Source organism: Acipenser ruthenus, chromosome 26, assembly GCF_902713425.1.
Source record: "Acipenser ruthenus chromosome 26, fAciRut3.2 maternal haplotype, whole genome shotgun sequence".
Taxonomy (NCBI): Eukaryota; Metazoa; Chordata; class Actinopteri; order Acipenseriformes; family Acipenseridae; genus Acipenser; species Acipenser ruthenus.
The window spans coordinates 891,892-1,180,249 of NC_081214.1; the positions used below are offsets into that span (position 1 = coordinate 891,892).

General features: G+C 43.2%; 6 protein-coding genes and 1 long non-coding RNA gene across 36 annotated transcripts in view; 4 read left to right on the forward strand and 3 right to left on the reverse strand.

Annotated features, from left to right (window-relative positions):
* Positions 1–283: 283 nt before the first annotated feature.
* On the reverse strand, positions 284–84,810 carry LOC117430611 (unconventional myosin-XVIIIa-like). 15 transcript variants are annotated; one of them, XM_059001234.1, is made up of 47 exons: positions 57,430–57,475; positions 53,845–54,876; positions 52,949–53,041; positions 52,058–52,123; positions 50,613–50,648; positions 49,125–49,196; positions 48,351–48,438; positions 47,626–47,732; positions 46,965–47,141; positions 45,834–46,044; positions 45,156–45,298; positions 44,943–45,043; positions 44,100–44,163; positions 43,185–43,329; positions 41,382–41,393; positions 40,502–40,675; positions 40,066–40,156; positions 39,408–39,600; positions 38,372–38,458; positions 36,060–36,204; positions 35,404–35,563; positions 34,727–34,913; positions 33,536–33,776; positions 32,176–32,285; positions 30,506–30,571; positions 28,015–28,143; positions 25,543–25,686; positions 24,576–24,665; positions 24,075–24,194; positions 23,514–23,631; positions 22,862–22,989; positions 22,122–22,276; positions 21,180–21,303; positions 20,651–20,851; positions 20,236–20,346; positions 19,848–19,952; positions 19,349–19,495; positions 18,474–18,587; positions 15,602–15,718; positions 14,721–14,804; positions 13,317–13,454; positions 12,778–12,963; positions 12,227–12,366; positions 11,363–11,407; positions 6,607–6,729; positions 4,397–5,929; positions 2,907–3,027 (listed from the first exon to the last, which is right to left on the reverse strand). In XM_059001234.1, the coding sequence occupies exons 2-46, from the start codon at positions 54,856–54,858 to the stop codon at positions 4,408–4,410; spliced, it is 7,824 nt and encodes a 2,607-aa protein (XP_058857217.1). In that variant the 5' UTR covers positions 54,859–54,876; positions 57,430–57,475; the 3' UTR covers positions 2,907–3,027; positions 4,397–4,407. The 15 variants fall into 15 exon arrangements, with proteins under 15 accessions (XP_058857225.1, XP_058857228.1, XP_058857226.1 ...); XM_059001242.1 differs by lacking the exons at positions 4,397–5,929; positions 41,382–41,393 and adding an exon at positions 42,624–42,644 and having other exon boundaries at positions 284–3,027; positions 50,532–50,648; positions 57,430–57,476; XM_059001236.1 differs by lacking the exon at positions 52,058–52,123.
* A 1,728-nt stretch (positions 84,811–86,538) lies between these two features.
* On the reverse strand, positions 86,539–91,333 carry LOC117429057 (gap junction delta-2 protein-like). Of its 2 annotated transcripts, none has more exons than XM_034902568.2 (2): positions 90,868–91,333; positions 86,539–87,716 (listed from the first exon to the last, which is right to left on the reverse strand). In XM_034902568.2, exon 2 carries the CDS (start codon positions 87,706–87,708, stop codon positions 86,635–86,637), a length of 1,074 nt encoding a protein of 357 aa, XP_034758459.1. In that variant the 5' UTR covers positions 87,709–87,716; positions 90,868–91,333; the 3' UTR covers positions 86,539–86,634. The 2 variants fall into 2 exon arrangements, with proteins under 2 accessions (XP_034758459.1, XP_034758458.1); XM_034902567.2 differs by lacking the exon at positions 90,868–91,333 and adding an exon at positions 89,013–89,157.
* Positions 91,334–95,076: 3,743 nt separating this feature from the next.
* LOC117429947 (vascular endothelial zinc finger 1-like) lies at positions 95,077–112,292 on the forward strand. 2 transcript variants are annotated; one of them, XM_034049920.3, is made up of 6 exons: positions 95,077–95,447; positions 102,913–103,685; positions 105,106–105,175; positions 105,734–105,899; positions 108,764–108,805; positions 109,703–112,292. In XM_034049920.3, the coding sequence occupies exons 1-6, from the start codon at positions 95,415–95,417 to the stop codon at positions 110,038–110,040; spliced, it is 1,422 nt and encodes a 473-aa protein (XP_033905811.1). In that variant the 5' UTR covers positions 95,077–95,414; the 3' UTR covers positions 110,041–112,292. The 2 variants fall into 2 exon arrangements, with proteins under 2 accessions (XP_033905811.1, XP_033905812.1); XM_034049921.3 differs by lacking the exon at positions 108,764–108,805 and having other exon boundaries at positions 95,080–95,447.
* Positions 112,293–114,804: 2,512 nt separating this feature from the next.
* LOC131701646 (CUE domain-containing protein 1-like) lies at positions 114,805–139,800 on the forward strand. Of its 4 annotated transcripts, none has more exons than XM_059000724.1 (11): positions 114,806–115,147; positions 129,680–130,458; positions 131,787–131,914; positions 132,510–132,636; positions 132,976–133,192; positions 133,719–133,790; positions 134,524–134,613; positions 134,914–135,007; positions 135,262–135,320; positions 135,515–135,596; positions 136,025–139,800. In XM_059000724.1, coding segments are annotated over exons 2-11 (1,188 nt in total). In that variant the 5' UTR covers positions 114,806–115,147; positions 129,680–130,140; the 3' UTR covers positions 136,026–139,800. The 4 variants fall into 4 exon arrangements, with proteins under 4 accessions (XP_058856708.1, XP_058856707.1, XP_058856705.1 ...); XM_059000722.1 differs by having other exon boundaries at positions 114,807–115,147; positions 131,787–131,968; XM_059000723.1 differs by lacking the exon at positions 114,806–115,147 and adding an exon at positions 116,398–116,533 and having other exon boundaries at positions 131,787–131,968.
* A 989-nt stretch (positions 139,801–140,789) lies between these two features.
* On the forward strand, positions 140,790–145,663 carry LOC117430463 (small ribosomal subunit protein mS23-like). 2 transcript variants are annotated; one of them, XM_034050511.3, is made up of 5 exons: positions 140,790–141,004; positions 141,908–142,084; positions 143,023–143,100; positions 144,233–144,356; positions 144,883–145,663. In XM_034050511.3, the coding sequence occupies exons 1-5, from the start codon at positions 140,961–140,963 to the stop codon at positions 145,042–145,044; spliced, it is 585 nt and encodes a 194-aa protein (XP_033906402.2). In that variant the 5' UTR covers positions 140,790–140,960; the 3' UTR covers positions 145,045–145,663. The 2 variants fall into 2 exon arrangements, with proteins under 2 accessions (XP_033906402.2, XP_033906403.2); XM_034050512.3 differs by having other exon boundaries at positions 144,886–145,663.
* A 22,609-nt stretch (positions 145,664–168,272) lies between these two features.
* Positions 168,273–194,466, forward strand: LOC117429040 (uncharacterized). The gene is made up of 4 exons (XR_009308957.1): positions 168,273–168,412; positions 169,550–169,681; positions 171,950–172,020; positions 194,163–194,466. It is a non-coding gene; the product is annotated as an uncharacterized LOC117429040 (long non-coding RNA).
* The window catches only part of msi2b (musashi RNA-binding protein 2b), a 158,973-nt gene continuing 48,514 nt past the window's right edge, over positions 177,900–288,358 (reverse strand). The window contains exons 7-16 of one of the 10 annotated variants that reach the window (XM_059001218.1): positions 260,261–260,305; positions 228,169–228,251; positions 220,393–220,507; positions 216,383–216,457; positions 206,913–206,936; positions 204,156–204,218; positions 193,134–193,313; positions 188,227–188,381; positions 185,868–185,945; positions 177,900–183,181 (exon numbers count right to left, since the gene is read on the reverse strand). In XM_059001218.1, the coding sequence (XP_058857201.1) occupies positions 185,904–185,945; positions 188,227–188,381; positions 193,134–193,313; positions 204,156–204,218; positions 206,913–206,936; positions 216,383–216,457; positions 220,393–220,507; positions 228,169–228,251; positions 260,261–260,305 (782 nt within the window). In that variant the 3' untranslated portion in view covers positions 177,900–183,181; positions 185,868–185,903. Of the gene's footprint in view, positions 183,185–185,867; positions 185,946–188,226; positions 188,436–193,133; positions 193,314–204,155; positions 204,219–206,912; positions 206,937–216,382; positions 216,458–220,392; positions 220,508–228,168; positions 228,252–260,260; positions 260,306–288,358 lie in introns of all 10 variants that reach the window. The other 9 variants (XM_059001213.1, XM_059001215.1, XM_059001221.1 and 6 more) reach the window with 9 other exon arrangements.

The window sequence follows — 288,358 nt, forward strand, 5'->3', positions numbered from 1 at the left end:
ACATGGTTAAACGTACAGTACCATTTACAATAATACTACAGTATATAAGATTCAACAGCGATTGCTTTTCATTTATGCAAGGTATACCATTTTTTTCTTTCTTTAAGCCTCAGACACCTTGAAATAAGTAACATTATAGGCACTGCCCACAGCAACCTAGAAATACAAAACCAAACCGAGTTCACGCTGTGGTATGAATGATACTAGGAAGCATATATTGCATGTGACAGAACAGCCAGAACACACACACACATGTTCTGTCACATGCAAGACATGCATATAGTTTTTTTTTGTTTGCTTAAAGTATATTTTATTTCATCTTGGCAATCGCTCCATTATATGGTAGACACTGTAGTAACCAAAGCTGCATCTCCACAGCTCTGAATCCCCTTCTGTGTACCACTGCTGATTAACAGGCGTCCAGTCAGGTCTTTGAACTGTGAATGCAAGACTCTCAATGCAGGCTGAGTAAGCAGTACAGCTGGATAACAGCACCCTATCACTGCGCATGCTAGATATTAAAGACAGCTGCTAACGTCATTCCCATGCCCAGAACAGGCAGGGCTTGGGCAGAGGAAACGCAGCTGAGGAGTGTGTTCGGTGTTCTGTGGCTGCGCTTCGTTGTGCAGAGTAGGGCTAGCAGGAACGGCATCAGCATGGAGATCGCGGAGAGAGAAGAGTGGACTTGCAGAAACACCGTGACCAAATCACCATGCACGTCAAGAGAGAACACAAGAGAAACAGCTCACAGCCTGCAGTCATCGGTCAGCCTGGACCCTGGGGACCGCCAGCTGTCCAGGACGTTATCCATTCGTATTCTTTATGTATGGACGTCTAAAGTCCCAGCGGCTGTCCGGGTTGTCTTTTATGCACAAGTAAATTGTAATAAATATTCAGGACCTGGTTAAAACACAAAACCTGGGCCGTTAGCACTCTCCAGGGAAAGGAAACACTGACTCAAGAAACTGACAAAAAAAAAGCACTTGAATCTACAAGGGCACTAAAAGTTAGGCAATAGTTTTACTCAAACTGCAAATCAATCCCTGTTTTAAGCACATACTTAGAGTGAGTTTTATAAATCTGTACAGGCATACTGGATGGAAACACTTATCGTTTTTAAATGCTAGAATGGGAATGACATTTTGATCCATAGCAATACCATTAAATGATAGAGACTGATTGGCATGGGGCAGGTAAGTTCTGTGTCGGTTTAGATCATAATCCCAATGCAATTGAGCCGAGTGTGATTTAGAGGGAGGGTGGATCATATAGACTGGGGGGGGGGGGCTATATGAAGACTTGCGATTCAATGTTGGCTGAATAAACCGGATGGGATTTAATAAATCTGAGGAGGGCAATGTGTTTCAGGTAGCAGTGTTGATGTCTGTACCGTTTCAGTTGCCATAGTTGCACCCAAGGGCTGTATCAGTCTTTAAGCTATTAAAAGCACAGGTTGGAATTCTAGTTCTAGAACACGGAATATATCGGCACCACAAACCCACTGTGTAACATTCCAAACCAAAAATAAAGCTCTTTACTTACTTAATGGAGGGGATTAGGTACGAAAATGCAAAAGCACACAAAGATTATTTAAAAGAAAGAAAAATAATTCTTCAATTTTTTAAATTTTCAATGCAGCTCTAGCGTTCATCTTTTGCACAGAAAAACGTCTGAAATGATCACCAGCTCCTATATACAGTACAATAAAAAAAGTCAATAAACTAAACTATTTTGGTAGCTAGAATGAATTGTACAGATATATATTAGTTATGTAAACGTCAAATATTTAACATTCATTATTAAGTATTCATCTCTTCCCCTTGGTATTTCGTTTTACAGGCTGCCCTTTAAAAGCATAATCATCAAACGCTGTCTTTGCACGACTATTTAGGATAATATTGAATGTATAGAAAAGTAGTAAGCAAGATCATACCTTTTAAGCTAGAGCAGGGCACACAGATCTGTAAAAAGCATGTTCAATAAATTCAGTCTAAACCTGTGCACTCTCTTTTGCAATATAAATTAGGCAAGGCGCAGATATCATCTCGTCAGTTGTATACAATCAGCATTTGTTATAACTCAAAAGAAAAGGTTACCACCGATACAGCTGACAATCTGCTGCAATGCAGTGTGTATCCATCCAAAGGAAGGTTTATAAATGTGAGAAATAAACACTACAGGCACCTGCAGCCTGTACCAAATAATCACCCTTCTAGAAAGCAGAAACGATGTGAAACTCAAACTGATGAGGGGGGAAAAAACTGAGTAACACTGAGCCAAAGTGTTGCAATTGTTATTCTTTTTTAGAGAGCAAATTTAACAAAGTTCCCAGTCAATGAAAACTGCAAACAGCTCTTTGGCTCAGTGTAGCACAAGCTTAGCAACGCAGACTGCCTGATCGATGGGACAAGCCTCAGCACTCATTGTGTTATAAAGGCTGCGACCCTTCAGCAAACGAAAGAAAGGGCAAAAACTACGACTACCATTCAGAGCATGCATCTCCAGAGTGTGACCTGGCAAAAACCGGGAGTGAGGACATAAATCCGGTGAACCAGGTGCACCAAAACACCTGTGCTCAGGTTCAGAACCTCGCCAGTACCAAGATTCTCCGATGGCGGCCTCGTCCTTGTTAAATAATTCAACGTCCAGTACCTCATGTGCAGCTAGCTGCAGTTCCCAGTAACAATACAGTATCTTCTCCGGTGCAGAGTAATCATTACAACTGACAAAGCAAAAAACAACAACATTTGGTTTAATTTATTTTTCTGTCTTTTGTTTTTGTTTTAATGAACGGGGTGCTTTTGAGAGCAGCGCGCAGTGCAGCGTCATGCCGGTTCTCTGCAGGAGCCGGTGGGCTTGCTTTGGGCCACTCGCTGCTCTTACGCAGTGGTTTCGGAAGGCTTGGAGTCGCCGTCGCTCTCGTTCAGGAAGCTCCTTTGCGAGTATCGGGAGCGGTAGTTGCTGCTGGGGTTCTGCTCGTCCTCCTCATCTGATTTGTGTAAGGTGTGTCTGCGATAGGACGGGGGGCTGAAAAAGCAACGCAGGAAACAAAAAGAACATGAGTTTCTTATATTCTTTTTAAAGAAACGCAAGTCTGTTACACACAACAACATGCAAGGCAAAGGGAGTCGATTTCTCGTGCTTAGAGATGTTAACCTTTTGCAGCCAGTTCCCAGCTTTATAAAAGTGTTTCCTAGCAACATCTGTCAGTTCATTTTATTAAACCCTTTTCCTAGATTTTAATTTCAGGTGATGAAAAAAAAAAAGTCAAGGATAAATTACTTTCCATCGATTTCAATTGCCTCAAAATAACACTGAGCCAAAGTCTTGCAATTATTTATAGTTTGTTTTTAATATCCCACAAGTTTCCAGTCTAAAATGTAAATTGCATTACAGGAGATTGGAAACTACACTCTGACTAACGGCATTTTGACTGGGAACAAAGCCTGCAAAAAAAAAAAAAAAAAATTAAATAAATCTTCCCTGATGCTTGAAGGTCTACTTCTGCTTTTCATAGAGACGGTCTTGTTTGCTGTTCTGCATTAAACTGTTCTTACTAAGATAGCAGCATAATGCACTTTTCATTAGGCTGTGCAAACCGTGGCAAATCAAATAGGCTCAAAGTGACCCTCCGACAACTCTGGAACTAATATCATATCTCTGTACGCACAAGGTATTTCATTCTCTGGTCGATACTGTGTCCCTTTGCTCTTGGACAGAACATACAGTACATCTTTCTAGTTTTCACAAATTAGCTTTCCAGCACCTAGGGCTGATTTCTGGCAAGTGACTGACACTGTAGCAGAAAGGCATTTACGTAAAATAATTAAGAAATCTATTACGTCTAAGGTTACCTTTTTCAAAACACTCTCATTCTTACTGGGCCTTTACATCTGTTGTCTTATTTCATGGTTGGCTTGCTACTACAGAAATCGTTCGTGGTTAACGCCCACAAGCTCTTTACTGCCTTACCTTTGCATGAGAACATAGCAATATATAATTCACTGCACAGTTACCATACATGTTCATAACTCACAGTGTTTTACCAATCACAATCTGTAATGCAACACCGTAGATCTGATCATAGATCTTTTGGAAATGAGTTCTTTATAGCTATAGATAACACCTTCATTACAAAGGCAATGAGCTCTTTTTCATACCTAAAAGCGAAGTCGGATTTTCAAGTTTCCTATATTTGTGCTTTTGGTTCATTATGAGAAATAAGGGGTTGTAACAATCAGGTCAGATTAGTTCAGTTCAGTTCAGTCAAAATATTCTTGTTAGCGTTGGTTGACCAGTGGTAAAAAACACCATTAAAAGAAACTCGAGTGGTGTTAGTTAGATGCACACCATGCTTTTTTTTTATACCATGCTGCACACCAGCTTCAGACAACACCTTTTTTTTTGTTAGTCACTCTCGGGTCTGTAAAGGTACTTCATCACCAGGCTGTCCACTTTCTTCTTTCTCTTCTTCTCATCTTTCTTTGAAACGTGTTTGTCACCTGCGTTGTTATCCGCTTCGGGGCCCTCTTCCTCGGAGCCTGAGACTCGCTTTTTTGGGCCCTTCTTGATGCTGCTGGAGCTCCGGTACGAGATGGTGGACCCGCCCGAAGAGGAGGAGGAGGAGGAGGAGGAGGACTCTGAAGAGGACTCGGACTCAGAATCCGTTTCCTTTCTCTTGGATTTCTTCTTGGTCTTCTTGGATTTCTTCTTGGAGCCCTTCTTCCTGCGCTCGTCCTCCGAGGAACTCTGAGACCGGGAGCTCCTGCTCTTCTTCTTGCCCCTCCTGCTGCTCCTGGAGCTCCGCGTGCTGCAGCTGCTCAGCGGCCGGGAGCAGTCCAAGGCGGAGACCGATCTCCGCAGGTTCGAGGAAGAGGAGGCTCGGCTCTCCCCTGCCAGCTGGAGGCTCGTCATGCTGTGGACACTCTTCTTGTCGTCTTCGTCGTCCTGTTTGTCCTCCTCCACTTCCTCAGAGTCCGGCTCCAAGCTCTGCCTCTTGAACTTGATGGGTTTATAGTTCAGGACCTCGTTGATAGCGGCCTCCAGAGCCGGGTCCAGGTAGTTCCTATGTGCAACCGGCTTGACGTCTGTGCTGTCGGCCTGGGTGTTGTCCAAGCCGGCCGTCCTGGGTCTGGGGGGCACAGAGAAGCTCCGGCCCACAGAATGCGGACTGTAAGCGGAAGACCTGGTCTCGCTGAAGGCGATGCTCATGGAGTCGTCATCGAACTCGCTCATTCTGCTTTTGGAGAGGGATAACCTGGAGTCAGCGCGGCTCCCGGCGGTCGGGCTGTGGGAGCCGAATTCAGACCTCCGGCTAACCGAGGGGCTGGCAGGTCCGAACACGTCGCTGCGGCTATCGTCAAGCCTGGACATGCTGCGTCTTGAGCTGACCGGACTGGCCAGGGCGAAACTAATAGAGGACTTGGAATCATCATCATCCACGTCTAGACCTCGCCTGGAGGAGACTCGACTGAGCGGGACAGAGACGGTGGATTCCTTGTCGAGGTCGGGGCTGACGATGGACCACCTCCTATCTAACCCTTTACGGGCTCTGCTTGTGGCCTCAGAGTAGGCCTGCGATATAACGGAGCCCCGGTCATCCAGGTCATCCCCGGTTTGGGATTTCTTCCAGGAGCTCACAGAATTTGCGTCGTTGTCCTGGTTGTCTGTGACGGTGGCACTCCACTTGGATTTGCGGAACGACCTGTCCGGGGAATCGGAGCGCTCCTTCAGGGCGCTGAAGAGAGAGCTCTCGTCCCCTTTGCCCCCTATCGAATCTTTGAGGTTGGAGCGTTTTCTATAGCTGAGAGAACTCATTACAGAGACCGGCCTGCTCTCCTCTACCTCCTTCCCCTCTTTGTTACTTTCTTTCCATTCCTTGCCCTCCTTCAACTCTTTGCCCTCTTTGGCGTCTACATTTAGGGCATATCTGGACAGAGGAAGATGATGTTCAGGACAGATAAACAGCGAGAAAAGAAAAGAGAAAGAAAAAAGGAAGAAGGGAAAAAATGGATGGAAAAGTTACAGGGGTGGAAAAATGAAAATAAAAAGGCAGAAAAATGATTTAAAGAAAGGTTTAAAAAGATTTAAAAAAACAGATAATGCTGCTAAGGATTTAGGCTTCTCGTTTCAGTCAGTGTGGCACTGTTCTATAGCTGGATATCTAGTATATTCAGCAAGTTCAGTCCCCAGTGATCTTAACCCATCACCTTTCAAAAAGTACAGACGCAGAACAATACAAAAAAAAAAAAAAATAGTTCTGAAGAATTCTTGCAGGAAAAGGACAAACACAGGACACTCTTTGCCATCAGCTACCAGAAAACTACCTTACAAGAAGGACACACATTCCTGCTTACTACATTCTAGGCATTTCAAAGAAAGCCCTTTACACTGAACTCAGTCATGAATTTCTATCCCTGAAGAGCGAGGGCATGTGATAATCACAGCTATCCCTGTTCAGCCTCGCTGCTGCTAATCTCAAGTTAAAAAGCTCAAAGTTGCCTGCTTGATTATATTTCGGTATATTTCGGATTTATTTTGTATTTTTTTTTTTTTTTACATCATTAACGGACACAGCCGCCATTCTTCAAATTTGTTTTCACGAACCTGGAACTCTTTAAGCTGCCATCATCCGAGAGAGTTTTTGATGAGCCTTTGTTCTTCGACAGCCAGGATTTGACCCCATCAACGCGCTCCTCCACCTCAGAGTCGGTTTCTGAATCCCCCTCGCTGTTGAGACACCAGGGTTCACATGTCATTAACTGGGAAGCAGCAATTTAATCAAATGAGACGCTGTATTAGTGTGCTAATACTGGGGCTAGGCAGAGGAAAACAAGCACACATGCATGCACGGTCAGAAGCATCAACATCATCACCAATCCAGGTCTTTCACAGCTTCCTCTTGCAGTTAGCTATTACAGCATGGACCAGCAGTGGTTCTTTCTTTATTACATGTGAGAGCCACACTGGGGTTAGGGCAATGCACAGAGATAAAAAAATAAAATAAAATAAATACAGAAGTTAGTAAAGGGTTGTTCAAACTGTTTTCTCTCGGAGTATATCAATAAGTCGATGTTATGCACTTGCAAAATGATTCAACAAAGCTTTTAATAGAACAAAGTAAAACTGGTATTTTTTTTATCTATTTGCTGGAAAGTCAAAAGGTTATCCAATCTTCAGGGAAAGAACAGCTACCAGTCAATGGGCCACTTATACACAGAAATGCATAGCTGTCGGTACATCATTATTTAACATTAGGCAAGCAGACTCTCTTCTGTCTAGCTACAGTGTGGGATGCAGAATCCCCTTTGGTAGCTGTAATTAGAGCTGCAAACACAATGAAAGCGCTGCAGTCGCTGCTATGTAATATTATGTATAACTGCAGGGTTAGCTTTTCATCCAGGAGAAATAAAGTCTGCAGTAAACAAACACAGCGATCTGAAGGGGAACTTTACCGGTCACAGCTGCAGCATTTTAAGAATTGCATTACGGCAAAGCGAAAGTGTGTCTCTTCTTTCCCTGTTCGGATCACCTTTAGATTTGCTCCAGCTCTACATTTCTGTATAGCTTCCAAGCAAGGAGACACACCCAACTCCAGTGCAAAAAACAGATCTGCTAGGGCTGCGCTAGATGTGTCTGCACACACTACTGAGTGCCTTTATTCAAACTGCACTGCGCTACTACGCCTGCATGTTCTCTTACAGTACTTTCAAAATGATCACTAGCTTATGATTAGTCTTGAGTCTTTGTTTTTGGAGCAGCTTGATTTGGGCATGTTCACTCGTACAGCAGACCTGCTCTGAGAGGGTGGTGCAGCGCACGCTTTTAGAAGCCTTCTGTGCATCTAAGGAAACGCAGAAACATGACTCGGGGCGTTTGAAATCTGTGCTCTCGATTTGCCCCCGCTGCCTTCAACAGAGATACCAGTGCCTGGAAGAGACACCGGGGTGTTCTTTTTAAAACAGCACTTAAACGAGAAGAGGGCTCCCTTGTACAAACCTGTGAGCTGAAACGCGGGACAGCTGAGATTTGTAATCGACCGCATTACACATAGTGTCACACACAATTTATGTCCTCGGCTACCTGCTGTTAGTTAACTGGTTCTGAAACCCAGGGGAACAAACAAACAGAGGCTGTGCAGGAGGAGACATTAATCGTATGTGACGATCGGGACTCCAGTGGTTCTATATCTCTGTTACACACTATTACATTTATCATTAGCTGCTATGGATTCCGCTTCTTCTCGAAACTGTCTGGCAGGGTTGATTGCTGCTTTCTCGGTGGAGTCGATGATAAAGTATTTCTTTAAAATCTCAAAATAATTAGGCTGGCTGGCTGGCTGGTAGAGGAATCGGTACAACAAAAGACAATATTTCCCCTTGTTGCATGAATCATGTTTTAAACCATTTGGTTTGAAAACAGAAATCTGAAAGCTTGGTTTACTGTCGTGCATTTCTAATCCCCTTCCAAGGTATCTCGCCTGCCTTCATAATTAGGAGTTAATTGTTTAAAAGGATCAATACCTACAGGCCATTACCGCGTGATTCATTTCTTTCCAACTTCAGAGGCGTTATGCTTGAAAAACAAATCTATCAGCATAACCCCCCGTATGAGAGATGAGGCTGGACTATAAACAGCTTCTGCTATTTGGAACCGAGAGTAAAGAAACTGCGTGCTGTTCGGCTGGGGAAATAAACTATACTTTGAACAGGACTGCCAGTTTCTTTGCATGTGTACTGGCTTGATCCTGTGGGAGCCTAACTGCATCCGTGGTCTCCATTAGCTGGTTTCTGCCATGTGTTCCTTAAAGATTACATTGCAATACAAATGTTCCTCATTTCTTATTATATTTTGTCCCCCCCCAGCAAAGGGAATTCAGATTTAATGTGCCAGGTTTGTTTTACCATGAAGGCCGGTGAGTGTAGGCATCAGCTACAGATCCAGCAGAGAAATGAATATTGTTTATGCTTCTCAGGGGTCATTAAGGGTCACACTTTTAACCAACTGTTTTACTTTCCTTGAAGTCTTCGGCAAAGTCCAGCAAGCCATTCAGCAGTCTTTCATGGAAATCACTGATGTATTTAGCTCCTGCATGTACTGTACCCTTTCCCTGGCGCTGCAGCGGTTTCATGCATTGGCTTGTGGTTCTCTTCAGCAATTCTAGGGGAACCCATCCCAGTGCGGAAACCAAGAAAGGTGTGTGACATACAAAAATGGTCTTTAACTGAAGCACTCGTCCAAAAGAACCATATACGTGCATTCTGAGATGTGCATTTTAAGTGCTTCAAACAATGTCCTCACATCACATGTATCTTAGTTACCATCTGTAAGCGCAGTAGTGGCAGATATCCACTAGATGTCATATAGATAAAAGGGCTCTTTTGGAACCAGATTCACAGCTGAACACAAGCTCTGCTAAAATTGCACATTTATTTGTTTTGCATCTAAAAGGTTACATTTTCAATTGAGTTCAGTTTCTTTTTTAGTACTGTGTCTTGAGTGTTGGGTAACAAGGTTGTAGGATTGTTTGTATTGACAATGAGTCTGTCGATTATTTGTATTGACAAGTCTATCGATGCCATTTACACAGTGATCTCAAGCCCTCTTGAACTCAACGCAGTGCAGCAGAGCCTCTGAACCATCTACTAATCCTTCTGACAATCAGAGGATAGGGAAGCTCTTGGATGAGCACAACCTTTAGACTTGAGGATTTCCATATAACCAAATGCACGATTCGGAACATCAGCATTTCCACAAAGGTCTCCGTCACCCGCTGAATTGAGAAGACAAACCGAAAAGTCCCGTTAAGATTAAACTATTTCTATATTTTGCCTCTGACCTGCAGCCCTGATCTCAATCGTACCTTTCCTTTTGATGATCAGGACAGTAACACACAGCGTTTAGCTATCAGCGGTATCTCTAACATTACAAGCAAGTGCAGTTTTTCTCCGAAATAAATTTAAAATCCAATCAAAGCAGTCGATTCAGAAATGGTGCCTGGAGGGGGGTAGGGCTATATATTTAATTTGAAATTGATGACATGTTTTTGATTTTTTTTGGGGGGCAGCCTGCATTGAAAATGCTTTTAGATCATGTGTCCAATTTGTATGCAGCAAAGCTAAAGAGGCCAGGCACAGTCAGCCAAGGGATTCCAGGCTGAAATATTTAGAATGCCCTGAAAGAGAAGAATTCTAGCAGAATTAGAAGTGTTTGCTCACAGCTGTCAAAACAAGCTAATGAATGCTGTACAACCCAGGGCTCTAGAGTCTCGGACACGGCTGTGCTTAACCCCTTCACTGCTCGGCTACACAATCCATTCATACAGGAACTACGCCCCAGGCACCAGATAAAATACAAATAACTGCAAATCAATGTGTAATCCCTGAAACTCTCAACAGCCCTTCATACTGTACATCACAGATCTATTAACCTGCATTCAAACCAAACATTAAATACTTACCTTGTTGTTTCAGTCACATGTGCTTGTTAGTTCTGATACATGTTTTTTGCTTTTTTTTTTTCCCCGTAGATTTCTTAAGATAAAAGAGCTTTTAATGAAGCAGTTTTAAACAGGATCAAGGGGGTACGGCGAGGATAAAAGCATACTGTCAGAGAAGCATGCCTGCGTCACGTGACCCCATGCAGCGCGGTTTCAAACAAACAAACAAACAAACAAACAAACAAACAAATAAATAAATAAAGGGGTTAATCGACATGCTGAGGATGAAGACGCAGTATCCCCACCTATCCTCTTCAGCAATCTTACCACTGACTCGTTTTTCATTTGCTATCCTGCGCACTGATACCCTAGCGTTGGCCAGTTTTAACTAGCCCCTGCGTTACTGCGGACTGCCCCTCCTCCCCTGGCACTGCTGCCACTCAGCACCTGTACGGATGTCAGGACGTGCCTTCCACTGCATGGCACAGCGCTGCCTCTGCACAGGACTGAGAGTTTAACAGGCAGCTTAAAGGGGGCCGCTAATGAGAAGTGTCTGTTCCATTGATCTGAACAGCAGTGGGTCTGAATACAAGCCAGCTTTTAGAGCATTTGGAGCACCAAGGCTGTGAAGACAAAGCGTGCACGAGTCTTTAAAAAGAGACAAACTCCCAGAGAGAAGCCCAGTATTACTGACTGCAGCTTCTTGTGTTTACTGCGTGATAACTTTCCAAGCTACAGGTTTACATCGCTATTTCAAATGCAGCACAATCCTGCACAGTTGCAGTCGGTACATTAAATCATTGTATTAACAGTAAGTTGACCCTGAGCTGTGGGTGATACTGCGCCTTGTGTAAAATAAAGGTCAGTAGATGCTGTAAAATACTGCAGTAAAATGGAGCATGGGGATGTGGCTTCAGTCCTCACGTTTTAGTCTTTCTTTTCTGGTACTTTGTCACCATGTCTTGCAAACTGGAAATGAAGAAGTGGGATGAGAGACACAAAAGAAGAGGAAAATGTGAGAAAGACACGCACACAAAAAATAAGAACTTGAAGTTAAACAAAGAAAATGACCAAACAGATACAATGAAATAAAAAATAAAGGTTTTAAAACTTAAAGTAAAAAAAAAAATTGTTCATAAACAACTGTATAATAAAATAATGGGTGTCATCAGTCCACGGACAAGTAAACACACGTTAGTATGTCTCACATCTGCAGAGCAAAATATCTGTAAGGCACTGCGGTTAAAATACTGTCAAACCAGCTAACCACTACCAGGGCTGGAAATAAGACTCCTGATGCATAGCAGTTTCACCCATTCCAGATTTTCCTATGAGCTTGATTAGCGACAGTGTATAGGTAACAAGCTCAGGTGTGTCCTGTAAAACCAGGAATGGATCTACCTGCTATGCAATGGGAGTCTTATTTCCATCCCTGCACTGCAGATCAGAGACCCCTGAATAGCAGTCCTCATAGACAGATGGTCCTCATTGACTGTGGATTTCTTATGGCTTTTCCCACAAGAATTTTACAGGTCACAGGTATGACATTAGTGTCAATAATAATAACAGATACATGTGCTTGTCCGAGAGGCACTGATTTATATTGAGACCAATCCCGGGGGAAATGAAGGAAGTACCAGATCTGTCCTTGATGTTTGGGACTGTATTCAAAACTTCATTAAGCCAAATATCTACATGGAGGTGCAATGATATCCTACAAGAACGTCTGAGAAGTCAAGACGGACAGGCTTAGAAGACCGTCCGGGACGCACTGAAAGGGAGCGCTACCTGTTAATGACATCCTCGTTGTCGTCGCTCTCCATTTCATCCTCAATGGCGGCCTGCAAGTCCCCGATTCGCTTAAAGGCCAGTTTCAGATCCACCTGCAGGCTCTGATTGGCTGCTTCCAAGCTCTCGATGTCCATTTCCTGTAGGACAAAAGATTCTTATTGGTCATTACAGGTTTCACCCCCCCCCCCAGCACAGAAGCAGCATAAAACAACATGCAGCTGCCTAGGTGCCAGAGAACTAATGGAGAAAGAAATAGAACAAATAATACAATAAGACTGCATAGATAAAGCGAGAGGAGTCGCAGTACCAAATCATTCCACGTGTTTAAAGCATGTCGGTGACGGTTCACTTACTTCGAAAGTCCCGGTCGCTTGGGCTTGTTAAGCTGTGCAGAGTGCTGAGGTCAAGTAAACCCTCTCTCCTTGCCCATATAACTGAAGAGGCTCTTATAAGCCTATCCTCCCTACCCTCAGCCCCCTGCCCCAGCCCCCTGCCCCAGCCCCCTTCCCCAGCCCCCAGCCCCCAGCCCTTATGAAAGGTACTTGTACCAGTTCATGCTTCTTGCGGCTGGCCTCCATCTCCTTCTTGGCCAGCTCTCCCATCTCCTCTTTGATGTCTCGGATCTGTCTCTGCAGCCTCTTGTTCTGCTCGCGCTCCCGGTTCTCTGACGCCCCACGCTGGTCCCGCTCCTCCGTCAGCTTCTCCATGTTCTCCTTCAGCCGATTTGCCAGGCTCTGTGGAGGCAGTAGAGCAGCATTACCACCCTCACAGATACACACAGGGGCTTTCCTCACTCACAGCATGATTAGAATACAGGACTGCGCTTCTCAGCATTACCACCCTCACAGATACACACAGGGGCTTTCCTCACTCACAGCATGATTAGAATACAGGACTGCGCTTCTCAGCTTTACCACCCTCACAGATACACACAGGTGCTTTCCTCACTCACAGCATGATTAGAATACAGGACTGCGCTTCTCAGCTTTACCACCCTCACAGATACACACAGGTGCTTTCTTCACTCACAGCATGATTAGAATTCAGGACTGTGCTTCTCCTGTGCTTCTCCTCAGCCTCTACTTACTTCGAGGCGCTTGACCTGGGTCCTCTCAAACTCCAGTTTGGTCTCCAGCTCCCGGATCTTGGCCTCTTGTCTGCTGACCAGAGATTTATCCACCATGGACTGCTCCACAAACTCCAGCTGGCTCTGCAGGGACTGGAGCTAAAGAGGGACGAGAGGAGTCAAACATCAAGCACCCCAGCTTCCCCAGCGTCTGTCTCTTACAATCAGACATTGAAATGCCTTGGGCAGCATAGCCACACGTTCACTGGTTAAAGTACTGTACTGATTATTAGAGACCTCTTCCCTTGGCATTGAGGCTAAAATTGCTTTCCCTTTAAGGAACTTTACCTTGCAATCTCAGTTTTTATTCTTGACGCTTCAAGCCACATCTTTTAATCCCTTTCTAGTTGCACAGAATCAATGCACAGTGCAATAAAGCATGGTTAAGTTAATAAGGACACATTTACAGAAGCTCTTAAAATGTAGAAAGCCATAAAAATGACAGCGCTTCTTCTATTTAACGGCTACAACCTAATTCAATATGACATATCATAAATAAAATCTATACAAAATTAAAAATAAAGCTGTTTTTCTCCCCCAATCTATAGTCCAGCGAGAGGCTGTATTTAATAACGTCTGAGTCTCCCAATATCGAGCTGTGTACGACTACTTCACACACCCAGCTCACTACTGCTTCCTATAAGCATGAGTTTATATTGATCTTCATTGACATGCTGCACGATTAAAAACGTACTGCCTATTGGCCAGCCTTGACCAGACTCAGGGTAAGGCCTGAGACAAGCAGCTCCTTACGACAGGAAGGGCTTCGGCTGTGTACAGCTTTATAAGAGAGGAGTAGCTGTCTGACTAATAGGATGCCAATGGTATAAATAACTGAAACCTTAAGCAAAATAAAAAAACATACAAACCATCTCACAGAAATCGATACTGTGGATTTGATTCAACAAGGTGCAAGAATAGAAGAGTGTGTGGGAGTCCTATTATTAAGACCTCTCCTACGCTGTCAGGATGATGGTGCACAGGGCAGGCAATCCCTTCACCAGGGGCTGGGCAGTATCGACTGCCACACAATACGGAGTCAGCTGCACACTCAAAAAGAGTGAATTCCACTCCACAGCGAATCTATACGATACGTCTCCAACTCCGAAAAGTGATTAATAACAGCATTATTCCCAACGAACAAAAAACAAATCAAACAACGAATGCTTTAAAACACACGCACACGCACATGCACGCACACACATGGACGTTCCTGTCCCATTATGCCAGCCGAGGCACCCTGCAGGTTAATGGAGCAGAGACACTCTGGGCAAGCAGCACATGGGGACTCCTGCCCAGCAGCCACACACGGCACGCTGCAGATTCAGCACAGGTTCAGCGCACAGCTTCTCAGCTCCAGCCCACCTTTTCCTGGATTTCTTGCTTTTCCTTGCTTGCTTCTTCCAGCTGACCCTGCAGGTCGTTGATTTGAGCCAGGTCTCTCGATGACTGGGAGGAAAGAACAACAAGTTTGTTTTAAGTTTTTAAACCCTGAAGGAGGAGCGAGGAGTACAATCATTCAAATTCATTCAAAGTACAAAAATTCAGAAACATGAATTCAAAATGGCTTGAAAGTTGTGTCTGTGATTATGATTCTATATCCATATGCAGCAGAGTGGTAAGTCACACAGACCAGGCACATGGAAACTTTAACATCTGAAAGCTGAATACCTCCTACAGTAATGCATTTAAACCGTGGGGCGAAAAGCCATCCAGAACTTTACAAACACAAAATAAGTTTCACAGTCCAGTAGACAAATGTTTTGTCTTTCTGCAGTGTGGTTTAGAAAATGAAGGCAAAGAAAACAAGACCCCCCCTCCCACCCCAACAAATACATTAGAAATTGTTTGTGGAAATGAAGCTCCAAACCCAGGGCAGGGTGTGGGGATACAGGACAGTGAGGTACAGGACAGGCCAGACAGGACAGTAGAGGATAGGACAGGATAGAGAGGACAGGCAGCACAGTAGAGGACAGGACAGGCTAGAGAGGACAGGCAGGACAGTGAGGTACAGGACGGGACAGACAGGACAGTACAGGATAGGACAGGCTAGAGAGGACAGGCAGGACAGTAGAGGACAGGACAGGCTAGAGAGGACAGGCAGGACAGTAGAGGACAGGACAGGCTAGAGAGGACAGGCAGGACAGTGAGGTACAGGACAGGACAGTAGAGGATAGGACAGGCTAGAGAGGACAGGCAAGACAGTAGAGGACAGGACAGGCTAGAGAGGACAGGCAGGACAGTACCTGTGCAACAACAGTCTTGTGCTTCTTCATGAGCTCGTTCATGTCCTCCTGGTCCTCCTCGAGACGGGACTGCAGCTCGTTCTTCTCACGCTGCAGACGGCTCACCTGTTCCTCCAACTGCACAAACAGAGATGTTCACAATAAAACACGTGCTGAAAATCCTTCAGCAGAGCGCATGGGTTTGCAATACAGGGTTAGAGGCATCAGCGCTATTTCTGCAATACTGCAGCGATATTAACTAACAGCTCTAATTAGCAGCTAAACAAGCATGGCTAACATGCTTTGTACCTTCTCTGGTAATTTTATTTCTACAATACATGTAAACGAGCACAGAGGAGTCCGTGCCAGGGAATATTAACGAGCATGTGGATTATGGTAAGATAATGAACCCATTAGCACATAGCGGAGGAATGAAACACCTCCTGAAACACAGAGACATGATGAAATCCGTCCTGTTAACATATTGCCAAGACGAACTGGGGAGAATGCAGAACGGACTAAATGTATTCAAATTCTAAAAAGTAATTTCTCGTTTAAATGTGATTACCAAGCAGGAGTCAGGACCCCCTTTTCAAAGCAGGGCGCTTGAATGCAGATGTCATTGCTCGCGCTCCTCAGAGTAGGCAACCTGTCTAGTGACGTGCCAGGCTGACAGCTCCGACATGATTCTGACTGCCTGATTCGGAGCAGCTGAGCCATGCCCGAGGCTGCTGACCAGCGATCGTTTATAACCAGACTTCATCATGCTGGGACAATTACTGCATCTGCCTTTCCCCCTCCTGCACAAAGGGTGCATTTAAAGCATCAACATCATTGTCCGGTGTAGATTTGACAATCAGGAGTTGCTTTATTCTTGGAATCATTCTCCAAAGGTAGGAGCAGAGCGCCAATAAATACAGTATCAGCAATTTCCAAGACGTTTGCATGCTCTTGTCATTTTATGAAGAACTTCCCAGAAGTCACTATACTGTAAATCCTGAGGAAATAAAGCAATGCTATTTACAGACTAGACGGAGCGCTTCGACTGAAGAGCACTCAGAATGATATAAAGATAGCACAGAGGCACGTGATACTGTATAAGGCAATGTGGATGAGCACGCGCTGAACACTGATTGAATAAACTGGAACTAGAACAGCAATGATTCTCTCAAAATGTCTTCATGTCAATGCCTTTTATGGCACTGCTGCACCACATGGACATTTAGCAGAAGAACCCGGCACACAAGACAAAGGGTCAAGAGCTGCCTGGTCCTTTTTTTGGTACTGAATCATCATCTGACAATCAACCCAGCAGTGAATCTGCTGCCTTGATGCTCTGCACTAACTTTTATGGAGAAAAATAAAATGCGACCATAATTGCAGCATAGAGATAAGGTCCATCCAGCCTTAGCAAAAGATATTAACTTGGAAAATTAGATGGTGCTTTTTTGAAAGCGAGATTAGAAATGTATTCACTTTTAAAACGGCGAAATGGAACATGCATCTGCCCAGCTCCAGATATACCTAACAAATACAGAAGCCCTTTCATATTTTAAAAACCTATGTACTGTACAACTATCTAAAGCAATGTGTACTGTGGCTTACTGTATGTTTTCTCCTGTTTGTTTGTTTGTTTTTCTTTTAATATATTTTCCAAAGGAAACTGTGCATAAACCAAAGATAGAAAATAACGTGCAATGAATAAAATCACCCAAGCCGTTGTTTACCAACTAACCCTGCCATTGTGCAAACTCAATTACTTTTTTTCTTTGCTTGATACACAGATAACAATCTAGCCAAGCCGCTGTTATTAAACCCCAATGTATTTTTGCAGCAATATGTCTTGTTAAAATTAGAAATGGATTTTCACAAGCATGCCATTACATGCAGCACCATTTCTTTGCAACCACTGCAGTAATTGAACCTGTGCTCTGGACCAGGAGTGGCTGGTGGAGTTGGATTGCTGCAGCAGCTCAGGAGTGGCTCGTGGAATTGGATTGCTGCAGGAGCTCAGGAGCTCAGGAGTGGCTGGTGGAATTGGATTGCAGCAGGAGCTCAGGAGCTCAGGAGTGGCTGGTGGAATTGGATTGCTGCAGGAGCTCAGGAGCTCAGGAGTGGCTGGTGGAATTGGATTGCAGCAGGAGCTCAGGAGTGGCTGGTGGAATTGGATTGCAGCAGGAGTTCAGGAGTGGCTGGTGGAATTGGATTGCAGCAGGAGCTCAGGAGCTCAGGAGTGGCTGGTGGAATTGGATTGCAGCAGGAGCTCAGGAGCTCAGGAGTGGCTGGTGGAACTGGATTGCTGCAGGAGTTCAGGAGCTCAGGAGTGGCTGGTGGAATTGGATTGCTGCAGGAGCTCAGGAGTGGCTGGTGGAATTGGATTGCTGCAGGAGTTCAGGAGCTCAGGAGTGGCTGGTGGAATTGGATTGCAGCAGGAGCTCAGGAGCTCAGGAGTGGCTGGTGTTACAAAAATTGTTCCTCCCATATATCTGCATGAATAACTCCTGACACCGGGTTTATTCAGTAATACACCTTAACAAGGTGAGTTCTGAATCCCAGGTCTAGTGTGAATTGCAAGACCTTCTAGGGGCACCCAGGAACCTCCAGGGCAGTTTGAACACGTTTCCAGTGCAATACAATACAATACAATACAATACAATACAATACAGTTTGCTTTTATATTGCGCTTCATGCAGAGTATCCCAGGAGCTTTACAAAAACAACTAAAGGCCCTCCTCGCCCCTCCTGATTGTAGACGACTTCTAGAAACTATCAAAAGCTGAGCATTCACTGATCCCGAGGTGCACAAGACTAGGAGCACGAGGTACCAACAGTGAAGGGCCTTTTACATTGAATACATGCAGCAATTACAATTCCTTTAATGAAAAGCACTCACGGCTGACTTGGTCTTGGAGATGTCGTCCATCTGAATGTGCATATCTTCAATCTCCACCTCCATGGATTTACGAGACTTCACCGCCGCCGCGCAGGTGAACTCGGATTCCTCCAGCTAGCAGAAAACAAAAACGCGTCAGCAAAAACTGCACAAGCTCGGAGGGCTAAGCATTCACCGTGGAAGAAACAACGCATTGAAAAAAAAAAAACCTATTAAAAACACGTCAATCACAATGCCCTGATACCCTGGCAACAAAAGCACTATAGTAGTACTACAGTATACTGTAGGACTTTATAGTAATACTCATTTGCAGTATTTTGTAGTAATATGATAGTAGCACTATAGTGCTTTATAAGAGAGAGTAACAGTGTGACATTTCATAGTATTCTGTAATAGTATTAGGCAGCATGGCTCCGCTATAAGCTCATACCTCAGTTAAATCCAGGAAGCACAAAGCTGGACTGGCACAAGGAGCCTGTGAGTAACGCAGTGCTTGTAAAAGACAGTGAACACTATTGCAATGACTAGATTTGGAACACTGTTCTATTAACAATATGTTATCACTAGGTGATATTTTTGGTATCATAGTTTATTATATAATCAGCAAGGATTTTGAAATAAATGCTGACCATTTTATCTTGCATAAGAATTTTCTCTGAAGCAGAAATGCAGACGTTTGGTGTCATCCCTTTGAGATTACTGACACGCTGCAATCCTGTTAAGAAGAATGTCACTGAATGTCTCATTATGCACACTGAGAGTGTCGATCCATTCTGAAAGCGTGCCACGACGAACACGCAGCATATACAACAGATCTATCGGAGCAGTAAATTGGTGTGGAGATGCTGCCTGCCTGCAGTGAGGAGACTCCGTACCTGGTTCTTGAGCTGTGCAATCTCCCTCTTGCTCGGTGCATTGTTCTTCAGATGATCCAGCATAATCTGTGCGTCCACCAGCAGAGCTTTGGTGCGCTTCAGGTCCTTCCTCAGCCGCTTCTCGGTCTCTAAGTCGTGCTGGGTGACCTGATCACAGACACAGACAACAAGCAAGAGAGCTGGTAGAGGCCCTGAAAGATCGCCACGAAGAGAGAATGTAGTGGAAACAGGAGGGAGACTGATACTCTTCATTAGAACACATGAGGGGCTTGGAACGGCTCTGCTTTTGCAAGATGGACATATGAAAAAAACAACATATATATATATATATATATATATATATATATATATATATATATATATATATATATCTGCATGAATCACGTGCACCAGAGCACCATCACGCAGGGCAGCTTATCAAAAACTATGTAAAGCTAGTTGTGCTATGATACCAAGGTATGTGATGCCTCGTAACGAATCCCCAGCCCCTCGTTAGTACCTGCTCACTGGCCGCGGACAGCTTGCTCTCCAGGTCTCTCTTCTCACGGAGGACTTTCTGCTTATCATCATACTCTTCCTCCAACTGCGCTTCCATTTGCTTTAGCTGGGGAGGGAAAAAAAAAAAAAAAAAGCTTTTAAATGTTGGGTTTGTTTCACCGAGACGGCATTAATTGATAAAGCCGTGCATGGTGTGCAATGTTTCCTTTAATGCTGTATTCTACGAAGACCTCAGTGCTGGGAGATTCCAGCAATGGCATCTTTAGCAGTTTGCGTTATGTGTTCCCCGCGTACAGTACGCAGAATATAGAATTAGTGATGGTGATCCTGCTGGTCTGTTTTTGAAAACCGCAGCAGTAGAGATCAGGGGGAGAGGATCGATGGAGTACCTTCTTCTGGCAGGACTGCCTGACCTCCTCCACTTCCTCATCCTTGCTCTCCATCTCCTTGGACTGGCTCTGTCGCAGCCGCTCCAACTCCATCTCCAAACGCAGCTTCGCCTGAAACAAAACAGACACAGAAACCACCCACATGTGTAGAGCTTATCGGACACTGAAATGGGATTTTATTTGATCCCATTTATAAGCATGCAACTATAACATCAAAAAAGAATTAAAACTTTAATCCAGCAAAGTTTTGGCAAGGTATATTTTTCAGTTACACTGGCCTTTACATTTAGTGGAATGATGAGTCAAGGTTTTAATTCCATGTGTGGGTTTGCACAGCGTCATATCACAGCGGCCCCTATATAGTCATACTGTACAAGTCTAACGGAGAGCTGCTTTTCACTGGCCGGCGCCCTACCTGCTCCAGCATCTGTATGGTCCCTGCTTGTTCGTCCAGCTCCTCCTCCTGATCCTTGGCCTTTGCCTCGAGGTCGCGCAGCTGCTTCTTGACCTTGGAGAGGGAGGCCTCATCCTTCGACTCCTGGGAGGACAGATCCTGCAGCTCCACCTCCAGCAGCTCCACCTTGTGGTTCAGAGCGCTGATCTCCGAGTCCTTGTCCTGCAGGGGAGCGGATTGATACACAGTGAGGACTGCACCGAACTGTCACAACAGAAGCCTATTTGCCTTTGCACAGGTGGAATACAAAGCCATTGCTCAGGTAGCTTGGGAGTAATTATTATTATTCCATTCAAAAAGTAGAAAAGCAAAACGCGAAACGGCTTTAATTAAAAAAGGTCAGTAATCTGGTGCATCCGTAAAACAATGAAATAAAACGCTCGATCACAAAGCATGCAGCAAGACGAAGAAACATTTAGGAACGCATTCAGAAGAGAAGTCTGAATGAGGGTCTCTCTGGATTGAGCGAGCTTCTCTGGAGCAGACGTACCTCGAGCTGCTGTCGGAGGCTAAACACCTCCCCGGTGAGAACGTCCTTCTCCCGGCTCAGAATCTCCTTCTGGAACTTCTCTCTCTGAGCCTCGTCCTGGGCCTGAGACAACTCAGAGTCGAACCTGCGACAGGGGGGGACAGAGTTACAACAGAGCAGCACCGCATAGTCGATCAGTCGAAGACCAAAGGGAGAGTCGACCTGGGAAACTGTGGGACGACTAGTCGCGCCTGACCAAAGGAGAAACAGGAGACTGGTAAATTATCCAGCTGTGCCACCTGGCCCTTATTATTGTATGCTTTTTTTCATCCAAAGCCTTTGGGGTTTTGTTTGAAGGAAGGCTGCGGACATTCAGCCTGTATGAAAGCTTGCCGCATTTTGACATTTAAAAGTTTGAAAATGTTTGTAATGGGTGTGCTTTGGAGATTGGTTCGAGGAATGGTAATTTGACAAGATGCTATATAATGCATCAAAATAAAGCACTCCCACTGCTAGAGGTTACCTTCTTCCCTTTTGAAAAAGCAATGCAAACAAAAAACCTCTCTTCACCCTTAACAATGCACAAGAAGTAACAGCGACAGAGGAGAGCATGTGACAGAATTACTTATTTATAGCAAGAATGAAATCCAATACTTCAACCTCAACAACAAAAGATGACATTAGCGGTCTGCAGTTTAGTCTGTTCATTTGGCACTCACAGGGGATCGACAACTAGCCAATACGGTTAAAAAAAACTAAAATCAATAAAAACATCAGCAGGATCTCTAAAACCCAGTCTGTGAGTTTGAGCAGGATGGGTGTGTGTAATCTGTGCACTTTCCACCAGTGCTTCTCTGCATCTAAAATAAAAAAGCTACAAGTCCGAGCCAACTGGAGAAACTACTACGAGCTTCACCGAGCGTCTGAACAGTGTGAAGCTGGCTCGTCTCAGACGCTCCTTACTTTCTCTGCTTCTTCTCCAGCTCGTGGTTGCGTCCCTGCTGGCCCTCCAGGTGCAGCTTGGTGTCCTGCAGCTCGGAGGTCAGCCGCTGGCATTTCTTCTTGAGCTGCTGGACGGTGCGCTGGCTCTCCTCGCTGTCTGCCTGCAGATCTGTCAGCTGAGGAACACACGGTGAGTTTGAAACACAGAGAAGCAGGCGTTGCACAGAGCTGACAGTGCAAACACTTCAGAAACTATTAACATCCCTGCTGGTGAGCTTATAACATGTTCAACGGGTACCTCAAAGGTTTCATGTACCAGAAAATATACGAAGAAAACTATGCCCAGAAGCCTTAACCATCCCTTTTAGTTGGTATACGGAATGCTAAGCTCCTTTATTAAATTGTATTGAAAATATCCATAAATAATTAATTTTTTTTTTTTTTTTTTGTAAACATGCAAGGGCCAATATGAAAGAGGTGTACCTTCAGAAAGTGTGCTAACCTAGTCTGTGACCCTACTGAATGAAACAAGGCATGCCTCATCATTACAGCACGCTGGAAAACAGAACTCATTACCAATGTAAAACTGAACCCTGCTCATCCCCTTTCCTTGTTTGCAAACTAATTCAACTTTGCAAAGGGGAATGACAGATGCACAGCAGTTTGAACAGATCAATGTTCCATTCAAAAGTGTAGATTTCCGTGCTGCAGGACTGGCCGATGGCAGGCAGAGTCGTTTAGATGTGTGCAAGGTGCCGTACCCGTCTCTCCAGCTGTCTCTTGTTCTGCTGCTCCACCTCCAGCTTGTCATCAAACTCCTGCTGGAGCCTCTTCTTGGTGAAATCGATCTCTCGAATCGCCCGATCGTACTTCAAGCGCCACTCTCCACCTGTGCAGAGCAGGTAGGGGGTTAGGGGAGGGGAGGGGTTAAACCCAATAAATAAGGATACCTGAAGGGAACGTTCTGTGTGGTTCTCCTACTCATCACACTTGTCAACATTTCTGATATTGTCACTACTGGTTTTACTATGAGTTTAATAAGACACACCTGAGCTTCTTACCTATACACTGGAGCTAATCCGGCACATTCTAAAACTTGGCATGTGGGAAAACTGCTCTGCAATAGGAGTCTTACTTCCACCCCTGCACACAGACACACACAATATTTTTAATGCCATTTAGACGCTCCCTTGGGTACTGGTTCTAAACTGTCCAAAGCTGGCCCTTCCACTCCTGGTCTTTGTTCCAACCCTGTTCTAAATTGTTTAACTGAACCAATTAAACCTGCATCTAGACCCTGAAGAGGTTAATTCTCTCACCGCACCTGTTAACCCTGGAGTGGAATGGCCCTCCAGGACCGGGATTGGACAGCCCTGTTCTAAGCTGCCTGCACGGAGACCCTCTCAAACTCACCCGAGTCGTCGTCGTCATCGTCCAGCTCTCCGTTGAGCTCGGCCGCTCTCATCAGCCTCGCCTCCATCACTTCCATTTCCATGGAGTCCATCTGCTTCTTCACCGTGTCGAATTTAGCCTGGAATCAAACAGATAGTCCTTAATCCCCAAGGCAAACAAACAGGCCATCTGTTAGAGGAGACAGATTTAAAAAAAAAACTACAAAAATCCTGCGTTTGCACTGAACTCGTTTGCGCTTTGAGTGGTTTTATTTCGAATGTAAAACCACTTGTGGCCAGCCCACCTACGAATCAGCTTTCAGAACACACGTTTCTGTACATGAAAGGCTTTGCTCATCTCTCAGTCCCTCTGCTGTGCTCTGTTTTACAGCTCCCACCCTCCTCGGCAGGGTCAGCACTGCAGGGAGAGGGGCTCTTAAAGACACACTGGACCTGGCAACTCTTTACTCTAAACCGCCATGCAAGGGCATTCATTGCAGGTCGCAATAAAACCCTTCTATTGTATTGCTTTCAGTCTGATCTTGATCTCCTGCTGCAGGAGGAGCGGAGACTCTCACTGTACCTGCAGATCTTTCATTTCTTTCTCCAAGCGCAGTCTCTCCGAAGTTTCTGACTCTAAAAGCTGGGAAGCCGATTCTCCTGTGTTCCTCTCATCCGCGAGCTCCGAGGAAATCTCTGTGATCTGTGAGGGCAACAGAAAACACCCATGCAATGATTCATCAAACTACACACCTTGAGTAAGCACCCCTGCTATATATTATACAGTATCTGCACTTCCTTTAGCAAATAACAAAGCCTTTCTTAATTTTGTTCCTGTGATTGTTCACAGTCTGTAGTAAAGGAGACTGGGATGGGGGGGTTTCATGAAGACAGATTCATTTGATTCAAGGGAAATACAACTTTAAAAGTTGGTCACTAGAAATCTCAAAAACACGAATGAGTTGATGTTGCTGACAAGCACATGGCCGAATGCCCTATTCCTGTTCCCAACAGCAGAATCGCTCAATCCCAGAACAGCGAGCACACTGCAGGCTCCGGTCCTGCAAGCTTTCAGCAGTCGTACCCTGCACTCCAAACGGTCTGTGTTCAGTCGCAGTTCATTCCTCTCTTTTTCCACTTTTTCAAGTTTGCTGCGAAGCTGCTGAATTTCCTCCTAAAAAAATGAAAAGTGAAAACAAAATTGTTTTTAGAAAGAACTCTATAAAGTTTTTTTCCATCACCCCTGCATTCTCAAGTTTTGGCTTCTCAAAGCTGGAAATAAATAAATACATACATACAATTAAATACCTATTTCTCAGACACTATAAATGCTAAACCCTCTACTCTCACCCTACACAGCTTTATGTTTTGTCTCTTCATGAAGTTGCTTTGCTTGGCTTCAGCCTTGCACATCAAACATGCTCCTATCTGACAGTCGCGTAAGGCGTCTGTTCTGAAACTGATCAATGCATCCATCTGCAGGCTAATGTTGTTGTTTCCAGTCATGAATTGCTGTATTCTTTGATCCATGCAGAAGGAAAAAGACAATGCATTGTAATTACAAAAATACAGCTTCCAGGTTCCAGTTTATATATATATATATACACACACACACACACACACACACACACCTCAGTGAAAGCATGGCAAAGCATAGGTAAGCGTTGTAAAGAATAGTAAGGTATGGTAAAGCATATTAACAAGCATGGCAAAGCAGGGTAAACTGTAGTAAATGCATAGCATAACCATGAGAAAAGCATGGGAAATCTGCAAAATTACAGTGCAAAAACTGCGTGGCAGACATTGATAAGGGACAGCATGAAGGGGTGTAAGGGTAAGAGAGTGCAGGGGTGCAAGGGGGACAGCGTGCATGGGTGCAAGGGGGACAGCGTGCAGGGGTGCAAGGGGGACAGCGTGCAGGGGTGCAAGGGGGACAGCGTGCAGGGGTGCAAGGGGGACAGCGTGCAGGGGTGCAAGGGGGACAGCGTGCAGGGGTGCAAGGGGGACAGCGTGCAGGGGTGCAAGGGGGACGGCGTGCAGGGGAGACTCACGTCTTTGCCTCTGATCTGCTCCTCGCTGAGTTGCACCTCGATCAGGGGCCTTACTGTGGTGAACAGCTTCCACCAGGGCCAGCCTTTAACGCCTTTGTTCTTCTTGATGTTCTTCTGGATGCAGCGGATAGCGAGATCCTGGATCTGAAACAACAGGACACAGCCACAGTGTGAGGAGCCACAGTGTGAGGAGCCACAGAGTGAGGAGCCACAGTGTGAGGAGCCGGAGTGGAGCGGCGGAGGAGCCCTCGGTCCAGAACACTGGCTAGTGATCTGAGCCTTAATCCCAGCTTCACATTGTAAATCCACCATGACCAGCGCTACCGCTGAGAGCGTCGGAGCTCAAACATTAGCCTGCCTTAGCCACAACTCTGAGATGCTTACAGCATGAAAAGCACTACACAAAAAAAATTCAACAGGTGATTACGTTTATTAATAAACAAACTTTAAAACACGTAGATATTGCACCTGTATTAAAAGTCAGAAACAAACAAAAAAAAAAGTTTATGTTACCGATTCAACAAACTTCAGGGCGTGATGAGAGCGGACAGCGCTGCAGCATTTTGAATGTCAACGCACTGCAGATTTTGTTTAACTTGAAGGGGTTCAAATAAGCAGTGTGCAAGAGGGACTGCGCCGTCAACAATGAGGTCCATTTAAAAGAACAGCCAGGGCCACTTTAAATATGTAATGCTCTCGACTCACAATGAAACCCACTGTTCAAAAAGCGAAGGAGGAGATTACCATGGTGTGGGCTATTGATGGGAGTTGCCACGACAACACAAGTGAAAGAGTTCTAAACACACATCGCTGCTGCACTTACCTTTACCCCTCTGCAGTGCAGAACGATCCTCTTAATAACTTTATAAACGTAATAGACTCGATGCAATGCAGGGTTCTTGAAGGATTCCATCAGTGCAACTGTATTTAAATCAATGAAGTGAAGGCAGCAAGGAAACAACTTCATAGGCTTTGCATTCTCCTGCACGCGACATACTGCAAGCATTGGCAACAGCGTCTGATAATCTGGAAGCCCAATTAAAATGATGGACTCTAAGCATCAAGTGTCCAGAGCCACGTAATGCAAACACCTATTCATATTTGACAGTATGAGAGGTTTTAGCATGCCAGACAAAACTGAGCCGCGGGTTAATAGCATTACAAAAATATTAAATACAAAAGAATTTGTGTTTTTCGGTCCAGAACGAATGATAAAAGCAGAACATCAGATTACTCGGCTTCTAACACAAGAAAACAAAAGTCCTAATTCCCAATTAAAAAATGCATCTCTCTCTCTCTGCTTTGAAGTTTAGCCACAGCGAGCACAGGGAATTAGACAGACAACAGCACACTGTGACGTGAGCTAGCGGAGAAGCAATTCAAAAGTAAAATCGTCTATTGATAACTTTACTTAAGAATCAGGAAAGTAGGTTTTTCCATTCCTAGTTATGTGACAATTACTGGAAAACAACCTGGATGAGAAAGGGGCATGTCTACAGTGTCCAATTTACTACGTTCAGTTAATTAACTGGAACCTATGGATTTCACTGGAAAAATACTCCATGCAATTTATACCACTGATACACCAGTGTGCGAGGCCTCTGCACTTAACTACAATAAATATTACAAGCACTGACTTGTTCTGAAAGATTTATACAGATTCAAAGTTAATTGGGCTAACCTTTTTATGTCTAAAGTAACTCTTTAAAACTTTGGGAGATTTAAAAAATCAGAAGGCTGCGTGAAGATGAAATAACTCATTTTAAAAAGACTTGAGGACAAATTTTTCTGTGAAAAAAAAAAAAAGAAGTTGCCGAGCAACCAAGATTGAAGACAGAAACTGGGAGCAGAGAACATGCTGTTTATATTAGAAAACCTCTCGACCAACTTCCACAAACAAGACCCCAAGGCAGCTCAGCGACCGGCTGGCATCCAAGTGCTCTCCAGACACAAGCTGTACAAAGCACATGGTTCTGTCATTAGACCTAATGAAGCGACAGCCTGTACACATGTCTCTTTATTGTCAGTGGAAGTAACTGCTGTATAATATACCGTACTCGTGAGGCTGCTCGCTAAAAAGCAGTGCCAAAAAGGTCAGTATAAAAAAGTCCTTACTTACAGAAGAGCTGGAACAGAACAGAAAGAAGTGGGTTTCCTCATTGAACCAAACAAAATAAAAGAAATTGAATAACGGAGGAGATGTTTGTAAGCACCCCGCTTCCTGTCTGCAACCCAGATGTGTCGGCAGTGAAGTCCTCGTTATACCAAGCGGGACACTCACGGCTAAAGGTTAAGCAGAGCTTTGAGGCATTTTCTTCCTGCCTTAGTCTTACCATTTTAGGGTAAGCAATGTTAAGGTCAAGTGCAGGCTGCATTCTGAGGCTCTAATGTAAATACCAGTGTGAGTACGGAGCAGTAGGCTGGGGGGGGGGGGGGGGGGGGGGGGTCTGGTCCTGTGCTGACTGAGCATACCTTTCTCTTCTTGAACGACTGCCTGGCCATATAGCCCCGGCACACCCCCTGGAAGAGGGAGATGTTCCTCCTCGTCTGCTCGTCTCTTTGCTCTTCCAGTTTAGCGAGAGTCCCTGCACGGAAAAACACCTGCGGAACGAGCACACACAACAGAAAGAAAGAGTTCAGATTTGTTTGAGGCGAAATGATACTGGGGTATTCCCTCACCGGGCCTGATTAACCACTACTCTGCATTTAAAACCGTCCCTCTATGACTGCTCTCTCTCTCTCTCTCTCTCTCTCTGTGTTTATTCTCAGTACTGAAAGTTTATCTCAAATGTCTCTTTTCACTCCTAACAGAGAGAGGAAGCTTGCGTTGGTGTTCAGTTCCTCCAGTGTGCCTCTCTTCCTCTGCTCCAGCTATAAAGGTACCCTTGGCCTTGCTCTCTATCCCAATCCTGGGGCACTAGTTATCCTCCAGTCTAAAGAAAAGCTCTCTTGTCCGAGTCCAAGCCCAAATGAAATGCAATTGTGCAGATTTCAAGTGTTTGATCCCACTTCTATGCTCTGAACAACAAACCAGCAAATAAACGGTACTTGCTATTCTATGCCAATGCATTTCCAGCACTGTAATTCAACACAGGCCCAATTCCATGGTGACTCAAGCTCTCAAATACAGTTCAGATTTTGATTAGGATGTAAAGAATTACTACAAGAGCTACCTTTTCCAGCCATTAAAAATTATCCAATATAAATTAATACATCTACAAATTATTTCTGCCCTGGCACCTGGACTCTCTAATCCCCATTTTAAGTGCTATACAGTGATTGTTAATTGATGTTCAAATACACTTTGGTTGCTGTGCCTTGTCTTGCGGTGCAGACAGAATTAAAAATTGTGAAACAAACCTCAATTGAAATAAAAGAAGAAATAAAGTACCCCTCCTCCCTCACCCCCTCTTTCAACTTGGCTTCTGATGTTAATTCTCTCCTAATTCAGCGCTGCAAACCACACAAGTGTTTTTAGAATACCTTTATCCCAGGGGGTTGCAGGTAATTGCATTTCCCTGGTAAAGCAAACACACAGAGTCCTTCACTGATGATTTCTTTTAATGAAATCCCAAAGATTTGCCTTAGGGCCTTGGGACTGCCTTCCAAAGAGTCTAGCTCACTGTTGTAATGTAATTCTACCTATATGAGATCCTCGGCTTCTCACCACGAGTTTTGTATGCCTTTGCCTAACCCCCCCTCACAAAGGCATGTATCTTTGGTGTCCCTCAATCTGGAACTGATTACTAGAATGCAGGCAAGCACTACAAGTTTTGAGTTTGTGCAATGATGGGGATGTAAACTGGTGTGTACTGGTAGTGCTGTGAGATCTTCATGCTTCCCAGTAAAAGACCAGTTTGCATTCCACCCCAGTACTTCAATACTGCAGCTATCTTTCATTAATAATAATAATAATAATAATAATAATAATAATAATAATAATAATAATAATAATAATAATAATAATAATAATAATACGCTGAGCAGTGTTTAATGCAATTGCTGGTGCTCATATCTTTCTCTTCCCTCTCTGTCCTTGTGCATACAAATCCAGAGCGTAGGCGCGCGTGGGGGGGTGAAAGAGTTTTTTGTTTTCCTTGTGCTATTGAAGTGAACCAGAATTCAGCGGCACATAAAAGAAACTGAACTCGCGCTGTCCATTTCTAAAAGGCAGCTGATGTAAACCTACTGAAAGAATGTTTCACATTCAGAACCTATGAAATCATTCCGGGCCCCGCAGGCAGACAGTGGACTGCAGTGTCTCTGAACCCCTGATTTCCAGGGAGTGTGTTACATTGTAACGAGGGGGTGGGGGGGGGGGGACTGTTAGCATTATCAATCCATCAACAATGTGGGGTTCATTCCTCCCCTTTGGCAAAGTCTCTGAATATTGCATTGTTTCGCATCTCAAGGTCAAAGCGATTCTAAATTGTGAAACTCTAGCAGGGTTGTATCCCTGAAAAACTACACTGTAGTTGGCACTCCATAACCTTGACAGTGGAGCGTGTTACTCCAGGAGCACTCAAGATCCACTCCGGGAACACATCCCTTATTGTCATTGAAAAACATTGGAATTCTCATGTCAATTCAGGAATGAATGAATCAGAACAACAACAATGTTGCCCAAGGAGCTTTCAACAGCTGCAGCTGACAAACCGAGAACGATGCACCGCAGTCAGTTCAACGTCTGCCTGAAGCAGCAGAAACGGGTGAGGTCTGGTTCTAATGTGTTTGTAGTGAAAAACATTTTACAAACAGCCCCGCTTGTCATTGAGTTGTGTGTAGGTGTACCTCTTACTGCAGGTGGTTGTGGAAGACAGATAGATGCCTTCTGACTAGGACTGCTGGACCTGTCGCTTCAGCTGCATGTAAAGCCTGCTCTGATAAAGTCATTTAAGCCAGTCTGGCGGTCTGCGTGCTTTACTCTTCTGGGATGAACGATGCATCCCGTGCTCATGCTCACCCTGCTCAGCCCCATGTGATAACTGCTGTTCTCTAAATCCAGGGACTCCAGAAGCTCTTCAGCAGCCTAAACAAAGACAATGAAAAAGAAATACAAACATGAGCTCGCATACCAAGAAAATATCATCCTGAAAGTTTCAAAAGATTTGAAAAGCACTTGTCCTCTGGCAGGACATGTCATTTCCCTTTGAAAACAAAAAAGGAAAAGTCTGCCCCGCTTCCAGTTCAAGCTCAGCCGGAAAACGGGACCACCAGCCATCTCCAATCGGAACATAAACACATCCTGGCATTAAAGCATGCCCCCCTCCCCTCCCCCTCCTCTGGGGCTTGTAAACAGACTCCCAGGAGCATTAAGGAAGACGCCTGGCTCCTCCGTCTACATCACCCTATAAAAGGAGAAGGCCAGAGGGCTGACTAAGGAGGCTTTGTTTCCCCTCAGTTACCAAAGAGACCTCTTCTCAGCTGCTTGCGTAAGACAGCCTGTTGTGGAGGGAGGACCTTTTGTATTATTTTTCAGCGAACCCTTTTCAGATTGCTGCTCTTCAGCATCAGAAACATTCTCCCCCCCACCCCCCCCCAAGCACTGCCTCTCTGTGTTCACGGGAGTTAACTCACTGCCGAGACATTTTGCTTTCATTATCATAGCTTCCGTCATTAAACAGCGATTCGGATTGTGTTTTTTGTTTCAGCAGCTATAGATATTTCCTCTGTTCACCTCCATGTGATGGCTACAAGTTCAGATTCTTTATGAGCAATGACTGCCCACGCTTAGAGGTGCCATCTGTGCCGAGTACAGTAACTTTGGGACAGTTTAAGATTTACTGGGCTCTAGTCCCAGCGCTTTGGTGCATGAGTTATTTCAAGCCTGATTAAAATCTCTTTTGATTAATTAAACGATGCTTGGTATTCAAGAAACATTCCTAGACGGACGTTGGCTTCACAGACAGCAGCCTGGAACCGGTTCACAGCGAGCTAACTTTATTTGACTAATCAAAAGGAGACTTTAAATAACTCGTTAATTTGAGATTTGTATAAGGGACTCCGAGGATCCCCTTTGAATGAGACGCGCATCATTAAAAAGAGTTTTATTAGCTCACATCATTTGGAAGCTCTTAAACAGCATCTTCAGTGCCATCCATGCAAATCTACATTGGAAATGGCTACAGAGTCATAAAAACCTGATTAGTTTTGCTGTATTGCTCCAGTGCCATGATTATGATGAGAGAGTGGGTTTTGCATTACATTCAAATCAGCAAAACCAGTTACCACTCTTAGCATATTCATAATGAACTACAAACAACTAAATGAAAGCTTTAAATAATAAACTGTATAACCCTGCAAACAGTGGAGCGTGCCCGTGTGCTGCACAGCGCTCATATGCAAGAGAAAAGAACATGCAGGACTATTTCAGAAACAAAGAGCACGTCAGTTTTACTACACAGTTTCCTGTGATGTTGTACAGTAATGTGCATTTATATAAAGCAGTCTTGCTTCAAATTAAGTTGATTTTCTTCCTGCATTTTCTATGGGGGTGCTTCTACTCTGTGGATCAAAACCTAAACAAGTTTGTCCCTCCCCCCCCACACCACCAGTATAAGCTCATGCCCCTACTGACGTGACTGTGCAGTCATCACAGACTTTAATGCACACTATCATGCTATTGCAACTCACCCGTTTTTCATCAGTGACGATGTAATTGCGCCCGTGTTTCTTTGTAAGGTGTGGAGCCAAGACGTCGAACCTGCGGCGGAACTCAGAAAACACCATGTGATCTGGGTAACCTGGGAGGGGTTACAGAACAATGCATTAAAATATAGTGTTTTTACATGATTCAGTGTTACAATGTATCCTGCGTTGCTGCTGGCAACGAACGGTCACAGCAAGAATCAACTGACATCCGAATTAAAACAGATCTGCTACAAAAACGTGCTCTGAGTTCCAAAAACCTCACTGCTGCACTAAAAGAACTTAAATCTCTTTCGACAGTGTTAGACTCCAACCAAGGAGCCACAGAGGAACGTATTAGGAAATGAATAATACTCTGCCAGGTTTTTACTGCGTAACCTAGAAATCTGCTCCAATAAATCGTTTTTATGAAGCCAGAGAGCCACAGCAAAGTATTCACTCTACCCAGACATATGCAGCTGTGCTCTTCAAATTAAAAAAGGGTTTTTTGTTTTTCTGGTTCAGAATAACAGAAACTCACAGGATATAAATCTGTCAATATTTCAAACAAGGGAAAACCTGCCTTGAATTGCTGTGAATTATTATTTAAATTTGATCTAAAAAAATTGCTGTGAATTATTTAAATTTGATCAAAAAAGTATGATGCGTAGTTTCATGGCAAACAAGAAATGCAAGTGCGTTTACAGTGCATTGTAGCTCTGTTTATAATCAATACAACTGAGGAAACAGCAAAAACATACCTTCATGGTGGCACTTCATTATACTAGAACTCTGTAAAATGAATGCAATTTTAGTGAGGTCTGCTGCTTCCCTGTATTCTCAACCTCCCTCCCCAAAAAACAATGCCCTTCCCAGTGATTGGGCTGCTCGCCATGTGACCTTATCAACACTGACCACAGCGTGCCAGCTGGAGATAAGGGTTTGAAAATGAAGTCCTGTGACTATCTTCAGATACAGTTTGCAGCCTGCGTGCTGTCGCAGCACCACACCTGGGCGGCACACTGTATTCACAAAGCACTGAACACCAAGCTACACTGGAGAGTAATTCCTACAGTACATGCACAAGAATCGTTTCTGCAAGTTCTGTAACATTAGCAGCGTGAGCTTATTAGCATGCTGGTAAATCAGGGATGGAAATAAGACTCCTACTACATAGCAGTTTCACGCATTCCAGGTTTTAATAAGTGCTTGGTTAGCCCCAGTGTACAGGTAACAAGCTCAGGTGTTGTCGTATTATACTCATAGTGAAACCAGGAATGGATCAGACTGCAATGCAATGGGAGTTTCCATCCCTGTAAATGCTTTGTTAACTCCAACACATGCCATGTTGGCAGCGCTGACGCACCTTGGCGGTATATCCGGAGTGCGTCGAGCAGCTTGGAGCCACGGAGCTGAGCCCGGAGGAGGCTAACGTCCAGCTGCATCAGTCCGGAGTCGCAGTTCTCCCCGTGGGGCTCGCCCTCGCCAGCCTTGGGCGACGGGCCGCCGGAGGAGAGCCGCACATCTGAACTGAGGGCGTCCGCCTTCGGGAGCAAGCAGTGCACAAAGTGGAGCTTGGACTTCTTCACCGTGTCGATCAGGGCATCCTGCACAGGGCAACAGCACAGGATTAGTTCAGTCACTAACTCAGGTGTTCAGGAAGAATTCTAATACTCTATGGCAGGGATTGTAAAGTATAACATATGATGGTTATGAGGATACTGCACAACTCATTGACCAAAATGGCAAAGCTTGGGTGCCTTGCGTGTCGATTTCTACCACCTTACTGAAAAGCAGCCTTTAAAAGGGCATTGCCTTCCCCAATTGAGAAGGCTGGCAAGAGAGGACTAAGACTAGTTTAGGTGGTTTCTGGGGATGGCAGCCAAAAGGGCATCGCAACAGTTTTCAAATCCCTGCAGCAGAGGACTCCAAATATGAGCATGCAATCGGCTGGCAAAAATAATCATTGAAATTGAAAGCGAGCGTGGTCTGCAGATCGGAGGAGATGCCCGCTGTTTGCTGTGTGTTTTTGTTGCCGAGTAACCAGGGATTAGGAGGCAGAGAGAGAGAGACAGACAGAGAGAGAGAGGTGTTTCTGCTCCTCTAACTGACCTTAAAATAGTTTCATCTTCAAGGTTATTATTGCTAGTGCAGATGCAGCGTGTCTGTGCCTGATGTCATCACTCGCACTCCGACAGAGCACTCGCTTCCAGTATCTCAGGGATCATTAGGTCTCTGATTTGTTTGGGAGCACTGCATTAATTAGCACTGACAGAATTGCAGCGATGGACCCTGACTCATCACTTGCAAGCTGATCTGGATGCTAAGTGAAGGGCTGTCTCATGCTGGCTTGCTCTTGCACGTCACAGGCTAAGACTTACTTATGACGTAGGGCTGTGCAGGCAAAATGCACCGAAAGTAAAATGATTCAAGACTATTAGTTTCAAAGTGAAGCATCTACTACCGCTGCACTATAGGGACGCACCACTTTCAAAGTTTAATACAATTCCACTTCAAAGCCTCTCTCCTGACGGGCAGGCTGGGCATGGCGACTCACCACTTGCAGTTTGATCTGGATGCAGAGGCTCTTCTTCTTGACAGCCGCCACTCCGGTGGTGAAGGTCTTCCTCATGCTGGTGGCTCTTCTCAGGACAAGCTGAGAGCTGCCCTCCAGCCCCGCGATGGAGCCCGACAGGACGGTCGCGGAGCCGGCGCGCCCCATGAACAGGCAGCTGATGTTCTTCCTGAGAGAAAGCAAAGCAGGGATAGAGATTAGACTCCTCTTCCATAGCGGTTTCATCCATTCCAGGTTTTACTACAAGCTTGATTAGCCACAGTGTGTAAAGGTAACAAGCTCAAGTGTGTCTTGGTAACCTCCTAGCAAAACCAGTGGATCAAACCGCTATGCATGTCTTCTTTCCATGCCTGGAAAGGGATGTGTGTGAGAAAAAAAACCCAACAGTTCGTAGTTTAGCATCAAAGGGAATGTGTGGGTGTTCAACCACATCACTCCCTCTAATCCGCTATCTGACTTGAACACCAAAAATAACTTACTTCTGAAAACAGCGAATTAGTGTGAAGGACCCATATAGAGTAAAATAGAGTGCTTGTGCAACTTACTGTCAATGTGGGCTAGCTGTGAATCAACAGAACAAGTGAATTACTGAATGTGCACAATTTCTGCGGCAACGTTTGTTTGAAGGAAAGCTAGGAATAAGAAGCGTCTGTTCTCACTTCTGCGAGTCCTGCAGCAGAGTGGCTGCGTTCTGGGAGGCGGGGTTCTGCTTGGCGTGGGACAGCCAGCCCCGGGCATCGTACTCCACCCAGTCCGTGGCGTGGCTGTGCCCCAACAGGAAGTGATGCGGCTTGTCACTCTTCATCAACGGGTTCTGACCTGGGCGGCCCCAGGAAAACAAAAGCATTACCAAAGAGATGCACGTTTACAGACACTAAGAGACACTGAGAAAGGCTTCTAGCTGGAATGCTTGTCACTGATCTTATTACGTATTTCTAAATTTAGTAGTACCTTTATAAATGTTTACCATAATAAAAGCATAGCAAAGTGTAACAGAGCACAGTGAAAGCATGGTAAAGCATAGGCAAGCATTTTAAATTATAATAAGATGTGGTAAAGCATATTAAAAAAAGCATGCCAAACCATGGTATAACCAGGGGAAAAGAATGGGAAAACAGCTAACCTACAGTGCAAAAACACTGCTGTAAACTTTTATAAGGGTCATGGATAAAGAGATACACAACACAGATTTAATACTTTCTGCACAGAAACTAGAGCCATCAACAACCGCCTACATTTAATGATCCCTTACTTCAGGACCACACTGTATATTTCCTACGTAGTACCAGTGTGTGTCTTTGCTCTCTCCCCTCACCTTTCTTGTCGCCCCCCTCGTGAGGTCCGTAGTACGTGAAGAGTCTGTCCAGGAGGGTCTCCTCACTGCCCCCTGGCTGCAGCGCTTCCTCCTCCATCAGCCACAGCAGCCCCCGGGCTTCGTCATTCCGGGCCAGGCTCCGCACCTGAGTATGAGACACACCGGTGGCTCAAACACCGCGCCAACGAGGCTCGCCTCCCTGCTCTGCAAACACCACGCCAACGAGGCTCGCTTCCCTGCTCTGCAAACACCACGCCAACGAGGCTCGCTTCCCTGCTCTGCAAACACCACGCCAACGAGGCTCGCTTCCCTGCTCTGCAAACACCGCTCCAACGAGGCTCGCCTCCCTGCTCTGCAAACACCGCTCCAACGAGGCTCGCTTCCCTGCATTGCAAACACCGCTGCAACGAGGATCGCTTCCCTGCTCTGCAAACACCGCTCCAACGAGGCTCGCTTCCCTGCTCTGCAAACACCGCTCCAACGAGGCTCGCTTCCCTGCTCTGCAAACACCACGCCAACGAGGCTCGCTTCCCTGCTCTGCAAACACCACTGCAACGAGGCTCGCTTCCCTGCTCTGCAAACACCGCTCCAACGAGGCTCGCTTCCCTGCTCTGCAAACACCGCGCCAACGAGGCTCGCTTCCCTGCTCTGCAAACACCGCGCCAACGAGGCTCGCTTCCCTGCTCTGCAAACACCGCTCCAACGAGGCTCGCTTCCCTGCTCTGCAAACACCGCTCCAACGAGGCTCGCTTCCCTGCTCTGCAAACACCGCTGCAACGAGGCTCGCTTCCCTGCTCTGCAAACACCGCTCCAACGAGGCTCGCTTCCCTGCTCTGCAAACACCGCTCCAACGAGGCTCGCTTCCCTGCTCTGCAAACACCGCTGCAACAATTTGATAAGGCGTTAGATTTAGCCGCGTGTTGCTCCAGCTCTAAGTTTAGTTTCTGACATGTTTCATTAGACTTGTATAAAACGCAGGGTTCTCTTCTATCTCACATACTGTTTTTCGGTACATGAGTGGAGTCTCTCGAAAGCCCTGCCTCTCTGCCGTATCTTCTGTGCAACCAATACAGCAACAGTTTATTTGTTTCCTATTACATTACGCTTAGATTTTTCAGCTCGTATCGGACAGCTTCACTTAACACCGCACAATAAAATTCTTCATTAGACTATTTTCCATTACAATAAGTCAATTACATTTTTTTCTATTTATTTACACACTGCTTGGGGTAATGTTCTAGCCATGCTAAGCATTTTCTATTTACTCCACTTTCATTTGAAGAAGCTATACAGACAAACACAGTGTATTTTAAACAACCTGATTAGCTTGCCTTAAGTTTCCATGACAATTGCATGCTGTGGGTTACTGTACTGATTAAACACACTTCATCACCACACAGCACTCAACACCCACATGTTGCAAACACACCAGCCGCGTTTTCTTAGGCATTTCTGACTTGTACAGGAGAGAACGCGCTCGTGCTAAAACAATTACCATCTGTTAAAAAGGCAGATGAGGCATTTCCTTCACTTCTATCACTAGATCTAAATGCCTAAATAAATACCATGACGCAGTCCAGCATGCATCAAATTTACACCTCTACTGAAGTGATTAACGGCTGGAATAGCATTTCCATTTTCTTCTTCTTATAAAGGACAGGATATCTGGAAGAATTACTGTCACCAGGACCACAAGATTAGTGTCCTGGGGGAGGAAGTCTGACGAGCAAGCCACTTGTAACATCAGTGTCTGTATATTTCATATGCTGAAGTGGAATCGTTTTTGCATGTGTCAAGAGATCAATGCTGGTACACCTGAGTGTGTTTAAAAATGCACACATGCGAGAACAGGACTTGTGACAAGACCGGAGAGGAATGTAGGCAGGGACCCTCACCGAAGTGGAACACTTTGTACATTAACATCATTTAGCATTCACCCGCGGGATAAAACACTGGAAACGAAAGTGGAGAAGAGCGTATTCTAGAAACACAAAGACCAGCCACTTCACCACTAAGAGAAGTCCAAGAGAGCTGACTGCACAGATTCAGTCCTCAAGCACTAAAACACCTTATATAAAACCTGATGCAGGATACAGACATCCCCAAGACTGCTTTAAGGGGAGTTATCGTGTCAGGACTGAAACAACAAGTCTTCTGTTCTGAGTGGTCTTGTTTTCTGCTGTGTTGAAAGAGCCCAGCTCAAATAACTGCACTGGTCTTCCACTTCAGTACAGGGGCACTGGCCACAGCGGTGAAGCTGTATGTATTAAAATGCACAGGGTTTAAAAACAGGCATATCGGTTTCTTCTTACCAGAGCTTGGTGCGAGGCTTGGTCTACTGCAGCTACAGACAGAGATGTGCTGGATTCCAGGTCATCTAGTGCTAGCTCTATGTTTTCCTAAACAGGGGACAGAGGTTTTATTAGTATCTAAGATATGATTGGAAGTTATGGCTCTTTATGAAGTCAGTCTAGAAGTTAACAGCTGATTCAAAATCAAACATAATATCCACGAGACGCTACACATTTACACATAATCATCAGGTGAAAACTGATTATTGATTTTATTTTTTAAACATGTGCTGTATTTGTATTACTTCAAGGATAGAAATAAGACACCTATTGCATAGCAGTTTCACTCACTCCAGGTTTTACGATAAGCCACAGCGTACAGGTAACAAGCTCAGGTGTGTCTTATTAAACGGGTAAGATGATCAAACTGTTATGCAATGGGAGTCTTATTTCCACCCCTGTACTTAATCACGCAATGGAACTCAGATTACAGATGATGATAAAGATTATATTATTTTAGTAAAAAGAAAACAGGAATTTAAAAAGAAGTTATTAATCGGATACTTTCTTTAATACAGCTTTCATGTATTATAACACTAGTACACTTTACTGTATTGCTCTTTCTGGGGAGGAAGTGCTTGCCATCGTTCTTTCAAATGAAAATACTGTTGCATGTGGAGAAAGCCTCTACTTGAGTAGCAGGAAGGATTCTGCAATGTGGGCACCTTAAGGGAGCGCACAGAATGCATGTTACTGTTTCCATCCAAACAGCTTTCTGCTTGTCCGGACCAATGGAAAAAAAGGGCCAGTAACAGCATCTTCCTCCCCAGAATAACCTCCTGCAGTGTTTTGGGCAGAAGGGTTTGCAGAGTGGAGCTCATTTTCTTTATAAAACTCCTTCGCCCAGCACTGCAGGTCTTGGCTGGTTCTGCATGCACTTGGAGATCAGGACGATTGAGCCTTGCAGGGACACCGGCTAGCACAGCGGCTGTGTGCACAGTCCGGATGAAATGATGCTCTAGCGTATTGCACCGCTAGAGCGTGGCGCAGCCAGTACCTCCTTGTATCGCTCGAGCTCCTGTACGAACGTGCGCTCGTGGAACAGCGTCTGCAGGCGCTCCTGGGTGTAGTTGTGGCACAGCTCCTCGAAGGTGGCGCCGCGGTCCTGCCGGGCGGTGCGAGGGTTCTGGAATCCGGGCGTGTCCACCACCATGATGGAGCACAGAGAGTGCTGGCTGGACTTCAGGGCTCTGCAAACAAGGACATTGCAGATACGGGACAGGTGGGAAACAGGGGTGGAAATCAGATTGCATAGCGGTTTCACCCATTCCAGGTTTTACTACGAGCTTCATTAGCCACAGTGTATAGGAAACACGCTTATTAAACTCATAGTAAAACCAGGAATGGATCAAACTGCTTTGCAATGGGTGTCTTATTTCCATCCCTGGGTAAACAGCCTTTTAACACCATTTATTTATTTTTACTGATCAACACAAATGAGAAAATGATATTAAATAAAACATTTAATTAATAAAATAACAATAATAATAACAATAATAATAATAATAATAATAATAATAATAATAATAATAATAATAATAATAATAATAAGCTGTACATTTTGCACTGCAGAAAACGTTTATTAAGTGCTTATTTTTTTATATTTAAGCAAACCTAATAAAACATTCCTGGGATTATATGCACTTTAAAAGCACCTGTTAATAAGAGAGATCAGCAGAGTGAAGAGTTCTGAATAGAGTCCAGACGCCATGGCTTCCAAACACTCCAGAGCCGTAACCTTGGGTCCTGGAAACAGCGAACAGGCAGACAGGTTGAGACACAAAATACACAAAACAGCCCAGAGATACAACTGTGTAGTACCTCTGAATTTCCACCAGGGGGAATGTGTCTCGCTGTAAGCCTCAAGCTTCCCGTGCCCACTCACTGTTCTGTGGGACCCCCTTGAAAAATGCGATCTCAGCAGGTTCTCAGCAAGGTTAAACTTGACTTTTACCACTTGAAGTTCTTTATATGATGTGTCTACGTGTCAGAGTGGCTGCATGTCAGGGTGGCTGCATGACTGCATGACTGCATGCCTGCGTGTCTGAGTGCCTGCGTGTCTACATGCTGTAAATAAGCTGGCCACCCTACCTGAGCCGTCTCCCTGTCCCATGTCGTCGAGCCCCTGGCGGAAGGAGTTGGATCTCTGGAGAGATCCTTTGGGCTGGTGTTTGAAGATGGCCGAGGACAGCGCCTCGAGAGTAGAGCCCAGCAGATAGGCCGCCTTCTGGGCCCATTCGTGACGGGCAAACTGCCTCCTTCCAGCTTGAACAAGAAACCCACAGATCAAAGCATGAGCATGAAAAGTGAGCAGCCAGTAATACCAACTACCGTCCTACAGCTCGACACTGCGCTACAAATCACACACGACAGGGAACTGGCAAAATGTGTTTAAAAGCAATACACACTGATTTATTTTTTACAGTACCAGTGGCTTAATGTTTTGAGTGTGGAGCAACACTTAGATCATGCAAGTGTAATCTGTCAGACTAATGCTAATCATCGTCTTGTCATTGTTATTTGCCATCCAAAACCACATTTATGAATGAATGCTACACTTAAACCTCCAGCCTCCTACAATCGTGTTCAACTATACCTTAAAATATAATGCATTTGCTGATGTATGTTGGCTACATTCGTCCACATCAAAATAATATTTGAAAAACTAATTTGCACAAATTTTTTTACTTCAGCCTGGTGAAAAACAGACAAAAAAAAAAAAACGAACACACTCAACAATCAGATTTCGTTTTTCAGAACAGAGAAATGGACGTGTTTTAGAAGTGTTTTAGACATTAAAAAGACACTGAAGATGGATTTGTATGAAAAGGACGCCGATTCTCTCCAGCGAGTCTCGTAAATGGATCTGAACGAGATCAAAGGAAAGCAATAAAAATGCAAATGTTAAAAAAAAAAAAAAGGTTAAGACGATAAAAAAAACACCAAAAAAAACACAAGGAACTTGTTTTACCTTCATCCGCTTCTGCAACGGAGCGGAGCGGCATGCAACATGCAAGCAAAAAGAATGTGTTAGAAGATAAACAACAACAACAACAACAACAACAACAACAACAACAACACAATATTATAACGCAGTCATTTTATCAACAATGAACACACACTGGAACACAAGCAGATACACAAGTACGAAAAATGCATCATTTATTTATTTTTTTAGTTCAAACTGCATGCATTGAAAAAAACGTTGAGAAGAGAGCATGCTTGAGAAGGATTAAAAACAAACAAGAGCTGCTCGACACACTTCAGATCTTTATCAGCAGGTTCACAAAGCATTTCTCTCAGGGAGCAGGTAGCACTGTGCTCCATTAGTGCTTCATACCAGGCTAAGATCCTTCAACAGGAAGGGACGGGATTGTTATGAATCCCACCAATTTAAATCTTCACTCAATCTTTGCACAAAAAAGACTGGTTTATACTGCCACCTTGTGGCTGAGTTTGCAGTATTACTCAGCTGCAAACATGTAAATATATTAAACTCAGCTAACAGCTGTCCTGTTCAACAGTGTGCAACACAGAAGTGTGAGAGGAGGCCGCAGGAGCCCGTGGGAGAGATCGCTTTGCTGTTCAGTTCTCTATTATTTGTTTTTGTTATTATGATATTACAAGCCAGGACTGTGAACTCTCCTTAAACACACGGTCATGTTAAGGTTCAAATCTCTTATACAGGTGAACCAGGACAATCACATTTACCCCAGGGACAGACTCTTGCATTTCACAAAATAAACAATTTGGAAAGATTGAATCAGGGATGGAAATTAGACTCCTATTGCATAGCAGTTTCACCCATTCCAGGTTTTACTACGAGCTTGATTAGCCACAGTGTATAGGTAGCAAGCTCAGCTGTGTCTTATTAAACTCATAGTAAAACCAGGAATGGATCAAAACTGCTATGCAATGGGAGTCTTATTTCCATCCCTGTTGAATGACTGACAGCACTGAAAATCTGCGACAGAAAGGGAGCAAAGCGATAACAATGGGCTAGATTCTCAAAACTATTTAATCCAAATTGTGATTAATAATCTGTCACACATCTGGGAAATATGAAAGGCAAAACATTACTATAATTATAAAATAGTGGGTTTGGACTATTAACTGGTTCGGATAAAGGACGTTCAGATCTCAGACAGAGAGAGAGGGTGAGAATGGAGACAGGACACACTAGAGCTGGATGATTATAAAAATTAATCATTACCGAATCCGTCTACGACAGAAACTGCAGGAGAAGCAATATTAAAATGCTGTGAATAAACACGGCTGATAGAAAAACACCAGTCTTAATAAGAACCAATAATATAGAACAACAACAATAATAATAATAATAATAATAAGAATAATAATAATAATAATATTATAATCTAATGTCTAAAACTCATAAGAATTAATTGTACAGGTTTATAATGAAAATGAGTTTAAAAAGTAAGTAATACACACGGTCACAGGCCTTCCTATAACACACTAAGCAGCACCTGCCTGTTTATATGAGTGTGTGCCAGCCTGTGCATGAATTACAGTCATTCTGTTAAACAAGGCATTTGACCAAATGACATCGACGTTTAGGCAGACGCCAAAGCACTGCAATGTGGCTTGATGAAATCCTGTGAAGCGGTTTGTTCTGACGCCTGCCTTGACAGAATGACTGTAACGTACACATACAGACAAGGCTGTCCTGGGGCTTGTCTGACAGTCGATCGCTGAGCTGAAGGAGCCCTGCATCTGCAGACGAAGCCCCAGAATCTCTGTGGAGCAGCCTTACCTTTGGTAGCGCCAGCTGCTCCTAAGTGGTAGATGGCTCCGAGGACCAGCCAAATGGCCCTCTGCTCTTCTGATGCAATCCCCAGCACTTTCATCGCAGCTTGCAGCTTCGTGAACTGTTGGGAGGCCTTCTGTTTCTCGTCAGGCTATGAATGCATGATTATGAAAGTATAAAAAAGAAAAAACATACAATCAATCATTTCCCATGCGCCACCGTGTGCCCCCCTGACTGCAATCCAGAAGAGAAAAAAAAAAAAAGACAAAAATTATGCATTCAAATAAATAAAGCTGGGAATGGATCAGTGAAGTTCATTAAACTTCCAACGTGACGCACGCTGCCATCTGGCACCGGGACTAGCAGCAGAAATCAAGGTAAACAGCGGTGTGTGAGACACGTCTCAGAGAACACACACCCAGCCTGCAAGAGGAAGACCAAATACAGCACAAGGCAGCACTGACCACACCCAAGACAAAGAGCTTTTGCATGTCTTACTATACAGGACGATCATCCACTAGAGATTCAAAAGCGTCGTTATGATGTCAACAAACTTCACGTTGAGTTAAAGTGACGGCAGGCTGGCCTGGAGTCGTTGCCGGAGGCCATTGCTGGCACCGTTCACAAGATTGCACGTTTGAACTTGGCCCGCCAGGTGTGCCTTTACAGTGGGACTCCACTGTTGTTGCATATCAGATCCTCTATATTTTTTTTTTTTAGGTCTTCAATAGCCGTTGAAATCTTTGAAAAGGTTTTAAGCACAGCCAGTTTTTTTTAGCTTCCAGGAAGAAATAGCTTGACATTCTGTTTGTTGCAAACCGGTTAGATAATAGCACTTCACAGACTAGCATTAGCACAGGTATACAAGCCGATAAAAGCAGGACAGCACTTGATTTCAGGAACGACTCTTAACAGACGTACCTTTGACAGTGGTGCAATTCCGAAAGCGCTGTTCTCTGCAAAGTGGTTAAAGTGGAGCTCCGTTCTATGAAAAGAAAAAAAATACAGCAGTGCTCAGCGAACATTGTTTTTTGCCCTTTTGTGTGTATTATTGCACACGATTACTACTTCAAAAGCAGAGGCTGCACAGGTGAACAAAGCAAACTACCAAACACTGTCAGCAACGAACCCGCGCTCTTTATCTCTCTGCTATTTACCCTCGTCACTCGATTTGGAATACACTTTGAAGTGCCACTGAGTGATGTTCGAGGTCACTGGAGTGATCCTTCCTGTAAGCGAGTCCTGCATGCTAGTCAGTGCCTGAGCTGGGTTAGTTTGGACTGGGCTACACAAACCTGGTGCATGGTACATGCATGGCTAATCAGAGCTGTGGTCAATTCCTGTTTAAAATCAATTCTGAATTCCCAATTCCAATTCCTTCAAAGGAACTGGAATGGAGATTTTAGGAGACAGAATAATTGTTGTGATTGTTCAACTGCTTTCGTTTGAAGCCAATTTAACTGACTAGCAGTAATGTGTTGCCACTTTGAGAGTGTTGGAATTTATTGAAAGCGAATGGGATTTGGAATTGGAAATTGATTTTAAAAACAGGAACTGACCTCAACCCTAATAAAGCTGGACTCCGCTGAAGATGGGGTTGCACTTTCTTTTGCAAACAGAGTTTTGGCAGTCTGGGGAACATTTCCAAAATGACAACGTGTGCATATATTGTAATGCATGCATGTCTTGAAAAGCATTCGATCTATGCTTGGCAATCAATGGGGGGTTAGTTTGTGCAACTTCACAACGGCACAGCCAGAATACCTGAGTGTGCTGTCGGCCCCGGCCATCATGTAGTAGAACACATTGAAGGAGGCCTCGGCATCAGGACGCCTCGTCACACGCAGCTTCTCCAACAGCATGGTCTGGGACGAGAGAACAACACATTACAATGAACTGCCATTCGTACTGTTAGGGTCCTGTACTCTCAGGGATGCATGCTGAGGGAAGTCAACACTGCTGTGCACCGGACAGTACCTGCAGAGACGCTGAGGCCACCTGCCCAGCCTGGTCAAAGTCCAGCGAGACTATCTGAGAGAATCGGCTGCCGTTGCTGTTCATCCCTGTAGCGCTGTTCCCAAATGCCTCCAGGATCGTGTACACAGCCTGCCACTTCTCAGCTGCAAAAAACACACCACACACAGGGCAATGAGAGACCGGGTATATATCCCTTAGCAGGACTTAGTCAGCGATCTGGCGCCCGTAATACCTCCCAGAGCTCCTAAAATAGAACATGTTTTGGGGACCTGATTAAGTATTGGGAACTAGGCACAGAAAAAAACAGATAAGCTTGAACAGATAAACAATGCAATGTTACATCCTTTAACGGCACTGTTGATCACTGCCACCGCTGTCATTAGTGAATTAAAGTTAAAAACAACTGAAGCACTTTGATAAGCAAGACTAATCATCTGCCTGCTCCTCTCCATATCATAATGAGACGCTCATTCTCCCCTCCCTAGGCTCGGAATCGATGGGGTGTCGTTAGCAGTTGGCATCTTAATGGGATGTATGCATCTGTGCCCAACAACTTCCAAATCTGCTGAAATCAAGTCCGTTCTGTGTGTGGGTAGAGGCAATGTCGACGAGCTCTCTGTTTGTCTCGGCACCGCTGATACAGAGCCAGCCGCTGCACAGCCGTCGCGGAGCCCTCACCTGAGAAGATCTTGCCAGTGCTGCCGGCGATGGACACCAGGTACTGCACCAGGTGCTGGCTGTTGGTGGTCTTGCCGCTGCCACTCTTGCCCAGCAGGACGATGGACTGGTCCTGCCGGGTGGTCAGCAGGTTCCGGTAAGCAGCCTGGGCCACAGCGTAGATATGAGGGGACGAATCCTCCCGCCGGCAGCCTTTAAACATGTGCATCACCTGGAGAGGAGGATGGTGGAGACTGAGGGTTAAAAACACAAACGCTGCTTCTCCTAAGACACAAGCCTCCCGCTTTCTTGCGGGTCCCATCTAGCCACGAAGGGTTAACCCTCTGTGTTTCTGTACTGTAAGCTTTGCGATGCTCACAGTCACATGTGTGAGCTGCGTGCAGTGCTCGAGTGTGGTCTGGGAAACAGCTTTAAAAGGACTACTCAAGTGAGAGTGTACAGCATAGCCATGCATTGAAAGGCAAGCCTCAGCTCAGTGAATCTAGACTGCATATCTCCTCCAGTTCTAGTGCTTGATTCAGTCTCTGAATACTGTTAAACTGGAAAGGCTGAAAAGCAGTGATCTGAATCTAATGATCTGATTAGATAACCCTTGTGGAAAATGATTCTAGTTATGATGGATGAAGCGCGTGCACATATCAGGATACGTAAGACGCCACAGTAAATTGTGCACATATTGTAACGTTCTCCTGTCTCAAATTAACCAAAGAAAAACGATGACTAACTGCACCTCATTTCTTGGCAGGAGATACAAATAAAATTCCTTTCACGGGCTACTTTATTCAGTAAAAGCCATGACTGACGTCAGGGTCTGGTGCTTAGCTTTACCAGCTGCTTGGTATAGTTAACTGCAGCTGTAGAGACATTGATAAGCACAGTGCAAAGACCTTTCATTTGTATGAAACTATACATGCCCAGGGACGGAAACGAGACTCCTATTGCATAGCAGATTCACCCATTCCAGGTTTTACTACAAGCTTGGTTAGCCACAGTGTGTAGGTAACAAGCTCAGGTGTGTCTTATTGAACTCATAGTAAAACCAGGAATGGATCAAAGCGCTATGCAATGGGAGCATTATTTCCACCCGCGATGCAGCAGGCGCTGGTGTGTTTCTGGGCTGGATCTGGTTACCTTCTCGGAGTACATTGAGGGGGCACTCAGGGGGTTAATGATGACCATGCTGGGCCCAGCGTAGGTGTGGAGCAGGTTCCCTCCGTAGCGCTGCCTCAGGGAGTGCATGACGCTCGACTCGTTGAGATACTGCAGGGACGCCAGGTCCTCCACGCGATCGAAGGCTGGGGGATTAGCCTGGGCACAAAACCACACAGCACACGGTAATGAGAAAACACAGGAACAGCACAAGAAAACTCCATCCGTACAAAGAACCAGGACAGGCCCATGCAGGGACATTCGGGTGCACCACAAGCCTATTGAGCAGGATTAGTGAGAACAATCAGATTTCTTCACATATAAGACGGGAGGCTATTGTATCTAAGGTCCTATTGTAAGTGACTCTGCAGCAGCAGCAGCAGTTGTTGATGCATAGTTCACCCTCTAGTCTCTGTAGTGTAAGACACTTTGGATAAAAGCGTCTGCTGGATGATTTATTCATAATAACACTGAAATGCACTAAACAGGAGTAATTACTGTACTATATTCATTCTGATTTCACTACGATTGTATAAACTATGAAAAAAAGGGAAAGCAATTTTAGCCATAATGCTCAGCCTTGTTATACTCTTAATATGTAAAAATGACAAAAACATTCAGTTCCTGGAAGTTCAACTCTTACCTTCTCCACATCGTCCTCGTCCACATCCAGTATTGTCCCGTCATGTTCCAGTTTAATCTTCACCTTTCCTTCGGGAAGACTGTGGTTTTCTGCCTTCAGCAGAGTTGCTAAGAAAAGAAAAACAAGGATGCGTCGGCATGGAATAGGAACTCCTGATAGACATGCTGTAGAACAAACCGCAGTAACTGTGCTCAGCAGCAGTACAGGAATGTGCCGCGGTATTCCGCTGTCTGGAGTTAATTCAGCTTGACAGGCTCCCTTTTCATGAACGACAGCAGAGACACTTCAGAGTAAGAAACACGAGTCCCTCCCACACCATGTCTGGACTGGCAGCTGTGATTCACAAGGTTACGAGGGGGGGGGGGGGGGGGGGGGTTTGGAGAAAGAGGGACCCCCTCCTAGAAAACGCTGCATACATTTAGCTAGTAGGATTCAACAACCGGGAATAAGCCAAAATCCCAGCTTGGATTCAGAGAGTTTTGTAATGATGATGATGATGACGACAGGGAGGGAGCTAACTTTATAAACTTATTCTTTTCTCCAGCAGATTAGATTTGCTAGATTATTTTCAATGCAAAAGTCTGGACACACTGCTCAAAGTCTCCACGACAAGTCAAACGTGTCCTCTGGTCCTGGTTTCTGCACTGCGCTGCGCTGAAAGTCTTGGCTAGTTAACTTTGTCAAGTCCTTTTAAAGACTTCAGTGAGTGAAGCTGTGAAGCTTACCTAGAGAGAACCCGTCCTTGTGGACCAGCCACACCTTGTCTGTGCCATACCATTCCTGCTCTGCAGCAATCTCCTCCTCCGTCTTCACCTGAAAACACCAAGAAACGAACGCAGTGTTACTGTGCTGTTACAAACCAGAGCGACACAGGGGCACAGCAGAACAAGATCCTCAAAAAAAACATTCCGACATTCCGCCAGCAGGTGGCACTGTGCGCTATGCAACAAAGCATGCCACCAAACCATGTTGTTAATGGAGAAGTGATTTCAGCTGTAATAGTCAGATTCTTTGCACCTTCTTTTGATTAGGTAACGCTGCCAGTGCTACCAGCGTGTACTGGTAATAATAATAATAATAATAATAAGGTGCTCAATGGGATAAATAGAGTGCATAGGAGCTGGGAGGACATCGCTTGTATAATGGTTTGGAAATTAGTTTGAAATTAAGCATGCTGTAAATATATATATCAACAAACATGAAAACATGATAAAAACAAAAATCACCATGACAACAACAACAACAAAACACATTTAAAAAACAAATGAACTGAAACAGATGTGATAAAAAAAATAATAAACTAAAATAAAACCACGCTATAAATAAAGTTCTACTTCTCTCTTGCTCGGAGAAGCAGCACGTCATGCACAGACTGCAAACACTAGAACACGCTTCACTGCAGAAAGGACTGCCTGTACTCAACATGCAGGAATCGCACACAGTGACAGATCGGATGCAGCACTCTCACACAACGAGTCCAGTAAAGTTCTCATGCAAACCTGGTGCTGAGCAGTAGTAGAAGCTGCAGAGGGAGCCTGTAGAGCTGTTGCTGGGACCTCATCCACCATACCCTGGGGGCAGGCAGGCAGGCAGGCAGGCAGGAAGCAAAGCAAAATTTAATGAAGTCCGTCAATGAAGCAAATCCACTCTCCACACCTGAGCTACCTGTGTCAGTGCACAGGGGGGGCCAGGCCCGCTGAGATCACATGCCGATAACCAGGCTGCACATATACATGTACACAGCGCTGGTCAGATTCATGTGCAATATTAACAAGGATCCTACTGTACAGTGCCTGCACCCAAGTTATTTCTTACTTGCTCCGCAACACTTACAGTATTTTCCTTCTGCAAACTTTTCAAATGGAGCAAAAAAAGCTGAGGAGTAACTTTCCCCTGCTTGTAAAACTGCAGACATGCATGCAAGAAGGACACACGGTTCAGTACTATAGTGGGCAAACTATACTATAGCTGAGCACACTTCATGTTTGGATAATGATGTGCCGGATTAGTATCCTACAGGCACCAGAAAATGCTGGAAAACGTAAACCACAGTTATCAATTTTGAACCCACTTCGTTGTAAATGTTTGCAGAAAGATGTCACGTCTGTTTTTAAGATTATAATTTTAATCAATCAATCTCCCCTTGATCCGGAAGGTCTTTTAGATCTATCGTACATCACGCTCATTCATGTTCAAAAGGAGGATTATAATATTTCAAACAATTCACAGACTGGAGAAAAAATACAGATTTTACAATAGCAAGCCTAAATTTGATCATGTGCAGTCAAGCCAACAAGTTTCGCTTAAAACGTTAAAAAAAAAAAAAAAAAAAGAAAGATCTGTGCTCGGTTTCTTTAACAAACGCACATGTTGTGCTGCAGCCCGTGCTGCAGTAGCAGCAGCTTATTATTTTCAGTGTAAATCGATGCATTCTTTGCCCCCCTGCAACAATGTTCTGATAGTTTACAGTATGTGGTGCTGTACTATGAAAAGACTGATATGAAACATTTATAGCCATGGCTGAATAAAGCTTGTGGCTGCAGAGAGTTTCAGAAGAGCTGCAATCGCTCTGACAGGTACATCAGGGTGCGTATCATCTCTCCATTCAACCCTGGCTTCAAGCTTCTTCTCATTAAAAGACCAGACACACGTTTCACCATCATCACCATCCATGCATTCTCAATGCAACGCTATACAACAGGATAGCCAGGTAAGGCTTTCCAGCCCATTAAAGCAGCCCTTGCAACAAACTGCGTAATTATTCTTTGTACAGATTTTTACCAAACACTGCACAGCGCTGCAAGGGGGAAGGCACATGTGCAGAACAGTAACAGGAAACACAGAGCGCTTAGTCAAGGAATAAACCAGCATTAGGAAGGACAGGTAATCTAGGAGAGCAGCCTTACACTCCAGCACGACACACGCGCACAGACACCAGCCGGGGCGCACACGCCTTGAGAGGGGGGCTCCGGGGAAGAGTACCATACCTGAGTGCGGGCAGAGGCACAAGCCACAGGCTCCAGCTAGCAGTGACAGCGGCAGCAATGAAGCAATGAGAAAGAAAAAAGGAGAGATGAGAAAAGAAACAGAAAACAACACAACAACAACAACAACATACAGAGCCATGTGCAATGGAGGCGTGCTTGTGCATGTATGCACCTGCAGAGCATCAGTCGTGAAGGAACAGCTTCAGAAGGAAGGTAAGAGAACAAGTCAAGTTTTATTAGAAATGTCTGTTAAAGTTCTAGCTGCTGCCAAACAATTGATAACGATGACGACGTTGAAAAGATGATGAAATCAGGGATAGATTTTCTTCTACTGTACTTTGCAATCTAAAGGTCTTGGAAACTTCCCAAATGTTATTTACAGCATCACACAGACAACTTCCGAATCCAGCGTCACCTCTTTAGTAAAGTTATTGTCTGATGATCACAGACTGCGGACACGAGACACTGAGGCACTGGATATTGTGACTGTGTCTTTAGAATAACACTACACACCAGTAAACAGCACCCAGCACGGCTCAATGTTTTCTGTTCTAGTTCCGTTCTTCAAGGCATTCCTTGTATTGCACTGCCTCCTACTGGATGACAATAATATTGCAGCTTATGGCTCGGTTTGTATTTTCTAGGCTCAAATCTCAGGACGCACAAATTGATCCTAATTCTGCTCCTTCAGGGTGTGAACCCGGGGGGCAAACGCATCTCAACAAACCTTTCAGATGCTGTAGAAGAAAAGGGCTGCTGTCTGTGGGCTGCACATTGACATCTTCAGCATAAAAACAAAAACTACACGCTCCTATTTCTCATATATGGTATGAAAGAACATGGTGTGAATAGTTATACGATGAAATGTATGATGTTAATGAAGTACTCATGACATACAGAATATCACATTATATATTATATGAAATGTAAAAAGAAGCCGGCTATTAATATTGAAGCAAATTATCCGGTCATAGCAGAAAAAGCAGAATGGGAAAATGTTAATATGAAGGAGAAGAGGGGGGGGGGTGGGGGGGATGGCAGGAAGGGCACAAAATCACACCAACACTGAACTAGGACTGTGCAAAACCAGTGTGTGGAACAAACAACACCCCCGAGGGATTGCTTTAAACACACACACACAAACACAGAGAGCACCGGCAGGCACTTCATTTCATTTCCACATTATAAGAGTGCCCTAGTTACTTGAATGCACCAGTAGATGCCAATGTGCTTTCTCATTTGTATTTACTGAAATACATCATTGCACAGTCTTGGTTTGGTGCCTCACCCACTTTAGCACAGAATGTTTTTTCCCCAGCTCAAAATAAATGTTTTGTTAGGAAATGGCTTTCGAGCCGGCAGCAGCAGCAGCAGCAGCCGCAGCTCGCTGGACGGGAAGGGAAAGCCAGTCGTTGAAGGGTTAAAAGAAGAGAAGGGAATATTACAGAAGCCATGAAGATCCTCTCAAATCGTCTCTGCGCTTCGTCCGCCGGGGTCAGCTGGGCCACTGCCTACAGATCAGATTACCAACAGATTCAACTTCCAGGAACTAGACTGAGCAGAGCAACAGACACCAAGCAAGCAGCCTGCTACTGAAGAACACCCGCATGCTCCAGAAGGAACGTCTGCAGAGAGCTTCGTCACACTGCTATTACTGCACCACTCGGGATCAGAGTTACTGAGCTTTTGCAGGGATGGAAATAAAGATTCCTGTTGCACAGCAGTTTCACCCATTCCAGGTTTTACTATGAGCTTGATTAGACATAGCGTATAGGTAACAAGCTCATGTGTGTCTTAAACTCACAGTAAAACCAGGAATGGATCATCCCTGTTTTAAACTAAGGATTGGGTTTTGTGAAGCGGTGCAAAAGATTAGTAAATCTGGCCCCCTACTGTACTTTTTAAACATTAAGAGAAAGAAAATCTGGCCTACATATGTTGGACAAAATTTGAATACGGTGCAATGTGTTTACTAGCAAAGTAAAAGTTGCTATCATTGTATCAGATACGTTTAAACAGGTTCCTTGTTCCACACACAACCCCAGAAACACTGATATAATAAGGCGCAACACATAGAAATCATGAAACGCCATTGTAAGATTTATCATCAAGTAAGGGAAACAGGTTCTGTTTTGGCTTCCCCAAAATCAGCCGACTACCCTAAAAAAATAAAAACACACCCCCTGCTAATCTTCTGCCAGATTCCCAGCTAGCTGGAAGAACTCTAACTTCTTTCCCTATAAAAATCAACATGCCCAGTATTGCTTCTCATAATGTAAACCCCATGCGCTCCCCCCCCCCCCCCCGCCCCCTGAGTTTGCTCCAGAGACACGCACCTGATCAGACTCAGCAAGGGGGCGCTCAGCGACTGCGCTCGGGGACAGCGGCTTCACAGCTGCTGCCAGGGTCACCCGAGGCACTGCTTTCACCTTCAAACAGGGCACAGCACAGGGTGAGGGGATGCACAAAGCACACTGGGGATGCGAAAGGGCTTCCACGCACTACCACTGCACACAAAAGCACTGCCCAGTCACTGTACAGCAAGACAGCCGAGTTACAGAATACACTTCCAGGTCGCAGGCTGTAGTACCCACTCCATTAATAGATTAATCACACAGACAGACCGGCATTCTTAAAGAAAAGGCGGCATCACGGAATTAATCACAGTTACTGCAATTCCTCCAATACAACATGCAACCTGTGCATAAGGCGTTGACAGAGCTGCTTTGGGTTAGAACGCTTGTGCAAGGTGCATTTCTTGAGCAACTTGCGTCTCTTGCATACTTCCCTATTTAAACAGGCCATAGTGTGGTAAACTATACACACTCTTACTTTCTTGCCTACATATATTACAGAATGAAAGTAGAGCAAAAATCTAAGACTAAATATTTCACAAGCTGCCACAGACCTTCTTGTACAGCCAAGCACTACCTGATATTTGGTTTCCTGCACTGCACTGCACTGTACTGTACTGTACTAGTTAAACTGTTAACCCATTGCCTAAAATGAATATCCTTTATTGAGAATTATTATTGAAAAAAATCACTGCAGGGGTTAAAAGTTGTTCTCATAAAAAAAAATAAAGCATGCAGAAAACCGACAGGGTTCAAATCAACCATTACAGAGGAGAACATTTAAAAGTGCATGCTTTTAGAATTGTTTGTGACTCCAAAGTGATTTTGATGCATGCGTGTGTGCTAGTCGCAGCTGCGGGGGCTCACGTAGTATATACCTCAGGCTTCGACGCAGCCAGCACAGCAGGGAAAGGGGATTGAGGATTAGAAGGACAAGGACGAGGGGAGGAGGGGGACAGCTTGTCCTCTGTCTTCGGAGGAGGAGGCGCCACCGACAACTCTTCTTTCTCTTTCTCAGCCGTGGGTTCAGCCTTCCTCTGAGGCTTCTCCTCCTCCTGGGGCTCAGCTGTCTGCTCCTGCTGCTGTGGCTCAGGGGAAGCCTCCTGCTCCCCCTGCCTCCTCTCCGGCCCTCGGAATCGAGCACGGTGCTCCTTCGTCTTGGCTCTGCTCATCAGGCTGGCTAGGCCGGCCGCCATGTCGTCCTTCGCAGGCTCCTTCTTGATGCCGTCGTGCTTGAAAGAGAAGAGGGGAGTCGTCTCGGGTTTGGAAACGGGCTCCGCTGGTTTGGGCTTCTCCGTCGCGCTCGTCCTCTTATGCAGCTCTTTAACTGCTGCTGCTGACTCTTCCTCCGTGGGCACGACCCTTCTCACCACCTTCTTCACCACCCTGACCACCTTCTTTCTGCTCAAGCCCTGGTCTTCAGCGGACTCCTGCTGGCTCGAGAAGGAGGAGGGGGCTGTATCCGGGGTGTTGTGCGCCCCGTTAGACGTACTGAAGGAGTTGTTGTCTCCGTTCAGGACGGGCTGCGGACTCGTCTGGGCCGGTTCAGGGCTCTTGAAGCGCTCAGGAGTCTTTGGCGAGTCTGCGTTTCTGACGGGAAACCGGGACGGTTCTGGGCTTTTGATGGAGCCCCGGGATGGTGGCGCTGGTTCCGGGCTTTTGATGGAGCCCCGGGATGGTGGCGGTGGTTCTGGGCTTTTGATAGAGCCCCGGGATGGTGGCGGTGGTTCTGGGCTTTTGATGGAGCCCCGGGATGGTGGCGGTGGTTCCGGGCTTTTCAGCTGACGCTGCAAGGGCTGGGGTTTCGGACTTTGGACACGTTCCGGCTTGTTCATCGGTTCCGGGCTTTTTACTCGGAATGGGATTTTTGCCGACTGCGCCCTGTCACTCATGCTACCGCTGCTGTCTGACTGGATTTATACAGATGAGAACGAAACCGACAGAAAACACAAAAGGAAAAAAGAAGAAGAGAAAAAGGAGAAACCAAGAAATGAACAAAGACAGAAAAGCAACAAACTGAAGAGTGAACGATAAAATAATAACTAAATAAATAAATAAATAAATAACCACATAAAATGAATAAAACAGTTCAACACAACGTGCACACACAGTGTTTGCAGGCTGCTGCAGTTCTGGTGGTTATGGTGCTGCTCTTCATTTTCGTTTTCATTTCCCTCTAAATCGTTTTTCAATACCGATCCCGAGAGGAGTAAATCTCCGTCTGATCCTGCCGGAGCAACCTGGGACTACATCCCTTTCCCTTGCAGTTCGTTTGAGCTCTGATGATGTTCAGCTCTCAGGAGGAGCCACCGTCGATACATATTGCAGAAAGACATGAAAACGAAAAGAAACAGCCAAGAGGTCCCCTGACACGAGGAAACTGCTGCCGACACACAGCCCTCGGGGGAGTATGAAAAACTACTGTACGGCTCTGCTGAAATCATTTCTACAAGTACAATTAGCAAACAAAAAGCTAGCGCTGCAGACCGATCCACACCATGCATTATTCAACACTGAGCTTCTCCCTGCGAGTGACGTGTAAGAACCTGCAGGAGCTGGACCGCACAGGCAGGTAAGGGCTCCTGCATGGCTGGCTGTAACCAATCCAACTGCCAACAAGCAAAGCCAATAGAAACTTGACATCAAGATCACAGATTTGTGTTTATTATTATTTTACATATAAAAGTCCTTTTGTAAATGAACGAGGGTCACCAGGTGGCGTTTCAATCACCTGTCAGTAGTAAACAGCACAGGGATTTGTCATGCTGTCTGGTTTGTTTTGTGTGTGTGTGTCTGTGTGCGTGTGCGTGTGCGTGTGGCACATCCTGAAGCTCGTCTATCTGCAAGAACAAATGGAAGTGTGACCAGCTGAGCTGTTACTTTTCAGAACAATTATAACGAAAACTACATTTTTCAGGGCGTATTGCAAACTTCCAGCTTGCTATTGCCAGCGTATTTTTGATACCAAAAGGCATCAAAGAAGAAACACTACAAATCCCTGGCACTGATCGCTAGCAGAGAATGTTTGATTTTAATAGCAGTTTCTGACTACTCACCCAGCAGCTGCTGTCTATGTATTTAAAAAAAAAAAAAAAAAAAAAAAAAAAAGGTGCAGTTCAGGCTTTCCAAACTGTGTGCTGCCCAGAATAACTCTGCCAGTGCGCAGGGAACTGAAAGAAAACAAACGATCTGCAAGCTGGCAAGGCCAACACACTGCAGTGCAGCACCGTTCTTCTTTCTCCTGGGGTGATGTAGCTGCCAAGGTTGTATATTACAGTTAATGTCCCACAGAAACGCTCAAGGAAACATGCATAACTCTTCTTAATGGTGCCCTGCTCCCAGTCTCTTCTGCTGAAATCAGTTCAGCTCTTATAAAAAGGCTCTGACGCATCCCAGCACACTGAGAACAACATGCACAGCAGTACTGTAGCGTAGCGATCACAGCGTTATCTATTACTTTAAAAAAGAAAGGCATGCTTCTTAGATTAGCTCCAGTGCATAGCACACGTGCTTCAGTATTATGGCAGCTCAAGTCCTAGCAGAACTTCAGCGATCAGGTTTCATTTGATTATTTCCTCCCAGGATTAGACCCCCCCCCCCCCCCACCACAATAATAAATGAAATATACAGAACTCTTATTTAATTTTGACACACCTTCATCGTTTCCCATGGACACGGGTGCAGCACTCTCTCTATAAGCTAGTGCTTCCTCACGAGATCAGCACATCTAGGGCAGCTGCTGATAACTGCAAGGGCTCTGCTTACAGACTCTGCCGTAGTGTACTGTACTGTAGAATTAAAGACATACCGTCCCCTTTTCTTTTGCTGCATCAGTTAAAATGGTCATCCTTTTCCAAAGATCTTTCCGGCTAATCTCTTCCAGTGATAAAGGCAGGCAGGCAGGCAGGGGCACTGTCAGGTTAATGGTACGACAGGACCCCCCCCAACTTCTTATCCAAATGAGTTATTCTAGTCCAGGTTTTCGTTGCAGTCAGGTCTTTCTGTGTCGGCTAAATATAGTTTGCACTTGAAATCTTTACTGCTTTCCAGCACACACACACACTGCCACTCGACTGTGCTCTAATGACAGCCTCTGTGCTACTGGAATTCTGTGCAGACACTGGTTTTATTGCATGGTTTTTTTTGGTATATATAGTTTGCATTGAGGTTCTGCTGGAACGGCTCCTTTGGTGTAAGGGGTCAATTTTCTTTTCCCTCAGTATTCATTTCAATTATGTAAAATACCATTGTTTTGCATTAATGCTCTTTCCTTAGTCATGCGCAGTAGTTGCATGGTAACTAAACATTCCTGTGTGTGACTGCACCTGAAGCAGTACAAACCCTGTACACTCCCGCGGTAATTACAGCGTAACTTTTCAAATCTGTGACCTTGATGCTCAAACCTGCCTTGGCTGCCTGCAGAGAGCTTGTTAGTATCTTTCGAGCGATCGCACTTCACTTACACCCTCCTGGTCTTTCTTATCCGGTTTGTCCTCTTCTTTAACCTGATGGTTCAACGTGATGCAAAAGAAAAATCAAACCCAGCAGGACAGCCTGCATGCAGTAATGGCGTGTCTCAAACACACAGAGGACCACACACAGACACTAACGAGGGCTCACAAGTCTGGGGGTCTGAGACGCTTGTGCACCAATTCACAGAATATACAGATACAAGTAGATTGATACACTAAGAACCAGGTATTGTAGACAGCTAAATGTCCGGGATTACAATAGAACACTTACTTGACATACATTATATATATACACATATATATGCACACACACACACAAATGTCCCTTCCGACATGAAAACCAGTGCCCACTGTTTTACTGAGTTTTTTTTTTTCGTTGCAGCAGATGCACACCCACACCCACACCCACACTCTCATGCTAAAACAGAAGTGCTGTAAGACAGACTAAGGAAGGGGAAGATCACCTCGCAGGCTATTCGAGGTGCACGATCGCTGTGCAATCTAGCAGAAGAGTTTCACTTTGACTCCTGGCTCGCTTTGCTATGACACGAATAGGCGTGTTTTCAGAGGTGCAAAGTGCAGCTCGGTGTCATCTTCAAAAGGTATTAGCACTGTATGCTACCAAATGTGTGACCGCTTATCGGTGCATTCTAGTAAACACAAGGGCGTTACTACCCCACTCTTTCCTGTTGTCTAAAAATATAGAACCAAAACACATGTTGTTTTAAATACAGTACCATTTGAAACTCTGCTTATTACAAGGTACAAGAATTGCACTTAACATGGTGTGTGTTCAGTCCACTCACACCTTCAGTGGCTGGTTTGGAAAAGTGGTGTTACGTGCCAATGCAGGAAAGACAAATAACCCATACAAAACCTTTACCAAACCAACAGGAGTGACGATGAAAATAAATGGACATATACTGGAAACACAGAGACAGCCTGTGGGATATAATACACAAGCACAATCCATGTACCTTGTTCAGCTGTTTCTGCTGAAATGGGTGGCTCTGTTGCAGAACGTCCCGTGTAAGAATCTAAAACTTTAGAACGCTGCTCCCAGTCTTTAAAAATAAACTTTACACCGAGCCTGCCTTGATATTGCTGGCAGGGATTTTCACAGACGAGTATATATAGAATATGTTGATGATGGGGAAAATATTCAAGCGATCAAAACAGACACCACAACCAAACAGTTTGTCTAAAGCTGATGGAACACGAAGCCACTCTGTGGCTTGGAACTTGGTTTCAGGAGAGACTTGGGGTATGATACAGCAAAGCTGCCTCAAACGAGGTGTCCCCGTGGTCTCCTGGAACCACGTTTCAGCCACTGTTCCTGAAAAAGTCCTATACCTCACTGCCAGTCATAATCAGTGATGGTTGAAATCATTATTCCCATAATCTGGGTTTTGTTACCCCACATCTTCAACTTCAGTAAAACAATGGAAAAAATATAAGTATTAAAAATAATATTAAACAAGACTTCCCTTTTTCTCCCAGAATGCAAAGCGTGATGAGAATGCCATGGTGCTGGTTCTGTGCTCATGGGCCGAGACGGGTTGGTTATGAGAGGAGGAGGAGAGAATGGAAAGAGGAGATTTCTATTTACGGCTGTTCGGTCAGCGTGAGGGGTGGTGATCTTCACTCTAGTGACCGATACAGGCTGGGCTCGTATGACTGGCCCAGGCTAGGACCATGCAGCGTGGTGTGGACTGGACACACGACAGGGCGGACAGCTCTACAGCACACAGAGAAAAGTGGAAAGCATAAGGTCACAGGGTCAGCTTAGGTCCTAATTAAAAAAAATAAATAAATAATGAGAGAACGGGTCGGGTATTAAACTATCAAGAAAAGAGTTTTAACAAAAAAAAAAAAAAAAAAAAAACGTGTTTATTTGACAAGTTTAAAGAAAATATAACGAGAAAAAATAAAAAGTACAATTTAACAGCCAAAGAGAAGCAACTTTATATTTATAAAACAACATCACGTTTTTCCCTTATGGTATTCCACCCCCCCCCCCCCCCCCCTCATTTCCCCCTCAACTACAGTCCAAGTGCCAATGGAGACTTTCTAAAACTGCTTCCAGTAAAACACATGCTGTCTGCAAACCAAGCTGCAGGGAAGTGCTTGTGTGAACTTGTTTGTAAGCAGGGTCATTGTGAATCTGTAGGTCAGGTGTGACAATAAGCCTCCTTGTGCAAAAACGCCTTTTGTAGCTTTCCATTTTGCCCACACAACAGCACAGGACTACACTTACAGCCTGAAGCTTTTGTTCCAGTGCAAAAAAAAAAAAAAAATTAGAAACACATTAATTTATTCTTATTTTAAAGGCCATTCCTTACAGATAATTAACATTTATTTGTTGTCTTTTTAGGAAAATAAAAGGCGTGCATATAGTGCTTTGCACCAGAGCGAAAGCTCAGTAAATCCAGCACACGTTGCACTGAACACTCAATTCCACAGACAACACAGCCGCGGCTCACAATGATGTGATCACAAGAAGCACCACTGGGATTGTGGATGAGCAGCACGACTAAACACTCGACAACAACACTGCATGAAGACAAGGGGTCCGGAACCACCCTCCAGCTGTCAGGAGCACGGATTCTGCAAACTAATGCCCCAACTTTGATCCAGAGTCGCACTGTGGACACCTTTTCATTTCTCAGATTGACCGTTTTTAGTTACATCTCCATTCCAGTGGAGGTTTTTCTTCATCAGTTGCGTGATTCAATAACGTCTCCATTTACTGCAATTCACTTCGCGCTCTGTTCACTTACTTGTCTGTTTGTATTGTGTCCGCTTCCTCTTTCTGTAGAGCCTGGCTGTACTGAGAGCTTCACAAGTGTGGCACAGCTAGAAAAGCGAGGACCGGCTGTGAAACCAAGCCACAGGGTATCAGCACAGAAACTATTTTATCATTATCAGTAAACCTTCAGAAACACGTTAGCAGGCTCGTCAAACACATCCATATCATGGCAGAGTGAGCGGATATAGGACAGCTTGCACTGCGTCTTGCCCGAGTTGTCTACATTGTTACCCAGTATCCAGACCGGGGCCGTCCCTGGCTGGGGAAGCCTGATTATAGTCCAGTTTGTGGTTTAACCCAGAGGATGTTGCTAAAATGTGCGCTAGCCCCTTTAAACTGACACCACAGAGTAAACAAACCAGGACACAAAGACACCCTGTCACTCGAGGGGCTAATTCAATCATTCGTTTAACTGAAGGGACACTGCGAGTTTGTATCAGTACACAGCTATTCCAGTTACTCCAGGACGCGTAGGACCGAGTGACGAAGCGGTACTCCGGGCCGAAAATAATTCTCATTTCGGCGCTCCAAGCTGCCATGTATTCAAGTCCCCGCTAGGTAAAGATTTTAAAATGTGCCCTGTATTAAACCTGTTAGTCCGATTCTAACCTCGTCTCTTTAATAAAGATATTATCAACCACTCCAGACAAGAAAAAGATTTTCTTCAACAATCAGAAACTTACACAGAAAGTTTAAAACTTTGTGTTTCAGCCAAGAGGAGTACAGCCTACCAATTCAACACTAAACAAATCTGCCTATTCCACACTGAGCCTAAGTATTTGAAAGTTATTTTACTGTAATTACACTCCAAGTCAAAAGATCCGATTTCTCTCTTTAAACAACGGGTATCTGCTGTATGCTTTCATGTGTTTAAATAAGCAAACTGAATTATAACTCAGCCTCCCAATACAAAAATACCATAGCTCTTCATTGACCATTTCTCCTGATGCTTTTACAGTAAACACATATACATACATACACAGACTAGACAAACCTTTCATTCAAAACAGTTTTCAATGCAACAAATCCCTCCGCTGGCCAAAATGGCTCATCGCTCGTTTCAGCACAGGACGTGCTTGCAACATATTCCGTTAGCAGCAGCAACACTAAAAATAGAGAGAGCAGCAACAGCTACGGCATGGCCTAACGAAGACAGCACGCTTAACCTACAGATTTCAAAAACTAGACCCCTTACTGTACTGAAATCCCCACACGCACTTCCCATAAAACGCATGAAAACACTTAGCAAAAAGAAAAACTTAAAATCAATACCTGTTGCTGGTAACTTTCCCTCCTTACCACAGTGACACAGAGCCTATGAATGTGGAGCCACAAAAGAGTCCCGAAAATAAAGCGATGAAGTGACAGTTCTGGTGCAGGAGAAGAAGTGAGCTGAACCCCAGCCTCTGATGCAGGTTTGCGTCAGACTGTGAAACACGGTAATCTGACAGGCCAGCCAAGTGCTGTTATTCCTGACACTGCACTCAGAGATGGGGGGGGGTAGGGGTGCAGCTGCTTAGACAGAGGCTAAAAATAAACCCCAAGAATTTAGTGAGGGCAGCCCCAAACCTGCACAGATCCTGCAGTTGCCGTTTCCCTTCAAATGCACGCTGTTTTATTGTGTTTCTCCTCCACTCACCCGACACTGGCTGTCTGTGGCAACAAGAAATAAGAGAGACACAAAGAGGCAGAGCTGGAAGGAGCAGAGTGAGGAAATGACGCCAGGGTCTGGCTCTTCTGAGCTCACTTCACACTTTAGCAGACTTTTCCCCTTTCTGAAGGAAATACGTTGCAGCCTCCAGCACTGGTGGTGGTGAGTGATTCAGCCTTCTCTTCCTTTCTCCGATTCCTCTGTCCCCACTGTGTGTCTGTTACAAAGCAAGCACAGCCTTGCACGTTTCCATACCGTGTGAAGGGATTCTGTGTAACTCATCTTCAATACGGCACTGCATAGCAGATCAGCATGTGTGATGTACTTTATGAATTGCATTTTATTTGAGAAGAGCATAAACTACATCACAGTGCACTCAATTAACACAACACCGCACACAGGTATACGCAGCTCTTCAGCACACTTTAGCATTCATTCCCACAAAGGGAAATAATACTAGAAAACTATATTCAATGCTGTCTTTCTAGTGCACATTTCTAAATAGGTGAGGGATGCTTTGCAACAATGCATACTGTAACTATTGTTATAAGAATAGTCAAGACAATAGAGATCTTCAGGAAAATATACTGGATGCAGTTACTACTGTACCCAAATGCATGTCCCCAAAAACAAAATGCATTGTACTACACACAAAAAAAGGGCAGCTTCAGTTTACTGCAGAAACTGGGCTGTATATTTTTGTCACTGTCCCCAAATGAGTATATTTAAAAAGTCAAGTACACTTGAAGTAAGAATACATGAGCTGCTGGCCAAGGCAAGCAGAGGCAGGGTTGTTACGTTCCCAGCTGGACAGATAAACACGGCAGTCTGCTCCTGTGTGATGTGGTTTCCCATGGTGCAGTGTGCGTCTGTGTGCAAGGGCCAAGTCAGGATAGCACCAGCAGATCACATGACTCCTTACAGCACACAGCCACTCATTCCAAAAGGACAACTGCAGCCCTTCTGACTTTGACAGAGAGGAGGCAGCTGGAGTGGAGTGCAACAGAGGGACGAGGAAATAATACCTCCAAATACAGCATGTGAACTAACTACTCAAAACAGCGCTTCTGGAAACAGATTGGGAAACACACACACACACACACACACACACACACACAGTGTGTCTCTAGTGCTTTTGTGAACTGTATCCTGGGCCTCTTCACACAGAGTTATCTTCAGAGTTAAGTGATAGGATTTATGAAGAACACAGGGTGTGGGGAGGGAGGGGGTCGCAGTGTTAGACTATTTACTAGGAAGAAAAACCCATATACAGTCAAGCTGCGGATGAGGCCCGTTCTAAACTGGCTTGTGAGTGTGTTAGGAAGGCTGTTTGAGTGAAAAGTTAAAACCAAAAGGATTTGTGGGGTGAACTGACAAGGAGCTGACTTGTCAGTCCGTAGTGGAAACATGCTAAAAACAACGGGTACCAATGGGTTTGGTGATATTCTGTTAGTGTAGGGGCGCCGTTCTGCTGTCCCCAAGACATTAAATTGAAGATCCATTGACTCTGGGGGACTGGTTAAACCCTAACCACTATCCCTGTACTGTAAATAGGGCTCTGATACAGCTATTAAAACATGATGCTGCCTCTCTGTGGAACGACCCTGCATTCACAATCAACACCTCAGCCTGCAATACCACAAGTGGCCACTAGAGGGAAAGCATTGCTGCATTTCAGATGGGCCTTCCCTGCAAGAAGTACTTCTAGTGCAGTAACCCAAATGTACCACTAAAGGGTGCCATTGGTCTAAAAATGTTTTTAAACTGTTAAAAAAAATAATAATAATGATGATAACCCTTAATTAATCTGTATTTCACAGCTGGCAAATGCATGGGTATTGTGAGCATCCAAATAGATATAAAGTCCTAATTGGCACACACCCTACAGGAGTGGATAGACCCGATGATCTGGCTTTGTAAACAAGGCAGTGATGTAGGCATTGCCACACCCAGGTGACTGATTGGCTTCCTCCTCCCAGTTTAACATGAACACCCTGCACAGTACAGCGCAGGCCGGTCCTCAGGTGTGCTTGACTGGGAGGCCCCACCTGACAAGCTGTCAGAGCAGGACCCACGCCCTTTCAGAGGTCTGGATGAGATCAGACATTTCAAACTCTGCTCAGACAACAGCACTGGAGGGCAAACATGGGAGCAAGTACAGAACAGACCAGTCTTGCACGTGAAATAGTTCACTTGGGGTGGGGTGGGGGGGTCCACTCGGACAGCAAGGACCCGATGGGCCCCCCAAGCGCTTTTCTAGCTGATGGATGTTCTGATGCTCTTACGTTCACCCATCTTAAAAAGCTCCACACCGCAGAGCGTGCTTGCACTGGCGTTGCTGGAATTAAAACAGAGGACTAATTCCCCACGGCTTGCAGTTTTTATCAGGAAGTGCTTCGGAGTTCAATACTGTGGCTGTGTTTGTTAAGTAACAAAACACTGTGAACAGAGGCATGGAGAGTCCTCTGGTGCTGCGGAGCGCTAGAGCAGGTTTCTGCCGGATTCAGGGCAGGCGTGCACAGGTTACAGCGAGCTAGACAGAACCACCTTCCACTTGCATCAAGGAAGTGAACCAAGCATGCGACTACCAAGAAAGCTTTGCACAGCGCAGGTTTGAAAAGCAGAAAAAATAACATTGGGTTGAAGCAGCTATTACCTAGTTTGTTGTGTAACTGGGTGTAACTGGGCACAGTACTGTAAATGTTGAGTAGATTTTACTGCACACATTCATAGCTGCGTGCAGTTACATATACAGATTACAGATGTTTTAAACACAAACACTAAACTTCTAGTTTGACAAGCTGAAAAATGAACACAGCACATAAAACAGCCCCTAGCATGCAAACCTTGAGCCATGTCTGCTAACACAGGATATTGCATACTCCACCTAAACCCCAGAGTGCAGAGCACACAGGTCAGGACACAGAGCGCTCCCTAGAATCCAGCCTGGACCGTGTCTTCATTTCTCAGCCCTGCCTCTTTCTCACTCGCACACATTTCATTCTGTTCAATCACCCCTCTATTCTTCATTAGCGAAGACCTCAGTGAGCAGAGCCCCGTGTATCTCAACCCTTCTGAAAACGAGTTCCACAAGCCTGGCCTCAGCATGATGCCTTCAACACATTCATCTCCAGAACCAAGCCCTGTCTTCAATCTCCAGAGCCCCAGGGACCTCGCTATCTGAGCCCCAGCGGGTTACACCAGCGTGAAGAACTGCAAACGGGCAGCTTCTCACTCGCTGGGAACGGACATTCCCCGAGGGCAAGGGGTCATTTACAACTGTGACCTATCTGAGACGTTTACAACTATGACCTGTCTGGGACATTTACAACTGTGACCTATCAACAAGAACTCTTTTCAGGAGAAATAAATGCCAATTAAGTTAGCCTCTAAAACTGCTCTGTACTGTACAGTAACATGAAAAGAATGATATCGACACGTCGCCCAGACCAACTTGCATGGACAAGTATAGCTCTGTGTGATCATTGCCATGAACTCACTGCAGGAGTCATTTCATTGCTATTGTGGGTTTGTCAGGATGAAATGTGGTAGAGTCAGCTTTGCAAACAGATACGTCCTAATGTCAATCTGATCACTGCGACACAGCAGAGACCACAGGTTAACAGTCACACACCCAATTCCTCAAAGTGTTGTGTCAGAAACGTGGAGAGAGAGAGAATGAAAGAGGGAGAGGGAGAGGAAGAGAGGGAGAGGAAAGGAGAGAGAGAGGGAGAGGGAGAGGGAAGGAGAGAGTGTTTAATAAAAAAAAAACATTTAAAAAGCCAACAAATGAAGCAAAGCGAGAGAGTTTCATATGAAAAGTGAGCAATGTGTAATAGGATCCCGAGTCACAAGACATTCACCCTGGGCATCCAAATTCATCCAACCTCTAGCTCAGGAGCTGTGCTTGATCCTATGCAGTACACTGAACTACACGAGCGTTCTCTTTCAACCCGTTATGATGCACAAAATGGGATTGACCCCTTTAGTGCTGGAAATATACTCGGTATAAGTTAGTGAGCATAACCCCTAGGATGTATGTGTGTATATAACAAACAGACAGGCTGTCAGCTACATAGCCATCACTGCACTCCGGTACTGTGGAGTTTGCCACTGTAACCTTACAGCCCAAGAGTGGAGCCCCAAGTGTTGAAACCAGCAGGGTTCACTTTCACTGTACATCTGCTACACTGACCTGCCAAAACAAATTAAACACAACGCAGGCTGCGCTGATCACCAGAAAACAAGCAAGCCAGCGAGGCAGCCTCACGTTCACATTGATAAATATTACTAAGTCTCAAGCATAATGACAGGTCTGCATGCCAAATACTGAGATTGCTGTTTTCCCTGCCCTACTTGACCAACTACGCAAGCTCGTGATAAGAGACTGAGAGACAGCGTTGCACATTCGGTGTTGTGTATTAAGAATCTGGACATTCCCAACACATTTTTGCATGCCTGGTTAAGGCCAGGAATAACATGCATTAGGTGCAATTTTTCATCAATGCTATAACTACTGTATGTGTACATTACAGCTGGGCTGCTGTTTACTGTACATGATAACATTAAAAGACCAGTTATTCCAGGCTTTCAGCCTACCTGCACTAGTCAGTGCTAATCTGAGTCTTCATCTTCCCCCTTGATCATTGCTTAGATTGATTGACCCCCTACTGCTCACTCCTCTATATACAGGCCTGTCGGGCTTAACCCTTTACGCTCCGAGGTTTTACCTGGCCTGTCAGTAGCACATCAGCAGAGAAGCATTTCTTCTTGACAGGCTCCTTCTGAAATGCATTTTGCTCAAAGCACAAGAATGGAATGTTATCTCATTTGCAGAACTCTCTCGTGTCATGTGAGATTGCATCCTCCAGTCACGTCAACATGCAACTGTTTTTTTTTGGTTTTTTTTCAGTGAATGATGAAAGATAAAAACATCAGCATTATCCCAGGGCTAAACTAACAGGCTAAACAGAAACTACTGAAAGCACCAGCATGGCTCACATCCGTGCATCAGTCCACTGCAGCGCCCTCTCACTCTGTGCGATGACATCTTTCTGCTGTGACAGGAAATGCAGTGATTGAAATAACTCTAATCTGGTCATTTCAACCATTTCAACCATTTTCTTATTACTGTAGTACTGAAACACTCATTTAGCTCCAGTCCTGAAAATCTGACGGTTTGAGAGAAAAAACAGATTGCTCCTGTAAATTTGTGCTAAATCTTAAAGTTAATTAAACCAGGAAAAAATGAAGGCACACTACTGTACACAGTGCCTGGATGTACTGTACTTGTAACAATTGCCTTTTGTGTAGAAAAAAAACAAGACAAAAGAAGGACTTTCAGAGTGCCGTCACACAGAAGTGGATTATAATTTATATTCAGTGTTACTGAGAAGTACCGCAAACCTACAGGGCCACAAAAGCCCTGAAAAGAAACCAAGCATTCTAGCAGTTTACCTCCTGCATCACCCTACCTCTCCCTCTGCCTCACTCAACCCTACCTAAACCAGGTCCTTACCAGTGGCAACTGATTGCACATGGCCAGGGATTTTAATGCTGATCGCAGAGGGATGCAGTCATGTCTCAATAGCGGAGTGGTTTTTCAATATCCTAATCCTTAGTCAGAGCAGCATCCTTTCTGGCAAGGACGCACTGTCCACCCACGCTCTGTACTGGCAGTGCAGTGCAGGTAGCAACCTGCACCTTAAAACACGCAGCCAATCAAAATCAATGAGGAAATCCTTTAAAGGTGAATGACGCACCAATGCACAGGTCTGCTTCCACACCAGCAAGTTTAGAAACTGCTTAAGAAATACATTCCATCAAATGCAAGTGAATCTGATATACTCAGGGATGGAAATAAGACTCCTATTGCATAGCAGTTTCACCCATTCTAGGTTTTACTACGAGCTTGCTTAGTTACAGATACAAGCTCATGTGTGTTGTCTTAGACTCACAGTGCAACCAGGAATGGATCAAACTGCTATGCAACAGGAGTCTTATTTCCATCCCTGTATACTGCAGCAGCTCAGACAGCACTGGATTCAGAGTTTATTAAAATAAATTTGCCACATTGATTCTCAAAGTGAACTTAATTTTTTTTTTAATAATATTAAGGTAGGGAACCAAACCTATACATTAATTTCTGTGCAGCAGCAGCAGCAGCACTGAGAAGGGAATGTGCTGTACTGAATGCAAAGCCAACTGCTCCTTACATTCCAACATTCCTGCAAAAAAAAAAAGAATCTTACAACATTCCAAGCTTTTTTTTTTTTTTTGGTGTAACCTCAGAGCGACACTGTTGGTAAAGCAAATTCTTTCCTCCTCCCTTATGGCCTCCCCGCTTGTAAACAGTTTCCAGTTCATTAGAAAATCCACACACTTCTACTCCATGTCTCTTCTACCTTTCACAGAGGAAAAAACACATACAGCCATGGCTGAGAGGCTTTCCAAGCTGCACAGAACGGATCGTCTGTTGCCTGGCTGTGGACTGGCAGCCGCCTCGCAAGCAGCTGGTTGTTGAGGGGTTAATGTAGAAGCAGTTCTGCACAAGCCAGGGCTCTCATATTACACAACTTTATACAACATGCAGTCTAGGGCTTTGCTGGGCATTTTTCAACTGGTCAGCTCTTTCCAGCAGTTTCAACACAAGTGAGAGAGAGAGAGAGAGAGAGAGAGAGAGAGAGAGAGAGAGAGAGAGAGAGAGAGAGAGGCCCCTCATACTCCCAGACTTCAAATCAAGGTGCTTACCACAGCAGGTACAGTGAAGCAGATTATCAGTTTACCCAGCTTTAATCAACAGTAGGTTAGGAGTCTATAAACTTCAAGGCAGCACCATGGGTTGTGGGCCACATTTGTTCTAGTCCTGTAGTCCAGGGATGGAAGCAAGACTCACATTGCATTGCAGCTTGAGCCACTCCAGGTTTTACTAGGAGCTGAAACGGAGAAGTAGAGACTTGAGCTTAAACCAGGGCTTGTATCTCAGAGAAGCAAATTAAGATCCCAGTAAAACCTGGAATGGATCATACTGCTATGAAATGAGAGTGACTGGGCTTCATGAAAACCTCTAGCTCATTTTAGCAAAACAGCAGACAGACCTCCACTGTGATGCTGTTAGCGAGCCGCAGCGTATGGTGCAAGACGTACTTTTGAAATAACTGATAAAGACACTTGAAGCGAATCCTTGGGGCAGGCTAAAGAAAATAAACAGCCAGAGCGCAGAGTTAATGGCTTCTGCAGCAAGGCTTGGAGACGTACTGGGGGGCGGGGGGGGGGGGGGGGGGGGGCATTCCCAGCTAAGTGTTTAAACACTGGGCTTCATTTCCTGTTTTTATTATTAGGCTCACAGCCAAAGCACATCTATAAAAAGAAACAAAAACATGACTCTGAAGCAGAGAGGCCAACCATCTCCCTGCACATCTGCATCATCATCATCATCATCATCATCACGTAAAGACACTGCCCATGGGGAACCTATTGGAGATGCTTCAGTTGAATTCCGTTATGATATAAAACGGGGGGGCGATTTTAATGAACTAAAAGGTGTCAGGCAGCATAAATACTGTGGAAGCACATCATTAAAATAGCAGCCTGCATACTTTCACTAAAGGGCTGCACACCGGGTTCGAGGTGTTTGATAAACTGGTCCTTTACTTTTACAATGATATCCCGCACTGCAGTTCCAGTTTCAATGGGCATCAGTACAGATGATAACTCACCAGCTCATACACTTTCATTCTCTTCTTACCCGCTGCTGTTTCTCTTTAAAAACTCAAGAAAATAAATGGCTGTGCTTTTGTTATGCTGTTCCGAGGAGAGGATTGGAACCTCTTTAGAAGAGTCCCACCCAAAGCTGCAGTCCATGGTTTTAATATTTGCTATGGATGTTAAACATATACCTGTACTAGTACACACAGGCAGGACACAACAGTTGGATTGAATACACTGGTCCCAGCACTGTGCACAGGCTTTGGGCCACCACGGCACTGATTGAACATGGAAGCTAGTAATGGCAGTGCTGTCTCCATTGCCCACGTGTGGATAACTATCACACGTGTGACAAAACACAATGGAATTTCAACACTTCATGTGTAGGAGGCGCTGTGCGGGTGGGGTGGGGAGTTTAAATGGATGTGGGCTGCCAGCCTCCATTCAAGAAAGAATGAATTCCCCTCTGTCAAAATATACAGCACTTCCTCGAAACAAACAACGTGAGCAAAGTAATGCAAACCACCTGTATGTACGGAGCGAGGCCGGCCCCTTTGAATCAACAGGAATTTAAAGAATCCTGGGAAAAAATGGCTGGAAAACTCGGTCCACATCCTTCCTGTTCATCTTTGCAAGCAAACTTTTTTTTTTTTTTAATTATTTTTTCTCTTTCACTAATTGTTGCATAATGCAGTTTAGTGGAATGCTCCAGACTAAAACCAGTGAATAAAAACAGCGTGGCACAGTGTGGTGATCTCGTCTCAAGTCAGCTGGGGACACCTAAATAAAGACTAGAAATAAAGATTAAACTCAAACCCCAAATTAAACTGCCTCACCCTTTTAACACTGACTGTACATCGCTTCATTGCAACACCCAATTTGAAGCTTTTCAACACCCAATGAGTCGCTTGCCTTAAAGGCACTACAAAGCAGATTGCCATGACAGATTGATAGCTTTTACAGTTAAGCAACAAAAAACAATGTAGGGATAAGACGGCAGTTGTGTGGGGTTTTGTGACGTGCTTCTGAAACACAATTACAGGGCTAGCTTGCTTGTGCAACTAAGTCTCGTCAGTGTGCGTGTCAGGTTTTGAAACTGTCGTGTACTAATGAGCACCTTGCAGGGTAATCACCTGGTAAGAATGCTCCCAGCACAGCGGACTGCGAGGATGTGCTAAGAGATCCTGGTTTAACTCACGCTTCACTTAATATGTGAAACGCAAGATGAGCTGCCCTGATTGACAGAGACAATTTATACATCCAAGAGAATTTACGAGGAGAAAAGAGAAAAAGCTCAGACGGACCGTACAAGACTGTAATGTTGAGGAAACCTTGTACTCAAGTGACCCAGATTTCATTTGAAAAAACTGAATTAAAAAAAAAAAAAATACAATATTGGAACATAAAATGGGCTGCTGGGCTCGGGTTTCTTCCAGGGAAAAGGAAAGAAAAGAACGCTGAAGACGAAGGCAAAGTTAAAATGGGCAAAAGATTCATTATTTCGGAATAGTGTTTCCACAACGAGGCATGGCTTCCATCAGACATCGTGCTGGATTTCATTCAGGGGCAATGCTCAACATATCACTTAGCTGGAGGTCTCTGAAACGTCAGCCTCAGTTACGCTCCCTTCACAAGATTTTTGCCACCCAGTGAAAGCGGGCACCGTCTGGGACGCCCGCACTGCCAGCTGGACCCACTCCAAGGTGGCAGGAAGTCTATTTGCTGGCAGCTGCTTGACCGCACTCCATTTCAAAACACAAACTTGAAAGGAGTCAAACATTTCTTGACAGATTTATTGCTTATGGAGGAAAAAGCCATAATCTCGAAAAAGGTCTTAAAAGTTTCCATCCAAACCCGCAGCACTGTGTTCTTGTTTCATTGAAAAGCAGCTGCCGGGTTCTCCGTGCCAGCCTCCAGACCAGCAGCTGCGGGTCGTCAAACCCGCTTTGTAGCGTTTGCTGCACTCATGTACAACAGCACTGGACAGGCCACTGTAGCTGGATCTACTTTCAAAAGCTGTGTCTTTGGTCAAAACGACTCAGTTTGCAAACATAATTTATTGGGCTATTAATGGTCATGTTTATTTTGGCCTATATCCTAATACTACATAACATCATGGTATTAACCAGCTTATTCCCAAGAGCTCTGTGTAAATCCCTGAGCGTCTCTATTTCCACACTAGTGAAATTCAAGTGAATTGGATGGAAAGGGATGATCCAGTGTCTACAGGATATGTGTACAGTAACTACATAGGTCAGGGGAGGTGAGGAGAGAGGCGTCAAGGGGGTTGGTATACTGGATAATCAAAGGGGGTTAGTATACTGGATAATCAAAGGGGGTTGGTATCCTGGATAATCAAAGGGGTTGGTATACTGGATAATCAAAGGGGGTTGGTATCCTGGATAATCAAAGGGGTTGGTATCCTGGATAATCAAAGGGGTTGGTATACTGGATAATCAAAGGGGTTGGTATACTGGATAATCAAAGGGGGTTGGTATCCTGGATAATCAAAGGGGTTGGTATCCTGGATAATCAAAGGGGTTGGTAACCTGGATAATCAAAGGGGTTGGTATACTGGATAATCAAAGGGGGTTGGTATCCTGGATAATCAAAGGGGGTTGGTATCCTGGGTAATCAAAGGGGGTTGGTATACTGGATAATCAAAGGGGGTTGGTATACTGGATAATCAAAGGGGTTGGTATACTGGGTAATCAAAGGGGGTTGTTATCCTGGATAATCAAAGGGGGTTGGTATACTGGATAATCAAAGGGGTTGGTATACTGGATAATCAAAGGGGTTGGTATACTGGATAATCAAAGGGGGTTGGTATACTGGATAATCAAAGGGGTTGGTATACTGGATAATCAAAGGGGTTGGTATACTGGATAATCAAAGGGGTTGGTATCCTGGATAATCAAAGGGGGTTGGTATCCTGGATAATCAAAGGGGTCTGGCATTTTCTCACGACACGGTCTTGCAGCGTTGTTCCTCTACAGGAAGCATGTCCGTTTCCTTATCAACAGAAAGTCACTCGGGTCTCATCTTTCTCTTCTAGGTTGTTAACCCCCCCTTCCCGTTCTCCCCGAACAGCTATTTCTGTCTTTCTTAAACTGGTTTTCACTTGAAAGAAGTCTGTGGACATATCAAAGCTGTGATCTGAGCTGAGAGAGACCACGCCAGCTGTACGTCGACTTGCATCGATGTGTTTATCTAACAGGCCGCTTGAAAAACAATACCACTTCACTCAAGGGTCACTCCTACTGCAGCGACGCAAAGTCTGGGAAGCGTTTCCTGATGATGATGATGATGATGATGATGATGCACGTGCCACATGTGATAGAGAAGAAGGGTCCAGGGCAGGAGGTGTGTGCCTGAAGAAGAAGAGCTTTGCAGCTTGCACCCCACTCCCCAAACAGACATCATGTCTAAAGGAGGTCATTAATAAAAATAAGCCTATTATCATTTTAAAGAATGAATCAAAGGGCTTCCTACCAAAAATGTTTCATTGATTAGAGTAAAAAAAAATTATAAACAAGAAAGAAAGAAAGAAAGAAAGAAAGAAAGAAAGAAAGAAAGAAAGAAAGAAAGGATAGATAGTCAGGCTTGCCACGTTAGTGAGGAAGGAATGTTTACAAAAGGAAAAGTTTCTCACAGTTTGCACCCGAAGCCAAGCGGAGTCCAGCTGTGTGTGTGTGTGTGTTTTTGTTTTGCTGCGATTCTGTGTTTATGTAATTCTCGTCTTTTACTTGAGCCCTGGGTTTAACACATTGTAATCCATGCCCACGTTAATCACTGCAAGCCCTCCCTGAGCACATCCCGTGCTATACGAGCGGCCCCGGCTCCAGCCGCTACGCACCTTCGCATGTGTGAATAAAGATTCAACCTCTGAATGTCTCTCACATGAATAAGGCACTGACCCAGCAGCTCAATGACAGCACAATAGATGCAGTCAGCTTTACCAGCTGCAGCGATCTCAACTGATACAATCACTCTTACGATCGGAGTGGAAAACAGAAGAGGCTCGTCAATGAGGTTTTTATACCAGTGCTGAATTACCTCACAAGCAAGCAAATTATTAAGACAAAGAATATGGCAAAAGGCAAAACCAAAAACACATTGAAACTGAATATTTATTTTTAGGATACCTGTAAAGCTTCTGCTTACATTCACAATCACACAGTACCGTACAGAACATAAAAAACCTCGTGTCCGAGTCCAAACCAGATACGGCATGCAAATGCAATGCAGTCAAAGCACAAGGCATGTTGATAAAGACTGGCTGTTGGCTGCACAGTGTGCTGCACATGCAAATTCGAGTCAAACCTTCCTTTCACGCACACAAAGGAAAAAGTGAAAATGTTTTCTGCATGCTTTTAATCTCTGAAAAATCTTTGCTTACACCTATTACACGGCCAGGTAACTGTCCAAGGCCTTACATATAAACACAGTCAATCACATGACACTTCAATTCCCTCGTGAAATACACTCTGGTCAGTCCCTATTTTTGCAGATTCACTCACTCTCTCTCACACACACACACACACACACACACACACACACTGCTGCTCTTTGAGAACAGACTTGCTGTTTAAAATGTAGGGGTTGTTCAGATAGCACTCAGTTTAGCCCTAGGAAGTAAATCTTTTTTAAAGCTATATGGCCAATGCAGCAGCAGGGTCACGACCCTTCATTTTTTTAACACCTCATCAGCTGACGTCACCCTCTTGGCACACGGGGGCGTTGCCACTATGAGCATGCGGGTGCACAGGAGGAATACTCACCAACACCAGGCAGGATCTCACGCTGTGTGAAGCAGAGAGAGCCCTGGGGCATCCGGCCCAGGTGTGTTCAATACAGACAGAGCAGCTAGGAGCTTTACTGTGGTCTGCTGTCTTAAGATACTGCTGCTGTTAACTCAACATAATGATTACACTACTGCACGATTGCAGCATGTGTAAAGGAGTCTATGGCAATGGGTTTCCATGGTCTCTATGGTCAGATCTGAAGGTACTGTTCAGGTGCTGTAGCTGGGGTAGCTGGGGTATATTGCGGCTTAAAAAAAAACATGCGCACAGAAATAAAACACTGAACGAATAAATCTTTTCATCTCACCAAATCTTCTGAGCATTTGACGTGGCTGTATGACTCCACATGGTGGGGGGTGTAACAATGCCAGCTGGCTCGCTCACACATGTACAGAACTACTGTACACAATGATCCAGATTTTCGACTTCTGAGAAACGCAGCCATTCTGATTCACCCGGCTACTCGTAACCTAGCACAGCCACCTGCAACTGAGTCTGCAGGGAGGCGAGTCTCATTCGCACTGGTCTACTGCCACAGAGTTACTATCGTTACACAGAAGGTGCCATGCCTGCTATTCACATTCCTAGCTGGCGTGCAAAGAGTGCCTCAGCAGCAGGACAGAGATGCGTGCTCTTGCAAACTCACAGCTAGCAGTGTCGTGCAGGATTTTTGTTACGCAAATCTTTGAAATCTGATTCCCTATACAAATTCTTTCCACTTCATTTACGGATTATAAAGTGAAGTGAGAACAGGCTTTTCTGTACTGTATCGCTTTCAAAGGGGTCAAAGGGCAGAAGGCTACACAGTGAATAGTATAGCGGTGACACTGGAATGTAGGAGTCAGGTACAGTACTGACCCTTGGCAATGGCAGCATTCATCTTGTTTCGCTGCTAAAGATGCCATCCTCTGCAAACCAGCGTTGTTGAGGAATAGAAATCGCCAAAAACACCACATCCACTGTCACTTCTCATAACCACTTCAGCATCAGAAACCCAGTGTCAGGAGCTTACCGATTCTAAATAAAAAAACACAATAACTTCCTCCTGGGTTTCATTCTGAAGGCTGGCTGCGATTCAGACCTGCATTAAAACAGTCAGAGGCAGCAGCTGTTGCCAGTGCCAGGAGAGCGGAGGTTTTCAGATTCTCTCTGGATCAAAGCGTCTCTTCCTTTACGGAAACAGTAGCTGCTACCTGGCCCATTACTCTGCCTGCGCTCAAATCCTGCTAAAAGGAACTCGACACCCCGTATAAAGAAAACATGAAATGAAAAAGGAAGAAGAACAAAGCAAAGATCTGGATGGCAGATGTGCGATTATACCTTCTGCTGACAATCTGATTATACCTTCCACCGAGGATCCTCTTACTGCACTGCACTGCACTGCACTGCCACCATGTGTTTTTTTTTTTTTGTCTGGGAATAGCGTCAATGTGTTTCAATGTTACTTCACAAAGAAACTGGAAATGGAATTGGAGATTGATTTTAAAAAGGAACTGGAATTGAAAAACAGGAACTGACCACAGCCTTGGTCAGCGCGTCCCAGATGTCCGTCCCGTGTCTCAGTCTGTGAAACGGGTGCCTGCTACATAGGAGGTGTACAGCACATGTTAAAAAGCAAGACCTACAGCACCTTGATCAGGTCCCCGGACGTCATCACAGAATCCCTGCGGGTGTCTCACCCTGGTGCATAATAAATAGTTTTTTTTGTTTTTTTTTTTAAGCCGACGAGGTGAAACTCTGATTGCTTCCTGAGTGCAGCCGCCCGGTCGGTGTGCAGGTTCATGAAAGAGCCGGTTTAATCTCGGCCGCACACTTCCCAGAACAATGATAAAAAAAGGAACCGATTTGCTTCAATTCAGGGAAGTTCCGGCAGGCTGCTAAGACAATGGCATCCGGACAAGAACAACACAGACAGAAAACCTGCTGCACGTACCGTAACAACAACAAAAAAGAGTTTGAATGAAAAGGAGAGAAAGAACGAAATGTGGGGTCAATTACAACTGGAAGTGTGCAATTCGGAATTCATTGCAATACAATGTAATTGCAGCTGAACCCGGGCACGCCTGCGTAATTGGAATTCTAATTGCACCATATCATTGATCGCTTGCAGATCAATTACGCATTTATTTGTCATTTGATCGTTATTCTTGTATTTTCAATGGTGACCCCATTTGTTTGAAAAATATACTGCAGTATGTTTCTGTATTTGTACCTGTGATTATCGCTGCTTATTTAGAATAAATAGAGCAAATGTGTTCATATGTGAAGTTGTTTCTGTTACTTCTCAGTGTAATTATAACTGTAATTACTGCAACATAACTGCACCTGACAGAGAGCACGAGAGCTTCCCCTCACAGCTCTGTGAGCAAGTGCAGCTTACACCTGCCCCCAGCCCTGCCCCGAGTCCTGCCCCCAGCCGTGCCCCCAGCCCTGCCCCGAGCTCTGACCCGAGCCCTGGACCCGAGCCCTGGACCCAGTCCTGCCCCCAGCCCTGCCCCGAGCCCTGCCCCGAATCCTGCCCCCAGCCCTGCCCCCAGCCCTGCCCCGAGCCCTGCCCCCAGCCCTATCCCGAGCCCTGCCCCCAGCCCTACCCCGAGCCCTGCCCCGAGCCCTGCCCCCAGCCCTGCCCCGAGCCCTGCCCCCAGCCCTATCCCGAGCCCTGCCCCCAGCCCTACCCCGAGCCCTGCCCCGAGCCCTACCCCCAGCCCTGCCCCGAGTCCTGGCTCCCGCTCAAGCACACACCGCCAGTGCTATTGAAATGCACCACATTGCCCAGTTGTTTCGTCATTTTTTTCCTCATGCATTAAAGACCACCAGATCCATTTAACAGGTCTTCAAATCCATTTCAGTGTTTGAACCCACAGATTTTATGGGGACTGAAAAACAGCAAACCTAAGCCAGGGTTAATGCTTCGGTTCCCAATTAGCCATATCCCTGCCTGCTTTGTTTTCAGTCAGCTTGACTCAGGGAGTTTCCTGTAAGTGGAAATCTCTCCTCAGTCTTGTTCAGTAAACAATTTAATAGCAGCTTGCTGAAAGACAAAGAACACTGCTTCATTTCAAAACGCTGTCACTGCAGCATCCACGACACACGCACTGTTTCACAAACATTCGGCTCAGTTATGCAATCTAGGGCAGGAGGGCGGGGGTGGAGGGGTCCTGTCTGTAATTATTTAAAATCTCAGAAATATAACTGTAATTCGGACGGAAATTCCCACTTCTAAGAATGAAAGAAGATTAAGAATCCATATGTTTTAGATCTGTTTAAAAAAAAAAAAAAAAAGTTGCTGAGCACCAAGTTCATCAGAAATGTTGAGAACATTTCAATAAAATAGAAGCCAACCCAAATCAGAAATGATTTCCAGAACAGCTCCCATGCACTCTGAGAATGAAATAATAACGGTTCAGCCAAATGCAACAAAAGTAATCCAGATCTGCTGTGGGGGGGGGGGGGGGGCAGGAAATACAAGGTCTTTAACCCCTTCTGTGTAAAATCCTGGCAATGGATCATTTCTGTTTCCCCGATATGCAGCACACATCCCTTCACAGCACATGTGAACGTCAGCTTCAGCTGCAGTGAAATGGGCCACATAAAAACAAGACCTGGCCACACATAGGCCATAAAACTAAGAAGCAAAACCCTGACAGGAGACTTCAGAGAGTCACCTGCATCCCACATGCGGAACAGAGCCTGGGAAACGTGCTTGATGTTATCAGACAAGATGTAGATTTCACGAGATTGCAGGACAATCAAGCTGAAAACAACAACAACAACAACAACAACAACAACAGGAGGTTAAGCACAGTTAATATTAGGAATTCCTGGATTGTTTTATTTTTACATTGCCGGTGGTAATTTAGTAAGATTTTCATAACTTTTAAAAGGGTTCGTGTTTTTGCAGTAGGAATGTGGGCAGCACAGGCCCTCGTGTTGCTGAAGTTTCTATGGTGTGTAAACAGAGCAGCGAGGCCGGCGCGGACCGCGCTGATTGGACCCTGCATTGTTTTCCACATGGCAGACAATGTTTATTAAACATGCGCAAGGTTGCTACGTGTCTGTACCAGTTATAAGACAGTAAATAGCAGCAGGTCAGCGAAACGGATCAGGACGCTTTACTCCAGACCAGCGGAGGGGCAGTGGGACAGAATATGTCTCTGTATAAACGTCAGTGTCATCACAGCACAGCAGAGTGAGCTTCAAAGGCAAGCCAACCCATTACAGACACACACACAGAATGTAGTTCAGCATTCACCAGATGACTTCATACAGTACTGCTAACTGCATTCAATAAGCAACGGGCAAAGGTCAGTCATAGAGGTTTGTGTAAGGACTGCAGAACTATTTATTTTAGAAATAGCAGTCATGTTTGGATTAAATAATGCACGGAATGCAGTGCTTGGTTGCACTCCAGTTCACAAATCAACCTCTCTCTCTACCAGGCTGCAGAAGCTCAGATGACCCGACACAGCTATTGAAACCCGCTTGCCAGCCCAGGGTGAGGAATAGTGTGGATTTTACAGACATGCCACCTCCTGCGCAGCTGAGGCCGTGTACAGCACTGCTGTGCTCAGGTGACACAGTGAGGAACTCGTGTCACATGACAAGCTGCCCCCTTCTGATAAATGTCATCTGAGAGCAACTGGTGAGAAGGGAAGGGATGCTTCAACACTCAACTGGGACAGAGTTACAGTGTGAATACAGTACAGTACAAAAATCAAGGTCATGTTTCATCACTACGAAACCACACTTCACCTATCACTAGAATCACACAATACTGCAGCACTACTAGACTCCATAAGAACTTGTCTGTTTAGTTCATTTGACTGACTTGCAATTCAGCAGAGAGAAGAAAGACAGCTGCCTTCTCTCACAAAGGCAACACAATCTGCACATCAGTAGCACAGCAAGAAACATGTTTGTCAGAACATGCAAGGAGAAAAAGGAAAAAAAATGATTCCTTGAGTAGGCTGGTTAGTAATTCACCGGCACAAATAAAGCAACACACAAAAAGAGCCATGCGGTCCAGAACCAAAGACTGCCTGAAACCACAGTTTGGTTTAAACCAAGTTAAACTTAGAGATGATATAGTCAAACCTCATGTAAGACAAGTAGCCTAACTACTGTACCACGAGATAGATCTCCTGCATCACTGCACACTGATGTACTACCTTTTACTACTTCAGTTAAAGAAACCATAGAGAAGTAAAGCCTTCCTGTTTTGCCGTATTTCTACCTCATCCACTACGGTAAGTAAAACTGATCCCCACAGCACGCTGCACGCCATGTGAACGCAGGCCTGCTTCAAGTGCCGTGTTATTAGAACAATGCAGAACATGCGCCGATTCTGAGCAGTATTTACAGCATCCCATTAAAACGACACCACATTTACAGCTTTCAAAACGTACAGCAAAAGCCAAACCACTTCAACTAACTTCCCCTGCCGCTGTTCTGCAGGGACTTCAATTACATATGGAGTCCAAAAAGTTTTTAAAACAGGATATGAAGCAGAAACTAAGTGTTGCAAAAAGCATTCAAAATACTGGGAGAAAAAGAAAAGACTTAGAGGTCTTTTCTTTAAAAGGAATTTCATCTTTTCAACAGAAACCCCAACAGGACGTTGTGACCGATCCCTGAAAGGGCTTCATCTTGAAGTGTTGAACGCTACATTGAAAAAAAGGGGGTTACAACAAAAGCAATCCTCTTTGCAGTAAATGTAGAAATCAGCTTGCACTGAGGAACAAAGGCACTCGGATATGACTTCACTCCACAGTTCTGAAGCCAAAGAACAGCCTTCTATTTAACCACATTTCACGATGAGAGTCAGCATGATCAAAAAGAGCAAAACACGAATCGATCATAAAAAACTAAAATAAAAACAACAAGCATGACTGTATAAATGCATCTAACGAAAAAACTAAAAGACGCACACGAGGATGAAAGTAATACGATTCAGCGAGCACATCTCGCTAATTAAAAACACATGTCAGTTCTTTCTCTGCCACACATGCATGTGTGCACGAGGACTCTGAAGAATGCCCACTCTGCTAAGACAGCTTCCAGCAGCCTTGCAGTTTTGCTTGGAAACACATAGATAGCGCACAAGAGCAGGGGTCCTTGACTCCATCAGCATGTCTTGTGTGCGCTTGAGGTGTAGTACGGTAGATACAGAACCAACTCGAGTCAGACAAGACCTTATTAGACAAAGAAAAAGATGAGGCGAAGACACAGCAAACCAGGTGCAATGCCTGTTCAAAATGCTCCACATCATAACTGGAACAATAAATAAACAGAATAATACCCTGTGCAGTACAGTCAGTCAAAGCTGTCAATATGATGTAGCAGCTCCATTCAAAGAGACTGTGGGACCAGCCTAACACTGAGAATAGGCTCCAGGTGTGACTGTGTACAGTGTGTGCAACTCCTCACTGTCTAATGAAGTCCTGTCCACTGAACAGGGCTCCACAGAAGAGGAGACAGTGCCAGCTGTCTTTTGGATAGAGGCAGTGGTTTTTGTTTTTCTATTTTTTTTTAATGACTTTAATTATTTAGCTGACAATCCTATCAGTTTAATGACTAGGTTTTTGTTGGTGTGTAAACACAAAGCATTTCTGGGCTGGAGGGCAGGTACTTACATCGAAAGCCTCTTTGCGAAGGCCCTTGCTGTTCCTCAGCCAGCATCGACTCAGCTCACTCAGCTCCAGAATGGGCTGCACTTTCAGCCGGACGGTGTCTCCAGACTGCCGGATCATCTCCACGATCTCGTCCCGGTTCTTATTCTCCACGTTCCTGCCGTTAATCTCCACCAGCCGGTCCCCTGGCACCAGCCCCAGCGCCAAGTCTTTGGTGCCGGCTCCGGGCTCGGCGAAATGGACCACCCTGCGGTAAACCTGCCCGTCCGCCCCCTGGTCCAGCATAGTCGTCCTGCGCAGGGAGAAGCCGAAGTCGCCTGTGTTCCTCCTCTGCAGCTCCAGCTCCCGCGGCTCGGGGGGCTGGGCCGGGACCACGGCGGGCAGCCTCAGCTCCGCAGGGAAGGTTTTATCCAGCACTTCCGGGATGCGCACCCCGCTGCCGGGCGCAGTTCTGTTGGGAGGGGCGGGGGCTTGCATGAGCTGAAAACTCTGCTTCACCTCCACCTGCGGGGACGGGGCTGCGGAGTTCTGCTCCGAGGGCGTGGAGGAGGTTTCCGACGGGCTCTCGTCTTTGCTCTTCTGGGAGAAGGAGAATCGCTTGATGATCTGGCCCACCTGGGAGTTCTGCTTGGCCAGCGAGCCGAACTTGGCGGCCCGCTGGAGCACGGAGCCCCCCCGGCCCCCCACTCCTCCTTCCTGGTCGGTTTTGAGGTCGTCGCTGGAGCTGGCCGTGCTGAGCTGCCCCGAGTCCAGGATCAGGCTGCTGCGGTGGCTCACGCTGTCCGAGTCGAGGTCGGTGAGGCACAGCTCCGTGCTGCTTGCCACCTTGATGGGGATGGGGTTGGAGATCTCCATCTTGCTCCGGGAGTCCCTCTTGGAGCCTCGGTTCAGGTTGAAGAAGCCCCTCCGCAAGCTCATCTCGTCCAAGCTCTTCAGCTCCGCCGCAGACATCCTCTCCTTCTTGTCCTTCTTGTCTTTTTTGTCCTTCCTCCCGCCGTCTTTCTCTTTGTCCTTTTTCATTAGGCTGAACATCTCGGAATGTAAGAAGTCCTGTTTCACTTATTTTTTTATTTTTTTTTACAGGATGAACAATTAATTCTTGAACTTTCCTCCAGTTAGATTTTGCTAGACCAGTTTTTTTTTTTGTTTTTTTGTTTTAAGTGTCCTGAAAAGCAAAAATTCACAATATTAAGAGTTTACTATAATCAGCAAAACAGTCAAGAGCAGAGTAAAATGTAAAGCTATGTAAAAAGTTTTTAAGCTGGAGACACAGTTACTGGAAGGAAAGGCGTTTCAGTTTTAACATATCTGTTACTGACCCAGTACATTTTCCGTTATTTTTAATTGCCCCACAAAAAGCCAATTAACATGAAATTCAGCCGAGAGCATTAGGCAATCCTAGCTAGCTGCAGCACTCCAGAATTCCTTTAAACGAGGAATCACAGAGCCAAACCAAAGTCATCTCAAATATTCACAGCGCTTGAGCGCTACAGATGTGGGGCAGAACCTGCCATTCCAAAGTTACATTGCATTTTCTCTTTCTTGAAACTAGCTGGCCTGAGATACAGCAGCTTATTAGAGCATGTATTGGTCCCCTGATTCTGGTTCTAGAGTGCTGGTTCTAGAGTCCTGGTTCTAGAGTCCTGGTGCTCCCATACACAGTCCCCAGCCAGCAGCAGGAGTCTACAGCAGCCAGACAAGCAGGGCCTACACTAAACCTCATAATCAGTCTCAGTTAACGATAGGATCCTATTCTTTGACTGATAACGTCTTCAAGTCATCATCTGTACTGTACTGCTGCCCACATGCTACAGTATCTCCATGCATCCTGTACATTACGGTTTGCTCAGCAGCTAAACACAGGTGTTAAGCGTACAGGTATCAGGTATCTGGAACAGAGCCTGGTCTGAATATTTTAGCATTGACCAGCAGCGATGCAGAAGTAGGAAGCAATAACAGTCACAAAGTGGTGCAATGTGATAGCGTGGGATTGCGGAGTCGATTCTGTGAAGAGGGGGTCCCGTTCTTGATGGACTGGCTCAAGGTCCTAGAAGCAGGATCTGTGCTTACAGTTTCCAAATTCCACCACAGGTAACATTACAGTCTGAGCCAACGCCCAAAACATCTTGTATGCCGTTTAAACCTAGAGCTCCAGCCCATAATTAAAGAAACGGGCTTGTAACCAGGAGGTCCCAGGTTCAAATCCCACCTCAGCCACTGACTCATTGTGTGACCCTGAGCAAGTCACCTGACCTCCTTGTGCTCCGTCTTTCAAGTGATACGTAATTGTAAGTGACTCTGCAGCTGATGCATAGTTCACACACCCTAGTCTCTGTAAGTCGCCTTGGATAAAGGCGTCTGCTAAATAAACAAATAATAATAATAATTCATGAAAGGAAACGTTTCTACAAGCAGTTCAGACTCCCACAGCACATAGAGTGCACATTGCTAACGGAGCATCACTCAGCACTGTGAAGCGCTGCATGCTGTACTGCACACTAATTCAGAGTTCACATGGACTGGGCTCCAAAGAAGACTGGCTACCTTTCACACTGGGTGCGCAGATTCTGTGCAGAACCGGACCAATTTAGCCAATGACCTTCTAAGAATGATCTCCGTGAACGCACCCATTGGCTAAACTGGTCAGATTGTGCACATAATCTGCGCAGAATGATCTCTTTGAACGCACCCACAGAATTTACAATCCCTACAAAACTGCAGCTAGAGATAGGCCAAGAGAACACGTAACACATTCCCTGGGGCTGACCGAAAAAGCAACCGCATTTTCTGATTAGCCATACCGCCAGGAAGCTCTCACCTAACACCACATCTAGTGCATTCACAAACCACGCATAGAAACACACTGCGGCTCCTGTGTGGAATTCCGGTTATATTCGCAACCGCGCTGCCAGTTTATCATCTTCCAATCAGGGCACAGCAGCGTGAGCAGCATTTTACATTCACTTCCTGGAAACTGTGAAGCCTCTCCCTGGCAATTATTCAGGAATTCTGGAGATTTCACGTTTTTAAAAAGGAAAGAAAAAAAAAAAAAACTATCGTAATTTACATTTGAAATTTTAAAATAAATGTTTGAAAAAAAAAAGCTTTAATCTATCTCTCATTTGATATGGCATAGTCCACACTGCGTCTACCTTACTTGTATTTATTTATAATATATATATCGGTTTTGTTTAATTCCCTAAAATATTACGCGCACCAAATTAACATTAAACGATCTGTTCATTCTATTGTGTAATAATCTGCAAAGGACCGGGTCTTGTTTAAAAACACACACAGACAGACAGACAAGACAGACAGACTGTTCTTTTGCCAAACAGATTCCCATCGTAATCATAATTCTAAGACTGTAATCAGATCGAAAAAATGTCGGGTCAAACAAAGCGATCTGGAGCAGGGCACGTACGTGCGTTTTGTTCTGTGTTGCACACTTGTCCCGTACTAAACCTAGTATTATTTGCTCTCATTTTTTTTCTGTGAACACCGCCGGTGATTCTGTATCAGCATTCCTCTCTCGTTTAAAAACATCACAAACGATCACATTAGTAATCCGAACCCTGCGTTTCACTTGTAGCAGTGTAGCTGTATACTCACGTCCAGTTCCGATGTTATTAAACGCGCTTGTAATTCCAGGTCGGTGTGTGGGAGCTGTGTTAATAACAGCAGCTCCAGTGTTTTTGTGCCTGAGCCGACTCTGCAGCCGAGGAGGACTGAGAGAGAATGGGGAAAGAACGAGACGCGGGGCGCTCTAGTGCACCCTGGTGGACGCTTTGTGTAATAATGTACAGAATAAACGGAGTTCCATAATTCCACATACTGTGCTCAGCATGCGAAGTAAACCTAAGCGATCAATTGTTTTTAACTGAAGTATACCAATTTTAATTCCAGATTCACTGCACTTATTGCACTATATATATATATATATAGATAGATAGATAGATAGATAGATAGATAGATAGATAGATATGTTATTTCATCTATATATTACACTAGATTTTTATTTCTGTATTTAATACTTTTTTAACTTTTTTTCCAACCAGTTTTTCAGTTGCAATCTTCATTTTTTTTAACACATACACATTTGCAATATATATATTGTGTAGCTTTTAAACAGGGGGTGCATTAACACTTACTGCAGTATGCTATGAGACAGCTGCACTTCAATAACTAATAGTACACGTTATTACTTTACTGATGGCTGTACTTGTTTCATCTTAGAGCACTGTGGAATTGTTAACGTTGCCATTCATTGAATTGCAGGGCTAATACTGTGTAAACGTATCTCAGAAGGTCACAATATACCTCACACATGAAGAACTCCAACAATGTTTTTTTTTTAAAAAAAAAAGCCCAGGGACCAAATTTACTGCAGTAAGATGTTGCTCCAGTGAGTTTTTGGGGGTATTTGAGACACAGTGTCGCACGTTGTTACTTTCCATGCACTAGGTTCGCCCCCTTGTGGCTACAGACAGTATTGATCTGTTTAAAGTTCAGAACGCAATATACAGTACAGCATACAGCATTGTTTATTGTATTGTGAGTCTATGAGTAATATATCACATGTTGGTATTTGTTAAGTGCTGTATCTCTGATATGTGTCATGGCTATGCAACACTAACAACACGTTTAAATAAATAAATGCATTTGATTTAATGTCCCTAAAGATGACCATCACACTATTGCATTTCCATATCTGACGTTTAACAAAACAGACAAACTGGAAGTGAAACATCGTATATGTGTCTTTAAATGCGCATTCTTTGCTGTTTATCAATAGCATTTTATCCTGGAGAAAGCCAAGTCCAATATTAGCATGAAGTAAATAACAGGTCCTCTCATGTAAAAAAAAGACATCTAACTATGGTAAACTTTGATAAGGGAGGGATGGTAGAGGCAGGAGCCCTTGCAGTGTGTGAGTGTGTGATGAGGAGATAGTGATTAGTCTGGCCACTTGCAGTGCAGCCCTGCATGCCAGTCCTGTGCAAAAGAGTCTGCATTTCGCTTCCCCTCATTAACGACACTAAACCGCATCCAAGGTCGGTCTTTCATTTTATTCAAGGCTGGTGCCTTCAACCCTTAGCGCTTCCATTTCCACGTACATGCGCCATGTCAATCAAACACACACTCAATACACAGCCACTAGGTGGCTTAAGCAAATGTTCTACCTGCACCGAAGTCTAAAGCACATGCAATAAAAAGCACATTCTCTTCATTTCCCCTTTACAACAAACAGAAGAAAACGCTGGCTCACTCAGACGTGAAAAAAACAAACAAAAGCAGCACAGCTGCAGTGTGACATTCAGCAAACATAGACCCTGATTAGCAGTAACCCTGGACTAGCTAATGTTGATTTAGGTAAGGCAGTCTAGGATAAGTGCTCATATGGGTATGTGCAACCACACCAGTTGTAATGTTACAACTTGGACCTTTTTTCATTTATATTTAATAACGCTATCAAAAATCCACTTCAAAAGCCACAAAAGTTTTTAAAATTTTAATCTGCTACTCCATGTAATGTAACATAAAAAGAAAATACAACAAAATGAAATGAAATGAAAATAATAATAATAATATGTTTTAAAGCCATGACTTCTTGCTTTTTCCCAGCTTGGCTAGCTTTGATTTTGCACGTTCCTTTTCGTCTGGGCTTTTTTTGGACGTGTGTTCGATGGTGGAGTCCGTCTCAAAGGAGATGGTGGCGGGGTGGGAGGGGAGGTACCCGGGCTTCTCCTGGGACAACCCCGGGGCGGTCCTGAGGACCAGTTGTTCTTGGAGGGACTCTTTGAGTTGAAGGAGCAGGGGGTTGTGCTCGGAGTGTTGGCTGGTGTGCTCCCTCTTCTCGGGTTCACAGCAGGCTGCACACAGCACCCGGAAGATATAGAGCCAGCCCAGGTAGTGCAGCTCCACGAGGTTCAGGAGAAAGCAGCCCAGACTCACCCCGAACATGAAGTTCAGGAAGATGGTTTTCTCGGTGGCCCTGGACACGAAGCAGTCAGTTGTGTTGGGGCAAGGGTAGGTCGCGCAGCGGAACAGGTGGGGCACCTTGAACCCGAACAGGTAATACTGGCCCACCAAGAAGCCGATCTCCATCAAGGACCTCAGCATGACGTGGACGATGTAGATCAGCAGCACCTTCCTTGAGAGTTTAGTGGGATCTTTGCTCACCTCTCTGATCTCCTCGTCCAAGAGGGTCTGCTCCACCGGCTCGCCGCCCTGCGTGACCCACTCGCTCTGGTAGTCCGCGCGCTCGCTGAAGCTCACGTCCTCTTCATGCTGCTCCACCAGGGGAGGAAGGTCTTTGTGGAGCAGCTGTTTCCGAGCCTCCTGGAGCTCCAGCTTCTCGTCCTTGGCGATCTTGTGGAGGATGTAGACGATGTAGAAGATGGATGGCGTGGACACCAGGACGATCTGGAAGACCCAGAAGCGCAGGTGCGACACGGGGGCGAAGGTGTCGTAGCAGACGTTGTTGCAGCCGGGCTGCAGGGTGTTGCAGGTGAACTTGGACTGCTCGTCGCTGTACACCGCGTCCCCCACCAGAGTGACCAGCAGGATGCGGAAGATGAGGAGCATGGTGAGCCAGATCTTCCCGATCACCGTGGAGTGGTTCTGCACCTCCGTTAGAAAGCGGCCAAGAATGGACCAATCCCCCATTTCTTAAGCTGGGGAAGACACATAGAAAAGAGGATGAGTTAATGAACAAGGCTAGCTTTCAGAAACACATACCTGCATGTGTCATTAGTACAGGACGTGGTCTCTTTATTAGGAACTAACATTGTATCTTAATGAGGCAATGTTATACAAAGGGGACGCACCACACGGCATGTACTGAAAAGGCCTGGATCAGGTAGCTGCTCTACACTTCTTCTATAGCAGTGGTTAAGGGTTCAAGGGGGTGTGATAAGTGGAAATAGTCCAAGCATCCCAGGCTGCGATTGCACAATGTTGCCCAAAACTGTGAATATTATGTGTTTGTGTTGATTAATTATTATAGTACAGCAAATGAGAACTCTCTACACCACCCATCCCAGTTACAATCAATTTAAATCAGCAGATCAATAAATCATCTCAAGACCGTGCATATTATATTATATACTGTATAGTATCTGTGAGCTCAATCCCACTTTTCCAATTTGATATCCTTTCTAGAGGCCTTTCTAGAGGCCTATCCAGTGCCAAGAGTCCAGAGCCCTGACTACTACTCCACATTGCTGCCCTAATCTTATTTTAAGATTTAACTATTACAGTATTATCAATGAGTCACCTGGCAGGGTAGGGCTTTCCTCTCTAGAGCAAGCAGCAAAAATGATATGTTATAAGAGACCAGCCTATACAGTTACCCCACAGACCAGTTTAATACAGCACTTCAATATACCCACCCAGGACTTATTCATAGCATATCATAAAACACACCCAATAACAATAATCATCATCATAATAATAATAATAATAATAATAATAATAATAATAATAATAATAATAATAATAATAATAATAATAATAATAATAATAATAATTAAACATTAACATTTTGAATCAACATTTTTTACACAGATTGAAAGTACAGAGCAGATGCAAATTAATACCTACACTCTAACAAAAGCTGTTAAAATAATTGTGCAGAATTACCGACACCAAACATTTTGGATAGAGCAGCAGATATGTATCTGTAACCCTGCAATGCACATGAATTCATTTCTGTCTGTCTGCAGCGTGCAGTAAGCTTTCCTCATTCAACAGGTTTCTTTCCATATAAAACATAAAGAAGACTTCAACGTGCTTTCATCACTGCCCTCGATTCCCCCACAGCCAGGCCACTTCACTGCATATATGAATTGATACAGCACTGCAGCCATGCCCTCGGCTAGCATCAGGACCTGCTGAAACTCAGACCAATGGCTTCTCTGGGACAAAAAACTAAAAAAAATAACCCCCTCCCAAAGTTTCCAGACACTCACCTTTGGAAAATGAGTTTCTTCCTGACCCAAATCTGGAATAAAGCCAAGGGATGCAATCTACACACCTGTATGTGAAGTGGGAGTTCATTGCCTAACGCTAGGGAGCCCATTTAGCAGGGCTATGGAGAATGGGCTGACCACACATATTTACTCAGTCTATCTGAAACTCGCATTGTACTGTATGTGAACAAAAGCTTTCAATGTACAGTGTGACAATGATTCCAGCCCACAATAAGGGCACCTTCTCCGCACAGCTATTCACAGCTGAGGACAAAGAACTTGCTGGAAAATAAAACGACAATACGAATTTGCAAATAAATAAAAAAAAAAGAAAGGAAAAAGCTGTTGAATGTGGTTGAGGGTGGTGCATCTTTGAGTGGCTTGTATAGAGAGAGAGAGAGAGAGAGAGAGAGAGAGAGAGAGAGAGAGAGAGAGAGAGAGAGATTCAATACTGTCAGAAACACAGTACAGCACTGCAACAGATTCAGTTTGTTACACTAAAAAGATACAACGATTTACACCATTCAAAGAACACCTGTACAAATTACTGTGAAAATGAATTTCAACATCCATTCAAAGAACTGAAGAGGGGAAAACTTTTTTACACTCCAAAATGAAACCATTAAAGATGCGTGATGTCATGTTAAGAAGAAGAAGAAGAAGAAGAAGAAGAAGAAGAAGAAGAAGAAGAAGAAGAAGAAGAAGAAGAAGAAGAAGATGCAGAATGTATTTGATCATTTATATATAATATACAAGGTGATGGAGTGAAGCCCTTTCAAAGTTCTATATTTTCTAACACAGGAACTGCTTGCCGCAGGGTCATTTATCTGCAATTTGCCAGTTCAGGAATTCTATTGTTGTTTTGAAATGTTTCGCTGCCAGCCTGGATTAAAAACACAGCAGTAAACACTGCAGTGCTACCAAGAGGCCATGTCAACCCCACAGCATATTCACATGAGTGTTGTGTATATTACAGTGGCAGGGGTAGTAAAAAGAGGACCAAGGAGACTGGCCTTTGTCTTAAGGGGGTTTTGAAAACACGTTGTTCCCCTACTTTCATGCAGGTCCATCATCCTTTTTCAGTAGCTTGTTTTGTGTGCCTGCATTTATTTCCACTTCATGTGAATTGTGTGAAGCCCATTTATACTGCCAAAAGATTCACTCCCCGTGCTGCAGGTATTAGTAGCCCACATGACACCAAGTCCTATGAGCATCAAAAGGGAGAATTCTTTTTTTGGGGGGGGAGGGGGTCCTAATACCTGTTGCACAGGAAGTGAATCTACAGTGTGGTGGCACTTCCCCCTGTTCAAAGTGAAAATAAACTACAAATCTGAATGAAGACACAATGTAACACTGTGGAACTACAGTAACCACACAAGCAAAGTGATACGTCTGTTATAAGTGTGGATTGTCTCTTATGTCTACTTTGTACACAGTTCTCAGCGCTCTTCTTTTACAGTTATTAAAAGATTAACAGAAACTATATTATATTATACCTTCCTGTTTAAGGTCCTTTGGGCGTTTACTGTAATTTGAAACTCAACCTAACTGATTACTCACATACAAATAATGGAACTGGTTGTCCTTTAGCTGACAGAACACATTTTTCCTGTTAGAATCTTTGTAAGTGTATTTTTGGCAAGGTTCCAGTACAGCCAAATATCTAATCTGATACAGACATAGCAGGTGTATGAGATGAAAATGCAGTAAAGCATAGAGAAGCATGGGGAGGCATCATGAGAAAGATCATGAGAAAGCATGTGAAGTTTATTGTATGGGAAACCTGTAAAATGTGCATGGTAAACTTGGCCTATGGGGCGATTTGAGTGATTACATTTCAAATCCTAATACAGACCCAGGACTGTGAATGTCTTCCGTGGGTTGGAGTGTGGTGTGCACAGGCCACATGTCAATCACAGTGCCGCGCGTCTTCTCTTCGATGGCTGACCCCACCTGTCTCTTCATCACAAGCTCATGTTACACGCTCCTGCAAACGAACCAGCAACAAAGAGGATTGATTATTTATGAAGGCTGCGGCCCTGTGCTTCATTTCCACTTGATTTCCACAGAAGGATAGTACAAGAGAACAGTCCAGGTTTATTAACCCTTTCATGCATGAAATATTCAAAATAGCTGAGAACAAAGTAGGTTTGGACACATAATAAATATGGTTTTCAATGAAAACGTTTTTTTTTTTCCTTTGCTTTACAGCATATGGGGGGAAATGGCATCCTTATAGGAGGTCGTTATGCATTTGAATGAACTAGAATGAACATACTGGTCAAAAAACAAATAAAGTCAGGAAAATATGAACAGATACAACTAGCTCCAAAACTTTTCTCACTGACCCCCCGCATCACTGGAAAATACAACCCCCCCCCCCCAGAAATGACTGTTAAATGCGAACCCAGTAACACCATCCTGTACAGTTCTCTAGAGGTAGTTTAATGGTAAGCCAACAGAGACACCTAGTGCTGAGTGAGCTTCACTGCACAGAGAGCTCTGGATAGAGTGGAACCTCTCAGCTCATGTGAGACAGAGCTGAGGATGAAATAAACCTTACTGCAATTGGGGAGGTGAGTTTTTATTTTTTTTTATTTATTTTTTTTATTTTCAAAATCTGCTCCAAAGATTTCTTAGGATGATCTAAGTTTAGATCTGCATCTAAAATGCAACTGAATTATTTCTGCAAGTTCACTTGGACATTGCTCAAAGGCTGGCATGCCCCCATGTGGTTGCATTACAACTCTGGCTATCATGTTTGAAATGCAAACAAAACCCCAGCAATGTTAAACTGGTTATTGGAGATGTTAGCTGTTATGCAACCCGCTGGAAATTCATTTTCAAGGTGCTCTGGGGTGTAGGGTGTCAAGAGGATTGCACAGAGATTTAGCTCTATCCCACTGTGACTTCATGGCCTGTGTTCACAATGCTTTAACACACGAGCTATTTAAAGAGTCTTTTATTTATGTATTATTATTAGAACAAAGTTTGATGTTCTAGACTGTCATTAAGAAGCTCTTCCATGAATATCAAACTGTATTCATAATTAAACAGACTTTGTATTGCATGATAATTGATTCAAATACACACAAAAATACCCTCTTCAGATGTCAGTGGAGATTTAAAGAAACAGATTTATATATATATATATATATATATATATATATATATATATATATATATATATATATATAATCTTTTTATATAGCATATGATATTACGCTTTGTTTTGAAGTACCAAAGAATAAGTCAACAAATAGCGGAGAAGAAGCCCCATCTATCAAATGAAACAGAACAGCACAGGCACACTCTTCTCTGGTACAAAGTGTCCTCAGAACCCCAGGAGGTCTTCTGGTTTTCGTTCCACCCGAATTCTGTTACTTAATTGAACCAATTATTTTCTTAATTGGTCAACACAAAAAAAAAATGTTCCAGGTCTTTAGCCATTGATGATTTAAGATACCCAGTAACCCTGCAGGATTGTGGCTCTCCAGGGCTAGGGTTGGCCACCCCTGCGGTAGTGCATCAACACCAGGTTCCCACTGAAGGACAGCAGACCCCGTCGCGCTCTTTCACCCTGGAGAAGGAGTTGCATTAGTATAGGCAGGGACCATGCCTGGCTTTAGATCACTGTACAGATAATAAAATGAAAAGGAGCTACAGAAGATGTATAAACCCAACTCTGAAAGGAAGTAGTATCCGAACAGTTATACAGAATAGGGTGGTGTTGCAGATTAGTTTTATGAACGCCTTTCAAATTCCTCTGCAGCCCTTGTCTTCCCTGATCAAGAGATTACCCGTTAACCCTCACCGGATCCCCAGCCCTGCTGCTGCCCACAGCCCAGCACACCTTCTCCTACAGCTCCTCTGAAAGGATATCAGGGATGGAGTCATTTTTCTGACATAAACCAGTGCGTCTGAAATGACTCATCTGTACCGAGAGGCAATGCAAAACACTGCATGGCATTGTGCTGATGAGTCATGCTTCTAAAGCACTATGGGCCACGGTCACAATACCTACACTCCTGCACACATTTAGAGAAAGCAGTAACCACTGCAGCGGTTCTGGCCCCGTTAAGCTGGACAATACATCAGGGGCGTCCAATCACAGCTCAGTCTGGAGCGCCATTCCGCTCCAGGTTTAACAAGTAAATTGATCTAATGAACTCCTTCAGGGTCTAGGTGCAGGTGGAATTGATTCAATTAAACCATTTAAAGAGGTTTTGGAACTAAGACCCGGAGTGGAAGGGCCACCCCAGACCTACATAATGGTACCTGGGCTGGAGCATGCGGGCAGCACAGTGCATGCTAGACACAGAGGATTCTACAAAGAACAACCTTCGAATGACTCCTAATAATCAGTCACAGGTCTGCAGAGAGAAGGCAGCAGCTGCAATAGCGTGGGATCATGAGAACCAGCTGGGATCCAGCTGCAGAGCTAGGATTGCACTGATCAGGCATGAGCAGCGGGGTGAACCGTTCGTGTGCAGTTATTATTATTTTCAAACATGGCTGATGCAATAGTAATGTTGAGGGTAAGGGTAATGCGCACTGAGGTGGGATCAGAAATATGAGGATCTTCTGTTGCATAGCGGTTTGAGCCACTCCTGGATTTACTAATAGCCTAACCGGACTCACCTGAGATTGTGCGATCTATCTATTGAACTCTGTTTTGTAGCTCTCTCACGGAGCTGTGATTGCGTTTCGTTTTTTCTAAAATTTTTCTAAAAAATTATAAAAGAAAATGGAACAATTTCCATTAGCCCGACTGGTCCCTGGTCCCTAATGGCTTGTAGATGATGTTAAATACTGTGTTTCAAGCCATGCATTCGTTCTACCCCAGATAGAGGGTAGCTCTGTGAAAATACATAGCAATAAAAACCCTACTCTCAGAACACCCAATCTGCAGCATCTGGAGAGTTGGCGTTTACTGTAATTTGAAACTCAACCTAAGTGATTACTCAGACATAAAAAAATGGAACTGGCTGTCCTTTAGCTGATAGGGCACATCTATCTAGTGTAAATTCAGTAAATGATACTTTATATTCTGCGCTCATTTAAATGCATTTCATATTTAAAGTTACCAAACAGCTCTTCAGCATGCCCCAGGATGCTGGACAAGCTGATGGCATGTGACAGTAAATCCAATGTATTTAAATGATCCAGAACCGAGCACCACAGTAGTAAACCTCTACAGGTCTTAGTCAGACTGGAGGTACCTATCATGAATGCATTTTGTATCAGTTTACCAAGCGGACACTGATTATGAAGCAACTTCATATTTTGGGGGGAGAAAATGGCTGTCAGGCTACTTAAAAATACTGACCGCGCCCTCGGCGACTGTCTAAACAACCAAGCCTAAGGTCGGGAATGAAACCAGTTTACATGAGAATAATCAAATAGCTATCGCCGGTAAGGACAATAACATCCCTATTTAAAATAGTTGTAGATTATCGTGTAAAGTAACGGTAATTGAAGCTTTATTAAACAATGATACTAATAATAAGAATACAAATAATTATTACTAATAATACAGTTGGCATGTTTAACTCGTCGCGGAAATGTATAAATAAGCACCTATGCATTTATGTAGCACTATAACCGCGCTGTAATCAAACAAGGTCCTAATTTATGATGATTAGGCAGTGTCGTTTATTAAATACCGTAGATGCAACGCTTTACAAGTCTGAGAATTGGTCAATGCGGTGTCTTATTTAGATTATGCACTGTGTTGCGCATCCTATCGTCGCTTACATAGTGTTTGGCGCTGATATTTTTCAATGGGTTCGTGTTTTTCCCTCGGCAGCCGTGTCGCGCCTAAAACAAAAACAATTTAAATAAATAAATAAATAAAATACTGGGGGTTATAAACGGTAAAGCATACATTTTTTTTTCAAATGCATGGGTTTGTTTTATTTAAGCCTGTGTCTTATCGTTAGGCGTTAAAAAAGAAAACAACAATAACACATCCCACACAAAAACGGTAAAAATGTAAAAAAACAAAATTGAAAACGGCACGAAATCTGCTTCACGACAGCAAAATTGAAAATGATTAACTTCTTTCCATCTTTCGAATGCCCCTGTCGGATCGCTGAAACAACCGCCGATAGGGGTGTTCGGCAAAACTCGATAAAAAAAAAACATATATATTTAAAGATACGCTCGATAAACACGATACAAAGCTACAATTCAAAATAAAACTACAGGTTGTGTCGAATACTCTTGTATCCACGGACTCCGTCCCTATCATGCAGTCGCTGTGGACCCTGCCTCCCCCCCCCCATGTGCCTCCCTGAATGGTCCGGCCCCAGGGTTACAGGAAGTTGTAGCAGCTGCCATGTTTAGCTGCTTTGTTGTAGGCTTCTTGGAGATTTCCTGCAGTTTTTTTTAAGTGTTGCAATGGAGCCGAGTTGGAGTACATTCTTATTTCAGGTAAGGGAGCGAATAAAAGCGGAAAAGACCTTTGCGAGGCCTCGTTCGATGTATAAACCGTCTGTCCCGCGGTGCAGGGCGATTTTAAAAGGTTTAATTTGAGGTAAACCCAGCCAAGCAAAACAATGGTACACATCTACTGGGCTTCCAGCTGTGAGTCGGTACGGGCATGACGCTTGAAAAAAAAAAAAAAAAAAAAATCTGGACTGCTTTCTTCTTGTCTCGTTTGTGTGTCTAAGTGATATTTTTCCAAATGCAACACTTTTATATCGGTTAAAATGGCTCCGAACAAGCAAAAAAACATGTATTTGTTTTCTCCCGATATAGATATTTTTAGGTGAAGTCGCCGCCAGCGCCACTTATTCGTTGGTTGGTTTTTTTTTTGTTTTTTTTTTCATTCGCCCCACCGGCGAGCTTTTGAGGGTAATACAAAAAATAACCATCCTCCTATCTATAATATTCTCAAACTTTGTTCTGCTGCTTGCACGGTCTATGTTTAAACGCAATGCATGTGATTCGGTGTATCTGCGGTATAATCTAACGCCTATTTTGCAGTGTAATCTGCCGTTTAAAAGCAAACCGATTGAAATGGTTTTGAAAAAAAAAAAAAAAAGGTTCAAGTCTGAATTTTTTAGACCACTATTTTGTATGTAAATGTTAAAGAATGATACCCCAGCCTTGGTAAAACAATCTACTAAAGTAAATCGCCGTAGATAATGTAACTTGAGAAGCATATTATACATGCAAATTAAATGTAGAAACAAGAAATTCAATCGTAAAATGTTTTTATTAACACGTATACTTTTATACATTCATCCACCCCCCCAAAATAAGAATTCTTATGCTTTGGCCCGTTCCCATAAAGAGACCTTCCTTGAAAATGGATAGTCCTTCCATGCACGCTTGAGCAAACAGTCCGCTCATCGGCTGGTATAGCGGAGCCTATTCAAATTCCATAGCTGAATCGTGAAATTCAAAACTGGTAGCCTGCAAACCGCCCCCACGCGAGATCTTTGTGCGCTGTAGTGATTTTAAAATGTTCAGTAGCCTGGGGGCGTTTGTATTTGCCAGATACTTTTTTTAAAAAATATTTTTCTTCTAGAGAATATAATTTATTGTATTACCCCAGGCGACTTTACAAATAGGTTTGTTTTTGATGTATTATACACTTCTGCCCAATTTCTGTTTTTATATACAGTATCAACGTGTACAGTCTGCTGTAGCAACTTTAATTTGAATCCATGAAAGGGATTTAAGAACACCATAGCTTGAAAAGCTGCTGAAGCTATACACAGCAGGCCTAGGCTCTGACAAGCATAACCAAAAAATAATTTAAAAGTATTCCTTTATTCTTACACTTGGTGTTTTGGGGTTTGTGGTGAAGTAAATCTTGTTAAAACTCTTGAAATGTCTTGTAATATAGGCTGTGATTAGTTGAAGAATTCTGAGGCAAGGTTAGCTGGAAGGAATAGAGCTTTTGGGCAACTAGAGATTATATATTATCATTTTAACCTGAGGGTTAAACGTGATTACAGGTTTGACCCCCCCCCCCACACAAAGCATGTGAATCAAGCCCCCCCCCCCTTTTTAAAGCACTGGTGATTTCCCAGTTGGAGTGAAAGCAGTGCATGTAAAATTGTCCTCGGAGGTCACCAGTAATATTTACATAAGTACTGGGTCCCAGACCAGAAGTGCAGAAGGAGCAGCCTTCCTGGGTGGTGTAGAGTATTCTACAGCGTTTTCCGTTCCATGCCAGATTATCATATTCATAACGCTGAGGATCTTCAGAGCTCTGCAGATCAGATTCTTAGGCCTCCGGGAAAGTGGCACACACAGACGGCTGCTTCTTTTGAAGTGTGTCTGCTGAATGCTGTAATAGTGGCAGGTAGGATTACTGCCCTTCTGTTTGTGTCCAGGCAGCATTTCAGCTGTTAGCAGCTAATTGGTACCAGCCACGGAAGTGCCCACAGTGGTTTCATTTTAAAACTTGAAAGGGTATTACTTTCTGAAAGTGTGTGTATGTGCTTATAAGATGAACCCTGAACTAATGCATTCGAAAAAAAAACTTGAATTGGTGCTAGAATGACTATTCAAACAAACTTGACCATTTTTGTATTTATTTATAAACGACTGTGTCAATTCTTAAATGACACCCCTTCTGTAACTTTTCATTTTTAGGTAATTTGATGCACTGCTGACGTGTTTGGTAGATTATTCTTTTTTTTTTTTTTTTTTTTTTTTTTTTAAACTGTAATATAGTACAAATTGCACTTTTGTCTTCCAGCTGATTTTAATAGAAAACAATTTACGTTTACATTTTAGGAGAATGTTGGAACATGAAGAACACATGTTTGTCCCAGCAGTCATTTTTATGAATAATACAAACTTCCATTCAGGGGCCTCCATTACTCCCTACATTGTGAAATACACCACTGTGCACAGGGCTGTCTGTCTGTCTGTCTGCTCCAGTCCTGAGGGCTGTCTGGGTTTCACATGCTTACTGAATGGACAGGCTGAGCGCTCTGTGCTCCTAACAGCATAGCAAAGTCAATGCTGCCCTACTGCATTGCAAGAGCATTTGTGAAAACGAAGACCTGGAAACATTCCAAACCCTCTTTTATATAAAAAAAAAAAAAGAACCGAGAAAGGCTTCATGAATACTGCCAAACCTTATTCCTTCCGGCTGACTGACTGTGTCACTGGCTGTCTGAGCTGCTGAGGGCTAGGGCTAGGTTATATCCTGGAAACCACTGGCCTGGTTTGGATGAAATGCTTCACTGGCATTTGTTTGTGAGATGCTACCTGGTGTACACGTGTTTTTCTTCAATCCAGACATATTTTTTGTGTTGTTCCAGAGTCCCTGATATGATGCAGATGTTGTTTAGACAGTTGCTCATATACATAGTTTAGTTGCAGCTTTAAAAACAGGCCCCGGGTAGCGGACAGTAGAGAATCAGACTGACCTACAGCTGGCCCGAGGAACAAAGGTGCTTTAAGTGAATTTGGTATTAAACTGTGAAGCTGCGGAGTGAGGGCGAGTCATGCATGTTTTGTAAGGATGGTTTCCCACTTGTCTGGGTCATAGTTACAGCATTGTCGTCTTGACCGTTGGCATTGATAATGAGGGGTTGTAATCCAAATCTTTTTTGCAGTGGGTCGCTTTCTTGCAAACTAATGTGTTACTCATTTTTTCCTGTGGGAGCCCTTTGAAATCGTATGGCGCATGTGGTAGCGCTGTGTGGATGAAACGTACTGTATTACTTGCATGGGAGGAATGCGAGCAGTACCGACACTTGGAAAGGATTTGGAATTAAATGCTGGAATGTGTAAAGCCAGAGAAAGCGCAGTTTAGATTGCTAAATAATAACTTGCTGTGCTAGCAACCTTTCATGCAAAAAATATGCTGGCTTCCTTGTAGGTATCTCTGAACACTAGCATGTTTTTTTTTTAAATTTATTTATCATCTGAAACCTTCAAAATACATGAAAACATATTCAAAACAGTTTGAGGAGAAGACCTGGGGTCAATTACTTTGCAATGCACAATTAATTGCAATACAATTGAACCCGGGCACACCGGCGTAATTAGAATTCTAATTACACCATATCATTGATCGCTTGCAGTTCAGTTGCGCATTTATTTGTCATTCGATTGTTATTCTTCTGTTATCATACACTTTTGCTAACCCCGTTTGTTTGTACCTGTGGTTTATTTCTGGGTTATTTAGAATAGAGTGAACTTGTAAATGTGTGGAGTTGTTTGTTACTTTTTGGTGTAATTGTAATTAGAATTGTAATTACTGCATCATAATTGTAATTACTGCATCATAATTGTAACTGAACAAAACGGTATCTGTCCAGCAGCGGATCTGCCGAGCGGTGCCTCTGGACAGCCCTCTCCCCTGTGCAGATCAGATCAGATCCCCTCCAGGAGGAGACTGCACTTGTTTTCCACTTGTCTTTATTGACCTCTGCTTTCAGAGTAGGTTTATGTCAGAATCCTCCGTGCAGCATGAAAGCACAGCAGGTTCGTATCGCTGAGCCTCACATTTGAATCCGAGCTGTCATTAGTATCTGACTGCAGGGGCAATCCAGAGTTTGGGTCTGCGTGGAATCTGTGCCGCCCCCCCTCCTTTGGGAGGAAGATGCAGGGCCCGAGGTTGAAGAGGGGGACACGGCTTCTGTTTTACCAGCTTGGCAGCCGCATACAGTCGGGGGAACAAAATAAACTGGAATGAATCATGCAACTGAAGCAATGAAGAGGAAGTCACAAAGACCTCCTGTGGAGACTAAGTGCACCACTGCATGCTGTTCTTTTTATTTATAAGAGAAAAGGAAATGCATGGTATTGATTTGGAAATGGCACTACTGACTGGCTGGCTGGATGGCTGGCTGTGAAAGTAAATGTTCAGATTTATTAAAATCCCCCTTCCCTTATCTCTTTCTTCAGTCAATGACAACCCATTGCATTTAAGCAGCAGGCAGCAGTGCGTTGAGAGAAGCTCACACAGCACGCTGGCAGAACTTCAGGTTCTGAGAGGTCTGGAAGGGGCTCGGTTTTGGTGGTTAAACTGTTATGCTCTGCCTGTGGACACTAAACAAATCCTGACAGATGTGGAGAGTCCGCTTCGTTAACTTTACTCTTCTCCAGCACTTTGCGAACAGTCCTTTTTCATGTTTACTGCTTGTATACAATACTTGGATTTAATGCAGAAAAAGTCTAGGAGGCTGTGAACATTGTACTGTATTTCATGAGCAGCTGAAACACAATGCGGATTTAAAAAAAAAATTCAATTCAAAGTGCATTGCATTCCTGGTTGAAGCAACCCTGCCACCCCTTGTATTCCCGTCCTTATCTGGGCTCCCAGGAGTGTTTGGCTAAGGGGAATCCCTTCTTGTGTTATTGCACGCTGCTTTGTGATCGCAGCGTCACGAAGGGAAGGGGCTGTTCTACTGGTAGCCGTGACACTGCGGGCTGGTTCGCTGTGGCATGCGGGTGTCAGGTTCTCCGGTAGAACAGATGCTCAGATCAGTCTCTTCAGGGCTGGAAAATGGACCCTTTTGCTTGTTTTATTTTGCAGCACAAGCGCTGCTTTGTAAAGCCTTTTAACTTCAACACAAAGCTTTAAATCTTTTCAACTCGTGTGAAAGATTTTTAAATTAAAATTATATTCCTGCCTGTCCTTGATTTTAGTGTCATTTTTCAACCCAGTCCTGAACCCCTGATATGAGTGATTGTCTATGCAGGTCGGCTGGGTGGGGGCATGTATTTAGGGAGACTGTCTAAATGCTGCTATGCAGTTGACTGCTTGTGATGGCACAGGTGCAGTGGTTGGGATTGGAGGTGGTAGAAGTGAGATCATACCCAAACTCCCAGTGTGAGAGAAATTAAATAGATTTGGAAGGTGTATTTATAGATGTGAAGTAAGACGGTGGTGTTGAGCCAGCTAACTACGAAGCAACAGGAGTCGCGTTTCACCCTTTATATCCCCTTCGGTCATGATTTCGGAATTACTTTTTTAGAAATTTAAAATTTTGAAAAAAACACACTATGCATTATAAAATGGATAGATAGATCAGAAACTTCACGTGATACAGTCATGCACGCAGTGACTGAAGGGGATTTTTTTTTTGAGCCAGTAAACTGCTAGTGCTGTGCTGGAGCTGGAAGGGACACAGGTGTGCTGGCCTGGTATTGGCAGGTATTTTATGTCTAACCTGGAGTCCTATAGCTCTTAAGAGCAGCGTTTCTCAATGGCTGGTCTGTGGACCTGCTCCAGTATAACCTATACAGTTTTCATTTGCAGCGGTCCTTGTTCTACAGAGCACCTCTCTGATGTTTGGTTTTGCTGGTTTCCTGGTCAGAGAGAGTGTGTTTCGCTGCTACAGTCGAGTCACATGGAGAGGAACGGCTCCTAGCAGGATATCCTCTTACCCGCTACAGATTTAGATCCTTGAATGCCAGCATGTGCTGTGAGGCTCGCTTCACCTCTACGCTCTGGTGTTTTGAAGGGTCTGAGGGTTAGGAGTCCTTGTCTAGTGTTCTACAGAAAAGCATGCTGTACTGTGCATCGTTTTGGACACAGTGGACCAGATTTGCAAAGGAATGCTACACTTTACAAACTCTTCCAGAGCCCTCCTGCAACCAACCAAGTTCTTTCTTGCAAGTTTTGTAATATGGATTTGCATGCAGAAAACTTGCAGGGCAGACTTTGTACTGTACTTGCTTTAAAAATCTGCTCCGTTCACACTTCAGATTGCCCATGTTACTTGCAGAGCTCGGACAAAAATGCCTGCAATATGAAACACGCATCTTTCTGTGTAAATGGGCTGCCCCTCCTCGCATGACTGGCTGATTTTGAAGTCACTTTCAGTCATGATGGGCAAGACTACAGGTCAGATGGATTCTAGCTGACAAATAGCATGTGCTCGGTCCAGACCGTGATCTCAAACATGGACCCAGAAGATAATTTATATATAATATATTCCAAGAGAGTCACGCAGGAACAGCCCTCCAGAATGATTAAAGCACCTTTTACAAGTTTATAATTTCAGAATCTTCAGTATTTCTGCGTTTACAGTGTGCTAGGTATTCATTCTGTCATTAATCTCAACTGCATTTTGAAGTGCTTCCTCTCGGTTGTAACACCTTTCCCTTAGACAGGGGTGAAGTACGTCTTCTGTTTAAACATTGACTTCATCTTTTGGCTTTGGCAGGAAATTCCTGTCTATTTTTACAGTAGGACAGAATCAGTATTTTATCAGTGAGGTTGCATACAAACCGTGAGTGTGCATACTGTGTACATGCTGAAAAGCTCTCTACAGGTACTGCACTTGTGTGAAGTTTTCTCTTTTGGTATAATAGTTCAGAACTTTTAGGTGACTGCTTTTGTTTCATTTGATTGCATCTGGATTAATTAGGACTGTTAAATCTAGCATGGCAATTTAGTTAAAATGATTACTCTTTTATAAAAGTACAACATTTCATAGTCTGTCTGTCCTCAATGCACTAAGGGCATTTTGTTTCCTTATCTGAATTCGGTGGTGGCTTATTGTCTTTGTGGGTGTAGCCGTGCCAAGGGTGTAGATTAAAGATCTGTCAGTCTTGCTTTGAAGATGCACACATTTCCCTTCTAGCACACAGTACAATTTCTCAGACAGAGCTGTGATCTAAATTTGAATTTGATGCAGAACAAGACGGAAAGGGACTGAGCAAGCAGTGTGTTCTGTTAAGTGTAGCTGAATATGCATCGGCATTTACTCTGAAAGCAGGATCCAGACTCCGTATCATTAGGCATAATAAATAGTAGTTTTCTTTCTTTGCAATGTGCTGGTGTGACGTGAAAGTTCTGGTTTGCTGTAATACACGGAGCCCCTGCCCTCAAGTTAAGGCTTGGAAGAGTTTGGATACATTGGGTGCCGTACCATTCTAGTAATCATTCTGCTTTGTTTCTCTTTCCTCCCAGGCGAACGAAGCCTTGCATCACCAGCACCAGGTGGCTCAGAACAGCCTCCTCCCGCTGCTGAACTCTGTGTCCGATCAGCCTGACCAGAAGCCCAGCCTGCCCATCCCCCTGGAGCAGAAGCCCCCCTCGAGCTCCTCCGAGCACCTCAAAGACAATGTGGGGCCCGGCGGCGGAGGAGGAGGGGGGCAGGTCGCGGGTGCCATCAAGAAGGAGCACAAAACCAAAACGCCCTTCATCTGCGGCTACTGCAACAAGGCCTTCAGGGACAGCTACCACCTGCGCAGGCACGAGTCGTGCCACACGGGCGTCAAGATGGTGTCGCGGCCGAAGAAGACGGCCCAGACTGCACCCACCATGGTGCCCCTCATCTCCTCCCCAATCCCCCGGGAGAACAGCAGCACCCCTTCCTACGTGTCGACCATCGCGGGCCTCCTCACCACCGCCACCACCTCGGTGTCCACAGGCTCTAGCATCATGTCTCCCGGCATCATGGGCAACGCGCAGCACCCCCCGCCCGGCACCGGCGCCCCCCCGAAGAAGCCCGCCAAGCCCGTGAAGAAGAACCACGGCTGTGACATGTGCGGCAAGGCCTTCCGCGACGTCTACCACCTGAACAGGCACAAGCTGTCCCACTCTGACGAGAAGCCCTTCGAGTGCCCCATCTGCCAGCAGCGCTTCAAGAGGAAGGACCGCATGACCTACCACGTGAGGTCCCACGAGGGCGGCATCAACAAGCCTTACATCTGCTCGGTCTGTGGGAAAGGCTTCTCCAGGTACGTGGCTCACGCTTTTCTGCAACTCCCTTCATATAAAAAAAATAACGTTTTCTGTGTAAGTTACTCTCTCGTTAACCCACTTTCTTCTGATTTCTGTGAAAGCCCTGGCATTGTTAAATCTGCTGTATTTGTTAACATGCTTTGGAACAAATCGATCGATCAGTTTACTAAACGTTGCTTCTGGTATTTCTAAATTTAGCAGTGACTCATTTCACATTTAAGCTCAGTAAATGTTCTGCTCTCCTTTAAGATGCAGAACCCTTTTTAAACGCCAGCTCTGGTTCCCAGTAATGGTCTCATTGCATTGGTTTGACAGTCCGGTCTTGTTAGTTGCCACCATGCATCTTTCTGTTCTCCCGAACCCAGGCTTCTGGTGTCCTGCAAGGGGTGGGCGGGGGGTGTGTGTGTGAGAATGGTTTGGTTTAATGTTCCCTTCCTGCAGTGAAGCAGTAGTTTCCCTGCAAGCTGTTTTAGATTCGGTGTAAGTCCGTTCATACTGTGCTGTTCTGTGTGCATTCTTCCTGAAAGAATCATTTTAATAAAGCTGAAAATTAATAAGCAGTGAGCAGCGAGTGAAACACGAAACCAAGAGAAACTTTCTGGGGTTTAGTATGAGAGAAAGCTTTGTTAAGGATGACTGGGCTTCTGCAGTTGATCATGACAGATGTACTGATTGCTCTGTGGCTGTGTCCTGCGAGCTGTATAAGCATACTGTCCAAGGTCTGTCACCACGCATGGTCTTGTAAAAACACATCACGCCCACAAGAGCGCCGCTGACTCGTTTCACATTAAGATCAGAGATGCTGCGTGGCCACAGTACAGCTCATGGAATCAATGGTACAAAGGGCAGCAGGAGCCAGCCGGGATGATGCAGCAGTTTCCAGTGTGTTCTCTGTCGGAAGCAACTTGTGTAAAATATAATTTTTTATTTTGAGCTGAGTGGGCACTGTTTATATTTCACACTTGGCATCAAACTCGAGGGAGAGCAGAAACATTTTTGCAATTTATTTTTTTTAATAATATGACTTGGCTGTGATGTGCTTAAGGATATCACTGCATGTATTATTATTATTTTATCTAAGTACAACCTACAATAAAAGTAACACGACTTATTCATATAGTATGTTTTTTTTTTTAAAGTTGTTATTTCAGCATTGTTTTAAAGAGATTCCTGACATTTTTTTACCACCCATTCAGTGCTAGTGACCCTGCTTCGTAATGCCCTGTCCACCCCTTCATTGTGAGTCATAGGAGTTCTAGAACGCTGGGGTTGTAGAATGTTCTTGATTGGGGGGGTCAGAGTTTCAGAAGGATTTGCTCTGAAGATCTGTAGTAAGTGCACTGTGGTACTGCTGCACCGGGCTAGGGTGTGAGGATGTGATTTTATGTTTTAATACGTTCATTTTGTTTTTTTCAGGCCTGATCATTTAAGCTGTCATGTGAAGCACGTCCATTCCACAGAAAGACCCTTCAAATGCCAAGTCACGGTAAAGAAACGTTACACTTACTACATTGAAACAAGTTGCATGCCTTTCACCTGCTATAGAGTGAATGTACTTGTGTGTGTGGTTAATACTCCACTGTTAGTAATGACTTGAATAAGGCACTGGCAAGCACCAAGGGTGCAGGCCATGTATGTCAGGTGTAAGTGTAGATTTGGGTCGGGTAGAATATTTTCTGCTCGGCAAACCGTACCTTGCTGTGCTGTAAGTGAATGCGGGAATCGTTTGCAGTGATTTAAAATTGTATTGTAACTTTTTATTTAAATACTGTAACTAAAAAAAAAAAAAAGGTATGTTTTTTTAAAAACTCTTTTGGAAAGCTATTTGTGTTTTTCATTTGGGTGTTGGTATTAATCGAATACGTACACAAGTTAATTGGTGGAATTAGTAATTGTGATTTCATTCAGGCACTGCAGTACTATTACTGATGAGAAACTCATTTTGCTAGAATATCTTTTTTACAAAGATGAAAGTTATACGAATGAATGTGCGCCATCTCTCTGCAGTTTGAAACCCATTCTTCTGTCCACTCTCTCTCTGCAGGCTTGTACAGCTGCTTTCGCTACCAAAGACAGACTGCGCTCGCACATGATTCGCCACGAAGGGAAAGTGACCTGTAATATCTGTGGGAAGATGCTGAGCGCAGCCTACTTCACCAGCCATTTGAAAACACACGGGCAAAGCAACTTCAACACATCCTGTAACAAAGGTACGTAAGACAAGAAGACAACGAGAAGGGGGCTGCCTTGTGGAGCTCGTACAGATAGTAAATCTGGCCACAATGCAATTAACCTTTTAGCTAAAGTGGAGGGGGAATGTGTTCTACACAAGTTACATGTTGGTTGAATGCGCATACATACAGCTTTGCATCATCTCTATTAAATGCATGCTCTGATTTCTTTCACTTCAGCTAAAAGGTAATTGCGTTGGGCCTCCGCAGAGAGGCGGTCACAGTGTGGGACAGGTATTCCATGGGTTAAGTCAGAAATCGCACTGTGATCACTGCAGTGCTGTCGGGATCTCCTACTGTTCAAGGTGCATTCAGATTGAAGGGGAATCCCAGTGCTGTGCTGCGTGTCACTGAAACCTCGAACTTGAGCTCCCAGTAAAACTAGGAATGGCATGTACTGCTGTGCACTGGGAGGCGTCTTTACAACCCTTTAAGATGCAAAGGAAGATCAGCCAGAGGAACCACTGCTGAAGTCCCGGGAGGAAAGCAAGCATTTACTTTGAGCTGCAAAATCTGGACTCTGGAATGTATAATTTGCAGTCACATTGTCAGTATGGTTGCTATGATTAACTCGTGCACACCCAGGATTAACTATCTCATACACATATGTATTTAAAACCACTGACCTAGGAAGTTTTAAGTTGGGAATGTATACATTTTCTGCCTATTTTCCACGCACTTGATAAATAAGTTGCGTGTCTGGTCAGGCTTTGGATAAACCTGTTGGGTTTTTTTGTTTGTTTTTTTTTAAGCAGGTGAGTCAGTTGTGAAAACGGCTCCTTGTGGTGGTTAACTCTTCGTATTCTTTGTGTGTATGCTGGGTCTAGCGAAGCACATACTAAAACCTGGAATGACTGAAACTGCTATGAAATAGGAGTCTTATTTCTATCCCTGTTCCCACTAACAAAGCAACCCTGCCCCCCCCCCCCCCCCCCCAAATACAGTCCATTTTAGCAACGAAGGACAAACCGGTGTATTGCATAGTTAAATTACACTACATGTTTTGGCATGTGAATAACAGGTTTTAATACATGCTTGATTAACCACAGTGTATAGGTAACAAGCTCAGGTGTGTCTTAAACTCGTAGTAAAACCAGGAATGGATCAAACTGTTATGCAATGGGAGTCGTATTTCCATCCTTGCTTACATTTCCACTGTAATCCTATGAACTTGAACCGGTTCAAGGGCTTGTTCAGACGAAAGTACTGAATTCCAGCCTAAAATGAAGATTAAAATAAAAATATACCAGCTGGTTACTATCTGAAGGGTGTTCCTTTTGCACTTCCAGGAAAATTGAGTTCTTATGATTTTGTTTTTAATCGGCCGTTTATCATCGCACTTCAGAAATACAGAAGAGTCCTTCAGAAACCGGAGAGCACAGGCTGGCTAGTGGGCTGGTGCAGGTGTTCTCAGTGGCTGCCTTTCTGATCTTCATGTGAGGGCTGTGCTGCTCTGCTGTGGGTGCTGAAGAGCCATGAGAGCCTATCTTTCCCTTGCCTGTCAGTGTGTGAGCGTGTGTCACTCCCGTCACCCTCGCTGTAAGACTGGGGGCTGATTTCAGGTGGCTTCTTAGCAGCCATAGAAACTGGACGTCTCGAGGCAGGCAAATGAGGGAGCGTTGATTTATTTGGAATTTATAAATTGCATAGGAGAAATCAACCAATCGCTATGCAGTGTTTGCCAACATTCCGGTACCACCTCCTGTGTCGCAGATGTTATCCCGTGCATAGAACACCACGTGTCATTCCAGTACCTCCTCCTGTGTGCAGATGTCATCCTGTGCATAGAACACCACGCGTCATTCCAGTACCTCCTCCTGTGTGCAGATGTCATCCTGTGCATAGAACACCACGCGTCATTCCAGTACCTCCTCCTGGGTGCAGATGTCATCCTGTGCATAGAACACCACGCGTCATTCCAATACCTCCTCCTGTGTGCAGATGTCATCCTGTGCATAGAACACCACGCGTCATTCCAGTACCTCCTCCTGTGTGCAGATGTCATCCTGTGCATAGAAGACCACGCGTCATTCCAATGCTCAGCTTCACTTTCAAGGTCCTCTCACCCACATGTTCCATCTGTAATTTTAAAATGGCGTTTTGAACCTTTTATTTTTAACCTTGTTTTTAGTCATAGAAAATTGTGTTGCGAGAGAGGCAAAGGTTATAGTTCTCTTAATGCACTGTGAATGAATTTCGGAGAAAAGAAATTCACCGGGCTGTTCCCGAGCCTTTTAATGGCTGTGCTAAAATGTGACTGAAAAAAAAACATGTTTGCTATTAATGAAACGTTTCTCTTTTTAGAAGAGTCTTTATTTGTAATGCAACTTTTTTCCCCTCCCTTGTGTACCTGTTTTGCCCTTTTTGTTTTATCCTATAGCTGGATTATATATATTTATTTTATTTACTAGTGCATTGGTACCACCCCAGCTGCAAAAAGCTGGTCCCTGCATTGTTAACGTGTGCCCCAAATGAGTCTGAGCTCGTTGATTTTATCTGTTTATCACTGTCTAGTGTTACATCCCATTGAAATCCGTATGAATAATTGAGCTCTTTGCAGCACAAAAGGTTGAATCTTTCTTAACCCTTGTACTGTGTTGGGGTTGCCACTCCAAAATGCCTTTTTTGCAATTGATTTCCCATAAATAGTAACGATGCATGCAGATGTTTGTCTTGGTGCTTTTAATTTTTTTTTTTACCTGTAAAATGACGCAACACAGACGATTTTGAAAGACGACGCGGTGCAGGGGTTAACAAACCAGGAGTCCAGAGAAGATGCCCCCCTGTTTGTCTGCCTTGAGCAGCCTGTTATAATGCTGTTGTGTGTCTGTATTTCTGACTAGGATTAGGTGACTGGATTTGGAACACGTTGGGGGAAAGAAAAGGTAATACTGTAGCTCGATACAAAACTCTGAGGTGTGATGGGACAGACAACTGTTCACAAAACACTGAGGTCCTTGATAGCAGCTGTGATTGATCTAGTCTAGCTTGGATTGAGTTTTGTGTGAAGAATTTTAGCAAAGCGCATTTCCCCTGTCCTTTTAACGTACATACGGGTGGTGAATGATTTATAAAACCTCAGAATGTACACTGGCAAAACCATAATTGTACTGGTCACATAACTAATTTAGTACACCGATGATGGCACTAGCCGAGACTTTTGGCAAAATATATATATTTTTTTCCGAATGCAGACATTTCATTTAAGTGTCTGGAAACATGAGCTGTAGTATAAGACGTTGACAGCAAGGATCTGTACTATTGTATTAAACTTCAGTGGGGTAATGCTTGGGCAGTGTGGTTGTTTGTTGTGATTAGTCTTCACATGTATAATATTGTATAGGGTGCAGTGTGATACATGCTGACATACTCCCTGGGAGTGGGGTGAAAATCACCATGTATCTTGCACAGCGCTCTGCCATATTTTTTATAATATATAGTTCAACATATATAGTTATAATTAAACCGTATAGCTAATTTTTAATGTGATGACATTTCCTTCTGATATACAAAGATATTTCAGCTGGCTGTATTCCCTCAATATCAGGGTCTGCTATATATTAGACATTTCAGATGGCTGAATCACATCATTATCAGGGTCTGCTATAATAAAGAAATTTCAGACGGCTGTATCCCATCAATATCAGGATCTGCTACATATTGTACAGACCTTTCAAACGGCTGTGTACCATCAATATCAGGGTCTGCTTTATATTATTGATGCTCAGCAACAGACCTGCTCTCTAACGTCTCTCTCTCTCTCTCTCTCTCGTATGTTTCAGACTCTAGTGATGTTTGCAACTCTGCTTCTGCGACTCCGGTGACGGTGTCGGCCCCAATCACCACCGGCATGAGCCGCTGCAACATGAGCAACCCCGTCACCATCGCGGCTCAAATGAACATTAGCACCAGCACGGTGAACATCACCTCCCCGGTCAACCTGCCGCACCCGGTGACCATCGCCACCGCGCCCATGAACATCGCGCACCCCGTCGCCATCTCCACCCCCATGTCTCTCTCCAGCGCCATGAATATAACCGGCCCTTTAAATATAGCGATGCGACCCATGGAAAGCATGCCTTTTCTTTCCCAGGTCCTGCCTTCCTCCCCTCCCTGGTAGACTCCCTCTTTCCCCTTCCCTCCGTCCCTCCCCCAGTATTAAGTTTACTTTGCATAGGCAGGTATGGTATGGAGAGAGGAGCTGTCCCTTTGCTTGGCTGCAGTACAGCTGCCTTTTTTTTTTTTTTTTAAGAAAAAAAAAAAAAAGTAAACTTAGGGCTTAGTATTAGGGCTTTCTGAAGCACCTCTGTCCAAAACAGAATACAGTTGCTGTTTTTAATCGAATGAAAAAAAAAAAGTGCAAGATTAATTTGGTTTTGCGAGCAAAGACGTCTTTCACGTCAGGTAAGCGAAGATTCTGTTGTGTCAAAGTCGCGCGCCCCTTTTTTTTTTAGGGTGTCAAATGCAATCCATGTGCATTGCTGGTTATCAAGAGTTTCGTAAGACTTCCTAATACACATAGCAGCTGTCTCTTATTGTAGCCTGCAGATCAGTATTTAACAGTGTGTTTTTAAGTGTGTGTTTTTTTTTTTAACGGTAAAGGGACAAAGACTTCCAATCGGAGGGCAAAGATGATTTCAAATGGTCACGTATGTAGACGTGTGTTTGTACAGAGCGATTTGTTACGCTGTATTCAGTAAGGTACGTGGACAGTATCTTAAACAGTTAAACTGGATGGATTATTTTTTTACCCTTCCAATCGTGCCACCCACAGCGATCGTTAAGGCTTTTATAGACTAAAGATGTAAAAACAAACAAAATATCTAAGTGTGTGTTGGGGATAGCTGGGATGAGCTTCTGACTTTTTATACAGTTATAAACCAGTTTCTGGATTTTCAGTCATTTTACAGGATTTCAAACTAGGAAAAGAAACTTGCACTGAATGCATAGCCCATGTTTTTAATTTTCTAAAAGAGCAGTATTATTATTATTATTATTATTATTCAAGATCAAATGAAAGTGTTGACCTGCAAAAGTACCAGGTCTGCACTGTAGATAGAAATGCGCCATCTAGTGGCTTGGGAACATGCCGAGGTTTGTTCCAAAGGTCACCATGATTAATATTCTTAATGTTATTATTATTATTACACCGGTGATGGATCCTAGTTATTATTATTTTTTTTAATTAGAATTCTATTTTTATCCCTTTTTTATTGGAAGAATAGAAAGCGTAGTATGGACCTTACACTCAGGAACTCTGCTGAGGATAGAGAGCCCGGTGATCGTGTTATGTAAGTGTTTCATGTCTCACACATAACTTTTAATCCTGGAATTGTAACGTTGCATTTGTAAATATATATGGTACACCATATACTTCTGCTGAGCTGAACTAAGCATAGATGAGAGAGAGAGAGAGAGGCGGGGATCCAAGAACGGAGTTAGAAATGCTGCCGTCCATTCAGACTTGCTCACAGTTCTACATTTTTACTGTAGCTTGGATCGGTTCTTGTAATAAAGAATTGTTCTGTGTGCCAGAGTGCAGTTAGTCCCCTCGTCGTAAGAGACGCCCACCTAAAAAAAAGGACTTCCCCAGATCTCTTTTTATATTATGTATGTGTTTCCTGAAGGTGGCAGAAGCTGTTAACTCTTAACTCTGTTGAGCAGCCCACTCCACTGCTTTTCCTTTTTTACTGTCAAAGTGGAGTCCTACTTTCTCAAAGCAGCTGCCAGACCAAATGCTGAAGCCTATCGTCGGCTGTTCTCGTCTCTTGAGGTTGACAGGCACGCTTCTAAAGCTGTTAAACACTACTGTGATTAACTGGAGACAGAGCACACCTCAACAGAGCAAACCCTGAGATCACTGTACTGTACATACAGTAACTCGTACTGTGTGTCATTCATTGACTTTCTCAATCCTAGATCATATCATAAAGACGATGAACTATTTTAATCTTGCTGAAATTCTGTTGCATCCTAATTTATCACTGTACCCAAGGCTGGCCGATGTGTTCCTGTCAGACTGGTACAACAAGCAATTCTTGGATCCCTGCTGAGGCAAACGGAATGTATATCTCTGTACAAAACCATTTAGTTCCAAGGACGTGGTAGTTAGGCTAGACATCTGTGCAAGAGGAAGTAAGAACCTTTTATAAACCTTTTGTATTAGAACATTAACAATGGTCATTTTGTTTTGTATATATAAATATATATATGAAGACTTTAGACTTTCCGATTTAGCGGAAAGGAAAAAACATTCCTACATTTTTTTTTTTTAAATGTATGTTTTGTCAAAAATAATTATGTAAACATATGCCCAATGTTTTTATGTGCCTTTTATTTGGATGGTCTAAATAAAAGAACTATGAAACAGGATTGTGGATTTTTATTTGGGATGTAGGGCTGTCTCTCGCTGCTGTCTGCCTGCACCTCGCCTTTCACAGTTTTCGGGACATACCTGGAGAGAAATAATTTATTTGTTTTAGTAGTATTTAGCATTATAATATTTTTATTTCTCTTTAGGGCTCTTTAATTGTCCAGAAAAGTTGTGAATTTGTGGCACAAACCATTGAAAGCTGTATGAGGATAACCCACTGTCTGAGTCTGATAGTAATGCCTGGCTGTTTGTTCCATACAATCCTTAGGGGTGTGATACCACAAATGGTAGATCTGAAATATATTTGTAAGACCGTGCCAGTTTGAAAAGGGTCAAATGTCTGTTGCCCAGAAGAGTGGCTGCAGTGCCATTGAAGGGGCTGCTGGTGCAACATTCTGTACTGGGCACCTGTCTGCAGGAAACTGGCAGATGGCAGCTGTTCGCCCAGATTTAAGAATCATTGGTACGTGTGGAAACAATGGGGCCGTTCATTCACGGAAACCTACGGAGCACATGCACTCTCCAGGAATTAATGAGATAAACCTAGTGGAGATACTCAAGTCTCTCATTGTGTTGCTGGTTATATGGTGTATTTATTCAAACGCCTTAACAACATGTGCTTTTTTTTTTGCTGTTCTTGTAATTTGAAGTAGATTTATTTACTACTTTACACCCATTTTTTAATGCGAGCGCCATCTTCAACAAAATCACCGTTTGATGTCTATCGCGTCTCATTATGCCCAACAGCAACAACACATGTTCTGCAAACACACTACGAACATCCCCTACAAAAAAAAAGCTGGAACGACTTCCCTAGTAACATGAATTGGCTAATGAAACAGTTGGCAAAACCGTTTCTTTTGGTGCTGCTGTAGAATTGGAAACGGTCTCATGTTGTGGGAACGACGCAGGTGTGAATCGGATGGCCTGGAGCTCTGCAGTGCTTTGAACAATGGCTGGCACTGCAGGTGCTGTTTTTCACTGGGGAGTCTTCATTGTTCCCTCACCCCTGGGATTAGACAGGCATATGCTCCTCAGGCTGTGCTACAATCAGGATTCACCATCTGGATTGCACTTCTCCGGGTTCGACTGTATCTGTCCGATACAGTTGTTAGTGCGGTTTCAAATCGTTTGCTGCATACTAGTTGGTTCAAATCAAATGCGTTCCACTTCTGCAGTCCTTTGTATGCTGGTGTGTTCTTTCAATGGGTTTGCTTGAATGTGTTCCACGCCCTTTCTTGTAAGCATATTACATTAAAAGGGAGGATACCTATAAAAGCCTTTTTGAAAAATAAAAATAAAGGCTTTTCATTATCATTAAAAGCAGTGTTTTGTTTTCCAGACCAGTGTGTTCGTTCTGGTGAGTCAAAGTGAAAACCAGGGAAGGGCAAATAAAAGCTATCATTTTATATCCATTTGAGCAAAGTGTTTGACTCCTTTATGCACAGCTGAGCCTGTCTCTCTGCCAGAAGGCTGAGTTCTCATAAACTGTGGAATAGGAACACACAGCACAAGCTTAGCACACTCAACTAAAAGCTTTTCCAAAGCAATGGACATTTATCTAGGTAGCTTCTGGATACCGTGCAATGGAAAACGCACAGTTACGTGTGAGGTGAAGCCACGTGCACAGGCACCTGGCTGTGTGGTTATTTCACAGCAATGCTCCCCTTGCAGTGTGTTATTGCTGTTATAGAAAGGCTAAGACGGAATTCAACAGAGAGGTCTCTGCAGATGCTTCATCTATACAAGTGGCTTTACCGGATTGTCTTTTGCAATATACTGGCACCCAACATATCACAGTTAAATGTGTAGTGCAATATAACACATGGGCCAAAATACAGATCACTTCCACTGTTCATATATGGGATCATGTATTTTGTAACACTGTCTTTTAATACATGTATGCAATATATTGACATACGTTAATTGCTTGATATATATTTTAATAATATAGTGTTAAGTGTGAATTGATACATTAGACTATATATTTTCAATATCGGCATAGGAGACAGATACACTCTTAATGATTAGCCAGCGGAGCAGGTAAAGCTCCAGTCCTGGGACCCAGCTGTGGTCCAGTCCATGCTTTCATTTCATCCAGGTCCTGTACTTGTCGTGAATCTGCAGTTTTTTTTTCTTTTAGGACCAGGTTGACGCATAAACCTGCCAGTTTAACCCTTTACACTACAGACTATCTGTATTGGGGTCCAAGAGTAACAGCACACAACACTGCTGAGCACAACATTGGATAAACAACCGCAAACCAGCCCCATGTGTTTTACGTGACACCTGTTATTGTCATGAAGAATCTGAGTATTGCATTAAATGTGTATTATAGAACTTCATAAGGACTCTGTTTTTTCACTAGTTGAATTTGTCCTTTAAACCATTTGTGTTTTAATTAATGCACTGTAATATATATATATATATATATATATATATATATATAGGGTTATTCCTTGTTTTCCGCATCTTAACTTAATAGAATTTGGGCACTGAGAGTGAAAGAGGTGAAGTCTCTCAGCCTTGGTTTCGTACATTTTAGCCAAGACAAACTCAAGCGCTTAGCCACTGCAGCTGCGTTTCCTATTGCTCTCCACTAGGAAGCTGTGTCGGTCTCCTTTTATCCCCCCTCGTAGTAACCAAACCAAACATACATCTAATTTCTGCTTCGGGCTGTACAGTTGCTGGCGTTTCGGATCTCCGACGAAACTTAAGGAAGCACTGTTTCCCCCTCGCAGAGGATTCGCTTTCGCGCAAGATCAACACGGGCAGACCCGGAGGAGTTGCAGATTGGGAAATGCGGTGGGTTCAAGCGATCTCCTTCTGGCCGCGCTCCCGCTGAGGAATCGGAGTAAGTAGGGTTTTGTATATCCCCCCCATTCAGAGTGAACGGTATGCAAGTCTCCCCTGTTGTTGTTGCGTTTGTTTTTCAGTTGGATTTTTGGATTATGTGGAGGAATGCATTCCGTGTTTTCCTGCATGGCAGTTGGGAGATCGGTGTTAGATTTTAGCGGTGTGTTCATGGTGGAAATGTTAAAAAAAAACTTAAAGGCCTCTCCAAATGAACCTCCTCCATCCCAGCGGTGTGTCAGCGAGATTCCTTCCCGTATTCGGAGATCGATTCCCGGTTTAGCACTCGCTTGTTCCGCGCGTGTTTTTTTTTCCCTGTAAAATTCCGCAATATGTGTATCAGACTTTATTAAGTTCTAGAGCAGACGTGAAGCGTTTGGAAGATAATACTGTGCGTGTGAAATGAACAGGGAAAGCGTTTCATTTTCGCAGGAATAGGAAATCCGCTCCACTATCGATCGTTACAGAGAAGTCAAATTTATAATAAAAACACGAGGTCTAATGTAGATATATTTTTTCCTTACCATTTCACTGCTTTGTAATGTCACAAAAAATATAGGTTAAGTAACAAACTTTTTTGATGTATGATACACGAATTCGGTTTTAGACAATACACTAGTCAGATGTGTTATAGGGCCAGTCTAGTGAGTCTGTGATAGATACAGATTTGTATTGAACTTGTCTTTATCGATGCAACAAAAGGGAATATTGTCAACACAGTGCTTCGTAACTGCTGTGGTTACTCGACCGTCTGGGCGGGTTTGCAATGTAGGCTATGTTGTATTATTACAATGCCGGGGTCTTAGGAGCGGGGGTATTATTGTACTTCGCCATTAAGTGAAAGGGGATTGCCATAAAAAAATATACATGTTTGCTTATTCTTTTAATTGACGTCTTTGTTTGTGTTGTCTTTTCGTGTCTTGAAAGCAGTCGTAACCCTTTTAAATCGGGCATATGAACACGTTCTTTCTAGTTTCACTGTGGTGGGAAATCAAACATGGAAATAAAAATAACCACAAACCCTACTAATGGAGCTTATTGATCCTTTTTACATGTTATCTAAATGTTAAACCGTTCAATTTGATTTAAATATGCATGCCAAATATAGACCTTAGCAGTAGCTATGCAGTGTAAGGTGATTGATTTCACACTATTATTTATTCAGCTTTATTCCTTATACACACTTTTATACACAGCAGTGTCACACACATTTATATTGGTAACGTTTATATTAAACTCTGTTCCAGTGCTAACCTTACCGGTTACCTGAGTGACGCCACATTCCAAATATGTACATCTTCTAGACCAGGAAACCGAATCTAACACCGACTGTACCTTTCAAATCAACTGATTTGAGCTGTGCTGAGCTCAAGTATAACGGAGGCAGGTGAGTCAGGGGTTAGGTCTCTATCCTCAATCACATCCCAGCACTGCATCTCATCTTTAGAGACTCCCATTGCATAGCGGTTTGATCCGTTCCTGGTTTTACTATGAGTTTAATAAGACACACCTGAGCTTGTTACACTACCTATGTACTGTGACTGATCAAGCTTGTGGTAAAACCTGGAATGGATGAAACTGCTGTGCAACAGGAGCCTTGTTTCCATCCCTGCAGGTTATTCTCAGTACATATCTGAATACAGAATACAAATTTATAAACAGACATGTTGGCTTGTTTGTTGTCTATGGAAAGAAAGCATAGGCCTACTATCTGTTCTTTCCACTGCGTGACGGAATTCATGTCTGAGCGAGATTTCTGAACTTCAGGAGCTTTGGAACTTCCTGAGCTGCTGTGAAGTAATGTGGAAAAGGAAAGGTGTTTCATGGACACACAGAAGTGCTGAGCTGAGCAGTTTGCATTTCCCTTGTCAGGGGCCGTGCCGTGGACTTGGCTGTTAACTGTAATATACAGGACTGCTGCTGTGGCAAACCCATCAGCCTGGCAAGTGGAAACCTGGAAGGATGAGATTGCTTTCGGCTCTTGTGCAAGTATAGATTGCATTATCTGGGTACCGTTCGTCTCAAGGACTGCACCCGTATCCAAGATAAGGAAAAAATAACTTGGGACGGGGCTTCTCTGTGGGTGCTTTATTTGCTGGTGTAGTTTTCCATTACTGGCAGTCTAAACTGTAAGTTTTTAAAGTACACTTTTTTTTTTTAACACAGTGTTTGGTGGTGCGCCGGTACTGCGGTACATCTAAAAGTTTGCATTGCATGTTTATCTTGGATGTTCCTGGCTGACTGTGAGGTTGTACGGATTCATTCCTCTTCACAGATCTCGAAGCTGTGCTTTGCATTCCACAGAGCGTTGAGACGTTGCAGGCCGAGCATACAGCACGCTATCTGCTGCACTGTTCTTACCGGTCAGTCAGAGTGCCCAGAGAATCTGAGACTGTTCAGCCTGTGTGCTCTCGGCAACAGGACTATAAAGTGGGCATGAAGAGTCTTTTGGTTTACTGTGTGAACATGAGTGAGTGTATGTGTGCTGAAACTACACACTCGGCGCAAGACTGAATGAGACCACAAGCTTCCACAAACCATGGTCATGTGCATTGGTCAAGTAGAGAGGTGCTTAGTCAAATCAGGGAAGTCACGGGATGAAAGGCTAGGCTGCTCGTGATCGTTGTGATACATGCTGCACTTGATGCTGCGTATTTGGCTGTTCACAGGTGGTTTGAATGAGGATTTCCTCTTGTGGCAATGAGGGAAGTGAGTGGTGCTGCACAGTAGTATGTGGGCAGGATTGTGTCTTTAAACAGCATCGCTAGGCACGATACTGCGGTTTACAGGTGTGTGGGGGGGGGCTGGGGGAGGCTGCGTGCCTTATTTGCTAGATCATGTTTATTAATCGCATAAATAACGTCTGCAGCACAAAAGGGCGCTTGCAGCAGATGAGAATGCGATGGGATGCAGATGAAGCTGTTCTTCGTTGAAGCGGTTTTGTTTCTCGTCGAGGGGATGCGTTAATGGGTTTCATGAAGTACAATGAAGGGTTTTCCCTTTGGCCTGTACCAGTATCCCAACACACCGTGAAAACATTTTTCATTTCCGCAGGCTGGGCAGGACTTCGTACATCATGACTGCCAGGGCTGCAGCATCGCAGCGGGGGCTCCTCTACTGTAATTGAATAACCAGAGCAATCCTTGCAAACCCCATTCTTCACATGCATTTCAAAATACATTGTTCTCAATGGGGCGGTGATAACAACTGTGTAGAGGTCCATAAACGAAATGAGGAAGTTCAGTGATGCCGTTGAAAACATCAGTCTGTGGCGTCATGCGTCCGTTCTCCTTTGTATCCTGAGCAGGCAGTGAAGCGCCAATCGATTTTGTATTTGAAATTGATTTTTAATTAGATTATTTTTATTGGCTTTGTGTGAAGCTATAGTTTTCCTGAAGGCTACGGTACATTATTATTTGTAGTCTTATTCCAGTACGACAGGCTTGCCACCCATATAGTCCCCTGTGTGGTTAAGTGGAAGTGGTCTGTGGTCAGTTAAGTGTGCTGTAATACCTTATGGAAGGCTCTGAGATTTGACATGAGAGAAAAGCAAGCCTGATTATTTCATTTATAATGCATTGTAGCTTGTAAAGGAAAGGTTTGAGAGAGCCAGTGGTCCCTCTTCTTTGAACTAGACTAGGGGCTTCAGCGGGCTCTCTGGTAACCAGGGGCTCCGTCCCTTTAATCACGGCTGCTTGTCTGAGACAGCTGGTGCGACTCCCCTCTCCTTTTAAAGCGGCCTCGTTTGCATACGGCTTAGTGACCTTTCATTCTGCTGGCCCCCTGAGGCTCATGGGAAGGATGAGGGCTCCCAGCCTCCCATCTGCTGGAGTCTCTTCCCCTGGTTCGGATTTGTCACAGAGCAGGTGACACCTTGGAGGAACTCCTTCCTTTATCCTGAGGAGCTCCAGGGAGGGGGAGGGGGTTCTGCAGCTGTCCTGCCCGGCCTTCACACAGCACAGCGCAGCACAGCTCTCCTCCACCAGCGCTTGCTTTTTAAATGTGTCCTTCCTTCCTTGGCATTTTACATCTTAAATGCACGTCCCCGACAGGCCATCCTCATGGCTAGATCTTCTTTTTCTTTTCCGGTTTTAATTGGCTTTGTTTCTTTTGAACACTCAGGGCTGTTTTTTGCCATTCATATACTGTGTATCCTGTTTTAGCCTTATGAACTGCAAAAAAACACAACCGATTCCTGTGGAGCTCTCAAGCTGACAGCAGGTATGTGCTGTGAAAGCGTGTTGCCGTTTCGGCCGGCCTTTTAACACAGTCGCATGGGTCTGTTTAGATGCATTCCACCTTGCTGGTGTGTCTCGTGTTGCGTGCTGCGTGGATGATTAGGAAAGACGACTGATTCTGTGTAGGGACTGGTGTGGCGAGATGATGTCATAGTTAACACCCTGATTGTGCGTCAAAGAAATGTGTTCATCATGTCTGTGACCATACCGAGCTTCCTGAATGCTGGGATTCCCTGCCACATGGGGCCTGTGGCACTGCAACTCACAGGAACCCTGTGTAGTTTCAGACTCTGCTAGTCACTTTTCAAGCACCCCTTCATCAGGATGTGGAAGTGGTTGATGTTCAGGTTTTAATATAGAATTACAGCGGAACTGTGCAAAGTAACACCCATGCAATCCACAGTTCTGCTGCAGAGCAACGTTCTTTACAGGAGCAGTGACTGAAGAATACTTTGTGAAAGGGGGTGGGGAATCCTGAAAGCAAAAAAAAAAAAAAAAAGGGCGAGCAAACAGTATGTCTACTGCTGTTATTTTCATGGACATCCAGAAGTTTGCTGGTGGATCAAAAATGAAAACACCCCTTAAATGACAGGGATTTCATAACCAATGCAAACGACATCAGACTGAAGATGTCACACACTGTGTGTGTGTGTGTGTGTGTTTTACAGACACAGCTGTGAAGCGTGATGGAATGTCTCACATTGGAACCCAATTAAAGCCCCTCTCGCAGTCATGTTGTTCAGGGTGTTATTTACTGTGCAGTGTTTCTGGATAGGATTGCTGTTCATGTTGGGCCATGGCCTCCGGCAGTAGAAACTGCCCCCGTGTCTATCAAGCTAATTTCCTTATGATATTAAGAGAGTGCTTTCTTAATTATTCTCTTCATCCGTAGTTATATTGACATAAGCCTCTGCTACTGTGGTCACTGAGTGTTGCAGTTTATTACTGGAGCGAGTGAGTGATGCAGTTGTAATGACCATTCAAGTCAACCGTTGAAATTATTGCTGTCTTAATGACATCTCTGGGGGGGTGACATCATCCGAGCTCTATGTAGTAGAACAAGGAGGGACACTGAAATCCTCATTGATTTTATAGTGCAATTTCAAAATCCGACAGCTAGAAGGGATTTAAAGAAAATCTCCATTACAATCAAATGCAAAAAGCAGGAAGAAGCTACCTTGGTAACAGTATTGTTGCATTGTCTTTTTGAGATGGATTGGGTAGTGTGCAGCCGTACTTGTGTGTTTGTTTTATACCTGTGGGCACCATGCCTGCCCGTAGCCATGGGAAGAGTCACTCCCCCTTCCAGCAAATGAGCATTCCAAATGAAAGAGTGATGAATGGGAAAGGAGGTGCTTTCAATCTCGGAGAGAGAGGACGGCGACAGCGATGTGATTGCTTCTTGTTATCTTCGTTCAGTGCCTCGCTGTGCCTGCAGGCTGCCAGTCTTCTCTAATAATGCGCCTCGTTGTTGAGATGGGATTTTCTTTTTGCCCCCAGATCACTCCACGTCAGCCTCCTTCCTTCTCCCACAGAAACAATGCCTCTGTTCATCGTGGAGCAGCTTTGCGCCGGGTTTGCTCAATTGATTGTTGGTTTTCTTCCCTCGTTTCTCTGTTCTGGAATTGATTTGAATTGTTAAAATGGGACGATTTGTTTGTTTGTATAGCTTTGGTACAGCCCACGCCATATTCATGGATCTGCTGCAGCGGCAGCAGCATTACAAGAACAAAACCACCGTGATGAAGATAACTGCTGTGTTTTAAGACAGCCGTGCCATTGATTTCTGGTGGTGTAACAGATCACGTGATTCAGATTTAATTCCATGTCTGAAAGGTCTTTTTGTAGCCAGGTGAACACTAGGCTTGTGTGAAATCCATATTCTGCACACTGTTGCAGGTGTGTAGAGTCCTTGGTGGTTTGGGTATTCATTTAAATATAGTTAAGCCCTCCCTGCCCTACCCTAACACATGCCTGTAACAGAGATGGATTTCCAGTACTGTACCATCTGCTGTATCCTGCAGTCTAGGTGCTATTAATAGTAAAGGAGCATGATGGCTCTGTGTGACTGTGCTTCATCCTTTGAACTTTGCACAGATACGAGTTTCGAAATGCTGAATTGCACTGAGGGGAATTTCCTTATTTTCATTTCATTTTTTTTTTGTGAAACTAGGCCAGAAAAAAGGGAATTGGAAGCTAGTGTTTAGCCTAACCCTCTTTAACGTTTGCCACGTACCTCTTCTCGTGGGATTGTTCCTCACGCACTGTCGCAGACTGTGCCACGCTACGGGAACGTACAGGTTAGTATCCTGGCTTTAGCGGGACGTCTTGCTGTTTCCAGAACTCAGTAATTAGCTTCAGGTGTTTTGTACTCTGGGAATTCTTTTTGAAACAGTTGGGAGACTGAAGGAATGCATTTGAGGCAAGGAAACTAGCGACCCTTGAAACCCCTAATTCTCCTGCTAGCTGAACTCTACACGCTGGTGTGGGACACAAAGACGTGGTGTAATGAAGCTTTCCACTCAGAGCTTCCGTGCCTGCAGAGTTTAAGCAGCATTATGAATGAAGTGCTTTCCTTTGAATCCATGGAAACCTAGAGAAACTGGCACAGAGTGGAAAGCGACAGTATAATGGCTAGAGACTGGGCTGTTTGGAGAGAAGCTGTGGAGTCTAGGGGCCCAGCTGCTACACTATATACAGCAAAACATTGTTCTCTTTTGATTTAATTCCAGGTGGTGCAGCATAGAGGTTTGCAAATGACCTTTTTGAAAATGTGAGAAAGACCCCCCTCTCCCATCTGAACCTTGAAAACAGTGCTGGTCCTAGATTGCTGTCAAAGCACCACACTGTTTCCATTAGCAATTAGGACCCCTTTGCAGGTCAGAGCTGGTTCTTAGATATCATTGTTACAACATTGTCCAGTGTTAGCGGTTTTTTTTTTACCTAGAGCCTTTTTAAACATGGCTCCCTGAGCTCTGTGAAGTCTCTGTGAAATGACAAAAACTTGTCTTGACCGAGTACGAGGGAGTGTTCTTGAACCCTTTGAAACAGAAACCTTTTTAAGATGAACTTGGTTTCTTATATTGAAACTGAGAACAGGACGCCCAGTCTGCACTGTCTGCTGTCCATAGGAGAATACCACTCACACCAAGTCTCCTCGGATCTATTGCAAAACTGTCTAAGGTTGTGAAGACAATCTGTGCCAATTACAGCACCCTGTTAACCCTTTAATCAAACACATTCAGAAGGTTAAATGCACTGGGATTGAGAATCGTTTTACTCAATCGGTTTTAAATGCGAGCGATACCGCAGTTCATCAGCGCTCAACTGACCGCTGGTGATGCAAACTGTTGACACAGTTTGACCGTTTATCCCAAATAGCTGTGTTGAGTATTAAAGGCTTCCTCTGACTGCTGTGAGCTCAGTGCAGATGGGCACACAGGATGGAATTGAACCCGGTCCCAGGGGAAGAGGAAAGGAGAGTGTACCAGCCGCTGCACCATCACCTCCTCTCACAGCTCAGTACGGGATTGCTTACTACATTTTTATTTTAGAGCTGTTTTTCTTTTCTTGTTAAACTTCTCTAGCAGAGCTGTCCCTGTACCATCACCAGGCATGCAGCCAAACCACGTGTCTGTTTTATTGCATTCCTATCGTGCAGGCACGTACCAAAGTCCCTGTCGTTTCAAATCACTGGAGAAGAGACCAAAATAAAAAAAAAAAGCCTTTTACAAGAACCCTTTGTGTCTCCTAGGATGACTTGTGAGTATCGGATGTTAGTTTGTTCAGGACAAAGGTCTGGGTCTGGTCTCTGCATGTTAATGACTGACCTAATTACCATGACTTCCTGAGTCAGTCGTGTCTAGTTTGGAATTCTAATGAAAGTCGCTTTCCTTCGGCTTGCATCGCTCTCCCCTGCCACCGGAGGTAAAATGAAGTTTTGTGGAGCTGGAACGCTAGCCTATGAAGGACTGCTTCATTAGGTGATGTGCTGAATGCAGGCCTCAAGCTGGGTTTGGTGCTTTTCACTCATGTCTCATTGCACAGTGGTTGAGCATCTTAAAAGGGGAGGCAATGTTATACATAGAAATGTAATTCCACTTGCAGGCTTTTGTGATTGCGTACCTTTAAACCCCTGTGATGCTGGGATGCCCCGCTTTGCCCTCCAGTTGCTTCAGTGTTCCCATCTTTTGTGTGCGGCTAGCTGACTGAGGGAGCAGGTGTGGCGCGGCTCTTGCTGGCTCGCTGCTGGGATTGTCATTTCAAATCCCTGGAAGGGAAAGGCTGGCACAGCAGGTGTCACCTCTGACATCTGCCTTGTGCTTCATTGTGCAGCCTCACACTGAATAACATCCAGTCCAAGACCTTACCGGAAACAAGCTCTTCATGCAGCCCAGGCACGCAGGCAAGCAGTCAAGACAACCAGGAGATGATTTTCTGATACGTTGGGGGCAGCCCTGGATCCCTGTGATGTTCAGTTTTGAACGTCGGGGGCTTGGTAGTGCGTGCTTGCGTTCTTTTAAAGAGTGCAGGAATCTCACATGCTAGATTGCAGAGTCGAAAAAATAAAGATCGCTGTACAAGGCCAGCTCACCATGGGCTTGACTATAGAGCACAGGTTTTAAAAATCTAGTTCCACAATGAATAAATAAAACATCAAAGTCGAGTGCGCAGGGCTGAGGATTAGAGGCTTGTCTGCTGTAATCTTTGCTTTGCAGCCCTGGGGGTTGGTGTAGCGTTGTCATGGGGATGAAGATGGATGGCATTATAACCCGGTTCTCCTGCAGTGCTCGTCGGTCCCGGGCTGAGACTGCCTGTTCTGCAGCCGTGCTGCTGTTCTGGTTTGCCAGGGTCTAGCACTCCTCCTCCTCGCCATGCAATGTGTTTTGTAGGTGGCTAACAGATGTAACATGACTGCAGCAGAATAATGTTAGCACCAAGGACAGGTAGGGCTTCTGTATTAAGCTGTTTGTGTGCATCTGTGCAGGACAAAGAACCGCAGCTTTGGATGCTAAGTATAGCATAATCATAGGGGCAGATTTATATACCACGTTGGAAATCATCGCTAAGAGCAGCTGGCACCTTATACGTCACTCAGAGAATGGCTTTGGTGTTGTGCAAGTCAGCTATCGGGAGGGGAGAGGGAGGTTTCTAGATGTGCTTCTAGGCTTTGGGATTCCCTTCCATGGGCATCCCGGGACTGCGGGCCCCATCTTGGATACAAGGCTGGAAATCCATTGGTGTTCCTGTTTAAAAGGCTCAGACTGTAGGTTTTTGTTTAGGACAGACCCATCTATATTCAGAGTGAAGCTCGGAGCAGTCAGAGTGAAGCTCGGAGGTGTCAGGGGAGCACAGGTTCCCAGTCGCAGATCTCCGCACAGATCCCATTAGCACAAAAAACACCAGAGAAAGCGTCAGATCAGAGCAAGCAGGGAATCGGAGCTGGCAGTGTCCTCACATCACGGTTAAACTGGGCAGCGGGACTCCTCGGGTTATTCCTCGGAAATTATGTTCAAAGACATTATCTTTAAAGGGTTCAAATTCCGAAACTGAAAAGAACATTCTAGATTTGAACCCAGATCCCGACATGCGCAACACCTGCGCATTTAACGCACACAGCTGCTTATTAAGATGTGCGACTAACATCTGCACACATCTGGAAGGAGGACTGCCTTCCTTACTTACAGGTCAACTCTAATTTGAGCTGCTGTAATGACCAAAGATTAGGAGCCGTACGCTGTGTGAGCTGCAGACTTCAGCAGGGCTTGGCAGAGAGACTCGCTCCACTAGATTGGTAGCTCTACTGAGGATGATACCTTCATCCCGCACGCACGTCTTTAATATACTGTCAGGACTAAAAGTCCATGGGAATGGCATTGATCTGTGCTAAGTATATCAAACCAGGTTTAATGGCTCTGAAATCCTGCCATATGTTTTCAGTGGTAATTGTGTTTGTATACAGCTCCCCAGTGGTGCTTCACTTGTTTGTTCCTAGCACTGTGATGCCCTGCTTCTATAGTAATGCACACTAATGCTGCACATGGGAAACAGATTCAGATTCAAAGTCTGCACGCTAGCAAGGTCTCGGGGCAGCTAGGCAGAGAGATTTAATGTGGTTTACCATCAGTTAAAAAAAACAATCCAACCTCCTGTAAAGCATTGCTGTCTCCACCACACAGGAAGAAAATATGTGTTTTACTCTGGCCTTTTGTTGCAACTTGTACCTTTTTATTATAAAATGCAGAGTCACGCTTACAAACAAAAGCGTATATATTTAAGAATTTTCCCCATTAGCTTTCAAACCGTGTTCCCTTATGTACAGCTCACTCAGAGTCTGTTTCTATATTTTCTTTTCTAATCACATCACAAGAAGGTGTGGAATAAAAACCAAACTCTCGTGCCTCGTTTTATATTGGAAGGATTGGCGGCTCGGCATGCCGGATTCAGAAACAAAGGGCCGATGGCTCTGTAGCAGCTGCGGGGCTAACATGGGGCTCCGAACGGATAAACTCTCCAATCAGGCTAGTTAAAGATGACGGCTCCCTGCGGTAGCCTCACAGACTCGGCCCTGCAATGCCAGCCATGCATGAAAACCAGCATCTATCACAGGCATACAGAGAACAGAAGGGAAAGGGGGAGGATACTGGACCTATTGTGATCACTGTAGATGGTCGTCCCTACAGAACAGGGCTGCAACGTTGGGTATGGACTGACTGCTGTTTAAAAACTGCATCTCCGTTAACCGAGCCGGATACACCAGGCGTCTTCTCCACCTGCTCAGTGTGAATCGCCGCTCTCTAAATGCAACAACACTGTGTTAATGATGCAAAAGTTGAAGCTTTTCAAGTTTGCTTCCCATTATTGTGGCACACGATGCGTCACTAATTCAGTTCCAAATCAACTGGCACCAGGGCAAAGATGGGCATTGCAGGGTTAAACCCGACACCGGCTAACCATATGCAGTGAGAGAGTAATCTCATGAATAAAGAAGGCTTGATCCACAGAGTGCCCTGGGGGTGCATCCCTGGGGTTGTTTTAACTGTCTTTGCAAAGTATTCCCCGGCTGAGCAGAGTGGACTCCAGCGAGGGTCCCACAGCTCCCTGGCTTCACAGCTGTCCCACAAAGCAGCCTGCGCTCCTTGTGGTGAAGCGCGTCTCCATGAACACACAACCGGCTCTGCTGCACATTGTGCGTCGCTCACAAGGCACTGAAGAGACCAAATAACATGCACAGCCCCTGGCAATATAGAGAGCTGGGATCCAGGACCGAAGGGAATGTGAGCGGCCGACAGGGGCAACGTATTGGGCAGCATGAAAAATTTGTAGCACTGTAGCAGCATCTGGAAATGAATACGTCTCGAGTTCATGAAGCGGTAAATTCATTTCAAACGCTCTAGCTTTCAGGAAATGATGCAGAAATGCTCCAGTTGGCAGGTCTGTGTACACTCTGGGAGGAACACTTGTACATTCTGAAGTTCTAGTATGTGCTTAACATATTTAAATAGCTCGGATGTATTGAGTTGCAGCAACATCAGATGTTTTTGGTACAGTTGTGCCAGGTTAAATGTTGCTTTTCTCCATAAATAAAGGCATAGATTAACAGTTGGGGAAGCAGGACTGAAAACAAATACTGTGTTTTTATTTTCTTGAAGCCTGACAGTGGGAAAACGGACAATAAGAAGTGGTTTTGCAAGCTGCAATATGAGCGAATGGACCCTGGGTCTGTCCCCAGAGCCCTGTGAATCAGAAGCATGTTTAAGGAGGTGCTGTAGCACGAGTCGAGCACGTAGACTCCACTGTATACAGATGGGTTTTTTCACGCACACTTTTTCCGTACCGAGTTTTAAATTCTTCATACTGTATGAGTGATCCCTACTACATCCTCCTTGTATATATTCCTAAGGAGAGAATGTAAATCTTGCATCCCAGCCTCTCTAGCAGAGGCGGACTGTACTGTGCTGTTTATGCTCGGCCGTGTATCACAGAATCACTGAAGTATGCTGCTGTGGGAAAAGAGTAAGCAAGGCTGCATGCCAGCCCTGCATATTAAAAACACACACTTTAATATCCAACTGATCATGGAGGCTGATGCGTGCCTCACAGGATTCAGCCGTTTAAAGTTTCCAGTAGAGATGAAATATGAACTCTGTTGGCAGTATGATACATGGTGTAGAATGTTTTTTTCTTTTTGCAGCGAGCCCTTGCCAAAAGATTTTGATAGTCAGACAGTTTGCAAGTTTTCCATCCGTTACCACGATAAAACTTACAGCGCAGCCATCTGACGGCAATATGCTGTTTCTCCCCGCTGTTCATTAATACCAGTAAGTGCAGACCTGGTTTATGGAAAAAAGCATGCCGTTTACACAAAGCCCCCAACCGCAGATTAAAATTGAAGACAGATGGATGGGGGGGGGGGAAGCACTTTGAAATCTTGGCTTGACAATCTCTCGGTTTTGGAGAACTCTTTTGAATCAACCCTATACTGTAAAAATCCATGTGTGGGTATGACATCACAGATTCTTGACATTCTTGACATTCTTTTCAAAGTCTTTGCATTCTAATGGTGGTTTGTCGTGTGTGTGTGTGTGTGTGTGTGTGTGTGTGTGTGTGTGTGCGCGCGCTGCTGGAGTGAACGACTGCACCTACACCAACCGCAGTCAACTAAATACACTTTGACTCACTCCCTGTGCCAAATTCACACAGTCACTGACTCACATAATCATTAACTCGAAACACTTATGAATTGTGCAATTAGACTGTCACAAAGACGGCCAGAGTGGGTGGCGTCAGACCAGAAAGGAATCCAAACACAGACAGTGGTTGTGATGAGCTGAGTGCAATGGCTGCACTCAGCGTTTATTAACAAATAAAAGGGTTGAAAACAGCACAAAACAGGACACGGCACTTGCGCCAAAATAAACAGACAAACAAAACGGACTACACAGTAAACAGACAGTCCACAGACAGACAAACGAAACACGGTGAGTGAGACAGTTATTCACTTTATATTTACGTTCTTTCTTATTATTTAATTTCTCCTTCTCCACACTCGTTCTCCACTCACCGAACACCTAACCCCGACTGCATGCTACGTGTCTCTATATATACTGTTGTGCTGGGATTCAATTACTAATTAATTATTCACTTGAATCCCAGCACGTGAATTAATTCTGTGCAACCCCGTGCTCACATATTACATTTAACCAGCACGTGAAGTGATTTGTGCTCTCCTCGTGCCTAAATACAAATCTACACTTTTTAAATATACGTGAAACACAGACCCGTTTATATCCCGTGTACCAATCTATACACCAACATTAACACACACACGCAACATACAAATGCACACAGGGACGGGGCACATTGCCACATAGACTCTTTCATAATAATTGAAATACATGAAGAAAAACTCAAATTGCAAGGTAACTGAAGCAAGCCCAGTACAGAGCACTAGCTGAAATGTTTGTCAGACTCACTTCTTTGAAGTTTTACATTGCAGTTAAACTCTGCAGTGGAAAAGCAGCGCTGCCCATGTAGAGCAATCTGTAATCTATCATAATGAACGAATAGCGTGCTTCATTGTCTTCAGGGCAGTCGTGTCCGAGTTCAGTTTAAACGTGTCGTGAGTATTTTCTGAAAGCTGCATGGACATGTCTTGATCCTGACCCCTCCAGCGATTTTACTGCTTTGTGGTTTGTTTAACTCATGTATTTTTCTCTGTGTATATGCAAGCAGATGCAGTAGCTGTATGTATTGTGTTTGCTTCTCTTTGCCAGCCCCTGCTGTCCAGATTTGTTTGTCACTGCTGTTTCATTTATACAATGGCAAAGTCTATCTAGCTGGCATCGGTGAAAATGACGCTCCCTCAGCCCTGTTCTAATGAGCACACGCTTGCACACCACGGTCCCTGAGTCCTGTTCTAACGAGCACACGCTTGCACACCACGGTCCCTGAGCCCTGTTCATATGAGCACACGCTTGCACAACACGGTTCCTGAGCCCTGTTCATATGAGCACACGCTTGCACACCACGGTCCCTCAGCCCTGTTCTAATGAGCACACGCTTGCACACCACGGTCCCTGAGCCCTGTTCTAATGAGCACACGCTTGCACACCACGGTCCCTGTTGTAACATTAGATGCAGGAGGCTTTGTTGGAGGTCGACAGTTAAGAGTCTAGATGCACAGCACTGTATATTACAGCTGCTGTAGACTTGCTGGCGATGGGTGGAAGTGTGTGTGCAATATTCTAATAAACCGAGGGTTGTAACATGACTTTCTTGTTTGTAATCTGCAGGTACTGAGCTGTTCCTCGGGAGATGGTGGGCTGGTCCGTAGGCACAAGCAGAAGTCTGGGACACATCCTACACCTTGACTCTCTGCGAGATTAACCGTTTATCTGGGGAAACTCATGAGTGTGGTGGAACTGTTTGTTTTTTTTAGTTATCCAGCAAAGTTTGTCATGTGTTTCTTGAGAGTATGATGACTGCATGTAGAGACAGATAATGATAGACAGGGATTTAGACAGAATACCCACTGAGCCGCTTTTCTAGCCCCCCCGCCCCCCCTTAAGAAGACTGTTTGGCGGATTCACATTGCAGGTGTGATGGCAATCTACACAGCACGATAGCAAATAAAATAAAACCATAAAAAAACTACTTTTAAGTAATCAGATCGGGGGGTGGGGGGGGAGTCACGTTTTCTCACGTGCCGTCCACGATTCGGAAATCGAACATTTTTCCAAAGAGGCTCGTGAAGATGACCAGCCTGTTCCGCCGGAGCAGCTCGAGAGGGGGCTCTGCGGGGAGCAACGACGGCGCCCCCGGCAACGGCTCCTCCGCCGCGCCGCAGGATCTCAACAACAGCCGTCCCGCAGCCCGGCCAGTCCGCCGGCTGGAGTTCAACCAGGCCATGGAGGACTTCAAGATCATGTTCCCCAGCGTGGACTCGGACGTGATCGAGTGCGTGCTGAGGGCTAACAGCGGGGCCGTGGAGGCAACCATCAACCAGCTGCTGCAGATGAACATGGACGGCTACGACGACAGTGACGACTCTGACGACAGCATCCCGCCAGAGGTAGGCTGCTCTCCCGCTAGTGAGCGCCCTGCCTGCTCGTGGGATGGGCAGGTACCATTAGAATCACAGTCACAGCACAATTGTTTGCTGAAATTGCAACTGTTATTGCTATTTTAGTTCTATTCCAATTCTATTCCAATTCTATTGTGCTGTTAATTCTACTACATTGCGATTGCAATTCATTACGAATGGCCCAATTGCGATTGTAATTGACCTCAGGTCTGGCAAAGGGGTGTCTTCTCCAGGGTGGCTAGAGGACCTGTGAAGAAGACCCCTTTTGTGTTTGCAGTTTTCTGTTTGTTTTTCTGTAATCTATAACTGTGCTGTAACTGGAGTTGAGTTGCGCGACAGAAATGTCATTTTATTGTGCGCAGTGAGCAAATCGATTTGAAAGGCCATTTAAAGTTGGGTGCAGTATCAAATGGAATTGGATTAGAAACGTCCCAATGTTAACTAGCTTCATTCATTCTTATGAGTGCTCTTATCAAAGTCAGAAGCAGGTATTGTTCTATTTGAAGGGGCTCTGGTTGGGATCCTGTTTCAAAGAAAGGGACGCTGCCCTAAATGGTGTCAAACCCCTAGTCCTGGCATTGAAAGAGTGCCATCTGGTGGTGGATTCCCTGTACTTGATCTGGTCCTTCATGCCTCTGGAGCTCCGAAGTACAGTTTCTACCCCTGTGCGAAGACCGCAGCTGATCTAAATACCACCGCTGTTTTAGATTATTAAAATCGAGCTCTGTCTTTCAAAGGAAACACAGTGGTTTACATGATTCCTTCTTGGGTCATTTTTACCTTGGTCCTCAAGTAGGAGGATTCTCTTCTCCCAAGTGGTGCTCACTTAGCTAGCATCCCATTTTTCTCTTCTATTGGAAACATGCCTTAAAACACCAGCTGCTTTTCGAGATTTGCCAAGGTGTTGCCCATTCTGTAAACCGCGCTCCCTCGTTATTTCTCTGTCTGAATTCAGGGATTGAAATCGCAGTTTCACCCGGTCCAGGTTTTACTACAAGCTTGATTAGCCACAGCGTATAGGTAACAAGTGCAGGTGAGTCTTATTAAACTCGTAGTAAAACCAGGAATGGATCAAACTGCAGTGCAATGACAGTCTGAAAAACAACTAATACGTGAAGATGCCTTGTACAGAGACTATAGGACTTTTACAATGTACTATCAACACGTGTATTGTGTTCTGTGTGTTATCCTAAATTATAAAACAGAGTTAGAATAGCACAATGTCACGACTTAAGAACTACTTGGCAACTGTTTGTGTCTGTATCCTCTCTCTCTCTCTCTCTCTGTCTCTCTGTCTCTCTGTCTCGTTTTCCCAGATTCTGGAGCGCACGCTGGAGCCGGACAGCTCAGACGAGGAGCCTCCTCCCGTCTACTCCCCCCCTGCCTACGACATGCACATCTACGACAGGAAGTACCCCGAGGCCCCGCCCATACCGCCTCCCAGGTACGGGCAGGAAGAGGCGGGGCATGCCACGGCACTCAGTAGCTACAGTTACATGCAAGTAGGATTTTGTTTGTATTCGGGATACTGGTGACGTGTGAAACCAGTGAAAAAAATATCTGGGGTGGGGGGGTATATCGGCTTTCAACAGATGGTGGTTGTAATATAACAGTGAATGAGAGAGACGGAGAGGAGCTATCAAAATGCAATTAGGATTAGTGTCCATTAGAAGTGTCTGCTCTAATAGTACCATCGGAGGGGAGGTGGGGGTGATAATCCCTTCCTCGTGTGACGATTAACATTTTATCTGGGCTCTGATCTCTGAAAATAACCATCATTGAAAGTGTGGTAGGGATTTTCTCAGCACCTTGAAGAATGCTTGGCACTACTCTTGTAGTCTGTTCAGAGCGGTTTCTTTAACGCTGCCATTGTTAACCCTAATCGAAGCTTGGTGCAGGAGGTGTAGATGCAGCTGGGGGACCCTCTCTGCTGATCTGATAGTTTCTTGATGTCTCTGTTGATCTGGTTGTTTTTTGATGCCCTCTCTGTTGATTTGATAGTTTCTTGATGTCTCTTTTTTTTCTGCCTCTCTGCTCAGGTTTGACGCCCAGCCCCCAGCAGGTCCCAGGCCAGCCCGTCGCTACAGGGACTGGAACCCCCCCTTACTGGGCAGCCTGCCAGACGACTTCCTGAGGATCCTGCCCCAGCAGAGGGGCAGTGTGCAGGTACTCTCCAACACGCTGGAGAATCTGACCATCTTCAAGAGTAAAATGGTGCTATCCCTGCTTACTGCTACTGTGTATGTATGTTGAGCTGAGGTCCTGTGATCGTAATATCTCATGTTCTCGGCTGTGCTGGGAAAGGGGGTTCCTATTGTCCACCCTCCTATGATCACAAGCACAGGTCTGAGATCGATTTATGCACAGAGGCAGGAGTGTGTTGATGACTTCCTCTATACACATGCTCAATACACTCATCTTAAGAGGTGGAGTAAGCCCTGTCTTGTCCCTTTTAGCTGTGCAGAAGCCTGACTGGGGTAATGTCTGTGTGTCTGCCTGTTATAGAACTCTCAGAGCAGCCAACCCCAGGTCCCGGGGGCGGGGTCTACAGTGACTGCAGCAGCGAGGGGCGGGGCTCAGGCATCGCAGGGCGTGGCCACTGAGCAGGAGCGCAAGCTGAAACAGTACCTGGATGACGAGAGGATCGCGCTGTTCCTGCAGAACGAGGAGTTCATGAGAGAGCTGCAGCGCAACAGGGAGTTCCTCCTTGCCTTGGAGAAAGGTGAGGGGTCCGACAGGGTCAATAGCAGCACTGTAACTAGAGGACTAGAACGAAGCACTCACTTTGGAGAAAGTTGCATTTGAAGTTTACTGTTCTGAGTAGCTTCTTGCTGCTGTTGTTGTTGTTGTTGTTATTATTATTATTATTATTATTATTATTATTATTATTATTATTATCATTATGATGTGCTTCGTTTAGGTGCTTCAAGCCAGATTCACTATGCTTTTACTCAAGTGCCAAGCTTGCAACAGTTTTTATTGCCTCAGCTACCATGGTCCAGTTGTTACTGGCTTTTTAATGTAGCCCCTCCTCCAGTATTATTCTATCCCCCTGCAGAGCAGTGATTGGAATGCATACATGACACTAGCAGGCTTCCATGCTACACTAGAGTCGAATAACATCGCGCAGCTGCATGCTGCAGGCTGGTAGGCAAGTGATCTGGGTTGCTCTTCTTGGTCTCCGCTTTCTCGAGGGCGGACAGTAGTGTACTTGGTGGTGTTGAAACATCAGCTCTTTTTTATTTTAGATCGGCTGAAGTACGAATCAAAGAAATCCAAGCCCAGCCATACCTCGGCCAGCCTGGAGAATTCTACAGCAGGTACATGCTCTTAAAGTAACCTCCGTTTTGCAGAACCGGTGCTGATAAAACGCAGTGGAATGCATAGGGGGAGCCCGTCTGCTAGGCAGAGGAAATGCATGTGCGTCTGCAGATTGTGCTCGACATGCATTTCAGGTGTGACATGGCAAAGAAGGTCCAGCAGATCAGTTCGGAGGAACCTTTGCATATTTTGAATAGCGTCAGATAGAATACCGATTTGACTGGGAGCTCACTCCGGAACGGCTCGTTTTTGACACTCTTCTTGCCAGGTCTTGTTTATTTATAACACCCTGTGTATCGTTCAGAACTTCTTCAGAGGAACCAGATATCCATTTGCAGGGCTCATTTATTCCAAAAACCGTAGACGCCAATCAATTCAAGTGGTTTTGTCAGTCGCCCAGGCCTTCGTGAAACTAACAGAGGGCGTACGATGACTCCGTTTGCTGTGTTTCTTAATGAAACTCCATAAGCAGCAGCAGCAGCAGCGGAAGATGCATTGGGGTTTAACTGGACCCAATAAAAAAAATAATAATAATAATAATTCTACTAATCTAATGAGATTGACCTTGCCATGACTGATGGGTACAATGTATGTAATCCTACCCACATCCTACATATATCATAGTTGCATTCTGGGTGGCTGTAGGAGCAGGTAGCGGATGTTCCTGTGAATAATGTCTGTCTGCCTGCCTGTCTGTCTGCCTGCCTGTCTGTCTGTCTGTCTGTCTTTCAGGTGATCACAACGCCCCGGGGCCAGTTGAGACCTGCAGCACCGTGTCTGACGATGCCATGTTCAGAGACAAGCTCAAGCACATGGGCAAATGTAAGAATGCCAGCTGCCTGCTGTGCTACCATGCACATGTACAGTTTAACAGCTCTTCCACAATCCTCTGTAATATTGCGCTGATAGTAATCGCTTGGTCTTTCTGTGCCTTGCACACTTCTGTAGTTCTTACCAGTGCATTGGGGAAATACACTAAGCTGTTACCAGACAAGTGATGGGCAGGTTGTGTAACAGGAGTTTAGTGCAGAGAGCCACCAACGCAGCTTAGAGAAGCATTCAAATTCTGCTGTTTTAAAATTTAAAATTATATATTTATTTTTTATTTTATTTTTTTTACAGCTACAAGGAAGAAACTGTTTGAAATAGCGAGAACTTTCTCGGAGAAGACGAAGATGAGAAAGCCCAAGAGGAAAGCATTGCTGAAGCATCAGGCGTATCCTTTTGGGTTCATGAAAGAAATCCACGGCAGTATGAAGGCAAATTCTAACCCGCATGTGATGTGATGGATTAGGACACATTAAAAAGGAAAAACTGATCAACTCAACAAGAACAAACTTCAGTTTGGATGCCATACATTGTAATAATGAAACATTGAAAAAAATGTTCTTGGTTGAATTTTTTGTTTTATTATATTTAAAAATGTAGCTCTGCATAGGGTTTTTTGAATGCTTCTTAACTGATGCTCAGCCTGGGGACAGCGGCCTCTACAACAAACCTGCTGGATGACGTGGAAGGAAACTCCTGTGGTAGGATCCAATTCATTTCTTTCTTCTCAACATTTTCAGCCTTGTTTTTTGTTGGCGACACCTTTTGTAATAGGATCAGGCTTGCTCCGCGAATCAAAGCAAAGCCTGTTCAAACAGCGCAGTAGCGAAGGTTTGCCCCTTACCTGCTTTGAAATGGTCCTCCCTGGTGTTTGCACTGGCTGTTTGTTTTGCAGATGATGACGTGCAGGGCAGGAGAGTGCCGGCTCATGAAGAGGAGGAGGAGGAGGAAGAGGGGCGCAGGGAGCCTCCGTCATGGTGAGGGAGCGGGGCTGCGCGCTCCAGTCAGGCTGGGGTCATTGGGGGCGGGACAGGAGAGGGGAGGGGGGGGTGGGGGTACAGAGGTACAGGGGATCATCAAACAGTTTGCGTGTTTTGCTACTGTTTTTATGAATGGCTGTTCTGAAGTTATCAGAGGAGCAGTTATGCGCATCAGCAGGCATGGTAAATGTACTGTGCAAGCTGTTGGTGCATGTTAAAGAAAGGTTAGCTAGCTGCCTGATTTCAGTTTGTTCTCTCTCTCTCTCTCTCTCTCTCTCTCTCTCTCTCTCTCTCTCTCTCTCTCTCTCTCTCTCTCTCTCTCTCTCTCTCTCTCTCTCTCTCTCTCTCTCTCTCTCTCTCTCTCTCTCTCTCTCTCTCTCTCTCTCTCTCTCTCTCTCTCTCTCTCTCTCTCTCTCTCTCCACAGATCCCCAAGGCCAGGTCTCCTGGGTTTCTATTGCTGTGTGGAGCCGACCTGACTGATCTGGAGCCGGACACATGAAGGCAGCTGGCTCACTTTCCTTCCTTTCTTCAGTGCTTTCCTGTTCTCTGCAGTTTTTTAACAAGGCACAGTTTAATACCGGTTGGGGGGGGGACAGAAAACCAGTACCTCATACTAAAGACTGCTTCAGTGTTTTAATAGAGCCGTTTACATCCCTTCTAAATGTATACAGAACTTGAGTTGACTTCTTTTGTATTTAATACCATGATGTTGTCATCATTCGTTCAAGTTTCTACAATTTACTGTTTAAAAAAATAATGTTGTACAGGTATTGCATTTTACACAACAGAGTTCCTTGCTGTGTTTTGTACGCTAGTGGCATTCTTAGAGCAGAATGCCTATTCTGTTTCAAAGTTCTATCACAGGCATTAATTCTGGAACACAGTGTGCTTCACCTGGGGAATATTCTGAACACAGAATTCCGATTCCAGGTAGAATCTCAGTGTTCCACTGATTTTCTGAATATTGGTATCCAGTATCCATATCCTGAAAGCAGAGAGTGATCAGCTAATTAGCCACATCTGGTATGGGTGTGTTTTAAAACTGCAAGTGGAGCATCATGATCTGAGTGTAGGGAGAGCCCTGAATACCCTGTGCTGTTAACAGGAATGGGGTCCCAGGTCCCTGTGCTCTGTACTGTAGCAATACCTGTTCACTGACCAGGTCTGCTTCGACACCTATAATATCAGCATAACACCCACCTCTGCATGCTGTTTTTAAAAAGAGATGAACCTACCGATATGTCAGTAGTATTATTATCATCATCATTATTATTATTATTATTATTATTATTATTATTATTATTATTATTATTAGAGCAGAAATTAATAATGGACATAAACTAGTGGCTGTAAATTGCGTAGGAAAAAAAATGGTATTGTGTTGATCTTGTCCAACATGCTTCTAAATGAGCAGAGATTTATTTTTCATTCTTGTGGTCATGCATGCGGTGATGTATATGGAAATCTTACAGAGCGTGGTGTTTGAATAGGAATTGGGTGGGGAAGGGGAGTGAAGCGCATTCTCCCACTGAAAGAGCTAAACCATGTGTTCTCTAGGTCTTTCCTGTTCCAATAACAGTGTCTGGTGCGCATTTGTAAGCACGCAGTATAGAGGGCTAAGGAAACTCTGCACATTGTATCAATGTCGTGAACATGATCAGGTGTCGGTTTGGTTTTTGTGTGACATACAGTAGATTTAAAAAGGTGACTGCTAGTACTAATTACAATGTATTGGTGTGAATAATTGTCAAGGAGCAGAAATAGCTCTAACAATGTTTGGTATTGCTATACTCCGTTCAGTTGGTCAGAACCATGAATTCACTGTTTTTATATTTTTACTGTTTCCCCGATTTTCAGGATGCCACAGCGGTGTTTTAATGCTAACCTGAATCTTTAATTAAAAAGCATCTACAGTGAAAAGGATATCCGAATGTTTTGCATGTTCGTTATTCATATGGAAGCATGGTCCTACACATTTTTGTTTGTTTGTTTCAACATTGTGTAAATGAGCCTCCACATCCATGTGCAGATAGTACCAGATCTCTCAGGGATTTTCAACACAAATTCCCCTTTGTCTTGCTGCTTTTCATTACTTAACCAGGCCTGGGAAGTACTCCAGACCGGAGTTTCGATCAATGAAGCTCAATCTAAATCAAATACAATTTTGAGGGGGAGGATTTGATTGTAGATTATTGCTGGCCTAGGTTTGTTTTTTAAAATGAAGTGATCAGTCATCATAAGCATCATAATTAACTACGTACTATGTAGGTACGTTTAATAGAGTGAAATAGTAAGGAGTGATTGTGGTTACCATGGCATCGAAAGCCTAGAAGTACCTCCCCCTGTTTGTTTTCAAACGCACGTTCCCCAAGGTATGTTAAACATACCCAAACGTTGACCCATTTGGTTTCCATTTTTCATAGCCTTTTTAATTTTCTGTTTGAAAGTATCAATTGAAGCTCTTCCTAGCTGTGTGTGACACTGTCATGATGAAGACATGTCCCTGCAGGTCCTCCGGCAGACGGAAGCCTTTTGTGTCCTCCTTCCCCTTTTGATATTCAGCTTCACGTATGTAGAGGTTCTAATAATATGTTTCAATAATTCTGTAGGTTATTGCACTTGGATGAGGTGTAAAGTCCTGGGCTGTGACATACAGAAACTCATTTTTTGGTGGTTAATTTGCTGTGTTATTCAGGTTGATATTTCTGTTTGTTTTGATTATTTTTTTTAATCTACAGTTTTCTTCCAGTTGTACATACTGTACTGTAACATCACTTATCCATAACCTGTGATCCATACAGTACATGGATCACGTGTGCACTGAAGTTATTATCGCTTCCTAAACCACGGCGAACCCTCTTTATACAACGCGTGAAAAACAAACGCAAGGATTATACTGCAAACGGGCAAAGGAGATGTCTTTTACAAGAATGTTCATTATGACATAACAATGCTAATCATGTCCTCGCATTACATGTTTCATTTTAATGTCTTATTTCATTCCACTACCGGTGATTTAACATGATTTTTTTTCATATTAAATGTTTTGTCAAACCTGCCGTGTGTGTGTGTGTGTGTGTGTGTGTGTGTGCATAGAAATATGTGTAATATAGTTCCATATAAAAACAATTGCTTAAGTAGAGTATTGGTATTTTTTTTAAGTTTCAGAGAAGCACCCCTATATTAACAATGCCTCCCCTTTTCCATAAAGAGAGGCTCAGTATGTAGAAGCACAAACAGAAGGAAGTCTGTCCCGAGCGTGGATGTAGATGATGCTGCTGCCGCATGCCTGCTCGCATGGACCTGCTAATGATCCGGGGGTAACTGGGTGAACAAAGGGGATGCAGGACAGCGCCCCTGAGGCGTGACTCTGATTCCTGTGTGTTTGTTCTGGTTCGGCTGTCATTGTAACTCCAGTCGACAGCTTCAGGCTCTTTTTACAACTCGTTTGAGATAAGCTTTTGTTTTATACGTCCAGCAGAGATCAAATACCTTCTGTGTTTTTAATAGAGCTCAAATATTTCTCTAGTCTAGATCTCTGGTTTGGGTTCAGTCTCATCTAGTACATACATGCTACACTTCCTGTGGTGGGGCAGAAAGTTTTACCCAATAGGTGCCTGTGGATGATAAAGGCTAGATTATAAAGCTTGTAGTGCTGGCAAGTTCTCTGTGATTAGAAATTCACAATGCTGGTGTTTTGTGCTTACTGAATGTAGGGGGTTAGGCCAGTAGAACCGTTACTTTCTCACAGCAAGAAAGCTTATTCCTGGCGTATCGATGCGAGAGCAGTGTTCTGAGTGGTGCATAATTCAGATATACGGGTGAATGCATACTGTATGTATTGGTTATATATATGTAAGACATTTCAAAGGTAAACTTTAACTTGCCCTGTGTATCTAGTTGAGTTCTGGAAGTCCTTGTATAAAAAAGGGACAACGGGTTCTCCCTTTTTTTTATGACAATACTGAAATTGAAATATGTGTAAACTAAATGTTTTTAAAAGAAATATATACTGAGCATCAAAAGATACTTATCACTATTGTAACACATTTAAGGTATATAAATGATGAACATTGATGAAATGTTTTTGGTTTCTTTTTAATCGCTCGATCATTGGACACTGGGTATGGAGTGATTTCAGCTGCTGAATTGAAAGCTTGAATACAAGCAATAAAGAAAATCACAGGAAAAAAAAAAAAACAGTATGCCACGTCTGTCAAGAGAGCAGCGCCTTCGTGTGATCGGCATGTTGGAGGCTGGACTAGGGCAGCGTGCTGTGGCTCGCCGTCTTGGGTGCTCACAGCCAGCGATTTCAGACCTGGCGAGACGGTATAACCAGACACACTCTGTCAATGACAGCCACCAACTGGGAGACCAAGAGTCACAACACCTGCCCAAGATCGACAGATCATTCTGCAGCATCTTTGTGATGTCAGTTGTTAATCAGCACAATAGAAAGTCACTGCATCTGCTCTAAACAGAGTTTGTCATTTTTCGATCACATCTAGTGAATTTTATCCAAATATAAGTGATACGTTTCTTTTGATGCTCAGTATATAAAGATTTTGGAAATCCTGGATTTTTTTTTTTCTGGTGGAAAGATGCTCAAAAACAAGAAGAAACGAACAGCTTGGCTGTTTCTCTGACTTTGTAAGTCTCCATGAAATCTGTGATGGTTTGTTTCTGTTGTACTTTATTAGAATTTTTTTTTTTCTTCCACTCAAGATGTTTATTAGTTATTCATATAATAAAGTTGTGTTGTACCCTAGCTAGGACTTTTTGCTGCTTCATTTTATTTCACACACACATTCTCGCATATCTCTGGGGTGCTCGGGGGGGAATTTTAATGATCTTAAACAAGTGAAAGGTGGCTGGGGCAGGTCAAATGTACCGGAATGCATTGCGATGTCAGTTGAAAAGTCTAAACTGTCCCAGTGAACATGGGGTCGTATGGTAACCCTGCTCTTACAGAGCTACACTTGTCAAAGCCGTGCATTTATATATATATATATATATATATAAAGAAATCGGCGTGGTGTTAAATGAGTAACATAGACAATAAAAAAACTTTTTTTTTTATTATCACAAAAATAGAATATATTGACAATATTAATTAATTCTCTATTGATAGCGTGCTCTTCTTCTCGCGCATGCGCGTACACGGAGTCGACACTTCTCTTTTCTTTTCCTTGGTCTGTCTGTTGGGCTGCAGTGTCCGCCCTCGTTTCCGCTTCCAGTTCAAAGTTGATCGCATGAGCGGCATGTTGTGTGTCAGTGAAGGACGCAGCTTCTCAGTGTAATACCGCAGAGTCCGGGTTATATAAAGCAAACGAGGGAGCGGAGCCCGGGTGCATTTAGAAATGGCAGGCAGTAGGCTGGAGAAATTCGGGACTGTATTTACAAGGTAGGCAGAATTGAAACGTATGGGAAAGTCGTTGTTTTCTTTAAAGACTTCAAGTTTAGACTTTCGAGCAGAGGCGGTTAAGGGTAATACACCAAGTTCAACCTTCAAGAATGAATTCATGTCAAAATAAATCTTAACGAGCTTCGATTTGTGTTGTTTAGTCGCTTCAGTTCCCTTTAGTTGCGTCGTTAAGAGGGGTTTGATAACGTCAGTGTCTTGAGAAGATATATTATCACTTCATGCCCAGAATGTTATGTATACGTTTGACACACATAGGCTCGTTCCTTTTCAGATAAACACACCAGGGTGCGGTTTACAAAATTATATATTTTGCACAACTGTTCTGCTTGGAACAGATTAAGTGACTGACCTTATGCAAAATTATTTAAATAAAAAAGGAGTTTTATCCCAGCCGCCCCGCTCTCTTTATCAACCTTACAGTGGTGTTGGTAAAGGTATCTCTGCGCGAGGCAGGATTGCATGCTATTCATTCAGCCCGTCTCATTGCTGTATCATAGCACGGGGCTTGCAGAAATCCCTGTACAACATGCCTTTATTACTGTGCCTTGTATCGGACGACAGTAAACTGTGGAGTGCAGCAGTGATGGCAATAAGACGCCTATTGCACAGCAGTTTTACCCACTCCTGGTTTTACTATCAGTTGAATACGATGCACCTGAGTTTGTTACCTATAGTGCACTGTGGCTAATCGGACTGCTGTTAAACCCTAGAATGCTGCTATTCAATAGGAGTCTTGTTTTTGGATTGAGACCTGCTATACTTGCACAGGCTCCCCAGTAGAATTGAACAACGCACAGAAACAAAGTAGTGAACCAGGCACAGGACAGCAAGCTAACCACTTCCATGTGATTTTTTGTTTTTGTCTTTATCGCTGTGTTTCAGGGTGCGTGATTTGATGCGGGCTGGGGTTGTTAAGGATGCAGACAAGCCCATCTGGTATGACGTCTACGCGGCCTTCCCACCAAAGAAAGAGCCTGTCTATCAGAAGCCGATCGCAAGATTCGGGAAGGTAGTGGACAAGGTGCCTGAAATCCTGTACAAGGAGGACACAGTGAGAGCGTAAGCACCAGCACTGCTTCAGAGCGCAGCGTAGCCTGCACCTTGTAATAAAGCACATTCAGAGCAGTGTAGCCTGCACCTTGTAATAAAGCACAGTGTAGCCTGCACCTTGTAATAAAGCACATTCAGAGCAGTGTAGCCTGCACCTTGTAATAAAGCACATTCAGAGCACAGTGTAGCTTGCACCGTGTCATAAAGCACATTCAGAGCACAGTGTAGCCTGCACCTTGTAATAAAGCACATTCAGAGCAGTGTAGCCTGCACCTTGTCATAAAGCACATTCAGAGCACAGTGTAGCCTGCACCTTGTAATAAAGCACATTCAGAGCAGTGTAGCCTGCACCTTGTAATAAAGCACATTCAGAGCAGTGTAGCCTGCACCTTGTAATAAAGCACATTCAGAGCACAGTGTAGCCTGCACCTTGTAATAAAGCACATTCAGAGCACAGTGTAGCCTGCACCTTGTAATAAAGCACATTCAGAGCACAGTGTAGCCTGCACCTTGTAATAAAGCACATTCAGAGCACAGTGTAGCACATGAAACAATTTGGGAGCACCAGCCTAAACAACCACCACTTGTCTTGGATACATAGATGTAATATCCTTGTTTGAACTCCTTTTAAAGGGATCAAGACAGTGAGCTTCATTGAAATAGTATTTGACGTACCAGTGTGTAAATGCAGATGATTTGGTCTCCAGCTGGTTGTGGTCTGAGCACAAAGGCAGTGCCCCATCTCAAACGATTAGGAGATTCTGGTCTACAGGTTGGAGGGTTCTGTAATTCCCCCATATGCCACAGGATGTCGCTGTCGGTCTGTGGCTTTACAGCTGTGCAATGGGAGAAAATAAAAAGCAAACATGTATGGAATGCACAAGACACTGTTCTTAAATAAATAAAAAATAATAATTTTATATATATGTTTTTTCTGTCTTTTTCAGGAAATTCTATGAAGTTTATGGAAATGGCCCGCGAGCTTTTGATCTCACAAAAGCTAATTTTGTTTCCACAAGCCAAAGGTAAGACACTGATTTATACACATAGGAAATTGCGAACAGTATTAATACTAGAATTTTATAGCAACGTTGACACGCTAGCACACAGTATTGGTGATTTCTTTCCCCCAACACTAATCTAACTTCCTGGTGCAGAATGGATAGCCCCACAAGCACGTTCTGTGGCAATAAATGAACTTATAGTTATTGATGTACCTTGAACCCATGCTTGGTATAAATGATGTTAATTCTTGTGCCCCACAATTCCACACTGATAAACAAGGCAGCTGCATTCCTGTTTGTTTTCTGCTCGGATCCTGATGGGAGCTCATGTCCTCCTTAAGGCTATTCTTGGCGCTCGGTGTGGTTCAGCTGAACTGATTTCCCGGGAGAGCTGGATCAGGCTGTGTTGGATCTGCTGGTGGGCAGGTTTAGCGGGAGCTGAAGGGAGGTTACAGCCTCCAGCAGTGGATTAGCTTCCATGCAGTACAGGAGAGGGCTTTTCATTACAGCAGTATCCCTGTCTTTGCCTCTGTGTCTGCCACACTACACTACACTATTGATCAGTGTCCAGGGTCCGCAGCAGGACCTATCTTGGATTCTGATCTCGCTGGCTTTCAGGAGCTTTAACCAGACCATGCAATACAATACAATGCAATGCATTGCAATACAAAGCCAACTCGTATAATGCTATGTCGCAGTCTTTGTAGTGCTCTGCCCTATAACTATGTGACCAGCAGAGCAAACAAAGTAATAAAAGACAGATAGAAAGACTTAAAAATAGACACCAGTGCCAGAGCCCTTTATATCCCTGGTTAGAGAGTTGCATATGGAAGGTACTCTCTCGAAGAATGAAGCCTCTGGATACTGGTAGGGTCAAAGCGCTAGCATCATAAGGAGTCAGAAGTTTAAGATATCATTTGGAGCAAGGCAGGGATGGTAATAAGACTGTAGCGGTGAAGCAATACAGAACAGTGTACAAGCGCTGTAATACCTAAAAACTGTATCAAAGAAAGCATCATTTTTAAATATATAATCCATCTCAATTCCGTTGTATGCTTATTTCCATCCCTGCAAGGTTATGAGGAGCTTGATAAGTCAGCAGCAATATCTGGAAATGAATGCAGTCATGTTCCCCCGTTCCCCCCACGTCCAGGTTCATAGAGAAGCATCAAGAGCTGGAGAAGACTGGGGACCTGGATGAGGAGAAGCTGTTTGAAGAGACAGCGAAGGCTCTCCTTGCTGAAGGGATAGTACTGCGAAGACGAGGAGGGGCCACTGTTAGTATAACAGGTTATTTACACTGTGCAAAAACGCTAGGAATTGCTTCATGGGGCATTAGCCCTCTGTCGAGCCACATACACCAGGTTCTCAATAGGGACAATATAAAAACCATCTTGTATCTTTTTTTCCCTTTTTTGCATCAGTCGTCCCCAGGCTGCGATAGCCGTAGAATGACCTTCCCCTCCAAGATCTTTCTGTGTTGGTCTGAACGTGCTGCGTTGTATTTTAGCTCATTGTTCAGGTCATTTCTGATTTGTAGGGCTTGTTCCTGGAGTTAAGTACAGTATGTTCAATTTATTAATTAAACGTTAACTTCATCGCTTCTGTTTTACGTAAAACACTTGAGCCCCCTATCCCACTGCCTGCTCTTGTACTTTCACGCAGCAAGTTAGGAGTGACCCAAGTCTCCACACGGACCGCATCCTCATCCACCTTAGTCTCGAGCGATGCCAGGGCAAAATGCGTGCGAAGGCTCTCTGCGAGTCCAGGGCCGCTTGTTTTATAAATATTTTTTTCTGTCAGCAGATGGCGCTGCAGTCGCCCGGAGTTTCAGTTTCTCCTGAAGCAGAGAGCAGGGACCCTGTGCTGGAAATGAGACTGAAGGACATGCTGCAGGAGCTGCAGCAGGAACACCGAGAGAAGCAGCAGACAGAGACCGCACGAGATCCTGCCACGACTCAGTAATCCTCCTCCCCCAACACCTCATACCAGGGCGGGGAGCAGAGTGAGGTCTGTGGATGGTAACTGTGGCTGTGTTTCCATTGGGCTCTGTTCAGTACTTCAGTGCTTCTCCCTAAGAAAGGTACAGACCTCTCTGTTCGATCGATTCCACCTGGCGCGCTCGGATCTGCAGTTTCATTCCCCTCTGTTCCTGTTCTGTGAATGGTTGGAGCTCAAGTCCTCTGATCCCACACAACCACAGAGAGCTCCTGCCTGTCATTGAGGAGACCATGTGATTGTGGTGGGGACAGACAGTAGGACCATTCTGGGAATCCTCCATGTGATTAATCAGGTGGAAAGAGGCATTCCTGTACTGCATGGACTGAGCTCGGGCACGACAGCTAGCCCTAATAGTGGCCGCTGGATATGACAGCATATTTTTTCATGCAACTGGAGACTGATTTAATGTATTTTACAGTGGTTCCTAGAAGGTTAAACAATTACTGAATTTAGTTTTTTGCATGTGCCTTAACTCTCTCCACGGACATCTGAAAAGCCGAATTAAATTTCAGTACTGCTGCAGCAATTCTTCTTTACTGTAAGTTGCATTGCATCTTGTCAAATAAATAAAATGCTAAGCTCCTGCCCATGTCTGCTTGTTGATCTGTTGTTCCTGAATACAGTACCTCCCCTGCAGGTCTGTGAGGGTGAGATTATTCGGTGTTATGCTGTGTTTACACGTGTGCTAGGACAATCTGTTACTGTTAAAATCTTATGCATTCTGTTTGGTGTCCAAGGTCTGGTAGATGAGCAGCTCTGATCCAACATGACAATGCTTAAGAAAATGGCTTTTAAAAGCTTTTGCTTATCGCTCCTCTAAGACTGGCCTTTGAACCTCAGTGGACACGAAGGATGATTCACAAGGCCTGTCAGCATTATCGAACTCGAACAATGGCCTTGTCGCGCGTCGGCCTTGTTTAATCATACAGCTTTATGACTCTCTGAAGAGTCGCCTGGTGAAACGTGTATTATTCGGAAATGACATTATCTCTTCAGCGCCGTGTTCGTTCTTACAGTTGCCAATTTCTGGTCCCTTTGTGGTCAGAGGGAAGAGTGATGGAATGTTCCATTGTGTCAGCGATGAGGATTAAATGAGGATGAGATGCTCGCAGACAAGGAAGAGGATTGATGTGAACAAGAGGGGCTTTTGTTTTCAACTGACAAGAGCTGCAGGTTTCCAGAACTGGCCGTGGGTTGCTTGAGGTGTGTGTAAACAAATGTAAAACGCTGCACATGTGCTGCGCTTGTAAGGGGTGCAATGCATGTGGTATCTTGTGCATTATTTCATTAAATATCTATTAAAGCTGCAGAAATGTAAACCTAAAGTAAGACGGCCTAGAGATGCCAAAATACCGCCCTTCCGAGGTGCAACCAGCAGTGTCTTTACTGTACTCTGCTGCGGCTCTCAAAGGGTTAAGTGTCTGTAGTGTTCATGATGATGGGCTGAGGTCCTGTTTGTGGAGCGTATGAAAGGGGCAAGTCTGATGTAGTCGCGTTACACGACACCCCAAACAAAACACTTTTCATAGAGGGTATGGAAATAAAAAAAGAAACATGAGCAATATCCTTCATGAGGACACCGCGGGGCCACTGGATGTGTCTTTGAAAAGAAGCTGTTGATTCACTGAGCTTGCTGTAGCACCAGCACTTGATACAGAAAGAGTGCTGCTATTTGTCATGTTTGAATAGCCTGTTGTGCAGCTCTAGCTTATTTCTCCCCCAACAAAAGACAGATCAGAGATCATGCCAGTCTCCTGTTGAAGACTATGACCTTCTTGCAGTTTGTCCTATTTGCTTCTGGTTGTTTTTTTTTTTCTTTAAATACGTTTCCATCCTTGATACCTTTTCAGCCCCAGTATTACCTGATGCAATGTCCCTCCATAATGGAGGCTGCGATTTGATAAAGTGGGAAGTACAATTGGCTGGAAAGCAATCTGGTCTGGGATAAAGCAGAGTCATTTCTGTGAGGAGGCTGGTTATAAAAGCACAGACAGATAATAATGTTACTCTCTGGAAGCGGAGGAATACAGCGGTTCGCTCCATCGTGAAATAAAATGCCTCTTGCTTTTTGAAAGAGGCGATGGCACTTCTAAAGACACTACTGATGATGGTGAGCACATCAGTTCTTTTTTCTTTTTTTTTCTTACTGAAAAACTGACGCGCTTTTGGAATTATTTCTCGTTAGTCTGTTTGTTAAACGTTTCAAGGTGACAAGGACACAACAAAAAAATAAAAATAAACAGTCCTAGTACTTCATGGAAGAGTTTGCTCCAGGTAGCGGGAGATACTTGTCACAGCTACTTCTGTAGCAAAGAATGAGGTACATAAATGGACATTGAGGAAATCTTTTTGGTTTCTTTTCAATGACATGCCTGAGTGACTCTGACTCAAGCAGATGTGCTTAATCACCTAGTTAGTGAGACCGTTGATTGGACACTGGATATGGAGTGATTTCAGCTGTTGAATTGCAAGCTTGAATAAAAGCAATAAAGAAAAAAAAAAAACAATATGCCACGTCTGTCCAGAGAGCAGCGCCTTCGTGTGATCGGCATGTTGGAGGCTGGACTAGGGCAGCACGCTGTGGCTCGCCGTCTTGGGTGCTCACAGCCAGCGATTTCAAACCTGGCGAGACGGTATAACCAGACACACTCTGTCAATGACAGAGCCACCAACTGGGAGACCAAGAGTCACAACACCTGCCCGAGATCGACAGATCATTTTGCAGCATCTTCATGATGTCAATTCTTAATCGGCACAATAAAAAGTCAGTGCACCTGCCCTAAAACAGAGTTTGTCATTCTTCAATCACATGAATTTTATCCAAATATAAGTGATACGTTTCTTCTGATGCTCAATATACAGTACAAAGCTGCTTCTTGGAACAACTTAATGTATGATCCTCTGCAAGTGTTTTACTGTTTGCACATTTGTGATGAATAATGATGATAATAGTAATAATAATAATGAGAGTGGCAATGTCGTATACCACCTTAGAGCTGTCATGATGCCCCTGCCCCTGCCCCTGCTGGGATGAGGTCTATATTTAGGTTCTGCTGTTGACACCCCTCGTTCCTTTAAACCAAGCAGCCAATGTGTATTCACACCTGTCTGAGTAATGCAGTGACTAATCCTGCATCACGCCTGCGCTCTCTCTGTTCACCATGAACATGCTTGATGGCTTCAATGCCACTAAGTGTATGGTTATTTTTAAACCCTCCTAGTTGCCCCAGGGTTCACCGGCAGTGATGACGTCATGACTTTATGACTTGTGCGGATGAGGATGACGTTCATTTCCGAGCCCTGAGTCTTGCTTTCACAAATAGCACAGAGAGCCTGTGTCCATTGCAGTGCATTGATGAATGCTACTTAAAAAGAACTAAACGTCAGTTAAAGACCCTGGTATTAAACATCTGATTGTGCTCAATCTGCAGGTATTTTTATTCACTTCTCGTCCAGATTGTCCAGTTTGAAGCTTGGAAGTGCGTTGCAGTGTCTGGTCACTTGGTGCGGACCAGCGGTGGGGTATAGGTTTCAAAAGCTGTCGGTGCGAGTTATATAATTGGGGGTAGTCCAGCCCATCTCGTTTCAGCCCAGTTTGTATACCGCTCTGGCAATGAGAAAGGTCCTGGGTTTCGGCTGCTGTACACGGGAAATTCTACTTGTCCGCTTTGGCATGCTGCAGATTCATTTGAACTATTTTAATCGAGTCTGATGCATGCTACGTTTTGTATTAACCTTGAATAAAAAAAGAAAACAAAACCAGAAGTGTCTTGTTAAGCTGTTGAGATCAATTGAGCAAACCGCCTGCTTCCCTTTGCTGGAATAAAGCAGCCATAAAAGCTGACCGTTTTCACAAACGCTGCCAGCTGAGACAGCGCCAGCCATTTAATATTACTGTGAGCGGCACGGTATTATCCATTGAGCAGGGAGGGCCTTCGTGGTCTCTTCAAACAGGGTGCATGATAAAAAGAGAATGTTTTATAACGTCTACCCGCCTGGGTCTGTCCTCCTTGTTTTGAATGTGTTTCTGTTATCAGCAGAACAATGTCAAGTCCTTGCAGACTCATCACAGTGTTTGCTGCACAGTAGATCTTCTCTCATGCAGTTCTCCCCAAGCTTTGTCATGGTTATTCTATGCATTTACAATACTGTACCATATTTTTTTATTTTTTATATGGTTTACCATAAGCCTCTGGGTATTACAATGCTTCCCACTGCTTTACCATGCTTTCACTGTGCTGTGCTTTTACTGTACAGATTGTAGAGAAGAGATAGGAGTTTTGGAAACATGGTAAGTGAATTCTGAGTAAGTGTACAGTTTTTAAAACCATATGCATGTGTTTTTATTTTTGTACTGAAATGTGTGTTGCGTTGGCTCAGTGATTCTTTGCTGATCCTTTCCTGTTGCTGCAGTATACCCGGCTCATTATCATGTGTGTCAGGACTCCTGCTGCTTTCAGAGTGTGATAGACCTGACCTTCCATCAGCCTCAGTGTAAACACGGGGGAGGTGGGCAGCTTTTAAAATGAGCAACGCTCACCCGCTAATGCCTTCGTAAAGCACGGGCACCGCTCACTGGAGAGCCTTTCTTTGGAGATGCAGTGGACTTCTCTTGTGGTTTGCATGTTCTTAACCCTTTTCATGCACGGTGACCTCCTCATGTGGGGGAAAAAAACTCTTCTAGTCTTTTATATAGGGACATATGGAAGAAGTAAATAGCCTCATATAAAGATGCATTTATTCCCCCATTTAACTTGCTGTCTGGCTGTTTAATTTACTCTGTTTAGGTGAGTAAATGAATAGTTTGCATTGTTTAGTTTTATTTGTGTTGTTATCATTGTCTCAATATTATTAATATGTCAGTCACCGGGATAGCTCCTCTCCTGTATTGCCCTGTGAATGAAAGGCCTGAAATTTATGAAAATGCTTTAGAATGATATTGCCTGTATAATATCTGATAAGGATCTGCGCTGTCAATCGTTTTGACTGACAGCTCTTGCATTCGCCAGTATAAGAGTGAACTAACGTGTTGGTTTGTCAGTGTTTTTGACAGGCTGCTTTTATCTGGAGTCCCAGCGTTTCCAGAAGCTTTTATAATGAACCCGTACTTTATCAGCCTTCCCTGCCCCGGAGAAACCGTCTGGCCTGGGTACTGTACACAAGGGTTCGGTTTCTGCAGAGGGAGCACCTGTGAACTGGGGCTCACGTTGATCTTTGTATTTATTTTTATTATTCTATCTTGTTTTCTATTGCTTTATTATTGTGTAGGGGTGAATACTATCCAGAGCCCCTGAATGCTCCGAGGTTCAGAGGGGTGCAGCGAGAAGCAGTTTAAATGAGCTTATTGAGGGTGAAATGGAAAAGACTGGAAAGAGTACAGGGTGAAATGCCTGAGAATGTGTCTTGGTAATGAAATCTTTAACTAATGGGTGCAGGTAAGGGTGTATGGATAATGTCACGTTTTCTCTCGCTTTATTCCTCTCGCTGTTTGTTAAGCCTGGGCATTAATAATAATGATCCCATGCAGCTTGCGAGGCTTTCTGAAAAAAAAGTGATTCTAGCTGTCCGCGGTGAGCGCACTCGCAATTCCCAGGACCAGCAATCCGGTTCTGAGCGCTGCCAATGATGAAATATCGATTGTCACTGTTGAGTAATGCCCTGGAGCTCTGTGAGTTTCGACTGCATTAGGAGGTGACGCTCCTTTCCCCGGCCACTAGGTGGCAGTGCTATCTAATCTGTCTCCATTAAGTAGTACAGGCAGGGCGCACATGACAGCGTTGTGTATGTATGTGTGCTAATGGAAATTAGCATCCGTGGCAAATTGATGGACACACCGGGGGTGGGCGTTTGTGGTAATTTAAAACACAGAAAAAACGTTTAGTTTCTGTTTTTGTTTTGTTTTTTTTCCTGGTTAAAGTGAAAAAAAATGGAGCTCAATTTTTCATTATAAACTAAATATAATAATAATAATAATAATAATAATAATAATAATAATTATAATAATAATAATAATAATAATAATAATAATAATAATAGCAGTAAGAATTCCAGTGACAGTTGATGGAGTGCTTGTCACGTGGTCCTCTGGGTGATTGACATCGAGGTCCCCTGCTTCTCTCCAAAACCCGCCTGCTGTAAATGCCACAAAATATATTATTCGTAGACAGTATTATAAAAAATACTGAAGATTTTGTTATGTAAAATAGAATTCATATTTTTTTTTTCACGTTTAACTTTATTTTTCAATGTATGAAGAGGTTACAGTTTTCTTTAATATATTTATATTGGTTTTCAGTTGTACAATTAAAACCATATTTACTGTAACATCAAACACCAACATGCAAGTTAAATAGGACATTTTAAATACGATTTTTAATATTGGTGGGATGATGTATCAATATTATAAAAAAAATCAATTGTATTTTTGGTTTGTACTAAATAACATTTCAATAAAAGCCATAAAAGGATAGTGACTTTATTGACTAGCTCATTAGCTAACACATGTCCCCCCCCCCAAGGTTGTTCTACATTTTCACAATCCTCTTCAAACCCCATACATGCATCAAGTGGAGATCGGTCTCTGGGGGTCTTTTCGGGGTGTTCTGTACGGACCAACCCCACTCCTTGAGTGAGCCACTCCCCCTGTTCCGACACAGCCAAACGCCTCTCAAGAATATGACATCATCTGGGCACCATTCTGTTGTGGAAGTGAAGCAGACACGATCTGATTCCGGCCCAGACACGGGCACAGGCAATGCCAGGCCACGTTTGGACGTGTAGGGTGCATTTAGCGAGCAGTGAAGGGTTTGCCTTTTCACTTTCCCTCTACGGAAATGTTTTAAAACAACGTGCAGCTTTGTGTCAACTTGCAGTCAGTGCTGTATAGTGCTGAGCTGATGAGTGGGTGTGGCCTCAGGGTCGTCATGGAGACAGAACTCTACCATGTCATGTTCACCAGGGTCGTCATGGAGACAGAATACCATGTCATGTTCACCAGGGTCGTCATGGAGGCAGAACTCTACCATGTCATGTTCACCAGGGTCATCATGGAGACAGAACTCTACCATGTCATGTTCACCAGGGTCGTCATGGAGACAGAATACCATGTCATGTTCACCAGGGTCGTCATGGAGGCAGAACTCTACCATGTCATTTTCACCCTATACCCTACAGTCCCAATGTTATATATATATATATATATATATATATATATATATATATATATATATATATATATATATATATATATATATATATATATACATAAACTATATATCTAGATATCCAGGGCGATTAGAAAGTAAGTGCGTTGATATGTGCGTTGAGGTGGTAAACTTACTTTCTAATCACCCTGGATATAAACTGAAAATTTTAATAATTCGCCACAACTTTTAAACAACATCAGTCTACCTGGCCGAAACATTTGTCGCTAATTAATTAAAATCGTGGGTTTTCAGTTTTTCTCTTCATTGGATCCTGATTCTCCTCGGACATAGAGCTGTTTGCTGTTTTTGAATTCTCTGTTCTCTCTGTCTATCTAATGTGTGCTAAATCAACTCATTTTTACACTGCTTTTTAAACCTTATTCATTTGATATATTTAACACAGACAAACCTGGCCTGAAGGTGCTATCACAAATGAAATGAAAACAGTTTTATATCTCTCTCTCGCAGGTGAATGTTTTGTTTCCAATACTGTGCTATACTGCACAGCACATTACTCTACTGTTGTGGCATGTTTCTGTATAGACAGCTTTGTCATAATTGATAGTGGAAACAATTAAAAAGGCCTCCAGTTCTTTGCCTGGCTTGTGTCTATTGGGGTCAATGTAATTTACTCTCCCGGCTGGTTCATTCAAACAGTATTAAAATGCACGAGTCTGGTAATGCAGGCTGCATCCCCTCCGGTCTGTGTCACCTGCAGCTAACCTCTCATACGATAGTATTCCAAATAATTGCCCCATAATTAATCCTTGCGAAATAGCTTTATAATAAGGGCAAATTGCATGTAATAGGCTTTTGCTTAAGCTTGCTTTTTAAAAAATCTAATCAAAGCTGAAAATGAGCCTTTGAATAGATTGGCACCCACGGTACTCCTGTACCCAGATCGCTGTGTGAAACCCTGTCTTTTCCCTGCCTTCCCAGGTTAGCTCCTGATCATGCATCTTTGCAGACAAATAATCCATCCAACAAGAACATCAATAGGCAGTATTTTATAAGGCACGAAAATAAAAAACATGTTTTATTGTCCTATTGCTTCTTTGTTATGCCAACTCATGTGTGCATTCGTAATTAACCCCTTGTTGCATGCTCCTAAAAGCCTGCTTCCTACTGCATTCTACAGACCACCAGAGGATGAAAATTCAGTATGGCTCTATTAAAACTCCCTGGATCTTCTAACCAGAAATGCTGGACAGCTGTGATCTGGAGTGTGAGCTGGTCATTGGTTTGGATCTTATGTGTGAGATTCACATTGTAAACTTCTGCCCAGGAGCTCAATATCATACCATACCATCAGAGGCTTTTGTAGCAGTTTTGAGGTGTGGGCTCAGTATTGGCAGCACCAACACTGGCAATGCAACTGAACAGAAAACAACAGCTTTATTGAACACTGCTAGAGGCAGGGTGGAGACGCTGCTGCCTGCAACCTTGATGTTAATGTTAAATTCCTTGTTCATCTTGCTGTTATTTACGTGATGCGTTCTGTACGTTCCCCCGTTACAAACTGAGAGTATCAGAGTGCCAGCGCTTCTGCAGATCTTGTTAAACCCTGGCGGGTGTAAACAAATCTCAGCAACAAAATGACCGTGTCTGACATGCAGTGTTTGTTTGCTCTTAATAGTGCTCTGTCTTGGAAAACAAAGCGGAGAGCGTTTTTTTTGTTGAAACCGCTAAACCTGGAAATGAAATGGCACCCAGTGAGCCATAGCTCTTGTGGGTTTTTTTTTCTTTCTATGTGTTTTTGTAGAAAAGGATTTCTCCATAAACATAGCCTCTACCGTTTCCGCTGTGCTCTAATGCTATTACCCTCCTGACATTAGTCATGCCCAAGCCTATAATATTGTACAGAGACAGGGAAACAGGGTTATATTTTTGGTGCTGAGCAGCTTGCTATTTCGGTCATAGCGTTTAATTATGATTGGTATGTTATTGCTCACCAGAGCATAACAAATTGTCATTATGTTATTCTGCTGAGTCTAATTTAATTGGCATGTTGTCACAAAAGTAATTATCTGTCATTTATATTGTTGCCATAACCGCATCTTCAAGAGCACCTGCTGGTTGACAACAAGGAAAGAAAAATAACAGGGAAAACAAAGAAAAACACTTTGGGTTTTTTTTGTTGTTTTTTTCTCCCTCTAGTTTCGTGGCCAGCATCCCTGCTTTTAACCATTTAGATACTAGACAGCCCTTTTCGTTTTCCACAGTAAAAGCACAGCAAAGTGTAATAAAGCACAGTAAAGCATAGGTAAGCATTGTAAAGAATAGCGAGGTATGGTAAAGCATTTTAATAACCAGGGTAAACTCTGGTAAAGGCACAGTATGGCCATTAGAAAAATAATGGATAAACTGTAAACATACCATGCTAAAATACTGTGGCAAACCTTTATAAGGACCAGTTAGACTCCTACAATGTCTGCTAGCTCAAGCTCTGTCCTTCTCCACCATCGCAGTGCAGGCACTGGCTGCCTTTCTTGGATGGGCAGCCCAGCATCTAAACAAAGATGATCAGTGCTGTACTCCAGCCGCTCATGTTGTATGTTAATAAGATGTGTGTCTTATGAGTGATGTCATCTTATGAGTGATGTCATCATGTGCAGCCTGAGTCCTGCCTGCACAAGCTTGTGTGAAATGATTGGGCTTCTGTTTCTAATAAGAGACACACACACACAGTGTATTATAAACATGTACTCAGGAACTGCTGTTCAATATATACAAGTGTTGTTTTAGACATTCTGTCATGTGATCTACACACACTGGCATTTACTGGAAAACAAAATCTCGACAGTGATTGGTTGATTTCTTGTTGTGGTTTCTCGTGGTTCGATACACTAGTTAGGCTCGATTTTTAAAGCAGGAAATGTGATTGTTGTCAACGTCCTTTAAATTAATCTACAGACCAGCTGGGTAACAAACCAGTAAACGTGTGTGTGTGTGTGTGTGTGTCTCTCTCATTATCAGTGACACTGTGTGTGTGTGTGTGTGTCTCTCTCATTATCAGTGACACTGTGTGTGTGTGTGTGTGTGTCTCTCTCATTATCAGTGACACTGTGTGTGTATGTCCTCTCTCTCATTATCAGTGACACTGTCTGTGTGTGTGTGTGTTCAGTTTCCTGTTCTGGTCACCAGTTCGCAAGCAGTTTGTGGAATTTGTGGCAGGGTAGAATTGAACTTCAATCCCTCCAAAAAAATAAAATAAACATAAGAGGTTTAGTGTTTGTTTTTTCTTGTGGAGCAGCCTGCCCGTGCTGTTGAGTAACAGCGATCACTGAGCTGCACTGCCCTTGAACACTGCGGATTGCTGACAGGTAATGACCATTTTGTTTGGTCTGTGACAATTCATTCTTATTAACCGCGGCTTCATAGTTTTGAGAGGATTTATTGCTATCACTGCTATTGCTGGAGAATCGCTGTCTTAGCAAAGTGCATTTAAATACAGAAGACTATTTAATATGGCGGCCAGCCAAGTCAAAATGTATTTCACATAGCAAACAAGACTGAAAATGAAGTATATTTGTATTGGCTTATTAATTATACTCGGATTAAACAAAGTGTATTTACAGTGTGCTTCTATTTTTTTTTTTTGTAAAATAAACAAGAAACTCTCCAAACTCCAGTCTCTTCTTTATAATCCAAGTCAATCAGTGTGCTGTGGGTTCAAAGCGCTGGGGTTGTTCAGTCTGGAGCAGGAGGCTGGGAGATGGAAACCATGCTTGGTGTTTTTTTTTGCCTTTGTAATTAAAAGGGCTTCCTCAGTTCAGCTGACCCGGTCCAGCCTGTCCTTTGTGTTCCTAATGGGCAGCTTTGACGTGACCAGGCTGCAACCTGTCACAGTGCTTTTTGGCAGGCGATGAATTCAAATTAAACGTGATACGTGACTCCTGGCCTCTGAACACAGCTGCCCCGAGGAGAAATTGCTTCAGGTTCCTGCTCCCACTAGATCAACAGCTGCCGAGTTTCTTTGTCTTTCAGTTGCTGCTCTTCCACTTAAAAGAAAGCAGGCTTTTGACAGGCCGGTTCCTCTCTCCTTTTTATTTAATCACAGAGTTCTGTTTGCAAAGCTTTAGCTCGTGAGTTATTTGAAGGCTGTATTTTTAAGGTCTTTTTTTTCAAACTGGCTGTTGCTGGTTTTCTTAATAGCAGTCCAAACCACTTCAGAATTTCAAACTGTGTTTTATTCAGATTGTGTATTCAAATGACACATTGATAGGAATAGTGGCATGGATTGCCCATGGCGAATTTCCAAAATTTACTTCCAGGGTAACATTTTCAACGAAATGTTTGTCATGGAACTTTCTAAGTTTTGGACACATAATAAATCTATTTTTTTGTTGTATTTTTTTTTTCATTGTTTTATATCGATTCCTCATATGAGGCTGTCATGCATTAGTGTCTTCCATATAAAAACTAGGACTGTTTTTTTAATTATTTTTTTTGTTTAATCCGTCCCATATGATGTTGCCATGCATGAAAAGGTTAATAAAATCAGCATTTCTGTTTATATTAACACTAGCCCCGTCCGCATCCTTAAACAGAAATATCTCCTATGGATTAAAAAAGAAATGAGATGCTAGTTACTTAATTACATTTGAATCGCCAGCGAATTGGAATTGAACTCTTATTGCAAACCTGCAGCTGTTAAGACCAACCTCACCTACCAGGAAAGCTCAGCTTCAGTGTGTCAGGTTTTATTGGACTATATGAGGAAGAATGGCAAGCCGCCCGGTTCCTGTCATTGCTTCAGTGCCCCCCTGTAGGGCTGTGGAGTGTTTCTGATCTCTGGTTTAAAGGTTTTCATTAGCGACGGGGCTTTATTGAGAACCGCCTGGCCAAATTTAGAGCAGAAATTAATCTGTGCTGCCCCAGCGCCAGGCCAGCTTAGCGGGCATATTAATCCGACAGCTCCTTCACAGTTTGGGGTACCCCTGGCAGTTCCCCCAAGCAGCTGTAATAATTGTCTGCAGTAGCAGTCCAATACGTCTTCTGTCCACCTAGGTGTCATTGCAGGGAATACATCTCCGATGTTCATGTTATAGTAATGTTGGTCAGGAATGATTTTGCTGCTCTGTCCGTGGGGGGGATCAGTAATGAGGAAGTTTAAGGCAGTCTGTCTTACTCGACTGCTGCTGAGATCATCCCCGCTATCCAAACCCACGGAAATGTTTATTTTCTAACTGCGTCCGTACCGGCACTTCATGTCGCATGCAAGCTGAACTGTTTTTTAGGCTCTTTTTCTGTGGAAGTTTGTGAGGCTGTTCACTTCTCAACGCCTTGCAGTATTCATCTGATAATTTGTATACAGGAGGCTGTGTGGTCCAGTGGTTAAAGAAAAGGGCTTGTAACCAGGAGGTCCCTGGTTCAAATCCCAGCTTAAGCACTGACTCATTGTGTGGCCCTGAGCCATTCACTTAACCTCCTTGTGCTCCATCTTTCGGGTGAGACATTGTACATGACTCTGCAGCTGATGCATAGTTCACACAACCAAGTCTGTGTAAGTCACAAATAATAATAATTCAACTTATTAATGGTGCAGGTTTTTTATTTACAAACCGTTCCCTTAAAGCTCCCCAAATACCATACAGTGCCGGTCATTCTGTTTTCCTGTTTATCTAGTCCTTGTGAAGAAGCTCATGTGTTCGCACATTGCTCTGTGGTTTGTGTTGCAGACTGCACTGATTACTAGAAGGAAGGTACGAGACTCCAAACAAGTTATTCAACTACACGATGATCAGGGAAGCAAGGAACATATTAAAACAAACATAAAGACAGCACTTATTGCATCCTGAATAAGCAGAATCACTTGCACTTTTTTGTTTGTTGTCTCCCTTTGTGCTGGACATTCTTTTTTGTGTGTGACATCATCGACGCAGTGTGACATCTTATCGATCCCCCAGTGCAAGCGCGGCTGCTGATAATGACATTGGACGCTGAAGCAGAACTTGTTTCTATGGCAAATATCAGAAGAGAGAGAATGAAATGTTACATGATATCGATTGAAACCTTTCAGTACCGGCACGGCCCGCAGGTTGTCACCTCTCCATTCTGTTCTCTTCTGCTGCTCTCGCATCTTTAGACTGCCCTGCGTTCCCAAGGTCAGACAGGCTTATCCGTGGTCGTCCCTGCTCTGCCTGCGATCTGCGTCTGTGTTCATTCTGCCCATTGTTCCCGGACACACTGGGATCTGTTCTACTGATCTAGAGATCATTCAATCAATCAGATATCATGCCGACTGACATATGCACTAAAGAGACTCCCGTGCACTGTTGGAAGTCTGAACCTTGGTACTCAACGATACCTGCTTCAATGATTCACCCAACAGAGGTATTCAGACACTCACAAGACCCCACTGCCGTTACGGATTCTCTCACCTGTCTGGGAGATGAGATGAGGTTAAACGGTCTATATTTACTAATGCAGATGAGCCTGGCTCTTTGCATTGTGGTTAAGACACTTGCTTGCAGGTTCGCTGGTTTGCGCCCAGCCTCTTCCCTGTTGCACACCTAAGGTTTGTCTTTGAGGTAAAAACCTGTTTATTGGACAAGCTCTTTGCATTGCACTTATCTGAGTATCTGTTTGTGAAGATCTTTGATGCTTTTCAATATTGTCTTGCCCTCCCTTGCCTTGTCATGTCGCCTGCGTGTTCTGTGTTGGTTTTGCTGCATTCTGAAGACAGGGCAGACTCCTCCAGTGAATATGCTATTAGGCATCACGACTCACACAAACCCCAGGAGCTGATTACAGGTATCGGAGACCTTTTTTTAATTGCACTCCGGATTCACTGCCTCGCGTCTCAGAAGATTAATTGATGGAGGCTGCTTATGTTGAACATGTTTTAACAGTGTAGTTTTATTTATTTAATGACTTTTATGTATTTATGTTTCCTCAGACTAAGACTTGTTTTAAATCCTTTGATTTATCGCTTGATAAAGATGCCAAGGCTTTCAATGCGCCTGTCAGGGCATTTCAGAAGATTGTCCGCTTTGACAAATTGGTAATTGGAAAAGGCAATTCCTTCTAAAGAAAAGGGCAGGGCTTGACAAGACACAATGAGGCTCGTTTTCGAGACAGGGGGAATAAATAAAATAACTAAAAAATAAATAAATAAATAACCTGTTCTTTTCTTCTGCGCCCAGTTTGATGTTCAGTCTGTGTCGAGGTTGTCAACGATAATCTTATCTCACTATGATGGGTGGAGGGACATGACAATGCAGGCTTGAGCAGCCGGGAGGTCTGATAGGCCACTGATTTATGGAAATGTCCAATAGAAACACAGTCACCATGGCAATGATTAATGACATCCGGCCTACTCTGACCCTAGCCGCAAGAGATTGAGAACAGAAAGGAGCTGATAACAGCTGGAGAGAAGTTGGGCTGATTTTCCATACAGCCAGGGCCTGACACCCATGGTAGTGATCTGCACTGGAAGGAACGTGCTGAGTTACAATACAGACTGTGGGCTTCATTTCAAGTGGGTTCCAGGACAAGTCTGTCCTGTGTTTCTTTCAAATCAGAGAATGTGAATCGGGTCCAAGCATACTTTCTTTTCCATTATTATAGGCCATCCTCATTCGTGGAATAACTATAGAACTATGACTAATCCTGGTGTACCCTCTATGATTTACAGAAAAATGTCTCCATAAGTCTCTTTAATTCCAGTTATTCTGAGATTAAATACCTGTGAATCCTTGCAAAAGGGGTCTGTAGTAACAAGTGACCTGCATTTTGCAGGCCAGACCCGGGTTTAAGGTCAGTCTTGGCTGGTTCCTGGCCTCCATGCGCAGCACAAGACTAGAGTCGGAATGTAGAAAGTGGATTTAACTCTTTGGGTAATTTTAAAAAAAAAACAAAAACAAAAAAAAAAACTGAAGCTTGTCATTATCGACATATAATTGTATATGTACACTCTGTTCATTTAAGGGTTCTTAATTCAAGTTGCATTCATTTTAAATTAACCCATGCTGTTGTTTTTGTTCTCTTTCATTGATTAGAAATGTAATTTTAATAATTTAGGTCAGATCAATCATTGTCCCAATTTTTTTTCCAGGAAACAAATTTGGTGATGCCCCGAACTCCCCTCCCCTGCCTCGCTGATCCGCAGCAATAGCCCGGCCCAGCATTCCAGTTGATGACTTTGGGACCTCTGAGTAATGATAACGTACAGCAAGCACGGTTGCTGTCTTTACAGAGGTCGAGACGTGCATTCCAGTTGTAAACCCATCTGCCTTTTTTTCGTGTTTGTTCATTCGCTGCTGCTGTTTGAGCACCTCCTGTAATTAATCTCAGTATGTCACGTTATCTGGAAGCATCGTCAGCTATATCCGACACTTTATCGCTCCCTCCCTAGTCTGTAGCCCCCAGGGTAACCTTATACAGTCAGACAAGGGGAGATCTGCAAGGCTAATTAAACGCTCCAGCATCCCAACGCTGTGGGGTACATTTAGAAGAAACACAGACTCTACACGTCCAATGGGAAATTCAAACTACTCCATTGCAAATCTTAAAGCCTTTGGGCTTTTTCATCTACATTTTTTCTGGGGGGGTGAGGGATCATTCAGTCTGCATGCCCCCTTGCATCCTTGGCCCTCTTTCTTTTGAGACTTCTTTAAAGGTGTGCCAGAGCCAAATGAAATTCAGGATAAAGTGGGAATCTTTGTTTTGGGTAAAGAGTATGGTAAGAGTATTCTATGGTGTTTTTGATCTAGTAGTTTTATCACAGAGGACTTAATGCAAGAGAAAGACTATTTAATAAAAAATAAAAAAATGAAAATGAAGAAAGAAAATAGTCTAAATAATTTGCTTTGATACGCATGTGTTCACTGCAATATAGACACATCAGGGCTGCAAGCTTTTTATTAAGGTCTGCTTATGATAAATGACACTGGAAAAAGCACACCTCTGCAGAAAGCGCTGTCACAGCTGCACCACGTTGGATAATACAGGTATTTTTAGAACGAGTACCTTTGGGTTTCTCATTTTCTGAAGACAATTAATCATAGACAAATCCAACCCTTTTTTTACTTTCTTCAGAAACTAGATGTTTTTTTCTGCAAGGCATGCATTATTTTATTAGAGAGAGTAGGTATTTTTTTTTTTAGTATTGCATCGCTTTAGAATGCTCATATGATAAATCTAGTTAAAGCATAACACTGGTATAAGCGTGGAGTGTATTTCTAATGATATCTGCAGGCATTCATTGTACAGGTGTCCTGATCACACCTTCTCTTCCTTGGGCACTCTGTAGGTTTTTTTTTTATTTTGTATTTAATCATACGCAATTTGCTCTGGAGATGAGATTCGGAGCGCTGTGGAGATGAGATTCGGAGCGCTGTGGAGATGAGATTCGGAGCGCTGTGGAGATGAGATTCGGAGCGCTGTGGAGATGAGATTCGGAGCGCTGTGGAGATGAGATTCGGAGTGCGGTGTAGATGGGATTCAAAGCGTTGTGTAGATGAGATTCGGAGCGCTGTGGAGATGAGATTCGGAGCGCTGTGGAGATGAGATTCGGAGCGCTGTGGAGATGAGATTCGGAGCGCTCTGGAGATGAGATTCGGAGCGCTGTGGAGATGAGATTCGGAGCGCTGTGGAGATGAGATTCGGAGTGCGGTGTAGATGGGATTCAAAGCGTTGTGTAGATGAGATTCGGAGCGCTGTGGAGATGAGATTCGGAGCGCTGTGGAGATGAGATTCGGAGCGCTGTGGAGATGAGATTCGGAGCGCTCTGGAGATGAGATTCGGAGCGCTCTGGAGATGAGATTCGGAGCGCTGTGGAGATGAGATTCGGAGCGCTGTGGAGATGAGATTCGGAGTGCGGTGTAGATGAGATTCAAAGCGTTGTGTAGATGAGATTCGGAGCGCTGTGGAGATGAGATTCGGAGCGCTGTGGAGATGAGATTCGGAGCGCTGTGGAGATGAGATTCGGAGCGCTGTGGAGATGGGATTCGGAGCGCTGTGTAGATGAGATTCGGAGCGCTGTGGAGATGAGATTCAAAGCGTTGTGTAGATGAGATTCGGAGCGCGGTGTAGATGAGATTCGGAGCGTTGTGGAGATGAGATTCGGAGCGCTGTGGAGATGAGATTCGGAGCGCTGTGGAGATGAGATTCGGAGCGCTGTGGAGATGAGATTCGGAGCGCTGTGGAGATGAGATTCGGAGCGTTGTGGAGATGAGATTCGGAGCGCTGTGGAGATGAGATTCGGAGTGTTGTGGAGATGAGATTCGGAGCGCTGTGGAGATGAGATTCGGAGCGTTGTGGAGATGAGATTCAGAGCGCTGGGTATATGGGTGCACTGGATTTTATTAGTTTTTATATATTCTTTCTTTGTCTCCCTTGGCTTGTGCTGACGTTGCTACAGAAAAGAAGCATGCCATTTTGTTTTAAGTCTAGACTGTATTATTCTATGAATGTATTTATAACCAGGTTGAACAGCTCAGATATACCTCACGCTCGAGTTGGGCTGGATGTGGAACACATTATATAAAGTTGCACAGATCTGTAAAACGTTGCTGGCAGCTCTCTTCCAACCTGCTGTGACTTCCAATGGGAGAAATCAAGCCATATACCTGATTGCACTCCTGATGGGTTCATTCATTGAGGTGTATTGCATGACGTAGCAATCAGTTTCCTTCATTGCACCGTTTATTTCAAAGTGTGGGGAATAAAAGACAAGCTGTGTGTGTGTGTGTGTGTGTGTGAGAGAGAGAGAGAGAGAGAGAAGTCCTAGCTCCTCATTCTGCACCAGCATTCATGCAAAGCTGCAATTCAGCACATTCCTACTGGGCTGTCTAGAAAATAAGGTGACAGCACCAGTCGCAAAATAAGAAGTCTTAAGGTGTTTAAAATATCAATGAAGACGCTGTTCACCGGTTCCAGATTATCAGGCATTACCTTGGGATAATTGCGTAGTTGAGTCTGTATGGTACCAGAATATTACGCTCCCTGATCAGGATTGTATTGCTTATTTAATTTAACAAAAAATAAAATAAATAAATAATACATTGTATTCAAAGTAGATTATTCTTGCGTTCTTTTTCAGACGGGAAAGTTACATGCATTCATTCAGCGTTAATCAAAGCGGTTTTGCTTTCCCTGCGAAGCGTATTGCATGTCAACAGAATCCTTTTGGCATCAGCTTTTGAAACCAGTTTGAATGCAGCAGCCACGAAAGCAAGCTTGAGCGCTCGCCGTTGGAATCTAAAGCATTTTGACTTGGAGGCAGACGGCTTGAATGTTGATGTGATGATCCAGGAGTCCTCGTGTATCTTTGTTACACCTTGATCTATAACAAGACCTGCTCGACAGCAGCAGCAGTGGTGTACCACGGCCTGCTCTAGCACTCTCTAAGTGAGGTTCATTTCCCATTATGATTTATGCAGCAGCGGGCACTGGCTTAAAGGCACGCAGCGTGTGCCTGAATTGGAGGTTATTAAGGATTTCCCAGACTGATCAATATTTGATGCAGCCTTTAACAAGATCAAACCTAGGATGTGTTTTAAAACCGCTGCGCTAGCCTCGGGTAGAGATCTCTGAAACATCTTGAAAAAACAAAGCAAAAGTGTTAGGTATTATTTATTAATGTATATCCTTGATCTGCGATTATTACCTGGCTGTTTCTAATAGTCCTCAAGGCACAATTTTTGTTGTTGTTATTTTTTTGCATGGTTTTGCATCTGTGCAGATTTTTTTATTTTTTTTTATATAGTTTTTTAAAATCTGATTTCCACTTTTAAAATTGTTCTAATATTTGCACGTGCATCATTTGTCTCCTACTGACAATTTTAATAACTACAAACATAAATAATTACCCAGTGCACCAGCAACGTGAATCTTTGCATAAAATGTCTAAGGAAACCCTGCATTAGTGAAGAAAAAACCCAAAAGGCTGCCCGTTTGTTGTTTGCACACTTTTGGAAGTGCAAAACATATTATTATTTATGTCTTAGCAGACGCCCTTATCCAGGGCGACTTACAATTGTTACAAGGTATCACATTATTTTAACCCATACAATGACCCATTTATACAGTTGGGTTTTTACTGGAGCAATCTAGGTAAAGTACCTTGCTCAAAGGTACAGCAGCAGTGCCCTCCACCTGGGATTGAACCCACGACCCTCCAGTCAAGAGTCCAGAGCCCTACCACTACTCCACACTGCTGTCCCAAACATAGCAGCGAGCTGCCAGTATATCAGAGTATGAGATGCCGTGAGCCCTATTAACAGAGCAGAGCATGATAAGCAGTGGCAGTGGTAAGCATGGTAGAGCACGGACAATCAGAGGTAAGCGTGGTAAAGCACGGACAATCAGAGGTAAGCATGGTAGAGCACGGACAATCAGAGGTAAGCATGGTAAAGCATGGACAATCAGAGGTGAGCATGGTAAAGCATGGACAATCAGAGGTGAGCATGGTAAAGCATGGACAATCAGAGGTAAGCATGGTAAAGCATGGACAATCAGAGATAAGCATGGTAGAGCACAGGCAATCAGAGGTAAGCATGGTAGAGCACGGACAATCAGAGGTAAGCGTGGTAAAGCACGGACAATCAGAGGTAAGCATGGTAGAGCACGGACAATCAGAGGTAAGCATGGTAAAGCATGGACAATCAGAGGTGAGCATGGTAAAGCATGGACAATCAGAGGTGAGCATGGTAAAGCATGGACAATCAGAGGTAAGCATGGTAAAGCATGGACAATCAGAGATAAGCATGGTAGAGCACAGGCAATCAGAGGTAAGCATGGTAAAGCACAGACAATCAGAGGTAAGCATGGTAAAGCATGGACAATCAGAGGTAAGCATGGTAAAGCATGGACAATCAGAGGTAAGCATGGTAAAGCATGGACAATCAGAGGTAAGCATGGTAAAGTATGCATTGCCATTGAAGATTGTTCCCTTCCAGAGTGTAAAATTCCCCCTAAAACAGTTTTCATTCTGTCCAAAACAGTGACTAATTATCAATATATATTTTCTCACAGGCTCAAAAGAGCTAGTTTAATTTCACATGGCAATTCCATATCGATCAGACTATAACACAAGTAAAACATCCGTCACCTTGCCTTTTTATTTATTTATTTTGTTTCTGATCTTTTATTTTTCAATAAGTCCAATAATAATCTAAATAATAATATAAATGCTAATGCAAAGAGAAAGCTCACATTTGTCACCTCAGTGGCGAGCAGCTGTGTCATTGACAGAAAACAGAAGGTTAATTTGTTTTGATACCTGGAGCAAAATCTTTAAAACCCATCTGATCAAGAGAAACCATTTATGATGCCATTACAGCGCTGCAGAAACATCAATAGGCTTCTGAGGAGGATAAAAGAAAGGAGACGGGAGGGGGAGCGCGAGACAGTTTTACGAAGGGTTTGCTCCAGTGCACATTTCGCACCAGATAAAAACATGTTCGTTTTCTAACATTAATAATACAACACCGGCGACGTGTTTCACACATCTATACGGCATCCTTCAAGCAGCCCTCCGATCACAGCGTCTAGGGGACCCTGATCTGTAAGAGCCCTGGGATGATATACCACAGATTTGCATATACCAGAGAAGCAGGAAGCCTGCTTTCAGAGAGCTAGGGGCGAGGCTGCAGGAAACTGGGCTGGTTCTGGGTTGCAAAACTCTGGGTGGTCCTGCCACTCAGTCAAGGCGCCTGCATGACATCCTGCCATTCGCTGCATAACTGATGGCATTACTTCCTTAGGGTAGCCAACAGCAAGCCTGCATCTGTCACATCAACCCACTGAAGCCTGCTTCCAGACTCTTTGTGTAGTGAAGGTAATCTGACAATGCAGTTTGTTTTAGTGTTAAATTAATACTTTATACCGGATCCATTTTCACAGTTTTTGATTTCCTACCTGCTTCATACCCTGTATCCTGTGAGGAGTGTTTTTTTGGGTCACTGCCTGCATAAGTTCCCTATCTATCTATCTATAATGCATATATGTTTTTTCAAAGTTTTGGCAGGGCAGTTTCACAAACCACCTAGAGTTCTTCTCCATATGGCGAAGGTAACTAGTCTTGTACACTTTCATCTTTAAACCACCAGCAGTGATTTCAGGATGCCAGCCTGTGCAGCTCTCTCTTCTCTGCCAAGCAAGTGCTGGCCAGGTACAAAGGAGAGCCTGCCTCATTATAGCTGGCAGCAGCCTGGCAGGCGAGGAGGGTCCATGCGTCACAGTCGCTCGGTGCTGGAGTTGATACATCCAGCGAAGGACTGACCCATCTGGAGTGAAGGCTTGGCTGAGCAGCAGCTGCTTTGTGCTGTACATTTGATTACAGTGTGCAGTGTGACTTCTACTGGAGCACTGCACCAAGCACACACACACACACACATGCACACACACACATGCACAATGAAATCCTGTATTAAACACTCACTGCCCAGGACCAACTGTCTGGAGGTGGCATTCTGATTAAGTATTGTATTACAGTATTTCCTAATATATCACCGGTCTAAAATGACAGCTTTCAGATTGACTCTGAAGCGGTCATTTCATGCAGGTTTGACGGATTACTGTAGTAGAAGATAACTTGATGCCTTCTTACTAATGCAAGACTTGGTGCGGAATTGAGTTTGGATTGGGGGGGAGGGGCACCCGTGTCCAATGCGGGTTTGGATTTTGACTTGCTATCCGCATGGTGCTCACTAATGTATTTCATTTTATTTTTCGCAGAGATTAGCCGCTCCTTCACAAAACTCATTTCGATTTTTTTTCATTTATTTATTAAAAAAAAAAAAAAAAAAGTTTCTTATGTTTTATTTCCATTTTCCCCACTTGATGGATGATGCAGGCATGCGTAGCGTATGGCTTTATTTACATACAGCCTCTCAGACAGTCAGTTAACATTGGGAGGCCAAGTCTTTCAATACCCTCTCCTCCTCCACCTCCACCTCTTTGCTGGCTCTGGCTCCTGGCCTCGGGGGGCTTGCTGGGCATCCCTCCATACATCCACACGCTTCACACAGCCAAGCTGCCAATCAGCCCTGTTGTTTCATCCCTGTTCTAGCTCATCTTAGTCTTAGATTATCATTTTTTTCTTTTAAAGGACTGGAGATGTTTAAAGCTCAGGCTCGTCTTTGTATTCCTAATGCAACGATGAGGTGTCAGTCTTGGCAGTCGCTATCGCATGGGGTGTAAAATAATGCTCAACCAACATCTCATCCAGTCCTTCTCAGCTGGTAGCAAACGGATGTCATATTTGGGGTACCGCTTCACTTTGAGGGTCGAAACGGGAGAAGAAAAAGCCCTAGCCACCAAGCTAGAAACCACAAACCATCACAGCTTGGCAGGCAGCACCATGTTACAACAACCTCTTGATTGGAATTCACTGTGAAGCTGTAGAAATCTAAGGATAGCATTGCTGTACGCCCCTGTCAGTCTTGGACAATCGTCACCAGTTAGGTGTTTTGTGAAGAAGAAGAGCAGACTTACCCCCCCCCCCCCCCCCCCCCCATTCCTTTCCTCTCTCCTTGACACTTGGGAAGAGTTAATAAGCGAGCATGTGGTGTGAAGTGCTGTTTTTTGGCCTTTCCTGAGAAGTCACTGATTGATTTTTCTCACTTGTGCTTTGCAGGCTCTGTGCAGCCAGGCAGCGACCTCACCTGGGAGAGTGGGGTGCAGATGGCTGGTGAGCGGGTGCCAGTACCTGTCAACACCTCGGCCAGATGGAACTGATCTCCGTGGCGTGATTAAGAGGGCCTGGGACTCTCGCCACCAGCACAGACTCTCCATGATCTGGGAGACAAGCTTTTAGTTACATTTTCAGATCATATGAGTTTGGGTTAACCCCATATAGTCTTCAGGCAGCTCTCAATGTTTGTATTTCTTGATTTTTTTTTTCTTTTGCTTACTGTAATTTTCCCCTCCTTACCAGTGGAGTCAGAAACCAACATATGGGTTTTATAGATATATATATAAACTGAAATCGACCCTCGCAGTAACGGTCCCGTGTTACACAGGGTGAGTATTGCCGTGACGTGTCAGCGGTCGCTTCCACACTGAGCGAATTAGTGCGCTGGTCCCGCGGATGCTGATGGGTGTCACGTGTTACGCAATGTTTTCTGTCCTGCAAACCAACGAGCACGTTGCACCGCTGAAGCGACTTTTTTTAAAATGTAAGTGTAATACATTTGCAGTTACGGGGTTTCTAATGCTACTGTAGTCTCTCTAGCTACGTTTGCGTGTGGAATTACCATGTGTTTACTACCGATACATGTATGTTGTGCTTGTGTCCCATATTTACTGCAGTAAACCTGTATAAAAACGGTGAAGGGATGGGAACATGTAGCTTTGACAACAACAAACCACAACCGCGTTTGTATACATCGCTAGTTACACAAACCGTCTCCCGCAGAGAGATTATTATTATTATTATTATGAAATGAAAGAAATCGCCTGGACGCGAATGTGAGAGCAAATGTTTTAGTTGAGTTTCGTTTTTCCCCCGGAGATTTACTTTGGGTAGACGCTCCAGTGTATATAAAATGTCGTTGGTAAGAAGCGAAGGCTGGATTAGTCCAAACACCATTTAATTAACTTTGATATCGAGCAAACCGTTTCGAACGAGTTGAATACCAAATATTTAACTCCCCGGAGTTTGTTATTCAATAAATACATCGCATTCACTGCTGCAGAGCCTCGGCGCTGTGCGCGTCAACAGCAATGCCATTAATAATTACATTCTTCTTTTTACACTCGCAGTATAGCAGGAGTCGATGATGCTTTCAACTGTTTGAAATTGAAATAAACACGATGGTCCTAAAAAAAAACTGTATCAACCCATTTTGGGGCACAGGCTTTGATGCAGATTCACAGTTATCCACAGCATTGCTGGTATTTCCAGGTCTTTTTTCCAACCACACCCTTAATTATCATTAACTTCAGGGATGGAAATAAGACTCCTATTGCACAGCAGATTCATTCAGGGTATAGGTAACAGACTCATTGTAAAACCAGCAATAGACTGCTATGCACTGGGAGTCTTACATGCATCGCTGAAATTGATCAAATTGAACCCCTTTTAATTCAGGTTAATGAATTATCTTACATGTTTGCAAGCATTTGTATTTGTTCAGTGAATATGAACATTTTCTAGGTTAAATATTTAAAAGAGTAAATTAAATAATTATGAACATTAGCTGTCACTGGTATCGTTGGGATGCAGTTATCAAAATATGATGTTTGTACAACATGAGAGTACATTACCCTAAAGACAGTTTTTAATAATAATTTTTTATTCCCTACTGTTTTAGATTCCTGGCCCAGCATGGCGCCTTGTTCTGGGTTTCTATCTAGAGAAGTGGACCTCTTCAGGGCCTAGCCCAGCAGGATTGGATCAGTTCTGGAACTGGCAGCCCATCCGTGTAAATGATGTCATCAAAGAGGTACTGTAACCCACACCCCCGTGACAACATGAGTTCAGATGCATGATACAGGTAGATTAGAACTGATCACTCGAGATGGAAACGCCACGCAACAAGAAGATGCAACGTGGCTGGTTATTTTAACTCTACACTACATGGTTTACTAGAATACAAAACCTGGGGACCCGGAACTCTTTTTAAAATAAGACCAGTAACCCTTGAAATAGGCTGAGCGATCGAATGCAGGATTCACGTTGGGTTTGTTTTTCGCAGTGCCAGCGAAACTGAAACCCCGGCTGTGAACTCCCTGAAGTTGCCCAAAAGATGCTGCCAATCTATATTTCACCGCTGGCTAGCTCTGAGAATAGAAAGCGTTCTGTGCGAAGGGATTTCTCCTGATCTGGTTTTGATCTGGTGTTGATGGGGGCATCACGGTAGTGCAATGGTAGGCTGTGTTTGTTCAACCAGCTTGGTTCTTACCATTGCAACTGCCCTTGTGCTACTATTGCCCTTTGTGTAGAACCACGGCATTGGGGTGAGCAGTTTTGGATTTTGGGGGGGCAGAAAAATGCATGGGGAGTGGACAAACGTTTTGGCTAATGCTTATAACTGTTTTTTAAACTCTGTATTTTTTATTTGGTTTAGTTTCCTGTAAGTTTGCTTAATCACAGCCCTGTGTAGATTTACGCATGAAGTGCATTATAGCTATGCAATAGTAACACTGTAATCATGTGTAAGTACACATGTATTTGTTAAGTAACTACTATGTAAATACACAGTAATTAGAGACACTTTATGTAAAGTTTACCCTGATTTCATTGACATAGGTTGATTGGCCACTTCCTAATGGTGTGGTGACCTTTCGTGCACAAGCATTAGTTAATAAGGTGAAAACAGTTATAAAGTGAGGACCCCCACCCCCCTCCCCGAGGGATCCCTTCACATCATGCAGGCATGTGCCCTGACCTTTATTTGCACATTAATAATGATATCATGATTCTCAGTAAGACACAGTCTTGGGGGGGGGGGGGGGGGGGTTAAATCGTTACACAGCAGTCCCCGGATTGTGCTGTGAACTGTCAGCCCGCCGTGATTGATGTGTGAAATTCAATACCGCCGGTGTTTGGGGAGCTGTTGCGTTGAAAAAGAATCCAATAAATAAAATTGCAGATCCAGTACTAATAATTACAGCTTGGATCGTTCTTGTAAGGAAGCCACATTGAAGCAAAGCTGTTAGTTACACTGGCTGGTGTACGCAAGAAGGCATTGCTCGGTGTCTTACTCCACGATAGGACTTGCTGCTTAGACAAACGTCCACCTTGCTCCAGTTGCCTTGTAATCCGTGTGTTTCTGTGTTGCAGTATTGCACTGGAGGAGCTTTGAGGTATGTTTACCCAAGAGATCCAGCAGTGTATTTAAATAAGATGCAAAGATATCTCTGTCGCCACAGTCAAGAGCCTTTTTAATTATATTTCATATCCGGAACAAAAGAGGCCCCGTTTTAATGTTCGTGGACATGTGAAGCCGCGGTTCCATCATTACTTCAATTCGTTTGCTTGCTTGTTTCGTCTGAAAGGTCGTTCGGTTAATGCGTGATTCAGTCTTCATCGGCTCTTAACTAGTTTTTAATCCGGGGTTGTTAGCGAGTTGGAATGGCGTGCGGTCTCCAGCCATGCCTGCCCCAGAAGAGTGCCAGTCAATATGTCACGTCAATTAGGATTTCACTGTGTGGGCTGGTAGGAGTGACAGCTCTGGAGCCAGGAGAGGGCAGCTGGATGGCTGGGCTGTCTGCCTGCTTGAGCAGCTCTGCAAACCTGCAGCATCTTATTAGACTGGCTTACAGTGCAGGGAGCAGAAAGACACTATCTTTAATAGGTGTGAAATGGGAAAGCAGAACAACTAGAGACACTGCAAAATAATAATAATAAAAAGGTACTTTGCAAATAACTTGACAACATAACATGCATTCTTTTCTAATTATATATATATATATGTTATTGTTATTATTTATTTCTTAGCAGACGCCCTTATCCAGGATGACTTACAATTGTTACAATATATCACATTATACATTATTTCACATTATTTGTTACATACAATTCCCCATTTATACAGTTGGGTTTTTACTGGAGCAATCTAGGTAAAGTACCTTGCTCAAGGGTACAGCAGCAGTGTCCCCCACCTGGGATTGAACCCACAACCCTCCGGTCAAGAGTCCAGAGCCCTAACCACTACTCCACACTGCTGTCCCAGATATATAATATATATATTTTTTATTTTTTTTGGAAGGGATTTGTGGAGTTCTGAATGGGATGGAGAGAAGAGAGAGAACTGTCAGTTGCAGCTGGATGATGGTTCAGGTAAATAAAAAGCCACTGCTTTGAGATGTCACAACACAACGGTACACCAGTAAACAGAGATACTGGGGCACAGTGGGGTTAAACACAGCGCAGTATTTCAACATTACATGTACGCAGGAGAGCCCATAAAGAGACCATCTCTGGAGCGAATTTTAGCTCCCAGCTAATTTTTCAAACCGTTGTTATTTCAAGGTGTTTGTTTGTGTCTGTTGTTTAAGAAGTGCGAGTCTGACGTTGCAGACTCATTCTTTCCAGTGGTGCGGGGGAGTAGACGGGCTTAATGCACAAGGCATTGTTCAAATCTGGCAGTGACGTGAAATGAGTTCAGTGGTCCACACTGGACGGCTGGGTAATCCACATCACAAGTGGCACCGAGCACCTTTGCAGGTCCTGTATTCAGTAAGGCCTCTGGCTGTACGTCTGTGACATCAAAGCAGAGCAGAGATGTGAAACGCATAGTGTTTGCAATGCCATGGTAATAGCCGCGTACATCAAGGGAAACTGAACTAACTTCTAGCACTGATTTTCATTAAGTGATGCTGACCAGTAAGTAAAGTTTTGTGTTCTTTTTTTTCTTTAGTACATGTAAATAAAATGTATAAAAGCCTGCAGGCAATCTGCAGAACAGGCAGCATCCATATAACCCACCCGTAACTCACTTGGCTTTCAATGACAGGGTTGTGGTGGCTATTCCCACACAGTTCTGCTGTCCGACCAAAACATTTCCAATGTTATAATAATGTAGAAAGATCTACCAAAAGGACCTAGGCAACAGGATTCGTCACTATAACTCTTGTGCACTCGGTGGTGGGCCATGCTGGCCTTCAGCCCTTTTGATCCTGCCGCCCCCCCCAGATATTACACTACTGGAATGGAAATACGACTCCTAATGCATAGCGGTTTCACCCATTCCAGGTTTTACTGTGATCTTGAGTATACCCAGGGTGTATAGGGAACAAGCTCAGGTGTGTCTTACTGAACTCATAGTAAAACCAGGAATGGATCAAACTGCTGAGCAGCGGGAGTCTTATTCCCATCCCTGCTCTACCTTTAGTTCTTTCATTTATTAATGTAGAATTCAGAGGGAGAGGGCGATTTTAGATCAAGGTTAAAGATGATCTTGGAAGAACTGGGACAGGTTTGGGGGGAGCGTTTCCAGTACTTCTGGGGAACGAGAATGACCGACCTTCCATTGTGATGCGCTGTGGCATCAGCCACCCTCCTCTGTACCTCTGGAAATTTCTGATGAAATCTAACAAGACAAAGTGGACAGGTGGCATTGCTTTGCATGTTTATTTATTAAAGCGCGAGAGAAGGAAAGTAGATGCCGAGAGGGAGATGGGTAGGATAGAAGTAGACAGATTTATAATAGCTGTCACATCTTTAAGCCTCTAACACAATCTAGAATATGAAAATAGGACAGCCACTCCAAATTAAAAATGACATTAATTTTTGCTGACAACGTACATCACATTTTTCATTTTCAGGTAAAACAGTACCTGATTAGGTTCTGCCAATTAGTCGTGGAAATAAACAATCATGTCAAGAGTGATGGGCTCCTGGAAAGAGCTGTGCGTGTTTTCACAAGAATACAAAGTGAACGGACTGTTGCGGCACCAACAAGTTTTCTCGGTTCATAATTTACAACATGCAGTGTGTTGTGATTCACACCATTCTCAGCAGTAGCTACATTCCAGGGTCTAGGCCTACATGTCTTTTATGTTGTTATTTAAATTTATGTTAATATTATCAACTGGCAGTAAAATAAAAGATAACCAAGGACAGATTATTTTATTATAATTTTTTTTTAACCATATCCCTTGTGACCCTTGGCCAGTTCAGCTGGCCCAATTTACTTTGTTATTTTTTACAATGTAACACACAGGAGGCTGTGTTGTCCAGTGGTTAAAGAAATGGGCTTGTAACCAGGAGATCCCCGGTTCAAATCCCACCTCAGCCACTGACTCATTGTGTGACCCTGAGCAAGTCACTTAACCTCCTTGTGCTCCGTCTTTCGGGTGAGACGTAGTTGTAAGTGACTCTGCAGCTGATGCATAGTTCACACACCCTAGTCTCTGTAAGTCGCCTTGGATAAAGGCGTCTGCTAAATAAACAAATAATAATAATAATAACTTGCATTTGCGTTACATCCCTTGTATGATGCATCACAGTATACTACTGGTGCACTGTGTGGTTTCACAGACCCTGATTAGCACCAATCACAGACTACCTTACATGCATTACCGTTGGGTAGTCCAAGACTAGTGCTAGTCAGTGTCAGCCGTATATTGGTATACATTGTTGCTGTAGTTCGGTGGATGTAGTTTGGATCTCCGTCCACCAAGATTCTTTTATCAAAGTGTCAAGATCTGGAAGCGCAATCTCAATTCTTCAGTGTTGACCTTCAGATGCTTCAGAGCTCTTGACCTTTGATGCACTGACCCTCATCGTCACAATGGGGTGTTTACTGTTAGTTTCTACTTTAAGCATTGCGGTACAAAAATGAGCTTCGAAGTCTTTTAAAGCTGGGATGTGTCTGTTTTTTTTGTGCCATGTGCTCTGGTTGGTTTATAACTTCAGCCTCTGCATGTTTCTTCTTGCTAACTGTAAAGTCTGGTGGATTACTGTATCCAACACATAAACGCATGGCTTTCTGGCAGCGGTTATTCTGGGAATCGCGTTGTTATGCCATTTGGTTCCCTAATGCACTTGTAACAGCACACACGGTTTGGATGGTAATTATGGTATCAGCAAATAGCACTGGACCTGAGCCAAAATACTGAAGTAGAAAATTGAATACAATGGTATGTTTTAATGACAAGATAAATGAATTCAGTGGTAATTGCTGGTAATAAATGCTGGCTTGTGGGTTTAGCAATTACTAATGCAGTAGGCATACGCGGTGACAAAGATATGTGTAATATATTGTAATTTTTTGAATCCGGGCCAAGTCTGTGGACTACGACTGCGCTGCAACGCCGTGTGGAATAGCAATAAAATCACGACGAGGGGAGCTGTGGAAACGTCAGCGGCTTCAAGGACCAACACTGCCCAGCTTAAACATGTGGAGGCATGTCGTAAACGTTTTATTACGTGGCACTAAAGCTCGAACGTTATGCAAGGAGGCTATTAAAAGAAAGATCACACATTTCTAAATGTAAGTTCTAACAGAACGCCGCTGTCAGCATATACTGTGCATTGAAGGGCTGGAATTCTCTTGAATGCTTTCTTGGAAAAGAGGCTAGTATTGCCTCCAAACATGGATTGCACTCGCTGTTTTGCACTGCCAATACATTTGTTAGCTAGGCAATTGCATTGATTCTGTGTCTGTTTTACCGCCTCCTTCCATATTATTAAGACGACCTTCTCTGCTTACTGTAGGTCAGTCTGTGAGCCAGGTAAGCATTGTTTCCAATACCGCTGAGAGCCAAACCCTAACCAGAACCACAACCATACCCTTACCCTGACCCCAACCAGAACCACAACCAGAACCAGAGTCAGAACTCCAGCACTGGAGGAAAAAGAGGTGAGCAGGTGAGGGTTCAGCTTTACTTGTAGTCAGGAATTATTTTTTACAACTGAAGAATCTAATCGACACAGGAGTAAAACTAGACAGCATCTGGTGTTCTCTGGTTAGCTGTAGTTATTATTATTATTATTATTATTATTATTATTATTATTATTATTATTATTATTATTATTATTATTATTATTATTATTATTATTATTATTAAATGTAAGTACGTAAGTTTGTGTGAAATGCAAACAAAACGTGTACCAGTCTGGACTGAGTTAACGCGCTGATGGTGTTATTGGGTTCAATAAATGCCTCTCCACGGTCTATTTTGTTTTAATCCATACCTCGTGTTTATTGCAGAAAAAGTTCATTTAATTGGGCACGAGGTTCTGTTTGTAAAAGTAGATTGGGCTCTCTGAAACCCCACAGCAGGCGGTGGTACATTAGGAAACAAGAAGGATTGCTTAAGATTCGCTTACACCCGAAGATCACTGCTGTTGATTCTTGGCAGTCCGGGATGAGGTGATTTGTAAGCCACCGGTACACATGGCTGGCATTGCTGGCGGTGCCTGCTAACAAGTTAAAACTGTTACACTGGATAGATTTGTTGCTGTTGACAGTATCTTTAGTGTTCATATAAGAAAGAAAAAAAAAAGCAACATCCAGAAACAGTAGCTGTGCTGGAATTGATGGATGTAAACGTTGTAGCAGTCTATTGCTCCCCAGCTTTCCTTTGTATTTTCCCTTGTGTAATTTATTAGTGGAAGGTACAGTAAGAGGGGCCAGAGTGACAGCAATAGACTAGTCCAGCAGCGTTTATTAGTCGGGCCGATGCTCTCCCTGTAATGTTTGGGTAGTCATCATATTCTCTGTGTAGCACTTGAATCAGCATTCTTCAGTGTAGTGGTTAATTTAGATCTTGCTGTATGTATGGATTTTTTTTTTTTCTAACTGGTAATACATTATAATTGTTTGTGGCTGCTGGTAGTGATATCACAGTGGTCTTTTGGGGGTGGGGGGGGGTCCTCTCTGAGGGGGCGTTGCAGTCCACGATGTGATTTGGTAACCGAGTTCAGGGTGGGGGTGTGCGGGGGTGAGATTGGGGGTGGGGGGGGGTCCTCTCTGAGGGGGCATTGCAATCCACAATGTGATTTGGTAACAGAGTTCAGGGTTATTGCTCCCTGAACTCTGGTCAGCTTAACTGCCCCCAAAGCAGCGGTGCGCTTTCTTAGAAGAAACTGATGTTATAAAACAGCTCCGTGCTCGATACTGAATATCATCTGCTGTGAGAAGGTGGCTGAACGTGTTTTGCCATGTTTAGAGTTTGGCATTTGGGATAAAACAAAGTTAATGTGTTGCGCTGGTGTGTGTATAAGCGGGTCTGCGGTTAAATCTGGGTAACAGTCAGTAGGGGTATTTAAGAATATCCTCTCGTTCACTGTCCATAGCTCTGTGTGGATGTAGAAAACGTATACTCGTTAGTTTCATGCATGTGGTTATGCTGTGTATGTGTTAACCTCCTATCTCTCAGATGAGAAATGCAGTACTTGGATTCCGACTGTTCAGACTGAAAAAAAACAAAAAAGTGTGTCAGAAATGAATTAGCTTGTTGTGGAACCAGTTAGTAAAGCTAATGCAGTAAAGCTGCAGGGTCAATTTAACCATGGTGCATGCTGAATCGGTTACTGTGTGTGCATCACGCTGGGTTTTCCACCAGATACACAGCAGTATGTGATGTGCAAGGCTTGTGCCTCCTGTCAGGAGGAGTGTTGATGGGTAAACCGGAGAAGTTACTCTCAATTTCTGTAACCCAGCTGCAGCTGGAAATCAAATGTCAATGTGTCAATTTGGGACGTCAGAAACATTTTGAATTCAGGGTTAGAAATAATTCCTTTCAGACGGCTTGCCCTGGCGGTGCGGCGCCATATCAGTGTGTTCAGGACTCGGGGAATGAACCCATTAATAAAAAGAGCAAGCCCAAATGAAACTACTTCCAATCATCGAAGACATGGCTTTGACAAAGAACCATCCTTATCCTTTCATCCGTGTCCGTGGCTCTGTGAGTGTGAGTGTGAGAGAGAGAGAGAATTGTTTCTGCAGAGAAGTGCTCCTGTAGATGAAGTTAGCTCTTTAATCCTGTCCCTTTTTTAATCATAATATTTGTACGTTTATAGTAAACCTGTATCATAATATTTGTAAGTTTATAGTAAACCAAGAGATGAAATATGCATGTATCATAACTCTACAGTAATAATGTTCACTTTTTCATGTTGTAAGTTAGTCTAAACTGTGAAAAAAAAAAAAGGTCAGCATCTTATTGAAAAAAAAAAAAAAAAAAACAGAAAGAAAGAACATGAAACAGTTCAAAACAGTTTATTTGATTGAATTTTTTTTCCCCAGACAAACACATTGATTTCTGGACCACAGTAGAGGATGGAAACCTTTCACAAACGTTATTTTTTTATTATTATTTTTTGAAAATACAAATATAAAATTATACTTTCCACATCTGCGATGTGAGAGACCCCCATCCACATAGTTTATTTTACAACAGGGCTTCAGCAAGCCGTACACGAAAGACCTGAAAGATGCTTTCAGATGTCAGTTCAGTTAAAAAGTCCTTTAACGTTAAAAAATGGGCAAGTGCTAAGAATAAGCAATAAAACTCGGATACACTGGAAGAGTTTCACTAATTCCCGACGCCTCGAGGTACCCCCTGCAACCACATTCAAATCAGCAGCTCCGGAAATAACGGTCTCTCCTGTTTTTGAATATGCTGTTTTTATGCTACTATAGTACGTCAGATTACATTTTTACACGGAGTCTTCAGAAAAAAAGTTCTTAATGTGGCAACTGGAATGGGAATGACCTCAAGCGGAGGTCAGCTTCACACTAAAAATTCATCTTGTGCGTAATCTGAAACGGCAATCTGCTAACAGAGTCATTCGTTACGACTTGTGAAATAAACCATTAGGAGACTGGGCTGTGCTATTACAGCGCTTCCATCAATATTGCGCAGGACAGCGTGTAGTGTTCAGGTTCGAGAGAAACCGTTTGAACCATTTCAAAAACCAAGTCGTTACTTAAAGCCTTTCCCGTTGTCAGTATGTAGCAGTGATCGGCGCAAACAGAGCGGTTCTTCACGCTGTCAAAGCCAAGTGAGGAAGGACTTTGGGCTTGGGTGTGAATTCAGGAACGTGTGCAGCACGTGTCAGACCTGTGTTAAACAGCTCCACTCGCTGGCAGAAGCCCACAGGTCATTAGCATCTGCAGTGTATGTATGTTAGATCCCATAAAGGCAGTCTCCAAGCTTCTGTTTATTGTTTTACAGAGCGGTAGACTGGCCATAGCCTAGCACTTGCCTCAAAATTCAAGTTTCAACGGATGCCGCAGTTACATTCCGCAATGCAACGGAACACCTTTCAGGTCGTTATTTTACTAACAATTATCCAATGAATTAACTAATCTAGCAAGATGTGTAACATTCATCAGCTGTAAACTGCTGTACAATGAAAAATAAAATTACAGCAACAGAGCCATGCTACCTTAAAGTCCAAGCTACAGGTTCAAATTTAAAAAAAAAAAAAATTAAAAATAATTATTATTCTTCTTATTATTAAAAATAAATAAATAAATGGTATGGACTATTTAAAGACAAGCTGGTCTTGATTTTAAATCAAACGAGAGAGGAGAGGTCTGAAGGCATTTTATTCTTAAATTATAAATCTGGTCACATTTAACATGGTTTTATAGTGTTCAGGAAACAGGAATCTTCATATCGCTCTGGGAAGAATGTATGAGGAACAACGGGGAAGCGACTCGGCCGTCTCAAATTTGAAATGAACAAATAGTGCACTGAAAAGGTAAGCATACAATATTTTAACAATGAAAACAACTTGTGATCACAAAACGTGCTATCCTGATAACTGAAACGCCCCAGCGTGCTTGGTTATAAAAAAAGGGATTAGAGTCTGTGCTGCCCACTGCTGAAAGCAAGTCAAACAGAGACTTTACTCGAATTAGTGTAAGGGAAGTGGTCGCGGTTAATGTAGGAGATCCTGCTGTTGCGTGTTGTTGGGTTGAACTCTTTCAGAGTTTGAAAGAACTTTTAATAATTCATGCAAGTAGTGCCTGCAAAAACATCCTCTCCACCCTCGCCCTCCAACCACAGGTACCTCTAAAAGATCAAGACACCTGTTTGATTTAAAATGAAGACCCTCTCGAGTACAAAAACAAGTCACAAAATCTTTAAAATTAGGTTTCTAGATGAGTGGGAACTAAATTACTCATTAATGTAAACAAAACATCTCAGTATCCAAAAATAGTCGTGGCGTGGGCCACTGGGATTATTATTATTATTATTATTATTATTATTATTATTATTTGTACAAACATCAAAACATATAACACAATTATTATTATTTTAAATTATTATTATTCAACGTTGTTAAACTTTCTAAAAAAATATGATTTTTTTTTTTTTACGTAATAAAATCATCTTTTTTTTTTTTTCTTCATAATTATAGCTTGTGTCCCTGTTAAAAAATAATTGAAAATAAAACAAGTTTTGTTTCATATCTAGCGTTAGCATTTAAGGTAGTATGGCACACCCCTTTTTTTTTTAACATTCAAGGGAGAGGGGATCCAATTCATGCCTTTTTTTTTTTTACTTCAGTCTTACAGCATTTTTAGATTTCATCTGTCAGAGCTTTGGTTAGTTGAAACCATGTGAGATCAGCAAAAAAATTTTTAAAAAAAAGGAAAATTGCTATTAAAATAATTACTGTTAGCAATTTTTTTACTTTTAAAATTAATAAGAGAAAGTTCTGTCCTTACTGGTCCTAAATCTGCTATGACTACATCTAGTTCTTAAATCTTAATTTACGTAACATCTACCACTAATTACTAAAGAGACAGAGAAGAGAAAGCGTGGAAGAGAGGAACGATCACTACATAAGCATCAAGACAGCACTCTTTACAAGATTACTTGGTTTTGTTTTACACACTATTTGAAATACATTGATGATCAACAAAAGATTATTAGATGAGGCGACAGGGAATGGAAAGAGTGAAATCGATGGATGTACAGTACATTATTATAATTATTAGTATTAATAATATTATTCATCAACCACCACAAAAATATTAATAAAAATCCCCAGATTCTAGAAATTGAAATCTCAAGGGAATTTTTTTTCTTTTTTTTTTTTTTTTTAAATCAGAATGAACAGTTTATTATTATTATTATTATTATTATTATTATTATTATTATTATTATTATTATTATTATTATTATTATTGTAGTAATAATAATAATAATAATAATAATAATAATAATAATAATAATATCATTAATATTTAATTTTAATTATTATTACTTGATCACGTCTCCATGTTTATTTATTATTTAAAAAGCGTCCAGCATTTCGCTTAACCTGGTTGTTCCAAAAGAAAAAAAAAATAAAGAAAAAAGACCCAGCAGGAAACAAATCTGCATCTGCACCCATCTATCAGTCAGTTATCTTCTTTAAAAAAGACCCTTTGATTGAGACGCCTTTGCTCTACCAACAACTAAGTTAGCCTACCATTAAAAAAACAAACTCAGCAGCTGTTTATTAACATCGCATTCAGTGTCTTACATGGGCTGTACCAAAAATACCAACATTTATAAACAATTAAAAAAATATTAAAACTAGGCATATTATATCCAAAAACCAAGACGTCAGCACTATACATATCGTTTAACGTCTCCTACCGAGATGTATATTCTTCTGCAGGTGTATTTACTTATAATAAAAAACAAAATAAAAATAAGACAGATTTAATGAAAAATAATCCTTCATAGTTCACCCTCTAGCGAAGACAACAGCTGACATTAAACATGTGCAAATAGGAAACTGTCAGCTCTTCCTACCAGTCACAGTGCCATGATGTTTCTCATATGTACTAATGCATTATTTATTATTTTTGTGTCTAAAATAAATGAATCTTACAACGCTTCCTTGGTGAAACTAACAGCACAGAGGTATTTGTATAAAAAGGTTAGCGTTCCTAATTCGTTCAAAAGAGGATTCATAATGGATTAAGTTAAACAAGCTTTAAATATTGCCTTTATAACTATGCTGAAAACAGGAATTGGTTTTCTTTCTATTTTTTATTTAATTTAAATAAACTGGCGAAAAAACAGTTTAAATATAAAAGCTTGAGGACGTACACAACGACGAGAGAAAGAGAGCGAGCGCTTGAAATGTGTGAACAGCAACCATAAAAAAAGAACCTGTTTATTTTTGAATTCATGTTTTTTAAGTAAATAAAACTGCTTTGGACTTTATATTATTATTCATGTAGCTTAATAAATGTTATATTGAAGTTGTAGCTTCTTGCAGTTTTCAGTCTGGGAAATGAAAAACCGACTTGTTTAATAATAAAAATAATAATAACAACAATAAAAAATAAATAAAAAAAAAAAAAAACCCACCAACAAGCAGAGTTAGTTATGGCGTGTAGCTTCACCTGTAACCGCTCGTGTCCATTCGCGTCTGAGCTTTCCAACCGGATAATATGCTGGTATGATGCTAGTACAGTTATTAGGCCTTAAGTATATACAAAGCAAGCTAACAGTGTTTTTTTTTTTTTTTTTTTTTTTTCTAATTCTTTATGCGGCAGTCCAGGCCTTTGTGCTAACAATGGATTTTATTAACGGTTCAGAGCGTTTAAAAAACGTCTTTTGTTTTCTTACCCGCTCGACTCTCTAAGCACATCCGTTGACCTACACCATCGCAAAAATATGTTGCATCTCTTTTTTTTTTTTCTTAATAGTTTATATGCAGTTAACTGGAATAATATTTACAGTATAGATATTTATATATATATATTTTTTTTCACAATTTACCAAAGTAATATCACTTTTTTTTTTTTTTTTAAACAACCAAAACAACACTTATAGAAAAAAAAGGACCATGAAAATATTGTAGTCCTCTCCTTATTGCCGAAAATAGATCGTTATGGTTAACAACGAGACGTCACATTTAAAAAAAACAAACAAACAGAACTACGTAGGTGTGTTAGTCAACAACCCTCTCGCTTTTTTCACTTGAATATAATAATCTATTTGTTTCCACCCCCCAGCGTCTGTATCAGTGTGTTTACGTGTGCAAAGACGACACCTGAAAGTTTAAGAATTGGTACCAAAGTTCAAATAATAAATGTAACCGTTTCAAAACACATTAAGCCCCAAAAACAATATATAAAGAAAACAGCGTAAGTCGATAACATCGTTAAGCTCTAACATCTATAAGCTTAAAGTAAGATACACCAAAAAAAAAATAATAAATACAAAAAATAATAAAAATAAAACTTAAAACCAAAACTATGATGCTACTTCCGTCACTAGCACTACTTAAATTACTACAAGGAAAAACCATGGTAATATGATTCATCTACATTAAAGAGAAATACAAAGCCAGCTTTATAATACACTACAGCAGATTTGATGAGATGATTTTGACGTCGTTCTCGCTGCCAGCCACCTCCAGTTTCCCCGTCTCCACTGGTTTGCTGTAGTGCTTGAAGTTTGATGACATCATCTGTATGCAGAACCAATTAGAAACTTCTCCCCGTCTTGCCCGGGCCTCCTGATATACTCTGCTAAACCAAAAAACAGAACGAAAAATGTTAAACTAAAACCATATAGTTATTCATTTATTTACTTAATTCATTTATTTGAAACCGAGACACGTCAGCAGTTGTTAAGGCAAGCGGGATGCGTTCGTGGTAAATTTGCTTGTGAGATGATTTTTTTTTTTATTATTACTTCAGGGACGTCTGTTTTATAGGCACAGCTGTTTTGTGGGGCAGCCATCTTGAGGAGGTCCCCACTAGACACCCAGCATTTTGAAATCCAGAGTACAGCACACGTGAACAGGTTTGCATCCTGCCAGAACGGCAATTACTGCTGCTGTCGTACCTCGGATATCAACACGTAACCAAAGATAACAGACAATAATCAAATAAAAGCTGATGAGAGGAAGTGGTGGTGACCCTCATAACAAGTAAACCAAGTACGGCTACTGCGTGTGTGACCCAGCGCAGCTCCCTTCTGAATTCTTACTGCAGCAAAACAGAAAGAGAACACGTCTTCCTAATATTGCAGTAAAGAAAAACGGACCAAGGCACTGATTTACAACTAGGCTTGTTTTAGCATGACTAGCACATTCCCAAGTTTATACCCATTTAAATGAATGTTTTTCAAGTAACAGTAGTGCATTGTAGCACTTAACTCAAAGTGTGACTGATGAATTTACATGCTGTTAAACTGCTCACATTAACTCTGAACTAATGGGGTCAACGCCAACCAAACAAACACACACACAAAGAGAGAAACTCTTCAGAGTGTCTTTAGAGAGTGTACAGTGTGCAGAGAATAATGAAAAACAAATGAGACTCTTAATGGGTCATTAACATCTTTAAATAGCAACTCAAAAACCACATTTCAAACATGCAGAGTTTAGAAGAATACCTTATGGGTTAATGTATACTGAAGGATAGGGCTGGGGGGTGGCAAGCTGGATTTCATGAGACGTTGCAAATTGTACTCTTAACTAAGCCTCCACTGCAATGAGAAATGAAGGACTTCTGATTGGTGATCCAATGACAGGAACAAGTTCAATGCAGACATGTCCGGCACATTGGGTCCAACACTGGCTGGCGATCTCATGGAAAGGTGTGCGCTAGCGGGGGTGCAGTGGGCTGTTCCACTGGACTTTCATGCCTGGGTTTCAGTCAGGCTCAGTGGAAGTTAGTTTAGTGGTCTCAGCTTAGCAAATCACAAAACTAGTGCACGCTCTCTCAGCTATCTGTAAAGCATTGGAGCTGCTGGGGTTTGGGTGTTAAACAATACAGTACCAGCCTGTGCAGCCATACAGTGCTGTGTGTTTAAACTAGAGAATTCCCATTAAAAAATTATGCAAAAAAAACAGCGGTATGTATTTCTAATCAGCCTACACAATCCACGACGTTGTTTTAAACTTGCAAATGTAGTTGCATCTTAGTTATTAAAAAAAAAAAAAAAAAAGTATGATATAAAAACAGATAGCACAACGTCTGCCTCTGAATATTTACTGGGGCACCGCTCTCTTCATTAGCACAGCCGCTACTGGCAACAAGAACTGAACTGCCTGGAAACTTTAAAGTCTTTTATATATAAGGTAACAAAATAATGTGGAGGGAGAAAGAAGGAGTTGAGTTATCTGCCTTGACATATCACAGAGCGCGAGCCTAAACAACTCCAACCAAGTCTAGTGAAGTGTTTCTGAGGAGCAGCTGGTCTGCACAGGCGACAGAACGCGATGCAATGCCTCCTGAACCCTTCCAACCCCTTTAGAGGGCTAGGGGTGTGCAGAGAACTTATCCTACTGCGCTTACAAACTGGAGCAACTTTACAGCAGAGGTGCTGCACCAGCTTAGTATGAACTGATCCTGCTTAAGATCAAACTATTAACTCCACAGGGTCAGGACAGACCAAGGCACACAGAACAGACGAATGATGCGACGCGTGCAATACCAACGCTTATTCTATTCAGTATCAGAAGGCTTTTCTCAATAAGATGCATTGAAAGAAGTAGTCACATTGAAACGCTTGTCTGATATTTTAGTACCACTTCATGGATTGTGAACATTTGATTATGCATTTATTATGAATAAATCAAATGTTAGCGGGGTATGTAATTCCGTTAGTGCAGTGTGGAGTGCATTGGAGTGCACTGGTGTAGGACTCACACTAAACAAGCCACGGACAGTGTTTAAAATAGTACCTAGCAATGGGATTCAGGTACTATTTATGGAACCATTTCATTAGATTAACATTCTGAAATAACCTTTTTTAATTGCCTGGAAAAGTGAGTTTTTTTTTTTTTTTATTTAAAAGGTACAATAGACACTAGCCTTTCCATGTTTTGATTCGGTTGATACAGTCACCATTGCACAAATAATTCTTAACATGTTACTGATTAATAATAATAAAAAGATGTGAACGGTCCTACAGATAAATTGTGAAGGTGGAGGGGGGAGTCAGAACAGATGAGATCTACATACAGAGTACAGACAGCTTAGCAATAAGAAACAAACAAGGAAGCAATATCAGAAAGAAAGGATTTGATGTTACAAGCGTAGGTGGAGAAAATGTGCTTTAAAAAAAATTGAGGATTCATCATCATCATCATCACCATCATCATCATAAAAAAAGAAACATTGAGAGAAAGAATAAATGATTCTACATAAAACGAAAGAAACAAACAGAAATGACTTGTATAATATAAAAGGCACATGATACCTCAAAGTGAGATGGCAACCAACCACTTGTTAGGTTTCAGTGGTATCCGTTTGTAAAAGCTGTCGCAATCAACGGACCCTAAAATTGTACAGTTAGTACCTGTGTCAGTATACATTTCATGGAAAAGACAATATATCATTGGTGAGTATATGAATAGGCAGTGCGCTACCAGCATGAATGTGCATGTACACCATTAGTGCCCGAACTGAGCAACAATAAGCCAGGAAGACATGTTTACAAAGTAATTGGTTAGCCGTCTTTTCTACAGCATTGAAATTATTTGTCCTTAACCATTGCCATAACCCACCCAGCCACCCAGCCGTGTCAAGGCTGTTGTTCTGCATGCCGCGGAGCCTCAGGTGTAAGTAACAGCAGGCTGGTGACATTTCTTATTCCACACGCGTGCACGTACCATAGGGGGTGTTAAATATTCATGTTCTGGTATTTTTGTTCGCTCTTTAAGCTGTTTTTTTTTTGTGCCCAATTTCAGTTCTGTTTATTTTTGCAATATTAAAACGGAGTTAGTCGACCTGGATAAAGATAACCTCTCCAGATAGATCCGCACTTAAAGGGTTGGTCTGGTGACTTTAAAGGCTGCCAAGCTCTGTATCTAGAATCAGTTCTGCTGTAAAAGAACAGGTGTTTACAGAGGACTGTGGCCCGTTTTTAAATGAATTTTATCAGACAGGTCTGAGAGATAATATAATAATATCTAATACATGGCTGTTTATTCCCCTCTGTATATTCCGTGCAGGTGCAGTATTGCTACTCCGTTTAAAACAGTTCCTTGTTAATTCAATCCCTGTGTGTGTGTCCAGGCTTTGCTGCTAATGTATTGCCATTTGTTTTGCAAGAATTACAGAGGAGATTGATAGCCTTTCCTTGGTGGCGTACACATTCATGCTAGCATTAACGATATTAATACAATTTCAACACCACAGGGCATGCAAAAGCTCTCCAGCAATAACAAGTAGCGAGACACACTATCTTGCTGAATGAATACAACAAACAGGATACTAGGAACTCAGCACATCCACTTTCACTTGAAAAAATACATTTGGTCAAACTTTGTTTCGACACCAGGAAGACAACATCACTTTAAAATGTTCTTTTTTTAAATGATGTGTTTTTCAGATGTCACATTTTGAATCTTGATTTGTACAATGTGTTTGTCAGTTGTGTCAGTAATATCTTCATGAAATTACAACCTTTAACTCAACCCTTAGAACCGCATCACTAAAATACAAACCTGTTTGTGTTATATATATTTTTTTAAATAAACAGGCTGGGTTTAAAAGTAACCGTTCAAAAGAAACAATAACCCTCCCCGTGCAAAATCCACACTAAAAAATTGCTTTGAAGATGACTTTGGCATAAAGTTCAAAAGCTAATTCTGTTTGCCAGTCTAAAAAAAAAAAATAATATCTGTCTCGTTTGGAATCAGGCTTTGGTTTGACCTGAACCTAGTTCTGAGCAAATTGAAAAATACACCAGTCAATTAAAAGTGTTCATGGTAACTAAAGGAGAAGAGAAATGATTTTTAAATCGTGGTTATGCCACAAATATTTGTCTTTCAATATCTATCTAAAGATATCTATCTATCTGTATAATGTGTGTGTGTGAGTGCGCGTGTGTGAGAGTGAAAGTGTTTAAGATGTTGTCCTCCTGGTTAGCAGTTAAATAAATACAAATTAGTTCTTATAAATAAAAATGTAATAAAAAAAAAGGACTGTAGGCATTGCACGCTCAATACAGAAAGTTTCAAAAGCATTCACATCCAGTTTATTTAATTAATTCAAATAAATGTGTAGCACGACTAGGTGCACCTGTGCTCCACTGACTCCCAGTAAGACAACGCGGCTGCATGGAGCGGCCGTGCAGTACTTCCTGGTCACTGGATTTATTGACTTCGTTGTTTAAGGTAGCATGGCTCTGCCACCGGTGCATCCGTCAGCTCTCGTGTCTCCAGCAGTTGAAGGAGACGAACCAAACGGAAGAGTGGTGGGCGCCCCTAAGCTCACACCTGTTTACTCAGATTAAATTTCTGTTGTTGAATTTCTAAAATAATAATATAAGATGTGCAGTAGTGTCTGCCTGTAACACCTGGTCACAGGTTTCACAACTCTGTTCTTTACTGATTTTTTTTTGTACAAATTCTGTTTTACATTTTTCTTCTCTCAAAGCCAAAGAGCTCTTTTACAGCACTACTACTTTTACAAAAAAAAAAAATTTAGAATAGCAAAAGAGGGTGCATTGCCTTGATGTTTTTAAATAAATAAATAAATAAATAAATAAATAAATGTCACACACACACACTGCCACACACATAAATGCAGACAAAGCTGACGAGTGTACTTACTGCAATGCTGTGCCCGAAGCCGGATCCTGGCTGGGGGCTAGCAGCACTTATGTAGTTACCAACACCAGAGTCCTGGCTGGCGGTACCATAGAGGTCAGCGACAGGCCCTGGACTGTTGGCGCCGGGGAATCCGCCTGGCCGGACGTGGTTGGTGCCTGCCGGGGAAGCAGGGGCGCCAAAATTCGGATGAGCAGTGTAGCTATTCAGGACTGGTGTGCAGAGATAAAAGCTGGGTATGAGCCTCGCATGCACTGTACATAACAGAACACAAGCCAAACCACTAGACATGAAATCAAACATATTCATGTACAGCCTAGGCCCGACTGACTAAATAAAACAAAATTAAAAATAAAACACATTCAAACTAAGGCCATGCGCAATAAATGGCGAGAGCAAGTTCAATGATATTCAGCCCATACTACCAACTAAGAAGCTTTGGAGCCCCATATATATATACACACATATATATATTTAAATATATATACAACAATCATTCAACACTCTACTTAAAATCAGAGACTGTAAGGTGCTCATTTTCATCAAATTGTCACAAAAAAAAATATTCAATTTTTTGACATGTGAATCGATGCTCATGCAGTATTAACAAGTTTCCAGATTTGGACACGTTTAGACAGCATTCACATCCCATGCAAACTACAAAGGATCTAGTGTTAAGACTACACAGTGTGCTGTTTCATTGAGGTTAGAAATGGAGATTATTACAATCAAGTGGCAGAAGATTCATTCCGGGTCCCTGCGGATCGCCAAGCGCTTGCAAGTATGTCAAAGGGATATTTAATTTCCCATTAATATACCGTACGCTTTTTAAATTATTTTCTAAAGAAAAAAAAAAAAAACACGGTTTAAATGCTTGTACATCTTCAATATAAATTCAGGTTCATAAATCCCTTTTCACAAACTGCATAGGGGGATTCCTATGTAAACCCTGGATCTAATCAACACCTGTCCTCCTTCTTAGATTATATATATATATATATATAAACGATGGTGATTATGGACCACACATCGTCTGGGGTATCATGCCTGGTTGGTAACTGGCAGGAGTGAAATTACTGGGGGTACCCTGGGTAATGGTGTCTGAAAGACTTCTTTACACAGTCATGTTTACTCTGTAAACCACAACCGCTCAGAGTGGATATAATCCTTTTCAAGATAAGCAGCAGCCGTCGAACGAAGCGACTGGGTGGTGGCGGCAGACAGACGAGCCCAGAGATTCTGGCTTTGAATCCCAGCTTAGCCAATGACCTCCTGCTGTGTGACCTTGTCAGCCTGCCCTGAGAAACACTGGGATAAGCAGGACCCCAGTGGAAAAAGAGATGCTGCATCCCTGCTGGGGAATCCTACATTAATACTGGCAATTCAAAAATGAAAAGCTCTGGGAGTCCACTGGCTCTGAACAGACGCCTTAATGCTCTTGCTACAGTGACCTTAGGATGACCTTACTTATTGTTGCTTAGATATAAAAAATAAAATAGATGCATGTTCCAGTGGGTTTGTTTATGTGACCCATCCTAAAAACAACAAACCAATACTTTAAATGTACTGATGCTGGAACCTGCAAACCCACGTGTCACGCTTTAATCGAAATTTGAAAGAAATCTGTACGTCTCCCACCCCTTTGGAGGTGTACCTAGGAAAACAAACCACTGTTCCACCCAACTTTGCCAAACGCAATTCACCCTAGCCAACGCTGAACAAAGCACCTTGCAGCCGGCTTGCTTTCACAGAAGGTTCTGGTGTAAGGAAAGCCATTAAAATCAGTATTGGAACATACAGCTGCATGGCCACATGATGCACAATGTGCACAACCCAAATCGAAAAGTGAGCACCAGCATACCGGGCTGATCACAAAGCTGCTGGCAATCAAGCACTTAATTGAAAAATGTGCGCCTCAGGCACTACTGAGCTTAGTGTTTCAGTGGAACTGTTCTGCTCACAAGCCAAGCCTCGCCATTGGATTCGGCGGTCTTATCAGAGCAGCACAGTCTGATTTCGGTCATACATTAAGCAATTATTGCTATTTTTAACTTAAACAGTAATCGTTACTTCTTAATTGGTAGATTCATTTGAACAGTACAAAGCTCAATTTCCTACGGAAAACAGGATTTAAGCTGCATACAGCCCTGCGGCGACAACACTACTGTCATTAGCTGTAATAGCAAACATGAATTCTAATTATTAAGACTGGCTTGCAGAGCTCCATTACGAGCTTTGTTTTTAGCAAGGACTCAGAGCGAGTGTATTAATTACAAGGCATAGCTTCCCTGGGCGGATATTAAAAGCAACTTTAAATAAATGACAAAGTCGAAAACAAATTCACCCCCAAACCCCCCCAGAGAGTGATGATTTAAAAAGGTATATCCATCTGTCAGCAGGATTACTTCACTGAAGATGCTGTAAACCTACATACTTATAAACACACATACAGACTTCACAGCACAGCGGTACAGCAAGCTGCCAGGCCAGAGGTACCAATGTTGGATTATAGCTGCAGGCACTCTAACAGAATGGGCTATTTCAAGCTTTACTCTATGACTGAACAGAATGCACAATGTACTGTACAATGTGATGCACTGCCAAGGGGTTACAACTGGTATAGGCAGGTACAGCGGCACACACAGCAGCTGTATCAAGCATTGACTGTGGGGCTCTGTGACACCAATGCATTCATTATACCGGTACAGGAACACCATTTTGCACAGTGTTGAAAATGCTGGATGCTTAAGAAAGTAGGCAATCCATAAAGATCAGTTTTTTTTTTTTTAAACCTCACAAGTGAAATTAAAATCAGCGCATGCATGCTGTCATACTGCGTCTTTCTCTTTCTACACATGTTCTACTTCGTGCCACAAGCAGAAAAAAAACAAGTTAAATCGCTCCAGTTGGAACGGCAAGGAAACGGGCTCTGCTTTGGTCTTTAATTGGCTGAGCCGTGCAGCACTAGGAAGAAACTCGTGGGGTGTGCAACACAGGCTCACTACTGATCTTATCAAACACCAACACTGCTAAAGTCTCAGAATAGTCACAATCAAGTGCCGTTCTGTGCCACAGCTGTGAGGGCTGGTGAAGTTAATTAGAACAGAGAGAGTGATCCACAAGCAGGACCGCTGAGGTGGCCTGTCTTCCCCCAGCCTGTCTGTCACAGCTGCTTACCGTGGAGAGAGGAGCACTGGAGATGCCAGCGCTGTGTGTGCGTCTTCTGTTTATTTGTGAATCTGCAGTATTAACAAAAACATGTTGCAGTCGAAAAGATATTCCAGTGGTTTTTTTTGGTCTAGTGAATTGGTCATTTTGGCTTGTGTGAGATGGTAACCGTGTTGCCTAGCATCAAGTGTCCTCATCCATTCTCACAATGTGATTGCAGAACATCTCAGAGCACTGTATCGTACATTAGTAAATGCCTGACGTTTGTGTAGAAAGCAATATTAATTCACGCTACTGTTACTATGATTCAAAAAATAAATACATACAGAAAAAAAAAGCTGTTCATTGTGTTCCGGTTTAAATTCATCTCCTTATTAACAGAACCTTCCAGAGAAACCGATTTACTAAATCTCCCGGGCGACGTCAAAGCCTGCGGCTTCACGGAGGCACAGGGACTTCTCTTGCACTTTCAGAATCATGTTTAGAAAGACCCGCCCTAAAAGCTACAGTCACATTTACGCACCAAACAGCCTTCAGCAACATTCCTTCCTGGTCTATGATGCGGCTTGGGCTGAACCGTGCTCTTATTGGTTGAGTCACATACTGTGTCGACCAATCACTAGCCAACAAGAAGGCCTACAGTACTCACACAACATTGTATGTCAAAAAATAATTCAAAAGCATACAGGGTACCTTTGTCACATTTGCAGTTCTCCCCCTAAATTAAAATTAAATTTCAAGACTGGGTTGTCAAACATACATATGTTATCCGACAGCCTCACAAATATAAAAAAAAAAACCAAACAAACATTTATTCCATCTCAACAAATGATCAATTTCAACAACACCTTACCCTATCTCCACTCTATATGTGTGTTATATATATTATTATATATAGCGCTGAATACATTGTGAGAATCTTTTTTCTTTTTTATTTTTACAAATTGCAAAAATAAAAGGAAACCAACAAAGAACGGGTCTGGCAGCTGAAAGATGTGCTGTATGGAGTTCAGGAGAAATGAAATGTGCATACAGTTTAGGAAAAATGCTAAATAAAACAGTATGTGTGTGCACGCTGTTACACACCCACAGATCTGTACAGCTGGAGTAGCCTTACGAAATACTCCCGTGCGATCATACACTGGTTTCCATAATCAAAAGGAAATGTTAAAATAAATAAATAAATAAAAGAAATCACAACTAGCGGAGGTATTTGTGTATTATATTTCCCTTCAAGGGGCATTGTGTATTATATTTATACAACTGGGTGACTTTGTAAATTTAAACTATGCGGAGAACACAATGCAGTCTGGATCCTCCGACAAGATCAGCCAATTGAAATCCAGGGGTTTGAGAGCTAGGCTCACCGTTATATATATATATATATATATCTATATATATATATATATATATATACATATATATATATATATATATATATATATATAGTAACAGCAACAGTGCTAAAAAAATGTTTCCAACAGTATGACATCACAGAAGCCTGGCATCAGCAGATAGCTCTGTACACACTTGTTGTATAAATAAGAATGCACACACACACACACACACACACAAAATACATATACAAAATACATTTATTTATATATATACCTCAAGTGTCAAAGGTATACATATAAAAGTATAAGGGGACATGCAGTGCAGACTCTCCAATAAAAAGTGCTTCTTACTCCCCCAGTTGAAAATGGACTGTCTGAAGAGATTTAGTAAAACGCAGTACAAACCTGGGTTCTTAAACTGATCCGGGCTGGGCAGGTGGTGGAGGGGAGAGTTGCTGGCGGAAGCGGCATGCTCACTTTGTAGCATCTGAGCAGCCTGGGGCCCCAGGGAGGCATAGTCCGCGAACGAGAAGGGGGCCCCCCGGTGATCGCTGGGCGAGGAATAGAAACCATAATCGGGGAACCCTGGGAGATACAGTATAGGGGGGACTCCATCATTGTGGAAAAACGTTCACAGCAACTTCAAAACTTCATGGCATGTAATGCAAGTTAAGCTACCCGGTAAACCCTTGGACGTTATTCTCCATGTATTTCTACTTGCATGGAAGCGCATGGCTTTGAACACTGAATAACAGATCTATCGTGCATATATATTTTTGTTACCCGCAGTGATGACAGTACAAGGGTTTCGCTAATCTGGCTTTCAGATGTGGTTTTAATGTGCTTGCTCATTTACTTGTCCAAATACTACATGAATATGGAGCTGTGTGACTAATGATACAGAAAAGAAGCCCCAATCAGTTATCAGTTATGGAACAGAATGTACATCCAAGGCTGAGTAGAGTAGAAAGTCAACTCAACATTTTTACAGACTAATATGACAAGCATTATTGGCATGTTTCAGAAAACACGGAGAATGCGATCCTTCTATTTCAAAACTGCGGAGCAGAAATTTAACTTTCTTTCATACACATAAAAATCAATAAGTAATTTCAGCCCAGTGTGTATTAATCCATTCAATTCAGCACGACGAATGCCTGCCTTTCTTTGATTTATAAATCTGTTATGTTTCAAGGCACAATGCCTGGAAATGGAACTGACACAAAAAGGCAGGTCGTTTTTGCTTTCTTTTATTAGGTGTAACAGTAGGTTTAGCTGTGCTGCACCGTGCTCTTTAATTACTTAACCTGCAATCATTCTGTCCAGAACCAACAACAATGTCAAGTCAAATCTGATAACCCTTCCGCAGCTTTGTACAGATCAAGAAAACTGTAGAAATTAGATTCCGTTGTTTGTTTGTTTGTTTTTTAACAGACAGTTCCTGATTTCCGAGACAGGGGAGGGACTGGAAATGGAAGATTGCAGAAGTAAAGGTGTTCTTCCAGGTGTTGCACGAGGAACTAGAGCTTCCCTCATTAAGAATCCCCCTGCTGTGATTCACGAAGCCGCTCTCACCTTGTACACAACGCAGAGCCCTACCTGTCGAAACACCTTCATCCAGTTTGCACTGTCACAGGAACCATTCCATGACCTTTGGACCTCGAGCTGTTTTAATAGGAACTTGTTTTCTTTTGGTTCACTGTGCTAAAATGCATACTTTTTTTTTTTTTTTTTTTTTTTTTAACAAGATTGCGGATCAGAAGATTCCTACACCTGGCTTTTAATAATAAACCAGCCACATATTTTTTTTATATATATATATATATATATATATATATATATATATATATATATATATATATATATATATAATTTCTGAAGGACAACTGTTAAAAATGAAAATCAAAATACTATTAACCCAGGCATAAAAACAGAGAATGAACAGTGCATTCACCACTACACCCCTCAGCTCCCTCCAATCACATTGCATGCAATATTAAACTACTTGTATCCTTCAAAACCCTGCAAAGTTAATAGCTGGTACGTAGCTTTGTAGATTCTGTTTCACACGAATATATACAAGAAAAAAAAACAAAACACATTGCAGCTGAAAGACACCGGCCTTGTGACCTTGTCTGTAAGATGCATGAGCACAGAGATACAGAAACCTTGGACTGTGATCCATCTATCTCCAGCAATACCCTTCACACACTGCAAGCCTTCATCGGACTCAAGTGTTTTCTAAACCCCTTTACATCCACATTTTAAATCACAGCACTGCTTACAGCTTTGGCTCCAGCCCTGTCATCTACAACGATCTTAAATCACTTGCTCTTAACCTCATTCCAAACATAATCTTCATTCAACTCGTCTTACAGACTTGCAGAGCACAGTATGTAATTCACAAACCACAACAAGTGTACTTGACCTTTAATTCATTTATCCAAAAATAATTAGAAAGGGTGCAGAGGCCACGTCTAAAACACTGGCATGCACAGACTGTGAGCACCATGGAACCAGGCTGCAAATCCACCAATCAGACCCTGCCCTGACAGCCACTGCCCGTCGAGGACCTCCTGCCCGGACAGCCACTGCCCGTCGAGGACCTCCTGCCCTGACAGCACCACCGCCCAGCACACTGCCCGTCGAGGACCTCCGGCCCTGACAGCCACTGCCCAGCACACTGCCCGTCGAGGACCTCTGGCCCTGACCGCCACTGCCCAGCACACTGCCCGTCGAGGACCTCTGGCCCTGACAGAAGCACCGCCAGAGGAAACGCTGGCAGCTCTGTGCAGGAATCTCCCACAGAGATGGCATTTTCAAAAAGTAGAATATGAAAACAGCAGGTCAGAAACAGGTCGAAAGTAATGGGCGCTACACTTTTAAAATCAAATGTCTTCATGGCAACACAAACCTCCACAGTGCTGCTATGATTTTAAAATTTAGTCTAGCCATCTGTAAGCTTTGGAAATAAACAAAAATGTCCGCTATACCACACTGGACTCATCCCTGCTGCAGCTAAATATTCACTACTTACTGTATGAAGGCAAAAAAAAAAAAAAAAAAATGCATACAAATGCAATCCTTCTTGAGGCTAGACGAGACATGTGGTGTAAACTGCTAATTGATAAACACGGCCCTTTGAATATATTGTGTATTCATAGCTTCATTATCAACACGCTTTCCAACCTAGACAAAGTGCAAGAGGCTTTTTCAGGTAAACCACTAACCACTAATAATAATAAATTACAGTGAATAGAGCATCGCTCAAATCTAGAATCAAAATTCTGGATAGGCTGTACCTCCACCAGGGACCTGGGAGATTGATGTCTTTTTGCATATTTTTGCCACCAATGCTTTTTACAATCTCTGTTTCATATACACTTACAATCTTTTTTTTTTTTTTGCTGTTTAAATGAGCGAGTGCGAGGCAACAAGCATTTGAACAGAGACCCAAATCAGGTTTGTAGTCAACTGAAGTAAGTAAATACCAAACACTGTGTTCTAATACAATCGCTTTACTAATGCCTGATACTGAAAATCCTGGCTTGTGTTCTTTTCTTTTTTTTCTTTCTTTGACAGCAGCAACTGTTTTGGCTGTACAGCATAAAAGCAAGTCTAGGATCTGGAAGCTGGCCTACCCGTTCACTGCTACCCCATTATCCAGACCGAACGTGGTTTTAACCACAGCACACCGACGCAGCACCCCACCTGTCTAGGAAAACAGGGCAGTGATTCTTAACCCTCATTGTTCTTGGGCACCACAAACAGACTGTCGCCATTTTCTCTCATTCTCTTTGATCGGAATAATAATAATAATAATAATAATAATAATAATAATCCTTGTCCTCGCTCTCTCTCTCTCTCTCTAGTTGGAATAGCAACCAAGGGGAAGACAGCAGCTACTGTAGCCAGCGGTTACAGCAGCACTGGCAGCCTTTCACAATGGATATCCACTCAAGCATCTTTAATCATTATAAAAAAAGCACTTGGGTTTAATCCATTTTTGATGTAAGCGCTAATAGCTCGGTGTCCTTGAAGTTCAAAGCGGGCTCCGTGCATGGCTCTAATTAGCCTCTCATGTTTCTAATTAGATCCTTAACAACAAACAAATGTTGCCCTTTACAGAGGCTCAGTTAAATAGTTGAGGAGGGCTGTGGTTCCTGCTTCCCTTTGTTTTAGGTCTTGTATATGCATAATCCGCAGCGCACCTGACCGCAGAACGCAGCTTCCTTTTCCATTATTCCCATCTGATAACAGGAATAATAGCAACAACAAAAAAAAAGGCACAAAGACTTCATTGTTTGTCATGATTTTGCCAATTAGTTTTTAATCTGTGCACATACCGTACTGCTGATAAGGAGGTATTATACAATAAAGCCTCCTCCGTGAAAGGTTCAGGACAGCTTTCACTGCTCGGGGTTATCAGTTTACTAGCCATAGAGTTATTGTTGCATCTTTAAAGACATGCAAAGCATCTCCCCTGGATCCTTGTGATAGAATAGAAATGATTTCTCCTGCCAGGACCCCTCTGGAAATTAGCTATCTGGTTATATACTGGTTAAATAAATACATTTGTTAAAAAAAAAAAAAGGGTTTTAAAAGGTAGCGTTCTTCAAGCTACCGCAGAAATCAATTCACAGACACTTCGAGGTTTGCACAAAAAAAAAAAATAAATAAACCTTGACCCTCCGCCATTAACAGCAGCATCTGTTTACAGCTGGACAACATCTGTAACCCCCCCCCACCTCCCCAGATCCTATCTTTAGGAGCAGCTGGGCACAGCTCACAGATTCAGAGTAGCAGAGAAGACTGGAAGGCAAGCAAAGTCACTATTCCGGGTTGCATATGAACAGCAAAAGCATTGAAGAGATGAATGCAGCATATTCACGATATTAACAGTAATAATTAATAATAGATGTGCAATACCACAAATAGATCAGCCCCTTTTATCAGCTGCCTGTTTATCACACACACAACTACTTTGCATAAGCGCAGGAACACTTTTTGCTATTAAAAGATGTTACCTGCACTGTGGCCAAGGTCATCCAGACTGCAAGTCTGACTTTCCCTATGGGGATTACTGAAAGTGCGTCTGCCTCTGCTGTCAGTGTATCACATGCTAAACGGTGTAAATGGCAGGTATTGATCACATTATGACATCACCTGTCGTCTGCGCTGCATGGCGTTCTAATCCAATGCTCAGATAGGAACTGCATCAGGCTTCTTTCTGCCAGCTTGCGGTGTCATAGGGACACGAGATGAAACACAAAACAAGACATTCTTTTTACACACAGTTCACTCATTATACAGATCAGGCTGTCTGACCGGTGATCAAGTGGAGGAGTTGGATCACCAAGGTTGGAGCACTTTGAATGCATTGTTAAATATAAAAAGCACTTCTTTCTCGCGTTTTACAAGTTCCCTGATCACTTAAAATGCCTATATATACATATACATACACTCAAAATAATTAATCACTCTAAACTTTTTTAGTACGTAAATATTTGTCAAGTTTAACAACTAACGGAGTGTGATTCATGTTGAAGCACTATTGGTTCAAGTCAGCCACAACGCCCATGAATTGCACGTTGTAACTGAAGAGGTGTTGCTCAAGAGTTTCCAGGGCTGGTCAGGGGTGAAGGTGACTAACCTGATTCTGTATCACAGTCACTGGGGTGTTTGTTTCTAACACACTGTAATTAATTCCCCTTCTTTGAACTTGCATCAAGTGTTTACCATCGTTCGGACAGGCCTTTTTATTAATATTAATGACTAAGCAGGCAGAAAGGTACTCTTCATTTACATCCTGCCCTAATTGGGTAGTAATTACTCAGCTACAAAGCCAATGAGCTGGTCCGTGTCGCCATAGCAACAGGATCCGAGAGGCCTGGCAGTGGGACTCATTCACAGACCATCACTTGTGTTAATGATAATTCATACATTTCTTCTTGTTACTCAGAACGAGATTGGAAGGAAGCGACACCTGGTACAGAGAATCTTTGCCACTACGTTCTACAAATCACACCTTTCTACAGAGACACCAGCAGCAGCTGTACAGCTAGGGTTTTGCATCACCTAGAATATATGAATGTCATTTTCGATTTTTTTTTATTTTTATTTAACATCATGTAAAAATCAAAGAAACTACAAAATCATAATCGCAAAAAAGTCTACCGGAATCCATAATAGTAGCACGGTATTTCATGTTAGATTTCGAAATGTCACATTTTCCATTTGTGTCATTAAGTATACGGAAAACTACAAAGCGGTACGTAATTCAGTATGTAACATTATTCCTCAAGGTTTCATTCGACTGTGAAGCACAAGGAGTTAATTATATAGGCTGAACAAAACGTTTGGGCATAGCTGTGCGTGTTAGATCATTGACAGCAATCATTCCTGAAAGGTGAGGAGCACTGTGGAACTCTGGGATACGTCAGCTCAGATTAGAGGGACGCCAACCAATAAAAACAATGTCATGGAACAGAGCAAAAGAACTCCCCTCGTGGACCTTACACCCCTGTATCTTCAGCTCAGGACCCAATTCAAATGAGCTTTCAGCTTGGAAAAAGGGTGCACGTTAACCTCTTTCCATATCCATTCCTCTTCAGTGATGCGTTAATCGAATCAAAATCATAATTAAAAAACCTTCCACATTTGCTTCGTTTGCAGCTTTGCTTATTTTCCTAAACTGCTTCAGCAGCTAGAACTTTACTGAAAACCGGGTCCCTAGGTGGTTCCTGAATTATTATCATCATCTCCAGAGGCCTATACTGTACTTCTTTAAATTTAAATAAGCAAATAAATACAAATAAAAAAAGCTGCCAACACACACACAGCCCACAGCTTTCCCAGCAGGAGCCCTGCACCAGGCACAGTGAAGAGATCCCTAGACAAGGAAAAACACCAACATGCCTCTGCTTCCCGGCTGTCACAAACCCCCTGGGTCGCTACTTATTCTAAATCCACAACATCCCTAAAAAACATGAAAACGAACAATCCAAGAGAGGATTTCATTTATTTACTGCATTAAATCAGACTTGAAGAAAGCGAGACGTCTGCCTGCTATTAAATCAGCTGAATGGAAAGCGCAGGAAGGAATGAAGATCCATGGGTCCGTCAGCGACAGCGTGAAGCAGACCAAGCCTGCAGCTACAATCTGCTGCGTTTCTAAACAGGTGCTCAGCCTCGTCCGACACTTGATATGTTCATTATTTTAGATTTTGTTTTGTTTCATTTCTTCGGCTCCAGCTAAGGCATTGGTTTTTAGATCACATACAAAAGGGGGGGTGCGATGTACTCTTGTGCCTAGAAGATCTCGATAGTGTAGGATAGCATGCCCTTGCACAGATGGATTCAATTAGTCCCTCTTTCAAGCCTATTGATCCTGCAGGGATCAGCTATCTGTTATTAAAACAGAGCCAGAGCTCACAATGTTTATTTGAACTCAAATTTGCACAATTTAGCCCCCAGCAACTTTCCATGTCTGCAGCGGCAGAGAATGCGTTTCCAAATTAGCTTTTGAATTTCAGAACAGCCGTAATTAGCTACTCCATTTCCACCTGTGTACTTTTTTTTTTTTTTTTTTAAATTACAAGGACTCTTAACCTCAAGTAGCTTTCACTTCCCATTTAAAACAGTCTTTCTAACTGAATAGGTGACTAATTAACAGTACTAGACCTGCTTTTCACAGAGCGTCGACATTTCATAAATAATCCATATTAAATGTCTTGTCATTTTCTGCTCCGAGAGCCTTTGCTAATGAATTTTAACACATGATTTATTCCCACTGTCATTTTTGTTCTCTCTCTCGTACGATAGATAGCATCACACATCACACAACGCTGGCAAGTCTAAGCTGAACACTGGCACCCCATGACTTGCTCCTGTGTCCACACAACGTTCATTATTAAACTCAAAAAGGGTTTGCTGCCATGATTCCAGATGATCAACACTAAAACGATCTGTGTCCCTGTCTCTGATCTAGGGACAACTGAAAAACTCAGGGTGACGCAACACAAGGGATGTAAAAAGCCAGCCCACGAGAGTACGAGGGTTTCGCGGATGTGGCTGTGTGGACCATTTAAACCCCCCCATGCTGTTCTTCTGCATTGTATTTAATCTCCTCCAAGTAATAAAGTGCAGCACGCTTTCCTTCTCCAACCCCGAGAAACAGGTTCTGAACTCGAGACGGACCGCAACAAAATATCCATCCCTGGCAATGCAATCTAATCAATCAACATCTACTTCTACTGGCTACCATTGCAACTACTACAGCGCATGCATTTAGTTCAGTCCCACAGAGACATACAGTCTAACAACAGGCAAAATAAGGGTAGATATGAAATGTTTCATGGGACAAATAAGTGTATTGTTTTTTTTTAAAGAAAAAAAGGAATAAGGAAGGTAATAATAATATATTTCATTACATTTATAAATAAATGATACTAAATAAATAGAAAAAAATATATATGAATGATAGTGTTCAGAAAATTAAATAATAAATGATAATAGATATACCTCTTGATAAAAAGAAGTTGAGTATGAGTTTGTTTTAAAACAAAAAAAACGTTGAGTTTGTCTGATACAAGCATAAAAACATGCAACCAGCTGCTATTGACAGGAAGCTGGACAGAGAGAGAGAGAGAAGTAAACGGTGTGGACAAACCTTCTCGCTGAGCGTGCTCAGTAGTGTCTGTGAGAGGAGGTGCACAGGGCCGAGAATAAGAGACTCAGAGACACTCGCTGTCTCACAGCAGCCCCAACCAAACGAGAGAAAAACAACACAAACACAACGGCTCACACTCACCATCAGAGGGCAGGAGGCAGGCAGGCAAGCAGGCAGGCAGGCTGGCTGGCTGGCTGATCTCACAACCTAGCTGTTCTCTTTCTTTACTTCACTCTCTTACTCATCTCACTACCTAGCTGTTCTCTTTCTTTACTTCACTCTCTTACTCTATTTCGATTAGGTCAGCTTGTTTAAGAGGACCCTGCTGTGCTGAATATTGTAGTTATTTAATGATTTTAGTAGAGTACTTTCTTTGGTTCTCCTCTCTCTGTTGCTATAAATCCAGTGTATTTTACTGCACTTGAATTCTCTTGATCTGCATGACCTCGGTTGTGAGCTCTGCACCATTGCCTTGGGTCTGCCCTGAACTGTGTGATCTGCAACTTCAGCACTGATCCGACCAATCAGCAGCTTCCCCTTGTTCTACATCTTGTTAGGTCCTTCATGCATGTGCAAACATATTTTAAAAGGACAGCTTATTATTGCGCTTATTACTATAATATATATATACACATATCTTTTTTTTTTTCTATTAAATGTTTCTAGAAAATTTAAAAATAGGTAAACTTACTACATAAATAACGTATGCAGTTCCCATCCTCAAAACACTTTGCAGGCTGAAATGTTTACATTAATAAATTAACTCGTCGTTAAGTGTTCCAAAAAAGATCTTTCAGCATTTTTGTTTTTATATATCAAAAAAAGAAGCAACATTAAAATATAAATGATGATTTGTATATTTCAAACAAGTGCAACGGGACCCAAGGATTTTGGTTGCCTTTACTGGCCAGTGTTAAACAAAGGGTTAAGTTTATTTGCAAACTCCTAACACCCAGATACTGTTAATGATATTTCACACAGGAAACAGGCTCATTGCACAATAGCACCCAAAGCCCTCCAATTAATGATACCAGCCCTAGAAGCAAATCTACAGCACTGTCTTGTGTGTCCAGGGACAATGGGCCAGACCTGACAGCCAAAGCCATCCTCCAATCAAAGAATGGCATTGAGACAGCAGAACCACTGATTGGTTGTTTTATGTAATACCCATGGTCCGGATATTCAGCCCAGGCTTGACGCTGCACAGCCTGGCTAGCGTCCCGTGGTGTTTCTCCCTGATGCAATTAAACTATTACAAGCTGCTGTAGGAAACGGGTCCTTTGTAGCCCTGCAAGCAGTGCCAGTTTGCATGGAACGGATATTGAAATGGTTTCTTTCTTTTACATTGGGTTTTATTTTTATTAAAGATAAAAGTTGTGTGTCTTGGAAAGAAAACCACAAAACCTGTTTGCAGCATGTGTGCCTTGAGAGAAGATGCAGCTTTTTTATCAAAGCTAAATCTCACCCAAAAACCAAAAATATATATGTATTTTTTAAATATCGTCTGCACCCTTTTTAATCACGTGTAAGTGAATGGACCACTGTTGCCTGGTCTTCCCTCATATTTTAAAAGCTTTTTCATTTTTTCATTATTTTTTTTTTCACGATGGTTTGATGTGCTCGATTAAGATAAGGAAATCATATTTTCTGTGAACAAAGGAAATTAGATTTTTATAGTAAAATTGAAAAATATATATATATTTTTTCTTTAAATTCAGTGCCGGAAACTGTAAATTAATTACCACGAATATTTGAGGCTGCATCACGTTAATCTCAGCAGCAGCACAACTTATCCCATTTCTAATACAAATTGTGTAACCATCAGCATCACAGCTCAGGAAAATGCAAATGCAATCAGGTCCAGACAGCTCACTCATGATTGGAAAGTACATCTCTAACGCTTGCCGACTTACCCCTTTTGCATCATAATAATAATAATAATAATAACAACATTTTCCATCTCCCCTGTTCTAGATTCGGAAGAGCAGACACACTTCCCTTGCCTACCTGTCGCCAGTATGTTTATTCTATCAAGCTTCAGTTCCTCGTGTTGGTTAGGGGCAACTGATACAACGTATGATGTAATTCACATATATAATAAATCATTAACAAGATTAATACTACAATAGAAGTCTGGTTTTCCATCGTCTGCAGCAGTTGCTTTGAGATCACTCGGCAGTGCCACCAAATTGGATCGCACTTGATATTCAGGGCAGAGCTATGAGCTGTATGTGATTTAAACGTGTGTGTGTGTGTGTGTGTGTGTGTGCGTGTGCGTGTGCGTGTGTGTGTGTGTGTACACTGAACACACGTACTGACTGGGATGCTACGCCCAACATTTGGTAACACTTTTCAAATACACATTACAATGGCCTGGAAATGGCACAATAAACTTAAAACGGAGGTTCTTGGAATCCACAGAATTATATTAAATGTTCCAGGGAAAGAGCCAGAAGCATTAGTATTTCAAAGGGGGAATTAAGGGAAGCAATACTTTGCTGTAAGCAGGATCAGTATTGCCAATACAAGGGAGCAGGGGTCATTTTAGTTGTGGTTAAAATTCACCTCCTTAAATAGGTCCTTTAAAACATTTTGTTTTTGTAGTTTTCTCAGGTTCCTCCGGTGCAGAGATATGAGTAACAGACCGTAGTAAAATGATGGAGAGCTGCAGCCACACAGAATACCGACAGAGCGTTTGCCTGGCCCTGCGTTCTGCGGGTATGCCGTGCAGCCGCCTCTTCCACAGGCCCCCTTACCTGAGCCTCGTGCTGCTGCCACCGCTGCAGCCGCCACCGGTCCATAAGCCGTCGCCGGGAAGCCTGCAGCAGAAAACAACAATTAGATCAGCACATTACCATACAGAACCATTAACCACGACATCATGCACAAGGGCTTTCACATCAACCCCGACTCTAACCTCTTGCATCTAGCAACACCATACAAAAGCAGCGAACAGCGTTTTTGCTTTTGCAGCAAAACGAACACCTCGATGCAATACAAAAGCATTGACCACTACTCTTTTAAATGAAGGCGTGTGCTCAGCAGCTAACAGCGTTGTTGCCAGTGTCAGTGCAGTGCTCCCATAACCACGGCTGGCTGGGTGTGTGCCTCTAATATCCAATAAACCCTAATCTGAAAATAGGAAATACAGTACTGGGTGATTTCTCACAGTACCTTTTTTTTTTTTAAATGGTTAATTATTATAATGTTTAGGCACTTCTGGTTTGCTTAAATAAAAAGTACTGAATATTTGATGAAATAAAATATCCATACGGCGAGTGAGTACTGTATGTGTGACTGGAGTGGCTTGAACTTCTTTATTTGCTCCAAACATCTTTAATTATAGACGGGCTCCGTCTCCCCATTAGAATGCAATGCACGCACAGAGTTCTTAGCCCGAGGGGGCTAGGCAGGCGTCTTGCATGTGGCACGGGGTTGGAGCGCTCGTTTAGTAATTAGGATTTCTTTAAACACTCCCTATCATTGTGATCTGCGCGGGGGGCTTTGCGCTGGTTCCTTGTGTTCGCAGCGTTTGCTTTGTGGGCGAGTTGGCGCATGCTTGTGCATGATGGCACCTTCACCAGGAGGGTTCTTGGGTGCGGTTACAGAAACTGCATTTTCCACGCCGCTTCGCCAAGAAGATAATTGAGAGAAAGGGGAGGGGTGCGATGGGGAGGATACTCAGAAACCCTGTATAAACTCCCTGCTGCATTTATTTAATGGAAATCTTGGAGATCAAGCATGGGAGCACTGCACATGGGACGAGGACAGTCGCAGCTTTGCTATGGTGCAGTCTGATCCACCTGAGAGAAATCGCTGGTTATCACTCCATTCACACGCACAGATCATAAAGCCAAGAAGCCGAATCATTCACAGCCAGTGCCGTGGAAACGCTTCCCCCTCTCCTCAAATCCACCCGGATGATAACTTCAACATCGTAAATATCGGCATGATAAACACTGGCTGCTGACTGACAGGGTTATGGGGACCCAGAGAGAGACAGATGATGTGCGAGGCAGCACTGTTCAGGGCTGAGAGCCTAGTAAACACTTCAAATCAAAGATCAATTCATGATAATGAAGTTGCTGTTTTTTTGATGGATGTGAAAGCTGCTTAATTGAGAGGACTGGAACTCACTGTTTCCATTGTGAGGGAGCTGGACTCAAACCCAGGCCCCTAAAAGGGACAGGCTGGTGAATTCAGTGTGGCAGCTAGATTCATTATTAACTCTTCAATGCGCACAGCGATCCGGCCTGACTGCTTTACACAGTGGAATTCAGAATCCTCAGCCTTGAGCGCACATTGGCCGAGTCTCCGTCTGGGATTCGTGAAGTTGGTATGCGCAAAATGCTGCTTCTACTGAAATGACTAAAAAGTGTGCCCAAAACCTGCATGAGGTAGAAATGTGTTCATGTTTTTCTAAACAAGGCCATCATTGTAAATGTAAATGAGAATCTGTTCTTAACCGACTCATCTGGATACATTAAGGTTTTGATTGATTGAAAATAAAATCTGCTAAATAATTTTGCCACAAGCTGGTAATTAAAAAAAAATCGGAATTAAAATGTTTTGAGGCAAGGTCAGTATCTTCCTCATAGCGTATTCATAAAAGCAATGACTGCAACCCCCCGAAGTGGACTTGGCTGCAGGTCTCTTTAAATGCATTATTATTATTATTATTATTATTATTATTACACAATATTAGTGAAGTAGTTTGTTTCGGCAATGCACGAAGCACACAGCTGAGAAATCTTTGAACCGTTCTGCAAGGTCTCGAGCGCTGCCTGCAGTAATTGCTCAATGTCTCCCGCGGGACGGACGACAGAAAGGATCACAGAACGAGTCTCAGTAATTAAAACACTATCATGATCTACAGGCAGACTTATTATATGACTTGGCAGAAAAGCGCGGGACCCTCAGCAAACAAGTACTACTGCCAACGCCACCTTCACTTATTCTTTTCATGACTTTATTTTTACATTCGTTCTATTAGAAACGCTTTTAAAAGGCATTAGCAATTTCAAAGGGGTCTGTTTTAATGACAGTGGCAGGTGTAAATACCATCACCCTAAAACCTTTACCATCGAAGCCTACTGTTACTGAATTATGTGATGTGAAGAATCAATCAATCCTATAGGAAAACACCAGCCGGATAATATTACATCCGACACGGTTTAGATCATTTCAATATAGCCCACAGTGTCGGTTCAGCACAGATCTAACACACAGCTCCTGCAGAGGCCTGCTCTCTGAACAGTGGGATTATTCTGATGATGTTTAGTCCTGTACCTCTCAGTAGACCTCCTTACTAGTCTCTAATCACAAGAGAGGATCCTACAATGGTTCAAAAGTCTAGAAAGAGGTCAAATGAGGTGGTAAACCTGCCAACAGCAAAACTACAAGCCAGCTACCTCTAGTGTCCAAACTACCTGCTTGAAATCTAACAGAGAGCCAGACAAACCAAGCCACAGACCCACTGAACTAGGTACAAAGAAAGAAAGTAAATGACGTACTTGCATTTAAATATGGTAATAGTGCTGCTTGGGGGGGGGGGGGGGGAACAGGTACTGTTATTAAGAGTAAGAGAAGCCTGTTGTTTTTTTCCCCTATAAAAATATATTTAATTTATATAGTAAAATAAATCAGTTGTGTGATATAAATGAAACAATGGGCATTAACAAACAAGAGTAACAAAATAGTAAATACAACAACATTGGATCAGCATTGGACTGCAAGATAAAACAAACACAGTAAAACAAACAAAAAACAGAAACCATAAACAATAAATAACCCACGATTAACAGGGTCAAGACAGAGAATCTATTAAAATGTGCACGACCGCTTGCATTTATATCTGTTTTCTTATATACATAGAAAACTGATATAAATGCAAACTTAGGGGTAAGAGTTCAGATTCACAGAAACTGCAGTTACAACATTTGACCATGGGGTGGCAATGTAAGCTAAAGAAAAACTCAATTAGAAAAAATATCAAATAAAATCAATTTCTAATCGATCATATTCAGATCAGAATTTGTGCACAAAGACAACACAAGCTGCTGACTAAAGATTTTTTTTTCTAGAATTTGAATTTAGTTTGAAGAGTGGGAAGCAACCTCCTTCTAAAGCTCCCCACGGTATTGTTTCTATTTCACTTGTTATTGCGTTTAATAAAACGTTCAGAGTCGGGTATCCTCCCCTGCTCCCGGGCTGCACTGTTTAAATCGTTTCCTCTCTCTCTTGACATGTTAATACAGCAGCTGACAGTGCTTCAGCTCTATGAGCAGGCAAAGCAGTCTGGCTCTTATGAAAAAACGAAATTACCAGTTATTGTTTCAGAATGTTAAACCAGTAATCTCACACCACCAAAGGAGTGCAGAATCAACTGCAGAACCCAAGAGCTGGCTATGCACCTGCAGGCGGTGCTGTTAGAAAGAGATCACCCATGTAGCACACAGATATACCGCATGGACACATTGTTTTAATACCACAATACACAATACACGAGTGCCAGCCGCTCCAGTACAACACAATTGTTGGTTGTGTAACAGAGCGCTTCGTGCCATGGTATGGACTGTAATGATATTTGGTGCTACTAACTCAGTGTTACGGTGTGTGCAGTCGTTCAGAGTGGTTCTGGGGGTCTCGCTCCAGTATTGAGGTATTGCCATTCTCCTCTAGATCTGGCTTGCTTTGAGTTAGCCTGCCTCCTGGGTCTCTCAGAACCACTGAAGCACAGCTCTTTACAGCAGACATCCATCTTTAAAAGCCAGCCAAGCAAACGGTCTCTGGAATCAGACAGTTAAAACTGTAATACAATCTACTGAGCATTTTAATGCAGTATGCATGCTCGGACTTGCAACCAGAGTTAATGCATTTCCTGAATGAAACTGGCAGTTGAACGCTTTTCCAAGTCTAATGTAGAATATATTTTCATTTTAAAATATTCATGCATTTATTCGTTTGTCTGTTTGGATTTGGCCACTTGCCCCGAAGGCCAAATATTGCAACTCATGTTTGTCTAAGTGGGATTTCTGTATAGCACACAGCGCCACCAAGTGTTTTGACTGTGGTATGGCTCTTGAAAGAAATGTCAAAACTCGCATTCTGTGCACCCAGCTACCATTTCTGAGATTTGCAGAGAGATTACAGTGTCCACATTAAATTACAGCAAACAAAAACAAGAAAAATACAGACTGAACTAGTTTTTTTTTAAAGCCTCACAATGACTGATTCGCACTAAAGGTTCTTCAAGTGCTCAAAGAGCTCTCACGGAGCCCTGCCAGAGAATTCTGAAGCAAAGGACAAAGGGTGTTTCCATGGCGATGCAGGAACTAACAAAAAGAGTTGGAGCTGATGAAAGGACTCGGAACAATGGGTCTTTCTCTCACAGCAGAGAGATCTTTGGCTTGAGGTACGGGACACATTTTAAAAAGAACGGGGAAGACGCAGCTAAACTTCCTGCCAAAGCAGACTGTGGGCAGAGCAGAAGCTGGTGATCTCGCTCATGCCCTTGCCTCAGGCACCGTGACCCTGTCCTGCCTTCGCTGATCACTGTCAGCATTCTTCTGGAGAATGGAGAATGATCAAATGGTTGTAACGTTGACAGTATCAGTGCACGTCGTAAACCCTCCTGCACACAGTAGATAGCTTGCTTGTTGAACAAGTGCTGACCTACTCGTAATGAGCTCTCATTCTTTACAATGACAGACCTGTCCAGACTCCTATCCTTTACTATACGCAGCTGGGATACGCTGAAAATGCAGCTCCTCTGGTGTTCGCTACGGTAAGCCCTGAACTTGCCATTTGGTTTCTCCTGTTCTGTATTGATCAGTGAGTTCCCACTATTTAGTTTCTCATTTGTTTGAGCACAACAACATTGCATTATTGTCAATCCCTGACTAGCCACTAACCAAGTCCCATGCCTTAATAAACACCTGCCACGGCTGCTTTACAGAAACGTCATTTAGCATATTCATCAGGAAATGACTTCTCAGAACTCAAAACCACTTTGCACTGACTGACAAAGTTCTTCAAACAGATTAACTTCACGGGATTAGGCGATTTAATTAATAGACCGTCCTGTTTAATTGTTTTGTATTCGCCTCAGAAGAATCTGTCCGAGAGAGAAGCGCTCCAGCATTAAAATCAATTTCATGGCCCTTCATTACTGGAGAGATAAAGCCAATATTTTGCTTTCAATTTTTCACAATTATTCCCCCTCCCCTCCTAGTTTTGCTTGGCGCAAGCCCTCGGAGGGAACAAGGGCACATCTGTCTCAGGCTGCAATGCCCTAAGGACCGCATTTACTGACTCGCTCCGCTGCCTGCAAATAAAAAAACAAGCCACTTCCTCAACCCTAGCAAAGAAAGGCAAAGCAGCTCATTCATGAACTGGACACGGACACTTTCTTCAGACACACACCCACACACATGCACGCGCACGCACGCACGCACGCACGGTGAGGCGGAGACAGGTCACCACTCTCCCAGCTTAGGAGCTTAGGAAAGAGAACACAGCCGTGGCCAAAGCCAGGCCTTCCACTCCTGATCGCTGTTCCAACCCTGTTCTAAACGGTTTAGCTGAACCAATTCAACCTGCATCCGGATCCCAGTTAGTCCCTGGAGTGGAATGGCCCTCGGGTTGAAAGGGTTAATATAGAACTGGCATCCTCATAAATATAACACTGGGCTGTACAGTTGAGCTACCCTGTATCACAAATCTATGAAGAGGAGCGTACAGTGCTGCATCTGTACTGTGACCCCCCCTCCCCCTTTGTATAACGGTGCACAATCTCTGCAGGATGACCCTCTGTGAAGCATCAAAGGGACAGTCCGTGACATGCAGCAGGCTCCTTTTCAAGCACTCTCTCCGTGCATCTGCTACGTGGCTATTTTTAGCATTGTCCCTCCAGGATGTTTGTGTCATCATTCCTGTGCTCTCTCTCTGGTCCCCCGCTGTATACAAGCTAGGCTGAAGAGGCTTAAAATGTTCCACCATGCTTCCAAAAACAAGGTCACCCAAGAAATCCTAAGAAACAAAACTACTGGGAAAAGCTGCATGGAGACGTCAGGGGGCAGGGGTGGAGGAGGATGTTTGTTATACAGTACAAGCTCTATATTTTGCATTCCAAATGTGCCACACTGCAGGCAGTAGCTTTACTCAGCTCGAAACCACAGGCTTTAGTTAGTTAGGAACCACTGGATACAGAACACAGAATTAGAACACTGCACTGTTCTGTTCCAGGAGTTCCAATGGCGCTGTACACACAGTGTGTACAAACCGAGAGCAAACAAAATAAATAAATAAACACATTAATAACGAGCCTCACCAATAAAAAAAAATAATAAATGAATAAATCATTTTTTTTTTTTCAGAAGATAAGCTGTTCCAGTTTCGTGTCATGGGCTTATGTAATGGTTCTATTAGGTCTCATTATTCAAGCCAATTGTTTTAGATAGATAGATAGATTATAGATATATATATTAGACACACACACCTCCCTTTTTTAGTTCAAATAAAGACTGATGGCGTTGCTGGTCGGAAGCTGAAGAGAATGTTTGGTGGTGTCTCACAAGCTACCCTGTTTGTCACAAAGTCCTCGGTGCAAACTGCACGAGTGAGCAAGGGACGCTGCATGGGCTCCGTCCCGTGAGCAAGGGACACTGCATGGGCTCCGTCCCGTGAGCAAGGGACACTGCATGGGCTACGTCCCGTGAGCAAGGGACACTGCATGGGCTACGTCCCGTGAGCAAGGGATACTGCATGGGCTACGTCCCGTGAGCAAGGGATACTGCATGGGCTACGTCCCGTGAGCAAGGGATACTGCATGGGCTCCGTCCCTGCTTGTCACCACACCGGAAACCATTCACCAGACACAGACACAACAAAGGCTTGCGATGAAAGTGATACAACACTTCACCTGCTAACAGAAGAGAGAACAAAAAGAAGAGAGAGCAACAAAACGGTGTAATTGTCTCTCTTGCTCTGCCCTTTCGCTTTTAAAAAAAAAAATGAAAGCGCACAAACAAACCAAGAACATCTCCATAGCTACCTTTTCATCTGCGGACTGACAAGTGCCTCAATACGGTCCTCCTTCAGCGGAAACAGTACTCTATTGCTGCTTTCAGAAGGCTTTTCAGAGAAAGCTATCAAAGCCACACGTAACAATAGCATGAAACGCACACTAGCGATCAGAGAGAAATCTGTATTCAAATCAGGCGGCTGAAGTGTTTCTCTTTGGACTCTGTGATAGATCTGATCCCTGCTTTATGCTGTAGTTAAATGTGAACATGTCACAGCTTATTAAAAATGAAGAAAGACAGAACAGGTCCACTGGCCTGGGCTGTGTCTGGCAGCCCAGCAGAAGGTGTTAAAAGTGGAGAGCTCCTTCGGCACACAGAGCCTGTGCTGTGGTTGTAGATTTCTGCATTTAAAAAAATCATGAGGACAGATGGCTTCACAGGTTTGATTGCACATGTTTTAAAGCTCATGTAACTTCACAGCGCTGGACCGCAGTTGGGTTATTTATTGTCAAAGTCATACAGCATGCTCCTTCTTGACTAATCTGTTAATGTTTTTGTTTGGTTTTTGGACACTACAGAACAGTAAAGGGAGCTCAAAAGCACTGGGATCTGATTTTGCAATGCTTAGACATGTTCCCTCTGCTCAAACTAGTCCCCGATTTCCCAGCTGAAATCATGATAATCAAGAGGGTTTCAGCCTGGGTAGTTTATCGCTCAAGGCCAGGGATCCTAAAGGGATACAGCATCACATTTTAATTAAAGAAAACATGTTTAACCCTTTCAGTCCTGCACGTTTTTTGTTGAGCTGAAGAATGCGATATTAAGTTATTGAGTATACACGAGAACAGGACAAAATCTCAGTAACTTACAGGAAACTAATTACAACAGAACACCACATCATAAGGCTATGGTTTGAGACTCCCTACTGTACAGGTAACTTGCAATGCATTCTCAAATGAAAACCGAGAACTGGACCTAGTGGAGACGCTGGGAAACTAGAAATCAGGTATTTTAGGTTTCAATGTTATGTTTTTCAGTTTTATATTTGGGGATTGTTTGGTAGGGCTGCTTTATAAATACAAAAAAAACAAACTTTCCATGTTATTTAAATAACAGTATATACTGTGCAGTGTGATTGAATTGGACAAGAGCAAAAAAAAGTGATCAGTGTTTGGCAACCGACTGAAAGAGATGAATTGGTTTCCTATTACTGGTGAGCAATACCACTGGCAGACAGAGTAATTGAAGGTCCAGCCGAAAAGCTTATTCATTAGAGGAGGACAGAAATTAAGATAGTAATGTCAACATGTATTAATGGTGTTCAAGTTACATGGCACGGAATTAGGAAGTTACCTTACTGCTTTTTTTTTTTTCCAACAAATTTACTGCTGGTCTAGCTCAGTCTTGTGCAAATAAGGGAATGTGTTTTGCCAGAACAGATCCAGAACCGTTATGCTGTATGAAATGATACATTTCAGTGCCGTACAGGAAGACTCACATTAAGAGTCAGGAACACACACTCTGACCTCACAGGGGAAAGCAAAACAAAAAACAAACAACAAAGTTGCAACACGTCAGAGGAAACTGTGAAAGGCTAATGCAATGTTACCTCTTCAATGCACTTTCATGGTAGCAGGCTCATTACAGAACGCAGGGATAGTAATTAAACCAGGCCACCTCGGTCCTCTAAACACTGCAGTAAACAACTTGCATTTGTTATGCATTTTAATGAGTAGCTGAGAGAAAAAAAAACAAAAACACAGGTGTCTGGTGAAATTGGGACTTAAGTCTGGAAAGTGAAAACGAGATAAATAATTCATAGATAAAAAACATTTCAATAAATTAACAAATTTAAATAATAATTATAAATTTATCAATAAAGTAAGCATTTCAAATAAAAGGCGATTTCGCTGGAGTGGAGGAAGAGGTGGCACACCTGTTCAAGGACTGGCCTCTCTCTCTTTCTCAGGTAGGGGAAACTACTGTGGATCAGAGTTCAAGTAGCCTGAAAAGCAGATACTTCCTGAAAATGAGATTTGCTATTTCATTTGCTCAAAGCGTCTCTGCACCAGTATTGATCCCTCTTGCGAAGTCCGGCGATGAACTGTTTTCATGATCAGATACTAATTAGTCAGCTGGAATGAAACCCTTGCTGAGAATCACATGCAGAGTAAACCCAGGCAAACACAGTATGAGGGAGCCCGCACTGTACACACGGACATTCATGTTCGTCAGCATTTGGACTGAACAGCACTGAAGATGAGAAGTTATTCAGACAGTGCAGATTATTACGATGACAAACCCTGACTGTCCTTTACTCCGCATCGTTAAGTCTTACTGAATGTGACAGATCTGCTATGTCTGCGCGCTGTGGTTTGTGCAAAAATGTGTTTTACAACAAGGGAGCAGAGACTGTGAAATCACATTAGAAAAGCCACTTTTATTAAGAAAGGCTGTCAAACAAAGGGGGGGGGGGAGCAATGCGTAATACTGCAATAAAGCAGTGCAGCAGCCCTTGAAGTTCTTATTTAGTAAATCGACATTCCGATCTGACTTTTCCTTTCAGTACCGCACCACATTTCCAACATCCAGGCACCAAGCAGAGAGCAGAGAATTCCAAAACAATCAAAGGTAAAAAATAGCACCTTAAAATGGGGCAGTCAAAATTAGTTTTTGGGATTCCCCACTTGCATAATGTATATAAAACACACAACAGTCCCCCCCCTTATGGTTTTTAACCAAATATCCAGAAACAACATTCCACTTTAAAACAAGCAAGTTCCAATCAAACGTCATCGGTCCAGTGCTTTAGTCAGTAAACGCTGTACCGCTTGCATTTTGTGTGTCTTTTTTCTAATGCGAGATTACTTTTACAGCAAGTCGTTTATTCAAATCGTACAACAATAAAAATGGGAAAGCAGTACGATTTTAGTTCAAAAGACCCTGAAGGAGCTCCATAAAAGCACACCGGCTGAACTCTAAACACACAGCTTACTGTAGTTAATCCAATACCAGACAGACAGCGCATTTGCATTTCAAGGTAAAGTGGGAGTTTGATGGCAACTCCCTTCTGATATCTTGAAAAACACCAGCAAACCATCTGAAAGCCACCTGCTTGTTTCTGCAAGGCAGTAAGGAAAGGTAGCGAAGATACTGCTGTGTGTGTGTGTGTGTGTGTGTGTGTGTGTGTGTGCATCTAGTACAGTAGCTCCAGTAAAGCCTGAAACACAAGGCTGAATATCCCAGACGGATGGGCTCCCCAGCTCGTGATTCTTAACTGCCCCAGCCCCGTGGCGGCTCGTTCTGTTTGTTTATGGCACTTTGGGTGATGATTGCTACTGATTCACAGCTATAGAAATGTCACTTTATGTCACATAAACATGATGTAAAGGGACGTGTGCTGGCAATATTTCTCAGAGGACGATTGGGAGGCCTGTCAAGATGCGCTGATCTACAAACCAGATTCGCTTTTCACACTTGATGTAGGACCTTGACAGGTCTTCCAAGACTGAAAAGGCAACTGTTCGATAAATGTTCCCACGTGCACGTCTCTTTGTCCCCTGGCAGGGAACGTGGAAAGTTCTGGAACACACAGCGAGTCATTTATTTATTTTCCTGCACGGATTACAGAAAGCGCTTCATAATAAATTAGCTCGACTCTTTGCACCAAAGTCAATTTTTAACCTGCCGAGACTCAGAGATTAAGGTAAATCCCTGGAAGCCAGGAGCACTCAGAAAACGCCTTTTCACCTTGTACTACAGCAAGGTCACTGACAGTATCTGAGAATCCGTCGCGAGCTGGAAAAGCCCAGGGATTTAGAGGAAGGGAGTGAATGTTAGCTCTACTCAAATCATGCACTTGCTTCAGCTCATTCAACTTCTTTCCAGGAATGCACAGGAGAGTTTTCTTCATAGCCGCATTCACTGCCCATCTCTGATTGGCTGAGAAGCAGTCATGAATTGCTGTGCTTGTGCCAACGAACATGGCATATGGTATTTTTGTGATATTAATCAAACACACTGCTGTCCCTTCTGTAGCTGCCTGATTAAGTGTGCCAACAAGTTACATGAGGTTTAAAACCTTTATTTGTTTGCTTTCAAAGAAATTCAAGCCTAAGTTTAGCAACACAGGCAGTTCAGTCCTGCGCTCTGCTCTGCTGCAATAACAGCAAGTTTATAAAAGAAATAATCCCCACGGCTACATCTTGTGATACAGGGGGCAGGGTTACAGGGGAATTACTAAGTGTTGCAGAGCATTTTGATTGCATGGAGTTGCTATCCCTGCAATGGGCTTCACGGATGGTTACCAATTCACAGATCTTGTTAACCAACTAGAGATTATTTACTGCATTATTTTCCATCGATGTTGCCATTACTTAGAAGTCAATTGAATTTTAATCTGCCATAAAACATGTTTTTGTATACCGAATTAAAACAACGATATGTTGCATTTAATGTTTATGCATTTTCATTCACTTTGATTACAATGTTTGCAATTACGGCTCCTTTTACTAATTAATGGTTTTATAATGCCAATAATTATGTGGCGGGGCAAATGTTTCTTTTTGAAATGTTAATTGCCAACACTTTTTTTATGCAGATTTCAAAACGGGATAAACAATAATTAAAAGGCATAAAAGTCCCCCCTTTCTCGTACTGCACGTCACTTAAATGCAGTATTCACTCGCTTTATTTGTCAAATAAATAAGCAAGCCACATGCAATGTGCTTCTGTTGCATAAAAGTACGGTTTCCTACAGAGCAAAAACGACCAATCTGTTGTAATTCTACAATGAAATGATTTGGATTCGATCCAGTGATGTTTCGTATTCGTCCATTTGCAATAAATGTAGCGAATGTGGAGCAATACTAGTTCAAACTGAATCAATGTATTCCACTTCATTCATTTGCGTCGCTATGTACTTATTAAGATAGTTGGACAAGGAAAGTGGGACTCACCAGGGAACTGGTAACTGTAGCTTGGGGCGAATCCAGTGTATCCACGACCGTATGTTGCAACAATGTTTGGGTAACCTTCGGGAGAAGAAGACAGGACAGGACAGTTAGATTAGACATGCAAAGCACAGTGCAGCACCTGATCACATTCCCTGTGTATCACAGTGCAGAGAGCCTTTACCAGCACCACGCTACAGCAATGCCACACCCGCACAATCAAAGTGTTCTATATACAGACATGCAGGGGGTTCTGGTGTATGCACACACAGGGAGTGCTGACCAGCCACGTGGTCTTCAGCGCTGACTGGACTGCAGCTGCACGCTGCTATCACCGGGCGACCCATTAAGAGTTCTGCCATTTCCGTACAGGAAATTCAACCGCTTGTTTGGGAATTTCACTACAATCTGTTACCTGCCTTTTAATTTGCTGATGCAGAAAGTTTTAATGATGACTAGATATTTGCTTCAATGCCGCCGCCACCCCTCCCCACTCCCCCTCAAGCTTGTATTTGCACGGTGATTAGTGAAGGAAACCTAGTTCACATGGAGGTGTGTCCTGCAGAACATGCACAGAGGATGCACGCTTGCCAAGCGTTTGCAGAGGAAAGCAGTTGAGACAACTGTAGATTTTTTTCTTTTTTTTTTCTGTAGTTGTGACAAGTAAAGCAATGGGAATATTTTAGTTGGAACAGCTAACCTGTCTTGCTATACTCGACAATGGAGACAGACTGTCAAGTACAGAACACACATTACACACAACGTGCAGTGCGCAGTAAGAACAACAACCATCATCATTATCAAAGCTTTCATATTCTGAAACATTATTTGAATTTTCTGTTTTGGAAAAAAAAAAAAAAAAAGCTTGTGCAAATTGAGCACTTAAAACAGCTTAGTAAATGTAACCACATGTCTGAAAACTACTCAAAAGTGACATTAACTGTGTAGCAGCATGCTCTTCAAAATGACACTGCACATCCTCGGACACTTCACCTAAACCCGTTCGGAGGAGCTTCTATCACTGCGAAGGAGGAACGCAGCCTACCATTCCTCCAGCACATTACAGCCATTAACTGACAGCAGAGAGAAAATGCAAAACCAACACCTTCCCGGGCACTGGGCAAACAGCCTCATGCTGTTCTGCTTGCTTATTTTGTGAAGCAGTCTTGTTATGCAACTCAAAAACCTTTTTTTTTTTTTAAACTGCATTACTTGCCTGAACTTTGTCCTTTTTTTTTAATAGCTTGAAGAGCAAATGCCTGATGCTCCAGTTAAATATACATGACACAGGTTTTGCTTTGACATTTAAAGAGCTTACGATGAATGTACTTTGGTTCGGTACTATTGACTGTGGAGGATTAGTAAAGCAGCTCCCCCCAGCATCCCCACGGAGACGGGGAGCAGCACAGAGCACAGCCTGATCCCAACACTGGCTTCAGAGCGGCACAGAAAGGACTGCAGAGTACACTGAGGAGGGAGATGCACCCGAGCGAAGGGCAGCAAGGAGGATCGTGTACACCAAGTACGGACCGGGGGGAGGAACGAAGTGTGTCATCACAGCTTTCCCTGCCCTGCCCTGCCCTGCCCTGCCCTGCCCTGCCCTGCCCTGCCCTGTCCTGCCCTGTCCTGAGCAGACTGGGCTGCTTTGTGGGCTTCAGACCCAGTAATTGGGGGCTTCCTTGAGTTCTGGTGACATGGACCAGACCGTGTTGCGAGAGACCAACTGACCAGCAGTGCTGGAGCTCCTGAAACAATGGGACCGTGTTGAGGAAAGAGATGGCATTCTGTATCACAGAGCTTACAACACTGCAAGGATCAGGTGGGGAGGGTACTGCTTTCAGATGTTTAAATAGCCCACGGATTGCTTTATAATTTTGTTCTGAGAACTATTGATTAATTAAATCAATAAATGAATGTAATTAAGCCTTGTGATAATGCAGAATCAGAATACTAATAGACTGCACCCACTGGTAAGTTTACACAGACTGACACACACGACTCTGCTCATATTTCCTAGACAGTTACCACTTCAGTGTTGGACAGGAAGGCTGATAGCAATAGCACACGGTTCAACTCGCTGTCTGTCTTGCTTACTAAGAGAGGTCAGTACATTGCACCTTCTCACTTACCAGCAGAACTATGGTTTCAATAGTTCATTTCTGCAGCATCTTTTTAAATTCACAGAACAGGTAAATCCACTTTATAAACACGGGAAGCCTGTGAAAGGCTGGGTATTTGCAGCGTAAATAATGTCTGCAGCTTTATCTTGGTGCCTGAGCTGCTGCTTCTGCATCTTTACTTCATTAACACGCATGCTGATGCACCTATTGTTTTGCTCAACAGTTCAGATTCACTTCAAAATCAATTATCCGTTTGGTAAACCCTTTTTTTTTCTTGCAGAGACTTAAATGCGTATCCATTTCAGCAAACATACATGCGGCATAACACAATAGAGATAAACGGCCTGATTACGCGCTATAAACAATGGAACAGAGAAGACTTTAATGAGATTTGGCACATAAGAAAATTACAGTTCCTTAAATATTGAGTCTTGTTGATTTTGTATGCAAATTATTGTGTGTTTTCCAATTTCAATTCAAGAGCGCCTTGAAACTGCTGTTCCAAGTTAACTCTTTCTAACCCTAATCCTTAATCTGAGCAAACTTTTAGAGGGTTTTCGGAGGGGGGGGGGGTTTGGGAGGGGATTGGGGGTGGGAGTGACCCTGGATTAAAAGGATCTCGTTTAAAAATGAAACACAATATGTATATATTTCTTAAAAGTTAATTTGAATCCTTTCATCAAACCTCTAGGACCTATTAAAGTTAACCAGCAATAATTAGTGTCGAAGGTCAAAGGTGACTGAAGAGGACAAGACAGATTACGAACAGGCAGCAGCTCCCAGAATAAAACCCCTAATATCTATATCCCATTATTCACCTCCCTCTAGGTCAGGCAGACGAAATCATAAATTCATAATATAACATTACTTCAATTTTCCTCTTCATTTAGCTCTGTAATGCATAGCTCTGCTCTGGTGAATCCGGGGCCCGGATTTGCGCTGTGGAAATGGGGCTGGCTGAATATCAATAGCATATTTAACGCAAGCCCTGTGTGGATGCTTCATCAAGTCAAATTACAGGCGGGACGACCTGTCCTGCCGCTTCCATTAGCCACCATTCGGATTCCTCGCTCGGCATCAAGCGATTTATTTGCTTCAGTTACTTTCAGCAGACGATCAATCTCACAGTAATTATCTCTTGTCACTAAAAGCAGAGCTGGGGATCGGCAAAAAAACACTGTGTGTGTCCGTGCGCCTGTCTTGTTCTTGTCAAATCTACAGCAAACTCCTCTGTCAAAACAAGTTCAGTGCTGGGGAACAGAGCTCAGGAGACAGGGAGAGGCTGTTCAGTTCAGTGCCTCCAATAACACAGGGCGGTGCGTTCCTCGTTGGGAGATGGGTCGCTTATTTGCACGCTGATCGCCATGCAGTGCATAGGGAAGCTGTCAGTGATAATACTGATCCACTTGCAGATTAAAGAACACGAAGCTAGCAATGTAATCTAGTAAACCCTGCCTTGCTAGTCAAAGATTATTTATTATTTATTTTTATATTATAAGGAAAAGCGGCCTCCGGGTTGCTAGAAAGAATCAGTGGGTCCGAATCGCGTGACTCCGTCCAGGATTGGAGCGGCGTTTCAAAGGCTGCCGGGAACGCAGTTGGAAAGTCCATTTCTCAGGAGCCTTGGCAAGAGATTTCCAAACAAACACAGCAGCAGCTGGGCCAGCAGCTCATTCGCTCGCTCGCTGCAGAACAGGTGCCATCTTGAAAATTGCTTTCACTCGTTTTTAAAATCCCCGTGTGACGCGGGGTATTAAATACCTTTTTGTCGCTGTTGTCAACAGGAATTACAATAAGATGTGATGGCAAGTCTCCGGCTTAAGCATCTGGTATTGGGGATGGGTGGGGGAGGGGATAGACGAACACGGTTCTATTGCTGAGCACAGCCATACTTACTCAACATCCCCATTCCGAGCATGAAGGCATCCATGGTGTAGGGGAGTCCCCTAGCACGCCCCCTCGTCCCCGGGGGGAACATCACTTCTTTCGGCTGGGCCTTCTTACATTCTACCTGATGGGTGTAGGGAAAGGAAAAAACACAGACAGAGAGAGAGAGAGAGAAACAGAAATGAGATGTAAATGAATTCCATCTAAAATGTCAAATGAATAGCTGATCCAGTTAAAACAGGGATTTTATTTTTAGCTTTTCTTTCATGTGCAAGCTTTCTGAAATTATACCCACAGTGCAAGTCATAAAGGGAATTTGTTTAACCCTCTGGTAACTATATTAACACCCCCCCAACCCCCCTGCCTCCCCCTGTCCCCGTCGCTGTCACTATTCACTGGATCAGACGTTTGAAATACGTATTTGCACACAAGCAAAATGTATTTCTAAGCCTGTTTTTGACAAGAAAGGCAAATCTGTCAAGCAAAGGAAAAACAAGCAGCGAGGAAGCGTGCAATGTTTCCGAGTGTTTTAAGTGCTAGAAAGATTTGACTGTGTATCAGGCTGTAAGAAATCACACATCCCACCCTGACAGCCTGACAGACGAAAAGGGTTCCCATTTTGTAAAGCAACAAGTGATCACCCACTGCAATCCGAATGCTACTTTGTGCACACAGTGGTGTCTCAACAGCTGTCAAGAGTGCCTTGCCTGCCTGTCTACTGTATCTATTCAACTACACAGCGCGTCTAGACATCTCTCTGCAGAACCTGTGTGTCTATCTGCCTGTGTGTGCCTGTCCATCTCCTTATTTACAGTCTGTCTCCTGCCCAGTCTCTGCATCGGACGTTGTGTTTAGGTGAATAAACCCAATGCAGCCTGACGCTGCACACTTCTTGAGCATCACGCTTCTGCAGTACAGTGGTTAACAGAAGGAGCTGCAAAATAGGGTATAACGTATAATGGGCAACAAACTAAGACAAGCAAAAGTCCTCAAGTTTCATTGGCTTAAATAAAAAATTTTAAAAAAAAAAAGGATAATTAAAACGACTGTTAAAGACCATTTCCAACAGACATCAACGTTGCAAAATGTATTGATTTATTTTGGGGAATAGGCTAGGGTTTGGCTTTCCTGGTACAATATTACTCCAGTAACAGTAATCTAAATGCACTGGCCTTTCACCGGTGCTTTAATGACTAATCTATACGTTAACAGACTAGATGGGTGACACTCACTGCACATTATTACTTCTGTAATTCCATGTAGTTTCCACTGTTCAGGTCCTTTCCCTCCTAACGAGGGTACTGTTGCAGATTTTTCAACTGCAAAAGCTGCAGATGCTTCCTGGTACTGAACTAACTTCTTGTGCAACTGGTCAGTTTCTCAATTAGTGCATGTGACCTACAGAACAGGAAGTGATTAGGAACCTTTTTTTTTTTTTTTTTTAAAAGATGGTTGCTTTCAAAGAAGGTGAGGAGGCACTATGCTAAGAGGATCTGCTGTATAAAGAAACACATTTATTTAACTGAAATTACTGAGATAATAAAAGCCCTCAGCCAGCGGCATCTGGGTTTGAACAATGCGCCCTGGAGTGAACAGCTGGGTGAAGCACTACTCACACGCAACAACAGCTAAACAATCATTCATTTACATCTCCACCGACAACGGCACTTTAAATATTAAACAACAGCGCATGTACCGCTGCGCTGAGCCGTTAAAGAGGACCGAACAGACCTGTTTTACTTCCTGCACTGAAACCTACTATTAAAACAAAGATACCAGACTTAAAAAAAAATAATAATAATCTGTTTATAACCCTACTCCCCCCCCACGGGATACTTTAATCACTGCAGAGATATCAACATCTTCTGCGTATCGACACATTCAGCTGCTGCATTTAATACAGAACAGAACTTCCTTTGAAAAGGTGAAATGATGTCATCCACAAGACCTAGTAGCACCTGGGGGCTAATAAATCTACTGCACTTTGCTTCTTTATCTCTGCTCAGACTTTGACAACACAAAGAAAAAGAAGAAGCCGGCTAAACGCTGCTAACTTGTTTAAACTTGGCATGGGCCTCTAAAATCAATCGGGCATCCTTTCAATAAAGGGGGGCTCGATGGGGCCCCTATCAGAAGCACGCAGGAGTCGGGACGACGTCAGGGTTCTGGCAGGAAAAGACACACCTCCCTATTCTTTGAGTTCTCATGATGGCGTGGGGCGAGCATGCTGGGCAATATATTATCCTGAGCCACCCCGGCCTCGCCGGTAATGGCTGTCCTTTCACTCCCTGCCTGACAAGTACCCCCACCTGCTGGCTGCTGTCAGCATTTTCATTTATCTATGGAAGTAACAGGCTTCTGGGTCTCCTAAACAGGATGAAGCTGGATGAAGAGGCTGTTTGATGTGTCTCTGAACGGATGAAGGAGGAGAACGCTCCATTTCGATCTGGCATGTGCCTGGAAAGCCAAGCACTGACAGAGTAGAAAGGCTGGCGAGTGGAGATGGTTTATTAATCTGCTGCTGTGTCCGGAGCGCGGGGAATAAGCTGCAACGATGACACGATGGGAGTTCCGATCACTTCGAACGAAGCACGATCCTCGCACACAGACATTAAGAAACATTCCTTATAATAAAAAATAAAAAAACAAAAGGTGTTCTCATAAAAAAAAAACAACATCTCAGCTCAGACATAAAAAAATGTAATTGTAATTTTTTATTTTTTTTGTCTTGTACAGGACTTTTATCGTTTCTTTCTTAAACAAAAGTTTCCTGATTTTTGATGGGGAGTTAAAGTAAGCAATCCCAAAACGAAGTTTGCATTACAAGTACTTCGAACATAAAAGGAGACAGGAAGTGTGTTTGGAAAATTCGGTTTCAGATCAAATCGGGGCAGCTTAAATCAGTATAAATCCCACTTGCACGTAATGCTGAAATACTAAAGGCTGTCTACGAGGTGTGCCTTGTGCAGTCACTGCACCTCGTACTGCACACACCTGCTTCGCAAAGCATTCTGATGCTTTAGTGCGTTACACACACTGCTATAGAAATGTCAAGTTCACTGGTTCTGTTTCCACCAGCAGCTGCAGCCCTATTCCATCCCTCTCCCTCTCTCTGTCAGTTGACAGGAAGCAGAGCCTGGTGCACAGCAGTGAGTCTGCAGGTTTCTCTGTGTAGGTGGCTATGTGCGTGCCTTCCTCCATCACAATGGTCATTAGAGAAGTCTGGGTAGCAGATGCAGAGCAACACGGCTAATCACTGAGTTTTTAAAACAAGAGCCGGCGACCTTTCCACGACCTTCTCTGTGTGACGGCTGGGCTTCTACAGGTGACTCCAGGAAAGCAACAATTTTCAGGTTTACGTAATTTACCAGTTTAGTAAAATAGGGGATTAAATGCATGCCGCGGCGAGGTTACACACACCACCAGCTTGTGTTGTGTGTTTCCTGGGTATCTAAATAAAGGATAATTCGAAAGGAAATGATGCTGTGTTGTGTGAGCTGACAGGCAGTAGCTCCGTGCCTGTATATTCATACGAGATGGTTATTCAGGCATGACAAACGCTTACAATTGATAGAGCGCTCTGATCTTCAGGATTGCAGTGGATTGTGGGTAAATCTGACCACACTGAGAAGTGGAAAGAGTTTGATCAACAGGCACCCCCCCCCCCCCCCCCCCCCCAGGGATTGGACACACAGCTGGATTTTATTAGAGCCTTTAACAAACACTGGATTCCATCAACCACCTAGGGGAAAACAACAGATCCTTTCAAATGCGGATGTTACACAACAGCCTTTATCTTAACAGAGCGTTCAGAAGAATTTTCATATATTGTGCTGCATCGATACTGTATATTAAAAACACATACGGCACAAGCCATGCATGCAAGGGGAAGCGCACAGAGATAGAGATGTCAGAAAGCCGGGAGTTTAAGTTTCCCTGCAGACTGTACATCAAAGCCTGTCTCCAAAACCTGTGTTATTGTGCTGCTCAGTGGAAGAGCAGGCCATTTATTTTGTTCAGGGAGACAGGTGCAGATCTCTGAGAGAGAGGCAGCTCAGGCTGGCTGGGATTGCACAGGAGTCAGCTCTGGCCTCTTCCAGCCTGGTAACACAGCAATCATGTGCGAGGTGAACTCTGCTGCGCTTCACTCAGCAAACTGCCGGAGCTGAACGGCTCCACTGATTGGTCCACGGGATTCCGATTCCTCCTGAATGTGGCGGGCGACATCACAATCACGCCCCAGTAAGAGGCATTGGCTCGCTGCATGGCAGGGAAATTCTGGGTTTGTGTGTCTTCCACAGTTAAAGTTAAGCATAGAGACTGAAGCATGCGGTTTATTTTCCTCCCCTCATTAAGACAGTGCCGTCTTGCATTGCACAACATCAAGCAGCAAGTAGCACACTGTAACCCAATTATAGTTAAAAAGCACATTCAACAAACAAGGTATTCCTAATACAGTAAAACCTGAATTAACATGTCCCCACTGGGACTGAACACTTGTGGCTGATTAAGACTGCTTGTTCAAGGTGCCTCTGTCATCCATCACTTTGTATTAAATACAAATCTGTGCTGGGCTTGGTTTGCTGGCAAGAGCCTCACTGCAGGTACTTGTAGCTTCTAAAACACTCCTGCAGTGCAATGCAATTACTGTAGGGGCCTGGAATATAGAATGCACAACAGAGCCATATGAACATTCCAATAGCTTTGAAGTGACGGAAAAGCCCACGATGACAAAGCAACTGGGGTATTAACAGAATTAAAAAGCCAGTCGCTCATACTGTCAGGCCCCTGCTCGGTCAACGTAACGTCCTGGTGCATCTTTCAAAGAAGTTTTTTTGCGCGACGCAGGAGAAATCACAGCCAAACATTCATTTCACAGACACGCGAGGCAGGAAAAGGTCAAAACCGACAAAACATTCCATCTCGTTAGCCAAGCTTCCTGGTACAAAACTGCTACTCTGTCACCTAGAGGTAAGAAACCCCTCAACTTAACAGCGAAGCATAATTCACAGCAACTTGAATCAAATGACATGAGAGACTCGGGGGCCCTGCTGCATTATTGATACGCTTACAGCTATTTTGCGTATGACACAGAAATCTATATTCAACCACAGAAACGCTGTCAGGAGCCACTCATGCGTCCCCAACAGGACAAACCTATTTTTATTAGAACAAAGAAAAAAAGTGTTTCGGATGTGCTTCGTCACAATCTGCACTCGCTCCTGGACGGCTCTGTGCTTGTCTGGGAAGCAGCTGCGTGGGCTCCATGACTAATTTGGGGAATTTTATTGTTTTGAGAATTTAATTCCTTTTAGTTTGTTGATAAAAAATAAAAAATAAAAAATAAACTGTGGGCAGCGACACCGGGCGCTGTATACTTTGTTTCTTGTAATTCTATCATCTCTGAGGGTTTTATTGTAGTCCATGTTTTTGCGAGCCTTCTCGGTCGGGTCTTGCTGTTTTACGAGAGCGTGCCAATCTTCTGCCCTGGTTATAAAACGATACTGCACCGACACGTAGCACTTCTTGCCTTCTGTGTTTTATTTTGTTAGACTGTATTGCTGCTTTACATGAGTCATTTGTATTACAGCTTGCTGACTTCCTGGCTGTCAAGTTCAATTTGAAAACCATGCAAATGCGGTTTGCATTCCACGGCTTTAAAACAGAAGAACAGAAGTTAGGTTTCCACAGCTAAGAAGTCATAAAATCATAAAAACATACTTTGTTGATTATCCAGTTTGTTTAGATCCCCACTTAGAGAGACCTCACCCCGACAGACACACACACGCAGGAGCCTGTCTTCAAAGGAAAGATCACAAACACCTCTGAAGAAGGAAACTGCAGCTAAATGTACTGCTCATATCAAATCACTGCCAGTAACATAGATCCACAAACCGCATGCGTTTGAACACGTGGATATTTTTGTAATAAAGCCCACCTTTTGTGTACACCAGGGGAGGAGGCATTCAGACATATTTATCTTAACCTGCCTGTCTAGTGTTTGCCCCTCATCAGTCAAAACGCCCTCCGTCTTCTAGAAAGAGGATCGGGCAATGTTTTGACAGAGCTTTTAAAAGGGCTGAAATACAGTAGTCCGAGACGTGCTGAACGGTTTCGACAGCGTTTCTAAAGAAGGCGCGCAGAAAGGCAACAAGTGACTGCAGGCTAGCGTTTGCAGAATTTAAAAACCATTACAAATCAGACAGCATTAGTACTGTATATTAAAATTAAAATAATAATAATTTGGGTCACATCTGGCAGCTGCAGCAATGGCAGTAAATGGTGGATCTACAATTGTTCAGATGTTCCAAAGAATGGAGTACATCATTACTGCCTTTTAATACAAAATAATTAGCAAGTCAAATATCCAGGCGGATGCTGCCTGAGGAGGCGCTTATGCTCTTCAACAGTACGAACTCTATGAGTGAATTTACAAGCAGAGTGAATAGGGGCCTTCATCCAGGGCACATGTGTGTTTCTGAAACAGATGAGATACAGTGTGTGTCTGTATAAATAATGAAGAAAAGTAACTGATCACCTGCAAACTCAGCGACTCAATAATTAGCTACAACGTTTCTATCTGAAGCCTAAACGTTGTAGCTGCTGATTATTAAACATAGTGGCTTTTTAGTTTATCATTTGCTTGTGCTCTTCATGAAGTATTGCTAGTGACCGACGAGGATCCTGCTGTTTCTGACTCTCCTGGGATACAGAGCCAGGCGCAGGGGCACCATTTACATTTACAAGAATGTTTTCTGATTGCAATACAAAGGAAAAGAAATTAAAAACAACAACATCATTTACTTTCACTTATCAAGAGACAAACTGTCGGTATGAGAAGGAAATGTTTCAAATATACAGTCTGTTTTTCTCTCCCCTCACCAGCTGTTACTGAAGTGCATACAGTTCCCAAGCAGCCTAATTTCACTAGACAGCTAGCTACAGTACAGGAGGCAGAGCTGCAGAGTTAAAAAAAAAACAACAAGTTACCATACTTTACACACCTGATGCTCTCATACGGCAATTAAACAGTTCTGTTAAAATCTTAAAAAATACTAATATCCTCGCTCCTCGTCACAGAGGTCAGGACTGCTGCTCTGGCTTCAGTTCACACACCCATCTACAATGTAAAATCCTCAAAGTATAAAAAGCTCAGGCCCTAGAGGGTCAGACTAGATATTTGCACTCATTTTTTTGGTGTAAATAAAATAAAACTGTTTACTAGTACTAATCTTTGACTAGCTCACTTCGAGACCAAGACCAGCATTACCGGAGGTGCGTGAACCCCGATGTTACTGTTAACACCACAGCGAGACTCAATTATTTTGCGTTGCTTGTTGCTAAGTTTTTAACATTAACAGTTTATATTTCAAATTTGCGCCGTGTTGCAATTTTAAACGTGTCCACAGGAGGCATTAAACTTCTCTCAAAGGAGTCGTGAAACAAAAAATGTGGAAAAAAGCTGCTCACACAGACACTGGGAAGCAAAATAAAAGTATAATATTTAATAAACAGGCTGGCCGTGCCCGAAAGGACGGGCATAAACCAAAACGAGATGCTGACTCTCGGGAGGTATTGTCCTACCGAAGCACAGCTTCTCAGAGCCTCTTCACCCTGGCCTGCGCACAGGACATGGAGGCAGCGAACCGCAGAGCGCTCCTGAGAGAGACCGCCCTGAGTGTCTCTGCATAATGGCTTTCCTACTATTATTAGTGTTCTGCTAAAGAGAAAATAAAATATTAATCTGGCCGCATTGAAAAATTTATAGAAGTGAAACCGACTTACCATTTTATTATTGATTTCATGAAAATGAATTTCACAGACTTTTTCCACCACATCTTCTATTTCGAAAGTTACGAATCCAAATCCTGCCAGAGAGAGAGAGAGAGAGAGAGAGAGAGAGAGAGAGAGAGAGAGAGAGAGAGAGAGAGAGATTGAGATTAGATTTTGAAGGAATTGACTGCATGCACGTTAGAATAATTAAAAAAGAAAAACACACACATTAAAAATAACTCCTGGTATGTTGGTGGTGCCGATGCTAAAGGTTATATTGTAACACAAAACCAGTTATATTGAGTCAGGAAAGACCGTCTGACAAGCTTCTGTGCATTCTGCTACACCAGGCACCTGTGCTGGGGCTTGAACCCACATCCTCTTGCACAGCAACTCAGAGCTCTAACCAGTGAGCTACTCAATCCATTACTACTTTCAAGGGGTAACCTGTTGGGAAGTTCGACCCCAAACTGCATAGTTAATATCCCACCATGAAGATATTATCTTAAGATACGAGAATGCGTTGTTCATCTGCTTGAATAGGATCTGTAAATAAAACCTGTGTTCATCACAATCATAGAATACATGCACACATCTATCCTAAAACAGTCCCTTAAAACAGGGTATCTATCTTACATCCCATTACAGCACATTTACATCAACTGATCCTTTTCTTGGTAATAATGTTAGCGTTGTGTATACATACATACACATTCTTTTTCACCATTAAAATGATGAAATCTCAGAGCTTGCTCTAGCCCAACATTATTATGAGTGGGCCTCCGTACGGGACAAAAGGGAGACAAACAAAACACAACACAGTACAAAACCCATTTAATGAGATTCATGAAGCTGGGCCCAGCATCTGAATTTCATTAAAAAACTATTCTGTATTTCCTTCACTGATATGTTGCTGTATAACAAGCAGTTATTTTTATGTAAATGTGAGCCCTGCATATCCCAGATATTTCATGCATTTGATGGGATTTTCATTTGAACCCTTTCCCCTCCTCCCTGTGGAGCTGGCCCATTCGCTGTGCCAGTATTACACTCAGTAAGAAGGGGCAGCAGTGTGGAGTAGTGGTTAGGGCTCTGGACTCTTGACCAGAGGGTTGTGGGTTCAATCCCTAGTGGGGACACTGCTGCTGTACCCTTGAGCAAGGTACTTTACCTAGATTGCTCCAGTAAAAACCCAACTGTATAAATGGGGAATTGTATGTAAAAATAATGTGATATCTGTATAATGTGAAATAATGTATAATGTGATATCTTGTAACAATTGTAAGTCGCCCTGGATAAGGGCGTCAGCTAAGAAATAAATAATAAGAAACACTTGGATCTGGTGACTTGCTACAGCTATTCAGCATCAACAGCCCAAGTGAAAATAGATAACTGAGGTTACATTTGTATTTACATATTTTAATTGTATTAAAAGAAAAAAAGGTTAAAGAATAATGTATAAAATACGGTTTGGGAAGAGAAACGGCTCAATTATACTCAATTACAGCACTACGATCAGCATTACTAACTTCAATTTTCAATATGTAATTTCCAGAGCCACACAGATACTGCTGTGATAATCCAAGAATAGTTTTGAGAAAAGCTTTGTACTATATATATATATATATATATATATATACACAGAATTTGGAATCTTACACCGTTAAGGAACGTTGAGTTGAGTAGTAAAATAAAAAAATACCACAAAGGTTAATGGTATTTTATCTGTAGACGAACACAAGCTGAAACGAGATTTGTGCTCATTCAGTCCGATAACGCTGGCTAAGGGGTTAAGGTAGCTGACAGGCTGTGGCTGACACTTGGGATGATAAGAAAAGATAACAGAACACAGCTCTGATAAGCTGAGCCAAGATAAGTACTGTGGCTGAGTGAGGGTGCAGAGATATCACACCAAAAAACAACAACCACCCAGAAAAACACCAGTCGCCCTCCTCAGTTATTAACGAAGGGCAAACGCATTGTCGAAGAGCTGCCCAGAGAGGCACATCTCAAATTCGGGGAAACAGACCAAGAACACACCGAGTAGGCCATTGATTATCAATTGCTTTTAATTCAGATACAGTATTCCACCAAGGTTTGTGTGCATCAGCTAGTAAAAGCAAAAGAAGTCCCTGCTCAACCTCAACAGCAATCCAAACTTTTGACAGCATGTGATCCAGGGGCAGAGCTTTCCAAGCAGCCCATGTTTTTAAATGCATGCAAATGAAAGGTTTTATTTTGTAAAAGGTGTTAGTATGGCTTCTCAAGGCTAGTTTGCAAGGAAAGCAGTTGCAATATCTCGGAGCAGCTGTTCCACGCTGCACATAAAGAACGATCATCCATTCATCCCATGATGGCTCCTGCAAAATCATTTCTGGAGAGAACCACTCGGCACGTGTCATTCCCAACCCTGGCCTTCCTAACAATAAGTTGTGAGGGTCGCTGAAATGAGATGCATTTCGCTTACCGTCTGCCTCAATCCAATTCTGCCTTCATAATCACCAGGCAGCAGCCAATGAGACTTCCAACATCCAACAAATCGGCTGTCAAGGACAATTTCTCATGGCTGTAGGGCCTGCCGTGGAAAATATGCTTCCAATGGAGCCAGGGTGACAGCCTGGTCCAGACAGAACCACCGCACCCCAGATCGAGCCAGGGTGACAGCCTGGTCCAGACAGAACCACCGCACCCCAGATCGAGCCAGGGTGACAGCCTGGTCCAGACAGAACCACCACACCCCAGATCGAGCCAGGGTGACAGCCTGGTCCAGACAGAACCACCGCAATCTAGATCGAGCCAGGGTGACAGTCTGGTCCAGACAGAACCACCGCACCCCAGATCGAGCCAGGGTGACAGCCTGGTCCAGACAGAACCACCGCACCCCAGATCGAGCCAGGGTGACAGTCTGGTCCAGACAGAATATAAAATTTGACATGAATACTGTATGGTTTTTTTTTTTTTTGTTTTTTGATTATTATTATTATTTATTTTTTTTTTCTATTTTTTTTTCTTTTTAAAACAAAAGCAGTTGTGATAGCTACAGCACAGACTGTTAAGATCTGATTTTACAAAGTGAAAGAAACCTTTTTTTAAACCATGTCCAGATATGGGCTTTTTTTTTTTTCTATACACTTGAGTTTTGAAACAGGAACCCAGACACTTGCAATCTCTGGCACAATAATAAGTGTTACTTACTATTACCCAATGGCCCTGACTGAGTGGATTGCATCTAACACTTATTAGCATCAGGGTCTCCAAGGGAATCAGCTGACACTTAAACATTTGCAGACTCTTTAGAGGCAAAGCGATTCAACATGTTTAATGCAGATCCCTGTTGGTAATGCTCACAAATAAAATTAAAATGCAAAATCAATGAGTCTGCGGGTGACCTTTGCTTGAAAAGCCACTTTTGCTACCAGCAATTTTAATCCATTATAAAACAAACTAAACTCAAAACTGATGGCATTACTGAGGCTGATTATCACTCTGGAAACGAATACCTTTTATAAGAGAAACTAAAAACCTTTTATAAGAACACAGTCTCTGGAGCTGCTGGTCATTTGTTTGTCGTTAAGGTTAATAGCTTTCTTTTATGTTCTTGAATTAATTTTCTACTTTCGCTGGGATTTAGAAATGAGAATAACTTTTAATAGCCAGTAAGGATAAAAATCTCAGACCTGAAATGAATCCCAAATTACTGGACATTCCAATACAGGAAGGTTTGGAATACCGGAACACTAGGGTTGGCTGTAGTGGATTCTAGAGCAGAATCTTTAACAGCGCAAATCAATCAAATTCAAACCAGAAGACACAGGGGGTCCCCAGGACCAGGGTTGGGTGTTAATAATGATTTGGCACCTCTATATGCAAGTGCCTGTCGACTTCCTTTCTCATCTCGCTAGAGGCAGGTATAAACTAACAGCCGGGTTTAACCGTTTCCCACCTCACTCGAGCAGCAGAGAAAAAGGCTGGAGAACAGGACTCGACTGAACTCCCCGTGACTTCACACCTCCTGATGGAATAAAAAGATGAGAAAGCAGACGCTTCGAGTCTTTATACCCTCTCGCTACCACCGTGTGGGGGGAACGGAGAGAGGACTATCATTACATGCACTTCTAGTAAAAGCACTTTAGTGCTGGACCTCTCTGCTACTGTGCTGAATGTTGCTGAATTACATGGTGTTTTATATATATATATAGTGTAGAAGGAGGTCTAGACAGGTTTCAAATCACAGAGGAGACATTTTCACTCCTATGCAGTCTTGCACAAGATTGATGTCATTACATTTCTCTCCTGAAAAGTTCTGCATGGGTAGAAATGATGACCTCATTGCTCATCTGTCATGGGAACGGTTACTGGAGTATTCCACTGTTGATTCCATTCCATGGTTGCCTTGGCTCCCAATATGCTCCAATGGCTTGTCAGCCTGGATGGGTTCTACAATCTGCAGAGTGTTGTGAAATTCTATAGAATGTTGTAAAAAGAATGGAACTGTATTCTATTTTATTATGAAGTGCTCCGAATGTTTGTCAAACTCTAATACTATAGAAACCAACAGGACAGGAGAGGCGAGATGAACGTCTTCCGAAACCTCTGCTAGCAAACCTATTTCCTAAACCTAAAAAGCATGTACATTTAAAATGAATCATCTGTCAAGGCACGAAACATCTCCCTTGTGGGTGAAGACCACAGGACCTCTCACCGCTGACCACACTGCATGGTGTGCTGGCGAGGCTGTGGACTGCACTGGGCAACTACTCATTTAGTTTTGTCTTCGATGTCCTACGCTGCAATGTTTGCTTGCTAATGGATCTCTTTACCCCCCTCATGTCTCGGATTCTGCCTGGGATGTCTATAATGAGTGCTGTGTTATTTCTTTCAGTACTTCGGTATTTGAAATATCTCTTCAACTTGTGATTGCAACTTGTCCACACATTTTTCGTCTCCTTGATAAACGAGTGCTCTTACTATTGAATTAATAATGAGCACAGATACTATAAACAGAAGCAATACAAGTCAGGCTGTTGCTGGTTTAATCTGTATTTATATATATATTTTTATCAAGAGGACTGGCTTGCCAGCCTGGTGATCATTTCTTTGTTAGAGTAGCTCTGTGCACTCCAGGACAGCAGCTGCTGGGAAACAGCAAACCGATGCTTTCAAGACAAGTCGATAAAATAGATCAGCCCCAATTGATGCGGGTTTCTGCATTATTCACACATCCCTTTAATCTGAAAGGAAAAAAAAGTAACTCGGCAAGCGAAGAGGCACCTGGAAGCGAGAGCGAGATCGATAGCAGGGCTGACAGCACAGGTACTTTTAAACAGCACTGGCCAAAGACATTTAATTGAGGGGAAAAAGTGTCTAAACAGGGAATGAAAAAGGACTAAGGGAAAAGACTGACTTCATGTTTGATGTCACCAGTGTGTGTCACGCTAATTATGAAAATGCTTGTATTGGAAACTGCTCGGATGCAAGGCTTCTTGTAATTTCAGTGCTGCTGCTGCTATTAGACCGGTATCTTCTACTGCTTGCAACCCCTCTTACACGTTTACAGTACAGACGTAACCTGGCCAAAAGTAGCAGCTGCTAATTACGACTTTTAAAAAGGCAAGGCTTTTCTTTAGCCAGAGACAGCACTCTAAAAGCTGCCTCTACCCATCTCGGTGGCTGATGAGATTGGTAGCTAAGTGGCTGCGAGCTGGAATCAGAGAGAGGGGGGTCATGGGGGGGGGGCACTCTCAGCTGGAGAAATGGAGAAAGGTCACTGGAGAGACAGAAACAAACACACACACTGTAGCTTTGTTCTGTTCAGGTGCAATATTGGTCAAAACGCACACAGTTTATTGATTAGGGACACTATCCATAGAGGCTGGGTAATCCACAAGATTTGTCCGACCTAATCTCGGCTCACAAAATGGTATATTGCTATTCGTTCCAGGTGTTGATTTGAGGTCATTATTTACTGAACTGCGGATGGTGCCAACATTACACTGGTATATCGCAGAGCAGAGGGAACTGAAAAGTAAAAAAACAAACAGCTCATCATTACTATAAATGTAAATATGAAGTGATTTATAAAATGAATACCACTATCAGCAGATACTTCAGACCAGGGAATTGTCATTAGCACTGCCTGGTTTCTGGGTTAATTAATGTATATTATAATAAAAAGCTGTTTTAAAGAAGCCTGTGTTGTGCTCCAGACGCTGAGTAATCCCCCTATCTCAGCTCGATTTGATTCACGCCCCAGGCAAAACCGCTACAGCACTCAATCAGAGCGAGGAACTGTCTGGCTTTTTAGACACTCACTCACACAAACAAAAACGGAATTGGTTTGCTTGTGGATTTCAAATCATTAGTCAACAAGAAACCGAGACAGCTTACAATTCGGTCCCTCTGCTTTTCTACTCTCTCTTTTATTTGAAGAGAATTATCCAAGCCTTTAGACTAGAGCGAGCACACTCGTTTTCAAAAGAACCACTCTCCGCACTTTGCATTCTGTCCCCTCTCCCCATGCTTTGGGGAGGGGGGGGCTAGCAGCTTAAATCATCGCTCAGGGTACAAACCCTGAAATTCAACTCTCTAAATCCAGCTCAGGGATGCCAATAGTCTAGAGTTTAAACACAAGTTTGTTTTTTTCATTAAACATTTAACCAGGGTCAGAGCTCTGCATATGGAATACAGAGGTGAACAGCAGTATAATCGTGTCTGATTGCTCCAGAGCACTGGGAGGTGGAAGGGAGTGTGACTGTGGGTCACTTTAATATCACCCCCCACACGAGGCTTAAACACGTCGCCCTATCTGACTAGAAGCAGGAGCATCAGACAGTGAAATCAAAACAGTAGAGCTGATGAAATCTGCTTAAAAGAACATGAAACATGAAATCATGATCAATATACTAGCGCACTGTACCGCGGCGTGTGAATTGCATTTCAATTGCATGGCATTTCCCAGTACTGAAACCAGTGGTCTGCTTTAACGTGCTTTTCCATTCTCTCTGCAGCCGAGCAAGGCAATGGGATACTGTGCAGTGCACCCCCTCCGCTTACAATGTGAAACAGGATCGTTCCGGTGCCCGGTCGTGATCACAGACGTCAAACACTTCAACAAAACGGCCATCAAGTCCACACCGAGACTAATTCCACCTGAACACACAGCTGTCATCGGAAACACCGTTTCAGGTTACGAACAGGAAATACAGACGGATCCCAGCAAGCCCCCGGGCAGGGTCACGCTGAATTCTCTTCACTGCAACATAGCTCTCCCTCTTCCTCCTCATCAGTCCTGACCCCGGTTCATACAGCACACCTCCTGATAAAACACTGCCAGGCAAGCAGAAGCTGCACCAGCAATGATTCTAGGTTTAACACACACACACACACACACACACACACACACACACACACACACACACACACACACCAGGTTTTGTTTAAACGCGCCTTCTCTTTAAAATAACACATGTGTGACTGTGCTTTATGTCTGGACTCAAAATTAAAAATTTTAAAAAAAAACTACAACATTTCAATATTTAATACAGGCATTTTAACGAAAAACAGATGCCTTTCTTTTGGTAATGTTATGGTACCCCTGACTGTGTACCTGCATGCATTAAATAAATCAATAGCTATTCAGGGATATAGTTGTGCAGCGTTTCCCCATGTATTTCACATTGGAGATAAAGGCTAACTTCTCTCCAGAGTCTCAATCTATTCTCAATCTGTAATGCACGTCTTCAGCGCTCTCGGTAAAAGCTGTTTTGATGGAGAGAGCCCATTAATATTATTTATGGGTCAGCCTCTTTAACCCCTTTGAGAAAGCTGCTGCCTGCCTGCCTTTATCTGGCAATTAAGGATGAAGGAAAATAAAATGCAGATAAAACCACTGGAGCAGGGGCTGTGAAGGAGCTTCTGCATCACCGAAAACAAGCCACTTACAAAAAAAAAAGAAAAAGAAAGTGGTATTATTATTATAATAATTATTATTATTATTATTACAGCTAACACACTGTACCTTGCTGTTACACCTGGAAATGTTCATTCTGTCCCCCAAAAAGACCACAGATAGTCTCCCAGGAGAGCTACGATATGCCCCCGTCCCCCTCAACCTCTTATGGACAGAACTAGAACCCCTTTCCTGCGCAGGAACTTAGATGCTCAACCCCCAAACCTTTTTTTTTTTTTTTTTTTGCCCCTTTGCTGAATTTGTGGGAAGGCAGACCAACATCAACAGAAAGGCTTCCATTTCACTAAACACAGTAGCACGGCCTGCAGCAGCCCACAGCAGACACACCGAGACCTCAGACACACACACACCCCCCAGGAATCTAAAAATAACCTCCCTTCTCCAGACAGATTGAGCCATCTTTCCAGATTGCACAGTGGACATTTATCTTATTCTGTTCTTTAACTATTTATATGAATGTTTTATTACATCCATCTCCCCTTGATTGGGTCTGACGGGGCCAGTAATCGAACACCATATGTGCAAATGTTTTGAACTGAATTCATTCTGACAGTTCTTTGTTCAGAATACATAACTTCACAAGGCTACAAACTCACACAGGCAGTGAGGCAACAAGTCCAATTTCAACCCTCTCGCCCAAAAACAAATTCATATGATTATGTGGGCATCACAACAATTTCAGCTTTAATTACACAGGGCGTAGCGAGGAGAAAGGCGCGCTGAACGGTTTTTCAAAGACAGTAATTGGCACGACATGTTAAGAAAATACATTACTAAATAATCTGATGGAGCCTCAGATTCGTAATCAGGTTTGTGGAAGTGACAGGCAGACTTCTGGTTTATGGTTTTCAAAGTCTGCCTTATAGTGTCAACGTAACCCAGACACAGACGTTCACTGGTCCCATAACTATATTATATACTGCTTTATTATTAATACACAAGTTAAAAATCAAGCTATACTTGTTTTCTAATCATTACCAACTTTTATTTAGTCCAGTGCAAATTTCACTGAAGAGGGATAAGGCTGATGAACAGAATACTGTCAGGTGGCTGAGCTGCGAGGCCCATTGTGATGTCATCGTTTTGAACAGACTTTGCAGTTGAATAGAATTCCGAGGTGCCTCAAGCATTATTTTTTGTATTCATTTATTTACAGCATGGTAAAAACTGAAAGCAGCACGGTCCATGTCATGAATAAGGTTTCTGTGTGTCATGGAATACAGAAGGAGAAACGTGCGCTCCGATTGGCTAAAAGATCCCGGAGCAGTCTATAATCCAATTCAAACTCCTGCAGTAGAACCAGAGCGTCGGTTTTATTATTCATGTTGTTACCTTGTCCCCGTCAATCAATCAATAAATAAATAAATAAATAAATAAATAAATAAATAAACTGGTCTAACCAAGCGCCATTGACTAGCGCCAGGAAAAGCTGGTCACGAAATAGACTTCACCAATGTATTGTGCTGCATTGTACTCTATCAAACAGGTCTACATCCCTGTGCTTTAACTAGCTACTACACAGAGCTTAGCTCAATGTCTGAATCGCCTGGTGAAAGAGTGTTTTTGAAACGATATGTGGCTAATGTGTTCACATCTTGCCCATTTCGAGGAGGCATTGGCCTCACTGATTAGCACTGTAATTACATGTAATTGCTCTTTTAATAAGCGTGTGAGGTATGATGACCCTGTCTGTCTAATTACAACCGGTTAGCCTCACAGACGCTCTGCTTTTAATGGTACTTCCTAATTTAAAAATTTAAAAAAAATCAGGTCATACCAACACACTGCTAGTGTGCGTCCACATCTAATTTGAAGTGTCTTTTTTTTTTTTTTCCCCCCTCTGTTGGATAAAGCAGGTTTACAGGGTGCTCATGTTAAGCAGATTAGAAGTGGATTACAGGTTTGCATTCTCGAGCCATAAGATAACACATTTAACAAGGTGGCTGTTGGCACCTGCAACACGAAGAGTCTTCTAATGCTGAAACAAGCTGTAAGCCTCTTAGAACCTGTCAGACTGCGGGGAGGGGGCTCCGGCAGGTCACATGCTGTGCAGCAGCACAGGTTTATCGACGGAACACAAACCAGCTCTTAACGCAGTCAGGTGAAGCATTAAGTCGTTCCTGGTTAAACTGTTTGTTGTTTAAAAGTTTCGAAATGTCCCCCACAAAGTCAAGCATCACTCATTAACAAAGTGGCACTGGAGGATCAGTCTGCCTCTCCCTCTCCCTCTCCCTCCCGCAGAGAGTAAGAAAAAACAACAACAGCAGCACCGAGGCTGGAGAGAGATCTGCACAATAAACTCCAATACACATTCCCTCCCCTGGGACTCCCAGCGATGTCTATGCTGTAAACGTGTGAAGACGAAATCATTGAAGAAAACTGTGCCATCAGAAGAATGTTTTTCAGCTTATTAAAATTATTATCATCATCAATAGGATCATCATTTATATTATTACACTACTACTAGAAATGATCACTATTACAGTTATTATACTGTTGGTATTACAGTATATACTACTGCATATTACTACAGTATTATCATTACTATTATTATGAGATACTTTGAAAGGAAGACCCACAGGACACACTGGAATAATATTGCTGCACGGCTGTCAGGAGGTGCAGGTGTTTTTGTCTGTATCCTTTACAGAAAGCTTGTTGCTGGGTAGCTCAGCTCAGCTCCCATACTGAAGCACCATTTTGTCCAGGTTTGTATATCTAGGTCACTCGACAGCAACGGGCCATCAATTCTAGTGTCCTAGTTAGAAGCAGCCTAGCTGCTGTCGCACACACTGCAGACCTGCACGTGTTTATTCTTTGTAGCTGAGGGGAAGACACAGGTAAAAGAATGAGCAACTCATGCAATGCAGGCTCGTGGCGATGTAAGCAAATAGGAGACGTTTTGATTACCTTTGATTAGTAAACAAGGGTAAAGAAAAAATAAAGAGTAGGCATCCCAAAAAAGACTACCTTTCGTTATAAAATCTTTAAAGGATTATTATTATTATTATTATTATTATATTATTATTATTATTATTATTATTATTATTATTATTATTATTATTATACATTAATATATTAAAGGGTTAAGATCAAATGGGCTGAAACAAGAAGTAAATCTGCTAACATTTACTCCTAAAGAATATACTTGGGGGAAGAAAAAAAACAAACCAAACCAAAAGACAGCCAGGTACAGTAGGGGTGATGGGGCACAGGGGCAAGGAAGCTGTTTGAAGGCTGCTATGGGTTTGGCTTCTGTAACATGCAGGGCTGTGCGGTGCACTGCGGGTATGGATTCAGTCCCCTGTCGCTGAGATGAGAGGAGCTGGAAAGCTCTAGAGCCACGAATGCAGATGAGCCCGGCTCTTTTGTATAGCTGTTAAGGCTCCCACTTGCGGTGAGCGGAGCTGTCGGAGGGGAATAAACTGGTGGTGCTTCCAGCCCTGGGCAGTCTGTTCTGTGGATACAGAGTCTCTAGTGATGCCCATCCGGCGATTTTCACAAGCTCCAAAAATGCATGCCCCTCTTGCAATAAGCGAGCGAGTCCAGGACCCCCAGTAGCCCTGCTTCAGCGTGCTGTCACGAGCACACTGCCACACTGACAGCTCATTACCAGCGAGGTATAAGGAGGCACGCTGCCAGCGAAGCAGCTTCCACTGCCTCTGCGCACAACCTAATTACATTGCAATTTCAAAAGTGATTTTCAAAACGCCAACAAAAGCAGTCCCTGATTAAGCAAGGGGGAGGAAGAAAAACTGTTTATGATTTCGAACTTAAAGAAAATGTAACTGGGTCATTCCAGCTCTTACGTACCAAGCTCTTTTTCTTTTCCTTACTTTATCAAAAGATGCAAAACAAAAAGGTGCTTCTCCAAAATTAAATAAATTAATTTAAAACTTGGCCAGCAGACTTTTATTTTTAAATCAGAGAACATTAAGAAACACACCAACTCCTCCCTCCTCTTCTGACAATCTTATGTGTATCAAATCAATTCCACCTTCGCTGCAGAAGCCAGAAATGTTATACACTTAAATAGAAGAAGAAAAAATAAAAAAGAAGAAGAAGAAGAAGGAGGCAATGAAGTTTATACTAAATCCCAGGCTGGCTCAAACTCAATACCTGGCTTGCAATGCGAAGATCACAGAGGCGTCGGCAAGTTTCAAGGTGCAATTATCCTTTTTCTGATTTATTTCCTCCTGCACAGCCCAGGGGTGTCCAGTGTCAAGGAGTCTTATCTCTCTATACAATTACAAAGCAATTGTCTGAAGCACTTGAAACAAACAGAGAAAAGGGGGGAAAAAAGAAAAACACACACACACACACACACACACACACACACACACACACACACACACACACCGGCAGATCATCAGTCTTCAAATTCCCCAAGCAGGCAGACAGGAGGCAGGCAGGCGGAGGAGGAAATGGGGCCACTTCATTAAGCTGCTGCTTGTTTTTTTATTTAGATATACAGCTGGGGCCAAACGATTTGTATCACCTAGCAATTTAGGATTGAGACAATTTATATATATAAAAAAAAAAACTGTATGAACATAATTTTGAGATTTTATTTAACACTGTCTAATCAAAAAAACTACAAAATTATACTGCAAAAGTGTACCGGAAGCCATAATAGCAGTACACATTTTTCAATGTGTCCGTTTTTCGTTAAGTATATGAAAAAACTACAAAGCGGTGTGTAATTCAATATGCTAACGTAATATTATTCAGCAGGTTTTATTTGACTTTATGAAGCAACATTAGATAATTCTATAGGGCAATGCAAAACTGATTATAGTTAAGCTCACGAAGCACGAGGCCAGCATTTCTAAACCTCTCCATCATACGACGAGCCTGGCTCAGATCAAACGGGCCAGGGTCAGCCCAGCTGCTTCCTAGCTACAGCCTGTCTGCATGTGCACTGCACTAGCCTGTGCACCTATGTGCGTGTGCCCTTCACTATCCTGTGCACCTATGTGCGTGTGCCCTGCACTAGCCTGTGCACCGCTTCATGGGCTGATCTGCAATTTTATTAAGTTTGACAATTGGTTGCATAATCAAATGTGTAAAAGTACATGATGGAGCTGTTTCAGCACTTCACAAGTTGTTTAATCAGTGGATCTAGGGCAGTGCCAAGATGAATTTGTAACAATTAAAAAGCTCCGGCACATATCGTTTCATTTATTTATTTATTTCACGTTTTAAATAGGGCTCTCATTTAATTATATGAAGATAAAAGTTCTGCTCTGCTTAACCGGGTAAATGTTTTAAAGACTTCATCACAGTCAACACCTAAAGGCCCCTCGTCCAGCCTAGACTGAGGGGGGCCATTTTACAATTCAAAACGTTTAGCACCTTTGCTGTTAGTTTATCAGATCAGATCCAAAGCACATATTCATCAAAGTGAGCCAAGCAGGAGATTGTGTTGGAATAGATAATTACATCTCAATTACTGGCTCTTACATTACATAGTTATACATTATTATTTAACAAACACGCACACAAAAAAAAAGGCTCAGTTTGCTACACCTTCATGCATATTCACATACTTATTTGCACATTAATATAGGTAATTACGAAGTTGAATTCTTCAGCTGCCTTGTTAAAAGGGATCTTATCCGTACAGCCTACCCCACCCCCCTCCCAGCAACCACTGAACACAACAGGAGACCTCACAGCACATACCAGCTCGCATGTGGGCACTCTGACAGCTGCTGTATCGTTTCCAAGGTGACTTTTACACATTCCATTATCCCAAGGTTCCACCAGACTTGAAGCACACTTGAAGCAAATAGCTTACATAAGATAGGCGACAGTTTTCAAAGGCTAATACTCCAAAGAGTAAATGACTCATTCTTTTCAGAAAAGAAGGGAAAAAAAACACCTACCTTACAATTAAGGTTGCATTTTCAACTTGAAAAAAGTTATTTATTTTTTACCTTTTTGAAAAAATGGAGGACTGTACACTGGGAGTAAAATGGTTTTAAAAAAATCAGCCATGTAGTATACTGACTATATGTTACTTTCTCCCCGCTTCCCCAAAACACTGGTTTGGGGTAACCGGCACGAAAGGAAAAAATAAATAAAATGATACATGTATAATTTATTTTTTCTCCCACTGTTATATTAAATATCACTTCTTTGGGACACATTTCCATCTCAAAGTCGCAGCTAGCTTTTAAATGAGAGCAGTTGATCCAACACCTGTGGGGTTGAAAGGGCTTCTGTCTCGATGCCTGTCAAGTCGATATGTAGTGATGTTTCATTACTCTATCAAACCCAAAGTGTAATCATCTGTGTGGGGCGGAGAGTCTACAGGGAGTCGGATTCTGAGTCAGTGTGCGTGTGCGTGTGTGTGTGTGTGTGTGTGTGTGAGGCACGGAAACGAGAGTAAGGATTTATAAATTCATGTGAAATGTCAAGCGCTCAGTGGAGCACATTTTCCCAATGCCTCTGTGGATAGGTGTATGCTAATGCTGCCCAGTACTACAGGCTCTGCAACTGCAGGGGTATCAGAGGAGAAAAACTTGGGTTTGAAATTTGAAGTCCTCGAGAGTTCACTTAACCAAATGAGAGTTTACCCAAACGAATGCTCTAAAAAAGGGGCAAAAGGAGTACCAAGCATGCAAGGGCTTTCGACAAAGAAGCCGACTGTCGTTCTTGCTGGTGTCTGCCGCTATGTTTCGTTTGTCTTGGTTCACTATGGATCCCTAACCGTCACTGGTGAAGCTTATTGAGACAGGAGCTACCCTCCTACTACAGAGTTAGGGGGCTCCCGGGAGGAGGTGAAACCAGCTCTGCCAATCGCCCACGTTTTAAACATGCTTATCTGAAGGCTCCCTACAGGTTACATGGCAAGCTCATTTCTTCTAATAAAACACAAAGCGATAAGCCTAGTCCTCTGCCCGAAGCTGCTTTGCATATTGTTTTCAGTATGAGTCTTTAATAAAACAGCAATAATATAAGCTTCTATAAGTACTACATCTTTTCAGTCTCGTAGGCAGATGTCTCAAGTTCAGCGTCAAGCTGCTGTATGAAGTAGCTGGTGGGGGGTGCACTAATTTGACCTCTTGGCTTTCTCTCCTGGGATCTAAGCTGGGCCACTGGTATGAAATGAATGCTGGAGGTCTCGGCACACCAGCATTCACTGCCCAGGAAAACTCCCCCAGCAATAAAGCTGTGGTGTGGTGTGCAGCATGGGGCTGTTTGCTGATTGAGTGGATGGAGAAAGCCAAGTTGCACTGCACTGCATTCCATGACAGTGCAACAGAACTCACCTCAAGGGCTAGTTATACAGGACACCTAGGAACTGCACCATGCTCTAAAACATCCTCACACCACTTTCTCGAATTAGTACGTGGCGAGACTAGACCACACGGAAAAGCAAATGACACCTTTATTAATGAACGACAGGCTCATCTCCCCTACTGTCACTGTTATCCTGTCCTTGAAATCCTTAAAAAAAAAAAAATTAAAAAAGTAAAGTGCTTTTAATAGGGGTTTAATGCAGTTGAAAGCCCATGCTTTATGACCTATTACAGATAGTGCTACTGCTGCTCTAATAGAATGTCCAGAGTTCATAATAACTCTAATAAGTCCTGCTGAATGCTAATTCACTTTGGTTCATGGAGAAATTGGCCATCTGAGATATAACCGGAGGCTCGGTATTACAAGACCATCCTTCAAACCAGAGCCCTGGAATTGTAACCTGATCCCAATTTGCTGAAAATCTCCTTCTATTCATGATTCAGCACACGATTGGGCTTTTAATGCATTATCCATGTGTGTGTGTGTGTTTTAATGAATCATGGGCCAGCCTTCACAGTATTTTACGAGGATTTCCAGCTTGTTAAGTGTTTCCGACACATGCGTTTGTTCTGCTAAGAGCTGAACCTATCGAAAAAATTGACAAGTGACTTTTTCCACTCAGGGACAGGAACATGAAATGACAACTTTCTTCAAAAAGAGCAAGTGTATTACCCCCCGGGGTGCTGGCTAGCTAAGTCGCAATACTAATTAAAAAACTAAAAAAACTCCCTAAAATGTAGTAAAAAACCATAATGAAATGTTGCGAAGCTGACTCTTCTGTTAAATAAATTATTACAAATAACGCTGTTTGGAGCTGGAGAGCAGAGCTATCTTCCTTTGCCCTTTGCAAGAGTCAGCGGCTGTCATTGTTTTTAAAAAAATTGATTTATCCCCTGTCAAAAAACTCTTCATGGGTAGCTGTCTGCCATTGTCAGAAGCCATTAAGAAGTCTCTGGAGGTTAAACAGATCATTGTTCATGCTATTCCCTCAATTTCCTTTCATAATTCCTTAAATAGCTAGGAGACATGAAAATGGCTTTTTAAATGGTTTCTGTTTCCCCCATCACCATCATCATCGTTGTGTGATGTTAACATCAGGGAAGCAAGGAATATAAAAAAAAAACAACAACAAGGCAGTAGAATCACTACAGATATTGTGGAAATCCATCATTAACCAAGAATTTTAAAAATCAGTTTAGCAATTAGATTATTTTCTTGGCATTGCATCGGTGATAATAAAAACAAACAAACAAACAAACAAACAAACAGACTGCTGTAAAAGTGGAGTTTTGTAGTTTATAAAAAGCCTGGTTATCTCCCACGTCATGGTGTATATCTTAGCTGAAGGAATTATACACACGAGGGTCACTGGGTTCAGTAACACTGCATTTATTCAAGCCCCTGAAAGAGGTTTAGCTATTACTTCGCATGACAGCACCTCTGGTGGCAGTTCGGTTTTCCATGCAGCAGATAAGGATATCGGAGGAACCTGCTCCCACTGATACGGATGCTTTTAACCACTTTGGAAAATAAACAAACAAACCAAATAAATAACTCCACCGTCTGCAAGGAATCAGTAGTGATTCAATCTGACACGCCTGCTTGTATCTCAGAGAGGAAGACATGACTACTACTACTACTACTACTACTACTACTACCACTACCACTACCACTACCACTACAGTAAAATGCATATCTGTATCTGGTGGGAGCCGTGCACGTACAGCCCCTCCGTTGAGAAAGCTCCGTGCATACACGATTCCACTCAGCACTCATGCCCTCTTTGTGATTTACCAGGCTCCTCTGAATTCAAAGTAGCTCTTTTATGTAAACTTGCAGATGAGCTCCTCATTAGCCGTACTTGATGGAGCTCCGATTTCCCTCGTTGCTGCAGCTACAAGCCAGCCCCAGTGTGTCCGCTCAGCCCAGGACATCTCTATTAGAGGCCTGTTCACCGAGGGGAGGCTCTCTGCTCAGAAGATGCCTAATCTGGTGAAGGCTCAGCTGCTGTCTCAGGGCTGCTGGTCTTACCAGGGAGGGAAACATAAAAAGCTCTATGGTGAGTCTGCAGTTACCTGTGCATGGAGGCCCTATACTCTGCTCTCAGTGTCACGGGAAGTCCTTTTAAAATTATAGAAATATTCAAACATCTTTTCAAAAAAGTCTTCCATATCAAAATGACGCAGAGTGGTTTTGTTGATGCATCTGTTTATTTATTAGCGGATCTCATTTTTGGAATCTGGCATTCATTCCCAATCTGACGAGTTCACTGCTTGTGAATTACACCGTGTTGTTAAATCCTAAACAGACCCTGACCTAAGGAAAGCTCATGTTGTCCTGCACATACTTTCTTTCCCACTGCACACGGCGCTGTGGTTATTTCACTCACACCCAGCTGATCCACTTTAGGGGACCTGCTCCAGTACTCGACGCCCGTTCACGGTGAACCCTCTATCTATTCACTACCACTTTAAAAATGACCGATTGCATTTTAGATCTTGTACAATGTCTTTTTTTTTTTTTTTTTTTTACTGCCAGCTCCAACAAAAGTTTCAGTGAAGCTCCGTCAATAACATTAGGATTGTATTAAGCTGGCATTTAAAAACCTGACTCCAACATGTTAGCATAACTTTCTGCGGCTGTTATAGAGACTCTTCAGTATGAAGAGCCAAGCACTGCTGTTCTTACTTGAAATCAATTTCATTCCAACACCGCCACTCTTCACAAATCTTTTCTTTTTATTTTTTATTGAATTTCAACAGACAAGTGCACAAGGTGGCTACTTGTTATTTAGGAGAAAAAAATAATAATAATCTTGATTTGAGGTATATTTGTTCTTGACGGTAAATTGTTTATTTGCTCTGTTATTGAAAGCGACACCATGAAATAAGAACCCATAAATAAAATGGAAACATATCTACATGCAGAAATAGGGTGATTACTCACAGAAAACATAAGCTGGCAGAGAAAGAAATGACAAAAACGATGCATTGTTTTTTAAAGGCATCTACAAAAAATGTTCCTGATAATAATACAAGGTGTAGGCTCTACAGTGTGAACTAGCCTGCCTGTCGAACAAGCCACAAGATGAATATACCTTTTACTTAGCATGTGTATTTAAAAAGGGGAAACGTATCATCCTATTTTATACTACTACTTATACTACTTCAGAATTAAAATAAGTAATTATTTTAATGTATGCAAGTTCAAGGGGTATTTAATCATCTTATCTTTTACTATTTCTCTAAACATTTTTTTTTATATTATACATTTTTTGATCTGCAAAGCACTTTGAGGCGACTTAACAGGAAAGGCACTATATAAGAAATAAAGACTGATTGATTGGTTGACAGATTTGTTATTTTCAAATAAAAATAACTCCTTAGGTGTTGCGCTCAACTTGCATTGCAGGAAAAAAGCAAGGTTTAATGTCAAGAGGTCCACGCTGGAAACAACAGGCCATCATCAAAAATACAAAAACAAACGGGATCGCGATACAGGGCAAGCACCGGCTACGAGGAAAAAACTACGCCCGGCTGTAATGAGAAGCATTAGCCTTCTATTCAAATACCGCACAAGAATTCGTAAGTGCTCCCTGTCATGCTGATGTCAAATATCACTTTGAATAAACCCAGGGAGCTTGCTTCTTAACCTCTCTGCTGTTTGTTAAGACGCAGCCCCTTGGGGTACAAAAGCGCAGAACTCCTTGATGCTAAAAAAATATATATATATATATTTCTATAGTTTATGCCGTCAATCAGTGGCGTGTGCCCCCCCAGGCCTCTGCGCCTCACAAAGCCGCCCCCGTCCCCCCGATAAGGTTTCCATTGTTTGCTCTCAGGAGACAGAGCAGCTGAAATGAAATCTAAACTCTAAAGAACCCATATTACTTGTTCTTCGTGCTCCCGCTGACTATATCACAGAGCACTGAAACAGGCAAGTTCTGAAAAGCCCAGGTATGCATCGAGCGTCTCGTTTTGTATTTATTCTATTTAGTTTTTTAGTTCTGGGTAATTAAATGGGTAACTCGCCGGCATGTAACACACATGCTAACTGTCTTTAGTTTTCAGGAATCTGTGCACCAGATGCTTTTATTCCTGCGTTCTCCTGCATTTCATTCAATGCCATGCATACTTTATAAGTCACATCATTTTATCAGATAGGAAAAACAGGCAAAGTAATGAGACATCATTTTAAATATAACTGCTGCCCCCTCTCACACTGCGCGACGCAGCCAGACTTCCCTCCAGCAACAGCCATCACAGAAAACCTGTTCCTATTAACCTGCTGCACCTCCGTTCCACAGCGGCAGCAGCAGCATTTGAAAGGAAAATCTTCGCACGCGGCCAGTGGACTCTTTCACTTGCGTATGTTGCATACTGCTAATTTTCCAACATGCTGGCTTCTTTTGATTCTTTCTTTTTGTTTTGTTATGTAGCTGGTCTCATTTTCTGTATTGCTTTAGGCACCCCCCTCACCACCACCTCTCCTGAAAAACGACAGAGGATCTGGTTTAGAACACAAGGCTGAGTGGATTAGCCATTGACCCTGAGGGCCAACAATGATGCCGTCAGTCACTCAGCTAATCTGTACATCATTAGCGTTAAGCACATCACTCACACAGGGAAAAAGAAATTCTCTGCCTGTGTGCGGAGGGAGGAGGCTGCAATTAAGAGCAAAGCCGAAAAAGCACTGCCACAAGAAACAGGGAGAACGCACGTATAGGCAATATACGTTAACCTGCAGGTTACAAAGATTCACGAAACTTAACATGGCCATCTCCTGAAACGGAGGCATCTCATTACAGCAACCACCAGCCTTTGGGAGAAGCGAGATGGGCGCTTCCTACAGCATATGTTGTGTCGTGATTTTCAGTTTGACATTTACTGTACAGGAAACTGGAGCACTTTTAGGACACAGATTGCTCAGCCCTGTGTTGTGAATGTGAAGATGTGAACAGGACATGAGGAAGCTGGCTTGAGTGAACCGCTTTTACAAGCACAGCCGGGCATTAGGCAGCGATGAATGGATTTATTGTTTGTAAAAATCTGTAAACCCGGGTAAGGATTTGGAAAACCTTGTTTCCAGGAGAGCCGTTTATCAAGAATATTTTGGGAATGTAATTCTGAAGATTCTGATTATGGATTAGCCCCTAAAGGTTACGGAATGTTCATTTTATTTCTGCTGGACTGGTTCCTTTTGTATTGATCAGGGAGAGGATGGGAGTCAGGAGTTTACCTGTGATTACTAGTGACTTGCTTGGGCCACCGTCTATTGCCTTTTGACCAGGAAGTTATATTGCGCGATGCTCTCGATAAGCTGCTGCATCCTGGAACCTTTGCTGTAGCTCGCATGACCTGATCACCTGACCGCTCGTATCAACCTCAGAAAACAACCCACCCCCTAAAATAAAGGTTTCAGATCAGCCTGACAGTTTTCAGCTGGATGCACCCCACCACGCCACATATCCTCTCTCCATTACTCTCCCCTCCCTCCAGCACCAGAAAGACACAGCCGCCTCTCCTGGACAAGTTAATAAGATGGAAGGCTCTCCCGGGGGCACAGCCAGCGAACACTCTCACTTTGAAACCAGGCACAGATACTGACACATCGGAAATAACTTCAAGCCTATTAATCACCCTCGCGTCCCGGCCACGGCTCTGAAAGGAAGTTTGACAAATTGGAAGACAGAAGGATTTTTAATTCCAGATGCATTATATAGACACACACTGAGGCCGACACACAGGCCTTCACTGGAGTGTAAAAGATGTTCTCCCCTGAAGAAAGCAGTAGCTAGATCACTTCTCGGACTTAACTCTTTCAACACTGCAGACCTGTACACTCACACCTGCAGGCAGCTCTAGTAGTTTAGGAAAGAGAACTGCAGTAAAAACCGCAGGTAAAATGACTTTGTGCTGAACAACAAAGCTGTCAAAGGACTATAATCTCTTGACTTTAATTCCTCTGGTGTATTTTGTTTCTTTTTCTTTCATATTTTTATTTAACAATTTCAATGCAAGCAGATTATTTATTTAATAAGCAGTAACAGCTGGACGGGTTCATTCAATGCTAAAGAAAACGTCTGCTGTTTCTTTTGTATCCGGTATCTCTGCTTTCTTTTCTTACTCCATCTTCATCAGGCTTGTTTAAATCAGAAGAGGAAGACTTTATATTAACAAAAAAGAAGGAAAAAAACAAACAAAACAAAAAAAAAAAAGACTGAATGTTCCGAACGGTTGCCCGAGAAACCGAGGTGATTCTATAATTACTTCCCCTTTATTACAGCTATTGTAATTAAAAAAGAATTGTGGGCTGGCTGGGCATACAGCATAAGCCACTCTTCTCAAGCCCCCATCCTCCTTTTCCTATCAATTAGTGTTATAGTAATATCACTCCCATGTTACCAGAGACATTAGCATTTTGATTGAACATCTGAAGCACAAAGTACTGCAGTGACAAGCGACAGAAGACTGTCTTCCAGTGCAATGTGGCTTGATTCATTTCCATCGGGTCCTGTCAGACTCATCTCAAAGTGAGTGAAGAGGAGGGGGGGGGTGGGTGAGCGAGAGAGAGAGGGGGGGTGAGAGAGGGGGGGTGAGCGAGAGAGAGAAAGAGAGAGAGACAGAGAGAGAGACCGACAGCGAGAGAGGGTGACGGGGGGGTGAGAGAGACAGGGGGGTGAGAGAGAGAGGGGGTGAGAGAGAGAGAGAGAAAGAGAACAGGGGTGAGAGAGAGAGAGAGAGAGAGGTGAGATAGAGATAGGAAGAGAGGGAAAGTAACAGACAGAGCCGGGAAGGGAAATGGATAGGGCTCTCTCGAAAGCAAGTTATTATTTTGATACAGCATTCATACGTTTGATAGATTGGTTTGGGCTAAGCATTACTTCTTTTAAAAGAAAGCTCTCTGAGAGAGAGAGAGAGAGAGAGAGAGAGAGAGAGAGAGAGAGAGAGAGAGAGAGAGAGAGAGAGAGAGAGAGAGACACAGAGATTCAGAGATAGGGAAGCAGCAAACACAAACACAAAACGCAGGTTTTAACCTTTGCTATTGACATTTCATTTCTCATCTCCTGCAGGTACAGTAGGGATGCAGCCTGCCAGTTAATTTACCCTTCTTGTAAAACTATAAAAGCGCATTAATACATGTCAAAGCCCAGCGAATACCTTTCATACATCTGAAATAAGCATCGCAAATTCAATAGTCATCCACACAGCTCGTCAAACCCAACGATTTGATGACAAGACTGATAAAGATCCGTCTGGTCTACTCAATTAGCTAGCCAATCAAGACAAAACGGAACAGAGATCAGTTTGGGTCGCGTTCTGCCGCCTATTAGTAGCTTGTCACAAAAATATCACATGCAAAACTACTGCAAGATACAAGGAAACAAGCTCCCTGTTACACAGAGGGGCCACGCAGGCAGGAGATCCTCTATCCATCGTTTTTTTTGTTTTTTTTTTACAAGAGGCACACCTGTTCCGCTGCATTAGGCACTGCGGCCCACTGTTAGCACTTCAAGGAAAAATGGCAACCTGTAACACTGTAAATAAATTCATCTAAATTGCTATTTTTTCATTTGAATTTGATTTTTTCGTCATTAGTACGTACAGACAACCACAGCATGTCAGAAGTGCGTGGAGGTGAAATGGCGGAAAGGAGAGCGGACTCAGGATTTGGGAGTCGGATCAGATCTCCAGGCCATCGTATCAAATGAATAAAACCGAAGAGAGGGAGCCTGGGATAGAGGGAGCCTGGGATTGAGGTACTGCGAATGCATGATCAATATGAATCCATCGTGTGTGTGTGTGGAGAGAGAGAGAGAGAGAGAGAGAGATCTCTTGGAGGAAAGGGCTTCCTGTATGTTTATCCCCTGCACAGACATAAGCTCAGGTACCATCCTGTCATCCTACCCCCGGTACTTAATGAAGAATCATTCACCATGCAGACGCAAGGTACTGTCCAGGATGTAAACTTTTAAAAAGGGACTCGAAAAACAACTTGAAATGTAACTCCATCGCAGACTTTTAAATTGTCTGTAAAAAAAAAACAAAAAAAAAAAAAACACAACCTCAGACATCCAGAACGCTCGTTAACCCTGATGAGACCACCTCTGAAAAGGTGAGGATATGAGAGGGGGCGGGGGGTCTGGTTAATAATTCATAGAGGCAATCAGAGCCTTTCTAAACCATTATCTGTGGGGGAACGCTGTGCTGGGGTCACATGACCCCAAAAAGCAGCTGGTTATTACCACTGTTTTATTATTTATCAAAACCATTTCCACATCAAGTGACTGATTGGGCTGGCGCAGCTGCTACCCTCTCCCTGCACAGCTGCCTCTGCCCAGGCAGCCAATGAAGCCCACTGTGCCCCTCTCCGTGCTGCCCCCACCTCTCCCAATCCTGCCCTTCTATTTATAATCCCTCCATGAACCTGGGGTGTCCCCTCTCCACTGAAGCAAGCTCTCCACTGAAGCAAGCTCCCCGCAGGAGCAGAACGAAGCAAAATCCAGCGAGAAAAGAAGCAAGCAACTCATAAATCAAAGTAAGAATAACAACACTGACAAATATCTATATAGGGGTTTAAATGTTAACAGAATACTTTGTCCATACAGGAAAACAAGGAGGTGTGGTCTTTGTATTATTTATTTATCCATTAACGCATGAATAGTATTTTAACTAAAATCTAATTTATATTCTTATTGGGCATCTGATAACTAATGATCCGTTAAACACTTCTGATTATCGGCCATCTGTCTGTTAATGATGCAGCTTTCTCCGTTTAATTTATTAGGCCTTTAAGTTGCATGAACATCTTAGTCTAAAGTTATTAAACTGGTACATGTTTTGAAGTCAGAAGTTACTAGTATTAAGCTGCATGGGCCCAATCAAGTAGTGAATAAGTAGCAGGCTTTTACTAAACTGGATTCCAGTGTTTGAGTCGAGTCAAGTCAAGCCAAGAAAGAAAAAAGGAAACAGCAAAGGAAAAAAATAATTCTTTAACCAACACCTCCCAATAAAAGAAACAAATCACACGAGCTGCCAAGAGAGAATCTAGTCGTGATGTTCCACTTACCAGCACATTATAAGCATGCTCATATTCCCAGCCGGCCCTTTGTTAGCTATGTAGAGGTTTTGATCAAACCCACTGCATTATATATTTATTAGGGTCACGGCTTTCACTGCTCGGAGAGGCCTGCACTAGTTGTTATGAAGTAAAATACTTCTCCACAGAATAACACACACACACACGCACACACTTTTCCGATTCTAATGCATGTTGATGTTATTTATTTATTTTTTTTCTCTCTGTAAACCTGGAGTTTACCAATTATGAGTCACTGTCTGTAAAACTGACTTCCGACCCCTGTTTGCTTTCCCCCCTGGTGAGGCTGGATCATCCGCCACTGAGGAACAACCTGTTGGCAATGCACTTGCTACGAGAGAGAGAGAGAGCGAGAGAGAGAGCGAGAGAGAGAGAGAGAGAGAGCGAGAGCGAGAGCGAGAGAGAGCGAGAGAGAGAGAGAGAGAGAGAGAGAGCGAGAGAGAGAGAGAGAGAGCGAGAGAGAGAGCGAGAGAGAGAGAAAAGGAGGGCTACTGGGAAAATAAGCACCGACAGGCTTGAGGGAAGTGTTTTTTTCTTCTGTTTATTGTTACAGAATTCGGCAGGCCAGGTACCTTGTTTAGCATTGTGTCAGCAGGTAATTTGGGTAGTACGTTTGGGGGTACGGCAGAATTTCATATATTCACATGGATTGCAGTGTGCAGAACTAAATACCAGCGCCCTAAAATTTCTAAACCTGATCCTTTCAAATAGTGGCAGAATTAAACTGACCTGTAAGTGCATTGGAACCTGACTGGGTGCTTTTCATTACAGAAATGCAGACAGTAATGCAGGTCACAGGATTCGCGGGGGTGCTGGAGGTGTATCAAAAACGTTCCAAGCAGACACTGGAAACCTTTCACTTTCCTCTCAGGTTTGTGAAGCTGTGCAGTGTTTCAGATGACAGTGCAGCGCTGTGGCACGAGCTTACAGGGGTTAGCAGCCATCTGCATGAAAGGCAGCACGAAGGAGCACGGAGAATTCGAGACCCCGTCTCCGAGACGAGGAGGAACACGCACACTACCAGGGTAAACAAACCCAGAGACACCGGGAGGCTTGGACGAGAGGAATGCCTTTCTTTGAAAACCATCCATAATATTTTGATATGCAGAGGAGTGGAACATCCTGCTGTTTACCGCAGAGGAAATGACTGTTATTTCTCTACAAGACAGAAAGACAGGCTGTCCTGCTCCATCCTATTACAACACGGTCAGCTTACTGGAAAACAGCCCCTCCACGTCCAATCACAGGCACATGCACCAGGATCAAACATCTATATGCATGTTATTGCTGGTGTTCGTTCTTATTGGGTGACATGAACATGCATCCGAGGGCTTGGTAGTTTTACAGCTTATTGGTCCCCATTAGAGAGGTGATTTAACAGAGGTCTGATATGTTTGGGGACAGTGGTTTGAATACTGAATACAGGGATGGTGTAAACACACTATAATGCAGTCACACAATTCAGCTGCATTTAAGTTTCTAGCTCATAAAAGTACATTTGCCAGGGTCGTGGAGAGATATGTTGCATGTTTTAAAGGGCAGCACTTGCATAACTAACAATAACATGACAATCCTGCCCTGGTATGCTCATTTCCTGAGGGGGGAATCTGTATTTCCTTCAGATAGCTGTGGTTTCTGCATCCATTACCGGAACTGGAGAAAAAAATGAATAAATAAAAACATTTAAAAATAATAATAATAATAAAAAAAAAAAATTCTAAAATAAAAACAGTATCTGGTTTTAATATAGCAAAAGAGACACAGTACAAAACACTAAGGAAGATCCAGAAAAAAAAAATCTTCTCAATGTTGTGTGACTGCCACATCTAGAGAAAATACAGAATGTTCAGAGTTCCTTCCGGAATGCTGGGACTTGATGCATCGCTGCCGTGTTCTATCAATTCTTCAATAACGCCAAGCTAACCACTGAAAGTCTTAACTATAATTATATATACCCACACACACTTCCAAAACCCACAGGCCTTACCATAGGAGATCATTATTACAGAAACGCTGTGTAGATAATAAAGTAATCAAAAAACACTGTGTAAAAGTCAACATAGTAAGTTCTAGGTCAGGACACCCTGATATTGTGTAGGTTTGTACACGCAAGACTGAAAGGACATTAATTGGCATTAACTTACAGCTGGCAGCTTGGGTTAGTTTAAATCAGCCAGCCTGCATACAGGAAGTACAGTAAAGTAGCAATGACATTTAGTTGTCTTGCCAACCTTCCTACTCTGCCATTACAGTTTCAGAGATGTTTCTCAAAAGGGCAACAGCTGCCTTCAACAGCACCTGCACACATCACATATTCAGGGCTACTGATTTTCCACGGTCGTAGAATTGGGCATTGGGAACGGAATTAGAACTTTTGCAGTGTCGTCTCTCATGGCAACTTCATTTTTTATTTTTTTTTCCACTCTACCCAGCCATGCCGAGTTAATTCATCATGTGACTTCACTCGCGTGTCTCTGCAGAAACTCAACATGGAGGCTGCACCAACGAAGAAACAAAAAAAAATGCAATGTTTCAGCAAAAGACAGAGCTAAAACATTTTCCGATTATCTACATGAGGATTGTGGGATACTGTCCTGCACATTCTAAAAGATCATACTGCCAGTCGTAAACACTAAGCACAGTGCTCCCTTCTCATCATGTTTAAATCACACACTTTCTCAAGGTTAGTGAATTGGCACAATCAATAAAAGTGTCAAGGGGAGTATTCGTTTTTTCTGCATTCAGTGTAAATGTTTCTTCACTGCTTCTTCAAGCGTCACAGCACGGCTGTTCCCTCCACCGTGTGTGAACACGGAAGACAGCATCAATGTTTGATTGAGTGCTGCCGCTGTGAAAATGAGCTATGCTGGTCAAAACCACATGGGAGACGCCAGCTTGCTGAGTCACGTGATCAATGGGTCACATGCTCTGAAGAGCCTCTTCTGATTGGTCTACGTCAGGATGGTTTCTGGAGTCTCAAAGTTTCCTTGTTTCTAGAAAGGAGACTTCCAGTCTGCACAAGGAAATCTGTACCTCTCTGCAAGAAAACCTGTACCTTTAGCATGTACGTGTAGCTGTCTTGCAGTGGAATTACGGTAATGAGACAATCATGTATTCTTCACATTAATGTAGGATCTGTTAACGAAAACGTATCCATCAGCACACATGAAAATACATCAAATAAAATGCTCTTTTTTATTGAGAATCCTTGGGTTACTTTTCCATCCCTGCTACAGTTGAAAACACAATGAGATAATTACCAACTTAATTCGGTCTTCAGAAAAAAAAAAAAATTCTGCTTCATATGCAAATGGACAATCTGCAAGTTACAAGCCAGTTATTAGAAGTTATTTTAAGCGTTTTTTTTAAACGCTACTATTGTCTCTGGAAAGTTCTTGTGAAGGTGACATCTCACTGCTGCATTGGCTGCTTATAAACAGATTGAGAAATAAAAATAATAAAACAAATCTTAAATTAAAATGCCTGGTACAGTGCAACCGAGGAGAGGTAATCGCTTTCCAACTAAAGGATTTCAGTGAAACCAGTGGCAGCTTCTTGCAATCACTTGAAGAGATTACAATGCAGAGCAATACCGATGGCTTTCAAATGAAAAAAAGACTTATCAAGGTTTCACAAAGGCCAGCCAAACCATATATAAAATAGGAGAATAGGTAAATAAACACTAACTAAGCTTGTTTATATATCCAGACTCTGCTTTCTATATTTTAAGTGTGGAATAAACCAAACGGGACACTGTTTTAGCGACACGGTTGCTCTGTTCCTTGTCCTTCTGTCCTGTTTGTCTCATCTGCAGAGTTTGGGATGCAGGCAGCCCCTCTGTTTTGAAGTATTATCAGTAACACAGGTACTACGGTATTGCTGAAACCAAACACACTTCTTCATAAACAGAAGCATCCCCACTGGAGCCGCATTCTTTCCAAGGTCTTGATTACATTTTGGGTACGCTACGATGACTAGATTTTTCAGAGATAATGATGCACAGCACAACACTAGTCTTCAGTCACATACTGAAAAAGTGCCTCAAACTGTGCTGTTCACCAACGCATGCTATTTCTCCCCAAAGCGTTCCAAAATAAACCTGTTTGCAAAGCTAGCGTGCAGAACAATGTAATGTGCCGGGCAGCGCGGAGATTGTGCCATAGATCAACTCGACTCTCTCTCTCTCATCCGTTTTGTAGATGTCTGCGTGGAAGACAAATGCTGCTTACAGTAACACACATGGTTTCACAGAAGCCCGGTCCTGCTTCCTGTGAGGTGACTGAATAACGGACCCCAGCGGCACAGTGGAAATGCCCTAGTGTGGGACAGGCCTTCACCAGTGGAAAACACAAAGCAAACAACTCCACCAGCTGTCACCGGCACTTCAAGCAGGTACAGTAGGTAGGCAGTAGGTAGCCTCACAAAGAGAAAGGGTCTAAAAAGGCAGGCTTGGGGCTTGTTCGCTGCAGAAATGTTGTGCTTATTTTGCATTGCCAAACTGATTTTCATGCTCTGCATATTGAAGTTTTCAGCGTTGCTACATCCGCAATCCCTCCGAAAAGCACTCAAATATAATTCATGGACGCAAAACTAAAAAAAATAAAAAAAACGCATTCCATGTCAGGCTACTACCCTATATTCCACAGTGTACTCCAGATTTCTTTTGGGATTCCCAACCTCCCCACTTTATATCGACCACCTGCAGCCTGTACTGCACTGCACTGCACTGCACTGCACTGCGAAACCTGCAGGTGTGGAGAGCAGCCAGTCCCCTGCCCATGACTCGAACCGCTGTCTACAGCTGGTGTCCTGTATCCTGCACTGCGCAGAAGAAGTCTTCCTGAACGATGAGGAGGATGAGCAGTTAGATCCATCCTGCTTTAGAATCAGGTAAGCTGATTACAACCTGAACAATGCAGCTCACTGTTTCACTGCCCAAGAGCAGAATGCGCTCCATTCAGCTTGAAACACAGGCCGCACACAAACAGGCTCGGTGCTGCCAGAGCCAAGAATGTCTCTCTTTTAATAACAGCTCCCACAATCTGCATGCTGTCTCAGGAAAGATTTCCCCTTTCATTCTGTACAATGAAATGAATAAAATGTAATTATTATTTTATAAAGAAAAAAGAAAAAACAATTCTACTGCTTTGTAGAAATGTGCTTTAGTATGCATTGATCAGTTAAACCACGCACCCATTCTTATAGATGTGTTTGTTAGGGTTCTTTAATAGGCTTTGTGTGAGAATCTGTAACATGTTTTAAACTCAAAACCACTGTACCGATTAGAGAGTGTATAATACACAGGGTGGGGAGTGATCCACAGGTCAAACACAATGAATTGTTCACACATTACTGATAATGTGCCCGTATATTAAAAGCCCATCTAGTGTTACTCAATGGGTTAAAGGCGGTGGGGATGCTGATGCAGACTAATCTTATCTGTAACACATTCCTGTGTGAAGAGTGTTCCAGTGTTTCAAAAGGTTTACCGGAGACAGAAGAGATGGCCTTTATCAGCCATTTCATTATAACCTTACAGGTGCTGTCTGAAGGACATTGCTGAATACTTCAAATTACCGCGGAGCGTAGCTGTACAGACGCCAGTCTATTATATAAAATGTCTGGTTTGTGCAGAGCGCCGGTATTTTATTGTGTCGACTCATATAATAAGAGCAGAATAGAGGCTATTTGCTCATTGCAAGCTGTGACCCTATAAAAAGGTTGCAGCAGAAAACATCCCTCGCTGCTTTTTACCACCTCATCACTGCTGGCAAGAAGAGACTCAGCAAAGCAACTGTCAATGAAGTTAATTAAGTTCTTTGTTGCTTCCCCCGAATTCATTTCAAGCTAACTAAAATCATCAATTTCTGAATGTGACACCAGCTGCATTTACCTTCTCCACAGTGTGTGCTTTTTATTAGGCGATTCAGCTGTTAGGGAGACCTGTCGGCCAGCAAACATATACCCCCGGAGCGAGTGGTGTAGGAAACGCCGATCAGAATCTGTCAGGGCTGTTTTATGAGCTTCTCTAAGAGTTAACGTCCAGGCAGCACAGCACTGCATCAGACAGCATCCCAGAGCTTTTACAAGGAAAAGCTCACCTTGTAGACTGCAAGCTGAAGTCTAGTATTACCAGGATTCAATTTCAAGTCATACAGCTAATGCAGCTTCAGGCAGACGGGGATTTTAAATCTCAAAAAAACTCTCCCTGATCGGACTTCTCAGCTTCGGTGAATCCAAATGAGAGCCGGTACAAAAACATAACAAAAAAACAACATGTGTTCTAGAGAGAGTAGGACTACACTTTCCAAACAAACAAGGAGGCAGCTTCTCTTAACTGTATCAATAAAACGACAGGCTGGGATCCTGCTCTTTCATCAACACAGCTAACTGCATTGCCGGGAGGAAAGCCTGACTGACTCCTCTCTCAGAGAACGGTTGAATCGGTTTGAAGAAAGAAAAAACTCATTTACGAAGCAGGAGGTTCATAAACAGGGATTTAAACCCATTTTGCTAGATTGATTCTGCCAGTTATTCTCCTGGTACTTGGGAACACAGAGCAAACAGTTCTGTGTAATAAATACATGTTAAATTCTGTAATGGGAAATGAAAGCACAGCTAGATTTAATGTTTTCACCTGACTTTGCATGCCTGTGAAACAATTCACTACAATACAATCTTCCACTTGCACATACTCCTTCATGCAAGCATCCCGGAATACTCTCCACACCATCTAAAGTGGTTTTGAAGCAGGATTTAAAACCACTCGCTGGCTGCAGACCCCAGACCTCCTGAGGAAATGAATCCCACAAGATCCAAGCCGCTGGCATTCTGAAAGCAATGTTTAGTGGCTATTTTTATTCCCCCACTCAGAACAAACATGAAAAGAGGGATGCACCTTATCTCCTCATCTTCTACTCAAAAGCGCAACAAACATGTTTTTAAAAAAGCAGTGGCTCAAATGCTGAAAAAGAACAAAGTCCCCTGTGTGTGGTTTTGAGAGAGGGGTTTCTAAAGGCAAAACTCTGCATTGCACTGCACGGCGCCCATCTTTTTAATTTTATTTTAAACCAGTGATACTCAGAAATACGGGGCTCATTTCCCTACAGTAAAGCTTTGCCACATGGACCTGCACGCGTTTCCACAGCCTCAATCCTGACGTGGCTCAGTTTATGCCCTCCTGTGCCCTTTATTTGTTCAAAACATACCTAATAAATCAGAAGCAATACCAGTAGCAGCGGTTTAGGGCTCCTTATCTTCATTTACAACACTCTCAGAGTTATTTTACAAGTTTATGGCTTCGTTCAAAAATGTGCCAACATACAGCGTACAGGAGCAGTCTTGGGAGATTGTCGTCTTCTTACAAAAGGAAGTTGCCCCAAGAGCCCAGATCAAGCACAGATAAGAGGGAGATAAGATCTGCAGAAGCTTAGTGCCCACACGATCTGACTGCAAAGCACCAAATCTGCACTGCACTTCTCGGGATGGCTGAATGACGAGGATTGTATTGCAGTACAGAGCCGTTCCCAGGTTTACCAGCTCCTCTGTGCTTAGTCTGGGCTCAGCCGTGCTGGGACGGCTCAAACTACTTGCACCCATACCCTGCATTTAAAAAGATCTGCATTCACCACAAGCTCTGTGCCTAAATGTTATGTTCATACCCCAGGACAAAATCGGTCAGGAAGCCAACAGTGACAGTGTCAGCTGTGAAAGGAAAAAAAATCTTACCTCTATGCCTGTTAGTAGTTTTATCAAACATAAGCATGGCATCTTCTACCTGCAAGACATAAAAGAATATTACAGTCAGATACATATTCTGTACACACACAGGATAATATAAATATAAGTTTATATAAAATAACTACAATTAATACAGATTTAAAGATAGAAGTAAAAATGTATATATAGAACACCGTTACATCATGTAAGGATAAATCATGGATTTGAACAGAAACAATAACAAGTGGATTATAAAACATTTTATCCATATCTGAAACTGGATCAGTTTGTTTGGAGACCCACTGCTCCCAGGTAACAGTCGCTAGGCAACCAGTTAATCAAAACAGGTCCGAAGCGCATCATGGAACACATGGGATCTCCAATGGGATTGGCCCCTGAGACACACGCTGGTGTTCTCTCTCTGAAAGGGTTTGCAACGCACACAGGTGGAGCAGTGCCAGGGAGCAATGGGAATTGACAGGGGCTGAGTCTGACTCGCATGTAACTGTCTCTCTCAATAGAGATAACAATATAGCACTCTCAATTCAAAACAGCAGAGAGAGAGAGAGAGAGAGCGAGAGAGAAAGAGAGAGAGAGAGAGAGAGAGAGAGAGAGAAAGAAAGAGAGGAGAGGAAGAGAGGAGAGAGACAGAGGAGAGGAGAGAGAGGAGAGATGAGATGAGAGGAGAGAGAGGAGAGATGAGATGAGAGGAGAGGAGAGAGGCAGAGAGGAGAGGAGAGAGAGAGACTCCCCAGACCTTTACGCCTGTCTTCATTTCAATGGTATTTTTTGTCAAGTACTGGACAGAGCTTGCCTCTGGGAATGCACACAGTGAAACTTTATACTGTATGTATTCATATATACTGTTGCTTGAAACCCTTCAGTGCTCATGGAAGGAGAGGGGCAATGACACTGGCTACCCACAAGAGGGACCCCGATAATCCTGACCTGAGGAATCACGCGCCCCTCCCTGTTCTTCATCCCTGGACATCTCACCCCTTACTGTGCTGGACTGTGCCGAAGTTCAGAGCAACACATTCCTAACGTGCCTCCCACAGTACAGCGGCTCTCACAACTCAAATCAAAACAGGGTTCTGTACTGCCCTTGAAGCCTCGTCTCAGAAAAGGCACGCAAGTAACTTAATACTAAATACTAAAGCCCCACGCACAACCCACCTACATCCTCTCTGCTTCTCTCTTCCATTCTGTAGTCAGATTTCAAGATAAATGGCTCCTGAACACACACACACACACACACACACACACACACACACACACACACACACTGCAGGACAACTCCCCAATGCACACAAAAATTTCACCCTTGCCCTTCGGAGAATAATAAAACGTGCCATTTCTTATTTTATAAATAGCGAAGAGGAAAATCAATACAGTGCTGTTTGTCCTTAAACAGAACTGTGTGGCCATGAAAAGAGAGCAGAGTCCTTGTTAATTCCTGAGAGCCTGCTATCAGTGCAGAGCTGGCAGGACTCGCCAGGCAGTGAAACAGAAGAGTAGAAACTCAGACAAAGGAAGAATAGAGGGGAGCAGTATCTGTGACACGCAGACCGCTTTCTCACGGTTCTCTGTGAGGCGACACACAGTGCAGCCTGAGACCACACCGCCAATACTGGGAGCGTATTAACATGTACTGAGTGCAATGCAGGGCTAAACAAAAGAGGTACCCGGCATGGCAGCTAATGGGCCTTAAAGGACACGAATGGCATTTCATTACGGTACGCCATGCATTGTAGCTGGTGTGTAATCCCAGCATTACTGCATGCTGTTCAATACACAGCCGCTTTTCGGTACGCCCAAACCCATAACACTGTACACGCGAGCGGACGGATCTGAAATTGGTTGAGTGCCATTTTTCATGGCCCTTGTTCTAGTACACTGCCACCCTCGCTCTACAGCTCCAGTTTTGCACCTTGCCTGTAGAACACGGGACGACTATACAAGACATATCGGACACATTTGAAACTTGATAAACTGGACGAAAGAAAAAGCGACAGGCAATGCCACTCCTGATCATGGGTTCAAAACAAGAGAGTGGAGCTCAGGATAAAACGACAGGAACGTGTCACTGCAGAGAATGAGCTGAAGCACCACAGCTCTTACCATTGACACGGCTCATTACTGCCTAACGCATGGGGTGCAACACCGGACCTGACTAATGCAGTAACAGTGTGTTCTTTTATTAGCAGCACACAGCAACTGGCTGCCTCCAAAGCTCGAATAAAATAGGCTTTTAAATGTATTTTGTGAATGTTAAACAGTACTTGTTACAGCGTGCAGCACAGGGATTTGCATGTCTTATTAGCATCTTCCCTATGCTGGTGCTGTACTTTATTACCTCTAATAACGGGCTACCCTTCACAGGGCAAGGGGAACGAAATTAGTTCAGGCATGGAGCCCGTGGATAAGTCACACCTGCAGTAGAACTCTGGCTTGTGAAGCAAGTATCCCATCTCCAGATAAACTGACCTTGCTAAAATGTGGTTTTACGCACGTTCTTTCTAATCAGGGACCTTGGCATGCAATGCCACTGGTTTCCAAATATTGTCAGTGCATTACATGACTGATTGTAACACAGCACACACAGCGCCACTGGGTGACCAAGTGCTGTAACTGAAGCAAGGATCTGAAAGAGATAACCATATCCAATGTTCAACGTACAAAAGCACAGTAGATTTTTTTTTTAAATACTTGCAGTGCCTTTCAACAAGTCTATTCGCTTTATAATTCAATAATGAGGCAGTTGAACACAGCTGTTTATTATACCCTCAGCTTAATACCATGGGTTGCATGCGATTTCTAAATTAAAAAAGCGAGTTTGTCTTCAAAATGACAAATGCACAGCTAATGTCTCGTTCAGCCAGTAGTGGGAAGTTAACTGACAGCCTGTTTTATCCAAGTTGAAAATATAATTGGAACTCTGGTGCTGAGTTTTATTAACAACAAAACGTATTGCCTGAGGACATGCGGGAATAAAAGCTGTTAGAAACACAGCCGGAGACACAGGTATATTGCATTTCACGCTCAGAACCTCCGAGATGCAGCAAACGCACACTTGTTTAAATTCATCTGGGCCCCAGAGAGACACAGCCTATCTGGATTCTGTCTGCTTTTATGATGTTAAATTTGCTTTCCTGGAAAATCTTTAAACTAGAAGTGATACAAATAAACCACCCACACTCGCACACAGAGAGACACAGAGACACTCGCTCACAGAGAAATACCCAGCTTAGGATGCACGTACACAGTTTAAATGATGCCCTTTCAAAACCAAAATCAACAAAACACACAAAGTGAACACCAACAAAGCAGGAGAGTTTTAAGAGCCAAGATTAAAAGAGGCTGAGTAATGCATCGGGCACAGCCACAAGCAAGACCTTGTTTGCAGGGCTTGTATTTAACAGAGTGTTTGACAAATTCAGAATTGGGTTAAAAAGACAAGCTGCAATGTGCTAAGCATTAGGCTTAATTCATGGTACGGCTGTGAAGCCTCTGAATGCAACTCTCTTATATCTCATATAACAAGGTTCAGAAGCATGACCTCAACAGCAGCATCCTGTCATTTTCTAACTTCTTAGCGACCAAACTGTCCTTCGGGGGAGACATTTCAGCTGTGGTCCTGTGTGCTCCGTGAACATTAAAGGTCCTGCTGACACCTTTGAAAGCAGAACAGCGGTGTGTTCACCACGGGGCCACAGATACATTCCAATTCTAATTCTGTCCTGGATAAATTCCACTCCAGTTAAATCACCCAATAAGCAAGAGCAGGACTTGCATAATGTCAATCCAGCTAATAATAAGAATGCTACTACTAAACGATAATAATAATACTAATAGTAATAACACTAGTGCACAGCTCCATTACTTCTGCCACATGGAATGTTTATTTAGCGAAGCACAGAAGGAAAGAGGAAGGAGTACTAACCCTCGCAGCAGAGTAAGCGTACTGTCAGGTGCTGTTAACATTGTAAAGACCCTTGTGGGGTGTGTGTTCTGGCAGAGGCAGGCTGTGAGATTTACTGTGCTCCTGAATTAACAGAGATAGTTGCATCCCCACTGCCAAGCCACAGACCCTCCCTGCCTCCAGGGTTCAAGTGCTGCTGAATTGCGGTGGAAACGGCACACTTTACCAGGCGTTAGCGCCAGTGTTGACAGAGCAAACTGTCATTAGAAAACAAGATTGACAGGATGAGCATTATTTGTTTTTTTAAAGTTTGTTTTTAATTGTTTTGTTTTTTTTCAGCTTCATATAAAGCAGTATGAAATTCCGCCTTGAGGTTACAACCACCCAGACACACGATCCCTGTTCATTGTTCGTCCCTGTGTAATTATATCGTGACGAAGTGGCTGCTGTACTTTATTTCACTGTATTCAGTTACTTGTTAATAAGTTTTGGTCACATGCCTTCCAGAAACAGCGGCACACGCAGTCTGAAGTTTCGAAGCCACAGCCATCCATGTAAAAATGACCACAAGGCTGTCAACTAGAGGGGATAGATGGGAGGTGGTTGCGTGGCACCGTGGATTGGTCAGCTTCCTTTTGGGTCCAAATCTGGTTTAGGTGGTCTCAGTAGGGTTCTCCAATAATTCAGCACAATGAGCTCTGGGCAGCTTTGCAATGAAGGGCCTCTCACCGTGTTTGTCCGTTCAGCAGTGAAGCACCAGAAGCATCACTGCATCAACCCTTTCATCCCTTACATGACATCATCATGCAACACAGGAGGAAATACACTAACTCCTAGCCTCACAAGAGGGCATTCTGCATTTGCGTCTTCCATATTTCCCCATATCTGTTGAGGACGCCATGCATTAAAAGGGTTACATGTTTTTTTTTTTTGTAGAGAGCAACCAAACAAATCCTCGTTGGAACATTGCTCCTTCAGCACTTTCTGCTGCTGGTCGGGTGCAAACAGTTTAGAATGTACTCTTACGGAACATTAGCAGTTGTCAGCAGAAATCCTTGCTTCCTCTCTCCCCTGCTGGGCTCCTTCACATTGTCAATGCTGCTGTGCATGGCGTACAGTACAGCGTGACAGTCCTCGGTTTATTTTTGAAAATTAATCAAATACATCTCCTCCAAGGACAGTGGAGTGTAAGGACACAAGACTCCTAACTGCACAGCAGTTGGAGCTACTGCATGGTTTACCGAGCGCCTACTGACAGTATATTAAGATACCCTTAAGTATCTTAAAACTCTGGAACTAAAGCTTTGGGAATCAGGCCCCATGTTTCAGCACCGAGTCTTTTGTTTACTGGGTTGCTAGTTGTTGACTTCAAGGCTATTCAGCCAAGCTTTGCAAATCAAAGTATTGTTTTTGTTTTGACATAGTTTGCAAGTCAGCAGACTTGATGAAAATCGATCAGTTCAGCAGCAGCAGAAAGTGCTGAAGTTATGAGGAGCATTTAAAATTTAAAAAAAAAAAACGCTTGGGAAATAATGTTTGTAGACCTCTAACATGGTTTTATATACTGTACTGTACTGATCCATGAATGGGCTCTTTAATAGAACGAATACAAAAAAAAAACCTTAGTTTGCCAAGAGACAGAAATGTCTGGGAAAAAAAAACAACACACAACCATGCACTGAAAAGGCAACTTGCCACCTAGTTTGTGTTTTCAGATTGTGAACAGGTTTCTATTGAAGATCTCCTATTGCAAGGGTTCAGATTCTCTGCTGCTGTCAGTGCACAGTAACTCCAAACAGATCGCTTGTATTGGGTTTTGGAGACAAAGCAGATGTAGGGCAATGCTGAAATGGGACTGAAACAGAAACCTCCACGCCATTATTTACCTTGTGAGACAGAGAGCTGTTATCTTTAAACAGCACCAACGCATCACAGGGATGCTACACAGCAGACAACAATCCAAGCTTTTTACTGCAAAGTGAATGGGCCTCCTGTCCTCTTTCCACAATCTACTGTACGTGGCCTTTCACCGTGTTCACAATAAAAAGGGATGAATTCACTCAGTTCCAACACGGCAAACTATGCTTCTGTTTGGAAATTCTCTCCTGTTCTCTCCTATATTTAGAGTGCATGAAAAAAAATAGTATTTAGATTTAAATACATGTTTGCGAAATCGCTATGCAATTAGATACACGCTATTCAGCTCGTCAGAACAGCGTTTTGTTTAGCTTAATGTTTTTTTCAATATCAAATAATAAAACACAACAAACGAAATAAGCAAAATCGATTTCCCACTCTGATAACTTCCAAGATAAAATGTTGAGCAAAATACAGCATGGCCACCTGACCAAGCACATTCGATTATTTATTTATTTCTCTCTAGTTGTTCAAATACAGCATCAGCTGCCTTCAGCGATCCTATTGAACTCCCAGATGAAATGTGAAATTACCGTTCCAGTCAGTGAGTTGTCTCTTGGGACCAGCTTGCAATTGCAAGATCATTTCCTCATGCTTATTTAGAGTTCCCAATCATTTTCAGACACTTTGCCCCACTCGGAAAGAAAAGGCCCTCAGAAATGGTCAATTTCGCAATAACTAGAGGCCGTCTATTTTGTTTTGCACCTCGATAATTGACTTGGCTTCTGTGTAATGTCCGGGCTGGTATATGGAGTGCCCATCAGACCCACCCCCCCACGAGCCTCGGAGTAACAGAGGCTAAACTCCACCTCAAGTGTCACTTGAGTAAGATGAACAAATAAATCAGTTGCCACTGCTGGCCCCCGAATACAAGAACTGAAGCAGAGAGCTTCACAGGAACCACTTCACTTGCATATCCGAGTGTGAATACCAATAGGGCTACCTCGGCAGCACTCATCCTTTTTTCTAATGTGTTATGAATGTAGTGCTCTCGACAGGCTCCTGGCTGACACCAGAGGAGATTGACACTCACTGAACCACAGGACTAGGAACAACGTAAGATTGGAAGACATGCTGATTGATCTCGGAACTTTGCCAAGTTGGGTCTTAAAGGATCCCAGTGATTCTGCATCAAGGTCATAGGTCGAGGTAGATGCTAACAAGTTCACACACCCCTGTGCAAACCCAACGTGGCCACAGCAAACCGCAAATCCACTCACTCTGTTTGGCAGTGCTGCTTATTTAATGCATCCGTTGTGGCTCTGAAATCATGCATCAAGTGTATCTATTGAACCAGCATGTTTTTTTATGGTACCTTAGCCCCATAGTTTTCAGTTAGGACAGCTTAAGCCTTGTAGCAACGTCTGTGTAAAAAAGGAAATTGCATGCATCTCTCCTGTGTGTGTGCGTTAGTAGCTGCAATAAAAAGTGTCAGTCTAAGAAATCCGTATCCCCTCCAGGTATCTGCTTAACTAGAAAGATTGACTTAAATTCTACTGCCAAGGATATGCCATTTTATCAAACACCAATATATCTCTCTCTCATTCATTCCTCCCTCCACCACCATCACTCTCTCTAAATACATATTCAATACACTACAGTAATTATATTAAATCTGTCAGCAATCCAGTTATTAAATCTGCTAACTGATATGTAAATAAGCTTTTCCGACATCAGGGGAAAAAGAAAAAACGACAAATCGCTTCCATTTAAAACCAAAGCGTAAAGCTGTCAGTTTCGATTCTGCGAAACAGTCACGTTAGGCAGGGAGACCGCTGCAAAGATCAGCATGCAGTACCTTCAAAAGGTGCATTAAAATAGGGTGTGCCAGCAGCACCAGGACAGGAAGGGGAGCTAATGGCAGGCATGGGCATCGCTGCTAACACAGCACATGGCTGTGATGCACTCAAAGCAGGCATGAAGACGGCGATGCATTGGTGCGGTCGGCTTGGTGCTACAGTACTCCTCAAATTCCATGATCTCGACAATTCAACAAACGAAATCTCCATCTCCCCATTCCTGACACCTGTGGTGAATATCCTATGAGCTGTAGAAGCACGATACTGATAACATGCATTAGAGGCTTGTATAAAGAAAGCATTCATTTCAATTACAGCGTCAGTCACCCCCACCCACCTCCCGTAGTTCTTTATTTAGATTAAGCATTTAAGCTCTTCCACTAACAGATTCAATAATATGGCATGTTCCCCTACAATAGGAAAGAAAGCCAGCCAGTCTGACACTCTTCTTTAATGTAAAATGCTGTCATCTGTGTCGTTTTTGATAACTAGCCCTTCTTTGTATGCAGAAATCCAGGGGCGCGATTTGAATACACTTATATACCCTGCTATTTATTAAAGCCAGGATTAACATGACAGGGAGTTTTGTCTGGGGAGTCTTTACTCCGGCTCGGGGAGCGTTTCTGTGCGACGGTAATAGGCTGCAGTTAATATACTTGAGTGATGCTGGTTTCTTGTTATGAAGCAGAACAAAAGGAGGGTTTATTTGAAGCGTGAACACAAAAGGTAGAATTGGAATGCGTGAAGACGACGACGAAGAAGAAGAAAAGTCACTGGAGGTTTGAGCTGAATTACTGTAGATTGTGTTCGAGTAGATTACTAAAAACTGACAGCAAGAGGAAAACAAGCTAGACATCACAGGAGAGACGGTACTCTGGGCTGCTTTGAGAGTTTGAGGAACTTTTGAACTTTTTTTTCATTATTGTTGTTGTCTTGGTTTGTTTTGCATTTTATTATTATTATTATTATTATTATTATTATTATTATTATTATTATTATTAATTTTTTTTTAAGTTTGGCTGTCAGTTTCCTCGTGCTTCACAGCTGTGTGTGCAAACTGAAAGATGGTTAACGTACCTCAGATGAGTGCACACATCAGGTTAAGATCATGGAAAACATATTTCTAACTGTTTTCATTTTAGCGCTTCAAACAGTTGAACAGATTTTTTGGATCTCCGTAGTAGTGGCAGCAGCAGCAGAAGCAGAAGCAGTATTATTATTCAGGACCACCTCCTGTTTTGTAAAATGTACCGCTCTCTGCTTGAGAGGGGCCCAGGTATTAAGAGAATAGCATGCATTAGTTTTCAGGAAAGGGTTAACAACGCATTGCAAGGGCTATGTAAGGACGCTCAAAAGGGTGCCTGCATGCATTGTGCCTGACTGAAGCCAGTTCTATAGATTTCTTCACAAAGCACCAGAAATTCAATTCATGGCCGTTTCAAGTGGCGAGTCATTTTCCATCCTTCAATTTACTTATACAAGTGCGTAAATCGCTACAAGAACATTCCTAAAACAGACCTGTGAATCGCATCAATTAAAAGCTGCGCACGACTTATCATGTTTTGCTGTGTATTACGATATGACAATGAAAAACCGTTCAAAATGTTTTCCCTGATTTAATAATATCAGTAAGCTCTTGATACACAGCGAATGTCACCACAGCCAGCAGCTTCCAATCTCTCTCTCTTTCTTTTATAAGTAAGCTTCTCTCTGAACAATATCTGATCTTCAAAAGGATTTAAGAAAAGAAAAGAAGAAAAAAACCATACAAGGTCAGACTTCAATTTAGAACTAGCAGTGGCAGCGACAGCATGCAAGAGAAAAGGCAACGTTCTTCCTATTATACTTGGCTCTCGCTACATCAGGTAATAAAACCGACGGAGAGAGAAAAAGAAGCTGATATACAAAAGCTCAAGCTGTCATTATTCATTTGGAGCCTTTATCAATAAGAAACCTCTCTCTATATCTGCCCTCTCTTTCCATTAGCTTTTCTCCCTTTATGTCAAAAGGCAGCCACAGAGACTCAGGGTAAAGTGTTAATGAGCCTTTGTGTGCCATTGAGCGCGGCTCTGTCGCTGTGCAGAACAGAGCGAGCCACTGATATTGCACAGCTCTAAAGACATTTAGCAGTGAGGGAGTGAGCGACTGAGGGAGTGATGGTTCTGCAGCCCAACTGCAACAGAGCAGGTGCCTGCGTCTCAAATCAGAACTAGCACAGACCATCCACATGGGCGGCGCTCTCCCAAAGAGGACAGTGATTACATGGGCAGGGCGTGTGTCTACAGCAAGGGCTATAAAAGCAGAGTATCCAGGCATTCAGCATACCCGCCTGCCCTGTAGTTCAGTGCATTCACATCTCTGGTATAATTTCCATCACCTTCTCAACGCAATAAACCCGCCCCTACGGTTAACAGCATGTTGCCCTTGAGCGAGGGTCTTCAAGGGCAACATGCAATCGATGCATCCCTTTAACAATTGAAGCCAGCTGCCTGTGCATGCTTCAGTGTCCAATGGGACCGACTGTATCTGGTTAATTAGCATAATAATAATTTAAAAGGGGTAATCGCAGAGCAGAGCACTTGCATTGGATGGTACCTGAAATGAAAGCGCATGGAAAATCCTTGCCTTGGTTAATCCCAAGCACCAGTGTAGCTTCTGAAACTGGGCTGGAGCTCAGCACTAGCCTGGGAAGACCTGGAGGAGTCTCTCCCCATAGCCGACCTTGACGCAGGCCAATTACTAAAACACAGCTGACAGGCGAGGCCAAGTGGAGAGGAGCGGGCAGCTTTCACAGACAGGTTCACAGGAAACCTGTCATAGTAAACTCTCAACACAAGCCTAGTGAGCTTCCTTTCATGTTCAACTTAATCAGGGAGCTCGCTGAAAGACAAGGAAAGCAAAGCTCCAGCACACGAGACAGTGTGTCCATTAGAGATGCAGGGGCAGAGTGTGAGCACAGAACACAGGAGGAGGCGTTGCATCAGTACAGAACAGCAGATCACCAGGAGCTCCCCAGCACCGACCCCACACACCCACCCACCCAACCCCTAACTGAGACTGGCTCGCTCCATCACCCTGCACTGCGGAGAGAAAACAAGAGTCTCTTAACATTTTATTAGGATTATTAGTTATTTATTTGAATTAGTCATACAGGGACAGAAATAGCTGCTTTTGCCCTAACTGCAGAGCCTCATTGCATTGTCATGCCTGCTAAATAAACAAATAATAATCAAATCATCACAGCAATGGAGGTCAGGCACCACTATGCAGTACACCTCAAAATCAACTCGTCAACGGACTGAGCCCTTGTGCATTGTACGTCATCCTTCAATTCATAACAGTTATATATATATATATATATATATATATGTGTGTGTGTGTGTGTTATATATAGTGGGGCTCTTTCTGTATTTTTGAAAGCCCGGAGTGAGGTGGTGTGATTTCTTCTTTGTTTTTCTGTTAAAATGCAGAATTGCTGGCGAGTGCAGCCCCACACTGCACTGCTCGCCTCCCTGGACAGCCTCAGATAAGGAGGTAATTTATCATGCAGCTGAAGGCTACACACAGCGCCTTATCAGGCCTTCACAAGGATCCGAAGGCACTGCGCAAGGTCTCCGTTTAGAGAATGACCCACAGTCTCCGTTCCAAATTGCCATGACAACATTAGAATTATCAAGGAAAATGACAAGGAGAGAATGAATACCTTTCAGCACAGCTTCATGTCCAGAACTCTGCAGCAATTTACCACTGATTATGCTTAAAGAAATACAATAATAATAATAATAATAATAATAATAATAATAATAATAATAATAATAATAATAATAATAATTCTAGCTATGCCACTAAGACCCAATGAATAGGTATTATAATGTTTTTGTGTCTTTCTCCCCCCCTTACTCTCAGATAAATATTTTTTTATATATAGAAACAGAAGGTTAAATCACCTTCTACACAGAAAAAGGGTGCCAATTCACAGCACTGATCCCTACTGAGCTTAGTTCAGAAGCCTCCGTTAGATTAAAGATTAAAACTAAATCAAACTCACTGATGCAGGGTACCTCTATAAACTGCTCCATAAGCACAGGATGCATCGCACATGAAAAAGGGAAAAAAAAAAGATGTGATTTTTCCTTTTTGATTGCAGTAGCCCTGCCATAGCCCCAGATCAAGCGAGTGTGACCAAAGGATTGGAAAACTACTAAGCGTTTGAAAAGTCTTAACATCCGGATAGCTGGTCCACACAGCCTGCTGAACTTGTATTACTCAGTCATGAGGGTGCATTTAAAAAGGGGCAGCTCCGACAGTGGTGCGGGGCAGCATTTGTTGCTGTGGATACAGGTCTATAGAGAGGTGCACCGCAGCAGTTACCCTACACTTTCGTTGACCTTGTTTTATTAGTAGCCAACAACAACCCCTTTAAACAACATTAATAAACGACTTTATAAAAATCAAATGCAGCCCTGCGCGACCTGTTTTTAAAGGGCGTTCAATTCCAAAGCCGTTAACTCAAGGATGAAAAGAGCGCTACTCTGGACTCTGGACTCCGCGACCCTCCTATCCGTGGGCAGTTTGTGACACTTTAGGCAAGCGATGTGGGAAAACCAGACAGACACTGACTTCAGTCCTGCAGATCACATCGATAGCACACTGCCAATCAGGGACAGATATTTACGCCCCAAAAAAAAGAAAAAAAAAAAAAAAGGAAATTGATCATTTCATTTCAGATGGTGCATTTAGACGTTGCATTTTTAGAATTATACACTTAAGCCAATTACACCTCAGTTTAGGTATTAAATCGGTTTATTATTTAATTGATAACCTCATAAACCTGAAGAACCCCTGCCTTAAAACAATGAAAGCTTTTAAAAATGTGTCTAAGCACCTTCATGCCATTAAAAGGGCCGTTTCCGTTTGTAAACGGGGCACTTGTGAAACAAGATCAAAGCAGGAAATCAATGACATTGGCAGAGCAGAACTTTCTTTTTCTTTTGTCTTTAAAAACTTTTTGTTTTGTGTCTTTTGTTAAATCCTGCTGTGTGAACCGGGACCCACGGCATTTGAGCAGCACAGAAAACAAAAACGAGGAGTTGCAAAACTAGAACAAAGCCATTCATTCTCACGATACTGGTAAACCAAGAGACAGAGCAGGACAGACAACTTCAGAGCAATCCTCTCCCTCCCTCATGCCGCAGAGACCAGAACCTTGACAATGAGGCTATCCGGATTCTCCAGAACCTATAAGAAATATTCCCGCTGCACTTCCAATAGCAAAGAGATCAAGCCGTTGCACACTCCAGCAAAGCAGTTTTTAAATAAAACCTGTTGACTGAAACACAAGTGCTTTTATTAACTCCCTCGGAAATATGCACTGAGTGTGTGCTTAATAAACCAACCAGAGTCAACAAGGGCCATTCACTGCTCTGTGTGGCAGAATAAGTGCTCAGCTGGCTCCATGCAGACCATGCTAATAACAAAACAGTACAGTTTACAACAGTACCCAAGACATGGGAGAGACTGCAGTACTGTTGGGGAAAAAACTCCTACTGTACTCATACTGGGGGAAGTGCTAATATTTATTAACAAAAATGCATGCATTGCTAACTACAATATGTTAAATGTAACATTATTCAGCCAGTTTCATTCGACTTTATGAAGCAAAATGAGTAAATTCTACAGGGTGATGCAAAACTTTTGGCCACAGCTGTGCAAGACGAAACCAAGTCAAACCTGTATTAACCTGTCATTTGGGTTACTACCACAGTGGCAGTTGGCATTTTCTGTGGTTCCCCTTGCGTGTTTCTGCACTAACAAAACATCTTGTATGTGGGACACCACAGAGTCCTAATAAAGGCACTAAAACTGGCATCAACCATTAGAGTATCCAGGACAAATCAGGGTTAAAGAGCTTGTGTACAGCACACAAGGAGTAATTGGAAACCCCTTGCAGACGCGCTGCAATGAAGACGTGCTGTTGTTGCAGTCTGCGATGCCCTGCACCCTGCTGGACAGTCCCTGGGGGGGTCCTAATCTGGGTCAGGCTCATAGCTGAGGATTGGCTCCCTTTGCACAGCTCTGAGTGAAAGCAGCAGTGCTGGCTTCCTGTACGAGTGACCGCTCTGAAAAGCAGCGGTGCTGGCTTCCTGTATGAGTGACCGCTCTGAAAAGCAGCGGTGCTGGCTTCCTGTATGAGTGACCGCTGCGCCCCGACAGGAAGGAACCTCAGTCCCACTGTGGTGAATCGAGGTCAGGAAAGCAGCCTCATGTGGGGGAGTCTAAACACCCACCTTCGCAAAGGGCTTTCACACATTAATTGGCTGTTAAAGGATCAAGGTTAGATTTATCCCACACTGAAGCTACGTTAGTATTCTGCAATTACTGTCAGGTTGTTGTATTATTCTTATTATTATTATACTGTGAACTGCACAGCCATGACGTACCTAGACGACATGCTGGTTATTTTTCATTTCTAATCAGATCTGCTTCAATAGATGTTAAAGGGCCAGAATTCTGGTTCTCTGGCTCAATCAAGACGACTGTAAAGGGACATGTGGTGTGCGATATAATGCCTACAGCTAATGAGCAAGAACAGGAGCTATTGTAAATCACTGCTAATACAAATGATTACAATCTGGGATTATACAATGGCTCTGCAGCTCCTGTAATTAGTCCTGTGCAGTAAATACAATAGGCTGAAACATTTCATATCCCTTCCCTTATTTCGTGAGGTTGAATAATTATTATTATATATTTTTTTTTGCTCTAATATCATGTATGTCTACAAGGAAGTCACACTAGTGGAGGGCTGGAGGACTGCCAGAACATCATTTCAAAACCAGACCACACATTACAGCAATTACGAGGCACAAGATTGGGGTCTTGCACGTTCCACGAGGCTGGCAGTCCATTACACTGCCGTGCCCGCAGGTGCAGTCTGTGAAGAAGCTGAACACTTGAAGCCTCCGGTGGGAAGGACCCAGGCAGTAGCTCAAGCTGCACTCAGGAGTTGCCTTTCGTTGAGTTTAGCACTAAAATATCATTCCTTAGCGTCCCTGTGTTTACTGCGGCCTTGCATTACTCATCAGCCTGTCTGTGCACACTGCTTTATCAAGGCAGATCCCTCACTGACAGTTAGGTTTGCTTACAATCCCCAGTGATTGCTTCATCTGCCACCGTGTAGCTCTGTCTGGAAGTTAACATGCGTGGTGTGGGCTCCCTCACTGTTACAAGCAACATCCACTGAAGCAGTCTGGGTGCCAGGTTGATTTCTAATCTAAATATAAACTAAACTACATGATCTGTATTGATATTCATATAACAAGCCCCCTTTTACGGGTGTTAGGAGACTCTGGGAGTGTGTTGCTTGTTACATACATGATGTGTGCAGGGCACTCGGAGAATAGATCCTCTATATATTAGTACACTAGTTTGTTTTGGCAGGTTAAGGACAGGCCAGCTATGCCCCTTGTACACAGGGTGTATGTTATATACTAATTTGAAACCAAGCCCACTCACGTTAGTGTGCGTCTTAACCAAACAGAGAAGAAGTTTTCAAAAACAGCAGCTCCTTTGATAGGTGGCTCTAGGCAACTTGAGTTCTCCTTCTCACGTATTATTATATATCAATTCTCTCCCCCTCAGCCCCCGTTCCGGCCGCTCAGAAGTCAATTTACCAAAAACAAAACACGCTGAAGAAACTTTGTTTTGATCCACCTCCTCAATGAAACTTGAATGCAGCTTTAAGGAAGGTTAAGTAAACAGATCTTAGGATGTGAAAGAAAGAAACATTGCCAGGGATATGTGGTACTATACACAGAGGGCATTACCAATTTACATAGACGAAACAAACAGCCTGACTATGCTCTAGTGAATTTTTTTATATAGTCCCTGGAAGAAAAAAAAATGTTTCTTTTCACTGGTTCCTACAAATGGATTTATAAATGGCTCCATCACAAAGATATCAACATGCACAGGAAACTAATGGATAAATGATATCTGAAATAAACACACATTCTACTGTTTGAAGGGGTAAAAAAAAACCAAACGCTTTAATCTCCAACTCAATTAACTCTACCAGCAAGCCGTAGGAATCTCAGTGAAAATAATGAATTTACTCCCTTGACTTTTCAATCGCTGCATCTCTCTGGCCAGTGTAACGTGCTAAATTCTTATAAATAGTATTTGTATGGCATAACAGAAGAGCTAGTACCCAACCCAATTTAAGAGCACTTCGAATCAGCTGAAAATGTATGCAGTATAGCTAATTAAATAAATAATCTAATATCCTTTAAAATCTAAAACTACTTGTAAAGGATTGTTATCTTGGAAAACTAACCAGCTTGAAGACCATGGAAAACTAAACTCAAATGCTAAAATCCAACAATGGACTTGTGATGGGTTTGTAATGAAGTAGTAAAAGCCCTGTTCTGGCACTGAAGCACAGTCCAGTAACACAAACAAATCAGACCGGATCGTGAGTGGGCTTGTTTTAAGCCACATCCTCTGCATTGACGTTCCATTACAGGTTATTTGTTTTCCTGCCACAATGAAGATTAAAGCACTGATTCAGGAGCACAAAGAATTCACAACCCAATACAACAACCACCATCCCCTGTGAGTCATCCCCCTGCTTCCACCGGTCTGCCTGTGCCAGCAGAGATAGCTGCTCAGGATAGTCACACTGCATCATGCAAACGCAGCCAGCACAGCACATGCTAGCCACTGAACTGCACGGACCATATATATATATATATATATATATATATATATATATATATATATATATATATATATATATATATATATATATATATAACATTTAGAAATACTGAAATAAACAAGCCTGACAAGCCTTTTTCAATGTTTCTGAACTGGCATGCAGCGTGTTCTTAAATCACAGTTTCTCTCTGTTTCTGCCCTCACGGATGTTCAGCATGTATAACAAAGACAAGCACATGTTATCTTTGGGACTGCCTCAGAGGAAGCCTGAACAAGGTGGAATTCCTGCACTGACAGCTAGGGGCGCACTAGCCGCTCTCACACTGCCAACACCAGCAGCTGCAGCAGGAGCTCCAACTGCAGTTATTTAAAAAGGCAAAGGAACTAACCCAGCTGAACTAACCCAGCTCCCGGCGGCATGTGGACAGAAGAGCTCTGCATCAGGAAACGGCTCTCTTTTCATTTCCTCCAACGTCAAGAACTCTCCCGTGTGGAAGCAGTTAGAAGCTGGACCCAGTCCACACAGGAGCCTGCTGGAGAGGCTGCGAGGAGGCCGCTTCCCCGCTGACATGCTGCTTTCATTTGAAAGGAAAAGCACTGCGAGCCAAGGGAAATTATACTTCTTATTGAGCAATCAACGTCAAGATTAGGACGTGCACCTAGCCGATTAACAGGGGGACACCATGTGGCACTGAAGCAGAAAAGGACCTGTATCTATTTTACACACACACCCACCGATATCAGCGCACGTGAATCACAATTCGTGGGCATTGTTGATTCCCTGCTGCCATGCCTGCAGTACACTTAACCTGTCTGCCTGCTCCCTGAGACGGCACTCCCATCGCTCACAAGCACTACGCTTTAGCCAATAATGCATATTTAATGTGAACAGTAAATAAAGACGGCAGCTGTAAACAAAGCCCTTAAAGCAAGGACACGGCTGCATTAAATAATGTATCCAAACCTGTGTTCCTGATGGACTGAACGTAAAAAGACAAAACCCACACAACTCTGTATGCTGGTTAAATGGAAAGATCCCACAGATTCAACACAACTCTGGTTTCTCTTTGTAGATATATTGCATACAAATAAATACAGGCGGTTCCTTTGGTTTGCAGGTGTAGTTTTTGACCAGCTAGTTTTCAGATACAGTGAGAAGGGCTGAGCAGGGGGCCGAGAGACACTTCCTGCACACAATGTTTAAGTGTTTAGGTACTGCATGCGAGAAAATCTCATTTACAAGAGGGTCCCAAACGACAGCAAACAAACATGCACAAAAAAGTTGAAACTGAGAGAGGACCTGCGATTCATTTATAAAAGCCCCAGTTATAAAAACCATTTAGAAAACGACATGCTTGGTGTACTGTGCATACGCACTAAAAATCTTTACAAAGCAAAGCCTGGAGTGTAAAACTGCCCCTCTTAAGCCCTTGTTCACTTCAAGCTGCGTTCCGCATCAGCTTCGAAACGTGGGGAGCACTTGGGAAGCACCAATTGTTCACCAACCTTTTTATTATTTGCAGCCGAATGTAATGAAAAAGAAATTGACTGTTTGCAGGAAGCAATAGGCCATGACATGGTTTACACAAAAATAATGGCCAAACAGCGATGGATTCTTAATCTCCATTACAAGGCACGGTTTAAGAGAGGGGAAAAATAATAAGGGACTCTCTCAGCGGTAAGAGTATTAGGTATAAATACACGCTCCTTGTGTTGCAGGCTTCTGTCTCCAAACCCACACTGCAGCAGGACATCCTTAGGCTCTATCAAGATGAACAATCTGGTGATAAAAATCAATTAGCCTGCTGCAGGAGAGACCCAAGACACATCTGGGTAAGTTCAGAGGATTTAGAAGGGATCAGAAAAGCAGCAGCAGGCTCACATCTGACAGCTGTGTCTCTGGGACACCTATCCAGGGCTCTGGGGTTCACAGACTGCATCTCGCAAGTAAAGGAATGCATCCAGTAAAGAAACTTTGGCACCCTCCATGAACACAACTTGAATGTGAACAGGTAGTGCAAAGCGAGTCTTGGCGGACTGTTCCTTAATTTAATTTAAATAAATAAATGCAATGTTTTGGATAGCAGTCCCCGCTGTGTAAAATACCCAGCCTGCTGTGATTGGTAGTCTTTTATTGATCGCTGTTAAAGAGTCCATATGCTGCTACATAAAATATTCATACTTTCATTTTGATAGCTTTATAAAACTGAATATTGTAGTACATTAGTACACAAAGCAAAAAATAAATAAACAAACAATCCTTCTCATCTTAGAAAGCACAAAGCAGGAACGAAAGCACCCGGCTTCAAAATACATTTTTATTTCAAATTGGTGTGAAATTTCGTGCTTGATGGGGGACCAGGCACCCTGCGCTGTCCCTGCCTTGATCCGCCATCCAGTCCTGGGCCTGCCCTGGACAGAGCCTGACAATCGTGCAGCACTCAGTGCAATGTAAACCACACCACTGTCCACTTAGGGCTAAATCAATTTCATTCAAAGTGCATTAACCCTCAACACCAAACTGAAGGACATTTCATGGAGCAGCACCCGGAACGCCCAGCACAGTATTCGATCTAGATTCTGCAGTTGAAAGCCTGAAGGTGTCGGTTCTGTCAGCTGCGGTAGAGAATGATGTAATACTTAATACATGAAGATCTACCTGCTGGAGAGCCATGAGAGGTCCTTGTTAATGAATCTCATTAACTAGCGCCCCCCACCCCCGGTGATTCTCTGTGCTGGAACACATCCTTTAAAATCCTGAGGACTGCGGAGCACAGCGCCGTCTCTGGCACCGAATTGCTGCGCATGTTAATTGATGCCAGAATGAGTGGAATGAAGCACAGCTTTAACTCTGCCCACAAAATGAGACGGTTCAACTTTACTGACTTGTGAGTATGAAGAAAAATAATGCATTTGGTATTCAACCCTTAACAATCAGCAATTTCATTTTCAACCCAGAATCTGGTCTTCCTAGCGAGACAGCCCTGTTGAAGAGGCGTGTGGGGAAACTGCATGGTTTCTTTGTTAAAAAATAATTCTGCTCAAGAGTGAGTGTGACAGAGTGAGGAAGGGTGTGAGAGAGAGGGAGAGGGAGAGAGGGAGCAAGAGAGAGAGTGAGAGAGCGAGAGAGAGAGAGAGAGAGAGAGAGAGAGAGAGAGGAGCTCAGCTGGGGCTCCTTGCTGGCAACTGTAAAACGGAGAAACTGAAGAGTTTCTTAAAAATTAACGAACTCTGAGGGACCCCTCTCTGTGCTGCCTGATCCCTCTTTTTAAAATTTGCTGCCCCCCCCCCGGGGCCACACATGAGGTGTCTGCAGTCTGGTGGCCACCCTGTGGTGTGTCTCTTGTATGCTAATGGGAGCTGAAGCAGCGGCTGGGCCCGGTTTCCATTGTTGCTGCAGCCAGCAGGGATTCAAACCGGCCCTCCGGCTCTTAAACTGTACCAGACGCAAATCAGAAATGTCAGGAGCAGATTCTCCAGGATGAAATCACACTGGTTTTCCTGCCTTTTTATTTTTTCTAAAAGGATACACTTGTGAATAATTCACAGGGCCACCTCCTCAAAGCAATTCAGAGACATAGGGGATTGGTTGGGGGGGGGGGGGGGGGGGGGGGGGCAATCGCCCCGTCGAGCAGTTAAATATTTAGAAGCTCCCCACTGCCGAAACTCATACAGGCAGAGTCGCACTCTTCCTGTCATGGACAGTCTCTGAAAATAACATTTCTCAAAGGAGATGATAAATCATTGCTGTTATTGTTATGCAACATTAACAGTTTGTTAAATACTGCAAGCAGCTGTTTCTAGATTTTACCTGATTTCCCTTACAACATTTAAAAAAAAAAAAATAAATAAATAAATAAATAAATAAATAAATAAAAATAATCAAATGAAAAAAAATCAACAAAAAACACACACAAATAACCATAGTCCTCTTTTTTTCAGTCTTAACACAAAGAAGTGTGTAAGTTAAGAGTGTCCAACTACCTGAGGTTAACCATGAAATCCCTGGTGGTGATGATGATGGGGGGGGGGGGGGGTTCAAATGCACAGTCGCTTTTAAAAGAGTGGATTCATTTGACTTCCTAACAAGCCTGCTACCCTCCGCCTTGTTTCACAGGGCTGCCTCATAAGTGATGGAAACACTTCTGTTTCCCCAGACCGAGACAGATGCTCCCCACATGTTTACACCAACGAGCCTTGTAATGTTTCTACTTGCTGAATGCCTTCCCGGCAGCCTTCTGTAGGAAATCATTCTCAACAAGGCTTTGTTTTTATGTTCTTACTACGCTAAGGCACCGAGCGATTGGTGATTGCTTATTTATCTATCTATCATCTTTCACAAATGGCAGCCAGGGCGTTTTCACTGGCTAATTATGACTAGGCTCTGTGAGTGCAGTGGCCTTGATTCCAGTGGGATTACTGTAAATGCGTCAAGCTCACTGGCTAATTAATTGACACCGCTCACAGTGTTGTTGGCTGTACATAAACAATTCTGTTGCAACAGGCACTGGCACGTCAATGGCAAGCCTGCTGCTTTCACAGTCTGTTATACAAACTGGAAACGGACAGCCTCCCTTTAACCACCACTGATAATGCATTACAATATTAAAAACATCTCCATGCTCCATTCTTACATCGACGACCCCAAATGAGGCTTGGGAACCAGGCATGGGGTTTGCATGGAGTAAATGGTACTGCCAGCAACAGGTGTTAGAATGATTTATATGTCGTGTGAACAACAGAAGGTGCCCCCGCATGAACGTTTTATAGCACAAGAGTTCAAACGAATCAAGACATCAACACTGCTCACTGCTCCAGGGTTTCCATGCTTTTTACACTTCTTGGCCCGGGAATCTCTATTGACTTCCGATATTCCTGGCTAAACAATCTTTTAGTTCCACAAGGATTTCAGAAAGCTCCTGGCCCGAGCATGCATTCTGCTCATCATAATGAATACAGATCAGCTGGAGAAGCCCAACTCAACCACAGCTCTTGTACATGTTCTTTATTAAAACTCTGGAGGGTTTCGTTCCTGTTTTTCTAATGGCTTGGAATCATTTAAAGTAAATACTTCACAACACAACCAGCTGTGCAAGTGTACTTAAGTTCAGGCCAATTAAAAGGCGTCACTATGGTTACCTGGCCAAACAACCCTGCTCATGACAGTTCCGGGAGACAGCTTAGTGAGAGATAAAAGGGAGAAATTTGCTCCACCAGCATATGGCTAACCAATGAAAAAGACAGGATGAAGTATGCTGTTAATACTGCAAGCTCGGGGAGCGAAAAACTTCAATCAAGATCAAAGTGAGAGACAAGGCTGGATTAAATGGATTTTCTAATAGTAATAGGTGCAATGCCCCCCCCTTTTAATTTAAAACATTTAAAAGCACAGTGCCTTTAAATGGAGCCTTCCAACAACAACCACAAAAAAAAAAAACACACTTGAGGGACAAGGCCAAAGCCAAAGCCATTTAAATTTTTTTTTGTTTTGTTTTTAAATTGATGTATTTTATTTTCTGTCCCTGGATATTCTTCAGTACATCAGCTGCGTTTCCACCATGCGTGATCAGCGCTCATCTTTCTTTCATTGCTGCGTGTGTTGAGCTGAGCACATAGTCATATCTCCATGCACAGCGGGGAGTCCTTTACAAGAAGCTCAATGCTGGATTTGCTGTATGTAAAGATAACTGACCAGGCTTTGCACACAAAGCGGACTGTCCTGTTTGAGCTACACTGACCCCCTTGGTACCAATCACACAGAATGAGGACTGCTTAAAACAGTGCCATCATGATATCATCATCATCATCCTCATCATCATCATCATCATCACCATCACCATCCTCCTCCTCTTCCTCATCACCATCCTCCTCCTCATCATCATCACCATCCTCCTCATCATCGTCATCGTCATCCTCATCCTCCTCATCATCCTCCTCATCATCATCACCATCACCACCATCTCCTCATCATCATCCTCCTCATCGTCATCATCAACACCATCATCCTCATTATTAAGACATTAGAGCTTATTTTGTTTGCAACTGAAGAGTCCCAAGTGTGCCCCTCATTGTGGTCCCAGCTGCATTCTCTATTTTAAGGTTCGAGTCAGTTTCTCCCAAGCTTTGATCCCGGCTTTACACACTCTGTCCGGACGAATAATACAAACAAGTTGGTGCGTTGGGAAGCTCAGCAGCCCCAGATTGTTTTGAACAGTGTCTACACTCCACTCAGCATTGTGCTTCCATTGTGGCGGAAGCCAAGCATCATTTTAAAAGCTTAAGCAAGGATACCAGAACGGTTAGTACTGGGGCCCAAGTCAAACCAGCCCACGCATGTGGTAAAACCCAGGCTTGAGAGGATTGCTGCATTCATGTTGGGGCTGGTAGTACTCCGATGGGAATGACAAGAGAGGAATATATTTGTATCTGATCACATCAATGTGGTGTTTGATCACTGGGCCACCATTAAAAGTGCCCTTGCAGTGAAGTATTTTGACTCAATATTATCGTAACCTTGGGGTCAATATATCTTACACCGGATCGCCATGCATTCATTAAGTAAAGGGTTAAATACGAATCCGGGTGAATTGATTGTTACTTGAGATCTATATGAATTCAATGGCTTTGTTATAAAGCACTGCTGGTCACTATAAAGTCAAAGGCATAGTCAACACTGGACTTTGTGGGTTTTTTTTGTATGCCTTTAGCAAAAAAAATACAACCTATTTTAGTTTACTTTTTAAAAATCTTTTCTCCTTGCACAGGCCTTTGGGACTGGAGAGCAGTAAATAAACCACACTACTTTACTTTTAAATAACAATGAAATAAAATCCTTGGAAACACAAAGTAAATTAAAAAAAGGCAAGACATTTGTATGAACTGATTTATAAAAAGCTCGTTATAAAATTTAAAATGACAAAAATATTAAACCGCATCGCTTGCCTGATCTACACAGACAAACAGACACACACACAGACACAGACACAGACACACAGATACTATAATCCTGCACCTTGTTTCATAAAACCACACCTTCAGCCCGCTTCCTGACTCCTTGTGTGGCCAAAACAGTCAAACCGATCAAACCATGCTATTCACCTCCAGAGAAGAATTATTCCAAAACAAACCTTAATTGACTGGAGTCTCCCTAAACAAGTGCCTCTGCCTCAACGTCAATTAGTCTATCGACTGATCTTCCGTGACTTCCCTCCACGGTAAACTAAAGCAGAATAAAATAATGATGGATCAGCTCTGGCTGAAACGCTTTATAAAAGGATGTTCGTCAATGAGAAGTGCTATTGAGTTAGTTCACAAAGCCAATGGATGAATAGTAATGATTTAAACAAAAAGAAATTAAACTAAAAGTTAGATTGATGTATTGCTCAGGGGCGAACAAAAGCAAACTCAAGTGTCTAACTTGATTTCTTAAAACTACTATTAACTGGCTTGTCATTCATCCCTTACAAAAGCATTCTCTGTGCATCCACTGCCTCCAGACAGCAGAGCTGCAAGCATTAATAAAGGCACATTATTACACAAGTGAACATGCACACTGGACTCTTTCTCTGAAAGAAGGCTGCCTTTGCATTAGCTTTTGGTGGGCAAGGCCTCTGAGCGGTCATATTTATCAATACGTTCTTTTTTTTTTTTTTTTTAAACCGAATAGTCATTACCAGCAGAAACCAGTCTCCATATCATGGTTGACTTCCTTCTTATTAGTGAAAATTAATAATTTTTAAATTATTGACTGTTCACATTCCACAACTAAACGCAAGCCAAAAAAATGTTGCCTGCCCCCTGGAACCCCCCCAGAACCCTCCGGAACCCCCCCCCCCCCCCCGGAACCCTCTTGCAGCAGAATCTTCAGAGCTTCAATGCAGGAGAGACCTCCCCAGGATCCAGTCTGACACTCTCGCCTCCAGCCGGCCCAGATGGCAAACAGTATGGTCCCCTCCCCAGGGCACTGCCAGTGCTATCCTGTGGCTGTGTGGCGTTCAAAATCCAGGGTAATGACCGACTGACAGACCCGCTGTCACACTGCCCAGGGACGTGAAATACAAATATTGCCTTTAAAGCTAAACCTGGCCAAGTCAAACTTTGTATGATTTTAGTCTTGTAACTTATAATAAGCAAGACAAAACTAACTAATAATATCAGTGAACCAAACAATAAAAAATGATATACAATCTGCATTGCTTTCTCATGCACTTGCAGCACAATACACCAAAACAGAATGGGACCTAAACACAGCCTGAGGGCAAGTCTCCATTCATACAGACAATACCCCAAGAAGGGCAGTATTGGTTAACAAGGCAAGAAAAATAAAAACACACAACACAGAATGTGCTGCTGTGACCTTTCAGAGCGTGCTTAGCTGTGCAGTGCTGGAAACAGTGCAGCTGGACATAAAGGATTTCTAGGGTACAAAAAAAACCATCAAGGAATTTCAATGAGCCACTTGAAGAGCGGACGATTCTGCTCCCAGTAGTACTGGCATTTCTAATAATATAGAAGGAGGTTCGAACAGTTTTTACAGGCAGGCGGCCAAGCCACAATCCCCACCCCAATCTTTCTGCTCCTTTTCACTCACAATCTCCTCTCTAGTTTTTACTTGTATTATTCTCCAAGATTAATTGACGTGTGTTTTACTGTAGTACATGTTTTTGCCATGGCTACATGCAGCAGGTGGGAGCTCAACACACAAAAAAGCCCCCTGTAAGAAAAGATAAATCAATTCCGTGCCTAGCCAGCTTTTTGCGGCATCGCTTATTTCATCTATAAGCCAGATGAACACCCGCCTGGGGAATATGGTACAGTAGAGTCTGGGAATCTACCCTGCCCCCCCACACACATAAAAGGAGATTGAATCACAGCCCTTGTGAGTTTTCTTTTGATGTCATAAAACAATGGGACAGATTTACCAAGCTTCTGCTCCGGGTGTAAAGTTTGCTCTACTTCTTTCTTTAACTGGATTGCTCTGAATCGAAATGTTTCAAAACTTGGTATCTATCTATTTATCTTCAATGCTCAAATTCAACAATTTTATGACAATAAAAAAAAAATAAAGCATGGCCCGACATCCATTGGTGGTGTCCTTTATTACTAAGAGCCCTGCACTGTGCATCACTGAAATAACCCCAGGATTGCAGTGTATGAGGTTCCGTCAATCAGGACTGTGCAAGACTGCCCCCTCTTCGAGAGCCCAGGGTTTGAGAATGGCAGCGAGCACAGGGGAGTGTTTACTCTGCTTTTCTCCTTATTCATATCCTCATGAATGCGTTTAATAAATGGGAGTAATTCAATTTACTTGCAGTCCAGGCCAAGGGACCACTGGAGTCATGAGTGACTGACATTTAACGCCCAGCTGCCAGTGTGCACAATTGAAAACGCATTACAGAATGGGAACTTCCTTTTACCAGCTCGAAAACACTGCAAAAATACAATAGGACGATCACCAAAGGGCCATCTGTGGGTGCTAACCCAATATATAAGGGCATGTTTCCCCTTTCACAGTAGGAATGTCACATTTCTGCAAGCTTACCTACAACTACTGCTGTCGAGTGAAACAGAATAAAACAGCAGTGTGTCAGAGGGTAACCTTACATTCCTTGGGATAATTGATTCTCTTTATTCTAATCTGTTTTCATTCAAATACCCCAGAAGCATAATTATCTGGAGATCGTGCGGGCCAGAAAAGCTCTGCTGGAGCACCAGGAAAATCAAAAGAGCATTTCCTGAAGAGCAAACAAGCAGACACACACGCATCAGTTTTCATTTAGAAGCAGCCTCATTGTTTACACTCAGATCTCTGGGTTTGTTAAGTGCGACACGGTTTCTTCTTTAAATAGTACTGCAATTAATTGCATGACCCATCGTTCCAATACAACAATGTTGTAGCAGCAAATAATTCTTCCACAGCACAACGATGAGGTACAGTAGCCAAGTGGTATCATAGCTACCGTGCAAGTCCCTGGTAGATTAATCTTGATTTATCAGCTCTAAGTAAGTCTAACAAGAACATATTAAACACAGGAAAATGTATTATATCCTAAGCCATTAAACATCAGTTAGGGGTTCAATCAAAGCATGTTTAACCTCTACAGAGTTGCTTGTTTGGAATATCTAATGACACTAGATGCAACAGCAGAATCATTTTATACCCTTTTGCAGACACAGTTTATTTAGATTGTATTGTTTTTTGTTCTGTTCTCTATCCAACTCTTTGGAAAGTAGCATTTCTATTTGGTGAGTTTCTGCCTCCCCTCCTCTCACCGTCCCAAGTCACTCTGCTGAACAAGACCATTGGAAACTCTTCACAACGGAGAGACTTTAACAGCATCTTGAAGCCTGCAACGTGTAAATATCAGGATTACCTGGACTATATTTAAAGTACGGAACACAGAAAAGGCCAGTAAATCATTTACACTTTCAAAATGCTCAGGGGTGGACAAGGCTAAACAGCCGCTGCTATTTACAACAGAAACTGGAAGCAGGGTGGCGTAGTCGGAGCCACGGGCTTGGAAATGGGAAGATCTGATTTGGAGTCTCACACAGAGGCGAATACAGTACTTCCAAACTTATTTCCCGTGAATTTGACGTAACACTACGTTTCAACCCCTACAGGTTTACATTTTCGACCCTTGTGACGTTACCATTCCTTTAACCAGGTCAGTATGCATTGAGACTGTTTCCTACAATCACAACCAGGCAGCCACAGACGTCATCAATAAGTGCAGTCCCTTCTGCTCCACACTACAGAACACCAACACGGCTGAGAAATAATCAACGCATTTTAAACTGAGCTTCAGAAACGCTTCAGCTAGTCCGTGCAGTTTGTTTACACAAAGAATGCCTGTCTGCATCTTAACTGGGCTTTCATAATGCATTAAACCAACCCAAAAGAAAGAAAACAGACAAAACAATCTGGTGCTTCATAACTTTGTTAATCACATTTTCTCAAAATCCCTGACGCTACAGCGAGTAATTGATTGGATTAAGCCAATCAGATGAAGAGAGCGTCTCTCTGCGTTTCTTGTGTTGTGCCGTTTCTTGGCAGGACCGTTTTCATTTTCCCCGGCACACAAGGGTCAGTTCTCTGTCACTGAAGGTAAAAAAAAAAACGCAACCAAAGACAAGAACCAAGTGCTTTCAGCGAGGGATAATGTAACAGATGTAATGCAACAGTCCACTCGCCCTCCCGAAAGGTCAGTTGGAAGAAGGGATTTTGTTTGATCAATCCCAAGGTAATGCACTGCATGTCAAATCTCCTTTGTCACTGTAAAAGCACAAACAATCTATTCTACTTTCCCTGGAAATCAGCGAGATCTTCCAGCGTTACCAAGGCGACGCTCGTGACGTTAGAACCGCCCTCGATATGGGGTGCGGACGGGTCCACAAAGCAGCTTGCAGGAAAGGGTTATAATGTCTGTGAACCAATTAACAGACAGACACCCAACCTTAGATTCTTAGCAGCTCAGCAGGGTCAAGCTGGGGCTGTTTGAATAATGGAGTACCTAAAGGAGCCCCCACTGCAATGGTATCTGGTGTCGCTGGCTCAGCAGGGCTCAACCGATATTCTAAATCCTAACTGTGCCATAATTTACTTAAAAAAAAAAAAAAAAAAAAGTTTTCAATTCTTCAACTCCTCACAACAGGTTCATACTGTATCTTCCCTGATCATCAGCAGTAATTCTGTGGTTTGAATGAGAGAGGGAGAGAGAAATAAAGAGAAAAAAAAAGTGTTGAGAAGCC

What these genes read in the sequence shown, in the direction of transcription:
- LOC117430611 (XM_059001234.1), bottom strand. Translation starts at nt 54,858, where the DNA reads ATGAGTGACAGGGCGCAGTCGGCAAAAATCCCATTCCGAGTAAAAAGC. An exon ending in ACTCCGGATATACCGCCAAG is followed by an intron (nt 32,286 to 33,535) that starts GTGCGTCAGCGC and finishes AACCCCTCCCAG; the next exon opens with GTTACCCAGATCACATGGTG. An exon ending in CAGAAAAGAAAGACTAAAAC is followed by an intron (nt 6,730 to 11,362) that starts GTGAGGACTGAA and finishes GTGTCTCAACAG; the next exon opens with CGAGGGGGATTCAGAAACCG.
- LOC131701646 (XM_059000722.1), top strand. Translation starts at nt 130,141, where the DNA reads ATGACCAGCCTGTTCCGCCGGAGCAGCTCGAGAGGGGGCTCTGCGGGG. An exon ending in GCATTGCTGAAGCATCAGGC is followed by an intron (nt 135,008 to 135,261) that starts GTATCCTTTTGG and finishes ACTGATGCTCAG; the next exon opens with CCTGGGGACAGCGGCCTCTA. An exon ending in CGTGGAAGGAAACTCCTGTG is followed by an intron (nt 135,321 to 135,514) that starts GTAGGATCCAAT and finishes TTTGTTTTGCAG; the next exon opens with ATGATGACGTGCAGGGCAGG.
- LOC117429947 (XM_034049920.3), top strand. Translation starts at nt 95,415, where the DNA reads ATGGAGCCGAGTTGGAGTACATTCTTATTTCAG. An exon ending in GGAGTACATTCTTATTTCAG is followed by an intron (nt 95,448 to 102,912) that starts GTAAGGGAGCGA and finishes CTTTCCTCCCAG; the next exon opens with GCGAACGAAGCCTTGCATCA. An exon ending in CAACACATCCTGTAACAAAG is followed by an intron (nt 105,900 to 108,763) that starts GTACGTAAGACA and finishes ATTTCTGACTAG; the next exon opens with GATTAGGTGACTGGATTTGG.
- LOC117429057 (XM_034902568.2), bottom strand. Translation starts at nt 87,708, where the DNA reads ATGGGGGATTGGTCCATTCTTGGCCGCTTTCTAACGGAGGTGCAGAAC.
- LOC117430463 (XM_034050511.3), top strand. Translation starts at nt 140,961, where the DNA reads ATGGCAGGCAGTAGGCTGGAGAAATTCGGGACTGTATTTACAAG. An exon ending in TTCGGGACTGTATTTACAAG is followed by an intron (nt 141,005 to 141,907) that starts GTAGGCAGAATT and finishes GCTGTGTTTCAG; the next exon opens with GGTGCGTGATTTGATGCGGG. An exon ending in TTTGTTTCCACAAGCCAAAG is followed by an intron (nt 143,101 to 144,232) that starts GTAAGACACTGA and finishes CCCCACGTCCAG; the next exon opens with GTTCATAGAGAAGCATCAAG.